General features: G+C 39.8%; 3 protein-coding genes and 1 pseudogene across 7 annotated transcripts; 2 read left to right on the plus strand and 2 right to left on the minus strand.

Moving 5' to 3' along the window:
• The first annotated feature begins 20294 nt into the window (after window positions 1-20294).
• LRRC10 (leucine rich repeat containing 10) lies at window positions 20295-21216 on the plus strand. Its single transcript, XM_044228525.1, has one exon. The coding sequence runs from the start codon at window positions 20377-20379 to the stop codon at window positions 21214-21216; it is 840 nt and encodes a 279-aa protein (XP_044084460.1). The 5' UTR covers window positions 20295-20376.
• Window positions 21217-25265: 4049 nt separating this feature from the next.
• Window positions 25266-43255, minus strand: CCT2 (chaperonin containing TCP1 subunit 2). Its single transcript, XM_044226600.1, has 16 exons — window positions 43150-43255; window positions 42324-42398; window positions 42156-42221; window positions 41443-41554; window positions 40817-40893; window positions 40584-40696; window positions 39558-39760; window positions 37366-37466; window positions 37047-37174; window positions 34894-34997; window positions 31778-31897; window positions 31287-31415; window positions 30762-30865; window positions 30143-30242; window positions 29032-29173; window positions 25266-25550 (listed from the first exon to the last, which is right to left on the minus strand). The coding sequence occupies exons 1-16, from the start codon at window positions 43150-43152 to the stop codon at window positions 25520-25522; spliced, it is 1608 nt and encodes a 535-aa protein (XP_044082535.1). The 5' UTR covers window positions 43153-43255; the 3' UTR covers window positions 25266-25519.
• A 3726-nt stretch (window positions 43256-46981) lies between these two features.
• Window positions 46982-199774, minus strand: FRS2 (fibroblast growth factor receptor substrate 2). 5 transcript variants are annotated; one of them, XM_044228734.1, is made up of 11 exons: window positions 168181-168328; window positions 115731-115826; window positions 114733-114775; window positions 82710-82767; window positions 75923-76027; window positions 63470-63564; window positions 57263-57354; window positions 55858-56044; window positions 54875-55033; window positions 54325-54488; window positions 46982-52723 (listed from the first exon to the last, which is right to left on the minus strand). In XM_044228734.1, the coding sequence occupies exons 7-11, from the start codon at window positions 57326-57328 to the stop codon at window positions 51773-51775; spliced, it is 1527 nt and encodes a 508-aa protein (XP_044084669.1). In that variant the 5' UTR covers window positions 57329-57354; window positions 63470-63564; window positions 75923-76027; window positions 82710-82767; window positions 114733-114775; window positions 115731-115826; window positions 168181-168328; the 3' UTR covers window positions 46982-51772. The 5 variants fall into 5 exon arrangements, with proteins under 5 accessions (XP_044084669.1, XP_044084671.1, XP_044084668.1 ...); XM_044228736.1 differs by lacking the exons at window positions 82710-82767; window positions 168181-168328 and adding an exon at window positions 199585-199774; XM_044228733.1 differs by lacking the exon at window positions 82710-82767.
• LOC122892366 lies at window positions 144162-144539 on the plus strand (annotated as a pseudogene).
• Window positions 199775-236279: the final 36505 nt, after the last annotated feature.

Here is a 236279-nt window from a genome sequence, read left to right on the forward strand (position 1 = left end):
GTGACCTGAAACGGCTGCTCTTTTACCAAAACATCCGCAGCTCCACGGAGACCTCAACCACCGTGAGCTCCTAATCCGTGCCAAGAGGGAAAAGGGAAGAAGATGGAAAGTCAGTGGCAGGTCCTCGGCCTATGTATTACTATAAACTCCAGCAGCCCCTAGCTACCACCCGCACATGATAAACCTGTACTCCGTCCTCCTCCTGACCTGCTTCTCCGGGAGAGCTGGACAGGCTTGGTGTTCTCCCTGGCTCACTGACAGGGCAAATCATTCTGGACGCAGGGACTCTGGCGCTAGCTGGCCACGCCTGACCAGGCTCCGTTGGCAGCAGGCCCTGCACGGATGTCAGATCCAGACAACCCAGGAACAGCATGTCATTTGTGTGTCGTTCCCACTGGAGAAACTCTAGCTGCTGTTCATAGTAGCCGGCGGGCTGGCTGTCTCTTGCCATGGGGAGGGGGGGGCTGCCTGGAGCCCTCCTGCTATTTCCAGCCATTGACCTCAGTTTGAGGTCAGCTCCCGGGCCAGTGGCGTGGAACACGGGGTAACAGAGGCAGCTCCGCAGAGGGGGACGATAAAAGGATAAGTAATTTCTAAAGATTTGTATGTATTCATTTGACAAAGAGAACCTGCACACAAGCAGGCAGAGCAGCAGGCAGAGGGCAAGGGAGAAGCAGGCTCCCCACTGGGCAGACAGCCTGGCCTAGAGCTCAATCCCAGGACCCTGGGATCATGACCTGAGCCAAAGGCAGATGCTCAACTGACTGAGCCACCCAGGCACACCAAGGATATCTAATTTTTTTTTTTTAACTTTTAAAAGCTAAGTTCACCCCTGTAAGGAAAAAGTCAGGTCTCCCTACTAGTAGAAGAATAAACAACGAAGCCCTATTTGGTAAGCCCTGGTGGTATGGGGAAGAAACCTCTAACAGCCATAAGGACCCTTCCTCAGAACATACTACAAGGGACGCTCAGAGACCTTGTGGGAGGCCCTGCGGAGATGGAGAACAATGAGGAAGAAGCCCAGCATCAGATTGGAAAGGAGCCTCTCCCTCTGTCCCGTCAATATTTAGGGTTGGAGTCTGGCCCCCCCAGCCACCAGTGGGGTTCTCTGCAGCTGCTTGACCTCTGTTACTTGAGGCCACCCCTGTGCATGGCTTTTGCAAACCCCACTCTGCTGTTAGCCCACCAAGCAGGCAGTGCCATTCTGTTGCAAATGACACTGCGAAGATCCACAGGGAGACCTGCAATCTGCTGGCATCCAAGCACATCCCTCAGGGACTCCAGGACCCCCAGTGAGCAGATGGGGGTCATGTGGGCACCCAGCCCCGCAGCCCAGCGCTCCCACCTTTCCCCTGTCAGTGTCAACAGACACACCCGCTCCTGCCGACCCCCAGGGAAGGTGATGGGAGACAAATCAGTGGTCTTCCGCAGGGCTCAGGGCACCAGAGGCACAGGGGGGCAGAGGGAGCTCTTGTTTCTGCTTTATTTTCCCCTCAGAAAACTCAGCTTCAAATACGGCCTAATCACTTTTTGTCAAGTAGAGAACATAAACGGGAAGAAGGTGAACTTTGGGACACACAGTGTGTGGGTTCGAATTCTGGACCCACCACTGCTCGTACAAAGTTACTTAACCTTTCTGTGATTTGGTTTCCTCGGAGATAAAATGGGGATCATCGTAATGATTATTGTTATTATTCGTGTTAAATGAGTTGGTACAGAAAAAACTCCGAGTATATTGTGTGTCATATATTAAGCACATGATAAATGTTTGCTGCCATTATTGTATCCTCCTAGTATTAAACAGGATGGTGAATAAGGGCTCTGATTCTGATTCTCTGAATAAGGTTCTGGTCAGGCCCAGACACTTGCTAGCTATGTGACCTAGGTCAACTTATCTGACCTGCTCTAGCTTCTGTTTCAACAACTACAAAATGGCATCAATGCCCGTATCTTGTTCCCTGGGCTGTTTTAAAAGTCAGATGAAATAATGGATGTAAAGCAATTAACACAGGACCTGATGGAAAGTTATGGCTTCATAGTTGTTAACTGTCTTTATTATCATTTAATGAAGTGCGCCTGACTTTAGAGCAAAAGTAAGATTTGAGAATGTTCAAGGTGTTTTCTCTGAAGGTATAGAAAGGACTCCTTCCCGGAGTCAAAGATCGAAGTACATAACTTCTTCAATTTCCTGCCTTCAACTGAGTTGACAAAAGCCTATAGCAAACTCCACTTGACAGAGGCAAAGGCCCGAGGGGAATGAAAGGTGGAGGTGTTTCTCCAGCAGCGAGGCCCAGACCTGCCTCCAGGTGGCAGCATTTTAGCATGTTGAACTTCAGGAAACCCCACCCTAATCAGACCCTCCGGTTTCATCCACCTAAACCAAGGGTCATGGTGATGTTTACCTGTGAGAGCTGCTGAAGGTTCTCAGACACACAAGAAATTGCCTCTGGGGGGGAAGTTTGGGACATAGACGGGCCTGGAGAGTAAGTAGGGTCACATCTAGGATGTGCAGGGTTCCTCTCTGTGTTAATCATTTGAGTCACCCCAGATCAGTGTGCCCCTTTCTGGAGTCCCAATCTTATGCCAAAAAGAAGAAGGAAAAAAAAAAATTACACTCACCCCAGGAGAGACCACTGGCCAGGCAGGTCCTTCCTAGAACCAGGTTCTGGTCACCGGGGTGCAGGACACCCCCATCAGTCTCAGGTCACCCTGCCTGGATGGCACTGCCGGCCCCCTGTCACCCCAGTCCCACCACCAGAGAGGGCCTTGAACATGAGAAACCGGAGGAAGGCATTCCAAAGCACGGAAGGGCTTTGGGTGGGAAGGAGGCTTACTGGGAGCTGGGGTTGCTGGTCTAAGATGAAAAAGAAGAAAATAAAGGAAGTGTGGGGTGGTGTGGGAGAAAACGGAAAAAGGCAAAAATGAGGAGGGGTATCCCACATAATCTCCCAGGCCCACTCAGTAACCTAAGTACCTTATGTGGCCTGCCCCCTCCTTATTCTGAACAGCAGGCCAAACACGCCCTCCTGTAATCCAAAGGTATTACCAGATTGGAACTAAGGACAGCCCAGTCACACATAATTTGTTTCTGAAAACTTTGGTTCACATTTCAAATCTCTTTTAAATAGGTTGTTTACCAAAGAGGAAAAAAATCTAAGAAATTGGGAGTTAAGAGTCTTATCGAGAGGGAAAACAAAGATGCGCTTATTGTCTGAGATCAGGCAGGTGGTTCCACTAGCCCCTCCAGGCTCGGTGCCTGGGGACATTAGTCAGAGTAGGAAGGTAGATCAGGATGGAGACAGAGAAGACAAGGCTGCCCCAGTACAAAAAAAAAGTCTGGGGGCACCTGGGTGGCTCAGTGGGTTGGAGCCTCTGCCTTCGGCTCAGGTCATAATCCCAGGGTCCTGGGATCGAGCCCCGCATCGGGCTCTCTGCTCAGCGGGGAGCCTGCTTCCTCCTCTCTCTGCCTACTTCTGATCTCTGTCTGCCAAATAAATAAATAAAATCTTAAAAAAAAAAAATGTCTGACACACTGGCCTGAGCAGAGCTAGGGAGCGTCAGCTGTCACCATATTTTGGGGACCCTCAGATCCAACTACTCCTCTCTCCTTGAATGGATGGGACACTATGGAATAGAGTCTCTTCATTGACAGGACACTGAGGAACAGACCTCCGAGGCTGCTGATACCCCACAGGCACCAGGCTGGTGACAGAAAGGCATACACGCTGGGTCTCTATATCACTGATCCTGGAAACTGGATCCTAGAAATCCAATTCCTAGGAACGTGGGGTGGGAAGGGAATTCTGGTGTCGCCTAGTTCAGGACCCCACTGCATGACAGAATCCTCTCTACAGTAGCATTGCCAAGATTCTTCCAGCCAGAACCCTCCAGTGAAAGGCAGTTCGCCCCTCCCAAAGGTGACCCTTTCATGCTCGACCACCGCGCTCGGTAGATGGCCCTCACCACACTGAGCCAAAAGCTGCCTCCTGCCAGCCGGATCTCACATTCTCATACCCCCTCTGGGTCCATACCTAATTTGTCCATCCTTCTCCGCAGTGAGAACCACCCGCAGACACTTGAAGAACGCCATCATGCTGTTTCTCTAGAAGCCTCTCACACGCATGCACACTCTTGCACACGTGAACACACACACACTCACCTTTCCTTGAAAGCGAATCTTGCCAGATAATCTTTACACTTCCTGATCCCCTCACCATCCTTCTCTCTCTCTACACAGAAGTGTCATAATTTCACATGGCCCTACTCAAATGTGCACCCAGAAGTAAGTGGCTCAGTGGGTTAAGCCGCTGCCTTCGGCTCAGGTCATGATCTCAGGGTCCTGGGATCGAGTCCCGCATCGGGCTCTCTGCTCAGCAGGGAGCCTGCTTCCTCCTCTCTCTCTCTGCCTGCCTCTCTGCCTACTTGTAATCTCTCTCTGTCAAATAAATAAATAAAATCTTTAAAAAAAAATACTATAATTTTTTTGTGTGTTTTTCCTACCAGTGCACAGTGAACAGCACAATCCACTTCTTGTTACAGACGCTTGGCTTCTATCCATATAGCCCCATAATGGGGCGGGGGGAGAAGGAATCAAGCCTGCTTTGCTCAATGCTGTGACCCCTCCCCAGAGGTTAGACCACTGTCTGGCACTAGGTGGACATGCAAGAAATTTGTTTAGCAAATGTATGACATTTTGAGAGTACGGGCTCACTTTTGTTTATGTTGTAGTAGTTGGTGGTGGTGGTGGTGGTTAGTAGTCAGGAAGAACAGTGTTATTTTGGGTATGCTTGACCTTATCCAAGTAGACACATCAAATGACAGCTGGCTATCAGACAAGTTTAGAGATTAGAGGAGAGGTCAGGGCTGGAGGGAGAGATTGGAGTCACCAACTCAGAGAGTGTGGCCCTCTTTCCACTTGGCCTCCCAGAGCCAGTGACCAGGAGAACACCAGTCTCCCCAGGAGATTCCAGTCCTGAAGGCAGAATGCTTGCCCTCTTTGCCGAACCGAACTCCACGGGAAATATTGGAATCCTTCGCATATGCATTTCTGTGAGCAGCACGGTCAGTTTTTTGTTACTGCTAGAGAAGGTCAGCCCTTCCAGCTGTAACACAAATTCTCATCTCAACCCATGGCTGGGAATTTAGAGACCAATGAGCAAGGCAGAGGCACTTGTGTGCTGTCTCCTCACATCCCTCCACCTAGGACAGGCACACAATAGCGGAATCCTGGTGTCCGGCCCTCCCGTGGACTCCCGGGGCCAGGAGTGCCCTCTGCTGGTCACAGGAACACTGATGCTCCTGAGAATAACTAATGACATCAGGAGCCAATTAGTGATGGTGATGACTACCACTTCTCACGAGCATTTACCATGAGCCAGATTTGTAATCAAAATTTTACCCAGCTAAGGCCATTTAATGCTCATCCTAGCCTTACCAAGCTCACTATTTTCCTATTTCACAAATGAGGAAATTGTTGAGGGCACTCAGATGATTTTTCTCCAAGTCCCAAAGAGGAAGGTTGGCTGGTTGGCTGGTCTGCTCCTGGCCATCCTTTTCAAATGCCTCAAGATAGACATAAGCCACCGCAGAAGGAAAGGGGGAATTTAAACTAAATAAATAAACATGTATGTTTTTCCTTGTAAAAGTAAATACATTATTTTCTGGGAAAATGGAAAGAAAAATACATTGCCACACATCAGAACGACTCTTAGCATTTTAACATGCTTCTTTTCAAATCTTTTTTTCTCTCCTATCCATCTTTTTTTTCATAACTGAAATCAAGGTCTAGTGCAAATTCTTCACTAAAGAAGATTCTTAAAGATTTCCTTTCTTCAAGAATTTTTGTTCTCAAGGGGTGCCTGGGTGGCTCAGTGGGTTAAAGCTTCTGCCTTCGGCTCAGGTCATGATCCCTGGGTCCTGGGATCGAGCCCCGCATTGGGCTCTCTGCTCAGCAGGGAGCCTGCTTCCCCCTCTCTCTGCCTGCCTCCTGCCTACTTGTGATCTCTATCAGATAAATAAATAAAATCTGAAAAAGAAAAAAGAAAAGAATTTTTGTTCTCTGATGAAATTTTTGTATTTCCTAGTCAAAGCAACAGGTATCTACTAGGACCTCCACGAAGAATCTGACCTAGAGTTCCTTGCCAGGAGTTCTGCAATATCCCAGCCTGTGCAAGCGTACTTCCCAGGGGTGCTACGGAGACTGAGCATGGGAAACCTCAAGGCAGGTCACATGGCCAGTCAGCCAAGTGCACTGCCCACAGGGCAAGTGCTGAGGGCGAACTTCGGGGGCTGGAGCCTGGTTCACTCCCAGCAGAGGTTAGCACAGAGGCTCTGAGCAGGGGGAGCGCCCAGGCAGCTACCTCCAGGGCTTGGGATTCTTGGTGAGTTTCCCTCTGGCCACCAAAGGGACGTGTTCTTGTGGCAGCCCTCTCTGTGAATCTGTTTCACTTTTCTGCACTGTTTCCTGGAAAGTGGCTCTTCTTGCCAGAAGTTTCTGTGCCTCTCTCTGCCTTGGAAAGAAGCTGTTCCCCTCCAGCGCAGTCCCTGTGGAACTGTGGCATCTTCAGTCAGACTCCCAACTCTGCCCCTGAACCAGCTCAACGAGCTGAGCACGGCTGAACTTCTCAGACCCGTTTCCTCATCTGGAAGATCAGGGTAACTGTTCAGATTCCCCAAGAGCAGTGAGGAGAGGTCAATGGACGTTTATCTGAGTACTGCGCACATATCAAAGCTCAAGAAATGGTGGCTATTCTCCAGGTAGGCGGCTCCTTGAAGGAACGTGGAGAGCAGTTGTCTGTAGAGAGGGCAGCTGGAGACCACTCCTCATTCATTTGGAATATCCAAATTCCTACATCCTCTTACTTCTATGCAAATGCCAGGGAAATGGACATCCTGCTGGAATCTTCCCCTGTTCCTCCTCCCCTTTCTCCCCTCTTCCCTCCACCATTTCCCAATAACACAGGAAGGACTCTACCAGGGGTAATACTCAAATTATGTAAAAACTCAGACTGAAAAAGTATGACACCAGCCATGGAGCTGAAGCGGGGTCTTGGGAGCCTCCTGTCACACCAGAATTACCGCCCTATTCCTGAATTGTAGGGAGGTAAGGGGTCTCAGGAGAAGGGCCAGAGAAACTGGGGCATCAGCACACTCTGGGCAACAGTTCTTTACCAACCAGTAGAGCAATATGTTTACATTTTGACAACAAATATGACCAAACCACCATGTACCAACTGATTTATCTCCAGTTGAGACCCCGCAAAGGGCATTTTGGAACATCCACCCCAAGAATATAAGGGGTCACAGAATGTATTAAGCCCATTTGTGGTTCATGCTCTGCGCACAGAGTTGGTGAGATGGGGAGAAGAGCTTTGTTGTTCAAGAGTCCACCTAAGTGTTGAAACACCCCTACCCATGGCATTCCTCACTGCACTCCTTGCTCTTGCAATAGGAAGAAGAAATCCAGAAGTTGGATTATCCCAAGTCAAACACCATGGTGAATGCCTCAGGTGGGATGTCAATGCCAATATCCCAGACTGGGTCTGGAAAAAAAACCCCACCAGATCCAGTGTTGCAGTCCAGCACCAACCCCTTATGTCTAGTCGTTCAGTCATTCATTCCACTAATACCTGTTAATCCCAACTTGGGGGTCCAGTGTCATCATGGGAACTGGGCAGACAAGACCCCTAGCGTCTCTGCACTCATGGTGCTAACCCTAGTAGGGGAGCCAGATACAGCAGTGTAATTAATACAGGGTGGCAAGAGCTACAGTGGGGAAAAGACAGGGTGCTAAAAGAGCAAAAGGGGGCCCCGACCCAGAAGTCTCACTGCATTAAATAATGTGGTAGCCAAGCCCTGAGGGTAAGTGGGAGCTGGCCAATGAAGAGGTGGGGGAAACATGCAGCAACGTGGGCGAACACTAGAAACTGGCCGAGCCCTCAGAAGAGCAGAACAGTCAACCTGAACTCCAACATCACCATTTTGACCTTTGTCCAGTTTGGGGTTAATTAATACTCACATGGGAACCTGACTTCTGACTTCACCAGAGAATGGGCTGGAAAGGCTACAACCCTGTGAATCTTAATTTCCAAGCCAAAGAGGCAGGTGGGTTGGCAAGGAGACCAGGTTGGAAGAGGCGGTGTCACAAGGGGCTAAGTGTTGGACTTTGGTGTCCCTTGATCTCATGCTGAAGTCTCACTTAACTCTACTTCTTAGCTGGGTGACTTCACCTGAGTCAGCGCAACCTCTCTGGGCTGCAATTTCCTCACCCGGAAATGGAGAACAAGGCAGGTATATACCGTGTAGCGTCTTCAAAGGAGACCCAACAGGAAGTCCTCAGTGTGGGAAACGGTGGGGGGCCGACTCTCATTATGTGCAACCCAGCCCCAACATAAACATCATTTTGTGCCCAAGAATCTCACATGCTTTTGAAAGTAGAAATCCGACCGAATCCAAACGTCACAGTTAATATTTCTTGAGAGTGTACATACCATGCCTTGTGTGGGTGGCTTTATTTCATCCTCACAACAACCCAATAATAAAAGGCGCTGTTTTCCAGATTTCACAAACCAGGAAACCAAGGCTTAGGGACTTGTCTCAGATGACCAAAAGTTTCAAAAATCTAGAACCCTGACAATAGCAAGTACTGGCAAGGCTGTGGGACCACAGGGACTCTCATTCATAGCCGGTGTGAAGGCAAAACAGTACAGTCATTTTGGAAGACCGCTGGGCAGCTTCTAACAAAACTTAGCATTCTCTTCCCATATGACCCAGCAATCACACTCCGTGGCATTTACACAAAGAAGTTGAAAACTCCATTCATAATTGCCAAAAATAAAAAATAAACACAAAAACATGGGAGGAAGCAAGATGTCCTTCAGTTGGTGAGTGGATAAACTAAGATACATCCAGACACCAGAATATTAGTTGGTGCTAAAGAGAAATAAGCAATCAAGCTATGAAAAGGCGTAGAGGAAATTTAAAGGCCTATGACTAGGTGAAGGAAGCCAATCTGAACAGGCTACAGACGCCATGATTCCTATGGAAAAGGCACAGCTGTGGAGATAGTAAAAAGACTGGTGGCGGGACGCCTGGGTGGCTCAGTTGGTTGGGCGACTGCCTTCGGCTCAGGGCGTGATCCTGGAGTCCCAGGATCGAGTCCCACATCAGGCTCCCAGCTCCATGGGGAGTCTGCTTCGCTCTCTGACCTTCTCCTCGCTCATGCTCTCTCTCACTGTCTCTCTCTCTCAAATAAATAAATAAAATCTTTAAAAAAAAAAAAAAAAAGACTGGTGGCTGCTTGGAGCGCCGGGGTAGCTCCGTGGCTTAGGTACCCAACTCTTGATTCCAGCTCAGGTCCTGATCTCAGAGTCACAGGGTCGAGCCCCGGTTGGGCTCTGTGCTCACTGGGAAGTCTGCTGGAGGGTCTCGCTCCTTGCCTCTGCCCCTCCCCCAGCTCACACACACACTCTCTCTCTAAAATCAGTAAATAAATCTTTGAAAAAAGATCCGTATTCTGCTGTTAGAGGAGAAGGAGAGACAAGTGGGCAGAGTATAGAGGATTTTTAGGGTAGTGAAACTACTCTCTGTGTTACAACAATAGCGGACGCCTCCCTAGCCATGTGTCCAAACCCATAAATATACAACATCCGGGGTGAACCCCAGTTAGACTCCAGACTTTGGATACTAATGATGGGTCAGTGTGAGCTCACTGATTTTAACAAACATACCACCACATATGGGATGTCCATAGCAGGGGACAGGGCTATGTAGGAACTCTCTGTACTTTGTGTCTAATTTTTCTATGACCATAAAACTGCTCTTAAAAAAAAAAAAGAAAAAGAAAAAGAAATGGGCTTCAAACCCAGGAAGTTTGGCTCCAGAGTGCCCATCTTTAACCACTATGTTATATTATCCCCCAACTTCTGGTGGTAGAAAATCCAATTTTTGGTAGAAGTTTAAAAAAAAAAAAAAAAAACTTGTCCATGTAAAGTGAAACAAGGAGATCTCTGGGCTTTGGAATGTGGTTCCAGCTCCGGCTGCCAACACTTTCTAATCCTTTCTAGAGGTTCTGGCAAGCATTACGGGCTGATGACGCCGACTCCGGCTTCACACGTCGTGTTTGATGAAAAGCGCCTGACATGTGGAGCAAGGCCGGTGTCCCCAGGGCCCTTTGGTCTGGAGGACAGCTGTGAGCCATCTGGGGCACCGGGAGTAGACAGTTTTATCAGCTGGCCTGTCACGAAGCTGCTGGGAAGACGGTCTGTTGGGGGAACCACACCTCCAACTGCCCTATTTTTAGGGAAAGGCATTTTTTGCAGGGCCGTGCTTCTGACAGAGGAGCTCAACCCAAGGTACCGCCGGCAACCGTGGAGCCACTTCCACGGGTTTGCCTGACTTAGGGCTCGTTTTCTGCACGTCTGTGGACCACCATCCAAAGCATTCAAGGAAAGGATTTGTCAATGCTCCCTCCTCCTCCAGCAGAAGGAACCTGGTGTGAGGCTGGAAGGGGGACATAAGCCATTGCCAGATGCTATTCAAACAATGGCCATCTGGCCAACATGTCAACGAATATCATTCAAGGTCAATACAAAGCTGTTTTTGCTGTATGGAAACAAAACATCCATATGGGAGATCAAAGGATTAATTTCTGTTTAAATACGCCATGGTGCAGGGAGGAGTTGGGAGAGTGTATAGTGGACCAAAAGGATATAGAATTGGCCCAGTGGGCTTTGGGTCTTCCCAGCACCGAACCAGGAAACCAGTTAGGACTCAGGAACTGAGAGAAACAGCTGGCCACTAGGACTCCCTGCAATAATCCCAGTCCCATAGCTAATCATAACACTAATAATAAAAGAATAATAATATCAACCATTTTTCAAGAGCCTTCTAATGTGCAAGATACTTTAAACACGTTATCTCGTAACAACCCCATGCCGTGGGTACGACTACTCCAATTGTACAAGTAAGTGAACTGAGGCTCAGAGAAGGGAATGGCAGAGATATGCAAAAGAGAAAAAAATAAAAATAAAAAATAAATAAAAAGGAAGGCCGGGTCAAGGTCTTTGCCATTCTAACTTAGTGTCCCAGAATTTAAACTAAAACAAAAATAACGTTTTTCTCAAGCACAGTCTGCACCCTCATGAACCTCCATTTGCCCTGCTGAATGTTACACTGTGTGTGGGGACACTCAGATCATGCAGGGGGAGGTCTCTGCTGCCGAGCTTGATGGGGACCTTATGGCCCACCTGGTCCAACCCCTTTCATCTTCAGATGAGGGAAAGGAGAGGGTGAGAAGTTAAACAACTTGCCCACAGGCATACAGCAATTAAAGAAATTCCAACACAGACTCCTGGAGTCCGAATAGGGGCCTTTCCCACAGCACCCCCTTCCCATCAGTGTGACTCTTAACTAGGCAGGCAGGATTCAAATTGAGCCCCACAATCTGAACGACACCGTTGATTGGGCAATATTGAACGAGTGCTAGTCCTCCCTCCAAAAGTAGATGGGAGAGAGGTGCCTAGGTGGCACAGTGGGTTAGGCCTGTGACTCTTGGTTTCAGCTCAGGTTGTGATCTCAGAGTTGTGAGAATGATCCTGGCATCGGGCTTCATATTCAGTGTGAAATCTACTTCGGATTCTCTCCTTTTGCCCCTCCTGCTCATGTTCTCTCTCTCTCCCTCTCTCAATTAAATAAATAAATCTTTAAAAAAGAAGAAGAAGAAAAAAGGAGATGGGAGAAACTCTCCAACAAGAGAAAAACACAGCTTATCCTAGGCCTCTGGGGAGTTCAGGTTAGTTTGTGGCCTTTCAGGGCTAATGCTCCCAGGTCCCCAGTCTACTCACAGAATCTACTCTGGTAAATCACATTAACTGCTCTTCTGTCATTCTCTCATGTAAATATACTTCCTAAGGGAAGTGTCACAGATAGCTTCCAGCAAAAACTTGTGGCTGGTGGTCTTTCCCAAACTCCTCCAGAGTCCCTGCTTCTCCAAAATGAGGCCTGTTGGGCTTTACTTGGATCAAAGAAATTCTGACAAGGTAGAGAGGGATGAGCAAGCTTGAATGGTCAGGCCAATCCTCAGTTTCAATTTGTCCCATCCCAGTGTCAGCTCAGCAGGGTATGGGGGATGGCAGGTGACAGTCAAGGAGAGACAACGTCATAGCCTCTGGCTGTGCCAAAGTTCTCTACTTCTCCATGCCATGATGAGCTGAAGGCACAGCAGAGCCTCCAAGATCGGCTTCACTGTCCTTGTTCAGTGGCTGTCTGCTACTCACCAGGCTTTTTGACAGCTCACTGGTTGCAAAAGTTATGAGGTTGCTCCATCCATTCAAGGAGGTTCTAAGTTAGCAGTGGTTTTAGGGATGTGACTGGAGCCTGAGCAAATACTGACATTCCTTAAAGACGTGACATCATACCAAGCCAGTATTGATTGATAACAGACAAAGCATGCAGTGGGAAGGGGGAAAGCCAGTTCGGGGCGTTTACCTTCATTCAATCCTCACCATGACATTCTTATCATCTCTATTTGACAAATGTAGAAAGACTTTCAAAGAGATTCAGCGACCTCTCCAAGACCGCAGGACAGGAAATGCTAGAATTACAATCCCATCCCAGATCCACCGAACTACCAAGCACACATGCTAGATGTGCCCATGGCAGGCACTGCTGGTTTCCCACCTAACCTTTCCTTTCTTCCTTGCTAATGGAGCCCTGCTCGCATGAGGCAGCGATGGGCTCAGCTCCGGGTGGTCCCAGAATTCAGTAGCACCAACCATCCTCTGAAAGCCCCTCTGGCTACTGGTCCTGATGCTTGTGCCACAGCTCAGAATCCATTTCCTCATGGAAACCATCTTATACCCGAAAGTCAGTAAGAATGCAACCACTGTATATCATCCCGGCACTTCTGTTATTCTATGGATTAAGCCAATTCTCGTAGACTAACTGGGATTTCCAGTTTCTGCTGGAAAATGCATTAAAGATTCAGCCAACCCCCTGACCACTATTCTGCAAAAAACAAAACATAGAAAAAACCCAGCAACTTAAAAGAGAATTCATGAGTCCTTTATAAAGTTTGCAAGCAATTCCAATTTCCAATGCTACTTTCAAATTATCAACCCTTTACTTGTCAGAAAAATCTAAGAATATTGAGAATGCCAAGGAATTTCTCGAAGGTATAGCTATACAATGGGTCTTTCAATGCCATCCTACTCCATCTTATTAAAACGAAAGAAAACCTTTCCCATGGCTGAAAAATATGTATTCTAGTCAAGAAGATAAAATACTAGCTAAAATGGGGACGCCTGGGTGGCTCAGTTGGTTAAGCAGCTGCCTTCGGCTCAGGTCGTGATCCCAGGATCCTGGGATCGAGTCCCATATCGGGTTCCTTGCTTGGCAGGGAGCCTGCTTCTCCCTCTGCCTGCCTCTCTGTCTGCCTATGCTCACTTGCTCTCTACCCCTCTGTCTCTGACAAATAAATAAATAAAATCTTAAAAAAAAAATACTAGCTAAAATGTATGCATTTTACAAATTCAGTGCTGCTTTTCCTGGAGAGGGCTGACTGGCATTAAGATGTGGCCCATGGCATCTCAACCTCTGCAATGGTGACTTTTTGACCAGACAATTCTTTGTTGTGGGGGCTCTCCTGTACACTGTAGAAGGTTTGGCGGCAACCCTGGCATCCATCCACGGGATGCCCAGAGCCTTCTGAGTTGTGACAGACAAAAATGTCTTCAGACGTTGCCAACTGTCTCTTGAAGGGCAAGATCACCCCTAGAGAAGCACCACTGGCAAAGGCTGACAAACTGGGAGGACCTATTGCCTTACAGGCAGAGTTGGGAGACACTCCAGCTAAGCAGAAGTCCTGATCCGTGCTCTGGTAGCAAATCCTACCCTCTGCACAGCAGGGAGCGGAGGGTCTCTGAACCGGCCTCGAGGAAGCCCGCTTCAGAAGAGGTGTCCCCTCATAGTTGGCTCCTGAGGGTTGCCAGACAGAATCCCCTCAAGGCTCGTTTTCCTGAGTGGGTCTTTTCACTCACCTGCAGGCTGTGAGGCGGCTGCCAGTCCCGCTTCCGGTCCCCTCCAGCTGGCTCTCCCTCCAGTGAGGTGGGAGCCTGTGGAACTCCCTCAGGGCCAGCGTTTCAAGGCGCTGCTCACGTTGGAAGCTCCCTTTTCTCAGAATAATTGTCTTGGCTCAGCAGTTGCTGCTGAACCGATTCCAACAGTTCAAGCCCGAGAGACAATCTAGTGAACTTGACAGAGTATCTTGGGAGCTGCTTGGGAATCCACGGTCGGACCTGTCCACGGGGGGGTACTCGGCTCGTGCTGGGGTCATGGGCTGAATCTCAGGGGAAATCCTCAGCTTCCGCCCCAGCACTGCACTCGGGCAGGTTCAAAATTGTTGTTCATCCTACTGGCCACCCAGCGACCGTGACTTCCGTTCCGGGTTCTTCCAACTATCCTGGGTAAATCCGAGTCTTTCTCAGAACCTACTCTCTTTTACCTCCGTGATAATCAGTGGTAGAAAAAAAAATCTATTTAGTCAACATACATTGTGAGTCACTGGCTGCTAGTGATTGGAATTTCTGTTATCAAACTGAGAGCAATGCATCCTTCTTTCCTTCATTCAGACGCTCCAGGAAGACGGGGAATTCTGTCTGCAGCTCATCACTTATTTGTGGAATAAACTGATGCCCACTTTGTCTGAGGTGCAGTCGTTATGCCAAGAGCGCAGAAGTGAATGCAACTGGCACAGCCCTGGCCTCAGGGACTTCACAGTTCTGCAGGAGAGCAAGACAACTAAGAAAGAAAACAAACGCAAACTGGGATAAGAGCTAAGACGGGGCGGCGTGGGAGGGGCAGGGGGGACCACTGTAGAAAGGAAACAGCCTCACTAAATAGGGTGGAAATGCTCGCTAAGCTGAGACAGGAAGATGAGGAGCTGGCTGGAAAGCATTTTCAAGGGACCACATACATGTACATAGGCACACATGCACGTCTGCGTACACACACGCATATACCCGTGCACCGGTATATATACCACATGCATGCATACCACGCACACACACACACGCACACATACATGTGCAAACTTGCAGCCACACACACACACGAATATGCATGCCAGATACATACACAGAGATATACATGCACACGTGCAGCTATGTGGACATGCCACATGCGTGCACGCATAAATATGCACACAGATACATATGCAGAACACACACGTGCATGCACACACATGTGCACGCATGTGCACCACACACGAATGCCACATGTATGCACACATAAATATGCATGCACACACACAGATGTGTACACATGTTACACACACACCCCCTTTGCTTCAAGGGAACATTTCAGGGCTGAGGGAAAAGACTCGAGTACAAAGACCTGACACTTCGTTCTCTGTATTATTAGTAAAAAGGGTAGAAGACATTCTTATTTCCCATAACAATTACCGCAACACTGGGGGATATGTATGTAAGAGGACCTTGACCTAGTGGAGCTGGGGGTGATAGGAAAAGAGAAGCCTTTATTCCCAGGCCTAACCTTGGACTTACTCCAAGATATATAGATTTCATTTTTTTAAAGATTTTATTTATTTAGAGAGCGTCAGCAGGGAAGAGAGGGAAAGAGAAACTCAAGTTTCTCTCCATGCTGAGTGGGAGCCCAACACAGGGTTCAAACTCACGATCCCGAGACCACCACCTGGGCAGAAACCAAGAGTCAGATGCTTAACTGACTGTGCCGCGGGTGCCCCAACAATTACTTTTATAAAGTGAAACTTTATACTTATATATCACATTCTAAATACATTATAAGTACAATCAGGTGTGTGTTAAACTCAAGGTTTTTTTATACAAGGTACTCTCCATAGCAGTACTGATGAGCATAATAAATCACATCTGTGTCCCTTCCTATATTTAGTGCTGTCTTTAGTACTTAAAAATAATATCTTCTGTTTGCAAATCAAGGGTTACTTCAGGGCGCCTGGGTGGCTCAGTGGGTTAAAGCCTCTGCCTTCAGCTTAGGTCATGATCCCGGGGTCCTGGTATCGAGCCCCGCATCAGGTTCCTCTGCTCAAAGGGGTGCCTGCTCCCCTTCCTCTCTCTCTGCCTGCCTCTCTGCCTACTTGTGATCTGTCAAATAAATAAATAAAATTAAAAAAAAAAAAAAAAGGTTTACTTCACCGGCCAGTTAGCATCAGCTCATTTATTGTGGTTTGCTGAGGACCCACCAGAGGCCAGGCATGGAACGGGAGACAGACAGATTGAACAGGAAGGCAGTCCCAGCAAATCTGCCCTCATGGGGATTATAGTCCCTTCATGGAAGTGGACAATCAGTTTTATAGGAAAGTATCATCAGCACGGTGTAAAATCACTAGATGGAGTGAAACCCCATCTGAGAGGTCAGGACATAACACACATGGTACAATAGCAGAAATCAGAAGAGTGGAGAGGGCTGGGGCTTGGGGAGGGCATCCCAGGCGGAGGGGGCTGCATGGGGTGGGGCAGGGACGTCCCCTCTGATGCAGGAGAGGTGGCACATTCAATTGAGTTCCAGGAGGCAGCAGGAGAGGAGAGAAGCTCTCAATGGACTGGAGAGATGGGCAGTGGCAGATCCTGGAGGGTCCTGTACGCCTCTCTGAGGAGACTGGGCTTCGTTCTGCGGGAATCAGAAGCCCCTGCTGAGATTCGAGGTGGGGCTTTGACGCCATAAGGAGGCATTGCAGCCGACAGGTGGGAAATGGGTAGGTGGAGGCTGGTAAGGGCACAGTGGATAGAACAGCAGATGGAGGGCAGAGCTGAAGCAGTCAGTGCTGTTCTCCTGAAGCCTCAAGATCACAGCCCTATGTGCCTTAAGGAGTGGGGGGCTATGAGCATGAAGCCCTTGGGAAACCTCCCAGGAACCAGTCATTGTCAGCAGCAGGCCTGTCTCCCCCATCTCTTGCTTTGAACCGCTGCTTTCTTAAACTGTTCTGACACTCCCTTTCAGAGACTTCTCACCATCTTCAGTTCTTGGCTGCACTGAGCCTTAAACATCTCCTACCTGTCCCTTAGATCAACCAGTACAGAGCCCTCTGGGCTCACAGGGGTCATGTGATGCATTTTATGTATTCACAGACATTTGTAGCCAGAGAGGATGTGGTGTTTTGTGAAGAGGGTCATGTGGGCCTAGGAAATGCCATTGAATCTGCAGGCTGTCCCTTTGCCAGGGACAACCACCGAAGTGGGTCAATCCACCAGTCATGGTGTATTGGTTAATGGTTAATCCATAACCCTCTGTCCTTCCTAAGGGATATTTTATTCACTTAAAACCCAGTACAAAGGAATGAAAAATGAGGGCAGGACAAACTACAAAAATACTGTAGTATGGCTAGTTATAATCCTCTCCTCTCTCCATTATTTTTGGTTTTTGTTTTTATTTTTGTTTTCTTTTATTCTGCTTATTTCCATCTCCATCTTTGACTAAAAAAAAAAAAAAAAGAACTTTTTCAACCATAGTGTTATCCTTAGCTACCTGCTCATATTTAGGGGCTGGTATTTAAGTGCCGAGTGGAGGGGCACCTGGGTGACTCAGTTAAGCATCTGCCTTCAGCTCAGGTCATGATCCCAGCGTCCTGGGATGGAGTCCCCCATAGGGCTCTCTACTCAGCAGGGAGTCTGCTTCTCCCTCTGCCTGCCTGTGAGCTCTCCCTCCGTCAAATAAATAATCTTCAACAACAAAGACATTAAAAGTGCTGCATGGAAGTTCTGCGAGGGCAGAGTTTGTCAGTTGGTGGGACTGTCACTCCAGGAAGAGAAACCACCATGCCCGCTCTAGTGGAATTGCACACTTTGTGAGCTAGAGTCCTAGCTATCTTGTTAGCCACAAGATTCCCTGCATCTAGAACATAGTGGGTGCTCGATAAATATTTGATGTTATAAGGAAAACTTTTGGAGCCTCCGTTCTCTCATCTGAAAATGGGGGATAAAAAATATTTATCTGAGGAGTGCCTGGGTGGCTCAGTCAGTTGAGCATCCAACTCTTGATTTCAGCTCAGGTCATGATCTCAGGGTCCTGGGATTGAAGCCCTGCGTCGGGCTCTGTGCTCTACAGTCTGCTTCTCTCTGTCTCCCTCTGTCCCATCCAGGTCACTCCCTCTCTAAAATAAATAAACCTTTTTTAAAAAATGTATCTGGCAGGTGTTCTGAGAAGAGATGGTAGATGGAAAGTACCTGGCACAGTGTTTCGTATTTAGCAGATTAGTTACAAGTAATAGTAACAGGTAGCAATCATTGTTCTCATTATTTCTAGGGGCAACAGGGCAGCGGCTCCATGACCATCTGTGGTCACCAGAGGCGAGGCTAAATATAGAAGCCAATCACAGTCCTTGTTGAGAGGCTAGTTATTATAGTACAAATCAACAAAGCAAGGAGAAGGCCAAGATAATAGCCTCTGACATTCAGTGTGTAGAAAGTCCAAGGACGTTCAGTTTTGGACTAAGTTGTGACTGAGAAGAAAGGCGGGTAGTGGCGCGGCATCACCAGAGAGCTCTGGTACAGCCATTCACGCAGAATGCTCTTCTGCTCAGGCTGTTAGGGGCAATTTGAGCAGTAAAGGCCCTGGAGGAGAGTAAAGAGTATGCCAAGCCTGCCCCAAACCCTAGCACTCTACCCATACAGCAGGCAGGCTGATGGATTATCTCTTTTGGAATAGGTTTAAAATATATGTCTATAGTTTAAAAGAGAAAAAACATTCAGACAGTCCCAAGAGGATACTTGTAGAAAGATGGAAAGGTCAGGATCACCCCAAAACCTTCAGGCAGATTCCCCAGAGATACTCATTCTTATGGCTCAGTGATCTTTTTATGAATAGACAGGAATATATGCATATTTGTTCACAGATGGGCTCATAAAATACTTCAGAAATGAGCCTCGCCCCGCCCACTTCACTTATCCTGAATATCTTTGCATATCAGTCTCCGTAGACTTACCTCCTTATTTTTAATGAATGTTCTATTCATTAAGATAATGTAATCCATACGCTCTCAGATCTGGATGGTTTAACAAAAGTGAGGCTTATTTGTCACTTATCTAAATCCAACAGGTGGCAGGGAATGTGTCTGCAGGGAGGCGGGGAAGTGTTCTGATCCTAGCCCTGATTCAGGGATCCAGGATGACCAAGGCCCTGCCAACTTCAACATGTGACTTCCACACGGTGGCTTCTAAGGTCACCCTGGGTGTTGATATCCAGCAGGCAGATGGGGAAAGACAGTGTGCAGGAAGGCAAGGTTTGTTTTATATGAGCCAGGCCTAGAAGAGACGTGTAGCACTTCTGCCCACATTCCACTGGCCAGAATTAGATTCTCTGCCTGAGACCAGTACTAGGCCCTGTCCTGGCTGGCCAGCTGCTTCCTACGGCTGGACACTGTGAAGGAAATGCAGAAACCTTACATTGGCAGTTAGCTGTTCTCTGCCACAGACGGCTGGAGAAATACATCCTCATTTATTTAAGCTTCAGGAGGCTGGCCTACCCCTTCTCTCATTTCTGCTTATCTTTTATCAAAGGCAAACTGTAAACTATGGAAAACCATTACCTGCGAAGGGTATGTACACCACCGGTTCAGATGTGGTAGGGGTAGGGAGGAACGCTATCAAGGAAAAGCCTTTAAAAGATGTGTATCTTTGACCCAAGAACACATCTAAGGACATGTCCTGGGAAATTAGTGGATGACTGCTCACACTGCTGTACAAGATAACTGGAAGCCAGCTAGGTGCCCGACATTAGAGACCTGTATGCACTTACGATGCCTCCATATAATGGAATACAGGTGGTTAAAATAATTGTGTAGATACCTGCAAACACAAAAATATGTCCATATGTTATGATAAAAGATTCCTAAACAGTGTAAATAAATTTTTTAAAATAAATTGGTTACTTGTAGCAAAAAGGCTAGAGGATGTACATTAAAATGTTTACAGTATTTACCCTTAAGACATTAAAGTGTTTACGGTATTTATTCTGGGGCAAGAGGACTATTTCCTTCTGTTACACATTCATATAATGTCTGAATGTTTTATCGTTAGAAAAAAAAAGCGAAGCTATTTTCAGCTTGAAACGAACAAAAAAATGTAGATAAAGGCCACAGGAGCTTAGGTGACTGAAAGTGAGTCTGCGAATCAGACCTGGCCTCCCAGACCCTGTGCGTCAGGCTGTCACCCGACACTCAAGTGGCTGTCAGGAGCACTTTTCTCTGTTGAAGAGACTGGCTTTCGTCAGGCCAATACCAGGTTATAAAGGACGAGAGGAGAATGGGGCTCTGGGCAGTCCACCTCCCCTGGGGGAGCCCCTCAGCGAGTCTGGGCTGGGGCCCTCTGTGCCTCCACCCTCTGCATGGGGAACGCCATCCGGGCCCTGGTGGCCTTCGTCCCCGCGGACTGCTGCCAGAGCTACCTGGTCAGAGACCTCCGGGAGATGCCAACGGACAAGATGGTGGATCTGAGTGGGAACCAGCTCCGCCGCTTCCCCGTGCACGTGTGTTCCTTCCGGGAGCTGGTCAAGCTCTACCTGAGTGACAACCACCTCAACAGCCTGCCTCCGGAGCTGGGGCAGCTCCAGAATCTACAGATCTTGGCCCTGGATTTCAACAACTTCAAGGCTCTGCCTCAGGTGGTGTGTACTTTGAAACAGCTCTGCATCCTCTACCTGGGTAACAACAAACTTTGCGACCTCCCCAGTGAGCTGAGCCGGCTCCAGAATCTCCGGACCCTGTGGGTTGAGGCCAACTGCCTCACGCAGCTGCCAGATGTGGTCTGTGAGCTGAGGCTCCTTAAGACTCTGCACGCCGGCTCCAATGCCTTGCGTCTGCTGCCGGCCCGACTCCAGCACCTCCAGGAGCTGAGGACCATCTGGCTCTCGGGCAACCTGCTGACTGACTTCCCCGCTGTGCTGTTGCACATGCCCTTCCTGGAGGTGATCGATGTGGACAGGAACAGCATCCATTACTTCCCCAGCCTGGCTCACCTGTCAAGTCTGAAGCTGGTCATCTATGACCATAATCCTTGCAGGAATGCACCCAAGGTGGCCAAAGGGGTCCGCCGTGTAGGAAGATGGGCCGAGGAGACGCCAGAGCCTGACCCCAGAAAGGCCAGGCGCTATGCCTTGACCCAGGAGGAAAGCCAGGATGGAGAGGCACCTGCCCTGCCTTCTCTACTTCTTCCTCCCAACTCCTGAATGCTTCAGTTGTCAGTCGAGGCCAAGGACAAAACTCCAGTGTCTTCTGGAGACCTTCTGGAGACCTCTCCTTTAGAGTGCAAAGAATTGCTTGGGGACACGTGGGGTGCCTTTGCAAAAAACTTCTGGCCAACATCTCTACCAAAGCGAAGCTGTGTGCTCTGGGGAGCATGAGGACTTCTTTACAAGAAAATCAGCTTCTCCAAACAGATATTTTGAAACACTGAAGAACAAGAAGTGCTAGGACTTTTTGTCCTTCTCCCTCTCCAGAAATGGCTGGTCACAATGCTCATGACCTCCTCAAATAAGGTATTTATTAAAGAATTCACCTGAGTTCTGGTGGCCTGGCTCCAGCTCTTTGCAAGGTATATCGGTGTTACTGTGAATGACTGTAAGTGATATGAAAATATTGCTAATTTGGGTCACTTTTTAAAAGACAGTTCTACCTAGTCAGTCAGACTCAGAGACTCTGTGCTGTTGCAAAGGCTCAAGATGAAGCTTTTCCCCTGCAGCTCAGTGAAAGCTAAGACCCCTGATGGAAAATGCCTCCTGATGGAGTCTGACTGCCACTTCACACTTGACAGAGGTTCACGCTGACTGAGCTGATTTATCCCTAAGGGGTCTGACCCAAGGTCTGCTCTCAACTGCTTACTGTTACTACAATGCTAGAAGTCATCCAGACAGTAGACAACGTGGTCTTATCAAAAGCAAGCCCAACTGTAATCCTGCCTGCCTCTGTAGAGCACAGCCCTTCTGTTTACTCACATTCACGAACCAGAGCAGAACTGAATCCCATTCCATCGAGGAAACCACATTTCCAGAGCTGTATTAGAATAAAGGTAGTAGGTGAAAAAGGTTTACTTGAAACAAGCATCTGGAAATCTGAGTTGCAGGTTGTGGTAGACATAGGACACTTCTGACTCTAGCCGTATATACAGACTTTGTTCTGATTTGTTTTGATTTTTGTAGATAAAATGGGACTTTTGATGGTCAGTGTAGAGCTTAGATATTTTGGCTGTTTTTTAATATATAAATTGTGAACTTTTCTTCTTCCCACAAATACATCAATCTTAAAGATGCTGCTGTCACAATGGGTGATTTAATATAGTACTTAATGTTCTTGAACCTCTCCATCAAGGACACAAAAAGTATAATCTTTACTAAAACTTTTTAATTTTTAGTTACTTTTGCTGTAAAAGCATCTTTGCCCAGCAAAGTCTGGTCCTAAAATGACACTGCACAGACTATTTTCATGTGTTTTCCTACTATAAATATTTCTTGCTAAACCAGAGGAAGAAAGTTTGGTATCACAATCTCTTCCTATTGCTACCTCCCACTATGCAGAGTATCTACAACCCACTGATTAGACTGCCAAGAGATCCTTTTAATCATTCAATGTCATAAGCTGTCAAATATTTAAGTCCTTTAGTAACCAGTCCAGATTTCTATTAGGCAGCTAGGATTTACAGTTTATTTTCTCATGTTTGACTGAAATCAAACTATACTCAGCTGATGCTAGAAACCCCTTCTGGGCTCTATCTATAGTCAGCCTTATAGATGGCTCATTTTTTGACCGTCTTCCTCCTCCTGAGATTAATAGGCCCACCTTTTCTAATACAGCTGTAGGCTGCAGCCATCAAACAAGTGTGACACCAGCTGACATGTACACACTGCTCATCTAATGAGCTAACTGCTCTGAACTGAATGCAAATTATAAACATTTGGCACACAGTCAAGAGATTTTCTTCTAATATACAACAAACATTTCTCAAACAATATGTTTAAGATTTCACCACTGATTTAGCTACCCAAAAATGTTTTTGCTACAGGATTTCAATTAATTTTATAAAGTAACCATGCAAGTGCCTATTAACAGTTCCACAACCCTCTGATGTTTTCTTAAAATTCTGACATAATTAGAAAGTTCAAAAGGGGAGAAAGCACCACCAAATGTAACTTTTTTCTCATAATTTTAAAAGTCCCAAAACCCAAAATGTTATGTATCAGAAAAATCTTTTTAAGATTGATTTGAGAGAGAGCACACAAGTGCACACATGGGGTGGGAGGGGCAGAGAGAGAGAGAGAATACTAAGGAACTATTACTAAACAACATTGACGGGATGGGAGAAATCAAGATAGTACTGAGACAGCCAGATACGTAGGCTATGAGCAGCAGTCACCACTCATGAGGCTAGATGAATAGGGAACAGCAATGTTATCCTAATTTCCTAAGAGCTAAAAGGCATGAAGAAAGGGGCCACCAGCAGAACAACACTGATAGATCTCACAAGGATGCAGACATTTCTAGAGACAAAGAGCAAAATCAGGAAGAAAATATCAATTCCCTATCTCCACATCCTGCCTGTGCCTCCTAAGTTAAACCACCGGAATCTGTGAGGTAGTCAGCAAGGAAAGTGGGCCAGTGGCCTCCAAGCAGGCAAAAACCAGATCTTTGAAGACAGTAAAAGGAGAATAGAGAGTATACATACTAACCTTCAAAGAAAAACTGGAAGCTACTTAGAATAGACTTAAAATCCTAAGAACTTGGACAATTTTTCATGTGGTTACAATTTACACTCCAAATCTCTACTTCAATGTCACAAGTTTTGTGAAAAACTCACTGCTGCCATATTTACTGTTCCTGAGTTACAAGAAACTCCATCCTAAGATTCTTACAGGAACATGGGGCCCTATGTTGGTATTTAAGTTCTGATTGAGAAGACATTAAAATTCATGATCATGAGATAGTCTAGGTTTATGACAATGTAAGGGCTTCAAAGGTTATGAATTCAAAGAGGAGAAGAGGCATGGGTGTATCCTTGGATATAACAACAAAGCGCCCATGTTTCCACCTCTTTTTAGATTAATACTTAAAGGTGTATTCTTTTTAAGACCTCTGGAGAAAACATGCCCAAGTATCCTTTTAAGATCTTACTCCAAACTATCTAGTACCCTCAGCACAGATGTTTAAACCTACTTCTACTGAAACTTCTGTAGGTTTTCTGGGTCGTAATATGCTCACCTGTCCCACCAGAGGTGTGGAGATGAAAAATGATGTTACGACGTGATCAAGTACTTTAAAAAAAAAATCAGTACAATTCTCTTTGATAATCTCAGGAAGTTTCTCCTTTATGTGAATGTTGGAGGATATACACCAGGACCACAAAAAAAACACAAGTTTTCCCAGTTTTAATAGCTTCTACAAAAGTAGTATTAAAATGTTCAAACTTTTTGGACAAAAACAAAACAGATTGGGGGCGCCTGGCCAGCTCAGTCGGTAGAGCATGTGACTCTTGATCTCAGGGTCAGGGTTCAAACAGCCCTATGTGGAGACTTCTTTAGAAAAACAAAAACAAAAAACAGGTTGTTTTATCAGCATTTCTTTGAAAATCCTTTTGCTCCTCTATGGGAATAAAATCTCTCTCCATTAAGGTAGCAGAGATACCTTGTAAGAACTCAACCTACAGCTAGGCTTTCTCTCATTTCTTGGGCATTCTGCTATACACTGACGCATTAATAACCTCCAAACCTAAATTCACCTTTAAACCATTAACTCAGTACATACCTATCCCTATTCCCACTCTTTCTTGAATCTATCTGCCAAAAACAAAAAAATCCTAAACCACCAATGTCTAAATCTAACCACATCCATCTTCTTTTAAGTGAGAGAGTATTACCCATTAAAGCATCAAAGATGCTTGAGAAGCAGCCAGTAACAACTTTTAAAACAGGACTCTTTCAACCCTGAAGTAACAGAAACCACAATCATTTTGTCCTATGTTAATAGACAGTATTTAGATGACACAAAATTAAATTGGGAACTAAACTTTAAGATACTTTCACTAAACAAAATTTAACAGCGAATAAAGGTTATATATGATTATAAACCAAGAGACTAATCTATGTTTATCACATCTGACTTGGACTTGACAAGATCATTATTTCATAAACGTTTAAGATCAACCACTAGATAAGCTGAACAACTCCATACTGAGAGAGTACAATCACTTGCTCCCATTAAATAAAAAAGTACAAACCACTAAGAACAATTAATTGTTCAAATTTTTATTTTGATGCACAGTATGAGAAATGAACTTTTAAATCAACTGAATTTTATGGAAAATGAAACAGCAAATAAATTAGACCCATGTTAAAACAGAAGGTCAGTTAAATGTCCAAACTTAAGGATATAAGAGCCACAGATAAACTTCGATTCCACAGTCTTCTTTAAAAGGTCGAAGTCTTTCAAACACAACTCTGCTATGAACTAACTGGTCCAGAGCTCAACAGCACATGGGAATGTTTAACAGGGGTGATGATCAGGGACACGTTTCCTGCAAGTATTACAAAACAAACACTTAAGAAAACGCAATGGTAAAATTAAAAAGCATGACTGTAACCAAAGGTTTATATAAAATACAAACACAGCTGGAATCCTAAATTTTATCAAAACAATCATAACCAATTCTTTATAACAAGGATGTTTCTACCTCATTACTAACATCTCTCAATTATTACTATATTAGTAAGAAAACAGTACAGAATCTGTGGAATGTGAAGACCTGTAGGTATTTAATAATTTTCAACTTCTCATCCAAACACCCTATTTAACAAATACATATTCTCCAGAAAAAGATTAATTCATGTTTACAACTAATGTGTTAGGGCATTTTACTAGATTAGTCAAAGACAAAGAGTTTACTCTCAATTGGAAGTTGTAAAATGACAAGGCTTTGGGGCCTCTAGATGAGAATCTCTGTATCACTTTTCTAAATGAATGCCAGTAGATAGGCTAGTGACAGGGTCAGCTTACTCACCTAAGTATGAAAACACTGCCCTTCACATACATCTTAGATGTTAAACTTTTATTCTTTGGTGAGGAGGCATGGCAAGGTACTAGAGAATTTTTTTACTTTACACCTAAATAAGCACTGCTTCTAGAGTCAAGTATAACAATCATTTTAAAGAAGCAAAAATAGTATAAAAACAAATTCAGAGAGTACAGCATACTGCAACCATATAAAGAAAAAGATCTTCCAACCCTGGAAGCTTATGGGAATATAATTAAGGATGCTAAAAGATCCCAATACAGAAAAAGTTCTCCAGCAGCTGTCAGAGGGCAACTCATCTGGAAAATGAGTCCCCCAGAGGTTAAATATGAAAGAGTCCAAAAGAATCCTTTGAGAAGGTTGAGTTAAACACAATTATCCATGTTTCTTTATTGAAAATTACTGAGTACATCTACTAAATTTAATTTACACTTAAACCAGGGCGCCTGGGTGGCTCAGTCAGTTAAGCGGCTGCCTTTAGCTCAGGTCACGATCCTGGGGTCCTGAGATGGAGCCCCACATTGGGCTCCCTGCTCAGGGGGGAGCCTGCTTCTCCCTTTCCCTCTGCCTGCAGCTCCCCCTAATTGTGTGCTTTCTCTGTCAAATAAATAAGTCTTTAAAAAAAAAAAAAAAGACCCTTAAACCACTAAAACAGTGGTCTCAGATCAAATGAGGTATCTTAGTGCATATTTCTAATGTGGTTGAGGGTGCCAAGTCATGGAAAGATTTCTGAGGGTGGGTTTGGTTATGTGACCTTGCCACCAAGCCAGAAAACTTAATGGACCTCAGTTTCCTTTTGCTCATTCTGCTTAAAGGCAGGAGAAAACAGAACCACACTCTACCATCTTTGCTGGCACAGCTTCTAAGAAACTTTAAACTCCTTCCTTCCTGCACCAGTGCTCCATTCCAAACTAGGACCATTCCCCATTACCCTACCCTACCAGTACCCGAGGTGGAGAATATTCAGATTTTTTAGCCCAGTCCTCCTTCCACTACATGACAGTAGATTTAAATACCACTCCCCTTTTCTCTCCACATCCAATTCACTATTTTCTCCTCTTTCCTTTTAATAATAAAGTACAGCTGCCTTTCACAGAAGCCAGCCACTGATGTGGGTGCTACTGGGTTCTGCACAGAGATTCCTTGTGACAGAGTCCATTTAAGGTGCAATCTCCTGACAGTGCTCCTCCTTCCCTGTTCCCAGGGATGAGCTCTCCGTGCTCCCATTCCTTCTCACAGCTACTTAGCGGGCTGCTCCCTCTTCTGTATCCATCACCCCCCTATAAGATCACTCCCACGTACAGCACTAACTGTTCACAGTCGAGACCCATGTCTTCTAGCTCCCATCCCACTCCTCTGATTCTGTTCATAAGAGACTCCTCAAGAAAGCAGTCTATATACACATCCTCTGATACTTCTTTTCCTGGCTTCATTGCACCTACTTTGGATTTTTGACTCCTCCACTCTACAAAACTGCTTGTCAAGAATACCCATGGCCTCTGTCGCTAAATCCAGTCTTTTAAGGTCAATTTTCAGTTTTTATCTTATTTGACCAATATATCTGTACTGCTATGGCAGTTGATCATGCCCCATCCCTAAAACTTTCTTCATTTGGCTTCTGAGACACACATTCTCTGGTCTTCCTTCTAACTCAGAGGCACCCATGCTCCCAACCTTTAAAATTTTGTATTATGGAAAATTTCAAATGTACAAAAAAGCAAAGTTTAGATACCGAATCCCCAGCTATCCATCACCCAGTTAATAATTACCCTTTATCTGTACTTCATGTTCCTTTTTAGTGTCCTCTGCCACTTGCTCTGAATCTTTCCAAACTTATTACTGGAATTCTCAAGTGTCTTTAGTGCCTAAAACCCCTTCCTTCCTTTAGCTACATTCCCTCTTTTGGGAACACTGTCAAGTCTCATAGCCTTTAAATACCACATGTAGGCTGACACAATTTCTGAACTTAAAATTGCAGCTCAAGCTTCTCTACTTCAAGCTTTGATTACCCAACTTGTTTCTCAATGGAAAGCTCAAATGCCCAAGACTGACACCCCCAACCTCCTTCCCAAAGTCTTCTGCATCTAAAAGAAACTTTCTTATCCCAACAAAAACCTTACATCATCCTCCATTCCCTTTCCTTTCACACCTTATACCCAAACCACAATCAAATTCTGCTGGCTCTACCTTCAAAATCTTTTATCAACTCCTTCTCACCACCCTTACCTCCATATCTCCTGGTGTAAGCAACCATTGTCTCCCATCTCCCTGAACCACCACAACAGGCAAAATTTAATGTTTTAATAAGTACTAGTAAGAACAATTAAAATTATTAACTGAATCTTCAAAAGTTAAGATTTTCTGGCTACTTAACCATTTTTTATGTGAATGAGTTTCTGAAAGAATCTAACAACTTAGAAAAACTGAAGAGGGACCCCTGGGTAGCAGTCAGATAAGCATCTGACTCTTGGTTTTGGCTCATGATCTCAGGGTTGTGTGACTGAGTCCCACATAGGGTTCTAAGCTCAGCGAGGAGTCTGACAGAGTTTCTTTCTCCCTCTCCCTCTGCACCTTCCTACACTCCCGCTCTCTCTCTAAACAAAAACAGGAATATGTTAGGAACTCAGCACATTATGAGCTTAAGATAATCTATATGAAAAGTGAACAGGACAGAAAACGACTGGAGCAGACTCAGCCTGGGGAAAAGACATTTGGTTCTTAGCACTACAGCCCTTGCCCCCATGCAGGCTTTTCAAGCCTGGCTCATGTGACCTTTCAATCCTGAGAGCTCCTCCATGTCACCCATACGTCTTTCCCTTTATGCTTTCCTGACTTAAATCTAAGAGTTGTGACTACGTATTTTAAATAATGTGCATAACACTTTTAGCTGGGCAGAAATGCCTTTTACTATCAATTACAATTATCAAATACATGCCATTACCTATTGTTTGCTTCCTAAAAAATGTCTGTTACAGTGCTACGATACCTTGGTGCTGCTTTGATAATGTTGTCCACACGAAGAATCACCTCTGCTGCTTCAGCTGCGCTCAAAAGAACTTGTCGCTTCACCTGGAAACTTTCTGTTATACCTAGTACTGCCATATCTCCAATGGTACCTTCTTTCATATCTGAAAAGAGAAATGTATTCACTAAATAAGCAACAATAGTTTTAACATAAATAATCAAAATCTCTAATGACTTACAAGAAGTAAAATTAATACTTTTATGAAAAGTGGGATTACAAGACTCAACTACTCAATTTATTTAGTGCATTCTCATCAGCCTAACATTGAAGAAAAACCTTTAGAAAATTAAAAGCTCAACTACTGATCATCTGTACTAATAGAGGATAACTAGCTCAGGTAATGGAAAATTTACACAGAACACTCAATGACCTTTTCCAATAACCTTTTTTTGTATACACAGATATACATGTGCATGCCTATGTGTACATATATATATAAATAAAATTATTACAGAAAATGTGCTCATCGCTAATTACCATGGATCCTTAAGAACTGGAAGAGAATTTAAAAGTCACTTACTTCTCCTCTTGTAAGAAGAGTACTTTACCTTCTGAAAGATCATTAATTATTCATTATCTCTCTCTTCTCCAGTGGCAGGATTATCTACCCTCTAATGACTATTCCCGTGTCTTGGGATAGTACACCGGGAAATTTTTCAATTTGAATTAAATTTACCCTTTTGGCCACTGTTATCTATGTAAAGACTACACTCCAGAATGCCTCATAATATGTTTCCTGTGAGAACAGGATTTAATGTAAGAATTTAATAAAGTTTATACTTATTTCAGGATATTAGTACTACTTACAAATTTAAGTCCCATAGTCACCACATAATAAATTACAAGTCTTCTAACTAGTTTTACACCCCTTATGGAAGAACAGTTCTGACAATGTTGAGAACATGAAGTTAAACATTCTCCTAGGAAATACAATGGTGACAGAGGCAACCACCACAGAAATCTTCTCTATGATTATCCTAAGAATTCATCTTAAAAATAAAAAAAAATTAAAAAAAAAAAAAAAAAGATTTTGGTAAAGAGTTACTCTTTATGTCTACAATCGCTTTCTTACCCAGTCCAGCAGTCGTGTTGCCTTCACTATGGGCAGCTCGGAGCTGTGCCACCAGGTCTGCACTGTCATAGCCTGCATTATCAGCTATGATAGTTGGCAACTGTTAAGTGAAAAAGACAAATGGTAACTATTCTACAAGAAGAAAGTTGATTTAGTCTAAACTAGCACAGCTTTTTAAAATTATATATTTAGGAACAATGTAAAATTGTTCCTTTTAATTACTACTCATAAAGATAAGCTCCAGAATCAAATATAAGTGGTATGAACCAGTTCTTTTTCTTAAAGCCAAAAAATCAGCAAACATGTCCAAGAGAGAAAAATGTATTCATTTAAAGAACTATCAAGGGACGCCTGGGTGGCTCAGTGGGTTAAGTGGCTGCCTTCGGCTCAGGTCATGATCCCGGCGTTCTGGGATCGAGTCCCACATCGGGCTTCTTGCTTGGCGGGGAGCCTGCTTCTCCCTCTGCCTCTGCCTGCCACTCTGTCTGCCTATGCTTGCTCTCGCTTCTCTCTCTATGACAAATAAATAAAATAAAATCTTTAAAAAAAAAAAAAAAAAAAAAATAAAGAACTATCAATACTCACAAATGTGTAAGTTCAGATGTCTTTATTAACTTACCATTCTCAGTGCTTTAGCGTAAGACTCCATCGCAACAGCTTCTTTGCCTGGTGTTCTACTGGCAAGCTGTGTCACAGCATGAGCCATCAGCATCTCAGAACAGCCTGCAGATGAAAATGAAATTCCAAGGACTATGATGTTTAGTTTTCTCCAACACACTGACTTACTGATTTCCCTTAGACATGTCAAATATTTTAAAATTAAACGCAAATGCATTACATATAAATTTTCTAGAAATCATTAAAGCCAAAACCATTACTTGAATAAAACATGTTTAATATTTTATTTATTATTATTATTATTATTATTATTTTAAAGATTTTATTTATTTATTTGACAGAGAGAAATCACAAGTAGACGGAGAGGCAGGCAGAGAGAGAGAGGAGGAAGCAGGCTCCCTGCTGAGCAGAGAGCCCGATGCGGGACTCGATCCCAGGACCCTGAGATCATGACCTGAGCCGAAGGCAGCGGCTTAACCCACTGAGCCACCCAGGCGCCCCTGTTTAATATTTTTAAAACACTTACCTCCTCCATAAACTGTTCTAGAATCCTTCACAGTTTGGGCAAGAACACAAAGAGCATCATGCAAAGATCTTTCTGCCTCATCTAAAATTTGCTGAGTGGCACCACGAAGAACAATGGTACAAGCTTCGCCTAAAGTTAAAAGAAAAATATTCTTAGGTCACAGCGATTACAAAAAATAAGAGTTTGCCTTCTATTATTTATGTAGATACTGGTTATGATTATTATTTGGTTTTAAAAGCTAACGTGTCCTCTCTGCTGTTACACATTCTTTTTGATAATTATCCATGTTCACAAACAATCATGCTGAATACACACTGTTCACAAAGGCAAGGTTAACATGAGTTTGACCTCGAATGAAATTAACATGCACCCTATGCTTCTCAGGAATTAAGATACATCATATTCTAGTAAATATAACAACTATTTCTTTTAATATCAACAGAGCCTCTCAAAGACTTAGGAACCTTATCAGGATCTATATAATCACTTACCAAGGGCTACCCCAGAAAAGTGGATGAGTTTATCCTCTCCAATCATGACTTCCTCAATAAGCTTGCAACTTCCAAGCTTCACTAGCTCTGGGTGGTCAAAGGTAGAGGCAATTTCACCACCTATGAACATAAACCCATATTAATTAAATGCACAGTATGTTTAAAATTCGTTTTCTAAAGAGAACTAATGAACAGATTTTAAGCTGACTGCTTACCATATGCCAAGCACTCTTTGAAGCACTTCATATAAACTGACTAATCTTTAAAACAACCCTGGTAAGAGATGCTCTATTATCTGATACAGAAGTAAAAAAACGGAGGCAAAGAGATATTAGAGTTTCTTATTCAAGGTTACACAACTCAAACAAATATATGGTGAAGCTGGGATTCAAATCCAAGTAGTCTATCTTTAGATTTAAATGCACACACTATATAATACTATTTCCTAAAGGTTAAATTAGGACTTTAACATTTACTTTTAAGTCTGAATTTAAATTCAAATTCTCTTTTCATCTAGTACAAGACCAGTACCCCTATGATCCAATTTCCCAAAACATGAAGCATTTGACTAGTTCTATCAAGTCAACAGATATAGCCATTAGAAACTGCTGACAGGAACATCTGACACCTGCTAATCCTAACTGAAATCTCACAATGCTCCTATAAGGCCCAGGAAAAGGGGAAATGTAACTGAGAATATCCCATAGCAAACTTAATGAGGTATCAAGAAAGTGAATTATTTTGGGGCGCCTGGGTGGCTCAGTCAGTTAAGCATCCAACTCTTGGTTTTGGCTCAGGTCATGGTGAGATCCAGTGGTCCACCAGGCTCACACTCAGCATGGAGTCGCTTGTTTCTCTCCCTCCCCTTCTGCTGCTCTCCATGCACTCTCTCAAATAAATAAAATCTTTTAAAACAAAAAGCAAATTTTTAATTTTTATTTCTATTCCTATTTTCTCTGCATCTCCCGCGGTGTAAGCTGAAAGATTCAGCGATTTCCTTCCCTGGTTCTTAACTGCCAAAGTTCAGTTTCCACTTTAAAATCCTTTTCTCTAGTTCTTTACTCTTTTTTAATAAAGTAGAGTCCCTCTACCATCAACAACCAATCCCACTTTTCCTACTCTTTATTGGTAAGTTTGAATAGTTGGTACTATGTACCTATTTTCCAAAAAATTTACTAAAACTCTGGTCTTTCCAACTCTACTGATTTATACTCATCTATTTAGCTGACTTTTTGACTTCTGACTGGCCTAAACCTAAGACTGTTGTGTGTTCTAGATTGAGACACAATAGATATTTAGGCCACCATACCCCCAAATGAGACTGATCTGGCTTATGAGAATTTTCACTTATCCTAAATTCACTCACTTATGTAGAATTTGCAGACAATGTATTTCTAGACATTTATAAGAACCAATTTCATACACCTTGACAACACATACACTAAGGATGGAAGGCACCCTGGGGTCAACTTTGCAGTGGGTTGTGCTTGGTACAGTGAATTTTCTTTCTTCTGAATATACATGGCAATTCATGTACCAACTTCTTATGATATCAACTTATCCCATTAATATGCTATCATTCACATTTATGTCATTATCTTTAATTTTGTCACCTTAAGGGAGGAATTACACCATAAATTTTATCACCTTAAGCATCAAGTATGTAATGGCTCTTACTTTAACTAAATTAAACCAAGTAAACCCACTTCAAAGTAACTGATCAAAGAAAAATATCTCTTTTTAGATCAGAAGACACGCTTCTCAAAATATTAAAAGTGGATTTAGAAGTTATTCTGAGATGAAACCAATTCTACTCTTTACAGTAATTAGTAATACTTTTTATTTCTAATACTTATGGCATTTGGTGAAAACTGAATTCAACATTCCTAGTAGCTTTACATCTCAAACCCCTCTCCTTAGTTCTCATTCCAAGATCTCATTTCCAACCCATTCATTCATTATCAAGGGCCTAAAAATTAAATAAAGGCTGCAAAACTTAGTCTTTCAAGGGCTACTTAGCAGTTACTTTAAAAACTATTACTATAAAAAAGTAATCAATTTGCACACTATGTCATTTGGCGTAAACATTTCTTACTTATAAATACATTTCTATTCCACATAACTGGGATTAGGAAACTCATACCTCTACTGAAGAAAATTACAGGATACTAACTTTTCATTATTCACTGCTGGATTGTTTCGCACTATTTCAACATTACTTCCACAATTTTAATTTTTAATTTTTTTTTAAGATTTTGTTTATTTATTTGACAGAAATCACAGTAGGCAGAGGGGCAGGCAGAGAGAGAGGAGGAAGCAGGCTCCCTGCCAAGCAGAGAGCCCGATGCGGGGCTCAATCCTAGGACCCTGGGATCATGACCTGAGCCAAAGGCAGAGGCTTTACCCACTGAGCCACCCAGGCGCCCCTACTTCCACAATTTTTAAAAAGGATGTGATGGGTGGGGGGGGGGTGTATGGCGCGAACACACGAGTAGCAGCAGCAGAGGAGGGAGAAGCAGGCTCCTCACTGAGCAGGGAGCCAGATGGGATACACGGCTGAATCCTAGGACCCCAGGATCATGACCTGAGCATAAGGCAGATGCTTAACTCACTGAGCCTCCCAGGTACCACATTACTTCCACAAATTTAAAAAAATTAACAAAAACAATATTTAAAAGCACCTGATCCATTCTCTAACAAGTGTTCAGTAAACTTGTCAAGTGTTCAATGAAGTTATTATTACAACTTACTACCACAAAAGGCACAAGGCATTCAACTACTCAGCACCAGAAATAAACGAATAAACTAGATAAACCTTAAGAGAGTCCTTTTTTAAGCTTTAGTTTCTTTAGATGAGAAGTGGAACACTGGTCCTGTAGGTTTGTGAGAAAAGATCTGCTATCTTTAAAACAATGTAACAAAGGGAACTATAACCTATGGCAAATACGACAGATAATTTGGTATCTAAGGATGTCAAAAAACTGTAAATCAGAATTCAGAATATTTTTATTCAAAGTCCCTTAAAGTATTTCTTTGTATTCTCAAAAGTTACATATACTAACATCAATAAATCCAAGAGTGTTTAGCGTTAGAAATTAATGCCTTTTTTCCCATACCTGTGACAAGAGCTAGGCGTTCCACACCTGCAAAATCTGCATGTTCAATCGCCATGACACCAGCAGCACCAAAGAGCTGCTCAGGATAATTATAAATTAACTGCCTACAAATAAAATAAAAACGTTTGCAATTGTTATTTCACAAGTCTAAAATACATCAGACTAAAAAACATGGAACCATTTTTACCCTACCAAATAAATACAAATTAGAAATGTCACATACAATAATACATAAATTACACAACTTAGTGCCTCCATGCTAGCACTGCAAGCAAGCTGTTTTTTTATATTGCTACTAAGAACAGTAAACTAGACCACAGTTCTGAAAACCAATGTAGCAGAAATGCAACAAAAATCATATAAATGTTCCCAAGCTTTAATTCCACTCCTGAGGCTCTACAGCAAGAATATTCAGATATTAAAAATCTTTAGTGAAAGTATGTATAAAAATTTTACAGAGAATGGCAAAACCTGCCAATGACTTCAATGTTCACTAGGAGTGTGCCGGTGTACACAGAGTTTACCAATTATAAAAACTAATTTTAAGTAAAAATTTATATTGTTAGGTTAAAAAAAGGGCAAGTTACAAAAGTTAGTAACATGTGTTCACAGTTAAATGAAAAACTGAAACTTGAACATCATACATACATATGTACGCAAGTCAGCTTAATTAAAGAATTTCAGGAAGGTTGGACCTCAGATTCTGTTCCTTCTTTATAATTTCCTATTTTCCAAAATGCGATCTTGTTTTTTTTTTTTAAAGACTTTATTTTTATTTATTTATTTGACAGAGAGAGAGATCACAAGTATGTAGAGAGGCAGGCAGGGAGGTGGGGGCGGGAAGCAGGCTCCCCACTGAGTAGAGAAGCCAATGTGGGGGCGGGGGGGGGGGGGGGGCGGCTTGATCCCAGGACAACAATCATGACCTGAGCTGAAGGCAGAAGCTTAACCCACTGAGCCACCCAGGCGCCCCACATCTTGTTTTTTAATAAGAGTAAAAATGACATATTTAAAAGTATGGGACATTAAAAAAAGGCCAAAATTCTTTTTTAATCAGTGTAAGGGACCTCTGGGTGGCTCAGTCAGTTAAGTTTCCAGCTCTTGATTTCAGTTCTGGTCATGATCTCAGGGTCGTGGGATCCAGCCCATTGGGTCCAGCATGGGCTCCATGCTGGACATGCAGCCTGCTTAGGATTACTCTCTCTCCATCTCCCCGCAAATATTTGATTTTCACCAAATATTAACTGTCAAAGTTAACCACTGCCATTTCATTGCTAGAATTAGGCTGTTCCTCTTGGTATTTTCACCATTTAAAAAATATCTGAGAGATCTAAGCAGAGGGAAAATTAGACACAAAGTCCCTGATGTGGGAATGAGCAAACAGTTCAAAGCAGTCAGGACTTCTCGCCAGAACTCCAGCCTGAGCTTCTAGGGGCAAACAAGATTCCTCTGCTGCCCAATCTAGACCCTGATATGAGGTAGCACACAGTACCAATGGACCCTAGGTACTTGACCCTGTTATATCAGGAACCCAAAGGTAGGAAATGGCCAGAGAGCCATGGAAGAAAGCTGTGAGCCCAGACTCCCTGCCACCTAGACAGTGATTCCACATCATGCTGCCTCAGGCCACTGGACTGGATAGAGTCATGACTTTTATAGAGCCTTTTCTAGTTTTACTGAAAAAAATTTTCCACTGCTTTGCCTTTGGAAAAAAAAATCCACAAACACCTTTGATACTAACAATTAAGAAAGAAAACATGGGAAACGTTACACATACTTTTTCATACAAATTAAAGCCCTAAAACTATTACTTTTCATTTCTTCATTATTTTATTCCTTTGCTATTAGCTTTTTGCTATCTCAAAGTCCCACCATTAAATATGGAACTGAAGCTCTCCACCAAATAGATGTATATAACAGGCCAAAATTACAACGTAACTGCCAGACCAGAAAACTCATTGTTAATATAAAAAGGTCAAGTGTATTAACCTAAAAAAATCACCAAAATGGTGATGCAAATGCCTTACTGTAGAATGGTGGGAAAATTACCAGTTCCTAAATAACAAGTCACTAATAAAATGAAGTATTTGCAAATGCCTTTGTAGACAAAAATCATTAGATTACAAATATTGTTAGCAAAAGCACATACAGACCTGTTAATAAAGCAATTTATCCCATGCTTAAGAATTCGTTCAACTTTCTCCTTCATTTTCTCCTTTTCGGCATGTTCTATTTCAGCAACCTTTGCTGTAGAATCAACTCTTACCCTGGAACCAAATATCTAAGACAAAGGAAAGCATAAAAATAGCATCATTTTCATTACTCCTGAATCCCACAACATAAATACTTTTATGTAAAGACACTAAAATTATGTATTTAAATATATTCTAGGTTTTTTCAGTGCAACTGCTTCACAGCCTGAATTCATAAAGCAGCTAACAATTAGAATTCTAAGAAATATAGTTAACATACCTTTATTTTGTCGGTATCCATACCAGTATTTGCAATGAGAATTTTAGCATTTTCAATTCGCTTTGGTTGATTTACTCCAATTTTTTTATCCAACAGAAAGCCTACAATACAGATCTTAGTAAATACTTCAAAACTGTATTGATAAATCTTTATCTCTGCTTTATCAAATTACTCTTTCAAAGAATCCATTTAAGTCCAATTCACCTAAGTCCCTAGAACCTATAAAGCATTCCACTAAAGCAAGTGACCATAAAAATCAATTTAGCAGGTAGAAATCTAAGGGCACAGCACAAACCTTAATAAACACAGTATTCTGAAACTTTTGTTTCACATACATACACAATACGCAGGTGTGGACTGTAATTAAAGCTGGTAAGCCCACTTTCATTAGCTTAAAACTAACACAACAGAAAACTGATGAAGATTCAGGAAAACGAGATATTGCTAGAGAGTACTGAACTTTTTAAAGAACTGGTGATAAAATGAAAAACAAAAAAACCCCCCCAAAAATATGTACAATGGGAGTCAAATGAACCTAACCCGTCTTGCCCATGCTGCTTACAGGGTGGGTGCGCAACCCTGCACAAATTAACCTTAGCTATTAATCTATAAAACAAGAGTTAATCACAGCACTAGTTCCCAGCCTACAGGCCTGCTATCTGGAATTCTCTCTCCACGCTTCTTTTAGATGCACATAACGCTTTCCTTTTTAAGACATTATCAACCTGGGTTTCTGCTCTAATCCAATGAACCTAATTTTCAAACACTAGGTCAACATCATGAGGAATAAATGAGATTTTAAGTAAAATTCCCATTAGAATGCTTGCACAGAACATTCAAGATGGTAGCTATCCTTGTTCTCATTATCTTACCTTACCATTAGCCTCTATTAAAAATGCTACACAGCCCTTGCATGTAAAATCAACAGTATTTTTAGAATTGTTACTCCTCTGAAACAGAGACAAATGGGGTGCCCGGGTGGCTAAGCTGGTTTAATGCCTGCTTTCAGCTTGTCATGATCCCAGGGTTCTGGGATGGAGCCCTGCACTGGGCTCCCTGCTCAGTAGGGAGTCTGCTTCTCCTTCTCCCTCTGTGCCTCCTCTCTCCACCCCCACCCCACCCCACCCTTTGTTCTCTCTTCTCTCAAATAAATAAAATCTTTAAAAGAAGCAAAATAGAAATATAGCAAAACCTGGAGTACAAATCACTGGTAAAGCACAACTTGTTCCTGTTTCTCCTCTATAAAAGAGAACGTTTACACATTCCACTCCATAAGCTATTTTGTAAACACAATATAAAGATGTTTTGAAAAATTATAAGAACAAAAGACACTGTTACTAAGGAAACAGCAGTTACTAAGACTTATTTACTACTTGTTAAGAACACCAAAAACTGTAACCGCAATACCTACCAATAAATGATAGGACTTACACAAACTCTTCCTGAAAAAAGCCATTTGAGAAGAGCTGACTTTTACTAAAACTACCATTTCTCTTTATTAGAGACTGCACAAACTTCAAGGTATAAAGTAAAACCTAGAGATTATCAAAGAAATGCTGGGATGGTGTGAAAAGAAGCACAAAGTATAATAAATGGATTAAAAAGACAAAAATAGTTGCAATATTATCTGTATTTTTTTAAATTTTATTTATTTCCTAGATAGAGATCACAAGCAGGCAGAGATGCAAGCAGAGAGAGGGGGGAAGCAGGTTCCCCACAGAGCAGAGAGCCCAATGTGGGGCTCGATCCAGGACCCTGACGATGACTTGAGCTGAAGGCAGAGGCTTGCTTTAATCCACTGAGCCACCCAGGTGCCCCGAATCTGTATTTTTTTTCTTTTAAGATTTTATTTACTTATTTGAGACAAAGATCACAAGTAGGCAGAGAGGGCAGGGGGGAGAGAGAGAGAGGAGGAAGCAGGCTTCCCGCCTAGCAGAGAGCCCAATGAGGGGCTCAATCCCAAGACCCTGGGATCATGACCTGAGCCAAAGGCAGAGGCTTTAACCCACGGAGCCACCCAGGCACCCCCCCCATCTGTATTCTTAAAGACAAATTTTCTTTGTAAAGAAAAAAACCAGGATTTCTTTCTGAAATCCTGACTAGCTAAAACCCAGGATTCATTACATAGCCCTCAATGTCTGATCAAAGCCTGTTTTCCCATATTCAACATATATATACATATATATATATACCTTCATCTAAATAGGAATCTGCCAGACTTCCTCCTAGCTTCTTGATGACGTGAATGGCCTCCAGATTACCAGAACCTTTCAGTCTGAGAACAGCTTCTACAGCTAACTGAGTAAAATGGTCTTTGTGATGAGTAAGAAGTTTTGAGGATAATGTCGTTCCTGCAATGTTCATTAAATCTTGGCGGAATTTAACTTCATCAGAACTAAAAGAGAAAAACCAAAAAGACTCATGCCTGTTTTTGAAATGCTTCTTCAAAGGTATCAATCCTATTTTTCTTTTCAAGAAAATATTTGTCAACAGCCCCAGTCAGGGCTCGAAGCCATAGCAAAAAAATTAAAGTTCAAGTAATCAAACAATGCAAAATTAAAGGATACTATTTTCCCCACCAATCAGGCAAAAAAAAAAAAAAAAAAAAAAAAGAAACACAAAAAGAGAAACACAAGCACACAAAATACCAAATTCTTCAAGGACATGGATAAATAAGTATCGCTATACAGATACTAGAAATGAAAATTAATAAAGGAATGAAATTAATAAAGAATTAAGAATGCAATTAAGAATGAAAATAAAGATTACTTGTAAAGAAAAATGCCATAAAATACATATGTGTTTAGACCCAGCAATTACACTTCTTGAAACATTCTTTAAGTTTGTCACAAATATTATTATAAATCTAAAACTTATTAAAACAGACTATAGATAGGTAAATTACACTAGTCACATAAACAAATGCATACCCCTATTAAACTACTGCAGAAAATATTGACACCCAAATATATGCTTATTGATCAACTAAGTTAGAATGATTATGCAATGATTTTGTTTTGTTTTTTCGTGATTTTTACCTACAAAAAACTGGAAACCCAAACTATATCTGGAGTGTAATGTGGGGGTTTGTTATTGGGGCAGGATGAGGCAATAGAGTCATGTTTGTGGATGCTTTTCACTGTTTTTCAGAGATCCTGCACTGAGCCTATTTTTAAAAGAATGTTAAATATTTAAAACTATTATTTTGGTATACCAACCCGTGATCAACTGCAGAATTCAACAGAGCTTGTCTTGCTGCCTTTGTGGCTTCTCTCCAACCCGCAATGATGGTCTGTGGGTGAATCTTTTTTGCAATCAAAGATTCTGCTTCCTATTAATAAACAGTAGAAAACATTCTTCAATAGAAAACACTAACAAAAGTACTTGACTACTTCTGATACAAGAGTAAAAAAACAATAAAATGAGGTTAAAGTTTCTCCGATACTCTTACCCTCAGTAATTCTGCTGCTAAGACAGTAACAGAGGTAGTGCCATCACCAACTTCATCATCTTGAACTCTTGACATATCTAGAAGAAAGAAGCTAGTTAGTTAACTCATTTATATTTGATACAAATGCATTCTAGGGACGCCTGGGTGGCTCAGTCGGTTAAACCACTGCCTCTGGCTCAGTCATGATCCCAAGGTCCTGGGATCGAGTCCCGCATAGGGTTCCTTGCTTGGCAGGGAGTGTGCTTCTCTCTCCGCCTCTGCCTGCCACTCTGCCTGCTTGTGCACTCTCTCTCCGACAAACAGATAGATAAATAAATAAAATCTTTTAAATACATTCTAAATTACTTCTCCATAGCTCACCTAATTCTCCAAACATAACCACTACCAACCAGAATCTCACTTATCTAGGTTTCCTCACCTGACAAACTCTTTGGAACTTCTCACTCTGAACATGTTTTATCATTAAAAACTGCATGGAACCACAGAGGCTTATACTTTAATAATAATAATAGTAGTAGTAATAATTAAAAAGGGGACATCAATTAATTGCAAGTAGTTAGTCAACAAAGCCTACTTAAAAATGTGTTTTAAAAATATTAATAAAAACTTATCATTTTCAGACTCACCAACTAAAACTTTAGCTGCTGGATTGTCTACACCGATGTTTTTTAGAATAGTTGCACCATCATTGGTTACCATAAGAGAGGCATCTCGTCCACTGCTTAACAAAATTTTATCCTAAAAAGAACATACTTGATTCAAGTTAAGATATAAATACATGTCAAGAATGCATGGGTCAATATGTACTCTCATTTACTAATGTGTAAATACTCTGGATGGCAATTTGGCAGTATCCATTCAGACTTTTTTAATGCATACACTCCAAAAGCAAACCCTGATGTCTGTCCCTGAAAACATTTTAACAGGGAGACACTAACAAGGTTTTTCAGCATTGTAATAGCAAAAACAAATGAATAAATATAAAATGTAAAAATCTACAGCAAAAGGGATTTTAAAAAGCAACCTACAGAAAAATACAAATACCTACAGTAAAAATACTTATTAAAAAAACACCTAATACATAATATGCACACATATCTACATAAAAACAAGTATTAGGAAGACTTACATCCAATTATAACTATGGCTGTCACTGGGGAGGGGATTGAGGATGGTGATCCAAGGGGACTTTAGCTGTAGGAGGACTGTTTTGATTTTTAAGGAGAACATATCCATGTCTTATGCATACAGGCATCCCAAAAAAAGTGAGCTATTAACTAGATATCCAAAAACAGCTGTAAATCAGTATCAAAACACAAAAATTCTTTGTTTTTCTTACCATGCCCTTAGGTCCTAATGTGCTCTTTACCAAGTCTCCAACAGCGATGGCACCAATAAAAGAAGACTGGAGTAAAAATCAGAGATTGAAAAGTAAAAATCAATTTTACCGTCTTAAAATTCCTAAAGTTCAACTGGATCTTTAAAAGAATGGGAGAACAAGGCTTACCAGACGAGCAGTCTCTGCCCTCTCTTCATCAGCCCCAGCCTTGAAGATGTTAACAGGTGCGAGGGAAAGGGACGCCTAAAAGGGAAAAATCAACAATCTGTTTGAATACCGATTATTTAACGCCTATAGATACATTCCGCCAGAAATACACGTACATATTTAAAAGAAATTTAATTTATAGCACAGCGTAATTTTTCAAAGAAATGACGTTCTCCATCACTGGGACGTTCATTCACTACGGGGGCGTGAAGGCCTTATACAACTTGTACAGCAAGGAGGGTGTGCCTTTGGGTCTACAAGTACTCTATGAGTAAAAATTATACACCAAAAAGGATGACTGTTAAATACGGCAAGACTGAAGATGACTTTAAAGATAAGACAGGCAGGGGGTGCAGCCCACTCGCGCCAACAACCGCCAGGCGGACGAAGCAACGCGGCCGACTCGCCTCCATCTTCACCCTCCAGCTCTTCCAGCCCCGCTATGCAGGCTCCGCCCCGGGAGTGAGGGCGGGGCCTGTCGCGCCGACCCGCCCGGGGCACTAGAAATTTCTCCGCTCAGGTTGACCCCCGGGCCTCGGGTCCTGAAACTATGGAGAGGCCCAGTCGGCACAAGACGCTGGCATGGAAGCCCACACCTCCCCGTTAGGTATGGAGGGCTTCGCCGGCGGGCCCGGCGCAGGCCACACGCCGCGGCCCGCGCCATGTGCGACGGTCTCCGGGACAAACATGAGGAGCCTGCGGCCGTGGGAGGACAGAAGGGGCAGCGGGAGGCAGGGCGCGGCGGGACGCGGCAGGGTTTAGATATGGCCAGCGGGGCCGGGCTCACCATGGTTCCGAGGAGTTCGGCACACACGCGAATTCCTCAGCTCACGCCCGGGACCGGAGGGGAGAGAAGCCGGAAATGACGGCACACGTTCTCCGCATGGGGCGGAGCCCCGGAAGGCGCGCAGCTCCGGCCTGGCACCGCCCTCTGGGGGAAGGGAGGGCGTGCCGGTTTTGAGTGGAGGACCGCGGTCAGAAACTCCGCTTATCACACTGGGGGGCGGGGCTTTGACTCGCGCTCCGCCCCTTGCGGCATCCACTCCGCAGGAGGGAGGGGAGGATCTGACGTATTGGGTGGAGCTGGGGAGTAGAACTCCCCCCAAAGAACAAAAGGGAAGCTGCGCTGCGGAGTTGCTATAACAACGGAGTTTCTGCTCGGATGTTTAATTTTTCTTAAATTTAATCTTTAAAAATTTGCCTTAAAGTATCACATATACACAGTTTAAAGTGTTATATGCTAATAACGAAAAACAATTCACCGACCTCACCACTTCTTTCCACAGAAGCAAGCGCATTCAGCTTTTTCAGTTTGTGGAGGTTCTGGGATTACGGTTACCTTACTAAATATTTCTATTGCGATTTTAATTTTAAACGTTATTTATTGAGTTACGAGGAAGTGTTACAGTCCTTTCATTGAACTTTAAAAAGTGTCTTTTAACTGGACGTTGACTGTCTAGGACAAAGTCTTGTAAACTTTGATGGAAACATTTACTTTATCTTTTGCCCTGTTTGCTCATTTTCATGTATCACATTTCACTCGTTCTTTTCCCCTCCACTAGTAGAGATGACTAATATACTTTTACATAATGTGTTGGTAGAGACCTAGATTGATTCCAAATATTTCAGTTTATTAAAAACAAAATTTTCTACTTAACTCCAAGTTGACTGCCTAGGACGGTTACAGTAAAATGTGCTTTAAAAAAAAAAAAAACTTTTATATCATCTACTGATACTCTTTTCTCCCTCTGAATAATTGATCACTTAGCAAATGCTTGGACTTCCTGGTAATTCTTAGATTTCACTAAGTGAAATAAGTCAAGCAGAGGAAGTAATTATCATATGGTTTCACTTATTTGTGGACATAGGGAATAGCATGAAGGACATTAGGAGAAGGAAGGAGAAAATGAAAGGGGGAAACCAGAATAGGAGAAGAACCCTGAGAGACTATGGAGTCCAGGAAACAAACTGAGGGTTTTAGAAGGGAGGGGCTGTGGGGGGATGGGTGAGTCTGGTGGTGGGTATTAAGAGGGCATGGATTGCATGGAGCACTGGGTGTTATACGCAATGAATCATGGAACACTACATCAAAAACTAATGATGTACTGTATGGCGACTAACATAATTTTTTAAAAATGGGTAGATGTTTACAATTTTTAACTCTTCAGATATACTTTAAGAGGGTTAGTTTACATCAGGGGTTGACAAACTATGGGGAGGGAACCAAATCTAACCTCCCACCTTTTTTTTTTTATGACTAGAGAGTTAAGAATGTGTTTTACATTTTTTAAATGATTGGGGCAAAAAAAGACTATTTCATGATACATTAAAGTTATATGAAGCTTGTATTTTGGTGTCCATAATGCTTAGTTGGAACACAAGCATACCCATTTTGTTTAATATATATAGTTCTAAAGTTGTTTTTTTGTTTGTTTTTAGTAATCTCTACACCCAAAGTGGGCCTCGAACTCATGACCCTGAGATCAGGAGTCACATGCTCTTCTGAGCCAGCCAGCTGCCCCAGCCCACTCATTTTTATACTGTGCAGCGCGATACAGAATTATATACAATAGCAGAGTGGTTGTGACAGACTGTCTAGCCCATAAAGCTTAAAATAGTTATTATCTGATCCTTTCCAGAAAAAAATATGCTGACCCTGGTTTACACTATTCTCAAGGTCCATCATGAAAAGTGGTGTTCAGATTGGACAAATTGCTGTTTTAAATAAACCAAGATTTTGAAAACTTGCTCTTCTTGCAGGAAATGCACTTTAATAGGCAGATCCCAAAGCACATACTGAGAAGAGTCACAGTGAGAAGCTGAGATGCCTGCACAATATCAAAAAGGGTTGTTTTCATTGTGGACCTAATCACTTAACCTGGAAACATTATCTCCTCCCACAGGCCTGAGATTTACCCAAGCCTGAGACTGTGGGTGATGGAGAAACCAATCAATGCCCCTCCCTTCTGGAATTTAGTGAAGGTGGGGGGATAGCCAGGGGCATTTGGATGAAGGACAGAAACTAGGAGCTAGGATATTTGGAGCTAGGACAGAAACAACCAGGAGACCCCTTATTTTGGGACTCTAGGCAATCTGTCCTTTCCCCTTTGCATGTGTTTTTGACTCTTCCACCTTTCCGACTTCCTTTGGTGTCACCCTTGTACCCAAGGGATTAAACGTTCAGCTTCTGGGACCAGGCTGCCTGGGTTTGGATTTCAGCTCCTGTTTACTAGCCTTGTAACTTTGGGTGGGTTCCAAGGTCTGCTCACCCTTATCTATAGCTATAGCAATGGGAGAAATAGCAGGATTTGGTGCTTTAAGCCACTATATTTTAGGGTGGTTTGTTGCACAGCAGTACCTCGCCTGTAAATACTCTTTCAACAATGCCTTTGAAGAGGCATTTATCCAGTTTAGGTTCCATTTTTAAAAGAGCCTAAATCAATCTCCCTGCTTCATTACAATGTCACACCCTCCAGTGTTCCTCTATGTTGATGTCAGAGTCATCTTTCTAAACTATTGTTCCTCCAATGATTAAAATCCTCTAAATTCTCACCTCAGATTAAAACAAAAATTCCTTCCTCTTCTACACCTTTGTGCTCTCATTTCTTTCTCCTCCTCTATCCCCCACCCTGCCTTTGCAATCTATACTCCATACGGAACCCCTTGTCACCAATGAACAATCATGATCTATGTACAGTTGTATATATACAACTGTGCCTTTGTATCTTATTCCTTCTCCCTAAGACATTCTTTCCTCTCCTGCTCTAAATCTACGAAGACTCTCATCAAACACCTTAGGGATTACCTTCTCTAGGTTTTTCTTGAAAATCTCCGCTCTTTGAGTTTGATGCCCTTCCTTTGTGTGTCTTTATCATACCACTTTTATTAATAATTGGAGTAACAATTTTTTTTCAATTCTCCTAAGGTATACAGCTAGTACCATTCTAGAAGTATCAGAAGAATTTATTAGATTTGTTTCAGAGCTTAGTTCTCTGGGGTGGGGGCGGGACAGGAGGACACTGCCCCCATTAGAAAAGCAATTCTAAACTTTTGAGCACAAGGACTTCTATCTTTATTGGTAGCACAGGACTTAGTTCGTGCTCATCCATTAAGTAAGAATAACGTGTGAATGGCTACTGTCTTCAAAGAAACTCAAAAGTACAGAAATAACCCAAAGAAGTTTTAAATTTCCGAGGACAAATGCCCTAATTTCCCAAGATGCCATCTCTGCACATCTTAACCAATCTATGGGTTCCATGGTGTCTGGCACACAGGAAGCAGCCAATCATATGTGGACTCGTCTACCCCTCCATTGTTTAAATGATCTCCATCTTGAGCTGTACCCAAATAGGCTTTGCAGTGCTCATGCTGTGACTCAAAAATAGGTTTGGAGTCTCAAAGCTGAGAACTACTAGTTTGAATGGCCACATGAATAAAACTGTGATAGAGTCTGTCAAACACTTACAATTTCATTTCACTTTGATGAAACATGGTCTTTTAATCCATTCATTACATGATCGCTTTGAAAATGGGAGGCAATGACAGGAAACTAAGAAATAAAACCTCTTATCATAAAGTTTTAAGAAATGTGTGAAATATAAATACAGGAAAACTTTAAATAGGTATCCAACCAAACTTTTATTGGGGTTTTATTGCAATCTACTTTCGGCAAGAAGGGGAAAGTAACCATAAGAACTCCAATCAGATTTTATTCAACAAAGCAGTTTTTCATGAATGCTTAAGGTCAGTGTATAGTCAGCTCAGATTCCAGTATCAACTTGAGTACCTCATTATGGAAATTTATGCCAGAATGACAACAGTAAGGCATTGCAAGATTCTAAATCATCTAAGATTAAACCATATTTTACATATAATTTTTAGGACAGTATACTAATACTCTACAATAAATAAGGATTTTAAAAAATGTGTTGCTTAGCCCTTGTTGAACTAAATTCAATTATTAGCTTATTCTTTAAGTACTCCAGTTAATAAAGGTTTGATTGTACTCCAAGAACTGTGACTTTTCCAAAGATAAAAAAATTAGTTCTTATTTGTTATGACAGAAATTAAGCTTAAAAGCACATTCACACTTGTCCTTAAAAGCATGTTTACATCATATATGAGATAATTTCTCATGCCTGGAGATATGGTTTATATGGCAAAAAGTCATATGCAAAGAACGACTAGAGGGCAATCCTCCCAGCTCCACATCCTCCAAAAAGCCACACTTGGCCTCAGTGTAAAAGTTATATTTTATTGCCATGCTACAAAATGTATGAAGTTGGCACTGATAGGGAGAAACAGAGAACAAAGGGTGGGAAGGGATAGAGGGCAAAAGATGTTGTTACATATACAACAAGGTTTAATAAACAGTGGTAAATTTTGCCAATATTAAAAATGCAAACCAAAATTTAAAATGCTGATATGAAACAGCATTAATATACAATTTATGCATAGTACAGTATCACTTATGTCTTTTATTAGAGAAATATGGAATGTTTATAAAAGAAATTAACCATAGGGGATAAAATTCCTATTTCATATACAATTTGGCAATGGTAGTCCCACTGTTAGACAATTTTTATAAAAGAAAAAATTAAAAATCTAACAAGCTACCTTTATACAAAGTTGCTATATTTATGCCTTTACGTAGGAAAAAAACATTTATAATGCAAATTAGGACATACAATAATCTTACAGTATTATACAATGTAATGAAAATAAAAAACTTAACACAAAATTTTTTCTTTATAAAATGTATATTTTGCATTTACTAATGCAAATGTGGCACACCGGTGACTACTGTACTATTAATACCAGTCCATTTCCATGCTACTATTGTCCAATTGTCATAGAATTATAATTGTATTGATGCTACAAAAGAATTGTGTTATACCAAAAAATGAGGAAGTAGGAATGGGGAATAGGGATGTAAAGAACAGGATAGATAGGGTGCTGGTTTGGGCAGAGTATACTGTGGTATGTCATAAAATATCTGTTAGTTTTTCAAGCCAAAAACATTTTCTATACATTCTGTAATTTTGTACCAATGCCTTTATTCAAATTTGGCAAACATCAGGGAAAAGGTAATTAGTACCGTATACCTCAATATCAGAAATATGAACAAGATGCCAATACATCAGTTACTTCTGAATGTTGTCTCTGATGGTATGTCTATTTCAAGGATATATATACATATATATGTATATACATATACATATACATATACATATATATATTTATACACACACACTACACATTGCACAAAACACTTGGGCATTATGGGTTAGGAACAGCACAGCGGGGACTGGGAAGTACTTTTTAGCTTGTTAAAACCTTTACCTTGAGGCAAAAATATGGTGGCACATTACTGGGAAATTATGAAAACATAAGGCCCCTGTCCCATTTTTAATAGAACATTATTGAGGTACATTTTTATATGTTGTGCCACAGATTTTTTTGAGGAGGGGAGGAATAAACAAAGACTAGCTTGACTTATAACATTGAACTGTGGGGTCAACATTAGTATCTATAAAAAACAAAGATTGCTTGGCAAATTTTCATAAGTCCCAAATGTGATCTATTCTGGATATACTGGGAAGTGAAAAGCTTTTTGCTGAGTCTTCAAGAGTAAAGTGCATATCTCATCACTCCACAGTAGCAGTAAATAAAAGGAACTATTTGCCAATCTTCCTGGAGGGAGGGAAGGCACCATATTTTCATTTTTAAAGGAAGATGAAACTGGGAAGCAAAAGACGTGACGAAAAAACACAGGTAATACCCATATCAGTTTCCAACCTCTGATCTGGGATAAAAAGCTGTTATCACCTGTATGGATAAAAGAGGACTCTATTGGAGGGAAAGCATATGAATGATGATTCTATTTCCAAAACCAAAAAGTGGGATCCCATGGTCTACCAAGGGGAACAGAATATCTATAATTAGGTCTGTCTCAGAAAATCTGAAACATATGGCCACAATTATATCCCAATAAAATATCTCATTCTAAAATGCACCTAGTAACAGGTACATTCTTCCAGGACAGAGCCTAATGCCCATGACTAGACTACTGCAAAGGACAAGTAGTGTTCTACATTACTTTTTATTAAATAGGAACACAGGTGATTTCCAGAGACATCTAGAAATAAACACCAGTTGTATACATCTTCCTAATACACATAGTACCTAAAATCAAATTCTTAGCAGACAAATTGGTCCCATTTTCATTTAAAGCACACAGTATTTAAAGCATAACCTGCAATGATTATATTGGAGCTACCTAAAATACATAAAAACTAATTAGACTCTGGAAGGAAAATGAAAATAATGAGGAAAAGAAAGAAAATAAAGTATCCAACCTCCAAAATGAATCAATAGGTCAGCCCTTTCATTTGGAGGTTCTGTCTTGACTGCTTGTTTTGGAGAAAACCACATGTACTGGTTCCATCATAATTCTTATTCCACATTACAAAAACCATCATATAAATTTGGCACAATTAGCAATCTACTCAGAAGAAAGCATAAATGGAACAATGTATTAAAATGGAAACTGCACACCTATACCACTGCTCTCTTTCTAGAGAACAGGAAACACTTTATTAAGCACCAAGTACACAGGAAAAAAAAAGAAGAAGAAGAAAGAAAATTCTGCTATGCACATAAACCAATGGCACTGAAAATAATAAAGATACCTTTAATAATTTATTTTCTTTATAATGGTCCCACTCTATTATTCTGCTAATCCATCCACTGTCCTATAATTATTTACTCATCAGGTTGGGTGCTCTATGACTGAAACCTTAGTTACATCTGGCAGAAGATCCAAATCATGATCTCAAACTTCCTCATATCTAGAGAAAACAGGAACCTAGCCTTTCTACTGTACCATCCCTTGTCTTCTCTAGCGTTTGAAAAACGAACACTCTTGATTTTCCAAGAGTTAAGGACTTATGGACTCTCTTCAGTTTATATAAACTTCAATTCATTCTAAATCCTAAATTATGACACAATCTCATTGCTCTAAGACTTCCACTGTACCTGCTATGCTGGCAACACTCCTAACATTCTAATGGAATCAAGGGATAACCGAAGCTCCAGCCACGAGTGAAAGGAGAACAGAGCTGAGGAGCACTACTGTGGGCAAAATATAATTGCAGCCGCGTGACGAGGGAATCACTGCTAAAGTGCTGGGGAGGGTGCCCACAGAGAGAACACAGTACCTTTAGGGAACTTTGCGTGTTAAAAGTAGCTTCCTTTTTTTCCTCGGCTGTTAAAGAGATCACCTATGGACACAAGTGAAGTTTCAAATTGAGCGAATGTTTTCATCAACTTGAAAAGTAAACAGCATATAAATAAATACTGGACAAGGGCAACCCTGTTATAGAATAACAGTAAGTTCCAAATGAACCTTCAAAACCACAATTTGACAAAAATGCAAACGAAACGACAAAGAACACATAATCCAATTTCAAAACTATATACAAACTTGAACATTTTAAATGGAAAAAAAGACATTAAGCAACAAAATAAGACATCCCGGACACCAAAGGAAAAACTGAAGGTAAATGGCAACCTAATGGCACAAATGCCTCCAGAAAACAATGTCACTGTTCATAATCTACAGGAGAGAAACTCGCAGGAGATTGTGGTTCAGATTTCCAAATGTTTTTGGGTAAAGTGACCTGAGACTGATTTTTTGAGTCTAGTGTAATTCTGATTAAGATATCTGGGCATGCCCTTCAAATGACATCATGAGATGAGTAAACAGAAAATCTTGTCTCCTTCCTGCCTTTCAACACACCAAGAGCAAACCATATTCCCAGGAGCATGACTCTTCCTAGTAATGCAGAAGGCAAAGGAACTGACTGGTATATAAGGAGGTGTGGTACTTCTATTTCCTTTACATGTTTTGGCTCAAGTCAAAAAGCCTACAATTAATGAAATACAGGATTCCTCATGTTACATGCTGGAGGCCATATACCATGAATAGTGAATCTACAAATAGTACTTTCAACGCCTAGAGTTATCTGTTAGCAATGCACGTTATCAAGAGGCTTTATAAAATGTTTTAAATGCCAACCATGACTTAGACATGAATGATATGCGTAAGTCCAGACTACTGATAAAATCGACCAGCATGTCACTCTCTTCAACTCTCATTTTAAATAGGCACTGTGAAAATGGGAATGCTGCTGTACAGTAATGAGTAGTACATACTGAAATTAGTGTTCTTTAATGAGTACCTGCTCTACATTAATTCCCTTTAGTTAAAGAAGCACAGGAAATATTCAGAAAAAAAAAAATCTTATCAGTCTATAAAAGGAGTTAGTGTTTAGAAATGACAATGAAGCAGTTGCATCTTCATTGGTTAAAACTTCACAAAGGTGCAAACAATGTACCGCCTTCCAGGCTCACATGGGCAGGTCAGTACTATTATGTCTAGTCTTCCTAGATGTACCATCATCTCGCGGCAACGCTTTCTGCAAATTTGACATAGCAGCAGTTCTCTCGATGTCTATCACAGCATACAGCTCTGTGCGCCTGGTAGGGGTTTGCGGAAGGGGAGTGGTAGGCGTTTTTGGAGTCTGAGGGTTGTCAGAGTCACTGCCACCTTCCAAGTCCACCTGTATGTAATTGAGCTGCCTGTGTTCTAAACTGGGGCGTCTGATATCAAAGTTAAAGACTGTCGGCGTACAGTCCCGACGCCTCGAATATTCTATTTTGTGAGCACTTGCCGGCACTGTTACATTCTCTGTATTTACATAGTTATGCATTGGATCTAGATTATTATGGTAGCCATTTAGAGATGGGGTCTTTGGTCCTAAATTGTCATCTTCATCCCTACTAAGCTTGCGGGCTTCCCAAACAGGAGGCAAAGATGGTAAATTTTCATAGTTTAATAATGCAGTTCTTCTCTGAGCTGAGTTGTTGATATTCTGGGTATCTGAGGTACTGCTGGATGTCAGACGACCTCTCCTGACCCCTGAGGCACTAGGGATAGATAACCCATTTATATTTTCATACACCAGCTTGTTAACAGAGGGCGCATCTCTTCGCTCGTCACTGTCATATCCAGTGTCCCATTCTGTGCTATTGGCACCACTTCCACTGACTTGGTCTCTTCCAAGTTGCTCCAGTTTCTCTTTTTCCATTAACTGCTTTTGAACAGGGGTTGGTCCTAAGACAAATTTGACTCCTTCGGGTTCAAGAAGAATCTGAGGGTCCCTGTCCTCAACACGACTTGGTTCTTCTTTTGGTGTGTTGCTTTCAGCATTCGAAATCCTCGCCTCCAACGGGACATGCACACTTGTGCGGTTTTTCCGCTCTTCTTGCACGCCTGTAGTGTTGACATAGGTATGTACCTAAAGCAAAACAGAAGAGTGGACAATAACCAATAAAAGGCTGACCATATCAGTTAAATTTTATCGATTAACTTTCTCTCTCCTTCAAAGCTTTTGTCTTTGTTTTTCACTAATAAAAAGGTGGGGAGAGAAGAGGAATGTGGAAACACTTTCTTCACTTGATAAAAGAATAAATAACTCTGGGGTGCCTGAGTGGCTCAGTCAGTTAACCACCTGCCTTTGGCTCAGGTCATGATGTCAGGGTCCTGGGGCTGAACCCCAAGTTAGGCTCACTGCTCAGAGTGGAGAGTCAGCTTCTCCCTCTCTGTTTCAAATAAATACATAAAAATCTAAGAAAAACAAAAACAGAAACAGAATAACTACTCTAAAATAACACATAACGTTGTACTTGATACATGAAAAGCATTCTGTCAAAAAAAGTCAGGAACATATTGGGATTATCATTTTGATGCTTTTTAGAAATTCTCATAATACACTGAAACATAATTTAGAAATAAGGAATAACAAGCATTAAAAAAAAGAGAGACAAATTTATCATGATTTGCAGATAATGTGACCAAATAAAGAGATAAACCCTGCCAGATTTAATAAGAGTTCTATAAAATGCATTGGTATAAAATAAATGCAACCTACTAAGAAATCATCACTATTTAGAAAAGGTCAACGATATTTTTGGGGAACAATATAAAATGTTTGTGGAAGACTAGGGGCACCTGGGTGGCTCAGTCTATTAAGTATCAACTCTTGATTTTGGCTCAGGTCATGATCTCGGGGTCATGGGATTGAGCACTGTGTTGGGCTTCTGGCTTGGCGGGGTTGGGGGTGGTGGGAGGGTGGCAGGGTAGAGGTGAAGCATGGTTGTGGGGGAGTCTGCTTGAGATTCTCTCCTTCTCCCTCTGTCCCTCCCTCCACGCTCACAAGCACGCATGTGTGTGCACTCTCTCTCAAATAAATAAATCTTGGGAAAAAAAAAAAAAAAGAAAGTTTGGAAGACTATTCACAAAATTTGAAAAATTTCAAAAAATGCAAAAACTGAGGGAAGTGTAATTATAGTAACTAAGAATTCATTTACTATGTAGAGAACACAGAGAAACAGATTTTAAAACAGTAAAAATTTCTTAATGATATGTGACCATTTGGTTTACGAGAGATAAGAATAACTAATTAACATACAGACGATGTTCAACCAAATACTTCACTCCTCAAATGAAAAACAGAATAGTCAGAAACATTAAAGAGCCTCATACAAACACTGACAACGAAAGCTACCTTGCTGCTAGTAGTGCACTGATATAAAAAGCAGTACAAATTCCAGATCCACTGGAGGTTATTGTAACCGGAACTGACCATTAGTTCTATCCGTCCTTCCCTACAGATGCACCTCTCCTGTGAGTCCACAGGCTGCTGTGATGCTATGTCTCCCTCCATACCTGTACGTATTTGGCATATGTTAGAAAATATATGCTGTTTCCTCTGATTCTATACTACAAAAGTCATAAACAGTGAAAGCTAAAATTCAGACTGAAATTTCCACACATCAGCGCAGCAATGCTTTAACTCCACCCAGTCTGTCATCCCATTAGACAGTAGCTCATGCTTACTTGCTCCTCGGCCACAAGCAAAGGATGTGTAGATTCTTCACCCACGGAAGGCAGCCGTGCACTCCCCACGGAAGGATGTCTGCTTGACGGATGGGAGGAAGCATCTCCGAATGAGGGATATCGGGGATATCCATTCGGTAAATTCTGAGCAGCAAACCCTGGAGCTGAGTTTTTGTTTATTGGTTTAAGAAGAAAAGCAGGATATGGGGAGAAGATAGAGATAAAAGTGAATGAGAATGGAATCTAAGCTGAGAAAATTAAGCAAGGTGTTTCTGTAAGACGCAACAGAAACCAGAGCACAAACAACATCCTCCTTCCACTCTAACTTTCCATTCACATTTTAGATAATACAGAACTTTTAATATGTTCCTACTTAAAACATTAAAAATATTTATAATTATAGCTCTATCAGCTTTAAAAAAAAGAACTGACAACCATTACACTCATCTTAAATCATGGTGATTTCTAAGGCGTGACAGATTAAATATCCATAATTCAAAGTTTATGAATGTCTACTATTCAAAATACAAGAGAGAGAACTGGTACTTACTTGTAGGTGTTCGAGGTGTTCTGGGGACTTCCAATTCTGTCTGATGATTATTCCTTTCTACAACTGGCTCTTCCACCACATTTATACTATTATTTTGCATAATTTCTTGCAACATGTTAAATAATTCTTCTGCACGGGCACACTTAAAGGCAAAGATTCCTATAAATATAAAAGAGAAGGGGAAAATGGTAGCTGTAGCTTTAAATAAAATACAGGAACACCTGTCAAAGAACAGAACTGTAAAGTAAGCATTCTATGCACTGACAGGAAGAAGGGTCTTTTAATCAAATGTCTGATAAATTAATGATAGTCTCTGTTTCAAAACATAAACCCAAAAGGAAATTCACAGAATAATTTTCATATGTCCAAAACAAGGCAGACAAAAACAAGATTTGAACACTTCCTTTGGTCTGTTTTTTAACAGCAGGGGGCACCCAAGTCACCATTACCAAGGTGATCCTTCACCATTTGTCCATGCCTCGATCCATGGTTTACAATCCTTACCTTGTTTAATCATTACAAGAGTTCTGAAAAGTAGGGATCAGCATTCCTTTCTGACAGACAAGAAATCTGATGTTCTACAGAGATCATGTAACTTGTGCAAGGCCTATCAAGCAACAGGCCACAAAAGTTTAGGTTCTTTCCCCAGGAAGTTGTAACAGTAAAGATACATAGTCAATTTACTGGAGCTAATCAACTACTGAAAATCTTAAATAATATGAGTGGAGCTAATCAACTACTGAAAATCTTAAATAATATGAGTCAAAATTCTGGACATAGAGAATGTGCTGAGTAATGCCTGATAAATGAAGTCATGGTTTGCTGCATCTCTTTTCTTAATAATCCGTTTAGTTGGGGGATTTTTTTTTCTATCAGGAAAAAAGTAAAGTATTAATTTAAACATCGTAAATAGAATAACTGAAAGAATAATTTTCAAATGTGATACTGTTTGGAGAAGAAAAAAAATGAAAGGCTCCACCGACCTTGTCCAGTCTGACACCTTCGGCCACTTTCGAAAGAAAAGAGATTTGAATCATAGCCATAGCGCCGCAGGCAGAGGTAGTGCCATTTTACCGAGTCACGTTTCCGAGTGTATAAAATCAGTTCTGTGTCTGTCAGTTCCATTATGCCAGAACCTAACTCATTCCCATCATCATCCACATTAATGACCTAAAAAAGAAAATTTAATTAGTACCACCCTAATGTTCCCGCTGGAGAGTCATACACGTATTTCGCCAGTCTGTCAGTAAAAGGCACTGTCGCTGACTGGTTCAGTTATTCGCTCCTTTGTTAATTCATCCACCAGCCAACGTGTGTGTAGCGCATGGGCTATGCAGCAGTGTAAGACCTGGTGCCACCCACAAGAAGCTCACATGCCCAGTGAGCGTATCAGATACACAAACATGAAGTCAACAAGACAAGGCTGTATGTGAGCAACTGACAAAATGGGTGCAACCGAGGCTGCAAAAGGCAGGAAGTGTGGCCTAGGGTGGATGGAGATACCTTCACGTGAGAGGAGGAGGGACTTGGGCTGGGCCTCAGGAGAGAACTGGTGGGTCAGGGGTTGCGGGGCATATCCTGAAGGTGCAGTGCTACAGCAGACATGAAGAAAGTATGTTTCCGAGAGACCAAGACAAGACTGGCACAGAGTTCAGGGAAGGGCAGGCCTCGCACTGCTGAGTTTAGGAGTCGGTAACATTTTGAGAAAACAGTCTGTATTTCTGGGATTGGCAGAGTACTTTCCAAGTATTTTCCCATTTAATCCTCAAAACAATCCTAAACTGCAGATAATATTATTTTCTCCACTGTACAAAACTTAACACACAGTGATAAGGTAACCTGCCCAAGTCTCAAACCTACAAAGCAGCAGGGTTTCGACTTACACATGGGTCTGTGTGATCCAGAGGCCATGATGTGTAACAACCTGAGGTTAGACTACGAGAGACACTAAATGGCTGTGGAGAGGTAAGAAATGGAGCATCTGGGCTCTAGGTAACAGAACACCAGAAGTTTTAGAATGATGAAAGAGGATGATTAATATAATGTCAACTCTAAGATGGATCACAAAGGTGACTGACTCAAGGCAGAGTTCAGCAAAGAAACTATCCAGGCATGAAGCAATGACTGGGAGGTGGTGACCAGACTGAAGAGGCACCTATAAAATGGCATTAAAAAAAAATTTTACTAAAACTGTATGGCTCTAATTGGATGGAGAGGACTAAAGTAAGAACATATTGTCATCATTTGTTAAAACAAGAAAAGGCAGAGTGGACACAAAGAGAAAAAGAAGAGTCTAGAAATAAAAGTGAGGAAGTAAGATATATAATGTGGAGAAAAAGAAGAATATCCGACTAGGCAGAGAGATAGAACTCAACCAGTTTTACTAACCTTAAACTTGTTCCGATGGTTATCTGGGACAGTGTCTTTATCTGGACAGCTACAACAGCTACCCATGGCTTCTTCAGAAGACCATGTGAGCACTACACGAAAGATAATTTGGAAAAAGTTATTAAATATAGGATACAAAAATCACAAAACAGAAAAAGACTTTAGAAATCATCTAGTATAAGGCCTGCATTATCCTGATGAGGAAATTTAAGCCCAAGATGGTACTGGGCTGAGCTAGATTTCACACACTCAGCTGGTAAACTCTGTTCAGTGACAAGGAAAATAATTTTGTGAGGCAGTCTTCATAGAAATCTCAAATTTCCAGTTTAAATTGCAAAGGTCTGCCTATTTTTAAATTATCTTAACAAAAGTTAGGGTCTCATCTCATATGGAACCCTATTTAAATAAAGTCATTTGTGGAATTAATCCATTAATTAATTAATGGTTTATCAGAAATTTCATGTTCCTCTTTTAATAAATTTCCAAAGGGATGTTGGACTTCAAGTTTGGAAGGTATTTTGATTCTTATTACTCACTGCAGTATATCCTTCATGTACCTCACCAGGCAGAAGTTGATTGGTAAATAAGACACACAAAAAAATTTGGAATAGTTCATTAAGAGAGAAAAACAACCCAACAATCAAGGAGTAACTCAACGTAGAAAGTATCAACAAAACTGATAGAGCGTGTCTGTCTAATCCTTCTTTCCCACACAAGGTTAGAGATAATAGATTTTAAGTGACATTAAGTGTTCAGGAAAACACCAAATGAACAAAGAAAAAATTTAAAACATCATTTAAAAAAGGGGAAGAATCAGAACAAATATGACAATATTTGGAAAGGGGAAGGGAAGGAAGCACAAGAAGCTATTAGATTAAAAAAAAAACACAAATCTGATAAAAACCAGCTTAAAATTCTTCAGGGGCTCTTCGCTACCTTGGGGAAAAAATTTGAAGCTCGTCAACATGACATGAGGTTCTTTATAATCTCATCCCTGGCTACAGATCTAATCTGAACTCTGTCTCTGTTTCAAGCCCTCCCAAGTCACATTCAACAGTCCCCCAGAGCAACTCGTCCTCCTTCCACGCTGCTCCTTTCCCTTCTCAAGATCCAACTGTGCAGTTCCTTCATGGAGCCTCCTCTGATTCCAAGCCACTGGGAGAGTCATACTTCTGGCATAGCCCCCAAGGCACCCTTGGCTTCCCAGTATCACAGCATTCTTCACATTGCTTCCTTAGTAGAAATTGTGACAGATCATCTGTTTACTTAACTCTCGCTCCTACTCCACCACAAGCTCCTTCCCAAGAACTAATTTGCATCTCCCACGCCTAACACGTTACCTAGCACAGAGCAGTACTCTATGTCTCTTGTGAACTGGCTGGATTGAACTGTACTAAACAAAGGTAAAGGATGCTGGCAGGTGTGAGTATTAAGCAGATGAAAAAGTATACTGGTACACAAACCAAAAGAAGTAAAATAGTAAATTAATTAAGACTCATATGTGGCAGCTTACTCTAAGTAATATGCCAGCGAATAACCAGGCACAAAGATGATTAAGTCACAGTATGTACCTCTGAAGAGTCATGAGTTTAAAGGGAGAGACAAGACATATAAACAGATAACGCATTATGATTAAACACTGTATGAGAATATGAGAAGGGTCCTGTGGTCATAGAAAATGGAGCAAGTAACTTTCTGGGTTAGCGGGGCGGGAAGCACCACCTGAGCTGATACTTAAAAAGATGAACAGAAAATAGTTATTTTCTCGGCATAAAATAGACACAGGTACTTGAGACAGAAGAGGGTACAAAGAAGGCAAAGACAAAGGTCATGGCAGATCATGAAAGGTAGCACCGCATTCAGAAAAAAGGGAGGTGTCTAAGATGACTGGAGTACAGGGTCAGCTGTAACACAGTATGGCCAAACCACAGAAAGGGTCCTGAACAATGAGATGGAGGTCTGGGACTCCAGGTAACTGGAAGCTATATGGCATCCAGTGTCTTCCCAATCAAATGAACATTACTCTCTCATGGCATTTACCACATTCTATTATAATGTTTAACTGTCTCAACATTCACTTCACTGTGATCTCCCTGAAGATAGGAACCTTATCTTCTGAATTTTCAAGGGCACTAAGAACATCACCTCACACAGCCGAGTCTTAACGTGGCCCATAAGGGTTTAATTTAAAAAAATTAATACAGACATATCTTGGAGATACTGTAGGTTTGCTTCCAGACTGTGGCAAAAAAGCAAGTGTCACAATAAAGTGAGTCAAATCAAGATCAAGTTTTTGGTTCCCTGATGCCTATAAAAGTTACGTTTGCATGGTATCACAGACTATTCGTGTGCAAGAGCAGTATGTCTAACAACACAATATATGTACCTTCATTTAAAAATACTTCACTACTAAAAATGCTAACCATTGGGGTGCCTGGGTGGCTCAGTCGTTAAGTGGTTGCCTTCACTTCAGGTCATGATCCCAGGTCCTGAGATTGAGCCCCACATCGGGCTCCCTGCTCAGCAGGAAGCCTGCTTCCCCCTCTCCCACTCCCCTGCTTGTGTTCCCTCTCTCGCTGAAATAAATAAAACCTTAAAAAAAATAAACAAAAATGCTAACCATCATCTAAGCTTTCAGGAAGTCATTATCCCTGATCCCAGATCATCATAACAAATAATAATGAAAAAATTTGAGATACAGCGAGAATTACCAAAATGTGATACAGAGACCCCAAGTGAGGAAATGCTGTTGGAAAAATGGAGTTGACAGACTTGCTCAAGGCAGGGTTGCCACAAACCTTCAATTTGTAAAAATCACAGTATCTGCAAAGCACAATAAAGCCAATTTAGCTCAACGATGATGAATGAAAAGTCTAAGTGCAACAGAACCAGGAATGCCTGAAACTGCTTAATAAATTATGGGATGAGAAAGAGGCAAAAGATTACTAAAAACTTTTTTTTTAAGTAGAGGGATAAATGATGGAAACAAAATCTTCTTGAAATTACACATCCATCCTCACCACTGACCCGCTCCTGAACATGAAGCGCTAAAGAGATCACTCCAGTGCAGCTTCTGCCACAAAAGGTAACGCCTCAAAGGAATGTTTTTGGTTTTTTTTTTTAAAGATTTAAAAAAAAATTTATTTATTCGACAGATAGAGATCACAAGTAGGCAGAGAGGCAGGCAGAGACAGAGAGAGGAGGATGTAGGCTCCCTGCTGAGCAGAGAGCTTGCTAGGTCCTGGGATCATGACCCGAGCTGAAGGCAGAAGCTTTAACCCACTGAGCCACCCAGCCCCTCGAAGGAATGTTTTTAAGCTTCAAAGGAGTAGAAAAATCATTCTTTTTGTTTTGTTTTGGTTTTGTTTTAAAGGGTTTCTTTTTTTTTTTTTTAAGATTTTATTTATTTATTTGACAGAAAGACATCACAAGCAGGCAGAGAGAGAGAGAGAGGAAGGGAAGCAGGCTCCCCGCTGAGCAGAGAGCCCAATGCAGGGCTTGATCCCAGGTCCCTGAGATCATGACCCGAGCCGAAGGCAGAGGCTTTAACCCACTGAGCCACCCAGGCACCCCTTAAAGGGTTTCTTTTAAATTACTTTTTAAGTAATCTATACCCAACTTGGGGCTCAAACTCACAGCCCCGAGATCAAGAGCCACACACTCCACCAACTGAGCTGGCCAGGGACCCCTAGAGAATCATTCCTTGACCTCAACCTTGATGGGCTACCTGTCAAGGCAGCACCTCCCATGCTGTCAAGGGTACGCAGGTGGTGGTACAACCTACTTGAAAACTCTATCCACACAGAATGTTCCAATTCAGCTCAACAATGATTAATGAAAAGTCTAACATGTGACCTAAAAGCCTTGTATGCCATACTAAGGAGGATGGATTTGCTACCACATGTGTTGGAAAGCCAGCGAAGAATCTGAACCAGGAAAGTGATGTGCCCAGGACTTCATTTTAAATACATCTACCTGCAGAATAAATTTAGGTGGCAGTTCAGTTCAGAGAAGAAAAACCAGTTGGAAAATACTGAAAAATGAAATATGCTACAGACCTAAAACCAGAGCAGCAATACTGGGAATAAAGATAAAAGAAGGTGAATTTTTTTTTTTTTTAAAGATTTTATTTATTTATTTGACAGAGAGAGATCACAAGTAGGCAGAGAGGCAGGCAGAGAGAGAGAGGAGGAAGCAGGCTTCCTGCTGAGCAGAGAGCCCGATGCGGGACTCGATCCCAGGACCCTGAGATCATGACCTGAGCCGAAGGCAGCGGCTTAACCCACTGAGCCACCCAGGCACCCCAGAAGATGAATTTTTAAAATATTTGGGGAGACCAGTGAGCAGTATGGAACAGGTGGTGAGGCAGACAGGAAGGAAGAGGCAGTTTTCCAGGGTGGCAGGTGATGGGTGCTGGTTCCACTCCCTGAGACAGAAAACACTACGCTGGTCTGCAAGTGCAAGTGAGGTTGGTTAGCTCAGACTGAGACAAGGTAAGTGGAGATTCTAGAGAACAACCAAATGGAGATATGCAATAGAGAGTTAAATATATGAGTGTGGATTTGAGGAAGGAGGTAAAATATTGATACACACGTGGTATTTGAAGCCATAAAACAGAACACACTGCCCAAGGACAGTATAAAAAGGGGTGTAGAGTTCAAATTCTAGGGAATTTCAATTCCAATTCTGAGAATGTGGAAGTACTAGAGGACATGGAGGAAGTAAAGGAGGAAAAAAGAATCAGAATAATACCAATTGAAAAAAGAAAGTGTCACAAAGGAGGGTTCGATTTAGAACCCTCTGGTAGAGGCAGAAACCAAACTGAAGTGAACAAATGGAAGATAAGGAGGAAGCAGCCCCCCCAGAGAATGGAAACTGCTCTTTCAAGAACAGTTTCAAAAAGGAAAGGGCAGAGTGCTTTGGTGTAGACAGAGGTGGTTTCAAAAGAAAATACGTTGCTTGAGTTATTTGTTTTCAGATGACACAGACTGATGCAGGTTTGTGATCAGTAGATCAAGATAGGTTAAAATTTTTAGGGGGAAAAAAAAAAGGAAAAAGATGTGCTACATGATGGATCAAGACTGGAGACTGGAGGGGAGACTGGAGAAGAGTTGCAGGAGAAGTCTGCCCCTAGAAGTAGGAATGCCTTGTCCTCTGAGGACGGAGGGAAGACAGTAAGGATGGGTGGAGCACAGCGGAGAAGCTCAGTAGGTAATACCTATCATCCTAAATGTCCTTTGTGCAAAAGAAGGCAAGCCTGCAGCATGAGGGACCTGAGGAGGACAGGAGAATTACTCACAGGGGGGCTGCCCGAGAAAGGTAGCAGGATGATTAAGCAGGCTGCCCAGAGACCTCAGCGGAGGCTGGAAAGGAAGATTTGCTGCTTTTACAGCAGTGCTCAGCAGTTCAGAGGGCACACTGAACTGTGACCCGGGGTCCAAGGGTAAGAGGACAAGGAAATTAAAGGACACTGGCAATAATGGGGGTCCTGAAGTGATACATCAACCAGGTCTGGTCAGGACAGAAGTAAAGGAAGAGGAGGCCTTGATGAAATGGGCAAAAAAATGGAGGCAAAAAGGAACAGGAAGCCTCACTAAGGCTGAAGAACAGCCTTAGTAAAAATGAGAGCCTGACACAGATGGAAGACAAAGAGACTTTAATGCGGAGTCTCATCTGCATCTCTGAGTCCTCCTCCTGAACCACAAACTCCGAGACAAGGGGAAAGGCAAGATACTAGATATTCTGCATTAACCACCACCAGATTCATATTTGGAGAGACCACATCTGAGTCGTGGAAGACCTAATAATGTACACTAATACTGTAAACACTTGATGAGAAAACATATGGCCTCACCATCTTGCCCAACCAAATTCCTAACTCAGCAAAATAACTATGCTCTCTCAAGAAAGCAACACGGGAAAGTAACCAAGGGTATATTCAAGGACAAAAGGTAGCTACCGTTTGGGAAGATCAACACTGCAGCAACCTGGCTGACTATTTTAAATTGGTAAATACTGCTTTAGTTTAATTAAAGCCATCTGTCCTTATTTGCTGGCGTTAACAGCAAGTCAGGAGGCAACATGACTGCATTCAAGTAAACATAACAAAACCAAACCAAACCAAACCTAAAATCTCTTGTTTAAAAGAATATAATGAGAACTTAAATTTTTTTCTTTTTTTTTCCCCAAAGGTAAACCTCAACTTACCTAGATCTGGCCATTAATATTCTTAGCCTCTTCTGCAGCATCAGGAGTTTAATCATACTTCAAAATACCATGTTTTCTTTGTTTGCTGACTTAACCTAGGAACAGAAAAAAGTCAAGAACTTCTTATTTCTTTTTAAAACAATGATTTCCTTATGAGACTTCTGGTAGCACTGTTAGTTCAATTAGTCTATTTCAATAAACCCCAAAGTATAAAAATCTGATTCATATAAGATTTCTTTTTAAAATGAAAATGACATGCACAGGTTATCATGCACACAGTCAAATAAAAATGCTAGAGTCTAAGTTCTAGAATGTTTGGGTATCAGAACCTTTAGAAGCGGCTGACTCTGGCTTCTCCACTACAGCTATGACACTGGACAAACCACTTCTCTCTATACTTTCCTCAGCCATACAAGGAGAGGCCAGACCAAACCACCTCTGAAGTTCCTTTCCAGCTAATTTCACCCAGTGTTAGGCTAATTCTCCACCTCCAGTCACTTTCTTTTTTCTTATTTATTTATTTATTTATTTGACAGAGAGAGAGAGAGAGATCACAGTATGCAGGCAGAGAGAGGGGGAAGCAGGCTCCCCGCCAAGCAGAGAGCCCGACGCGGGCCCGATCCCAGGAGCCCGAGATCATGACCCCAGCTGAAGTCAGAGGCACAACCCACCGAGCCACCCAGGCACTCTCCAGTCACTTTCCTTAAACTTCACCGTTACTCCTCCCAAGACTGATTTTAGAATCCACCCACCATACCTAATCTAGAAGAGCCCTCCAGAACCAAATCAAAAGTCAGGCATCAGGATACAGTCAATATGAACAAGCATGCCACGCAGTCACAGGATAATGATACACCTTATAGCAATACATTATTATCTAGAGTTTCAAGAGATTTCAATGAACTTTTGGGAAATTTCTGGTCAATCTATTCCTTTTTTACAACACAGAAAAAAATCAAACTCAAGCATGGGCTCTAACATTTACTGAATAACTACACTGTATCAGGCATTAGGGGTTTTGCTAATAGTCTCATTTTAATCTACACATTGACTAGAGTTAACAAACGACTGATATCCAAAACAAACATTTTAAAATCATGAACCCACATGCAAACAAAATTTTCAACTCTGGACTTCAAACCAATATACAAAATAAACAGATTGGCCAGGTGCTTGCGTGAGCCCCCCCCATAAGCTGCAGCGATACCCTACGTTAAAGGGGGAAGCAACCCAGGGTCTCTGCCTCAGAACACCCTGCTTTTCTCCAGAAGCTTAATATATAATATTATCTTATATGATTGTAATTATATGATTATGCTTTGTCTTCAGCTTGTAAAATTATCTTGCTGATTAGCTAAACAGAAATCAGTTCTCTTATTTGAATACATATTGTTTGTTAATCTCTTCTGGGAGATATCAGCCAATTAACTCAGGAAAATCTCTCTTCCTCTTTTTTATTCATTCCATTTATAAGCATCTCACAACTCCCATCTTGAAGTAAGTCTGATCATAGTAAATATGATTAAAAGAAGGGAGGGTGATCCTTCCATAACCATAAATCAAGGAAAAGTCTTAAGTATTGAAGTGAAACATATTAAAGAATCTATGTACCAACCTACATAGCTCTTGAAAATACTAAAAAGCAACCAACAAAATCTCTGAAAATTTATTCTGTTCCACCTTTAGACTTTTTCTTTTCTTAATATTCTTTTCTCTTTTTTAAGATTTTATTTATTTATTTATTCGTCAGAGAGAGAGAGAGAGCACAAAAGCAGGTAGAGTCGGAGAGAGAAGCAGGCTCCCTGCCGAGCAAGGAGCCCGATGCGGGACTCGACCCCAGCACCCTGGGATCATGACCTGAGCTGAAGGCAGCAGTTTAACTGACTGAGCCACCTAAGCGTCCCCTTAATACTCTTTGTGTAAAAGACACATAACATAAAATTTACCTCCCTACCTATTTTTAAGTGCACAGCTCAGTCCTATTAAGTATATTCAATAGTGTTGTGTGACCACTATCTAGAACTTCTTCCTCTTAACAAAACGGAAACTCTGTACCCATTAAACAGCTCGTTTCTCCTTCCAGCTAATCCTGGCAATCACTATTCTACTTTTTCTTTTTAGGAGTTTGACTACTCTAGGCACCTCATATAAATGAGTTAACAGCATTTATCTCTTTGTGCTTGTCTTACTTCATTCACTAGGCATAATGTCCTTGAAGTTCATCCATGTGGTAACAGATGTTAGAATCTCCTCTTAAAAGGCACCAGGGTGGCTCAGACCTTAAGCGTCTGCCTTCGGCTCAGGTCATGATTCCAGGGTCCTGGGATCAAGCCCCACATGAGGCTCCCCGCTCAGCAGGAAGCCTGCTTCTCCCTCTCCCACTCCCCCTGCTTGTGTTCCCTCTCTCACATACTCTGTCAAATAAATAAATAAAATCTTAAAATAAAAATTAAAAAAAAAATAATTTCCTCTTAAAGGCTGAACAATATTCCATTTACACACACACATTTTGCTTATCCATTCATGTACTAATGGGACATTTAGCCACCTTTTGGCTACTGTGAATAATGATATAGCTATGAACATGAAAGTACAAGTATCTCTTTGAGACCATGCTTTCAGTTCTCTAGAATACAGACCCAGGAGTAATACTGCTGACCACCTGGTGATTCTACCTTTTTTTTTCCTGAGCAATTGCCATGCTATTTTCCACAGCACCTTCACCATTTACTTTCCCATGAGCAGTGCACATGAGTTCCAATTTCTCCACATTCTCACTAAGATGTTTTCTGTTTTTGTTTGTTGGTATTAGCCATCATAATGGGTGTGATGCGGTATCTCAATGTAGTTTTGATTTGCATTTCCCTAATAATTAATGATCTTGGGCATCTTTCCACGTGCTTATTAATCATTCATGTATCTTCTTTGGAGAAATGTCTATTCAAGTCCTTGGCCTATTTTTGAGTTGGAATGTTCTTTAGTTTTGGACTTTTAGAAGTTCTCTATATATTCCGGATATTAATCCTTTATCAAATATATGATTCACAAGTATTGTCTCCCATTCTGTGGGTTGCCATTTTAGTCTGCTGAATAGTATTTTTTGATATACAAAAATTTTTATTTTTCGTGAAGTCCAATTTGTCTATTTTTGCTTTTGCTTCCTATGCTTCTGGTGCCATACCCAAGAAAGCATTGCCAAATCTAGTGTCAAAAAGCTTTTGTTTAATGTTTTCTTTTAAGAACTGTACTATTTTATGAATTATATTTAGGTCTTTGATCCATTTTGAGTTAATTTTTATGTGTGGTGTTAGGTGAGGGTTCAAGTTCATTCTTTCACATATGGATATCCAGTTTCCCCAGAACCATCTGTTGAAAAGATTGTCCTTTCACCATTGAATGGTATTGGCACTTTTGTCAAACTTTAGTTGACCATAAATATGAAAGTTTGTTTCTGGATTCTCTATTCTATTCCATTGGTCTTTTAAGTCTATCTTTATGCCACCATACCGTTTCTATTACTGTAGCTCTATAGTAAGTTTGAAACTTCAAAGTGTGAGTCATCCAGTTCTGTTACTCCTTTTAAAAAATGTTTTGGCTATGTGGGGTCCTTTGAGATTCTACATAAATTTTAGGATGGGTTTTTCTATTTTTGAAAAAAATATCATCGGAATTTCAGTAGGGATTGCACTGAATCTGCATATCTCTTTGAATAACATTGATATTTTTAACAATATTACATCCTCTAACCCATAACATGGGTTGTGTTTAGTTATGTATTCTTTAATTTCTTTCAGCAATGTTTTGTAGATTTTATTGTACAAGTCTTTTACTCCTTTACTTAATTCCTAAGTATTTTATTCTTTTTCTTTTGTGTATGGAATCTTTCAATACATATAAGATCACATCATCTGCAAACAGATAATTTTACTTCTTCCTTTCCAATGTGGATGCCTTCTAGTCCTCTTTCTTGCCTAACTACTCTGGCTAGAACTTTCGGTACTATGTTGAATAAAAGTAATGAATGTTGGCATTCATGCCTTGTTCCAATCTAGAGGAAAACCTCAGTCTTTCATTACTGAGTCTGATCACTGTGGGTTTTTCATAGGTGGCTTTTATTATGTTGAGGCAGTTTCCTTCTATTCCTTATTTTCTTAATGCATCTATGATGAAAAACTATTGAATTTTGTCAAATGCCTTTTCTGCATCAAATGAGATGATCATGTGGGGTTTGCTTCTTTCATTTCATGAATGTGGTATATTACATTGACTGATTTTTCTATGTTGTACCACTCTTGCATTCCAAGAATAAATCCCACTTTGCCATGGTAATATAATCTTTTTAATATGTGACTCAATTTGGTTTGCTGGTATTTTGTTGAGAATGTTTACATCAATGTTCGTAAGAGATATGGGGGGGCGTGCATCTGGCTGGTTCAATTGGTGGAGCATGTGACTCTTGATCTCAGGGTTGTAAGTTTGAGCCTTACACTGGGTATAGAGATTACTTAAAAATAAAATCTTACAGTCAAAGAGAGAAAGTCAATTATCATATGGTTTCGCTTACTTGTGGAACATAAGGAATAACACGGAGGACATTGGGAGATGGAGAGAAGGGAGTTGGGGAGGGGGAGATGAACCATGAGAGATTGTGGACTCTGAGAAACAAACTGAGGGTTTTGGAGGGGAGGCGGGAGGCGGATGGTAGGCCTGGTGGTGGGTATTACGGAGGGCACGTATTACATGCAGCACCGGGTTTGGTGCATAAACAATGAGTTCTGGAACACAGAAAAGAAATTAAAGAAAAAAAAAATTTTTTAATTAAAAAAATAAAATCCTTTAAAAAAAAGGGGATATTGGTTTATAGTTTTCTTATAGTGTTTTTTGTCTGGTGTTGGCATCAAGGTAATGCTGGCCTAACAGAATGCATTAAGGAGTGCTCCCTCTTCTTCAGTTTTTTTTTTTTTTTTAAGTTTGAGAAGACCTGATACTAATTCTTTAAATGTTTGGTGGAATTCACCAGTGAAACCAGTCCTTTTCTAGTCAGGGTATTTTAAATTACTGATTCAATCTCCTTACAACTTACAGGTCTATTCAGATTTTCTATTTTTTTGTGATTCAGTCATGGTAGGTTTTGCTTCTAAGAATTTGTCCACTTCCTCAATGTTATCTAATTTGTTAGTAAAAACTGTTCACAGCACTCTCTTATAATCCTTTTTATTTTGGTAGAATCTGTAATGATAAGAAATGAAAGTGGGGAGAGGTTTTCATTTCTTATTTTAGTAATTCAAGTCTTCTCTCTTTTTTAAAATTAGTCTATCTAGCTAAACATTTGCCAACTTTGTTGATCTTTTTAAAGAATCAGCTTTTTTATTTCTATTTTCTATATCATCTATCTCTGCTCGAGACTTTATTATTTCCTTCCTTCTGCTAGTTTTAGTTTTAATTTGTCTTCTTTTTCTAGTTCCTTAAGTTATAAAGTTAGCTTGTTAACTTGAGGTCTTTCTTATTTTTTTAATGTATTAAGCATTTATAGTTGTAAATCTCCCCAAGTACTACTTTCTCTGGGGCCCATTAGTTTTGGCATATTGTGTTTTACTTTCATTTATCTCTAATTTTTTAAACTTTTATCTATTTATTTGAGAGACAAAGAGTAAGAAAGAAAGCACCAGAGGGGTACGTGGGTGGCTCAGTGTGCTAAGCCTCTGCCTTTGGCTCAAGTCATGATCTCAGGGTCCTGGGATTGAGCCCCGCATCGGGCTCTCTGCTCATCAGGGAGCCTGCTTCCCACCCACACCCTGCCTGCCTCTCTGCCTACTTGTGATCTCTGTCCGTCAAATAAATAAATAAAATCTTTATTTAAAAAAAAAAAAGATGGGGCGCCTGGATGGCTCAGTGGGTTAAGCCGCTGCCTTCGGCTCAGGTCATGATCTCAGGGTCCTGGGATCGAGTCCCGCACCGGGCTCTCTGCTCAGCGGGGAGCCTGCTTCCCTCTCTCTCTCTCTGCCTGCCTCTCCATCTACTTGTGATTTCTCTCTGTCAAATAAATAAATAAAATCTTTAAAAAATAAAATAAAATAAAAAAAGATAAAATCTTTAAAAAGCAGGGGGGAGGATCAGAAGGAGAAGCAGACTCCCCATGGAGAAGAGAGCCTGATGTGGGACTCAGTCCTGGAAGTCTAGGATCATGACCTGAGCCAAAGGCAGACACTTAACCAACTGAGCCACCCAGGCACCCCTGTTGTTGATTTCTAACTTCATCCTTTGTGGTTAGAGAAGATACTTTGCATGATCTCTATTAGTTTCATATATTTAAAAAATAAAAATAAAAAATAAAATAAAATCTATTAAGACTTACTTTGTGGCCTAACATATCATCTATCCTGGAAAATGGCCCATGCGCACTTGAGAAAAATGTGGATGCTATTATTGGTGGGTACAGTGTTTTGTATGTGTGTTAGCTCTAGTTGGTTATGCCCTCTATTTCCTTAACTTATATTCTATCTATTATTGTGAGGAGGGTACTGAAGCCTCCAACTACTACTGTGAAACTCTATTTCTGCCTTCAGTTCTGTCAGTTTTTACTTTGTGTATTTTGATGGTCTTTAATTAGGTATGTAAGTGTTTATAACTCTTATACCTTCTTGCTCTGTTGAATATTTTATTAATATAGAATATCTTCTTTGTCTCTTATAACCTTTTAATTTTATTATTTTTTAAAGATTTTATTATGTGACACAGACAGAGCACACGTAGGGGGAGCAGCAGGCAGAGGAAGAAGCAGGCTCCCAGCTGAGCAGGGAGCCCGACATGGGGCTCAACCCCAGGATCTTAGGATCATGACCTGAGCCAAAGGGAGATGCTCAACTGACTGAGCCACCCATTTGTCCCACCTATAACCTTTTTAAATCTGAAGTTTACTTCATCTGATATTAGTATAGCCACTCATATACTCTTTTGGTTATTATTTGCATGTAATATATTCTTCCACCATTTTACTTTCAATCTATTTGTCTTTGGATCTCAAGTGAGTCTTGTGTAGATAGCATATCATAAGATCATGTGTTTTTATCCATTCTGCCAATCTGTGTTTTAACTGGACAGCTTAGTGCATTTGCAATCAATTACCAATAAGGAGTGACTTCTGTCATTTTGCTCTTTGTTTACTATATGCCTTAAGCTCTTTGTCCCTCCTTTCCTATACTATTGTCTTTTGTGTTTACCTGGTTGTTTTATAGTGAAATGTTTAAGTTCCCTTCTGGTTTTCTTTTTTGTATATACTCTATAGCTCTTTTCTTTGCAGTTACCATGGGGATTAGATTTCACATCCTAAAGTTATAGCAGTCCAATGTGAATTTATCCCAGCTTAACATCAATAACCTCTGCTCCTTTACAGTTCCATCTTCACTCCTTTCAGTTACTGATGACCCAAACCTACTTTATATACTGTGCGTCCAAAAAGATAAACTAATCATTCTTCTAAATGTGTTAGTCTCTCTCTCTTTTTTAAGATTTTATTTATTTGAGAGAAGAAAAAGAGAACACGGTGGTGGGGAGGAGGGCAGCAGGCAGAGGGAGAGGGAGAAGCAGACTTCCAGCTGAGCAGGGCGCTCAATGTGGGACTTGATCCCAGGACCCTTGGATCATGACCTGAACCAAAGGCAGACACTTAACTGAACCATGTAGGCACCGTTGTATTAGTCTCTTATTTAGAAAACAAAAGAATTACAAGCCAAAATTATAATACTAGCTTTTTTTCCCCTTTAAAATGTATTAATTTCCTAATCAAATAGTAAACAAAAAGTGCAGTTACAAATCTTTGTTACAATAGTACTAGCTTTTATAACTCCCCTGTATTTATCTTTAGTGAGATCTTCATTTTTCCATATGGTTCAAGTTACTGCCTATTCTCCTTTTGTTTCATCTTGCAGGACTCCCTTGCACATCTTCTTACAGGGCAGGTCTAGTGGTAATGAACTTCCTCAGCTTTTGCTTATCTGGGAATGTCTTAATTACCCCAACACTTCTGAAGGACAGTTTTGCCAGATACAGAATTCTTGGTTGACAGTTGTTTTTTGTTTGTTTGTTTAAAGCACTATGGATATATAAGCCCACTGCCACCTGGCCTCCCAAGTTTCTGATGAGCAATTCACTAATAATCTTATTGACGATCTCTTGTAGGTGATGATTTGCTTCTCTCCTGCTGTTTTCAAGATTCCTTGTCTTTGGGGTGCACCAGGGTGGCTCAGTCAGTTAAGCGTCTGCCTTCAGCTTGGGTCATGATCTCAGGGTCCTGGGATCAAGCACCATGTTGGGCTCCCCACTCAGCAGGGAGCCTCCTTCTCCCTCTCACTCTGCCCCTACCCCCCTATCATGCTCTGTCTCTCTCTCTCTCTCTCAAATAAATAAAATCTTAAAAAGAAAAGACTCCTTGTCTTTGGCTTTAGGAAGTTTACTGTCGTGCATCTTGATGTGTGTTTCTTTGATTTAATCTTATTTAGAGTGCAAAGAGCTCCTTGGATATTTATATTTGTGTCTTTCATAAAATTTGGGAAGTTTTCAGCACTTATTTCTTTAAATATTCTCTCCTCCTGTTTCTCTCATCTCTTTCTAGCACTTCCATAATATGTACGTTGCTCCACTTGACTGTGTCCCACAGCTCTCTCAGGCTCTCTTCATTTTTCTTCAATCCGTTTTCTTTCCATTCTTCAGACTTGATTTCCATTGGTCCATCTTCATGTCTGCTGACTCTGTTCGGCCTACTCATACATGCCTTTGAATCTACTGAATTTTTCATTTTAGTTATTACACTTTACAGCTCCAGAACTTCTATTTGATTTCTTTTTGTTTTCTCTTTATTAGTATTTTTGTTTTCCACATTTTCCTTTAATTCTCTGAGCATCTTTAAGACCACTGGTTTTCATCTTTCTGTAATATTACTATCATCAGGACTTTTTCAGGGGCAATTTCTGCTGTTTTATTTTTTTCCTTTAAATGGCCCATTCTTTCTTATTTCTTTGTATGCCTTGTGATTTTCTTGCTGAAAACTGGACATTTTAACCTAAAAATAGGTAGTTCTGGAAACCAGATTCTCTCCTTCTCCTCCCTTTTGCTGTTTCTTGTGATTGTTCTTATTATTTATTTATTTTTAATTTGTTGTAGGCTGGCTCTGTGCCAAGAGTCAGTCTGACATGTACACTTAAGGTCCTGTCTTCTCAGATCTTTTCTGGGCCTTTTTCTGGACATGTGAGGTCACCTTCAAATTTTCCCTATACATGCAGTTGTTTTTGAATATTGTAGTCTTTAATGTCTGTTTCCCAAAGGGAAAAAAGAGAAAAATGAATGGGGCAAAAGAAGGTGTTAGTCCTTAAAATCCTAGAAGTCACTTTAGCTGGAGGGGAGGGGCTTGCAACAATGGGGGTTGCAACAACAAAGTTGGTTGCCCACTTTTTTTTTTTAAATTAACATATAATGTATTTGCTCCAGGGGTAAAGGTCTATGAATCATCAGACTTACACATTTCACAGCACTCACCATAGCACATACTCTCCTCAATGTCCATAATCCAGCCACCCTATCCCTATCTCCCCACCTACCAGCAACCCTCAGTTTATTTCTCGAGATTAAAAGTCCCTTATGGTTTGTCTCCCTCCCGATCACGTCTTGTTTCATTTTTTTCTTCCCTACTCCCCACTAATTTGCCTCTCAAATTCCTCATATCAGAGAGATCATTTGATAATTGTCTTTCTCTGACTGACTTATTTTGCTGTATACACACACACAGTGGAATACTATGCAGGTAAAGAAGATGTGATCCAGCATGTTTTGATGGACATCTAGGTTCTTTCCATAGTTTGGCTATTGTGGACACTGCTGCTAAAAACATTCAGGTGCACATGCCCCTTTGGATCACTACATCTGTACCTTTAGGGTAAATACCCAGTAGTGTGATTGCTGGATCGTAGGATAGCTCTAATTTCAACTTTTTGAGGAACTTCCATACCGTTCTCCAGGTGGTTGCCCACTTCTTTTGTGTGTACCTCTGTGATCAGAAGCAGCAATCAGTGACCCAAGTATAGATCTCTGACATTTGGAAAAGATGATCTTTTTTGCCTATCTTGGCTCTCACAAGCTGTGTGTAAGCTGCACAGGGCTGGGAGGAAAAGATGGGTAGCTGTGCTAAGAGCTGAAGCTGACCGAAATTAATCGCAATTTATAGCCAAGCCTGCTGGTACATACAAGTCTCCAATAACTTCAATAACTTGGAAGTACCAAAACAGCTATAAAAGATTCTGCCAGCTCAACTGTTGCGTAGGTAGGGAGATAGATTACTAATGCTTCCTATTCCACCATACTTTTTGAGTATCAATATATATTCACTTTTACCATTTTATTTCCTCGATTATCAGCAATGCCAAGTATCATGAAGTTTTTACTTGCTTTTACTGTTTATCAATGCAAATATTCAGCATGTCAGTCTTGTGTCAGGGATTAAAAGACTTTATGGGCTTTTTTTTTTATAAGATTTTATTTATTTGATAGAAAGAAGACACAGCGAGAGACGGAACACAAGCAGAGGGAGTGGGAGACGGAGAAGCAGGCTTCCCACTGAGCAGGGAGCCCAATGTGGGGCTCAATCCCAGGACCCTGGGATCATGATCTGAGTGGAAGGCAGAAGCTTAACAAGCCACCCAGGCGCCCCTATGGGCTTCTTTCTATACAAAAACACATTCTGAGCTCCTAATAACTGATATACCACAGCACTCCTGGAATGAACACAACCTAAATAGGCGTCCTGCATTTGACTCTGAAACATGATTGCTTTAGAGACTATCCATGACTTGTTAGCTGTCTTTGATTTCTTCTCACTAGCAAAAGACTTAGAACCAAAAGGTGATTTGGAGGTAGTGAGAAGAAGGAGGTAGCTATAGACACTATATGGAGCTATAATCTTGTTGTAACATGTAAGTTACTTTGTAAAATAGGTATATCAGATCAACTATGACTCCATACTCAAGAATACAATGATTTTGTCAGGAAAATTATCAAGAAGCTAAAAATTATACTAAATATTACCTATTAACACCTTATTTTTCTATAGCAAGCTGATTTTAAAGTCTTCATTGTACACTAGACATAGATTCACTTGGATTATCTCAATCTATACAACCACTCTATGAAGTAGGTACTATCATTATTTCTATGTTCCAAATGAAGAAACCAAAACTTGAAGAAGTTAGGTAGCTTTTCCAAGGTCAAAAGCTGATAAGAAGAGCCAAATTAAATCCAAATCTGACCTAAAGCCTAAGCTCTTATTAATTACTATTTATAAAAAGCTTAAACCAGTGCCTAGTATACAGTAAGCAATTAGTAAATGCTAGCCACTGAAATAATAACATGATTAAAACGATGTTTTAGATGGCAGTCAGTCAACCATTCTGTGCCTAAATTTCCTCATTTATAAGATTAGAATACCTATTTCACAGAGTTATTGTGAAAAACCAAACAAATTCTAGCTATCAAAACACTAAGAAAAATATATAGTGTTTAAAAAGACAAGGAATTATTATATCACTGCCACAGGTAAAATCCTGTCTCTTGTATTACAAAGGAGCCTTTTCCACTATAAGCATAGAAGCCTAAAACTTAAGCACTATCCTCATAACAAGAATTATATTAATAAATTTAGTAAAGCTGTCTTAAATTATTCCAATATGATTCTTGCAGAATGACAAGCAAAGAGAACACTGAACTCTATTCATGAGTGTGATTATAAATTTGGTGCTTAGGAAGGTATATTTGTTCTTGCAGTTCACTAGCACTGAGGGTGAATTTGGCTTATACTACAGTAGTTCTGTTCAAATGTAGCCAGGACAGAATATCTATAGTTAGAAGCATAGCAATATAACTCTAAAATTGGGGCACAGCTAACTGCCACATTTAATTACATTAAAACAATCAAGAGAATGACATTCAAAAAACTTATTCTTTATGTCAATGGTCTGACTAGTTATTGGGACATATAGGTTTCCTGATTATTCTTAACACTGCTAAGGACTTTTTATTCTTTATATTACTCTGACGAAGAGCTAAGAAACAAACAAAAACAAGCTAAGTGGAGAGATTTCTCAGTATATTTCTGCTAGTCACCAAAACCAGAGCCATTCTATCAAAAGTAAGGACACCTGCAACATAGTTTCCTTGTTAGCTGAAAACTGAAGTACCATAATCACACACACACAAAAGTACCCAACTATTTTTTAAGCATCTATCCATGAATATGGTTGTATCTACATATTCTTAAGTCCATATACGGAGATTTTTCTCCCTTTAGGTTTTTTATTTTACTAGGGTTGGTTATTTACTAGTAGTTGGTGAACTAGTTTGCAATTCATAACCATCTAACCACACCACCCTCCTTCTTAAATTCTTCAAAAAATCAATTACATTACTTACACACTTCATTCAATATCTGGTACTTTGTTTTCTGGAAACTCTTTATGTCTAATCTAAATTCCTGGTACTGCAATTTAAACCAGATTCCTCTCATTTCTGTTTTCTCTGTAAGAGATAAGTAAAACCAGCATGATCAAGAAAAATTAAGCACATACCTATGTATATTTAAACTGTTAACAATTCATTTTCCTGTGGATAAATCTAAAATATTAACAAAGTAACATTTCCTTACTTCAGATATAGTTGTTTGACTGAAGCTAGCAAAAAATTACTTAGTAGGTAACAATAATTTATAAACAATTATCAATATTAAGGAGAGAGTAAAAAATAAAAAATTGAGTTCATTCATTTTTTCCATCTTCATACTGAAACATTCAACAAATTATTTTCTGAATACCAATTCTCTTTGCCAGACACTGAGTTAAATGCCAGAAATAAGATACAGGCATATTCCCTGATTTCAAGGAGCTTATTATTTGGTGAAAGAGGCAGACAAGAAAATGAAAACGTGATTGAGTTACAAACCCATGCACAAGTGCCATCAAAACTGCTCACAGCAGAAGCAAAGACAATTGACAGGAGGCCTCCTGAGAAAGGTAACCTCTAAGTCGAGTCCTAAAAGACTGAAGGGAGTTTGCGAAGGCTAGGGCAATCCAGATCAAGAAGAGTGCAGGCAAAAGCATGGAAGCATAAAAGGACATGGCCTGCTCGAGACGCAGCAAATAATTCTTTACAGCTGGGATGTAGGGTATGCATAGGAAAATATTAAGAGATATGCAGAAAGACAGGCTCATGCCATTTCATGAAGGGTCAGTTTGCACTTCCATAGTTCACGTTCTCACTTATAATCATAAAGATGCCACTAATATCTTACCAAAATACTGTCCTATATAAGCAGAAAATCTAGAGTCCATACAAGGAGAATTCCTAATTCCAAAGAATACAATAATGATGTTTTACTGTCTATGACACCCAAAGTCTAACCTATCAATCACTGTATCCATCTATAAACATAAGCATTCTCCCAACAGCACCTATTAGATACTCCTTTGAGTTACCCACTTTAATCTCATATTTCACAGTGAAATGGAAAAAGTCCTTTTCTTTTTTTTAAAAAAATTATTTATTTATTTGACAGAGATCACAAGTAGGCAGAGAGGCAGGTAGACAGAGTGGGGGAAGCAGGCTCCCTGCTAAGCAGAGAGCCCGATGTGGGGCTCGATCCCAGGACCCCGAGATCATGACCTGAGCCAAAGGCAGAGGCTTAACCCACTGAGCCACCCAGGTGGCCCGGAAAAAGTCATTTTGAATCATACACTTTAACTTTTAAGAATGAAATGAAAGAATCTATAGCTATACCTTTACCATTTATCTACCTATCAACAATTTTAAGTGTGTACTTAGCAAATACTCAGAAAATGATACTAAAATGGCTTGATAAAAATAAAACAAGAGAAATTAAAATGGAAGATTATATAAAACACCATTTTGCCTTTAATTATACTGGTCATTATTCAATCCTGGAGTATAACCTTGGAATATACTTATACCCAGAAACACTGGTGATGAAAATTATACAATGGGGGGCGCCTAGGTGGCTCAGTTGTTAATTGTCTGCCTTCAGCTCAGGTCATGATCCCAGGGTCCTGGAATTAAGCTCTACATCGGGCTCCCCGCTCAGCAGGAAGCCTGCTTCTCCCCCTCCCCCTCCCCCTGCTGTGTTTCCTCTCTCCCTGTGTTGCTCTCTTTCAAATGAATAAAATCTTAAAAAAAAAAAAAAAAGAAAGAAACTTATACAATGAAGTCTGTCCATAATCTCTGACCTAAGATAGAAAAACACAACTACAGATGTGCAAACCCAGCAGATGAGTCACTCTGCTTTAGCTAACTCAACAACGTAATCAGTACCAATGGCAACAATCCGAGCACCTTCAATCGTAGGAAAAAGTATCATTAACCTTGGGAACTCTCAGAGAAACTCTCAGTTTAGTACTTTACGCTGTCACATAAAAATATGTACAAGGAAATCAAATACCATCCTCCAGTAACATCAAAGTGATAACATTCTATGTAACAGGTCACAGAGCTCTCTCCACTAAAAATCCACTACAGAAAAACGACATGCAATTTTAAGATAGCAATAAGAAAGTATAAGGCATTCTCCAGAAAATATTTATCACTAACTCTGAAAATTGGAACAAATATATGTCATCTTACAGATATAGTGCATTCAATTTTCTCTAAGTACTGTGTATCAGAATTCCATGTTCATATTCTTCAACTCAGTTATTTCTACATATTAATTCATACAACTGTGCCAAATTAACAAATGATTGCTTACCCTCATAATAAACCTCTAGTTTATACATTTCCTAATAGAGAGTAATCCACTATCCCAGACTGAACTCTACCATAATAAATATCCAACCTATGAAGTTTCACTGAACAGAGCAACAGTAAGAGGTAAAACCCAAGTATGAATTTTACAGTATTTTGCTTATTAGTAGGGTACAACAAATAGTTCTTAAAAAGCATCTGGCTTAATTCTGTAAACAACAAAACACTAAAGGCAAGCCACTCTAACTTCAAACTTCATATTACATATGAAACTTATTCAGTATCAATCAAACTGTAAACATCTACAAAATAATACAAGCCATGCAAGGAAATCTCTAGGTATCTTCACTTTGTCTTTTATATGCTTAACCTAGAACTAAATAAACATTAATGAAGGATATCAGAAAAGGAAATAAAGTGGTAATTTTCAAAACTGAATATTTAAATGTATAGATAGAATATATCATAAATCTGTATTTCCAAACACAGGTGGGTACCATGCTAATACTAGACTCACATTAAAAAGCTAAATATTGATTTGTGTATATAAAATGTACATAATCTGCCTAGGTCAGGCAAATGCCAAGCAACTCTAAATAACCTTCAAAACGAACTGCTTCATGAATAGCTCATCAGTTTCTGCATTTAATTCAACCTAAGATGCTCTTAAACATGTTCTCAAAGGAAAATAAGCCTGATTATTTTCTTATTTTAGGGTAATGCATTCAAAATTATTGTTATAATCTAGCATTAAAATCACCTGATTCAAGTACGCCACTTAAAAAAAATGGCTGGTGTGTGTGTGTTTTCTAGCACTCTTCAACTTCACAAGATGCCACCCAACACACAAAGCTAACCAGAAATATTTACATTAAAGTACACCTACCCATTTGATGAGCTTCTAGGGGGTCATTAATAAGCATTGTTTAAAGAACACCTAATGACGAAAAAAAATGTTCATGGTATAAAGTTAAGGAGAAAAAAAGGAAAACAAAACAAAACAAAAACCTGTTCTTTTAAAATGCAATATGGTACCCTGGATTGGATTCTGAAACAGAAAAAGGACATGAGTGGATAAAGCAGGGTAGTCCAAATAAAGTCTGTAGTTCATAGCATTGTGCCAGTGTTAATTTCTTAGTTACATAAGATTAACATTAGGGAAGGCCAGGTAAAGGGCATGTGGGAATTTCTGTACTATCTTTCCAACTTTTCTGTGATTCTAAAATTGTACTGGAGGAAAAAAAAAAGCTCATGTTAAAAATTACCCTCTGTGCCCAGTAGCAAATATAAGAGGCTTCTCATTTTAAAAAATAACATTCACACTTATTTTTCTCTCTCCCACCCCTACACACAACACCTAAACCCAGAAAAAAAAGACTAGACCAGAATACACTAAAATATTAACATTTGTTCACTGGTGGCAGGATGAAAAGCAAATTTTTCTCTTTATATTTTCTACAGTGAATTGCTTTTATAATCAACAACTATTAACTAAAGAATATACAAATCAATACTTCATTAAAAACTTCTTTTGAAAGAAAAGCTATAAATGTCAAAGCAGAGAGAGCCCAAAGGCAGACTGCATACAAAACAGGTTAGGGCAGAGTGTGAAGAATGCAGTGGCCAAGGGAAACTGCCAGGAGTATTTAAGTAGGCATAACCTAATTAGTAAATGCTGGAAAACTGCCAACACACAGAACTTAACATCCACTCTAAGGCTAAAGGTGTTCACAGCCAGCAGAGTTATGCTCAGAATTCACACGTCTTAGAGGAATGTCCCGAAAGGCTCCTGTAATACTAAGAATTTGTGGAGATATATGGCTTGAGTTTATTTCAAACAAAAATAATGCAGTTGGGGGTGACTGGCCAGCTCAGTTGGTGGAAGATGTGACTCTTGATCTAAGGGTTGTGAGTTCCAGCCCCACACTGGGTACAGAGATCAGTTAAACAAATAAAATCTTAAAAAAAATAAATAATAACAATACAGTTGGACATCTGGTATACAACTGGCCACTGAGGGCTTCCAGAAACATTCTTCAGTACTATGATGTGTTTTGTTTTTTTGTTTTTTTGGGTTTTTTTAAGATTTTATTTATTTATTGGTCAGAGACAGAGAGAGAGAGAGTGAGCGAGCACAGGCAGACAAAGAGGCAGGCAGAGGCAGAGGGAGAAGCAGGCTCCCTGCCGAGCAAGGAGCGCGATGCGGGACTCGATCCCAGGACCCCGGGATCATGACCTGAGCCGAAGGCAGCTGCTCAACCAACTGAGCCACCCAGGCGTCCCCTATGATGTGCTCTTTAAGTATTTCTCCTCTATCTTTAACTTGTCCAGCACCTTCCTACAACCTATGCCCAACCCTTACTTAGCTCTAAGGCCTAAAAATGTCACTCCAGAAAGATCAGGATCTAGAGACCACTGGGATTACATAATCAAATCCTATTTCAGACATCTGAAAGGTATCACGAAAGTTATTATTCTGATACCCTCAGGGCAAAATATGTTCTAGAAGTCCATTAAGCAATAAGAGGGGAAACTAAATCAATAACAAATGTTTCCCACTCTAAAATGACAAAATCAAATACATTTTGTCCCTTAAAGAAGGAAGTGCCAGTGGAATCAAACAGACTGCCTTTTGATAGAATTTCTTCCAAGCTGTAATGAGGCTGATTAACCTGTATCAGGCTATCTGTCCCTACTAAACTAGCACTGTATGGCCAGTCCCAGGTTTGTGTCATTTTTTAAAAAAGTTTTTTAATTCTTTATTTATAGTCACCCTCATTCTCAGTTGGTAGTACAGCAGGTCCTAGAACAGTCACATAAACATGTATGTGCATTTTTTTTACCTTCTAAGTCCTTGAGGACTCTATAATCGGATAACTAAGCCTATTAAGAATAGGTGCAAAATATAGCCCTGCACTCAGAGACAAAGGAACATTTTATGTTAAAATGCATGGTATTTACTTCAAAGGCTTTATTACAACAATTTTAACTGTTAGAAGCCTTTTTTGCTTACTTTCTAGTCCTAGTTATGTTTAAGAAAATAGAGGCGACCAGAAAAGATCCTTAGGTATGGAGGCCACAGTAACAATTATTTATTATTGTTAGTACTTTGTTATTATTGTCAATACCAATGGAGATACACACTGTTTTTCATCAAAGCTAAGACACAACTGAGTTTAAAGCTGATATTTTATACACCACTAAGAAAAGAAGTTGCCAACTGAACTATGACATGCCACTGATTTTAAGATACACCTAAATTTCTTCTAATAAAATTGGAAAAAGTCAATGAAGTAGAGCATACAGACAATAAAAACATTCAACTGAAGTATAGCATACAGAATCAATGAAGAATCAATGAAGTACAGCGTACAGACAATAAAAACATTCAACTCATTACAAATGACACTAAGGGACCTGTGTTAAAAACCTTTCCTTGCTCCTTCCCAGATGCTAGAAGATAGTTAAAATGAAGTGACAGGATTTCAGAGTGTCCAAAACCAATGTTCTTTTGAGCCTTGGTAGATACTTGTCTCAAGAACAATCTTTCAGGATGGACAGTTGGGAACTATTTCCTTCATTCTTCAAATGGACAAATGAAGTGAAAAAATTAACCAAAATTTTACTAAAAGCCAAATTTAGAATTTTTAGCTTCTCTTTAATTAACAAAGACAATATGCACTCTTTACCTAAAGGTTTCATGGTTTGTTTTACATCAGTTTTTACCTTGATCTTAAACTCAGGATATCAATCACACAAGGTCAAGGTAATCCTGAAGAGCTATCTTCAAAAGTACAGCTCAGATCACTGGGGTTATTCCCTCTGAGCACAATTTACGATAAAATATAATTTTAAAGCAATGGTGAAATCTTTCTTTTTTAAGGGCAAGTGCGGAGAAACAAATGTCTACAGAAAACAGAATTTCTAAGACGTTTTACTCTGTCTCACTTTCCCAATATTTTTTCACCAGCACTGGCTGAAAGCTATCACTTTAACTCCTTTTAAAAAAAGAAATCTGTGAACTTAATTAATTCAACAGTTAGCTACAAAGAATATTAGTCTCATATAATTAGGTACATGTATCATTCTTGTCAAAGCCTCTACATGCCAACTGCAAATGTGAATTCTCAAACTAGAACCCTGCTAAAATAAGGCAGAATGCAGTGAAGGCAAGATCTTAATTATCGCATAATTGATAAATGGCCTACAACAGCTCTGCTGTCTTAATATATTTTAATATACCATATCAAAATCTAAAATAAAAGGCTTTGCTTTTAGCATGCTAAATTCCTCCAGCAGAAGACAGTATTTATCTCTGATAATGCCAGCAAGGCAGGATGACAGAATGAAAATACCATGGGCTTTAGGGCAACAGAAATCTGAACTCTTACTTAACCTTTCTGAATTTATGTTTCCTCATAGGCAAGTTAAAAACACCACCGCTACCTACCTCATATGGTTGTTACAGGTCTGGAGGAGGTGGCAGTAATAACAGTTGGGGGCAGGGTCTGAATTAGGGTAGTGAACAATGAAAATGGAGAAAGATGGATTAGAGCAAAATACAAACATGAGCATCAATAACATTTGATGACTGATTAAACTGGGAAGGAAAGCAAGACTCAAGGAATGTACACATTCACTGACCTGGGCTGGGGAACACAAGGAGAACACAAGGTTTAGAGAAACACGTAAGCTCAGTTTTGAACACATTGTGATGCCTATGGATATCCAAGTGGGAAAGAGATCCGAGCTGGAGACAGAAATCTACATCATCAACTTATGGATGCAAGGCATGAGACAAGATGAGACTACCCAGTGAAAAGAAAAGTAAGACCTACAGAAACTCAGAAATACCAGTATTTAAGGGGACTGCAGAGGAAGGGAAGTCCACAAAAGAGACTAGACAGGCACTGTACAAGAACCCAAAAGAAAATCTCAAAGTGGGTGCTATCACAAAAGCCTAGGAAATACAATGATTCAAGGTGAGATGGGGTAAAAAACACTCTCACTGGAAAAACTGCAGAAACCACATAAAGTTAGTTTGAAGAAAAGAATATTTAGCAGTAAGGATAAGTGGAGAAGAAACAGTCAGCTGTCATCAAATTTCTTTCTGTTTCATGGAGTAACAGACTTCATTTACTCCTGAAACAGAAATCAGACCAAAACACAGAAGTCTGTGAGAATAAAACAGACTTCATCTTCTAAAAAGAATTGCGTTTCCAGTCGCTAGCAAGGTTCAATAGATTCCACTACTGGTCAAGAAGGGGATGAGATGACTTTGATCTTCCTTTCAAGTGAAGTAGTTTCCAAGGACTAAACTAAATCCGAATACCTGCAGCATTAAAAAAAGAAAGAGAAAGATATAGCAAAAAGGTTTTTTAATATTTAGTAATATAAAGTAATGGTTCTATGAAGTTTTAAAAATCATTTCCGGGCGCCTGGGTGGCTCAGTGGGTTAAGCCTCTGCCTTTGGCTCAGGTCATGATCCCAGAGTTCTGGGATCGAGCCCCGCATAGGGCTCTCTGCTCAGCGGGGAGCCTGCTTCCTGCTCTCTCTCTCTCTCTCTCTCTCTTTGCCTGCCTCTCCGCCTACTTGTGATTTCTGTCAAATAAATAAATAAAATCTTTAAAAAATAAAAAAAAAATCATTTCCAATTAATTCTAAGTAAAACACATAAAAAAGAGAAAGGCGTTTTTTAAAAGATTGATTTAACTTAGAGAGACAGCATGTGCATGTGAGCAGGGAGGAGGGACAGAAAAAGAGGCAGAGAGAATCTCAAGCAGACTCCCTGCTCAGTGCAGAGCCTGACGTGGGGCTGAGTCTCATAACCCAGAGATCATGACCTAAGCTGAAAATCAAGAGTCAGACCCTAACTGACTGAGGCACCCAAGGCACCCTAAGAAAGGCATTTTTAACCTTGTGAGTCCAAAGTGAAACATTTAATATGATATAAAAACTTTTAGAAAGTTGTTCCAGATGGTGGCATAGGAAGAGCCTGAACTTACTTCCTCTCATGGACACACCAAATCTACAGCTACCTATAAAAAATTCCCACTAAGAAAGAACTGAAAATTAGCCATCTGAACAGCTCCCCCAAAAAGGGATAAAAGGGCTACATCAGGTTAGGTAAGTGAGGGACAGACATGGTCTCACCAACTATTCTGCCTCCTCACCCCGACCCCACAACTACCCACAGCAAGTCATCTCATGGTCTGAAGCCTCTCCCCAGGGCATGAAAAGTCTGTGCCTCACTTCAGGCACCCCAACCCTTGGGACCTACACCAGAGACAAGTCCCCAAACCAAAAGGGTTGATGTCCAGGGGACCTGGAGAGCTGTGAGGTTCTGAGGTACTCCTTTTGAGGGACTTGTGTATGGACTCACTTATCCTTGGATCCAGTGCAAAAGCAGCAGTTTGAAAGGTAACTGAATTATATGTGAAGAAGATTTATTTACTAATCTTAAAAGTTATCTGCTAGAGAAGCAAGAACCAGTGGGAGTGTCTTTGGGCACAGAGGTACCAGCAAGTGCCATTTTTGTACTCTCCCTCTACCTTTCCATGGCAGGCAGGCACATGCAGACACAGCCTTGCCAAAGCCATGGGCATGCCCCACCCCCAAAGTTCTTTCCTTGCCTTGCTAAAACTGCAGGCTTATTCTACCCTTGGCACTCTCTAGCCATCTCATAAAACCACGGGTGAGCACAGTCCATACAGTGGATGCCCCTTGACCACCTGGCCCCAGTAGCCAAAGGGGCTTGCGTTTCTGGGCTCCACAGGACTATAAAAGTCAGAAAGACAGTTCTAGGCAGGTTATTACACCCAAGGCACTACACAAACAGCAAACAGAAACATACCCTCGGTACCAAGAGGTACAGGCTTCAGCTCTGCCACACACTTATTACAGAGGTTCTCTCAGGAAATGTAAGCAGGGAGGCACCATCTGTGCGCCCTCCCTGGGCTGTAACACAGATCACTGGTACTTCCCAGAAATGAGCTTACAGACTCCTCTGAAGCCCTGATTTTTCAACTGTGACCCAGGGGATACCTCCAGAACTGCTGGTCTGGAAGTCAGCAGGGTTTATGACTGTAGTCATAAACCTCAGTACTGTATATATTTGCATACTTTAAAAGCCTGAGGATCTGGCTTCCAATTGGTCTGAAACCAGGTACTGATTGAGATCATTCCCTCTGGAACACTGGCAGGTCTTGGCACATCCTCATCAACTAGGACCTGTTGAGAATAAATCAGCCTACTCAGACAATCACAAAGGTTTGAGAAACAACCAAGAGCTAGAGCAAGGTTGAACAATAGGTTCATCTAGGTTCATCATCTACACAAGGCCACTCCTTCAAGACTGGGAGAGATAGGTCATTTACCTACTACATAGAAACAAATGCAGAAGGACAAGCAAAATGAGGAGACAAAGGAATATGTTCCAAATGAAAGAACGAGATAAAGTCCCAGGAAAGACCTTAATGAAACAGAGATAAGTAAGATCATTTACTCGATAAAGAGTTCAAAGTAATGGTCATAAAGAAACTCACCAATCAGAAGAAGAATGAATGAGCACAGTGAGAACTTCAAGAAAGAGGCAGAAAATATAAGAAAGTACCACACATTAAGTCACCAAGATGAAGTATATACTAAACTGAAAAACACACTAAGAAGGATTCACCAGCAGACTAGATGAAATAGAAGAAAGGATCATAACCTGTAAGACACAGTAGTGAAACTCATCCAAACAGATCATCAGTCAATCAATTAAAAGTGAGGAGAGCTTAAGAGACTAGTAAGGCAAAATCAAGCAAGCCAACACTCATATTATAAATGTCCCAGAAGGAGAAGAAAGAAAAAGGTGCAGAAAACTCATCTGAAGAAGTAATGGCTGAAAGCTTCCCTAGCCCAGAGACAGAAACAAACATCCAGGTATAGGAGGCACTGAGTTCTAAATAAGATGAGCCCAAAGCAATCCACACCAAGACATATTATAATCAAAATGTCAAAAGTTAAAGATAAGGAATCTTAAAAGCAGTAAGAGAAAAACAACTTGTTACATACAAAGGGAACCCTCTTAAGACTGAATTTTCAGCAGAAAATCTACAGGCCAGAAGAAAGTGGCATGATATATCCAAAGTGCTGCAAGGAAGAAGGTTCCAACAAAGAATATTCTACCTAGCAAGGTTATCATTCAGAATTCAAGGAGAGATAACAAGTTTTCCAGACAGGCAAAAGCTAAACGGACCTTATAAGAAATGTTAATGGGACTTATTTAAACTGAAAAGAATAAGAGAAGAATAACTAATAAGAAAACACAAACTAAAACTCTCATTGGTAAAGGTGAAAATATAGTAAAGTTGGTAGATTAACCACTTATAAACTAGAATGAAGGTCAGAAGACAAAAGTAGTAAAATTAATTTGTGATATGATAATTTGTTAAGGCATCCAACAAAATAAAAAGATATAAAATAGAACATCAGGGGCACCCAGGTGGCTCAGCTGGTTAAGCGGCTGCCTTCGGCTCAGGTCATGATTCCAGGGTCCTAGGATCAAGCCCCACATCTGGCTCCCTGCTCAGTGGAGAGCCTGCTTCTCTCTCTCCCCCTCTCCCTGCTGCTCTGCTTACTTGTACTCTCTCTCTAGCTCTCTATCAAATAAACAAATAAAATATTTTTTAAAAATGACATCAAAAAACTGTAATAGAGCCACAAAAGACACTGAAAAAAAGTCTAAACACAACACTAAAGAAAGGCATCAAAACACAAGGGAAGAGAGCAAGAGAAGAAAGGATGAGAGAAGAACTGCAAAAACAGCCAGAAAACAATTAATAAAATGGCAATAAATACATATCTACCAATAATTATTTTAAGTGTAAGTAAACTAACTTCTCTAATCATAAGACAAAGAATGGCTGAATAGACCTTTTTTTTTTTTTAAAGACTCATCTATATGTTGCCTACAAAAGACTCACTTCAAATCTAAAGACATAAAAATTGAAAGTGAAGGGATGGGAAAAGACATTCCATGCACATGAAAATGGAAAGAAGGCTGGTGTAGCCATACTTTGATCAGACAAACCAGACCTTAAAACAAAACATGTAATAAAAGACAAGGGTATTACATAATAATAAAGGGATCAATCCAACAAGAAAATATAACATTTGTGAATATTTGTGCACCAGCATAGGATCACCTAAATATAGAGAGAAACTATAATAGGCCTAAAGACAGAAATCAAGAGCAATACAGTAATATCAGAGGATTTTATATCCCACTTGTATCAATGGATAGATCATCCAGACAGAAAATAAAGGAAACATTTATTTAAATGACACATTAGACCAGATGGACTTAATAGATACATACAGAGAACATTCTACCCAAAAGCAGCAAAATACACATTCTTCTCAAGTGCACAGGGAACATTCTCCAGGATAAATCATATCTTGGGCCACAAAACAAATCTTAACAAATTTAAGATGACTGAGGGGAACCTGGGTGGCTCAGTGGGTTGACTGTCTGACTTCATTCAGATCATGATCTCAGAGTCCTGGGGGAGAGACACGACGGTGGTGGGAGGGATGTCCCTGCTCAGCAGGGAGTCTTCTTCGCCTTCTCCTTCTGCCCCTCCCCCCAGCTTGGGCACTCTCTATCAAATAAATAAATAAAAATCTTTAAAAAAAAGTTAACAGGACTGAAATAATAAGCCTCTTTTTCAACCATAATGGTATGAAACTAGAAATCAGTTAAGAAGAAATTGGAAAAATCACAAATGTGTGACAATTAAACAACATGCCATTGAGCCACCAAAGGTCAATGAAGATATTGAAGAGAAAATTTTAAAAATACCTTGAAATAAATGAAAATGGAAATTCAACCATCCAAAATCTGTGAGATGCAGCAAAAGCAGTTCTAACAGGGAAGTTCGCAATGATACAAGCCTACTTCAAGAAACAGAAGAACTATCAATCTAATTTCATACCTAAAGGAACTTGGGGGAAAAAAAAGAACAAAGCTCAAAGTTAATAGAAGGAAGGAAATAATAAAGACCAGAGCAGAAATAAATGAAAGAGAGACTAAAAAACACAACAGAAAAAGAAAAAAAAAAAAAAATCAATGAAACCAAGGGCTAGTTCTTTGAAAATATAAAAAAAACTTTAACCTAGACTCACCAAGAAAAAGGCTCAAATAAAATTAGAAATGAAAGAAAAGTTACAACTGACACCACAGAAATACAAAGGATCATAAGAAACTACTGAATGAACAATTATGAACAATTATAATCCAACAAACTGGACAAAGAAAAAATGGATAATTTTAGAAACACAACTACCAAGACTAAGTCAAAAAGAAACAGAAAATCTAAATGGACCAATTACTAGTAAGAAGATTGAATCAGTAATGGAAAACCTCCCAATGAACAAAGGTACAGGGCCAGACTTCAGTGGTAAATTCTACCAAACATTCAAAGATGACATTAATACATATCATTTTCAAACTCTTCCAAAAAGCTGAGGAGGAGGGAATGCTTCCAAACTCATTTACAAAGACAGTATTATGATGTACTAAAACCAAAATCACCACAAAAAAGGAAGTTACAGGCCAATATCCATAATGAACATAGATGCGAAAATTCTCAACAAAATATTAGCAAACCGAACTCAAAAATATTAAAAGGATCGTGCATCATGATCAAGTGGGATTTATTCCAAGGATGCAAAAATGTTAAAATTTGCAAATCAAGCAATATGATACACCACAATAACATGCTAACAGATGGAAAACAGATTCATATCATAACTTTGTGGTGTATAAAATATCAAATTATGTTGTATACCTGAAACTAATAGATTCCATGCCAATTTTACCTCAATTTAAAAAAAACTTTTTGGGCACCCCTGGCTGGCTCAGTCAGTGGAGCATGCTACTCTTGATCTTGAGGTTGTGAGTTCAAGCCCCATAATGAGTGTAGACATTATTTTTAAAAATAAAGTCTTAAACAACAACAACAAAAAAAAAAACACCTTGTAAGTCTTAACCAATTTTTACGGTTGATTTTTAGCCATAATAATCCTGTTTAAAGTCATCAAAACCTATCCAACTGAGTTTTCATAACTTCTACTACTAAAAAAGTAATATTTTTCTCTTCTTTTTAAAGCCCAGGCAAATGAGTTTGTTTGTTGGCTTACTGTTTTTAATGGCAGAATTTAAAAGTTATTTGCAATTCTGGCCATTTTCCATTTGACCCTCCAGAGCCACTCTGCTCTATTCCCTGAAAGCCTGACCTGCATGGAATGCCAACAGACCAGGCTGGCTGTGACTCCATTCCACCCATAGCTTTTCTTATGGCTCCTATCAGGCAACCCCCTCCTGTAAGTATGGTTCTTGCTGGTTCAGGTACTCATCTGCTTCCCTGTCCCTCTCAGATCTAGAAGTGGTAACAGCTTCCTGCTATTGCTAACTAGCCTGCTCATCTTTCCTGCTGGTTTCCTTTAATGTGCCTACACTTCGCAAATAAGCCCATCACTGAATTCTTTTCTATTATACTTGTCAGTGTCCTGTTTCCTGCCAGAACCCTGACTGATACAAGCTGCTACTGATGTTTTAAATACAGTAATTATGTATTGCCCTCTAGCCACTGGAGAAAACATCTTATGAGAAAAGGGCCATGGTCACCAGCTTTTACATTTCTTACTCAAACCAATTAAAATACCTAAAAATAGAAAATAAAAATTACCAACCTAAAAATAACTAAAAGGGAAAAAGATTTTTTATGAATTTTTAGGATTAAAAAATCTCTTTAACTTTATTGAATTTTATTATGATTAATAACCCCAAATCTTGTAGTCATCCTTGACACTCTCTCACCTTCCAATCTATTAATCCTTTTCAATCTATCTTCAATATATCCCAATTTCAAACACTGCTTACCCTCCCTACCACTGATTCTCTGGTTTAAGTTACCACCATTTGAATTTTTGAAATAGGTTTCTAATTAATCTCTGCCTCTGCTCTTGTCCTGGTCCACTCTTTTCTCAACAGAGCAACCAGATTAATTCTATCAAAAAGCGTTACTGAAATTTTCTTCAATGGTTAAAAAATCATGACTCATACATAAAGTAAAATAATATATCCAAGATATTATTTTTCATTAATTAATAAGGGAGTCATTAAAATGTTACAACTGGTTCAAAGAAAAATTCCAAAAACTACAAACACACAAAGAACAGGGAATTCTGGTGTAAATCTACAAACTGATATAAAATGGGTCTATTTTACAGGGCAATAATCAATTGTATTCTGCTAGACACAATTTTAATTTGCACTCCTATGAAAGAGAATTGTGTACTTCTTTAGCAATTTTCTGCAAATTACAGAATTGTACAGTAATTCAAAGAAAATGAGACAGAGATAAACCCAATGGATGAGCAAGATAAAAACCTGCTTATCGTTTTCTGCCCATTTCAAAGTTGTTCACAACTTTTCCAAACAAAACTTTGCAGGTTTCTTTCAATTCCCCTAAAAGTCAAAAACTAAAGAACTTTTTTTTTTTTTTTTTTTAAGATCTTATTTATCTGTTTGACAGAGACAGACAGAGGCAGAGGCAGGCAAAGAAAGAGTGAGAAGCAGGCTCTGTGCTGAGCAGAGAGCCCAATGCGGAACTCGATCTCCGGACCCCAAGACTATGATCAGAGCCAAAGGCAGAGGCCCAACCCACTGAACCACCCAGGCGCCCAAAATTGAAGGACTTTTTAATGGCCTGGACTACAAGATCCCAAATAATTTAGTATTGTTCCTTGCCCTTCCAGCTCCCATTACAGATTTCACATACTAACTCTCCCCCTCCACATCTGTTCCAGCCACACGGGCCCCCTGGCTGTTTCTGAAGACAAAAAGCAGGCTCCTACTTCAGGGACATTGCAACTGTTGTCCTGTCAAAAACCGTCTTCCTCCATATGATATCCTTGCTCCCTCACTTACTTCAGGTCTTTACTCAGATCAACTTATGAGAGAACTTTCCTGAGCACCTTATATGAAATGCGTAAACCCCTATATCAAAACAGTACTCCCTTTTTTCCTTTTCTTTTTCTTACACTGCTGTATTATTCTCAAATGACTTATTTCCAACTAGCATGCTACATATTGACTTATTGTTGGATTCCCTGCTTCTCTCCTCCACAGACAGCACAAAATGTAAACTGCACAGGAAGGCAAAGACTTTGTTTTCTTCACTGCTATCTCCCCAGTATCTAGACAGTGCCAGACACATACTATATGCTCAGTAAGCTTCAGATGGATGAATATATGGGTACTGAATAATGGATAATGTTTCACAATTACAACATACTTACTAATAAATTTCACCCTGAATTTCTTCAACATAAAACACAGCAATAAAACTACAACTAAGGGGCGCCTGGGTGGCTCAGTGGGTTAAAGCCTCTGCCTTCAGTTTGGGTCATGATTTTGGGGTCTTGGGATCAAGCACCGCACTGGGCACTCTGCTTAGCAGGGAGCCTACTTCCCACTCTCTCTTTGCCTGCCTCTCTGCCTACTTGTGATCTCTGTCAAATAAATAAATAAAATTTAAAAAAAAAAAAAAACAACCAAATAATCTTACATTTTAACTAATTAACATGTTACTTAATAGTTACTTCTTAAGATTATTTTTTAAAATGGAGCTCAAAATTTATTACTTAGATTGGTCTGAACCCTGACAGTTATTTCATGAAAAATGCTTTAAAATTTAGCATATGGTACCACAAAATTTCTCTCAGAAGCAATGTCATCCCGTGGCTGTCAAAATGAGCAACTATACTCACAAGACTTGGGTGGCACCAGATGTCCTCCTTCTCCTACTACACAGATTCAAAGACTGTCATTAGGACAGCAGTTACAGCAGAGGTGATACCTGAAGAGTCTAACTGGGCAACTCAATTACCACAAAATCATTATCCAAGCCATATTATTTTCATTCACCAAGCTACATCACTCCTTGAAGTTCTACAGTCTTGGCACAGACATAGATAAAGGTCAATAGACTTCAAGGGTTGAGACTACTATTTATGTTGGATTTCTGATCCTGAATCTTTCCCTAAGCTTTTGTAATTTTTAACACCAAAAGATGCCTAACAAATTAGTATGTTCTTTGCATAACATCTGAATTACCTGCCATATGCAATTCCAATACCAATATCTTTGGTCTAATATTTGGTATTTCTTTGGTATTGTTATTTGGTAGATATTTCTGCTAAAAGAGGAATATGATTATGTAAGTAGAAAGCAGAAGTCTGGAATATCACAGGCTACTGAAACGGTTTAGCTATTAATATTAGTTAGGTTCTTCAAATATTTTCTCTCTTTACACTAGCTAACTCAAAAAATCTGCTTAAAAATTCAAAGGACAGGGACGCCTGGGTGGCTCAGTTGGTTAAGCAGCTGCCTTTGGCTCAGGTCATGATCCCAGAGTCCTGGGATCGAGTCCCGCATCGGGCTCCTTGCTCTGCAGGGAGCCTGCTTCTCCCTCTGCCTCTGCCTGCCACTCTGTCTGCCTGTGCTTGCTCTCTCACCCTCTCTCTCTGATAAATAAATAAATAAATAAATAAATAAATAAATAAATAAATAAATTCAAAGGACAAAGGGGCTCCTCTTTTTCTTCTTCTATCTACAAATAAACCAAAAGTAAAGCTAACAAAATAAGGCTGTGTTCCTCTTGCTGACACGGTTGCAACTGTTTAAGATTGGGTCTATCAGCATGTACATTTTCAGTTTTTAATTAAAATGCTACAAATTAATATGTCTATTTTGTCAAAACTAAGTATGTTAGTAGGGAAAAATATCCAGTACACGCTTCCCCATTCCCACCCCCCCAACAGGAAAATAGGTGGGTTGGAGGCAATAAATAGTATTTTCCTGATATATGGCCCCAGTGACTCCTGCTTTAGTAAAAAAAAAGATAATCAAATCACCACTCAAGTGTCTAAGGCAAATTTATTCTGAAAAACAGAGAAATAATTTATCATTTAAAACCACTACTCTTAATTTTTTATTTTTTTTTTAAAAGAGGATTTTGTTTATTTATTTGACAGAGGGATAGAGAGCACAAGCAGGAGGAGTGGCAGGCAGAGGGAGAGAGGGGAAGCAGGCTCTCCACTGAGCAGGGAGCCCGATACGGGACTCGATCCTAGGACCCTGGGATCATGACCTGAGCCAAAGGCAGATGCTTAACCGACTGAGCCACCCAGGCACCCCCAGTAGTCTTTAAATTATTAAAAATGTGTTAAGATTGGGGCGCCTGGGTGGCTCAGTGGTTTGGGCCTCTGCCTTCGGCTCAGGTCATGATCTCAGGGTCCTGGGATCGAGCCCCACGTCGGGCTCTCTGCTCAGCAGGGAGCCTGCTTCCCCCTTCTCTCTCTCTGCCTGCCTCTCTGCCTACTTGTGATCTCTCTCTATCAAATAAATAAATAAATAAATATGTGTTAAGATTAAACTAATGTAACATTGTGTATTAACTACACTCAAATAAAAAAATAATTAAAAATATGGTAAGATTTAGACTCCTGGGCAGTTCAGTTGCTTAGGTGACAGACTCTTGCTTTCAGCTCAGGTCATGATCTCAGGGCTGTGAGATAGGGCTCCACACTCAGCAGGGAATCTGCCTGAGATTCTCTCCCTCTCCCTCCACCTCTGGCCCACAACCCCCAGCTCCTGCACGCCTGTGGGCACACTCTCTCTCAAACAAATAAATCTTTAACAAAAAATGTCACAAGATTAAATCAAAGAATAAGAGAGGGCTTTCAAGTAACAAATTATACATTCAAAGGTATGGTCAATATTTTTTAATAAAAATTTTGATTTAAAGATAAAAAATTTAAAATGATCCTAAAAAGAACTTAAGCTCAATAAATACAACTTTCTACTACTTTTGAGTATGCCAAAAGCTGGCATTAAATACAACATAATAAATGCTGGGTCTGTTTATAAGAATCAATTATGCAATACCCTTAAGCAAACTGTTCTTTTACTAGTCTTTTAAAAACTTGGGTTGCTCCAGGAGTAATATGTTTTAAAGAGTGGAATATAAGCAAAAACCTGGTGTAAGTTGTTGTTAAGTACATGATTTCTGGGTTTAAAAATGCACTTAAGGGACTTGGTTTTTTTTTTTTTTTTTAAATAAACTTTGTTTTTATAACAGTTTCAGATTTAGAGAAAAAATGAGAGGATAGTACAGAATCTCCAGATTGACTCCACAGCTGGTGTTACACGTTAATAACATGTTACTTTAGTATGGTACATTTGCTACAATTAATAAACTAATATAGATATATAATTATTAACTAAAATCCATATTTTATTCGAATTCCCTTAATTTTCACATAATATGCTTTTTTTCTTGCAGGATCTTATTCAGGATACCATATTACATTTAGTTATTCCCCCTTAGGCTCCTTTTAGCTACGGTTTCTCAGATTTTCCTTGTTTTTGATGACCTTGACAGTTTCAAGGAATACTGGTCAAGTATTTTGTAGAATGTCCCTCTACTGCGATTTCTCTGGTGTTTTTCTCATGATTAGACTGGAGTCATGGGTTTTGGGGAGGAAGATCAAGGAGGTAAAGTGTCATTTTCATTACAGCACATCTTTTGGAACAAAATACCAGTATGACTTATCACTACTGACCTGGCTAAGGTAGTGTTTACCAGATTTCTCCACTGTGAAGTTACTCCTCCCAATCTCCTTTCATCTTTGTACTCTTTAAAAGGAAGTCACCATGCACAGAGCCCACACTCGAAGAGTGAGGTTCCACTCTACCTTGCTGAAGATGGACTATCAACATCAATTATTTGGAGTTCTTTTGCACAAGAGATTTGTCTCTTCACCATTTATTTATTCAACAACTTATTTATACCATATGGAGCCATGGGTATTTATTTTATACTTTGGGTTATGATCCAATACTACATTACACTTATTTTCTTGCTCAAAATTTTCTACCTCTGACCTCTGGGACTTCTTTTAGTTGGCTCCTATGTCCCTTTGACATAATCCCATCATTGTGAGTTTGTTTAAGCACTTTCTTACTTTTTGGTACTACAAGATACTCTAGGCTGATCTTATATATTCTTTGCCCCAGTCCTTGAATCAGTCTTTTCTCCAAGGACCCCTGGTTTCTTTTCATAGAGAACTGTATTAGAAACCAAGATCTGGGAACCAGGTGTGCTCTTGCCACTGGGATGTCACTGCTTCCGAGAGGGCCTGTTTTTAACTGAATTTTATGTTATTTTGGGGTAACTTGCATAATAAGATATAGAAATACATCCATGCACAGACTGTACTGGACCTATGGAATTTTAAAATTAGTTAATGCAATTACAGATGTATTTATCATCATTTTATAGATTTATTTTGAAAATAAGTTGAAAACCATAAAGGAGACTGATTTATATATATATATATATAAAATTGGGACATGTCCTTTTATTTTGAAAAAGGAAAGGGGGACAAATGCATAATGTCAGAAATACAAATGATATGTCATTATGATTTCTGTAGGTCAGCAAGCAGTTCAGCAACTTTTTGGTCTCAGGATCCCTTTATACTTCTAAAACTTATTTGAGAAATTTTTCAAAGAGCTTTTAACTGGATTATCTCTTGACACTTACCAAATTAGAAGTTAAATGTGAGAAATGTTTAAAATATTAATTAATTTATTTAAAAGGATAAGCTTATGAGGTATTAACATAAATTACATCTGTATGAAAAAAAATGTTTAAAAAAACCTGTTTTCCAAAAAACTTGATAAGACAAGTGACATATTTTTGCAAATATCTATAATTTCTGGCCTTATAGAGGACAGCTAGTTTCTTTTTTTTTTTTTTTAAGATTTTATTTATTTATTTGACAGAGATTACAAGTTGGCAGAGAGACAGTCAGAGAGAGGAGGCAGGCCCCCTGCTGAGCAGAGAGCCCGATGTGAGGCTCGATCCCAGGACCCTGGGATCATGACCTGAGCCAAGGCAGAGGCTTTAACCCACTGAGCCACCCAGGCGCCGTGACAGCTAGTTTCTTAAGACTGATTCTGCAATATGCTGTTTTGGTTAAAGTATGGAAGCATATGAAGAAAATCTAGCCTCGCAACAGATACACAGTTGGGGAGGATAATATTTTAATCATTATTTCAAAAAACTGTTGATATTCTTCTAACTATACCAGAACTCAACAAATGGTAGTTTCCTGAAGGCTAATTACACTGTGGATTCTAAAACCCTAGCAATAAACTTTTCATGTTCTAGTACATTAAAACCCATTGATTTATTTTGCACTTTGAATGGATCTTTGACCCTTATGTGATTTAGTATCATTACACACTGGACACCTGGAAAATACTGATTCAATGAGCTATGCAGGTGTCCCAAATTGACACAATTCAGAATATAATACGAAGAAAAGAAAATTCCATTGTTTAATATCAATACCCACTTCACAAGAAAAGCCTTTAAGTATCTGGGAAGCTGTCAAGCTCAGAGTATTAGGTACAAGTTTTCCAAAATTCCAAATTTTACTTGAAAATTTTATTTTAAGATTGGCTACAAATACAGCTGTTTTTCTTGAAGTGTTAGGCGCACTTAGTTCATTTTTAAGAAAAACAAATCTCAAATACATTAGTTCAAATAACCAAACACTTTCACTTTTTCTTTGGGGGGGAAAAAAAAGGAGGTTTTACAGAAAAAAGCAGCTAGTTTAGCTCACACCTTGGTTGAACAAGCACTTTTTCTGAAGATGACTATCATGCTTTAGTACACAGAACGAGTACTCAAAGTCGAGATTTAATGAAATGAATATTTTTGGTGGTTCAGTCTGTTAAGCATCTGCCCTCAGCTCAGGTCATGATCCTGGAGTCCCAGAATCGAGTCCCACAACTGGTTTCTCCCTCTGATCTGTCCCCTCTCATACTCGCATTCTCTATCTCAAATAAATAAATAAATAAAATCTTTTTTTAAAAAAAGAGCATTCTTTTTTTTAAGGGAAGAAAGGGCAGTGGGAAAGGCTGAGCAGGGAGCCCAATGCAGGGCTCAATCCCAGGACCCTGGGATCATGAACTGAGCTGAAGGCAGACACTTAACCAACTGAACCACCCAGGCATCCCACATCAAGGTCATTCTTAAATAAAACTAGATTTTTTTTATTTCTTTATTTTTTAAACTGGATATTTAAAAAAAAGAAACTATGAATGTACGACAAAGAAAAAACATTAATAATTGGTTTGGTGCCACCGCCTTAATCTGTGTTCAGGTGTTAGCAGTTTTACTCACCATTGCTTTTAGAGCAGCATTGCAAATGTCAACACAGTGGAAAATTATGAAGATAGTTTTGACTTTCCAGACCATCTGATATCAGGGGCCCACATAGGTCCCCAGTACAGTCTGAACAGTACTCAAAATTAGATAGTCAAAGGGTAAGATAATATTACAATAATATCATACCAAAAAAATCAGAGATTTTAGGTGAAATAGATAAATTCCCAGAAAAAATTAACTTGCCTAATCTAATTCAAAAGGAAGCAAAAATATGAATAGTCTTAAAAATCTTAAAATATTCCATTAGGAATCAAAAAATCCTCTCATAAAGAAATTCTAGGCCTAGATGGCATCACAAATGAATTCTGTCAAACATGCAATTAAGAAATAATTTTACATAATATATGCCAGAAAATAAAGATATCCTCTCTGACTCATCTTGAGACTTGTATAACCTTGATACCACGCAGAGCACAATAAAAGAATATTAGAGGGGCGCCTGGGTGGCTCAGTGGGTTAAAGCCTCTGCCTTCGGCTCAGGTCATGATCCCAGGGTCCTGGGATCGAGCCCCGCGTCCGGCTCTCTGCTCAGCAGGGAGCCTGCTTCCTCCTCCCTCTCTCTCTGCCTGCCTCTCTGCCTGCTTGTGATCTCTATCTGTCAAATAAAATAAATAAAATCTTTAAAAAATAAAAAATATAAAAAATAAAAGAATATTAGAGGCTGATGTCCTTCATGAATATTGGTGCAAAAATTCCTAAAATACTAGCATAGCAAACAATGTCAAAGGTTGGTTTAATATTAGAAAAACCCCAAAATAATTCTTCATGTTAATAAACAAAAGAAGAAGAAAAACATATCAATATTACTAGTTTCAGAGAAGATAAATCTTTTCGGAGGTTTCTCTCAACAGAAAAGTAAAGCTTTAAGGCTGTTTCTAGGAGATTCAAGTAGCCGAAAAGGACTAGCTTCCTGGCCTCAAGGAAAAATGAAGCTACAGTACTCCCAGAAAGGGGAAACCTCTGCAAGAATAAGGTGCTACCAGTATCATTTTTTCCAAAAGAAAAAAAACTAGGGTCAAAATCCTAACCAAGTTTTTCTTTTTTGTTTCATATTAAATGTGGTCATGCTTGGTGTGCCCTCACACATCTGCTCCAACAGTCTAACAAATTTCTTGTAACAGTCAATTTGGAAGACAAAGATGGACTATAATGCTGTCCCCAACTTTCTACGAATCATCTGCACTGAAGGGGAAATGAATGGTACAACTGTTCTTTCACTATTATTCAGAATACCTTGGTATACTTACCTTTTTCCTTATCTTATTGCTACTCACATAAGGGCTCCCCACATAAAAGAAGTGGTACTGTTCCCACTGCCACAGATATTAAGCAAGTTCAATAAAACCCATCTTTTCCAACTTAGAACTTAAGTTGGTTAAATCAGAAAATTAAGTGTAGGTGTGGGTGTGTGTACCTTAAACATTTTATTTTAGCTTACACATTAAAAAAAAAGGAATGAATTGTCCAAACTTAAAAGTTAGGAGCTTTTTTAAAATGGAGGCCTGCTGGTGGGAATTCTGTGCCGTATTTATTACATAAATCTTACCTAAAATGTATATTTGAAAGAGATCAAGGATTTCCATTTCTGGTAACATGGTAGGTTAGATGCTCAGATTGGATCTACTGCCTAAATCTAGAATGCTGTATAAATATTTCCTTACTATTTATAAATTTCCTAATTTGGCACAAATGTACAGAGAAGCCCTGGAAGGTGGCTCTTGACTTTCAGGTTACCTCACAACTATTTTGAAAACTACAGTGCTGGAGACAGGCTGTATACCCTGAGACTCTCCAATATGGGGAAATGTAATTAAAGAACTTTGCATGTAGCTGAAAATTCAGAAGACTATACCTGCAAAGCAGAGCTGAATGAACAGTAAGCTTACTTAGCAGAAGCTGAGAACAAGCACACTTGCCTGCTTGACCTTGGTGTTGGTAGAAGGAAGGGAAAAAAATCTTATGTAAGTATTTATAACTACAGGCAAGCTCTTAAATAAAATTTAAATAAATCTGTAGAGAAGGAAACGATGAAATGGGGTAAGAAACGTGGAAATTAGATTAAGAAGGCCTAATATATTCATCAGTTATAGAGCCCTTGTTTCCAAGATGACCATGAAAAGGAGGTAAAACAGCTTTGTCAAAATAGGGCTGCAGCAAAGGACAAGGTCACTAAGAAGTTCATCACTGGGGACACCTGGGTGGCTCTGTTGGTTAAGCATCTGCCTTCAGCTCAGGTCATGATCCCAGTGTCCTGGGATCAAGTCCCCACATCAGCCTCCTTGCTCAGCAGGGACCCTGCTTCTTCCTCCATCTGCCGCTCACCCTGCTTGTGTTTTCTCTCTCTCTGACAAACATATAAATAAAATCTTAAAAAAAAAAAAAAGTTCATCATTGGAAATATAGTAGAGGCATCAGAGACCATTTCCAGAGTGAGTGATTTCACTGCCTGTGTAGTTCCCAAACTGTATGCAGAACTGTATTACTGTGTGAACTGTACAATCACAACAAGAAAATCAAGAATTGTTCTCATGGGGGTGCCTGGGTGGCTCAGTGGGTTAAGCCTCTGCCTTTGGCTCAGGTCATGATCTCAGGGTCCTGGGATCAAGCCCCACATCGAGCTCTGTTCGGGGAGGAGCCTGCTTCCCTTCCTCTCTCTCTGCCTACTTGTGATCTCTGTCTGTCAAATGAATAAACAAAATCTTTAAAAAAAAAAAAAGAATTATTCTCATGATTCATGGAAGGACCAAACATCCCCACCCTAATTTAGACCTACAGATGCTTCCCCATGACCTCTGCCAAAGTCCACATAAGAAGCTGAGTACTTAAGTTCTGAAGAAAAACTGTCCCTGATGGGGGAAAAAAAGTGTTACGGAAGGAGAAAATAAAGAAAATAATGGACATTACTCAGAGATATAATGGTCAAGAATTTAACATAATTATTCAAAGACATCCTCAGATCCAGGAAGCCCAAAGAATCCCAAGTAGAATTACAAATAATAAAATAAAAAATAAAGTCAAAAAACATTTCAATACATTCTATAAAACTAGGAACACTAAAGGAGGGGAAAAGGCTTAAAAAAACAGTCAAATAGGGGCGCCTGGGTGGCTCAGTGGGTTAAAGCCTCTGCCTTCAGCTCAGGTCATGATCTCAGGGTCCTGGGATCGAGCCCCACGTCAGGCTCTCTGCTCAGCAGGGAGCCTGCTTCCCTTCCTCTCTCTGCCTGCCTCCCTGCCTACTTGTGATCTCTCTCTCTGTCAAATAAATAAATAAAAATCATAAAAAAACAACAACAACAGTCAAATAACAGATTATTTTCAAAGGGAGGGCAATTTTACTTCTCAACAGCAACAGTGGCAGTCAAAACATCAAAATAATGTCTTCAATGTGATGAGAAAACTTAGAATTCAATACTCAGTAAAATTATCTTTCAAGAATGCAGATGAAATAAACACATCTTCAGATTAAAAAAAAAACAAAACAAAACACATACACTCTCATTCGCCTTCACCAAAAGACTTTCATTAAAACAAATTCTAGGGCACCTGGGTGGCTCAGTGGGTTAAGCCGCTGCCTTCAGCTCAGGTCATGATCTCAGGGTCCTGGGATCGAGTTCCGCATCGGGCTCCCTGCTTAGCAGGGAGCCTGCTTTCCTCTCTCTCTCTCTCTCTCTCTCTCTTTCTCTGCCTGCCTCTCTGCCTACTTGTGATCTCTGTCAAATAAATAAATAAAATCTTTAAAAAAAAAAAATTCTAAAGAATGTACTTCAGGTAGAAAAAAACTGTTTCATATGGAAGGTCTCAGATAATGCACCAAGGAAACAGTAAACAAAGATCAACTATCTAAAATAATGTTTTGTGCTCGCTTCGGCAGCACATACACTAAAATAATAATGTTTTACAAGTTTTTTTTAAAGATTTTATTTATTCATTTGACAGAGAGAGAGATCACAAGCATGCAGAGAGGCAGACAGAGAGAAAGGAAGGGAAGCAGGCTCCTACCAAGCAGAGAGCCCAATGCGGGGCTCCATCCCAGGACCCTGGGATCATGATCTGAGCCGAAGGCAGAGGTTTTAACCCACTGAGCCACCAGGTGCCCCATAAAATTTTTTTTATATATGCAAGAGATAAATATACTAAAACTCAAGTAATAGACAATAGTGTTATAGATTTCTGGAAGGAAGACAATCAGAGCATTTTAAGTTATTACATTATTCAAGGATAGATTAAAGATAACTCTTCCTTTTAGAAAGGACTTCTTAAAAAGGCTAGAGCAACCACTGAAAAAATAAATAACATTAATTTACAAACAAGAGTACATGTGTGCAAGATGTTAGGGGGAGTGAAATGAGAAAACATGCCTGAAAACAGGCTTCAGACACATTAACTCCAAACAAAAGACTGGAAGAACAGGAAAAAAGGCGAGGAGGAAAAACGGACCACAAGACAGAAATCAATCTAAATCTACCAGTATCACAATTGACTAAAATTACAGTAAAAAATATTGCCATTCAGAACAAAACACAATTTAACCATACCCTGTTTACAAGAGACAAACTAAAATACAGGACCAATGAAAAGCTCAAGGATGAAAAATACTATTAGCCCTAGAACAGATATATTAAACCAAGAAAACAGCCAACCACAAAAAACAAAACTATAAGGTAAAATAGTTTTGAATATGGCCTTTCAATCCAACAAAAACTTCGACTTAAAAGAAAAAAATTCGAAATGTAAGTACTTAATAGCACAGAATCAAAATATATAAAAGAAAAATTACCACATCTAGAGAAGAAACTGCCAAACCTACCACCATGTGAGAAGCATTAATATGCCTTTCTCAGCACAGAAACTGATAAGTCCCAAAATCAAACCAAACCCAAATCCAAACAACACCTAAGCAAACCATGAAAGATGTAAGTAGAACAGCTAACAAGCTCACAAACATATATGAAGTACTATACTAAACAACTGATTTCACACTCTTTCCAAATGCATATAAACATTCATGAAAATCAGTCATATACCAGGTCTTAAAGTTCGTCTCTACAAATTAGATTATGGTCTGTGACCAGGAAGAAATCAACTTGGAACACTATCACAGAAATTATATTTACAAGCTAAATATGTTGAAATTAAATATATGCTTTTATAATAATTCCTGAGGCAAATAAGAGGTTTTTTTAATAGAAAAACACAAAAATACTATATATCAGAACTTGTAGAAAGGCAGCTCAAATGATACTTAGAAGCAAATTTAAGCACTAAAAACCCAAATTCAAAAGTCTTTGTAAAAGGAGAGAAAAAACCTAAAAGTTCTAAGAAAGAAATAATAGCAGGCCCTAAAAGAACAGAAAAGATTTAAAACAAGATGATAAACTAGAAGTTCATTCTCTGAAAGAGTAATTGAAATTATAAACCTCTGGAAAAACTAGTTGGGAAAAAGATAACACAAACTAATAAAAAGGAAAAGGAAACTTTACAGATGTTATAGGGATTAAGCTGATCAGAGGATATTGTGGACAATTTAGTGATAATAAATTTGAAAGTTTGGAAAGATTTTTGAAAAGTTTTTAGAAAAAATACAATCTATTAAAAATGCATCAAAAAGATTTAGAACTCACACTTTCCAATTTCAAAACTTACATTAAAGCTACTGTCATCAAGCATCAAATCACCAAGTGTAGTACAGGCTAGAAGAGAACTATAGATCAAATGAAACAAAACTGAGAATCTAGAAATAAATGCATACATTTATAGTCAACTGATTTTCAAAAGAGAAGCCTAGATAATTTGATATAGAAAGAATAGTCTCTTCAACACATGTACCGGGACCTCTGGATTTCCAATTGCAAAATAATAAATTGGGACCTCCACCTTATACTATATATAAAAATTAACTCAAAACAGATCTAACACCTAAATGTAGGAGCTAAAACATAAAACTTTCAGCACACAAATCTTCATTACCTTTAGGAAAAAGTTTCTTTGATATGATACCAAAATCACAAACGACAAAAGAAAAAAAAGATAAACTGAACTTCATCAAAATAAAAAACTTTTGCACTTTAAAGGACACAATAAAATAAAATAAAAAGACAAAAGAGCTAGAGAAAATATGTGGAAACCATATATCTGAAGAGTCTAACATCCAGAATATATAGAGAACTCTTACAAATCAACAATAAAAAGACAATTCAATTTTTAACAGATTTTTTAAAAAGATTTTATTTATTTATTTGACAAAGAGAGCACAAGTAGGCAGAGCGGCAGGCAGAGGGAGAGGGAGAGGGAGAAGCAGACTCTCCACCAAGCAGGGAGCCCGATGTGGGGTGAGGGTGGGGGGCTTGATTTCAGGACCCTGGGATCATGACCTGAGCCAACAGCAGCCACTTAACCAACAGAGCCACCCACATGCCCCAATTTTTTTTTTCAAAGATTTTATTTATTTATTTGACAGAGAGACAGAGAGTACCAGAAGGCAGAGGGAGAGGGAGAAGCAGGCTCCCAGCAGCAGAGAGCCCAACATTGGGCTTGATCCCAGGACCCTGAGACCATGACCTGTGCCGAAGGCAGATGCTTAACCAACTGAGCCACCCAGGTACCCCAAGACAACTCAATTTTAAAATGGACAAAAGCTCTAAATATACCTTTTTCCAAGGAAGTTATACAAAAGGCCAATAAGCACAGGAAAAAATGCTCAACATCACTATTCAGTCATTGGGAAAATGCACATCAAAACCACAGATTCCACTTCAAACCACCTAGGATGGCTATCATCAAAAAGACAGACAACAGCAAGTGTTGGCCAAGATGTGGAGACACTAGAACCCTCACACACTGCTTATGGGACTGTAAAATGGTGCAACTGCTTCGGAAAACATTTTGGCAGATCTTAAAAAGGTTAAATATAGTGTTACCATATGAGCTCAGCAATTCTATTCCTAGACACACAACCAAAATAACTGAAAAATCTGTGTATGCAAAAACTAGTTATTTGGAGGGGCGCCTGGGTGGCTCAGTGGGTTAAGCCGCTGCCTTCGGCTCGGGTCATGATCTCAGAGTCCTGGGATCAAGTCCCGCATCGGGCTCTCTGCTCAGCAGGGAGCCTGCTTCCCCCGCCCTCTCTCTGCCTGCCTCTCTGCCTACTTGTGATTTCTCTCTGTCAGATAAATAAATAAAATCTTTAGAAAAAAAAAAAAACTAGTTATTTGGAGATTCATAGCAGTATTCATAATAGCCAAAAAATGGAAATAATCCAAATGTGTGTCAACTGATTAATGCATAAACAAAATGTGGTATATCCACATAATGTAATAATAGTCCACCAAAAAAGGAAAGATGTACTGATACTGGCTACAATGTGAATAAACTTCGAAAACATTACACTAAGTGAAAGATCCTAGACAAAAAAGGTCCCATATTATATATTTCTATTTACAGGAAATGCCCAGAATAGTCGAATCTATAGAGAAAATAAATAACTGTTTGTCAGGGACGGGTTAAGGGAGAATAGCGAGTGATTGCTAGTGGGTACAGGGCTTCTTTTGAGGATAATGAAATGCTCTAGAATTAGACAGTGGAGATGGTTATACAATTTTGGGAATATTTTAATAATTGAATTTTACAAGTGAATTACATATCAGTTTTTAAAGGACAAATATATCAACTGAACATTTAAAAATAAGAAATAGAGAATCTAAACAGAAAAATAATTATTAAAAAATCAAACAGTGGCGCACCTGGGTGGCTCAGTCACTTAAACGTCTACTTTCAGCTCAGGTCATGATCCCAGGGTCCTGGGATAGAGCCACGCATCAAGACTTGCTTCTCCCTCTCCTCCCTGCTCGTGCTCTCTCTCTCACTATCTCTGTCTCTCTCCCAAATAAATGGAATTTTTTAAAAAAATTGAACAGTTAGTTTAAAATCTTTCCACTAAAAAAATCATCAAATCCAAATAGTTTTACAAGTATGTCCCACCAAATGGTGGAGAAACAACAAATATATAAAAAAAGAAATAATTACAACTTTAAACAAATTCTTCTAGAGAACAGTGAAAAAAGAAAAACACTTTCTAATTCATATCAAAATCCAATGAGGAGAAAGGATGCCAACACCATTCAATGGAGGAAAAGACCATCATTTCAAGAAATGGTGCTGAGAAAACAAGATATCCACAGGCCAAAGAATGAACTTGGACCCTTACCTTATACTTTATACAAAAATTAATTCAAAATAAAGTCCTAAATATAAGATCTAAAAGTATAATACTCAGAAAAAAAACTAGGAGTAAAGCTTCATGACATTGGAATTGACAATAATTTCTTGGCTATGACACCAAACCCACAGGCAGCAGAGGTAAAAATAGATAAACCGAACTACATCAAAATTAAAAACTTTTAGGCATCCAAGGAAACAATTAGCAGCCTGAAAAGGCAACCTAAAAGACACAGGAGAAAATTTACAAATCATGTATCTGATAAGCAACAACAGTAACAACTACACAAGTAACCTGATTAATGGGCAAAGGACTTGATCAGACATTTCTCCAGAGAAAATACACAAATGGCCAACAATTTTATGGAAAGAGCCTCACATCACTAGTTAATAAGGAAACGCAAGTCAAAACTACAACGAGATACTACTTCATAACCATTAGGATGGCTACTATCAAAAAAGAACCAAACAGAAAATAGGGGTGCCTGGGTGGCTTCCATTGGTTAACCATCTGACTCCTGATTTCAGCTCAGGTCATGATCTCAGAGTCCTGAGATCATGGCCCGAACTCCAAAGGCTCAGGTCGTCTGAGATGGAGTCGCAAGCCCCACAGGCAGCTCTGCTCTCAGCAGGGAGCCTATTTCTCTCCCTAGCCCTCTGCCCGGCTCCCTGCTTATGTGTGGATGCCCTCTCTCGATCTCTCTCAAATAAATCTTTAAACACACATACACAGACACACACACACACACACACACACAGGGGGGAGGGGGAGTGAGTGGGTGGCTCAGTCCTTAAGCGGCTACCTTTGGCTCAGGTCATGATCCTGGGATTCTAGGATCAAGCACAGCATCGGGCTCCCTCCTCTGTGGGAAGTCTGCTTCTCCCTCTCCCACTCCCCCTGCTTGTGTTCCCTCTCTCCCTGTGTTTCTCTCTGTCAAATAAATAAATAAAACACACACACACACACACACACACAGAAAATAAGTGTTGGCAAGTATATGGAGAGGTTGGAACCCTTCGTACTGCTGGTGGGAACATAAATGGTGTAGCTGCTACAAAAAGCAGGATTGCAACTCCTCAAAGATTAAAAATAGAATTACCACATCATCAGCAATACCACTTCTGGGTCTGTATCCAAAAGCATTTAAGGAAGTGTGTAGAATTTATTTGTATGTATATGTTCACAACAGCATTATTCACAATAGCCAGAAGGTGGAAGCAACATACTTGTCGGCTAACAGAAGAGCAAATAACAAAATGTTTATACATACAATGGTATATTATTCAGCCTTAAAAAAGAAATTCTGATACATGCTACAACATTATACTAAGTGAAAAGCCAGGCACAAAGAGATAAATACGGTATGATTTCACTTCTAGGAGATATCTACAGTAGTCAAACTCATAAAAATAGAAAGAATGGTGGTTGCCACGGTGATGGGGAAGGAGAGATGAAGAGTGTTTAATGGGTATAGAGTTTCAGTTTTGCAAGACGAAAAAGTTCTGGAGATTAGCTAGCTACACAGCCAATGTGAATATACTTTACACTACACTAAACCATACATTTAAAAATGGGTAAGATGGTAAACTTTGTAATACGTATATTTTAACACAGCTAACATTTAAAAAGAGAGATACATTAAAAATCCAACCAGGATAATATAAGCATGGAAATTTAAAAGCCAATCTGACTCATGAACATTAATGTAAAAATCCTAAACAAAATTTAAGCAAACCAGATCTAATAATTTATAATAATAATAAAAAAGATAATCCCTACATGACTAAATTGGGTTTATCCTAGCAATGCTTAGTTAACCTAATTTGAAAAATCAATGTAACTGACTTAGGTTTATCCTAGCAATGCTTAGTTAACCTAATTTGAAAAATCAATGTAACTGACTACATCAACAAATTAAGGAGAAAAACTTTCAATCATTGCTGAAGTTATACAAAAGCCTTTCAGTATGGTTCGGCATCCATTCATGATTTAAAATGAACAGATAAACAAAAGTTCTAGCCAGGTAGGAATAGAATGAAAACTTCTTTAATTTGGTAAAGACGATCATTTAAAAAAACCACAAGTATCATTTTAAACCGTGAAATTTGGGCGCCTGGATGGCTCAGGGGGTTAAGCCACTGCCTTCAGCTCAGGCCACAATCTCAGGGTCGTAGGATCGAGCCCGACATCGGGCTCTCTGCTCTGCGGGGAGCCTGCTTCTCCCTCTCTGTCTACTTGTGATCTCTCTCTCTGTCAAAAAAATAAATAAAATCTTTTAAAAAAAATAATAAACCATGAAATTTGAAATCATTTTTTCAGGTCATGAACAAGACAAGAAACAAAACTGAGTATCTGAGATATCTGAGATAGTATGATTCAGGGGTAGACAAAAGATCAATGGTACAGAAGAGAGAGTACAGAAATAAAACTACCTATATGAAAACTTGATTTATGACATAAGAAATTTCATATATCAGGGAAGAAATGAAGAACAATTTTTTTTTAAAGATTTTATTTATTTATTTGACAGAGAGAGATTACAAGTGGGCAGAGAGGCAGGCAGAGAGAGAGAGGAGGAAGCAGGCTCCCTGCTGAGGAGAGAGCCCGATGCGGGACTCGATCCCAGGACCTCGAAATCATGACCCGAGCCGAAGGCAGCGGCTTAACCCACTAAGCCACCCAGGCGCCCGAAGAACAATTTTAATAAACAGTACTGGGATAACCAATTATCCACATGGAAAGAGTGAATTCATATCCCATACATGTCACAAAAATCAATTACTAGGAGATTGAGGATTAAATGCGAAAGGCAAAACCGTGAAGCATTTAGTTGAGAATGCCATCAAAAGTTATCAAGGCATACCATGAGAATAACCAAATGAATTCAATGATCAAATTATTTTCATCTTTTAATTTCTCTCCATATTTTATAAATCAACTAAACAGCAATTGTGTCAAAGCACATAGATTATCTGAATAAGTATAGGATGCTTATGTAATACAGAACTGCCAATGTCCAGTGACTTCACATCTTAAAGATACTGCACATTTATGTCCTCATTTAAGATCAACCTGTTATTGTCATGATATGTTAGCAAGGATAAAAAAACAAAAAACCTCATATTCATTCAGTAAGTGTCTGTAGCAATGGATATGGCTGTATCTCATTTCAAATATTAGCAATGATGTCCATGGTAAAATCTAAATAGTATTTTAGGTAAGTGGGCTTGTTAGTTTGTCACTTCCCACTGTTCCTTGAATTATATATATTTTTTTAAAGATTTTATTTATTTATTTGAGAGAGAGAGAGACAGTGAGAGAGAGCATGAGCGAGGAGAAGGTCAGAGAGCGAAGCAGACTCCCCATGGAGCTGGGAGCCCGATGTGGGACTCGATCCCGGGACTCCAGGATCACGCCCTGAGCCGAAGGCAGTCGTCCAACCAACTGAGCCACCCAGGCGTCCTTGAATTATATTTTTTACCAAATGCCAAAACCTATCTTTGGAAGCTTCAGGGAAGAAATACAATGTATTAAGATCTACCTTGGGAAGAGAAAGAACTATTTTAAAAAGGTGGGAGGGGAGAAATGGACAAATAGACAACATACTCTTAGGAGTTTCAAATAATTCTGAAACTAAAAGTGCCCAAGATATAATTACAAGGAACACAACATTCCCTTGGGGAACTAATAACACCGTATATAAGACAGAAAGGGATGAGATGGAAAGAACATTTATCCCAAGATAATTTTTGTCTCACCATATGAAAGTATGTGTCCATCATACAAAACAAACTCAATCCCAATTTATCTACTACCATCAAACACCCTCCTCTACACCCAAAACACACACACACACACACATACACACACACACAAGGTAGATGTTTTCAATCTAAACTGTAAGCCTAAGGCTCACATGAAAACAAAATGATTTTAACCACACACAAGCTGTAGCCCTCAGATTTGTAGTTTCTCCATGCTGCCCACACAGCACTTTGTGAGCATGTGATTAGGAGGAATGATGCACAATCACACCACATTCCTTCCCTCAGCTCACACATCAAGAACTTGCCCTCTCAGCTGCATTCTTCTCCAAACAGCCATGGTCACCTTAGCAACCCAATGCTCCTAATATGGACAGCTGGTCCATTTAAAGTCAGCCCTTCTTGGCAGGAAAAATGCTTGTTCTTCAAACTGGGGGAGAGAGAAGAGGTTTTCCTTTCAATACACATTACAGGGGTTGATTTAACTTGATCAGCACTTTTGTTCTGTGGCAGCAATTTGTGTCAAGTTTCAACCTATTCTGAGTTTTTGGTTTTTTGGTTTTTTCTTTTTTAAATTCAAAAGCAAGTGGCTTTTTTTAAAAAAAAAAAGGGGGGGGAGGGCAGTTCATATGGAATTCTAAAGAAGACTGGAACATGAAACAAAAAAGGTATCTGAAATAACTGTATTCTTTTATAAAAAAAAATAAAGTTATCCACATTTTTTAAAGTTCATATTTACTTAAATCACATTTGAAGTCTCAATATACAATAAGAAATCAAGAGTCAGAAGACCTGTCTTTTTAACACCACAGCCTATTTTTGAATAACAATAACATTACTAAACTTCAAAGTCCTAGAACTCCAATCTACTCAATAGACTATGAGACAATCTGGGTTCCTTTATCCCACCACCTACATGTGAAATCTCTCACAATCTTTCCAGAGGATCAAATGTCAATGAGGTATTGAAACCAAATGGTTAGTATATCCAAAGACACACCAGACCTAGAATGCCCCAGGATAAAACTGGATCACTCAGGACCAAACTTGATCTGTACTTATACCACTAAAGCTGGGCCTGAACCAAATTAAGTCACTCAGGAGAAAAAAATACAGGTTTTTAACAGTTTCCCTGATTTTCAAACTACAAACAAATGATTTGGGGGGAAGGGATTACCATATTCTGAAATATGTGAGATCAAATTGCTTGTTCCATTCCCACAAACTGGGGATTCTAATTGTCCCATCCATCTACCTAGACCCCAAATCCTTAAGTAAACAGGCATATTCTAAACTTAAAAGAAAATAAACTTATGGTATTTGTTATAAATTGGAATTTTTAAAAAGATTTTATTCATTTATTTGAGAAAGAGAGAGTGCTAACGTGCACAAATGGAGTTGGGAGTGGTAGAGAGAGAGGGACAAGCAGAGAACCCACTGAGTGGGGAGGCCCACATGGGGCTGGATCTAAGGATCCTGAGATCATGACCTGAGCTAAAGGCAGATGTTTAACCGACTGAGCCACCCAAGTGCCCCAAAATGGAAATATTTTTTAAATAATGTTCTATATTAACAGTAGCAGACAAAACTGAAGTGAGTTTATTAAAGCTTTTTAATGAACCTTAAGGTTAAGTGACTATCAATAGTTATTCATTGGTTATATTTTTGTTTGTATATATGTGTTTTTAAAACTTTTTAGGCTAGGAGTTTCTTCCAGGTCAGAAACATTTCTTTTAAGTTAAAACTAGTAACTAAATATCCTATATAGGGCAAAATATCAGTTGACAGGGTGGCAGTATAGATTAGTGAAAAAGGAAAAAAAAAAAAAAAACCCTAAACCTCACTCCACTTCTAGTTTCATCATTTGTAAAATGAGACTGTTTTTCTTATGCCATCTCTTAAGATAACAAAGTGAAAGTAATGAAATTACTAAGCCATATAAAATACTCAGAAACTAATCAAACTAGAAAAAAGGACTATGTTACCTGATGTCTAATCTAACTCTCCAAACTGTTATTTTTAAAAACTGTAGGGAGTATTCAACAATGCATGGGATACTAACTCAATAACAACCTCCAGAGTTGCTGGTCTTCCCCCCAAAGACCTTATAAACATATAAATAAATAAGCTTCAAACTGACTTCACTTTCAGCAAACGTGAATTCCCTTACCCCTTGCCATTCCACTACTGAATCAGTAACATTTTCTCCTAGCTCCCAGAACAAAGTCCCCCTAAAATCCTCCTCCCACACAAACTGCTCCCCACAAGGTACCTTTAGCTTTTTCTATCTGTTGGAAGCCCTTCCCTGATCTGATCACAGCTGTCAAGTCAGGAGTTACCCTTTCCCCTCACAGGAGTGTTCCTCTTTCTATCCTTTTCATTGGTGAAAGGCATACCATCACCATGGACACAGAGCTTCTGAAGTTCCCACTCTCTGGTAGTTTCTAGTTAGGGGATCCAAGAGAAGCTGTTTTGCTAATAATGTGCTACTACGGATGAAACTGTATTTCTGCATCCCAAATTTAGAAACCTGCATTTGTACTGTTCTTACTCTGTATTAGATTCGGTGATGGGAATTCACAGAACATGGTTATGCATCAAATATACTACAAGGTAAAAACTAATGAAGTAATAGGTAATGGGGAAGTTCCAAAATATTACTGGTATCTTTCAATTATTAAGTTATTGTGGGCTAACACTGAGACCAGAGCATTTTAACAAACTGTTTCTAGAAGAAAAATACATGTTTTTGTTAGGCCCCACAATTCTTTCCTTTGACTGTTCTAACAGACTCTTGGCCTTTGAGACAGATGTTTATGTTTCCTCTTATCTTCCACAGCATTTAATTCCATCTTTAAGATACAATTTTTTTTTTGTCAGAGAGCGATCACAAATAGGCAGAGAGGCAGGCAGAGGGGGAACCGGAAGGAAGCAGGCTCCCTGCTGAGCACAGACCCTGATGCGGGGCTCAATCCCAGGACGCTGAGATCATGACCTGAGCTGAAGGCAGAGGCCCAACCCACTGAGCCATCCAGGCACCCTAAATACAATTTTAATATTAAAAAATGAACACAAATTGGACTTCTCTTAAATGTTCATTTAATGTTCCTTATACATTTAAGGAATTTGATACATTAACAGTTTCATTTTAATAAATAACCTAAAATACAATGTACCAGTTAGACAAAACAAATTAGACAAACACTCAGCAACATGGCCAGGTTTTAGAAATAAAGAGGGAGGTGAGTGAAGGGGACTACAAGAATTCGATTAAAGCCTAATGTATAATTAAAATACATGAAATAATAAAACCTTTTATATGACATAAAGGGATACATATCAAATATATTAGAGGGTCACTTATATAGGGACTAGTTATAAAGGAAAACAGAAAAACGGTCCTTTAGTGAGCCAGTGATGATGGGTATGACACAAACTAAGGAATATCACTAACTCAATACTCTAGTAATTAAGGTTAAAAACTGATACTTCAAGCATAGCCATCCTCTTTCACAGTAAACAGAGTTGCTCAAGAATTTAAACAATTTTTTAAATTGTGGTAAAGTATATATAACATAAAATTTACCACTTCAACTATCTGCAAGTGTATAGTTAACAATTTTTATTAAAGTTTCACTGTCCTTTTAATACCTTTGACAGTGTAGGAGGAGGATACTATATAAATATGAATAATCTTGTTTTGATTATCTTCTACTCTAAAAAAAGCTATGAAAGAATCTGAGCATTTATAAACATACATATTTACTGAACACTTACAGGAGAGCCCTAAGGCTATCAGATAGCATGATCCATCACCATTGTATCACAGACTGTATTAATGTTTAAGAATTCAAACTCCATTTGCCCCAAGAACAGGGACAAAGGTGTAAGAGATCAAGTTCACTATAATTAAATCTTCTGAAATTTCTGTTTTCACTTTAAGCACAATGGTCCAAGAAAAGAACGATATGGATTTCTCCTGAAGCACTGCCTTTGAATAGCACCTGGAGGGTCAGATAGAGCTATACACAGGTTCCATGACTCCCTCCCTTAACCCTCCAAAGATAGAAGAAAAATACAGGGGAAAAGCTTCACAAGAAACCTGGAAGTGAAAACTAGTGATGGTTTGCTCCCCACTCCCTCTTCATAAGACAATGGGTCTCTTTATTTTAACCCCTTGTTTTCAGTTATCAGGATAAAAACTAACCTGATTAAATCTGTGGCAATTTCAAAAACAGGTGGGATAGATGTGTTTGAGAGCCCATGTTCCCCTCAGGACAAAGGACAATAAATGAGAAACAGTTATTGATCTGAATAATTCATTTTATAAGCATTTTTCCAGTTGACAGATTAAATTCACCTGCAGTGATCACTACTACCCGTACCAAAGAGTTCCCGTCAATGTAACCGGTTAAAGCCAAGCAACTGATTTTAAGTTCCTAGCATAGGGTAATAAGCACACCAAGAGGTGATTTTACTATCTACTCACTTGAACATTTCAATCTTTCAGAAGTCTGAAAAGTCTAACAATCTAAATCAATGTTGATTTAAAATTCATTGTAAAGATCATTTGGAATTTTTTTAATACTAACTGCTACTAAACATTTTATTAATTACCTAGGAGAAAGCATTCTACTTTTTAAAGTGAATGTAGGAGTTCTATAATTTTCATAGGTGGAAACCCAGGTAAATAATCTCCCTTAACTTAAGGCCTTTAATAGAGCCTCTAGGACTCCTCTACCACCCCAAGTCATTTAGGTAATGTCCACTAAGGTAAAAAGCTGAATGTGTCCCAAAGGAAGAGGAAAACTTATTTTCTAAAATGGACAAACCCAATCCTAAGGATTCTAGGAATTAAGTTCCTTAATAATATTAGGAATAAGGATACCATGAAAAGCAGTATTTGAGTTTCAAAGGTGACTACTTTTATCATACCCTTTTAATCTTAACTTCAAATAAGATGAGATATACCTTGTTTGCAAATTCTGAGGTAGTAAAGGAGGAGCTAAAAAATTCCTGATAATCTTGTAATAATCAAGAAAAGACATGAAATAAATATAGGGAAAGGATTAAAAAATAAAGAGTAATTAAGCCTATATTCCACTATATTTGTTTACTACTATAGTAACAACTTCTTACCTTGTGGAATTCTCTTCTGAGAAGAATAGATACAATTCTGTTCCTAAAAAAATTTCAGGTAGAAAAGTTAAAATGTTGGTTTTAAAACAGGAAGCCTCTTAAAAAGTTAACAAAATGCTGATCCAGTACATTCAGAATGTCATGACATTTGGTATTACCAAAACTTGAGACAGTAAGTCCCTTAAACAAAATAAATAAGTATAAAAAGTATAAAGTATAAAATTATAAAGTATTTTAAAAAGTATTTTAATATTTGTATTAAAATATAAAATTCATTATTTTTATTATTACAAAAACACTATTCTACTGACTATGAAATCATTTCTTCTAGGTACATAGTGATGTCTCAGCACATTTTCATATTCTAAAAACCGGTACTCAACTGGGTTTTACTCTTACCAAGATTTGATATCCCGAAAGGTAGCTTTTAGGTGTATTCCATATGTCATAAAATTCACCCCTTTAAAGTGTAAAATTTAGTGGTTTTTACTACAGTCACAAAGTTATGTAACCATCACCACCATATTATTCCAGAACATTTTCATTACCCCAATAAGAAACCCTGTACTAAAGAGTACATTTTTATTCACAGGGAGAAACATCTAAAACAATTAATTTTAAAAGATATAAAAGAAGCATACTCTTCACAATACTATGATCAAAATGATGTTTTTTTAAAAATGTACAGAACAGAGACTGGGAAGGAAAACAAATATCCAAACATTTTAAAAGGAGCTGTATTCCGATAGTGATAACATAGTGACTCTTTTTCATGTATTTCCTCTAAAGCTCTGATTTTATAAACCTTTACGGTTCTTAAAAAGGTACAACACAGCATACATTCTGCAGAGCTACATGCTCTATTTTGTACTACAATCCAAAGTAACAAAAGAAACACAAGCTGACACTTAAGAAAATGTCCACTATACTTTCTAGTAAATGTTTTTCAAAGTAGATAAAATAAGTATAAAGTTTTTAAAAATTTGGGCCACACTTACTAATCTGGTTGAAAAGCCACAGCTGCATCTTATTTTATGACAAATTGACTGTTTCATCACTTTTGCATCTGGGCGTCTACTTCTTAATGGTCATTTCTGAAATAAAGACAGTCATTAAGAACATATCATAACAAAAACATCAAATCTTTAAGGACAATTTCCTAAATTTTAGTGTCTATAAAAAGAGTTATCAAAAAATTTCTTGAGCAACCTTCTAATAAAAAACATTAACAGAGCTGAGGATGAAGTAAGAGAGCTCGAATACATGCTGTCACCCCATGGGACCAGAATTACGTTACACATACTGAGTATAAAGATCTATAAATTCTTCAGTCCTAAATGCCTTCACAGCAGGGTCTTGCAACTCCTAAGAATGCCATTTACAGACTGGAAAAAGAAAAAAGGAAGATGTAGGAGAGAAGCCCTAAAACTCCACATTTGGAAAAAATAAATTATACTGATAATGTATGTTTATATCTTCCCCCCCCCATACACTCCTATAGAAAGAAGGCTCCAAAACAGATTTTTACTGACTTTATTTACTGATATCTTTTGAGCACTTAAGACAATGACTGCCATGCAGTAAGTGCCCGGTAAATATTCATTGAAAGACTGAATAAACTGATGAGTGATGTAATTTTAATTGATGAAATATTTAACCTGGTACTATTTCAAAATGGTAAATTCTTAAAATGACATTTCTTCCACACATATACCATTGCTATCAATGCCAACTACATCACCGTTATTGTATTTTCCCCAGCAAACAAAGCCCATAATTAAAAGACAAGACACGGTACCAGCCTTCAAGGAACAGAAGAAAGGCATACGTCACTATGTAATTTTGTTACTGCAATCTTTGGGGGAAACTCCAAACGGGGAATTGCTACATATGTAATTTTGCTAAATATTGCTAAATGTTGCAAGTAGGCTATTTTTTTTCTTATTTCTTTTTTATTTTCTTTCATTATTCTTTCATTATATTTTATATATATATTTCATTATATTTTATATTTTCATTATTATTATTTCATTAACACATAATATATGATTTGTTTCAGGGGTACAGATCTGTGATTCACCAGTTTTACACAATTCACAGCACTCACCATAGCACATACTCTCCCCAATGTCCATCACCCGGCAACCCCATCCTTCCTACCCTCCTCCAATCCAGCAACCCTCAGTTTGTTTCCTGAGATTAAAAGTCTCTTATGGTTTGTCTCCCTCTCTGGTTTTGTCTTGTTTCATTTTTCCCACTTCCCCTATGATCCTCTGTTTTGTCTCTCAAATTCCTCATATCAGTGAGATCAGAAGGTAATCATTCTCTAACTGACTTACTTCGCTTAGCATAATACCCTCTAGTTTTCCCCATTACTGCAAATGGCAAGATTCCGATTTTTGATGGCTGCATAATATTCCAGTGTGTGTGTGCGCGCGCGCACGCACGCGCGTGTGTGTGTGTGTGTACGTACCACATCTTTATCCATTCATCTGTTGACAGACATCTAGGCTCTTTCCACAGTGTGGCTATTATGGGCATTGCTGCTATAAACATTTGGATGCATGTGCCCCTTCGGATTAATACATTTGTATCTTTGGGATAAATACCTAATAGTGCAATTGCTGGGTCACAGGGTAGCTCTATTTTCAACTTTTTTTTTTTTTAAGATTGTACTTATTTATTTGACAGACAGAGATCACAAGTGGGCAGAGAGACAGGCAGAAAGACAGAGGAGAAAGCAGGCTCCCTGCTGAGCAAAGAGCCCGATGTGGGGCTCAATCCCAGGACCCTGGCATCATGACCCAAGCCGAAGGCAGAGGCTTTAACCCACTGAGCCACCCAGGCGCCCCTATTTTCAACTTTTTGAGGAACCTCCATACTGTTTTCCAGAGTGACTGCACCAGCATGCATTCCCACCAACAGTGTAGGAGGGCTCCCCTTTCTCTGCATCCTCACCAACACCTGTCATATCCTGACTGGTTAATTTTAGCCATCTGACTGGTATGACATGGTATTTTGAGGTTTTGATTTGTATTTCCCTGATGCCAAGTGATACTTAGCACTTTTTCATGTGTCTGTTGGCCATTTGGATGTCTTCTTTGCAGAAATGTCTGTTCCTGTCTTTGCTCATTTCTTGACTGAATTATTTGTTCTTTGGGTGTTGAATTTGATAATTCTGTATAGATTTTAGATACTAGTCCTTTATCTGATATGTCATTTGCAAATATCTTCTCCCACTCTGCCGGCTGTCTTTTGGTTTTGCTGTTTCCTTTGCTGTGCAAAAGTTTTTTATCTTGATGAAGTCCCAATAGTAAAGTAGGCTATTTTATTTTAACATGTATGTTCTTTAACCACTCATTGTGGAGACAGAAAGGAATATAAGAAATTCTTTTACATGGAATAAAAAGTTGACAAGTCTCAAGAATAACCACGAAGGAAACCAGTAACTCTCTACTTCCCATACTATACCTGAATTAGTATTTCACACAATGCTACTCTTTTTGTTTAAAAAAAGGGCGGGGGGGGGAACTACAAATATTAATACAAACCTCGGGGTTTTTTCTTTCAAAAGGAAAAGAGCACTGGAAGGATAAACCAAAATCATTTTTAAATGGTTATCTAAAGGAAAAAGAAAGCAGGATGGAAGGGACAGGGATAAAAGTCAGACTTCTCAACCTTGTTTTACAGTTTTTATGCAGGAGACATGTTTTAAGATCAAATGAACATCAAATGGTAATGACACTTTGGACATCAAAGTGGAATGACTACCACTAATTGAAACATTAAATATATATTTTTCTTTTAAAGATTTATTTATTTGAGAGACAGAGGCTGCACATGAGCAGAGGAAGGGGACAGAGGGAGAGAATATACAACCAGACTTCCACTGAGCACGGAGCTCAACGTGGGGTTCCATCCCATGACCCATGAGATCAGGACCTGAGCAAAACACCTAGAGTCAGATGCTAAAATGACTGAGCCACCCAAGTGCCCCCAAAACATTAAATATATTTTTAAAGGGGTGCCTGGGTTGCTCAGTGGGTTGGGCCTCTGTCTTCAGCTCGGGTCATTATCTCAGGGTTCTGGGATGGAGTCCCACATCCGGCTCTCTGCTAGGCAGGGAGCCTGCTTCCTCCTCCCTCTCTCTCTCTCGCTCTCTGCCTGCCTCTCTGCCCGCTTGTGATATCTGCCAAGTAAATAAAATCTTTTAAAGAAAAAAAATATGTATATATGTATTTTATATATATATATATATATGCATGCTTCCCCTCCCCCGCCTGCCTCTGCCTACTTGTGATCTCTGTATGTCAAATAAACAAATTAAAATCTTTAAAAATAAATAAATAAATAATGATCAATGGCTGCTAAAACCATTAGGTAAAAAACTAAAAGGAAACTTTATAATAGATAAATCAAGTAGACAAACTTTGAACCCAGCAATTAATCTTAACATCATTTAAAAATGGGTCAAACACTATGTGCAGAAATATTCATCGCTACCCACTAAGTGTTCATCCTGGGAGCTCCAGTTTCAAAAGACATCCATAATGTTACCATTTTTAACATCTCCACTCTAACCACCATGGTCCATGCCACCTTAGTTCTCATCCACATTACTCTAATAGCTCCCAATCTGATCTCTTGTCCTCTCCCTTTGCTCACCTCAACATGTCAGTCAGATTAGTCTTTTACAAAAGAAAGTTAGATCATGTTATTCTTCCACTCAACCCCCTGAGTCCATCTCACCAGTCTAAAGCCAAAAATCCCTAACAAAGGCCATAAGGACATGATCTTATGTTTCCTCTTCACTTCTCTTGAACATGATCTCTTACCATTCTCTTCCTTGTTAAGGCTCCTTGCCTTAAACACTTCAAGCACGTTCTCACTTCAAGGACTTGTCTTTTCATTTTCCTCTGCCTAGAGAACAGGTATCTGTCTTATTCTTCCTCACTTCCTCTAGGGCTTAGTTTTTACAAGTTATCTTATCAAGAGATAGGTCCTGGTACCTTAGGTGAGCCCAAAATACAAAATATCTGCCTCAGATATTCTTATCTGGCAGAGAATATGTAAGGAGAAATATTTTGGAGATGGTAATTAACCAAAATATGAAAGTGACTAATTACTGTATCTTTGTGCCTAAACATCTGCAGAATTACACCGCCCCTTTTAAAAGGTTCTTAAGGTCCCAACTTCAAAGAATTAATGAAAGTAAAGCCACAACAGTGGTTTTTTTTTTTTTGGGTGCTGTTTTGTTTTTAAATCACTATAACTCTAGGAAGGAGTGGTAAATGATTTGAAAAATAAATGAGTCCCATTAAAGGGGAAACTGGATGGCCCAGTCAGTTAAGCCTCTGCCTTCGGCTCAGGTCATGATCCCAGGGTCCTGGGTTGGAGCCGTGAATTGGGCTTCCTGCTTAGCAGGGAGTCCACTTTCTCCCACTGCTCGTACTCTCTTTCTCTCAAATAAATAAAAATTTTTTTTTAAGATTTTATTTATTTGACAGAGATTCCAAGTAGGCAGAGAGGCAGGCAGAGAGAGAGGGGAGAAGCAGGCTCCCTGCTGAGCAGAGAGTCCTATGTGGGGCTCGATCCCAGGACCCTGGGATTATGACCTGAGCCAAAGGCAGAGGCTTAACCCACTGAGCCACCCAGGTGCCCCATCAAACAAATAAAATTTTTTAAAAATTTATTTATTTATTTATTTACTTGACAGAGATCACAAGCAGGCAGAAAGGCAGGAAGAGACAGAGGTGGGAGAAGCCGGCTCCCCGCTGAGCAGAGAGCCCCAATGTGGGGCTAGATGTGGGGCTCGATCCCAGGAGCCCGGGATCATGATGTGAGCCGAAGGTAGAGGCTTTAACTGAGCCACCCAGGCATCCCAAAATTTTAAAAAATAAATAAATAAATGAGTCCCATCAAAAACAACAACTAGCAAAATAATTGGCCCTTTCCTCCACTCGTTTAGGGACTTCTCTTTGGGATTACATTATAAAGTTCCAAGTAATCTCAGAAAAAGTTTAAACTACTTTCAAATTTGATACCTTTAGGTACCATGACCACCAGAAGGAATCAAAAGAACTCACTAACTCTAACATGACTAGACTAGCTATGACATGGTAGGGATGTTTGAACTTAATTATTTTTCTTTAAATAAACAAACTCCCCTGGGCTAAAGCCTACTCTGCCTTTTAAACATCCTGTGGCTGGCAAGCTTCAGAGTCTTAAGAGAGATAGCCAGGGGACAGAGAAAACAGCAAGTATGACTCAGTGATCACATTTAATAGGCTCTGAAGACCAAAACAAAGATACCAGTTCTGGCAAGAGATCTCTAGAATTGCCCCAAAACTGACTTATCCACATACCTTTCATCTGAACAATCTATTTTCACTTAGTTTAAGGTTCACAAAGCACTTGTTATGTGCCTATCAGACCTCAGGTACAAAAATAAACCAAGAGTACAAGAAAACAAACAGCAGGGATTCTAAGAGTTGGATGATGAAATTTAATGTTAAAATCAGCTTTGTCTGGGTGGGGGTAGGGGTGAAGAGAAGTCTTGAGTATTTTTGTGCAGAAATACCCCCACTCCTTTAGAAATCAGACTTTAGCAAGTTCAACCACTTCAAAGAAGGCTTGTGATATTAAAGTAACCTTTCTTGAGCAACTCCTTTTTTTTTGGGGGGGGGAGTGCCTGTGGGCACAGAAGGTGGCAGGCGGGGGCAGGGCAGCAGGAGAGCAGAGACAGAGAGAGAAGGAAAGAGAATCTCAGGCAGGCTCCACGCCCAGCATGGAGCCCCAAGCAGAGCTTGATCTCATGACCTGAACTGAAATCAAGAGTCAGAAGTTCAGCTGACTGAGCCACCCAGGTGCCCCTTCTTGAGCAATGTCTGTGTACCAGTTATTTACATTAGCTCACTTAATTCTCAGAACTTTTCGATGGGTAAGTTATTTAAAAAAGCACACGGAGTGGTTAAATAACTTGTCCAAACCAGAAAGAAACAGCTCCATGATGCAAAATCTTTCTTTTCACTAGTATGATCTGTACTAAACTGGAATGAAATTATTAGTCACAAATACCACATCTGCCCTATAGGAGTAACATGTAAATCCAGGAAGCTCATACAAAAAATGTGTTCCATTCTTCAAAAGTTGCTTTAGATAAAAGGACAAAGGGGAAAGTTCACTGTTACATATGCTGAAAAGAAACATATGGCATTAAGAGATGAATCAGAAAAATATGCTACACTGAGGTCTAAGGGAACTAGGTAACTAAACTAGTCACACCATGGCTCAGTAACTAGTATTCTCTCACTGTGACTAACTTCTATCTCTTGTAAGTCACTGACAGTTACTCCATACACTCAGAGAAGTCAGGCAAGAAACACTAAGATATAATAGACTGGGTACACAGGTGTTTATCAAAAATAGTTTCTGTACTTTTCCAGATGTTTGAAATATTTCTTTCACTCCTGGTAATATAGATAGAGACAAATACAAACATTAGAGTACCCCATTAATTTCTTAAAATTTACAACAAAATTAGTAGAGTTAAGATTGTAATTTTCCTTTTCTAGAGAATTCTCTCTCATGTGAAACACCTTAGTTCCTGACTCCATGGGATAGGATAACACTTATTGGCCTCACTTCTTTATACTGAACAGAACCTAATGTTTAATGAGTCATCAATCAGAAAATATTTTGTAACCTGGTGATTCACAGACCTGTACCCCTGGAGCTAATAATACATTGTATGTTAATAAAAAATAAAAAAACTAATTAAAAAAATACTGTAGAAATATTTTTTCAGAAATGTAAATTTAATTATTATTAGATGCACCCACTGCCATGATACAATAAAATAAAGTAACATACCTATTGTAAAATAAAAAGACAAAGACAATCAGGACACATCACTGGGAAAAGGTAGCCTTGCTTCACTGAAAGTACTTAGTCGTGTAAAGAAAGTGAAAACTCCTTGGAACAAATTATCCCCATTGACTAAAAAACGTACCATTTAAACAATGGACCTCTTCACAGAGAAGAGACTCAACAGATTGATGACTTAAAGTTTCCAAAGGCCTTAACAGATATGCTGGTCTTCTAAATACTTGACTGTGACCTGGGAATTGTCAGCATAAATTAACACTTAAAAAAAAATCTCTCTCAATTTTAAGGAGAGGACACACTTCCCCATAACACCAATTATGAATAATACAACCTTATTTTTTTCAAAATAACTTAAGAATTTTAGTGTTTCTTTCTCAAAGACGAAATACTTTGTGTGCAGGCCTATAATTAAGACTAAATAAAGATAATGGGAATGCCTGCATGGTTTTCTTTTTTTTTTTTTTTTTTTTTAAGATTTTATTTATTTTTTGACAGACAGAGATCACAAGCAGGCAGAGAGGAGAAAGCAGGCTCCTCACGGAGCAGAGAGCCCGATGTGGGGCTCGATCCCAAGACTCTGGGATCATGACCTGAGCCGAAGGCAGAGGCTTTAACCCACTGAGCCACCCAGGCACACCAACCTGCATGGTTTTCAAGTCAACATTGGGGGCATTACTTACAGCTTTGTTATTTTATTTTATATTTCAACAAAATGTAAGTACATAGCACACACAGTATTGTTTCTTAAAACTTTATCACATATACAATCTCTTCCTACAGTTAATGTTTGTCTTTTTCTCTCTCTCCTTCCTTTCTTTACCCTGGCACTCACACACACAGAATGAGTAACTATTATTTTTAAAACCTTTTGTTTTGTATACAAACATGCTAGGCACACGCTGGTCATGATATAAAATGTATTTCTTAGTAAGAAACAAGAAGACATCTTAACATGTGATTCCACCTAGAACATCAAGGTAAATATTTCCAGAGTTAATTTCTTCAGTGTCTTCAACATTACACATAACAAGGACATTTATACAAATCTAAATATCACAGAGCCTGCAGGTTTATTGTTTTTCATGAATTTTAATACTACACACAATAAAACAGTCACTAAGAAGAGCAGCTTGATATTAAAACAGGTTTACCCTTCTTTCAGGGAATGGAGTTACTTGAACACCGAAATACCTCAGTATTTGATACCTTCTTCTTGAAGATGCTGTCATCATACGTATGTGTCCCAGGAACTATAACCCAACTCCATTAATGCCCTCAAAAGGAGAAACGATTTTTATAATGCTCACTTCTATCCTTTTTTTCTAGGTGGTAACCCGTAACTTCAAAAATAGAAATCAACCAAGAAAGCATTGTAATTTTTTTCTAAATTCCTCCTTTATCTGTTAGAGGAGGAAAATATCACCTTCATTCTTTAGTAGTTCTGGTGGGCTCTAAATAGTTTTCAGCAATATATTAGAGACTTTTTTCTCCATAACTGAACTTTTTTAAAGACTCTCTCATGATGGGTATCGTACAAGGGACAAAAGAAGGAATGACCAGTGTCTTCAACTAGTTTCCAGCAAATTAAAAAGCAGAATTCTTGTCACATGAAAGGACCTTCAATAAATCCATATCCTGAAATACTAAATACAAGCTATACCTGTTTTCTTTGAACTTCAGCTATTAAATACTTTTCTCCTAAAAATCCACACAACTTTTAGATAATTCAAAGGAATTCAGTGGCCCTACACAACTTGTACATCCTTCATGATACATAAAGAACTTGCTTAATAGTCTATATTTAAATGGCACGTAGAAGAGGAAATGCTAGGATGGAAGGAGGATGAGAAAGACAAGCCTTATAAATTGGCCATATTAGAAATAACAGAACAGATGTTGAGAGTAATGGGGAAAAAAACCCCTGTGAAATCATTTTACATTTTACAGGTGAAGAAACTGAAACAGCTTATGAGCAAAGAAAGAACTGAAGTTCACATTATAAATGGTATCTCCCCCCATACTTACCCACCCCAACAAATTTATAGTAAGTATTTTAGTTTAATGCATACATAATACAAGCAGAACGGAGTGCCATGCTAAAGAGTTTAAATGCATGATTTCTGAATACAGTACGTAAGTTAAGGGAAATCAGAAATGGCCCATGTGTCCTTTAGGAATGACAGAATTCAAACAAGTAACCTGTTTCCTAGCTGCAGCTCTTTAGGTCAGTCTCAGGTGGACAAATCACTGTTTTGGCCCAGCAGGACATCTCTTAAAAGATGACTATTTAAATTCACGTTAGCTGGGACACCTGGGTGGCTCAGTTGGTTAAGCAGCTGCCTTTGGCTCAGGTCATGATCCCAGCGTCCTGGGATCGAGTCCCGCATCGGGCTCCTTGCTTGGCAGGGAGCCTGCTTCTCCCTCTGCCTCTGCCTGCCACTCTGTCTGCCTGTGTTCACTCACTCTCCCTCTCTCTCTCTGATAAATAAATAAAATCTTAAAAAAAAAAAAAAAGTATTAATAAAAATAAATAAATAAATAAATTCACATTAGCTAACGTCCATAAAGATAAGAAACTTGTCTATATGCCAACATCATATTTTCAACCTGGTAGCTTAATAAAAGGACTACTGCCCATTTGAGCATCGCTGGCCCACTAAACATGTTTTTGTTTTTGTTTTTGTTTTTGTTTTAAAAGGAGGGGCACCTGGGTGGCTCAGTGGGTTAGGCCTCTAGCTTCGACTCAGGTCATGATCCCAGGGTCCTGGGATGGAGCCCGGCATCAGACTCTCTGCTCAGTGGGGAGCCTGCTTCCTGCTCTCCTCCTGCCCCCAGCCTGTCTCTCTGCCTACTTGTGATCTGTCTCTGTCAAATAAATAAAAAAGTAAAAATCTTTAAAAAAAAAAAAAAAAAAGAGGCATAAATCTCAAAGTAGCAGAAAAGCCAAGTAAATAACAACAATTGCATTTATACAAAAATCCTTTGTACACAGCCAGCATTGGACAAAACAAGAAATTCATAGAAAAATAAAGAGTTCTCAAATTAAAATTTATATCCTAAGAAAGATTAGACAGAGGTAAGGATAAAAAACATAATATATTCAGTATTAAAACTGTAATATGTAAAGATGACAAAAATCATTTTTAATTTAAAGGACATTTACCTTACATCATGTATTTCTCTAGCACCCACATTTAGACTGCCTACAAGAGTATGTGTGTGGAAGGGCACTTGATCTACTCACTTTCACAAAAGTTACAGCTGCCCATTTAGTCCCAAAGGCACAAATGGATAAAATAACATTATTATAAAGCTCTATTTTGGTAGCACAGAAAAATCTGCAGGACAGACAGACTTGTGCTAAAGCAATAATTAACCAGAGTTGTGGTTTATGAAGAAATACTCTAACTTGGCTGACATCATAGTAACTATGGGAGTTTCTCTTCATGATTCTTCACCCCCCAAACCAAGTTGGATACATCCCAAGTTAAATAACAGCTCCTGTTTATTACTCCTAGATATCACATACTTTTTTTAGCTTTAAAATAGAAGTGCATAAGTCAATTTAAAATGCAAACTGGTACAGAGGCTTAAAACTTACTGTTTACTCAAGAGAAAGCCTTGATTTCAACTTAAAAAAAAATAAATAAAAATAAAAAAAGGCCTCAGTGACTTTCCTAAAGCAGGGGAGGGGGAGTTCCACTGTGTTTCAAGCTGCCATTATAAGTAACAAAGGACACAAAGAATGATGCCGAGAGGAGGATAACACATGTTGTATGCCCCCCCCCATTCCTTTCATATATATTTGTCTGTGTCTCCCTGGTGGGGGTGTGTGGGGGGGTGTCATTCTCCCTTCCTGTGTGTGTATGTGTGTTTCTCTCTTCCTGCCTCAGTCTTGGTCACAGAGTCTCCCTTACACTCAGTAACTGGCTTCCAAGCACTGATATTCCAAAAGAACTGTATCAGACTATAGCATGTGGCAGAGTCACAAAACGAGAAACTACAAATCACAAAATGAGAAAAAGAATCAGAAATTATTCAGTCAGTTGAAAATATAGAAAATTAAAGCCACAAATTTTCAACTGCCTTTAAATACATATATATGATACATAAGATTTTAATAAACTGAGTGGTCAAACGGATTTATTTACAAGATTTTGAGATAAATATATTGGGAGGAGGGGAGTTTTTAAAGAGTCAGTTTAATACAGAAGTTGTAAGCACAGGCTTCGGAATCATAGCTTTGAGTTTGTGTCTCAGCTCTGTATGGGCTAACTATATCATCCCCCTTGGCCTACTAGTTCATGTCTAACACTGTGAGGATTATCTATGACAGAGCTTGTAAGACAGTTTTAGCACAATGACTATCACACAGTAAGGACTCAACACGTACTACATATAAAACATCATATGGAGTCAATAGTTTATCTTTTTTTTTTTTTTTTTTTTTTTGTTCTGCCCAGCATCTAACTTTCCCTTAAGTTTGGGAACTTCCCCACCTTATGATTTCAGAAGGTCAAATAGTTTTCCACATCTTAAAATTGAGAGTCCACTTCCCCCCACCAATTTTATGATTTCAAAAGTTAAACACTTTCCCACATGTTGTATACATGTAGGACATGGGCTCTGCCAAACACACACGCCCAGCCCAGACTACGAATGGGCAACTAGAGGGCAGGCAAAACAGAGACAAAAGGAACTCTCTCCCACATTAACGGTGGAGTAACTGCAGCAAGGTCAAGTCCCGGGCAGAGGTGGCAGCATTCAGAGCCATCCAGAGCTAGCCGTGTCACTGGGCAGGCTGTGGCGTCTGTCAGTCTGTCTCTAGATGCTACCAGCATCCTCATGGGAATCATTGTGCAATATGATTTTGGGCATTGTTTCTGGCTGCTTAGCCCTGAATACTGGTTCTCCAACCCTGGAGCAACAATTTGATGAGCCCCTGAGCTCTACTCGGTATCCTTTTAAAATACGCAATATGCTTGAATTGGTTTTTACTGCCACCAGGAATTCTTACTGACAAATCAGGTAAGGTTTACATCCATTTTCACTTGCCCCACCACCACATGGGAAAAGAGACTCTATTTTAAATCTCTCCAGAGATACAAAAGTATTGTTCACTTTCAACCAACTGCTTTATCCTGTAAGGCCTTGGAAATCTTATTTTTATACATTTTAGATAACCACTTTCCTAATTCAGAAGATGGGAAATAACTCATCAATTTGAAATTTCTTTCAAAGGAATACAGTCAATAATAAGCAATGACACAAGAAAGTGTAACTAAATGCAAGGAGTGACTATTATTGAGGTAACAGAAATGGCCCTAACACACCTAAAACCACCTTGTAACTATTCTCAACAGCTTGCTTTGGGGCAGGAGCTATTCACTTGAGGTTCTACCACCAAGGGGCTCCCTCTGCGTCTTAAGGGTTATCTTAAGGTCAAAATTTTAAAAATTATTATCAAAAGGCCTTAAGTAGTCCTCTTGTAACAAACAACTCCATAAAATACCTGTATTTAACAAAACTATTCAATTCTCTGTTAAAAAGGGGCACAGCAAGTAAGTGCCTGATTGCCACAGGCTGATTTTTCAATATATAAAACACACTCCTCTTCCTCTGCCAGATTTCTCTGCAGGGATATTTTATAGTTCAGTAATGCTTTTTTCCCACTGTTTAGAATGTTAAGGCTCAAATATGTAAATTTTATTACCTGTCAATACATATGTGATGCAAGGTTTGTTTTTGTGGGGAAGGTAAAACTGGGGGACTAAATGTGTTTTGTTTTGTTTTGAATCTCAGGAGCCAGTTATCATATAGAATTAAAACTACGCTTTAATGACTAGAAGAACAATCTAAACAAAATCAAATATAGCTTTCAAAAGACCTGATAGTCTTTTCAGATTAAAATTTAGAACAAATAATCAAGCATTTGGAAATGCATACTGACATCTAATATACACCTAAAGCATAAAAAATTCAGTAGAAAAAACCCTGAATTTTGGCAGAGATTTGTGGGGGAAGAAAAAAGGCAATAGATTTTTAGGGTTCATGACAATTATGCATTAAGTGTCCTAAATTATGTTATAGGACAGAAGTAGCTGAGGCTGTAAGAGTTAAACACAGCTTACCCAAGGAACTCATCCTCTGATTTCTAGCTGAGTAGTATCACTAAAACATCTTCAGCCTGTCCTTCAAACTGAGTCAAAATAAAGTTAATGGAGCACCATATGGTTTTAATTCCTGGATTTAAAAATAACAAAAAAATATTAAAGCCAAGGCAAGTGATTTCAAAATCCAACTGTTAATACTCTTTTTAATATAAATAAAGGTCTGATTTATGATACTTTATAAATACCCTAGCCTTATCAATGTAGAAAGTCATCAAGAAAAGTAAAGACTTTTTATAGTGTCCATAACTTCATTTCTATATAACTTGATGTGTTACAAAGCGAAATCATTTCTGCTTATGTGCTAAGGGATATTTCATTAATCACCAGTTATAATTTATTGGTTGTAATTTACTGCAAGAATTATACCTAAACAACAAAATTGAAACTTATGCCATTTAACAATGACAAAATTTTTTTGGTTATAATCTAGCTGCCCTAAAAGAAAACTATTATCCCTTACAGAAAAGTTCCTTTGCATTTGGTTAAAGCTAAGCATACCTTTCTACTTAGGGAGTCAAAAGAAAAAGTTCAAGCAGAACCTAACTCTTCTTTAAATGAGACATGTTCAAAAAAAATAAAATGAATGTGACATGTTCAAGTCAGCCTCACAAGCTAACTATATCTATGTTTCATGAGAGGCCTAGAAGAAACAAGACTAAGGAGGCCCTAAGACTGTTTCTGGAGTACTACTCTATAATGAGGAGTAATTTATGGTATCAAACAACAGTAACAATCAGAATGCTTTAAAAAGGAAGCAGATGAGAGCTAACAAACTCCTATCAGAATAAGGCACAAGAACAAAAAATACCTGAAAACCCAAAGAGAAAAGGGAGTGACTAGGTGTGTAAAGAGACAAAGAAAGTTTAAAGCTAGGATTACAAACCCAAGGTCATATACAGTACTGCTACCTCCCCCCCTCCTTCAAAACTGGCCGAAACAGGTAACAGGTGAAGGAGCTTGCAGCTTGGCGAAAGCCTCAGAAACCTCTAGATGGTTATTACAGAGCAATGGGAGTTGTCAGACCAAATGAAATACTGCCATTCCTGGTTTAGAATGACTGGAGGGAGATTAGAAAGAAAAACCATTAAGGAGGGAATGAGTATAAGGAAAGACAGTAACAGAAAGAACCCCAAATATCTACTGAGTTGGTTTTTTTGTTTGATTTTTTTTTAGGTCACATACAGTGTTTGATTTAATCTTCACAACAACCTTTAACACAGACCTGGCACTTTACCACTCCTCTTAATGGGTCATGGAATTCAACAATTGACCTAACCCTCTATCCATCCTCCCACATAATTTGACCAGAACAGATTTGTTTTAATACAATTTTAATTATTCAAGTAATATCATGTTTTTTATTGAAAGCCTGGAAAATATAATGGATATACCAAAATTTATATCTTTTTTACTGCTTTTATAATTAATATTTTAATGAATACCTTGTACATAAATTTCTCTGCACATTTTTATTCCATTTATAAAGTGGATATAAATGGAATTCTGGGTCAAAGAGTGTGAGTGAGCACATTCTGCCAGAACATCTGATTTTAATATTACTGAAATGATGAAGGGATGATGGTTCCTTGAGAAAAACAAGTATGCCTTCTTCTCCCCTGTATCCACAACGCTTAGGTGCATAAGCAAGTTTTCCATAACTGCTGAACAAATGGAGGAGGGTTCTCTTCCCTCAGCACAAAGTTTCAGAAGGGTGATGTTAGAAGACAACAAGCATGCCAAATATCAAAGTCATCAATGAGCTGCCTAAAACTCTTCTTAGGAAGAAAAGAGCATGAACATTGACACTGCAATCTAATACATTTCTGTTGAAGAGAATCTGGGGATCTTAGATTATATTTAAAGAATACAGAATTTTAACAGGTATATAACACATGGAGGACACTATTTCTCCCAGCTTATATTATTACCTAGATGCCATAATCTATTATTGTCCATGGAGATCATTCCAGAACTTGTCCATATACAAAATTCAAAGAACTAAATATTCTAATAGTAGCCAGATTGGTCATTTTACTTTTTCTATCAAAAATCATCATCTAGGGGCGCCTGGGTGGCTCAGTGGGTTAAGCCGCTGCCTTTGGCTCAGGTCATGATCTCAGGGTCCTGGGATCGAGTCCCGCATCGGGCTCTCTGCTCGGCAGGGAGCCTGCTTCCTCCTCTCTCTCTCTGCCTGCCTCTCTGCCTACTTGTGATCTCTCACTCTCTGTCAAATAAATAAATAATCTTTTAAAAAAACCAAAATCATCATCTATTATCATCAGATTCTAATGATATTATAGGAGGTAATCTCCCCATAAAGATTGAAAAAAAGCTTCACTATAAAACTACGTGCCAGGCACTGATCTAGCACTGCAGAGGTATTAATTTAATCCTCACAACATTACATGGTAGATATTTTCTCTATTTTACAGGTTAAAAAAAAAACTAAAGCACAGAGAGGTTAAGAAACTTATTTATCTGAACCCAGGCATTCTCACCACACCTCTATTCTCCACACAGAATTGACCTCCAGTAACAAGCAAAAAGCACTTAAAAGTTACTGGCATAGCTTTCAGTGGACACTGGTGACAAAGGGCATGATGACAATATACTTGCGAGAAAAACAGGAAATTCAATCAATCCAGATGTATTATTTTTTCATTTAGTAAACAGTTATTTACTACTTACTATGGACCAGAAGTTGTATTAGAATATGGCGTACTCTCCAAACCTTGTGAAACACTAGATCTAAGAAAGAAAGGAGACAGATCATACAATGTAGTTTTTTAGTGTAGACGGATCTAATGTAGTTAGAATAAAATAAAACTGACAGGTATCATGGCCCAGAAGGAAAAATTAATTCTGCCAAGGGCACACAGTAGCACAGAGGAGGAAATACCTCAACTGAATAACAGACTTGTACAGAAATTTCTAGGTAACAGTCTATCCCCCAAAATCACTTGCCACAGAAGGGCCAGGCTCTCACTGCTATGAACGGGCTGCAGCAGCAGAGAATACGCCTTAGCACAGCGCCACCATCGTAGGTCAGCTCAGGGGAGGGAAGAGGAAGCTGTAATAGGTCTGAGGGACCAGTATCAGCCAAAACAACAGGAACCAGGGATAAAAAAGGAGCATATCCATGAATTCTAATTTGATAGCCAATATTACTACCAAACTGCCTTTATTTGTCTGACACACCTGTATCTAATTTAAAAACAAAACAAAACTGGGGCACCTAGGTGGCTCTTGATCTCAGGGTCATGAGTTTAAGCCCCATGTTGGGGTTTATAAATAAATAAATAAATAAATAACTGGGCGCCTGGCTGGTTCAGTCTGTTATGCACTGCTTTCAGCTCAGGTCATGATCTCAGGGTCCTGGGATCGAGCCCCATGTCGGGCTCTCTGCTCAGCGGGGAGTCTGCTTCTCCCTCTCCCCTGCCCCTGCTCTCTCTTGCTATCTATCTTTCTCAAATAAATATTTTTAAAATGAATTTTAGAAATGATAAATGAGGCATGTAGCAGGGAGAGCAGACCTTCAGTTAAGCAAGACTGACTTTGACTCCTTCCTAAAACTTCACCTTAAAAGTTTATAATTTTTAGAAGTATAAAACCCACAAGAATAAAGAAAATGAGGAAAGACACAACAGCACATGAGAGAAGTCAATAATATTCCGGAAGCCAGGAAGGGAGAAAAGTGGTAACTAACAGAAGCAAGAAAGCTGAAACCTAAATCCACGACGAAGTCATCGAGAAACAAGATGGTGATGACAGAAAGCAGAAATGGCTGCAAGGGGCTGCTGTGAAGGAGACATGGGAGTTAGAGTTTGATAGGTACATTTCCAGACTGGGCTGATAAAAAAATTCTGAAGACTGACGGACAGTGGTGATTGTTACACAACAATGTGAATGTACTTAACACCACTAAATTGTACACTTAAAATGGTTAAAATGGAAAATTTTAGGTTATGTATATTTTATCATATTACCAAAATATTACCACAATAAAAAAAGAGAAGTAAGTGGATTCATGCTGGAGAAATTCAGAGAACGGAAGCATGATGAAGACAAAACGCAGCATGGGGTGAGAAACGAGATGATAGACTGAAACCTCATTTAAGTGGTGCCCTCCCAAACACCAATCTTCTCAGCCCTGATGAAAGAAAGTCTAAAGATGTATCTCTGGGGAGGATGGAGCAGAGACCCCAATCTCAGGAACACAAGCCACAACTGAAAGCAAGATGAAATCCCTGACTGAAAAACAGGAAGAATTATGTGAAAGTCTGCATTCCACACAGGATACAGAAGGCGATCTCCAAGAAGAAGATGGGACTGACAGATTGCCTGATATATCCAGTGATACTGAAAGCATCTTAGATTTGTCAGAGAATTGCGAATGGATTAGTAACAGGCACAAAGTACATAAAATTCCAAGCTCGGATAATTATTTGAAAAAACAATTAAGTTGGACAATAAAGGAAATGCAATCCCAGTGAATTTGTGACTCAGCTGTGAAAATTATTTGCATAGTCATAATAATTTAAATATTAAATAAAGAATTTTCCCCCAAAATCCGATATCCTATAAAAGGAACATGACAGAAAAGGAAGTTTATGTAAATGTTTGCAGGCAGTAGATTAATTACGATGACTAATCCTCATTTTTCTTAGAAGGAAATCAAAATGAACTACTACTAAAATGAACTACTGTCTAAAATGAAAAGCCAACACAAAGCAGAACTAACTTAGAAAAATAAAGGCAAGTATCAGAACAAACAGCTAAAAGAACTATAACTAATTGCTTCTAAAGACTGGAAATCAGAGGTAAAAAGAGAAAGGAAAACGGCTATTTCTCTAAGCTTTGAAATATTATTCTTCAATAAAACTATATATACACAAATATAATTTTTAAATAAAAATTTAAAGAGGTAAAGCTGATTTTGTCATGTTAAAAAGATGTAAAATTGTCTCAATTGTGTATACATCGTTTTTTCAAACTATTATGTTGATTTCTGTCAATTCTACTGAGTTTTCAGTAGTATTGAGGCCCAGTGTACTAAATACCTTTCTTATAACACAATTCACAAACTGATACAGTATGCAATTCACTGGAGAAATACTTTGGGCATGTAGCAATTCTAAAGCCTAACTGTTTAAAACTACTCCATGAACAGTGTTTTATTTATTCCTTCCCCCCTAAGAATATATATTTAGATATATTTATACAAAAGCTTATATTATTTGTAACTCTTGGGTCAAATCCAAATTTTGACATTTTCAATGGCTAGCATTTGTAAGCACCAGGGATGGTAGTGTTTAATTTACCTTTAAGTCTGAATGTCAAACAATACAAATGGACAAACTGAAAGGCTACCTCATGGAAAAATATACAAAGTACTAAATATGCAAAAGAAAACAGGAAACAATCTTATCTGCAAGAACTGTAGCAACTTGTAACTTTTTAAAAGTCACATTCTTGTGGGTACAAATTCACCAACTAAATATAATCTAATTAACATATTTCTTCTACACAGTCAGAACCAAGAACCTCATTTCAGAAAAAGAAAACACTTCAAAGCACAAGATTAAAACCATGAGCAACTACATCAGAATCTATTAATTTTTTTAAATTAATGAAGCTCTTTTCATATAAAGTTAAAAAACCATGAATCTTGGTTTCCCCTTCTAGTAGTACTAATAATAAACAGTGCTGATTTATAACATATAACTGCTCAATTTCATGTATGGACTACATAACAGATTTCCAAATATAAACAACTTCTACAAAGGCTTAAGAGCCTTAAAATCATATACAGTAATCCCCCTCCTCTTGGTCATGATTTCCTATACCCTTGGCCAACCGCAGTCCAGAAGATGCAGATGATTCTCCTTCTGACATAATATCAGAAGATCAATGTAGCCTAATGCTACGTCACAATGCCTACGTCATTCACTTGACTTCATCTTACCATGTGGTCACTTTGTCATCTCACATCATCACAAGAAGGGTGAGTACGGTACAATAAGATATTTTGAGAGAAGCCACATTCACATAACTTTTATTACAATGTATTATTGTAGTTGTTCTATTTTATTAGGTATTGTTAATCTCTCACTGTGACTATTTTACAAATTAAACTTTACTGCAGGTATGTATGTATAGGAAAAAACCACAGTGCATAATAGGGTTTGGTACTATCTGCGGTGTCAGGCATCCCTGGACATATCCCCTGCAGATGAGTGGGTACTAGTGCATTTTATATTATTTACACTGAACACCCATACACTGAAACAAGAAACAGTGACAGATACAGCAACCAAGGAAAACTTAAGTATTTATCAATGAGTGTCCACATGTTAGGAAACATGAAAGGGAGAGATGCATATGAGACAAGACTCCTGCATTCAAGGAGTCTGAAATTTAGCAATGCAGAAAAGGTATGAAGTGTGTGGGGTGGGGCTTGCCAAGACTAAGACATGAAGACAATTCATGAACAATATAAAAGAAACTGCTGAGTATTAAACTATGAAATAAAAAATGGTACTTATAAATTTAAAGAAGAGAAAAATAATGGTTGCCTTGAAAATGGAAAGAGGCCTTGAACTGGGCTCCAAGTAGAAAAGCATTTGAAGAAACTTGAAGAGAAAGATCAATGGCTCTCTTTCTAGATTTTGCTGTATACTTAAACTTTTTCATAATGAAATACTGAAAGCAAATGTATGCAAAATTTTTAAAAAGTAATCTGAGAGAGAACTGATCCAGAAAAAGGAAAATAAATGAAGCAGCAAACAGAGGGGAAAATTACATACGAAGAAAAAATAAACCTTAACCAACAACCATACTATCTTGTGTATCAGTAAATGTTCATACTATTTTGAATAGCCTCATTCTATTATTTGAAGAAGAATAGGAGTGTTATAATCACCCTTCCATAAAGAGACTAACAAAGTTTTGTTTAGCAACAAAAGTATGTAAGGATAGCTGAGATTTCCAGACTCCCAGTCCTATAATCTATCTATTATACTGCATACAACTTTACATGTTAAGTATTTTACACTGGATTGACTTCATTATCAAACTCAATCTCCTCTAACAACCAAGAACATTAGAATGCTACAGTCACTGTAAAAAAGAAACAACGCCCATTTTTGAGTAAGTACGATTTAATACATGCTAGCCAAATAGGTCTCACTTAAGACCATCAAACTTTCATGACCAGAACTATGGTCTTTCCAATAAATTGAGACATGCTACCATTCCAGTGTGTCCTCTAGACAACAGGCCATTCTAATGGTCAGAAAAAGGGAGAATGATGCTAGGCAGCAAATTTCAGAGCTGGTCATGGTTTCAAGAATTCACATACAGAATTTTTCCAGTGTTTTTTTCTAAGTTATTTTGGTTGTAAACTGACAATAACATAAAAAGGGATTAAAAATCCCTGGGGCACGTGGGTGGCTCAGTCATAGAGCATGCAACTCTTGATTTTGGGGTCATGAGTTCCAGCCCCACACTGGGTATAGAGATTACTAAAGAAAATAATAATAAACTTTAAAAAGAGAAAGAAAAATGCTTAATATACCTAAATGAAAACATTCATGAAATGCACAAGTTATTATGCCATATGGTTATCAGTCACAAACTTATTAAAAGCTTTCTCAGAAATTATATTACTTGTTATACCTAAATTTTTCCCTTCTTTAAGTTAGTAAGGTCTTATTAGCTTTTGCACATATACAAATGGTATCCATTCTTACTAGTGTATTCCAAATTAGATTAATATTCATCACCGGGGCACCTGGGTGGCTCAGTCAGTTGATCATCCCGACTCTTGGTTTTGGCTCAGGTCATGATCTTAGCATTGTGAGATCAAGCCTCACATGGGACTCTGCACTGAGCTGAGAGTCTGCTTGTCTCTCTCCCTCCTTTTCTGTTCCTCCCCCTGCTTGCGGTGGTGTGCTCGCGCGTGCTCTCTCTCTTCCTCTCTCTCTCTCTGCATCAAATAAATAAATAAATAAAGTCTTTAAAAATATATATCCATCACAAACTGAAAAACACTCATTGGTCTAGCAGATAGGAGTCACAGTCCCTTATATTCTCTCTCACTTCCTTCTGTTTCCACATGGGCAAAAGCAGAAGACTCCTATTTTTCCCCTTTACATTCCCACCTAAAACAGCCCTGAGCAATAGCCAGGTGCTTCCTCTTCCTTCTACAGAAAGCCACCGCCGAATTAATTGATCCCATTTACTCAGTATACAAAGGATGTAATTAAGTTTCTTTCCAATATTTTTTTAAAGATTTTATTTATTTATTTGACAGGGAGAGAGACAGACCAAGCAAGATAGGGAACACAAGCAGGGTAGTGGGAGAGGGAGAGGCAGGCTTCCAGCTGAGCACAGAGCCCGATGCAGGGCTCGATCCCAGCACCCTGGGATCATGACCTGAGCTGAAGGCAGTCGCTTAACCAACTGAGACACCCAGGCGCCCTCTTTCCAATATTTTTATGTGTGTTTACGTGTGATTGGGAGGAGCAGGGAAAAGAAGTCTTGAATAGAGGCACAAAATAACCAAGGACAACCTTCAGCCCTCTAAAGCAGCTGTGGCACAATGAAAAAAGCAATTGTACCTGGAGTGGAAGACCAGAGCCTTAATCCCAGATCTGCCACTTTACTACTACTTAGTTGAGTGACCACCTTTGAGCATTTCTACTTGCCATGCTTAGCCTCCAATGGCACATCTTGGAAACTACCTTAACTTAGCAGAGTCTTTGATGATGATGATGATGATGATGATGATAATGCAGATGCAGAAAAAGGAGACAAAATAGAAGCAGCAGCAGAGGTAAAAGAAACAGAAATACAGAAATAGAAATAGAGATGTGGAGCTGACGATGGGAGCAGTAATCCTTAGGAATTGGTAAAGCATCGAAGGCTGCAACATGAATGAACTGGAGAATCCTATGATTCTGGTAAATGACTAAAAAAACACATAAATGGTCCTATACACTGTAATTTAAAATCTTATTTAACCAACATTTATATAGTGCTTATTATGTGTATCATTATTCTAAGTGCTTTACAATTTATTTTGTCTTCATAATAGCCTTATGACATAGGTATCCCCATTTTACAGATGAACAAACTGAAGTAGAGATAATAAACCACTTACCCAAGTCACCGAGCTAAGTGGTGGAGCCAGGATTCAAAATCAGGGAATCTGACTCTAAAACCCATGCTCTTGTGCAGCCACGTAGCTCTGGATGGATTATTTCTACTTACCTTTGGATATATTGTGTGATTTTAGTACACATCTTCCTGACCACATCTATTTTAGATTAACATTTAACATTTTAGGGGCACCCAGGTGGCGCAGTCGGTTAAGCATGTGACTTCATTTGGGCTTTGGTTGTGATCTCAAAGTCATGAGATCAGCCCATGACAGCAAGAAGTTGGCTTAAGACATTCTCTCCTTCTCAGGTGCCTGGGGGCTCAGTCTGTAAGCATCTGCCTTTGGCTCAGGTCATGATCCCAGGGTCTTGGAATCAAGCCCCGCTTCAGGCTCCCCATCCCAACATCTTGGGATAGAACCCTGCACCCAGCTCCCCACTCTGTGGGAAGCCTGCTTCTCCCTCTCCCACTTCCCCTGCTATGTTCCCTCTCTCGCTGTGTCTCTGTCATACAAGTAAATAAAATCTTTATAAAAAAAAAAAATTTTCTCTCCTCCGCCCTACACTCACCCCTCGTTCACGCACACGCGCTCTCTCTCTCTCTAATAAATAAATCTTATTTTTAAAGGGGAAGCTAATGAAGATTTTGTTTTGTTTTGTTTTTTATGATTTTACTTATTTGTCAGAGATAGAGAGCACAAGCAGAGGGAGACGATGAGGGAGAAGGAGAAGCAGACTCCCTGTTGAGCCAGAAGCTGGAAGTAGGATAGGATAGCAAGACACCATAGCAGGACACTGGGATCATGACCTGAGTCTAAGGCAGGTGCTTAACAGATTGAGCCATCCAGGCCTCCCAATAAATAAATTGTTTTTAAAAAAAAAAATTTTTTTTTTAACCACCCTACTATTTTTATTCATTCTCTTCTAAAACAAGGTATAAACCTTAAGAAACCAGTACTTTTTTTTCTTTTGAAATTTGTCAGACTTCCTGATTCTTTTTTTTTAATTTTTTATTGTTTATAAACATATATTTTTATCCAAAAAAATTTTTTTAACATTTTATTATCTGTATCCTATCAATAAGGAAATAACTGTAGTAGGTATCAAGAACAAACCAGAAACTGAGATAAGTGTTTTATCAATCATATTCACAAACTCAGTAATGAATAGTAACAATACTAAAGTACTACATTAGCCTTTCAGGAATTTATTCGTTTTAACTTTTTGAAAATATCTCATGTGCCATGCACACATACAACACACAGAATATGGACTATTGTATATTAAATTATAGTCTGTTTCAATGATCATGTATTAAACTAGTCAAATACTTGACCAACAAAATATTCCCTAATGGACACAGACACCACTTCACTGTAGTTACATTTCACTGATAACTATAAAAAACTCTATGTAATTATATCATACAATTTTTAATTGCTGCCACCACAAAGTTTTATCTAATAGCTGAGCAGAGTATTAATATTTATTAAACAATCCCATTAAATACATTTGTTATTAATAGTAGTATATCATATTCAAATAATTTCCCCTAAAGAATACATATTGGTACTTCCCAAATTTATCAGCATATTATATTTGTAGTACCATTTTGAAATACTGGATAAACTATAAAGAGGACTAAAAGTTAATTTTAATTTTATGGAGGATTTGGGATCAAACTGAATGTTACACAACCCAATTAAAACAACAAAATCAAATATATTCTTTGGAATATAGAACCAAAAACCGGACTTTGAGAAGTCTTATTAACATTAAGACAATAAACTAAATTTTGAAACAATTCCCAGAAGTGTTAATGCTACATGTGACTCTTCTCCATAAGGAGAAATTTATGCAAAATAAGCATGTCTTAAAGCCAACTCAAACAGTGTTAGGGTGAAAATAAAAGACATCTGAAGACAACTTTACTGAACACTAGGAGAAAATTTTAGGTTAAAGTAGTATAAAAACATTAACTGAAGAGTATGTGAAGAGAAACATTAATGAAACAGAAGGGGGGGTTCTAATTAACCAAAGATGAAAACAACAGAACACAAACAAACAAGGAATTCATATGCAGGGACATTTTTTGGAATTGGCATTGAAAATTAATGGTACAGAGTAATCATCAGAAAACATGAGGTCCCATCTAAAACATAAAGAGCGTATATCACATTTTCCCATGCATTCTCAATGAAGACTTTCCCTCCATTACAAATAGACAAAAGGTTTTTGTTGGTACAATTTACTACGCCTATTCTCAGCCCTAGGATATTTTTGTACCCAATCTCAAATTGGAAATGGGATGCTATCTGTCCTCAAAATGTCGAGTTACTGGCAGAAACATAGTTCCATGTCTAATAAAACTTTTATGCTCCACTACAAGTCTTTTAAGTGGTATTCTTGTTTACTTGTAACTAAGACCACCTGTGTATTTTAAAACATAAATCAAAACTTATGGGACATACTGTTCACTGATTCAATAGATCTGAATTTTTCCCTAATATTAGAATACAATCTTACTTAGCACTTACTAAACCCTACTGCTAAACAAATTAATTTATAATATATGTATCCTTCATTTTATGGAATTAGTTTTCCAAGATTAGTACACAGGGAATCCTACTTTCCCACCCATAAAAAGCAGAGAAATGTTTCCAAAGAAATACACTCCGAACACATAAGCCAGAAACTGTCTACTGCAAAGGAAGGTTGACATTTCCTTTGTTTCCATTTCCTCATTGGTAATATCAGGTACCATATGACATGCAGTACTCCTTAGGAATGGAAAATGGAAACATGTTAAGAATTAGAAGATTTCTACAACCAGATGCACAATTGTGACCAACTTAGGAAGCACGGAATTAAAACTGGTTGTCCATTTACTCACATCAGACTCCATGATTCTACTTTGATGATGAAGGAAAAGTTAAGTGTGTGTTTTTAAAGTTACACGGTAGTGCATTAAACAGAAAAGATATTCTTATATCATAAGAATTTTTCTACCTGAAAAAATATATTTTGTAATGGGATGCAATTGCTAACATAGTAGACAGTTATTTTCCTCTATAAACTATCCTTCGTTTTGTTCGTTTTCCTAAGTAAACTCTCATTTCCATCTCCCAGATCTATGCTTTAAATTCCCTTAAAAGCTCTGTCTTAAAAAATCTGTAAAGGGGCACCTGGGTGGCTCAGTAGGCTAAGTATCCAACCCTTGATTTCAGCTCAGGTCATGATCTCATGGTCTCAGCTGGGCTCCATGTTCAGCGTGGAGTGTGCTTGAGATCCTCTCTCTTTCCCTCTTCCTCTGTCCCACTCCCCCCACCCACTGCTCACATTCTCTCTCTCTCAAATAAATAAGATCTTTAAAAGTCTGTAAAAATATTTAACTAATACCAATTTTCCTTTTTGGGGGGCAAAAAACCCTTGGTGATCTCATTTCTATGAAACAGCTCAACTCTGAGCCTGAGCCCCAGGGGTGAAGTAGGCCTTCAGAACCTACCCTTTTCCTTTGCTTTCTCCCGAGCCACTATTTTCCATCTCATTCCTAGCACTGAAAAGCAAAATGCAGAGAAACATACTGCTCCACCACTCTGGCTACTTCCTACTAACAGCTTCTGACTCAAACTCCTCTTAGGAGCCCGAGAGAAACCCATTCCTATCACTGTAGAACCTCGTGATACCTAATAAATGTACTGAGTAGAGCTGTTGATGGTCCTCTTCACACACAGCAGTGGCAACTGCAGTGCTTACTGATAGCCACACAACAGTAACCATCTGCAGTATGCAGAACTGTAAGATCCAAGATCTCTACTTCCCAGGGTACATACCCTGCACTACCCATGGGGCTGTGAAGATAACAAATTTCACTCCCATGATAAAGCTGACTTTTAAAAAGCTGACTTTAAGAAAAAGTGATTATCCAGGGGGATCCAAGCTAACCACATAAACCCTTTAAATCTAGGTCTAAGTAAGACAGAGAAGCCAGGGAGCCTGGAGGGTGAGACACACTAGACGTGAGCAACAATCTCCCCAGCCGACTTTGTAGATGGAAAGAGCCATGTGGCAAACAATACAGGCAGTATCTACAAGCTGAGCGTGGCTCCTATTTAAGCAGCAAGGAAATGGGAGCTCAGTCCCACAACAGCAAAGAAGCGAGTCCTGCTAACAATTTGAGCTTTGCAAGTAAGCTTTGGAAGATGCTCTACACAAGAACTCAGCCCATATGACAACTCGATTTCGGCTTTGCAATACCCTGAGTAGACAACCCAACCACACCATACCCAGACTTCTGACACACGGAACCCTGAGCTAGTTAATAAATGGGTGTTGTTTTAAGCCACTGAGTTTGTGGCAATTTGTTACACAGCTACAGAAATGAATACAGGGACTCCTTGGAGGGTAAGGGTATAGGCTGCTACTGCGGCAGGTTTCAATTTACCAATAGAAACACCACAACAGGAAGGCCTGATACAGAGCATACAGATGACCGAAAACTAAAGAAGGGTCACCATAATGAAGAACATGCTTGGAAACTGCAAACTGCCCTGCTTTTACTTCCTTCATATTTATCATTACCAGAACAAACATACTGATTTGTTTGGTGCTTCTTTCATTCACTGGAATGAAAGTGCCATTAGAACAGGGACATATCTCTCATTCTCCCGCTGCACACCGAGCACCTTAAAAAATGCCTGGCACGTAGGCAGGCAATACATATTTCCTGAATGAGCCATCTATAACCCAAATTCAAACCATGTTATATATGAAGTTTTTTAGACTAAGAAACTGAGATAACTACATTATCAATTGAATATGCTGCACCCAGCAAAGTCCATCGTAATAAATAATTTCCTTTAATACAAAACAGAGGGGCACCTGGGTGGCTCAGTGGGTTAAAGCTTCTACCTTCGGCTCTGGTCGTGATCTCAGGGTCCTGGGATAGAGCCCTGGATCTGGCTCTCTGCTTGGCGGGGAGCCTGCTTCCCCCTTTCTCTCTGCCTACTTGTGATCCCTGTCCGTCAAATAAATAAATGACGTCTTAAAAAAAAATCCAAAAAAAGATACATGTCTCTCCATATAGTTGTTTCACAGATGCTCTTATAGATGCCTGAACAGATGCAATCCATTAAAGAATATTTGCTGCCTGGTAAACATATCAATAATAACAGAATGGCATTTTGGTAAACAATATGATCATGAAATCCCAACATAAAACTATTGAAGAATTTATTTTCAGTTGATGGGGCCAGTTCAAGTCCTTGCCTCTTTCCACACAACCACCCCATCTATGCAGAGCCAGAGTTGAAGAATCCTAATATCCCTGAAGAAACACAGAACCAGAAAAATCTCCAGGTGAGCAGCAGAGCATATTTCTACACGGTGGATCACATTTCCATCTCGTTTCTTTGTTGTAACAAATCCCATGTTGCTCAAAATAGGTTTAAAATAAGTTTAAAGGCCCTAATACGATATAAAAGAAATATCGTAATAATCATACTTCCACTAGAAACAGATTTCAGACTCGAGCACTTTCCAGAGCATGTAATGGCAAAAGAGATACCCAGTTCTCTTTTAACACATTTCTTTTCTGCCAGAATCAATTACTTCTACAGCACTTCCCAACTTAAACAAGGTACATTCCTAAAAATGATTTTTTGGTTGGTTGCTTGGGAGTCATGAACGTCTTTCTGCCCCAAAGAATCATTGTTCTAAATGATGGTTAGATGATGCAGTACTATACTTCACGATGGTTACAGGGTTTGGGGCCCCGACAACTGCCGCTATGTATTTTGTCTACTTACACTTCATCTCATTCTTTAAAATGGGGCAAGGGACTAAGGCTGAATCATCATATGTATCAATTTGATAAATTTTCTCAAGTACTCCAGTTCCTAAATAAAACTTTTTTACATTTAAAAAGGTTAATCTCAAATCGGGACCACCTAAATTCAGCTTGAAAAAAGGTGTGGAAAGCACACATTCCTGAAAACAAATTTTATAATGCAGAGAAAAACAAAGCACTATTATGGGTAATTCACAGAATGATTTTAGCACTATAAACTCAAAGAACTTCCAAAATTTATTCAGAGTTCAAGGACAAATTTTCATTTTAAAGACAACAAAGAGCTCAGGTTCCCGGGCTGCAGCGGGAGGCATGCCAATTAGTTCCCGTGCACCGGTCCAGGCCGTTTTTTCCGCCAGCATGCCGATGTTCGTGGTGAACACCAACGTCCCTCGCTCCTCCGTGCCGGACGGACTCCTTTCCGAGTTCGCTCACTCAGCAGCTGGCGCAGGCAACCGGCAAGCCGGCCCAGTGCATCGCGGTGCACGTGGTCCCAGACCAGCTCATGGCCTTCGGCGGCAACAGTGAGCCGTGCGCGCTCTGCAGTTTGCACAGCATCGGCAAGATCGGAGGCCCGCAGAACCGCTTCTACAGCAAGTTGCTGTGCGGCCTCCCGTCCGATCGCCTGCCATCCGATCGCCTGCGAGTCAGCCCGGATAGGATCTACATCAACTACTACGACATGAACGCCGCCAACGTGGGCTGGAACGGCTCCACCTTCGCCTGAGGGCCACACCTGCCCAACCCGCCCTCACCAGGCCCTGCCATCCACAATATTGTCCCACTTCACCCCCCACCCCCACAGCAACCCCCACTTCCAAGTCCGGCCAAATAAACGGTTTGGAGGCTGAAAAAAAAAAAAGACAACAAAAATAAAAGTAAAGTGTTAATACACTAACTTCACCAACCCACCAAAAGTTAAAGGAACTTCACACCTGTGACCAGTGTTGGTTCATACCCTGGAGTATGACAGAGAGACAAAAACTGCATAATAACTATTCCTCAAAATTATTCCCTATCCCTATGAAGATGTACAATCAAATTTCCTAAAAATAGGATCCAAAAGGGGGCAGGGGAATTCTATTCCTCTTTAGGGAAACTGTAATTGTGTGCATGCAAATGTGCATACATAGGTATTTGTCTATATATATGGCAGCCTAATTTATGCTTATGCCTGGATCTACAAATTAATCATGACTATTGAAGTAACTAGCCCTGCTAAAATCTGTCATAAGCTTAACATGACCGAAATAATGTTCTAACAGTTACTTATTTGAAAGCCATGAATCTATTTCCTCATAAATGTCTTGTTCTTTCTCCACATTTTTATTCACTATTTATATATATACCCCAGATAAAACTTGCTAACGCACCAAGGAAGTATTTTATCATTCTCTACATGTTTGCCAGTGGGAACTGGCGGAATCCAAATATATGAGAATTACCAGAATGCAGAAACTTCTTAGTGTGCATTAAATGGACATAACCATATCCTGATAATGCAAGTTATCAAAAACCTTCCCTTGATTTTTCAACAGCATCACACATACCTTTTTGAAACACCCTAAGACTTCTAGGACATGATCGCTCTCTCCTGGTTCTCATTGTGTGACCACTCACTGCCTGTTTCCACAGCAGATTCCTCGTCCTCTACCACAGCTCAGCATCTCCCAAAGCATGGGATATATACCACAGTAGGTGACACATATATAATAATGAATCGTTTCATGAGAAAGTTATTAGCTTGTCAAGCCCTTGAGCCTTCTAATTACAAAGTCTTACTGTTTTGTTTGTTTGTTTGTTTGTTTCATTTGGGTTTTTTTATTGAGTAACTTAAACTCAGAGGATTTATCTAGCTAAAATTTAATACTATTCTATTTGGTGTCATCACTTTCATTTCTCCATTGCCAACTGCTTAAAGCAAGTTATATTTGTTTGCCATTTTTAGCACCAATATAATATTTCCCTTTAAAATAAATGTATTTAAGTTAAAAAGTCACTTAAAGAATAATAAGGAAATAATTGCATTTTGGAGTGGTCCTTGAAACAGTGATATATCAGAAACACTGTTCTGACCAGAACTGTGGCTATTTCTAAACTCAATTCTTCCTCCACATTTTCTCACTGTGATCACCCCAAATACTCAGCGAAGCTTCATATTTCAATTTCAGATATTGTGCCAGAACATCTGATGCAATACCTTCAAATAAAACCCATTCTCTTCTGGATCACTCTATCACTACCAACACCACTTCCAACTTCACCATCAGAAGCTAGCCAAATTCCCCTTTCCCACTATTCACACAATCTCAAAACCTAGGCATTATCTTCGTCTACTCACTGATTTCCAGCAGTTACCAAATTCACTCATTCCCAAACACGTCTTGGGTTCCTATAGCACATGAATAAAATTATATCATCTTAGAAAACCATTTTCTTTTAAAACTTCATAATCTATGAGAAGAGAATCAAGCCTTGTAGACTCTTTCTCCAAAGTTTTGAGGTGGGGGTGCAATCAGGAGGACATAAGATTAAACACAACTAAAAAGAAATGCCTGAGAATATTAAAGTGGTTATATTTCTAAATGATAGAAATAAAAATAGGTACCATCTTCCCCACATTTTTCTGTATTTTATACATTTACTGTATTTTTATAATCAAGAAAAAATATATTCTACAAAATGTTCCCATCCAGACTCATTTCTCCTTCCCTATTCAAGCATTCTGGTTCAGACTCTCATTATGTCCTCTTGCCTAGCCTCTAAACTGACCTTTGTGAAGTTTACTGCCCAATATGTTATACATACAGTTATAAGAATAATATTCCTGAAAAGTTACCTTTACTAAATTACTCTTTTATTCAACAACCTTTAATGACTCTCTATTACCTGTAATAATAAGAGTTTTCTGCTCTACTAACTTTTCAGGTTAGCTATTATAATCTAGACCCAATCCTACCAATATAAAATAAAGGAGGAAAACAGTATTATGACAAGTCAAATATTAATGCTTTATCAAAAAGTTAAATTAAGTTACAACTATTTAAGATTCCAAATCTGGCATGCTGTTAGTAGTTCTGTAGATACTATTTCTCAATATTCCTAAAAATTAGGATTTTCTCAAAATTCCTATAATTCCTAAAATTCATTATATATTCAATTTTGAGAGACTCCCATGTTAGAGAACTACACCACCAACCTAGACTGAGTTTAGCATTGCAAACTACAGTCCAGTTAGTCCAAAGGTATTAACGGGTGTATCCACACAACAAAGATATACTTATACTGTAGCAGAGATATGAGAAAATAATTAATGGAATTTCTAATAGTATAAAATCAACACTAGTAGGAAAGGGCCAGGCCACCAAGCACAAAGTAAATTAAGCCAAATATATTCAATGTACAGTTTTTCTTCTAGGTCTTCATTTATTTGAAGCAATTGGTATTTTGCTCTAGAATAGATCACCTAAAGGTTCTAACTCTGTAATATTTAGAAGGTATTTACTTAGCACTTTTTTATGCCATTTCTTTTATTATTATTATTATGTTCAATTAGCCAACATATAGTACAACATGGGTTGGTGGGCAAAATTTACATAAATACTGAGGCCACAAATGAATACTAATGGCACACACACAAAAGTTAAAATTAAATAGACAATCAGGAAAGGTCCTATTTTTAATTAGTATAATCCTTCAGGGTACCTGCAGCTTATCTCTTCCAAAGTCGATGAAACAGTACATATAAGAAACAAACATTAAAATGACAAGTGCCATCATTTGTCATTTTAGCAATACTCAGCTAAATTTCCTAATTCTTCTGATGGTGGCATATTTTAACATATTCCAAGGCCACTTTAAGCAATTTTTTAAACCACATTAGATTTTAATGGAAGCTTATCAAATTCCTAACATCCACGATCCATCTTAATTAACTTAAATGGCCTGAGACAGAGTAAGACCAAAAGGGCTGATGCCCAAATGTCTGAGTACTTTGCTGAAAAGGCTGAGCTCCAGCATACCCAAAGTGTGTTAGAAGCAACTTTTTAAATGCACAAATGTAACAATTATTTTTAAACCAACAATTTTAGAAAAATAGCAGTTCCTATCTAAAGCTTATATAAATATAAGACATTGGGTTTGCAAATGTCAGCAGAGTTTCAAGATCCCTTTCTAAAGTAATAGTCTCCTGTTTTGCTTGGTATCTTAATTTGCCTTTAGTTTCAAAACTAAGCTTGCCAACACTATTCCTCTCAAAACCTCAGGAATTCCATTACTAGTTTTAAGCTAAATTAAAGGAAAATAGACGCATTCAACCCATGGCAGAAGTATGCACAAAGTGTTTGTTGATGCTCATAAATAGGCTGAGAAATTCAGACATGTCTGAAGGACAACGGGTGTATAGTCAACTCTGTTTGGCTCCACCATGGAACCAAACAGAAAGAGAATTATTGCTACCACTTCAAGGGGGACCAGCCCAGATACCTTTAAACCAACTAGGATATAACAGAACATTCTCTTTAAGTCAGAGCCTTTGTGTATGTCTCCTCTTCAAGGAAGAATGGTTAGAGTACCCTTTAAAAAAAATCCGTATTGGGGCGCCTGGGTGGCTCAGTGGGTTAAGCCGCTGCCTTTGGCTCAGGTCATGATCTCAGGGTCCTGGGATCGAGTCCCGCATCGGGCTCTCTGCTCAGCAGGGAGCCTGCTTCCTCCTCTTTCTCTGCCTGCCTCTCTGCCTACTTGTGATCTCTCTCTGTCAAATAAATAAAATAAAATCTTAAAAAAAAAAAAAAATCCATATGAAGCCAAGATGTCACTGTCCTCTCCCCCAAAACAATGCTTAAAATGCCCTCAACACTGCTCACCCACTTGCCTCCAAAAAAATATAAAAGATTTTTAAAAAGAGAGCTATAAATGCTTTACAGATGGTTCTTTGTCTTATCACCAGAAATCTTTTCTATTCCACTTCCCCATCCTCAGCCTCTAGAAACCTTCTGACATTTACAAACACGTTCACTGTCCATCCCTCTCCACCACCTCCATCAAGCTCTAATTCATCTCAAGTCACCTGAATCCCAGATATCAGGATCTCCTGAATGGGACTGATAAAAGAATGCAAGTTACTGAGAAGGAAAAGGAAGGAAAATCCTATCTTTCTCACTTCCCTGTCCCAGCACAATCAGGTAGCAACAGAAAGAAAGAATAAACCACCTCGGGTTCACTCTATAGCTCTTTCTCACTCTTTTACCTCCAACTCACTCACTGCCCGCCTCCAGGCATTCTGCTCCTCAGGCTTCACCCTATCTAACCCCTAGGCTCCAGCCCCAAGTCGTGGAAATCACAGCCCAGCTTCTTAAGGTAGGGATGGAGCCAGATGAATGAATTTCCACCAGTATTTTAAAGGGTGTTTTGAATACATTGTGATATAACGGGTTACATCATTTTTTATGGTCTGACCGAGTAGGCTAAACACCATTTTTGTAAGACTAATTAGAAAAATAGGCTCCTAATTCCAAATTTTTTTCAACTCCCCATTTCCCCTATACCCAGCACTTAGCCAAAACCCCTTTTAAGCAATTCGTTTACAAGACAGAGGCTACCTATGTAAAAGAATAAAATTCTTATGACTGCTAGTAATTAAAACAATCCATTTTGACAAAGTAAACAAGCAAATGTCAGTAGCTTCTGCAATGTGAGCAATCCATTTGCAACTACCTTATTAATAAAAATAAAGAAGATAAATCTAGTTAAAAACAACTCAACCAACTGGTGATCATACTTATGCAAACACTGCCTTATAAAACTAATATTCTAACTTTAGAAAATGAATACACCAAGAACAATTTGTCAGTATCTATCAAAAATTTTAATGCATATATATAGTTTTGGCAAAGAAATTATACTTCTACAATTTGAAGTACTGATATATTTGCACAGGAGTGAAATATACATAAAATACTACCACACTATTTCTAAAAGATAGGAAAGAAGCTTAATGTCCACCAAAAAGGGAATTTATAGTATATTCAACACAACGGATTGGACACAGCTAATAAAAAGAGTAGGTATAGTTGTAAATGTAGAAAATTCACTACAAACAGCAACTATCTCAAGGGAGGGGAGGACCTACAAGACAGGGAGGTAGGAAGGAGACGTGCTTTTCACAATAAACCCTTTTGTACCTTTAAATTTTGGACCATGTACACATACTGCCCTTTTGGTTAAAAATGAATAAGTTAACGGGCACCTGGATGGCTCAGCTGGTTAACTGTTCGACTTCTGATTTCACCTCAGGTCACGACCTCGGGGCCCTAAGATGAAACCTTGTGATGGGCTCCCACTCAGTGGGACAAGTACTTGAGAGTCTTTCTCTCTCTCCCTCTTCCTCCGTCCTTCCCTGCTCGTGCGCGCGCACGCGCTCTCTCTCTCTCAAATAAATAAATAAATCTTATTAAATAATGAATAAGTTAAAAATTTGTTAATGAATTTAGACAATTCTCCCTGATCTTCTGATGCATAAATAGTTCTACTTGTTCATCTGCAGGCAATGTTAAGTGGGACTGAGAACGTACGCTTCTAGAGGTTCCCCAACAACCAACGTCCCAGAGTAGAGGGCACATCTTCTCCTTAGTGAGAATGTGTACAACTATGGCAGCTTTGCATCACTCAGAGCAAAGTATAAGAGATGAAGAGATACATGAAGAATTTATCTCACTCACTGCAACTTTGATAACATAAATAAAACTGGATGCACTATAATTCCGTCAGCACTCTTAAAAACTGTACTTTACCAAAAGGAAAAAAAAAAAGAAAAAAACTATCTGGTTGAAATTCCTGGTTAGGGGCTAGATCACAAATGGCTACATGCACCAGAAATATTTAGTAAAGAATCTAAGTACCAAAATCACTGAATCCAAAAGGCAGTTAAAAAACAGGGAGAAGGGGAAGGACAAAGTCGTGGACAATAAGTTTCCAATGGCAAAATAACAAACTTTTAAGATACCATTTTCTAAAGGAATTCTTCTTATCTCTTAAATTCCAAGTAACACTGAATAAAGTGCTCCCTCAACTAAAACTCAAGAAATTAAAAGAAACAGTTCAAACTCTAAAGCTAAGTTTTTTAAATGTTGCTACGTAATATGATTTTTGGTTTTGCTACTACCTGAAAAGAACAAATAACAAAGCTGCTAATACTAATCTGATGCCCTCTTCCACCTCTGCTTCAGACATTTATTACAGGGGTGCCTGGGTGGCTCAGTGGAATAAGCCTCTGCCTCCGGCTCAGGTCATGATCTCAGTGTCCTAGGATCGAGCCTCACATCAGGCTCTCTGCTCAGCAGAAAGCCAGCTTCCCCCTCTCTCTGCCTGCCTCTCTGCCTACTTGTGATCTCTCTCCCTGTCAAATAAATAATTTAAAAATTCTTTTTAAAAAAAAGTTTATTACAATCTGACTGTTCAATTATAAAACCAGAAAACTAGGGAAAAAAATCTTGAAGGGGGTGGAGTATATAACATGGTAATTAATAATTAGGGAGAGGATCACATTTATTTTTTGTAAAGTAAGAAATCCTTTTGGGGCACCTGGGTGGTTCAGTGGGTTAAAGCCTCTGCCTTTGGCTCGGGTCCCGATCCCAGGGTCCTGAGATCGAGCCCCGCATCAGGCTCTCTGCTCAGCAGGGAGACTGCTTCCTCCTCTCTCTCTCTGCCTGCCTCTCTGCCACCTACTTGTGATCTCTGTCTGTCAAATAAATAAAATTTTAAAAAAGAAAGAAAGAAAGAAAGAAATCCTTCTACTGGATCTCTTGTTAACAACACTGATTTCCATCTGAGCATACAGCTATTTGCTATGTACCATTCTAAATTTACAGACTTAATGATCTGTTTAAAACAAAACAAAAAAATCAAATTATATAGCACAAAGATTTGTTGTCATAACCAATTAGTCTAATGAGGTCTAGAATATATCAAGTAAATGAAAGATGCTAGCTGGCATATCAAAAAATCTATATATTCCTTGGCCAGATTCAAATACTTAGACCAATGCAAACAACAAACTAACTCATGAAATAAAGATGTACTTAAGAAAATAGGAGGTAGGGGCGCCTGGGTGGCTCAGTGGGTTAAGCCGCTGCCTTCGGCTCGGGTCATGATCTCAGGGTCCTGGGATCGAGTCCCGCGTCAGGCTCTCTGCTCGGCAGGGAGCCTGCTTCCTCCTCTCTCTCTCTGCCTGCCTCTCTGCCTACTTGTGATCTGTCTCTGTCAAATAAATAAATAAAATCTTTAAAAAAAAGAAAAAGAAAAAGAAAATAGGAGGTAAAAAAGTGCCAATTATTATGTGGGTGGAGTTTGCATATCTTGACATTTACAAAGAAAAAGGGCAAGAATGTTATCAGTTGACAATTTTCATTTTCATTCTGTATTTTTTACTAAATTATTCATTAGGCTCAAGAGTATTTGAGGTACTTGATACACTCAATTAAAGAGTACTGCTAAAAAAAAAGAGTACTGCTAATAATAATATTAATTATAATCAAATCAAAGTCAGAGTTTAACAACTACACAAATGAGTATTTAAATTCATATCAATGAATTTAATTCTGAGTCAAGGACCACCAAAGGTTTTACCAAAGGTAAAACCAAGAGTTCCTTAAGTGATTTTCAAGATTTAGAAATAGCCTAATAATCTCATATACTATCTGAAATATAGCTTTCTATGCTAACTAAAATAATTAAATTTCTTTTTGGAAGGCTGGAATTTAAACTCCATGTGGCAACACCAATAATCTCATAGTGATCAGAAGCCCCGGTTGCAGTGATAAAAATAGAAAACCTAATGAATTATTATGTAATATATGTATTTTATTTTGTGGCAAAACTTTTTTGGATTCTAACATCTGGAAGTTAATGGAAATTGAGTATTTTAGGTTTTTCTTTTTTCTCTTTTTAAAGACTTTATTATTTATTTATTTGACAGAGAGAGATCACAAGTAGACAGAGAGGCAGACAGAGAGGAGAAGCAGGCTCCCCACTGAGCAGAGAGCCCGATGCAGGGGCTTGATCCCAGGACCCTGGGATCGTGACCCGAGCTGAAGGCAGAGGCTTTAACCCACTGAGCCACCCAGGCACCCCGCTTTTTTTTTTTTTTTAACTGTTCTAAAAAAGCAAAATGTAAACTAAAAATACACACCAGATTCTAAATATTGACAAAACATTTATCAGGAAAAGGTTAATGTGTTCTGGGTGAGCACAAAAAGAACCTATGAATTACTGGCTCAACTGATGCTTCATGAAATAGCAAGTAATAACATGGATAAAGATGAATGCTCAGATCCCAAACTATGAAGGAAATTTCATAGGAGGAAGAGCAAAGTTTATGTCTGTGTTCTCCACTCCATCTTCCCCGTTAAGTTTTCATTTCACAATTTCCTCAGCAGTTACAACACTGCAAGATTTTAGACATATTTTTCACATACACATCCAATATAAAACAAAACAAATTACTGTAAGCCTAATTTTCACCTGGGTATGTGCTCTTATTTTTTATAGCTCTTATTTTTCTTTTAGCACAAAAGAAATACTTAAGTGCAAAATAAAACTAGGACCCAAGATGTGGAATAACCACAAAAACCCTACCCCCAAGCACAACCTGAAGACCACTCACGTGTACTCACTGAACTGACTAAATCAGATGACCTAAAAGGCATCGAACACCTCACAGTAGGTATGAGGACACACTATATTTCAATCTATTCACATTTCAGGTACAAATCCTGGACTCTACAGCTTAGTATCTGTCTCAGGAACGTTATTCAACTCCCTGAGGCCTCAGCTTCCTCATCCGTAAAATGGAAGTAAGGTTCATAATTCAGTAGAAACTCTTTTAACAGTCCTCTATTTTATCATCTTACAGAAATAACGCTCTCCAGTCCCTCCATAAATCACCCCCTGATGCCCACCGCAGGCTGACCACTTGCACCTGGTAGAGTCTTCTAAGCAGACCACTTTCTTAATGTGCCCCCACCCTTCTGCTCACCAAATGAGCTAGACACTTAACAAGAGCCAGCTGTTTCTGACAGATTCTGTCTCTGAAAATTGTGTTGAAAAATTCAAAAAGATTCAAAGGCTAATTAACTTTTAAAAAGTTATTATGGAATTATATGTACATAAAACAGCTTTAAAAGTGTAACAAAAAAATCATAAAACATAGAAAGATTTTACAGAACACATTGAAAATGCCTTAAATTCTCTCTTCTATAGGAAAGGGATACTGTTATGATATCCAATAGACAATGACTCCTGGGTGGAGATTAAGCCAAAAAGATGATCCAGATTTCTTTTCTTTTCTTTTTAAGATTTATTTATTTACTTTGGAGAAAGAGAGTGCAAGTGGGGGCAGGGCCCAGAGGGAGAGGGAGAGAGAAGCTTAAGCAGACTCCACACTGAGTGCAAAGCACAAGGTTGGGCTTGATCTCAAGACCCCAAGATCACCACCTGAGTCAAAACTAAGAGTCAGATGCTTAACTGACTAAACCACCCGGGCACTCCCTAGACAATCCAGATTTCTAATCAAAGAACCCATTGACAAAGAAAAACACTGACACTATAGAGGGAAAGAAACGGTGAAGGAATGTAGTATATATTCAAGTTAGTATTACAAATAATGTATCTTTTTTATAATTCCCTGCTAATCAAATTTTTCAATTATCTATTCCACATCACGTATGAGATCCTCATATCTAGCTATCCCAAAAATTTAAGGGAAAATTGTGAAGACGAAATAAAGAACTTGCACAGTGCATGGCACTTAGACTAAAAAAAACAACTAAAAAACAACTAAAAAAAACAACTAAAAACTTGTTTTACTTTAAGGGTTTTGTTATTACCCTGACGGTCTACTGCTCTAAGAATATAACATTTCTGAAACATACAGAAAAGCAAAAAGTATACAACTTCCTTGTATTTTTTTTTTTATTCATGCACATTATACATGCCCCATACATTATTGGCCATATAACTTCTGCAGTGGTCGTCAAAAAAGGGAAGACATTTAATCCTAATGAATGCCCCAGATTACACAGAGTCCCTAGGATTATACTTAACCATAAGGATAAACATCACAGTAATGCATTAACATGATTGCACGACCGTGCACCTAAAGCTGACAAGAACATAAGAAAAATGAATGAGGTGCCAGTGTGTTACCATTGGAGGGAGCAGCCATTCTCTGTTGAGCGAATAGATGGGAAAGGTCAAGGATCCAGACTTAGGATAGTAATTAAGAGATAATGGCAGAGACCAAAGAGAACCAATGCAGAAACTGGCAATCATTTGACAGGTAACAAACCTGCCAACTAAGGAGGTTACAGTTAAGGTAAAGACAAGGATCTGGTGATTCAACCTCTTGCTCGGAACTGCTGAACACTAACAGAGATATTTAAATGCTTTTCTAAATTACTTAAAAGTAAAATCACATTTTTAAAAGTTCATGTCATTATGACATTACAACCAATTTTCTTCTTCAAGGAAAAAAAAGTTACATAAAGAACTGTACTCTAAAATTAGAACAATGAGGGTGCCTGGGTGGCTCAGTGGGTTGAGCCGCTGCCTTCGGCTCAGGTCATGATCTCAGGGTCCTGGGATCGAGTCCCGCATCGGGCTCTCTGCTCAGCGGGGAGTCTGCTTCCTCCTCTCTCTCTGGCTGCCTCTCTGCCTACTTGTGATCTCTGTCAAATAAATGAATAAAATCTATTAAAAAAATAATAAAAAATAAAATAAAATAAAATTAGAACAATGAAGTACCTTTTTCACCTTATTAATTTGGGGGGGGGGCCAAGGAAGTAACACTAATATCCAATCTAAGAAGGATACATAAAACAGTAATAGTAATACTATCCTCTTGAAAAGCAATTTGACCAAATGTTTCAAGACTAATAAACCTTCATATCCTTTGGCTCAATATCACACATCTGGGAATCTGCCCTAAGGAAATAACTAAAAATATGAAGAAATCTATATGCTCAAAGGTGTTTTCTGCAACATTTCTTGTAATAGTGAAAATTAAATACGATGGTAACAGAAAATATTTAATATAACATTAAGTTAAAAAAAAAACAAGATTGAGCATATACTAAAAATAGGATATAAAACATCATATGAACAAGGCTGTAAAAAACCTCCAAAATGATGACTATTAGAGTGATGGTTTCAAATTACGTTTTTTCCATTGTCTAACATTTCTGAAATGTTATTCTACTTTTAGAATTAAAATAAATTATATTTTTAAAATATGTACCTCAAAAGATTACATACTGTATTATTTCATTCACATAATATTCTCATAATGGCAAAACTACACAGAGGTGATGCTAGGGAATTCTTTGGTGGTGATGAATAGTTCTGAATCTTGATTATGGTGGTTACACAAAACTATACATGGGATAAAACTGTACAGAACTACACACTTACACAGAAATGCAGGTTTTTAAAAATGGTGAGATCTGTGTATGGTTTATAGTCTAGTTAACACAAATGTACCAATACCAACTTCTTGGTTTTCATATTCTATGACAGCTACATAAGATATCACCACTGGAGAAACCGAGTAAGGAGTATATAGGACACTATTGTTTTTGCAACTTCCTGAGTCTCTACCTCAAAATAAAAGATTTTTTTTTAAACACATGTGCTTGTGAATATATTATGCTTTTTTTTTTGAGGGGGTGGGAGATAAAGGAATGTAAAATGAGCCATGAAATACAGAATTTCCAAGACACTACTACATACTAACTATGCACAAAATCACGTATGAGGCAAATAGCAGTCTTTAGATTGAACCATAACTTACTTAGGTCAGGCTTTAATAAAAGGCTTCAATTTAAATGAAAGTATCAATCAATTTTCAGAATATGCTTAACTGAATAGTTCTGAATCTCAAACCCTATACTTATATATTCCATTAAGCAACAGCCCTCAGAATCCTCTCCCTTGCCAGAAAAGTTTCAACAGATATAAATATGATTTTCTTACATATATTCAATTTAAATACATAAATGATTAATATAGACAAAGGATATAATAGTTCATGACCTCTAGTTTGTGCTACTTGACAGCAACCACATCCATCTTAACCCTCCGTCTTAACCTCAATGCCTAACATGGTTCTTAATACCTGGGCTCGCAAGAACCATTTACTGACTCACCAACTCAGTGAATGAATCCATGTTCTAGCCAAGATTCAATGCCCAAGTCCCTCCAGCTTTAACCAAGAATGGGACATAGAAAGTAAGAGGTCAGAGAAAAAAAGGCATGAATTTAGCTAGGGACCAGCTTCTACCAATTCACCAGATCAAAAGATTACATTAACCAACACTTCACCCTAGTTTATCAGGATAAAAAGTGACTTTAGGAAAACCTAGAATCATTTCGTCCCATCACCTAAGTCTTAAAAGAATTGTTTAATAACTAGAAAAAGAATTGAACTAGTATCAGAAAGTCCACTTCACTAATCTTCATCATCTAATGTTTTCAAGAAAACCAAATTTTCTTTGCTATAGTCAAATACATCAAATTTTTGATCTAAAAAAACTTAGCTAGTTATACAAAGCATTAAAAACCCCTTCCACACAAGCTCTAAGCTCTCAGTGATTATATGTACATAATTATATATTATATATGTAAATATAAACACAAAATACATAAATAACATGACTACAATAGAACTACCTTATAAAACACTCGTCAGGGGTGCCTGGGAGGCTCAGTGGGTTAAGCCTCTGCCTTCGGCTCAGGTCATGATCCCCCCACACATCGGGCTATCTGCTCAGTGGGGAGCCTGCTTCCCCCCCTCTCTCTGCCTGCTTCTCTGCCTACTTGTGATCTGTCAAATAAATAAATAAAATCTTTTAAAAAATAATAAAATAAAACACCAGTCAGACAGCAACTCATGTCTATGTTGTTAGATTTTTTAAAAGATTTTATTAGTTTATTTGGGAAAGAGAGAGGGAGAGAGCACAAACAGGGGGAGTGGCAAGCGGAGGGAGAGGGAGAAACAGGTTCCCCATGGAGCAGGGAGCCTGACCTGGGGCTTGATCCCAGAAACCTGAGATCATGACCTGGGCTGAAGGCAGACACTTAGCTGACAAAGCCACCCAGGCACCCCGATGTTATTTATCCATTCAAAAGTTCAAGGTACTGACAGTGTAACAGTGAACAAGTCACAGACAAGACCCTAAGATTACAGTCTATCTAGTAACCTAAAAGGCAAGCATAACTAGTAAAAAGAATCTTAAGAAAACCAGGGTTTAAATTCCAATGCCACCTCTTTTTAGCTATGTCTCTAGTCTTTATTTCCAGGACTTTAAAATAAAATCATAAAATATAAAAATGCTTAGCAAACTAGACGACCCTATACAAATGTAAGGTATATTACTATACTTAAGTTTTTCATCAAGAAAAAAATAAAAAACACTAGGATACTTCCCTACAAGTTATTTACTACTTGTAAGGGAAAAAAAGTAACTATACAGTAAATAAACCAGATAAGACCTTTGGCAAAATTTAAGAAAACAGGATACTAACCTCCAGGGGTTTATTTGTAAGCTCTAATCTATACAATTTTAAAGTGCTATTAAAAATCACTCTGCAGAGACGCCTGGGTGGCTCAGTGGTTTAAAGCCTCTGCCTTCAGCTCAGGTCATAATCCCAGGGTCCGGGGATTGAGCCCCGAATCGGGCTCTCTGCTCCGCGGGGAGCCTGCTTCCTCCACTCTCTCTGCCTGTTTCTCTGCCTACTTGTTATCTCTGTCAAATAAATGAATTAAAATCTTAAAAAAAAAAATCACTCTGCAAAATTAATACAGCAAAACAAACAGCAGAATCATATCTACAAAGACTTCAGATATTGGAATTATCAGAGACAATGTATAAAATAAGTATATTTAATAGGTTTTTAAGAAATAAAAGATAGCTTGACAACATGACCAAGAAAAAGTATAAGACTACCAAAAATTAATAAGGATAAAGCAGTTGTAAAAAGAACTACATGAAACTTCTAAAAATGAAAAAGGTATAGTAAATAAAACTTTTTTTTTTTTTGAAGATTTTATTTATTTATTTGACAGAGAGACAGAAAGAGAGGGAACACAAGCAGGGGGAGTGGGAGAGGGAGAAGCAGGCTCCCCGCTGAGCAGGGAACCAGATGTGGGGCTTAATCCCAGGACCCTGGGATCATGACCAGAGCCCAAGGCAGACGCTTAACGACTGAGCTACCCAGGCGCCCCTAGCAAATAAAATTTTTAAAAACTCAATGAACATGCTACAGCATGGATGAACCTTGAAGACATTACAGTAAGTGAAATAAACCAGACACACAGAAGGACAAATAGTGTATAATCCATTTATATGAGGTACCTAGAATAGTTAAATTCATAGAAAAAGAATGTAACATAGTTCTTGCCAGGGGCTGGGTGGAGAAGACAATGGGAAATTATTGTTTAATGGGCAGATTTCAGTTCCTGATGATAAAAAAAAGTTCTGGGGATGGACAGAGGTGACAGTGAATGTACTTAACGTCACTGAACACTTTCAGATTTAAAGTGGCAAATTCTACTTATGCATATTTTACTATAAAAAAGAACATAATATTTAAAGTGAAAAAAAATTTTTAATTCAATAAACTAGCTGAACACAGCTGAAGAAAGAATTAACTAACTGGAAGAAAGGATCTAATTATCCAGAACACAACACAGAAAGACAAAGAAATGGAAAATAGCAAAGACAGGTTAAGAGGCATGGAGGCTAGAGTAAGAAGACCAACTTCAAATACAAGTGAGGAGAAATTGGCCAAAATTTCTCCAAAATGGTTGAAGACACCAATCGTCAGATTCCATGGCCTAGTGAATTCCAAGCTTGATAAATAAAGAAAAATCAACGTCTAGATATATCAAGATGAACGTGTGGAAAACAGATTTGAAATATTCTAAATAAAGTTTAATAAAAGAATGACAATTAGATGGATTACAGAGTTTTCAACAGCAATAAAAGCCAGAAGAGAATGGAATAAGATCTATAATGAACAAAGAAAAATAATAACTGCTAACATAGGATGCATTCTCAGAAAACCCATCTTCAGGAATGAGATGTAGATAAAGACATTTTCAAACAAACTAAATGTTTTCCAACAACAGACCCTCACTGAATAAAGTCCTAAGAGATATATTTCAGGCAGAGAGAAAATGATCTTAGACCCCAAACAAGAGGTCTGCGATGCAAATGAAAATGATGAGCAAAGATACTTGTAAAGCAGAGGCAAATTAAAGGAACAGTGTTTAAAAAAGTAATCATATCTCAGGATGCTTGGGTGGCTCAGCTGGTTGAGCAGCTGCCTTCGGCTTGGGTCATGATCCCAGCGTCCTGGGATCGAGTCCCACATCGGGCTCCTTGCTCGGCGGGGAGCCTGCTTCTCCCTCTGCCTCTGCCTGCCATTCTGCCTGCCTGTGCTCGCTCTCTCCCCCTCCCTCTCTCTCTGATAAATAAATAAAATCTTTAAAAAAAAAAAAAAGTAATCATATCTAATTTGTTGGGAGTCAGGGAAAACTAAAATAAAGGAAAACTACATTAAGTTTAACTTCCAAACTGGAAGAGAGAGGGAAATGAAATTTTCTTTAATTCAAGAAAATTAAAAGGAAAAAGGCATGATTAACACAAAATTTAGATGGTGGTTTCTTAGGAAGCGGGTCAGAGAACACGAGTGGTAAGGAGTATAAATTGACTTCAAAGATACAGTGAATGCAATTTATTTTACAATTGTTTAAGTTGTATATTCAGTATACTGTATGCTTTTGTAACAAAAGTAAAGTTTTTAAATCAACATAGAAGAAAAAAATCAAGACTAGTGATCACTCTCTAAAAATCTAGAATACTTCACAAACCTTGGTCTTAAAAATTGAAACAACAGGAGCGCCTCAGTGGGATGATCTGTTAAACTTCCAACTGGGTTTGGGTCAGGGAGGTGACATCAAGCCTGTGTGCGCCTGCACAAGCGTGGAGTCTGCTTAGAGTTTCTCTCTCCCTCTCCCCTTGTCTCTCCCCCCAACATGTGCACGCCAAGCTCGAGCACGCCCTCTCTTTCTCTCTCTCTCTCTCTCTCTCAAATAAGTAAATAAATCTTTCAAAAAAACTGAAACAATAAAAATATTATTTCATTTAAGAAATACTTATCGAGGGCCTAATTTTGCCTATAAATGAGCTGAGGGATGGCATGAAGATTTCTAACATCCCTTCTCCGTGTCTTCCTAACCCTTGAGAGCAACACTATCTAATACAGTAGTCACTGGCCGCAAGTGGGGCTGTTCACATTGAAATCAATTAAAATCACACAAAATTTCAAATTTAGTTCCTCTGTAACACCAGACACATTTTAGTACTCAGTAGGCGTATGAAGGCCACTAGACTGAACAGCAAAGATACAGAACACTTCCATCATTACAGAAAGTTCAATTAGACACTGATGCTATATTTTTATAACGTGAAATGTACTGATAATTGAATAATCTTAAATATAAAAGAACATCTTAAAATTGATTAAATCTCCTCTTAAAGGCATTTTATTTCTATGAAACTACAGCTCCTTGATTAGTATACAAAACAGTTTGCTGTCTGTTAAAAACATATAAAAGTGTCAATAATTGTCCACCATCCCAACAGAAACCAACAGAACACAGCATTTTTTTTAAAATGAGTCAAAATGAAGCAGTTAAGCACAGTGCCACTAAACTGTCATGCAAGCCATGTCCTAGAGATATGAAAAATCCATAGGATGACCATACGGCCCTTGGGGGCACTAATTTTAGTTGACTTTAAGACACTGTTTACATATACATAAAATACCAAAACGTGAAATTCATGTGAATTTTTAAAAATAAAACCCTACAGGAATCATGAAATTTTCTACTTATAGCAGGACACTTTGGGCTACCTCTCCAGACTTCTGAGCATACCATTCATTTCTGCCAATAGGAATACTTTGGAGGAAAAATCTAAGCATTGTTAGAATAAACGTATTCCATATGATTCTTTTATTTAGAATGAACAGTAATATACAACGAAACTCTATAAAACAATAACATCCTTAATATCAAAAGAAGCAAAACTCCAGTCTCCTTTAAAATTAAAAGACAGAGGGCCAAAGCTATTTCAGCCTAATCTGAAATTTTGCTTTAGGCATTCTAACATACTCAGTATTTCTACAGCACTCCCAATTTTTAAGGTTACTTAACCAAAACACTAAAAGGAAACAAATGTTAAACCTTAATTTAACATTTAGGCGAGATCTGCACCTTAAATTTTCTGCACCCCCCACCCCCATGCTGCTAAGCGAACGAGGGAGTCAAAATGCTCCTCATCTAGACAACTGAATGCAATTTCAATAGCGCTTATGCTAATAATTGGTTTGTGTCCCCAGGAGGACTTCTGTGGCTCCACTTACATAACCCATTATGCAAAGTGCTGAACCATTCTTTCTCTAGAAAGCATTCTGAATACTGATATTTGTACAAGGTTTACTTGCTTTATTAAATAAAAAAGCTTTTCTTGATCTAGCTTCAAAGATCTTCCCTGCAAAAGAGGTGAAAAGGAAAGCCAATTTCTAATATTTTATTATATCAAAGGCCAGTTATTTATCTTGTTGACTAATCAACACAGTAATGACTTACAGCAGCACTCCCAGGCAGCCCCCCCCCCAGTTCAGCGGTTTCCTCTTGGGACTGGTTGAGAAATACAGCCCTAAATAATTTGAAGCAACTTGTATGAACTGAAAACAATCTGAACTGCTCCTTGAAAGTCTTAATGTGAAACTCGACATTAAACTAATTCAGCAGTGATGAGAATCAAAATACAGTCCCTATAGGGTAAGAGAACAGTAGAATGTACCCCCAAACCTAACTTGACTATGTATAATATACTGGATGAGTAATCTCCCCCAATTCCCTGGCTCCGTTTAAGCCAAGATTTTCAGATTTCGCAGAACCATCATCTTAAGAACAAAACTGGAGGACCAGCGTAGAGCTGCCAACTTTTATTTTGCCAAGAACATTTAAAAAGAAAATAACTACCAATTACCACCACCATTATTTCATAAAAGAACTAATATGCTTACGTCAAAAATGGTAAAAGATAATTTTAGGGGAAAAAATTATCTTTTAAATTCAACAGATTTAGCTTCATGAAAAGTGAATCCATTCTCATTTCAGACAAGTGAAAACTCTGTCATGGACTGACACCTCTCCACAGTCCAGCACTGGGGAACCACAGGTGTAAGCAGCTAACTCCCTCTTGGAAAAAGAAAACAACAGTAGGACAAGCCCAAACCAAATATTAACCTCTTCAATAATGAGGAAGTAGAGGCTCCCAGAGGTTTAGGGACTCTCCCAACATCGTATACTGAGAAATCTGACACAGGTCTGTCTAAATCCCAAGTCAGAATTACTAACCATTATGCTAAGTTTCCTCTAATATTCTTTCAGTGGTATAAAGATCCATCCTAAGCCAGTCACCTTTGTGACCAATGACAACCAAAGAATTTCCAAGACAGCTGGCTAGAGGTGTACTTCCCTGGCCATCACTCAGAGACTGAAGCTAAATGGAACTCCTGACCTTTGCCTCATTAATACCAGGCTCACTGCAACTAAGCCAACCAGCCCAGACAAAGCAGACACAACACCCCCTGCCTCCAACCGGACTGACGCAGGACTCAGGACATTCCCAGGAGCCTGTGATATAGTAAAAAACATATTTCTCCAAAACAAAAGGAATGTGTTAATCCTCAAGAAGGAAATCAGTCTAAAAATAATAACCTTGCCCTCCAGAAGTTACAAATCTGAGCCTCATTCTACAAATTATTACAATCTTTTACATATTAACACACAGGTTCCCCACATTTAAATATCAAACAGAAAACTACATGTAATTCCATAATTCTACAGTCCTTAGTTTCCAAATAAAAATACATAATTTTTATATATGTATCATTACATTATGGACAAAAGTATCTTACCATTCCATCCCTCTAGGATAATCAGGACATGAAAGACAAAACTACCTGTGTTGATCAGTACTTATAAAAGAGAGTTGGGAGAAAAATATGTAATTAAATACCATTTTCCGGGGCACCTGGGTGGCTCAGTGGGTTAAGCCTAGGCCTTCGGCTCAGGTCATGATCTCAGGCTCAGGTCATGATCTCAGGGTCCCAGGATCAAGCCCCTGCAGTGGTCTCTCTGCTCAGCAGGGAGCCTACTTTCCCCACTCTTGCCTGCTTCTCTGCCTGCTTGTGATCTCTCTGTCAAATAAGTAAATAAAAATCTTCAAAAAAAAAAAAAATTAAATACCATTTTCCAGGAAAGCCACTACTAGCAGCCAGTAGAAATAGGAGGGACAAAAATTGTATTTGAATATTCAAAGGCCTTTGATATTGAAACCAAAATTGAAAGTCACAAATATGAATAAACAGAATACCTATCAGAGATCTGCATCCAAATCCTCACATATCACTTGCCAACAAATGCCCAAAAGAAATGACCAAACAGCTCTTAAGTAACTAAAGCCTAACCCTCTGGAACAAGTGAGTCTGAAAGAGTTCATCCTCAAGTGAGTCTGAAAGAGTTCATCCTCCATGAAATCGGGTAATGATAGCATTATTTTATTTCCCAATTGGATTTTCCCATGATCAGATTCTTTGTACTCCATCTGAATCTGCAACAAGAGGGAGCAGAATACAGTACAGACTATCTTTTCCTTCTGTTTTAAACAGATGCCATCTAAAATAAAGGCTCATTTTTTTTCTTTCCTTGTAAACTCCCTCTCAGCTCTTTCACCTCTTTATACAGACTCAACTAGTACATCTATTTGTATTATTCTCTACACTCGTGTTTAATATATGCCCAGCATTGACCTCTCTCATGAACTACAAACCCACATTTCCAAAAGCCTCTGGGCAATTCCAGTGTTTTGCAAGTATATAAAAAACTCAACATATTCAAAACTTATCTTATTATGCACCTCTTTGCCTATATTTGTACTAAGAGTACCACCATCCCCGTCACATACATTTAAAACGAATGTAATTTTCAACTTCCAGTTTTCTCCAAACTTTCCCCAACAAGCCCTCCTCCACCCACCCCATCTCAATGCCGCTGTCCTTACCCAGTATGGATACTATATTGAAAGCTGGCTTTCTACAACACACCATTTCACATACTACACTATTAGACTTAGTAGTTTCTCAATACCTCCTAAATGCTGAACTCTTAAACACAGCATTTAAACATGCTCCTCAACCCAGACCCACTTAGAATTTCAAACCTTTCTAAGCAAGCCATCCACTAAATTTTCTGGGTATACAATGAACTTTCCCACCTCCACCCTTGGGCTTACATCACTCCCTTTATTTGAAAAGCCTTCCTCCACCTACTCCCGACCCCTAAAATTCTTATTTTAGAAAAGTCTTACCCTCTGCAATGTGAAACTCAGGCTGTCAGTTCACTGAGACGTAGCATGATATAATGGAAATGCATGGGCTTTGGCACCAAGCAGACCTGGATTCACACTGAGGCTCAGCTACTTAATACACTGGAGCATTGCCCTCCTTATTTATTAAGAAAGATGTTTTTATGTTGTTATGAAGCTTGGAAAATGTATGGAAAGCAACTGGCACAGAGCACGATGCTAAGTGCTCAATAGCTTCAGAGTACTTCTTTCCACCACTTTCCACTTTTTAGCTGATTAGTCCATTAAAAATGAACCCATTTTCCTTTCATACAGCTCCAAACTCTAGGTCAAGCCCCTCACACAGTAAGTATTTACATTTTTATGTAAATATCTTACATCCCCTTCTAGATTTCAAATTCCTGAAAACCAAATACTTAATCTTTGTACCCTATAATGCCTAAATCGTGTTTTGCATGAAACAACACCCACCTATGATTAGAAAAAATCTGTAATATGTTTAAGCAATACAATTTACCTCTTCATGATTTCTGACATATCTTAGAAAATTATTGCCAAAACATGAATTTTAAAGGTTATGGATGTATATTTGTTCCTACATCGTTGCCCAACATCGCTTGATGCCTAACATAGCAAAAATTCAGTACCCACAGGGGTGCCTGGGTGGCTCAGTGAGTTAAAGCCTCTGCCTTCGGCGCAGGTCATGATCCCAGGGTCCTGGGATCAAGCCCCGCATTGAGCCCCGCATCGGGTTCTCTGCTCCGCTGGGAGCCGGCTTCCTCCTCTCTCTCTGCCTGCCTCTCTACTTGTGATCTCTGTCAAATAAATAAAATATTAAAAAAAAAAATTCAGTACCCATTGACTTGAATAATACAATAAAATTTACAATGCAAATATTCATATTTATTTATTTAATATTTATTGAATGGACTTGAACATAACAAAATTTACAGTGCCTAAAGGTATGTGAAATTCCCTGATTACCTCTTTCTGCTCTTACAATTCTTCAAATATTTCCCTTCAAAACACATTATCTATCATACTCTCACTGTGGATCCATAATCATATCTAACTTGACCCCTTTTGCAGATTTTGTCGATTCCAAAATTCCAACCATAAGCTCTAAACAATCAAGTACTTCCAATGGCTAAGAATCTACAGTTTCTATCTAAATCTAAAACTTGGGCAACTAATCCCTCTACAACTTCTTCCAGGGACTTTAAAAATCAACCACCCTTTGACCACAATCAATAAAGGAATAAAAGAAACAGAATTTTTTTATAAGTCATCCACACTTTGCCTGCTGAAAATCAACAACACTGAAATACAATTTCTTTTGCACAGGAGAGCTCACTGAACTTACCACTTCAGTCTATTTTCCCTAATGCATGATATTACCTCCCCTTCCAGTAGTGGGAGGAGAGAGAATGAGGTAAGTACCTAAAAAACTACAGTATATGGTGGGAGGTTGGGGTACCAGGTGGTGGGTATTATAGAGGGCACGGCTTGCATGGAGCACTGGGTGTGGTGAAAAAATAATGAATACTGTTTTTCTGAAAATAAATAAATTGGAAAAAAAAAAAACTACAGTATAAGTCCTAATAGAAGCACAAGATGAGAAACGCAGTTAAGTGTCATGGTTTCACAAAGGTGGTCTGTGTATACTTTACACTGCAAAAACAAAAACAATGCAGACAGTCACAACCACACTCTCTTGTGATCCTAATTTAAAAACCACTATTAAATGCGGAAAACCCTTATCGCCTACAAACCTTCCAGCAGTTCACCACCTGAAATCTGTTCACTAAAAAAACTACCTACATCACTTTCTCCTCTAAACATTCTCAATTTACCAGAGGTAAACACCGCAAAATATAGGTTAAAACACACGCACACACACCACCTGTCTACCTATGGGAACCTCTGCATTGCAGCACAACTCGAACAGTATAGGGGACCTCTGAGGAGTTACTGACAAAAATGTTTTTTTTAGAAGTTAAGGAAAATGACAGATCCAAATATGAAAGTATACAAACTTCGGGGAAGAGGGTGTGCAAGTAATTCTCCAACCCTCTGTAACCAGTTCGTGCAATAGCTGCAGACTAAACTCGCCATAGCCACCAGAATAAGGAGTGCATATTAGAGAATAGCATCCTTTTATTAAGCCTGCAGGAAAATAAGGGAACTTATCCTAACTACTGATTTTCCCCAAGCAAGTTGCTTTCCTACATGACTTCGGCAACAGCTCGAGCAAGCTTTCCAGTGAGTAAAAAGATCATGGGAGGCACGCTGGTGCCACACTGACCTACGTATTCAGAACCGGTGCCGGGCGCAGTCCAAATCGATCCCAGGGCAACCCCGTGGCGGGTCTGGATGTTTGCAAAAGATCCCCGGCATCTACGCATGCATCGCCCAGCCCCGAGACTGAGGAGACGACACCCCTGGGACCCGGGCTAGTCACCGACCCCAGGACAGACCCGGGGGACGCCAAAGTCGAGAACCGGAGCCCAAGATTGAGTCTGGTGTCCAGATTCCCGGCCCCAGGTCGCCAGAGGAAACCAAATCGGAGAGGCAACGCGGAAGACTTGGGGGAGCAGAAATGAGGAGGTCGGGTGGACCGAGGCCCGGCCCATCCCCACTCTCAAGTCCCAACGGCTACAACAACTCCAGGAACCCCCTCTCCGGCTCCGCCCCGCCCACCCCAAGGCCCCGCCGCCCGCTCCTTCCCGCCGGGCGGACTCGGCGAGGACCTCTGCGGTCGACAAGCCCCTTCCCCGGATCCCGACAGCCGAGCCCGCAGCATAGAGCGGGCAGCAGGGGCCCGAGAGCACAAGCCCTGACGCGGCCCGCGGCCGTCCGGCGGCTCTCCCTCGGCCACTCACCGGCGGCCCGGGCGCTGGGAGGAGGCAGGCACGGGTCGGCAGCCGCGGACCCCCGGGCTCCAACCCAGGCTGGAGTTCCTACTCGAAGCCGATCGAGGCTCAGCAGCTGTGCCTACAAGGCCTCTCCGGCCCGAACCTTGGAAAAGCACTTCCGGGGAAGCGGGGGAGGGAAGCGTTTTGGCACCGGAACTGCTCGCGGGCTGGAGCTGCCAGGGCCTCCCAGGCGGGGCGAGGCGGGGCGAGGCGGGGCGAGGCGGGGCGGGGCGCGGCGGGGCGGGGCCTCTCCCGCTGAGCGTTGTAAAGCCGCCCCCAGACTCGTCACTAACCCTTTCTGCCCCGAGGCCCCTCGGATCTCCGAGGGGACGGCTGCGTGCCTGACTGCTCTTCCAGTTAGTCCACTCCAGCCACCTAATTTTACGGACCACGAAACAGAGGATAGGAGAATTTTGGTGCACGGGTCCGCTGTATACAGCCGGCCTCCCGACTTTGCAGTATTCTCTCCACTCCGGTCGGCCTCCTTTAAGAATAGTGATAGTTGACATTTATTGAACAACTACTACGTGACAGCACTGTATTACGCGCTTTGGGTGCTTAACTCGGTCAATCATCTCCAAACCACTTGAGGTTGTTGTTTTTACCTGTATCAAGCAGAGGAAGAAGCCGGTCAAGGTACCAAACCCAATGCCACGAACAGTGGCTCTCGATTTTAACTTGTGTGTGTAAATCTCATCTACCCCTAACAAGATTTTTAAGATCTTTAAGGGCAGGAGGCAAATTATATTCCTATATTTCAGCATCATTTGAATTTGAACAGAAGCCAAGAGCCAGGAGACCCTGGAATTTTACTGCCTGCGTCCTGTTAGGTACTTTTACTTTCTCGCCTTGAGCAAGTTGCTTGACTTCTTTAAGCCTCGGTTTCCTCATTTGCGTGTGTGCGTATACATTCATGGATAATCACCTCTGGATTGTGTAGGAATTCAAAATGAACCTGTGCGATAAACACTTCAGTATACCTGGTACCAAGCAGGACTGGATAAAAGTCAACAATTCTTCCAGGTCACCATCAATAGGAAGGATTTCTCCTCCTGTGGATCACTCTAATGGGGGCAGTTTGGAAAACTGGGTTAGCAACAGATGACAGAAAAGGTTAGTGAAAGAAATAAAGAGTAGAGGGTTTTGCAATAAGAAAAATGAAGGTAGGTAAGCCAAAGAATATCCTGGGGCAAGCCTGGACACTTGCAACGCTGGGAGCTGAGACAGTCTGAGGACCCACAGGGTCAGATGCCAAGCAGGGAAAAAAGTTAAAGAAAAAGGGAATTCCTCAGCCACAAAATCAGGAAGGCACAGAACATCTGAAGCAGATTCCCTATCTGGGGCCAGACTATTGGAGGGAGGGTGGGGGATCCTCTTAACATGCATCCTGTCTGCAAAACAAATTTACAAGCATCTCTTAAAACTGTGGGGGAGGAAGGTTTTTTTAAATTTTCTACTAAGAAAGGCAGGAAAATGGAAATGGTTCAGAACCCCTTATTATGAATTTAAGATGTAAACAATGCCTTTGCCATTGGCTTTATATACAGCGCTGTCTGCTGTCTTGCTTGTTTATTTTATTTTTGTGTTTGCAGAAGTGTTGGTAAATACTTCCCAGATACCCAAATTTAAACAGCCTTTCGTGCCTCACAGTGTGAAGATGTGAAAAACAGAGCCTGGATTGGCAGAACTCACTAACTGCTCTTTCCACAGAGAAGCCTAGACGGACAGTGGGAAGGAATCCTGAACTTTGTCAAGCTTCCCACAGGACTCAGGTAGACTAAAGGTCTGTTACCAAACAGTTATCATCTGACGAGTAAATGGCCCAGTCAGAATTTGAATGCGGGCCTGTCTCCTCAGATGCTTTGCCTCACTATGTCAGTGGTTTTCAAACTGCTAAATGCTGCTGAATTACCCAGAGTTCTTGTTAAAACACAGATTGCTGGGCTCCACCTCCTGGATTTCACTTAACCACGCTAGTTCTTCTTGGAGGTGTAGTCCATAGTAGCAACATCAACATCGTCTGTAAACTTGTTAAAAATGCAAATTATTAGGCCCGACTCCAGACCTGGTGAATCAGAAACTCCAGGGTGGGGCCCCGCAATCTGTGTTTTAACAGGCCTTGCAGGTGATTCTGCCACATTCTCAAGTTGTAGAAACACTGCACTCTACCATCTTGTCTTCCACAATTCCCAACAGGAATAACTCCACTGAAGCAAAAGTTCTCCCATTGAATTAAATGATGTGTGCAAGCACTTTTTTTCATGTTTTGCTCTCAGTGGGAGATGAGGCTAGAAAAAAAAAAATGAGTATTCATGGAGGACTCTTTTTTGATTATTTTACATCTGTAATGAAATTTAACCAGATAATACTGGGTTAGGGTGGACCTAATCTTATTTGGGAACTACTCTGTGGCAGGACTTTCCATGCATTTTCTAAATTAATCTTCACTACACCAGTATAAGGTTTTATGGTCTTAATTTTACAGACGAGAAAAACTGAGACCTAGATGAAGTAATTGACTTAAGGCCACATTCTTACCGAAAGGGCAGAAATCTGGATTGTTCAAACAGAGATTTCTCTAATTCCAGAACTCACGCTCACTCCACTTCGTGGCAGGAGCTTGGAGAACCAATTTCCAGTGTGGGCTCCACCACCCAAACTATGCAACATTGAGTAAGCGACTTAATCTCTATTTCAATTTCTCCATCTATAAATAATGTTATCATAAATCTTCCCCTCCCACACTGGAATGTCAGAACAAATGAGGAAATAAAAGTATAAGCACTTGGAGCTTTTTGAAGAAAAACAGTAAAAAGGCAAGTTATTACAGTATTGTAAATTTAACCCAGGGTTGCTATGTGAGTCTGAGCACTGAATCTTTTCCTGGTTATCTGCTGATTCATACATAAGAGGTTCAAAGGCTATACTTGATGCCAAAGAAAAAGTTGTTTGACTTCATTTGTCAGTGCCTCCTAGAAGTTAAAGAAGATGACAGAGGGTTTTATGTATCTCTTCTAAAAATTACAGGGAATCTCTCACCAAGTTCCTAGGCTCCAGGTTATTGCCCAATGGCCCACCCTCATTCTAGAGATCTTTCCTCCAAACCCTTTTCTTCTCCCCATTACGGGCACCCCTCCACCCTCCTGCCTCCACCCACTACGCAAAGATTTAAAATTCCTCTTTATTATGTAGAAGGATTTAGCTCAATCCTCTCTCGGGCCAGACTCCAGGCCTATCTTTGTTGACAGAATCGCCAGGTTGCACAAATCCAGGGGGTACCATTCATGAAGAATACAACCTGAATGGTGCTCAAAGGGGTGCCAATTGCACAAGCCACAATAGCAATGGTCCCCCTGCAACCGTGCAAGGCTTGGCCCTGTCCATGCAGAGCTCCCACCCCAAAAATCCATTAAGGTGTTTTGTGAAACAAAAGAGCCATCTACTTGGGTGTCCACCATTTGCCAAGCTTTCAAATAATAGGCGTCTTTGTTTTTTGTCTGTTTTAACCTAGGCCTGATCAAGTGCTTAACTCACCAGGCAGAAGTCCTGGGTTCCACACTCTGCTCCAGCATTTTTCACTCTCTTCTGTGACATTATTGCCCATCTCCGCATTAGACTTAGGAGTTTTGTAAAGACTTTTAGTCATGCCTTAGCGCAAGTTCTTGGAAGTATTTGCTGACTGGACTACCAACACCGTGTATCTGCTAGTGTAATTGGCTGACAGTTGACATTCAATGGCTCTCAAATGTGTTGTTTGACCCACAGTCGTTTGTACTAAGAAATAAACTGAGAGGGAAAAATTAAGAAAAGAAATAAATTCAGTCAAAAATTTTTAATTGGGGCGCCTGGGTGGCTCAGTGGGTTAAGCCGCTGCCTTCGGCTCAGGTCATGATCTCAGGGTCCTGGGAGCCTGCTTCCTCCTCTCTCTCTGCCTGCCTCTCTGCCTACTTGTGATCTCTCTCTGTCAAATAAATAAATAAAATCTTTAAAAAAAAATTTTTTTTAATTGAGAAATATCATATCAAGTAAAAATCCCAATTTCCAGCATCTTTTGAGAATTCAGACACTCTGGCAGACTGGCTGTGTGCCCCACAAGGCGTCAGTGTCTATAGCTCAGATGCAGCCTCCTTATCCAGGTGGTACAATAAGTCAGCCTCATTCATGTGTGAAATCTTTGTGGTGGGCACTAAGTTTGGAGCCTCTTGTCTGGTGTGTGGTGTTATATGGCTGTTTCAAAGAAACAAGTACAGAAGATTGCAGATTTCACAGGTGCTCATAACTACTTACTGCAATGTATTTTAGAGTAATTTAAAATTTTTTTTCCTGGGTAGACAATTGAGGGATACCATGTTGTACCGTTTCTAAACAAGCCAGGCAAATGGAGACATCACATGATAAATATTACCACCGACATTTTAAAGGCATTGTAGCTAATGTTACTTGTCAACAGCCTGGAAAATTGAAAAAACAAATAATAGCAAATACTTGAATAAATTTCATGATAACTAATTTAATGGAGTATGAGCCTTTTCTCCCCACTCCACCCCACCCCCACAAGCTGAAGATTTGAAAATACTGCAGTTCTAGTAAGTAATGGAGCCAGGATTAGAACCCAGGCAATCTGTCTCCACAACATGGTCTTGACTACTAAATTAATATTTACTGAGCCTTTCCCATGTGCTAGAGCCATGGCTGCCTCTCAACTCAGACTACCAGATTTATGGAAGAGTGCATGCAATCACTTCCAGATTTTTAATAGGTACTGTAATAAACTTAACACAGAATCTTCTCATCGCTCCCTCCCACCCCAACTCATGTTGGTATGTTTACAATCTTTTGTTTTGAAATGTGTAAATCTAAAACTAAGTGACAGAAATCTAAGACTTCTTTTAATTCCAATATAATTCTTGCACCAAGTTTGTTTTTATATCAAGTTACTGTGAACAGCCCTATGAATGTGGCAAACGAAAGATAGCTTAAAAACAATGGAAGCAATTTGAAGCAATATAATATTGATACTGGAAACCAGTATCTATGGATAAATTGTGCTTGTGGGGGGAAATGGGAGATAACGAAGTTGAATTCAAGCAAAAATGTCACATTGACATAAATGCAGTGAAAGATCAAAACTGAAAAAAAAAGTTCGAAAATGAGGATCTGGAACCCCTGGGTGGCCCAGTTGGATAAGCGTCTGTCTTAGGCTCAGGTCATGATCCTGGGATCCTGGGATAGAATCTGACAGGGGGGTGGGGGGTGGGGGGGGTTTGCTCAGCGGGGAGCCTGCTTCTCCCTCTGCCTGCCACTCCCCCTGCTGTGTGCGTGGGCTCTCTCTTTCTCTCTCTGACAAATAAATAAAAAATAAAATCTTCAAAAATGGAAGATCTAAAAAGGAGTGGTCATCAATTTTTAATATATTTTACATTTAATTTTTAAGTAAACATCAAGGGAAAGTATTAGAACTGACCCCTCACTTTAAAAGCTTTCAAGAATTAAACTTCTGTTGTCCAGATTGGGCGGTTCTGTGAGTCTCGAGACCTTAAGAGGTCGCATTCCACCCTCATTGTGTCTCACGCAGCTGTGGCCCAATTTACTCAGCCTCAGTTTCTCTCTTTCTGCAAAATACGCACAATAAGTGCATCTTGTACCATAGAGATGTTGTGAGACGTAGCTAATAAATGATTATAAAGCACAGTTCTTTGAAGTATAAAGCACTGCATAATTACTAAATACTATAATAATCATCCTCATAATAATAGTAATTTTCAACCAACACATCAACCAGACCCAGATGCTTATTCACCTCGCAATTAGGCAAAAGTGTATATGCCACCTATGAAAAAAAGTAAAAATCTTAGGCTACAGACGAGTTCCACCTCCTTCCTCTTCCCTTTGCAGAATGTGCAGTCGGTCTGCCAGAGACCTATCTCAGCTGCCTCACCTGCCAGCTGTCTGAACCAGCTCGCACAAGAGCCTCTACTCCTTCCACCGTCAAATACAGCGACAGGAAAGCCCACCTCAGAAGACTGTTGTGAGAGGTTACATAGAGCTGAGCACAGGACCTGGCAGATCATAAGAGTTCACTGACTAGTAATCGTGCTGATGACTAACAGCAATATTTGAGAAAGACTAATAGCAGATAGCTATGTAACCATGTTTTACTGAAAGAAAGAAGGAAAAATCGGCACACTCCGTTGGGAGGATGATCTGAGCTGCCTTCCAGATTATGAGAACATTTATCAAATAGAAGCATTTCATATTAAAATCTGATAGCAAAATAAAGACTGAGAAGAATTTGTGGTGGAATATAGACATATATATCTCTATATAGTGGAATATTACATAGCTATAGAAAAGAATGAGATTGTGTCATCTGTAACAAAATGGCTGGAACTAAAGGTATTCAGCTAAGGGAGATAAGTCAGACTGAATGGCATTGTATGCTGACAGATGGGAGCCACACCTGTGGTGAGAATTGTATAATGGATAGATCTATCAAATCACTATGTTGTACGCCTGAAACTAAGGTAACATTGTGTGTCGACTACACTCAAATTTTTTTTTTAAAGATTTTATTTATTTATTTGACAGAGATCACAAGTAGACAGAGAGACAGGCAGAGAGAGAGGAGGAAGCAGGCTCCCTGCTGAGCAGGGAGCCCGATGTGGGCTTGATCCCAGGACCCTGAGATCATGACCTGAGCTGAAGGCAGAGGCTTTAACCCACTGAGCCACCCAGGCGCCCCGACTACACTCAAATTTTAAAAATTAAAAAGAAAAAAAGAAAAGGTGGGGCATTTTACTTTCCCAATGTGTTTGTTTATCTTAATAATTGAATGTGAAATAAATGACTACATTTTGGGTATAGATGATGAGGAGAAAAAATAGAGTACAATGGAAAAGTACAAGGTTCCCCTATTCCCCAGCCTACTCCTCTCTGCAGGTGGAACCAGTGTTAATGATTGGGTATTCTCATTCCAGAACTTTTTCTGTGCATTTACATTCATGTAAACAGAACAGAATTACCCAATAGACAGACAAAACAGAATTACCTAATAGGCACCAATAAACCAGGACCCCAAAATTTTTTTTGTAAAGAACTTGACATTTTTACAAATGCATAGATTTTTAAAAGTCAGAATTTGTTGGGACTTCCTTATGCTTATTTAATTTTAGCATGGTTTTAATCTTGAAGTAAATAATAAAGATATTATTTCATCTGTACTGTTAGCTCTTTAGTACTTCAGACCTTTTTTAAGATATTAATCTTCCCTATTTAAAAAAAATTTTTTTATTTAAAAGATTTTATTGAGAGGGAACACAAGCGGGGGAGTGAGAAAGGGAGAAGCAGGCTTCCTGCCGAGCAGGGAGCTCCATGTCATGCTGGATCCCAGGACCCTGGGATCATGACCTGAGCCAAAGGCAGACGCTTAACGACTGAGCCACCGAGTCGCCCCCCAAAACTTGCTTATAAAGGACATAAACACCTATATTTTGCAAAACATAAATATGATCATATTGTTTTGCAGCTTGCTTTATTTGTGTGAGTGATTTTTAACATGGTGCTATTTACTTACTGGCAACCCAAATAAGAAGGAACTTTTCCGATATCTATCATTTTAGTCCATCAAGAACTATCCCTGTGTAAGGGCCTTATTAGAACAATTTAAGTTTCAAAAGCTTTCTTTCTTGGTAAAGCAAATTTCATTTTCCATCACATTTTCAAGCCAAAATAATACAATCCTTTTTTAATCTCCTCAGAGTGTATGATGGAGAGAAATCCTGCCGACCAGGAGCTTTCTAAATGGTGACTATGGAGAGACGCCAAGGAAATCAAACAGTGCCAAGTGCAGAATCCTCAAGTTGCTCTCTAAACTAACAGAAATTCGTTTAGAAGCTGGATTTTACTGAGACAGGAAGCATTTCACCCCCAAAGGTAGAGCACATGTGGAGACTGTATGGGGCAGGGGCTGGGGTAGGGGAAGTTGTAGCTTCAGAAGACAGTAAGAAGAGAACACTCCCCAAAGAGAAGATTAATGACCTTTTGTAATGGAAGAAAGAATGCTTAAGCATTAGTTTATAACTACATATATTTAAAATATTTAAAGTATTTTCCTTATAGTCAATTAACTGCTGAAATTTTATTATTCCTTCAATAAGCTCACTGTACTTAGAAGATACAAACATATATGTAAAGAGAGCGATCGAATATGTAGAGATAGAGATCTATAGATATAGATGTACTTGAAATAACCCCAACTGAAAACTACAAATGTTTATTATACACATACTGTCAATAAGACACGGGGGAGGGCTCCTGGGTGGCTCAGTGGGTTAAGCCACTGCCTTCAGTTCAGGTCATGATCTCAGGGTCCTGGGATTGAGTCCCACATTGGCTTTCTGCTCAGCAGGGAGTCTGCTTCCCTCTCTCTCTGCCTACTTGTGATCTCTCTCTGTCAAATAAATAAATAAAAGCTTTAAAAATATATATAATAAGACACGGGGGTGAGGGGTGCCTGGGTGGCTGATTGTGTGACTGCCTTTGGCTCAGGTCATATCCTAGAGAACCAGGATGGAGTACCCCTGGCCTCCCCACTCAGCGAGGAGTCTGCTTCTCCCTCTGACCCTCCCCTCTCTCATGTTCTCCCTCTCATTCTCTGTCTCAAATAAATAAAAAAATCTTTTTAAAAAAAGATTTTATTTTTTTATTTATTTGACAGAGAGAGAGATCACAAGTAGGCAGAGAGGCAGGCAGAGGGGGGCGGGAAGAAGGCTCCCTGCTGAGCAGAAAGCCCAATGTGGGACTCGATCCCAGGACCCTGAGATCGTGACCCACACCGAAGGCAGCGGCTTAACCCACTGAGCAACCCAGGCACCCCTAAAATAAAAAATCTTTAAAAAAAAAATCAAAAGACACAGGGGTGGGTGTGGTCTGGGGACAATAAGAATTCTAGTCACAGAATCTGCCTTCTAAGAATCAAAAGGCCAGTTGGAGAGAGAAGTTATGGACTCAGGGAGGAGGAACCACAGCAGTGCAAAATACTCTGTGGTAAATTCTAGATGAATAATAGAACCTCTTCTCTTTGGAGACCTCTTCCTTCATGCGTGGTCTTAGGACCAAGTAAGAGGTGGGACTTAAGAAGTGTCTTAAAGGATTTGTAGAAATTACAAGGGAAAGAGGGGAATAAAAAGGATCACAGCTTTCAAAAAAGCGTAGTAGTAGAAAAGCACAGAGCACATTCAGAAGACCTTGAGTAGATCCCTTTAGCCCAAAGAGATTGGGCAAGCAGGTTGGTTGGGCCTGTAGTTTGAAGGGTGCTGACAACTAAATTAAGATACGTGGGCATTATCTTTTCGGGCAGTAAAGAATCAAAGCTGGTTTCCCTACTATGAAGCAACATAATTAAGGTACACGTAAAAAAAAAATTAATTAATTAATTTAAAAAACCTTTTTTAAGGTTTAAGAAAAAACTTTAATTAATTTAAAAAACCTTTTTTAAGGTTTAAGAAAAACCTTTTTCTCTCTCTTTTTTTAAAAATGGGAGACATTTGCAAAACACGGGAAAGCCTAAGAAATAAAATAAAAGTCACCTGGAAAACCACCACCCAGGGGCGCCTGGGTGGCTCAGTGGGTTAAGCCGCTGCCTTCGGCTCAGGTCATGATCTCAGGATTCTGGGATCGAGTCCCACATCGGGCTCTCTGCTCAGCAGGGGGACTGCTTCCCTTCCTCTCTCTCTGCCTGCCTCTCTGCCTGCTTGTGATCTCTCTCTGTCAAATAAATAAATAAAATCTTTAAAAAAAAAAAAAAAAAAAAAAGAAAACCACCACCCAGAAATATGTTACACTTTTGGTGGGATCACATACAGCATTTTTTCCTGGTCTTATATTTTTGTGTGTATGTGTGCATGTTTGTGTATAAATTGAGATTGTTCTTTCTTAACTCAACATGATTTTGTGAACATTTTCTTATTAAAAATCACAGCTGCACTGTATTTCAACATATAAATGTAATATGTTGTGCTTACTGAATTTTCCATTTTTTTCATCTGGACACAAAAAACTAAAATTCATCCAAGGTTCACCAAGCTGTATGAAGGGAAGGTAGGAGTAAAGGATAAGCTGAGAGCGGGAGGAACGGTTAAGAAGCTATTGGTAGACGATAGCTTATATAAATGAAGTCACATTCACTCTGTAGAATAGTTTATTATATTACAGCATAACTATTGCTTCAAAGAATGATGCTGTTACTCATGTATCATATGGAGTGTTCTCCCAGATATATTTTCTCTTCTCCCCAGTCCCTTGAATTTGGAATGTCCCAGAATTCCATTCTCTCTTCTCCAGCATCTACATTTATTTCCTCCTTTGGCAATCTCATCCGGTCCCAGGGATTTAAATATTGTCTACATGCTACCCACCTGATGGCCTGTGGAAAGAAAGGGTATTCCATATTCAGGGGCGGATACAAGTTTTCTGAAAAAGAATTTGAAATTGTAAATAAAAAATGCCTGCTGCACTCCAATGCCATCTAGTAGGAGACGTTACCAACACAAAACACTGTCATCCTGTTCTGGGAGGGGTCCTTGGAAGTGAGGGGACTTGTATGCTATAGCCTAAGCAAAGGCCGGGGGATAGGAGCAGAATGATATGAAGAGGGCATCAGTAAGGGGATATCACTATTTCAAAGTCAGGAATGGGTGAGAGAATAAAAATCACGCTTCAATTTGGGCAATTTGTTCTTTGCCCTCTATTCATTTGGATGCCTATAGAACAATAACCTGGAACTACCATTTGATTTGGCTTCCTAGAAAATGGTATATTGTTCATTGTGAAAGCGGGGGTGGGGGAGTTTCTATGGGTTAATTAACAAAATACGGCTCCTGAGACAGCAAGCAAATGTACATGATTCTTTATTTCCAGTATCATCTCCTCATCAAAGTTTTTCTCACTGCTTCTCTTGTAAAGCTCTGCTTCTCAACCCATAACATGCTCAGCTACAATTTGCAAGGAATTCTTGCTTTCCACATTGAAAAGGCCCAATTCCTTTGATAGAACTGTAGTCTGCCCCTCATAATACGTGAGTACAAACGTAGAAAAATATTTATACATCCCTCCAATCTATAGAAAACCATTCCGGGGTCTTGAAAACAGTCTCTTTACAGACGGAGAGAATGTGAGAGAAATGCCGTCAGTGTGCTGGCTGAAAGCTGCAATGTCTGCCCAGCACTGTGCTTCCTCTCAGAGCTGGGGATGCTCTGCTGAATGAGCCCTTGTGTGTCCAAATTCAAAAAGTTCTTGTTTGCTCCAGTTGAACAAAGCTCTCACAGACAGTGGGATCTGCAGGGCAGCCACCAAGTGTGTTGAACCAATGTTCCCTCCACCGCAAGGCCGAAGAGTTGATCGTAATGGCAGTTCTCACCTTCGTGTATGGGGCCCAGTGTTGGCGGTGCCGTCCTGCAGAGCTCCCGCTGACTTCAAAGGAAATGACATAGAACAGAACCCCATGGTGTAAGGAGAAACAAGCAGCATCTGATCAGAATCAGGCCATATTTTTTTTTCATTCTTTCTGTATAAATGGCTAAATTTATATACAGAATATTTAAAGGCCCCCTTTCACAGTGGCCGTTTATGAATTGTCAGATGTGCATACACTTATTAGGCAGCTCAACACTGAACTGCTTATATAGGAGGGAAAGGGAGAGGGTTGTGTTGTAGAGAAATCTACCCCAAATCCACGTTTTTCTTGGTCTATAAGACTCCCCCCTCCCGACCCCGGCAAAGGAGACCAGAGTGATTGGGGCTGGCTTAGTGGTTCCTTTCACTTAAAGCTGGCCTTAAGGCAAACCTTAATGAAAAAGAAGGAAGAGACAGAGGAGAAAAAGAGGAGAAGGAGGAAGAAAGAGAAGTGTGTGTGTTGGGGGAGGGGGCGGGGGTATGTTTATTAAATCCCTGGATAGGGGAGGTCTCTTTCTAAACTAAACTAAAGGAAGGAGGAGTCACTAAAGAACAAAATTTAACTACAAAAAAAGAAAAATTCCACATGTCAAAAATCAAAATAAGATAGATTTAAAAAACATAAAAAACTGAAAGATATTGGTGACAACTTAGATAAGTAAATGATTAATATTCTCCTGAATTGTTAAGGAATTTGGGAAGCCTGATTTAAAAACAAAAACAAAAACACTCCCACCGCTAACAACACACTCAATGGGGAAAACCCGAAAGCTTTTCCTCTAAGCTCGGGACCAAGACAAGGATGTCCACTCTCACCACTTTTATTCAACATAGTACTGGAAGTCCTAGCCACAGCAATCAGACAAGAAAAAGAAATAAAAGTCTTCCAAATTAGTGGGGAAGAAGTAAAACTGTCACTATTTGTAGATGACATGATACTATATAGAAAACCCCAAAGCTTCACCAAAAAACTATCAGAACTAGTAAATGAATTCAGTAAAGTCGCAGGATAGAATTAATAAACAGAAATCTGTTGTGTTTCTATACACAAATAATGAAGTAACAGAAAGAGAAATTAAGAAAACAATCACATTTGCATTTGCATCAAGAAGAATAAAATACCTGGGAAAAATTACCCCCCCAAAAAAGTGATAAAATTGCTATAGAATAAACAAAGGATCCATACAATTCACAGAAATATACATTTATTATTTTTTTTAAAGATTTTATTTATTTATTTGACAGAGAAAGATTACAAGTAGGCAGAGAGGCAGGCAGAGAGAGAGAGGAGGAAGCAGGCTCCCTGCTGAGCAGAGAGCCCGATGCAGGACTCGATCCCAGGACCCTGAGATCATGACCTGAGCCGAAGGCAGCGGCTTAACCCACTGAGCCACCCAGGCGCCCAGAAATATACATTTAAATGGCCAATAAACATTCGAAATATGTTCAGTGTTACTGATAACAATAAAAGCAAGGAAATAAAAACAGAGTTTTCATTTCAAACTGGCACCATGAAAAATGAAACCATATAATGTAGCATTTTCAAATACAAGCAACAATCAGAAAATGTAACTCTTTAAAAATGCCTTTAAAAAAAAAAAAGATTTTATTTATTTATTTGACAGACAGAGATCACAGGTAGGCAGAGTGGGAGGCAGAGAGAGAGAGAAGCAGGCTCCCTGCCGAGCAGAGAGCCCGATACAGGGCTGTATCCCAGGACCCTGGGATCATGATCTGAGCTGACGGCAGAGGCTTAACCCACTGAGCCACCCAGGCACCCCTAAAAATGCCTTTTCAAAACACCAACAGAACAAAGAAAATGTCAAAGGCTATACATAATAAGACATGCAGAACCTACATTTTAAAGAAATGAACTTTCTTCCTAGGCAGAAGAACCTCATGAGGGACAGACAGGTCCTGCTCAGGGAGGGCATTCTAGCATGGGTTGGCTACACACACGGGGAAATCAAGGAAATCTGTAGACTCCTGAGGATAATGACAGGCCAGGTTCTCACTGTGAGAGAAGGCGGTATAGTGATGGGGGAAAGCTAGAATGAGCCCCTGTAGTAGTAGATTGGAATGGAACATGTGAGCGTGCACTCACAGTTTTCAATATAGATAGATAGATACCGAAATAAATTTGGATGTAAATGTGTTTTTATATATGTATACAATATGTGTATGTATGTATGTGAATACATATTTATGTATATGCATGCATTTCTTTCCTAGCTCAATCCAATGACAAGGCCAGGGAGAAGAGACACTCTGGTAACTGATCTCTCTTCTCTTCTCACAAGAACTTTGTTCTTTGCAGAGCTCTCCCATTTCCCAAGGCTTCGTGCTGAAGGCTGTGTCAAGATTAGACCTTTCACCTAAGCTCCAGGTACTCAATGTACTTGACGTATTCAAACTGCTAATACAACTTCTCTACTTTGTTGTCTCACAGACATTTCAAACTTCACATCGTCAAAATAGAATGTCTACTCTCCTTGTGCTCTCCCCAAGCCCTCCTTGTGCTCTCCCCAAGCCGTTCCTCCCCACTGTTGCAACTCTATAAATAGTAACACCGGTCATTCACTCAGTCACTGAAGTCAGAAGCCTGGGAGTTCTCCTAGCTTCCTCCCTTTCCCTTATCCTTCATAGTCTCTCCATCAGCAAGTTCAAATCGTTCTACTTCCAAAACACACCTTGAGTTAATTCGTGTCTATCTCTATTTGTGACTGTGCTCCTTGAAGTTCCCACTCTCCCTCTCCTAGATGACTGCAATAGCTGTCTAACTAGTCCCTCCACATCCATGGGGATACTCCTTATGTTCCATTATCAACACAGCCAGAGTGAACTCTTAACATGTAATTGAAGCATGTCTTTCCCCTCCTCAAACCCTTCTGTGATTTTCAGGCCTGTTACAACAAATCCAAGTGTCTGGCTGTGGTATAAAGACCCTGCACGATCTGGCTACCTGCCTAAAGCCTCCAACTTCATGCCATGCACTTTATCCCCGCAGTTACAACTCTGCAACTTGGGTTTCCAGAACACACCAAGCTCTCATCTGTCTCGGGGTTTCTGCACTTGCCCTTCCTTCTGCTCTCCATGCTCTACTTTCAGCCTTTCACATGATTGTCCTCTTCTAATTCTTTAGTTCTTAGCTTAAATGCCAGTTACTCAAAGCAGAATTTCTTGGCCATCCTATCTAGGTAGGACCTTCTATTACTCCTTATCAGAGCCAACTCTTTATATTCTTCCTAACACCAGTTGCAATGGTTTTTTTTAATTATTTTTTTGTTTTATTGCCTGTCTCTCTTGCTAGAGTGTAAGCTGTATGAGGGGAGTGATCCTTCATTCCTGTTTTCTCTTTCATTCCCATAGTTCAGCATGGTGTCTGCTATATACCATGTAGTTGATAAATTTTTATTTTATTTTATTTTATTTGAGAGAGAGACAGAGATAGGGAGAGAGAGCACAAGCAGGGAGGAGAGGGAGAAGCAGGTCCCCAATTTAGCAGGGAGCCCGATATGTTCCAGGATCCCAGGGATCCTGGGTCCCAGGATCCTGGGATCATGACTTGAGCCGAGGCAGGTGCTTAACATACTAAGCCATCCAGGTGCCCTTGTATTTGATAAATTTTATCAAATTCAAAAACAACATGTAGAAATTTACTATGCCTCTGCCTTCAGCTCAGGTCATGCTCTCAGGGTCCTGGGATCAAGCCCCACATCAGGCTCTCTGTTCAGCAGGGAGCCTGCTTCCCCCTCTCTCTCTGTCTGCCTCTCTGCCTACTTGTGATCTCTGTCAAATAAATAAATAAAACCTTAAAAAAAATTTACTATGTATTAGATGCAAACGATTCAGAAGTAGAACACAGAATTTCTCCAATTCTTTTACGGTCTAGAAGGGAAGCAAATAGCCAATTGTAAATCCGCATGGGTAGTACTATAATAGGGAAAGTCTCATATGGGAGAGGCCCCTAATCTGGGCTCAAGGCCAAACACAAAATGCTTATTGGAGGTTGTGACATTGTAGTAAAGCAGTGGATAGATGAGTTAGTCACGGAAGATACAGTGGGGTAGGGCAGAGGCCAAGAATAGCATGTGCCTAGAAAGGAGGCAGACTGTGGCAGATTCAGAAGGCCAAATGCTTTAGGGGTGGAGAGTAGAAACGAGGGGGAAGAGAATAAATGGCAAGAGATGAAGCTACAAAAATGAGGTGACATAAGGGTAAACTCCATTAAATGGTTTTTACTGCATCCTGGGGGAGTGGGATGGTCAGTGGAAGGTTTCACGTAGGCAGGAATGTGATCAGTTTTGTGTCACAAAGGTCATTTCGACTGCAACATATTTAAGGAATGGAAGACCAAAAAGGGGGCTAGGCAGGAATCTAAGTAACAGTCAGCAGGATGGCAGTGACTGAAACTAGGGTAGTTAACAATGGGAATACAAAGATTAAGACCAAAAAAAAAAAAAAAAGACAGACTTGGAGGTGATTTTAAAAATAGCCCAGTGCAGAAATTGACAATTCAATAAAGAATTTGTTGAATGAGATGAGGACAAATGGTTAGATATTTGGAGGGAGAGTTCAAGCCCTACTTCAAAACTGTACCAAAATAGAGGTGCCTGGGTGCCTGACCATGAGCAGGGAAGGGGCAGACGGAGAAGCAGACTCCCCACTGAGCAGGGAGCTCAATGTGGAGCTTGATGCTGGGACCCTGGGATCATAACCTGAGCGAATGCAGACACAACCAACGGAGCCATCCAGGCGCTCCTGACAATTATTTTTAAATAAATGCTTTTAGGATGTTAAAAAATGTAAGTCAAGGAATTACTTCTACTAATATTAATAATAATTTATAAAAAGTGAATTTACAGAAAGTGTAAAACATCTGGATATAAAAAAGGAGGAACTAAAGATGATTAAAATTTACACTTTTTTAAAAAAGATTTTATTTATTTATTTATTTATTTGACAGAGAGAGATCACAAGTAGACAGAGAGGCAGGCAGAGAGAGAGGGAAGCAGGCTCCCCGCTGAGCAGAGAGCCCGAAACAGGGCTCAATCCCAAGACCCAGAGATCATGACCTAAGCCAAAGGCAGCGGCTTAACCCACTGAGCCACCCAAGCGCCCCTACACTTTTTTTTCAAAACAGATTTTATATACTCGTTTGACAGAGAGAGACACAGTGAGAGAGGAAGCACAAGCAGGGGGAGCGGGAGAGGGAGAAGCAGGCCTCTCCATGGAGCTGGAAGCCCAATGCAGGGCTCTATCTCAGGATCCTCGGATCATGACCTGAGCCAAAGGCAGACACTTAACAACTGAGCCACCCAAGCGCCCCAAATTTACACATTTTTTTTAAGATTTTATTTATTTGACACAGAGAGAGAGATCACAAGTAGGCAGAGAGGCAGGCAGAGAGAGAGGGGGGAAGCAGGCTCCCGCCAAGCAGAGAGTCCGATACGGGGCTCGATCCCAGGACCCTGAGATCATGACCTGAGCTGAAGGCAGCAGCTTTAACCCACTGAGCCACCCAGGCATCCAAACTTACTCATTTTTATAGCCATTACAAATTTAATAGATGGGTTAAACTCTAGACTAGATACATTTGAAGAATGACTTTACTGAATTAGAACACGGTGCTGAGAGATTTACCTAAGATACAGCACAGACGGCCAAAGAGCTAGCTAGCTCACTAAAGCAAAAGCAATTAGGAAACATGAAAAACAGATTGAAAGGCTCCAGCCTACATTCAATACAAGTTCCAGAAGAATGGAGGGAAGCTGGAAAAACAATATTTGTAGAATTAAAACACACACACACACACACACACACACACATACACACACACTGAGTACTAAGCAGCATACATCTACATTAATACATTATAATAAAATGAACTACTTTCAAAAGCTACTACAGAATTAATATGATGGTGGTAACACTGTAAGAAAGAATGAACTTCATGAGGTTGTACTTCAGAAAATAGATTATATGGAAAAATTAAATTTGTTTTCTATCTCATACTATATATAAAAATTAAAAACTAAAATGTGAGAAGCAAACCCATAACACTTTTAGAAGAAAATTCAAGGTAATATATTTATGACCTTGGAGTAGGGGAGGATTTTTTAATTAAGATTTAAAATGAGAATCATTAAAAAAGTGAATTCGTTTTCCAAATTTAAGAAGGAAAATCTTATTCAACCAAAGACACCATAAGTAAGTAATAAGAATCTACAAACTTGGGTGCCTGGATGGCTCAGTGGGTTAAAGCCTCTGCCTTTGGCTCAGGTCATGATCCCAGGGTCCTGGGATGGAGACTTGCATTGGGCTCTCTGCTCAGCAGGGAGCCTGCTTCCCTTCCTTTCTCTCTGTCTCTCTGCCTACTTGTGATCTCTGTCTGTCAGATAAATAAATAAATTCTTAAAAAAAAAAAAAAAGAATCCACAAACTTCTCTTTGCAATGAAAGAACATATTTTTCAAAGTCTATATAAACCACTGGATGTAGACCAAGGGGTAAGTGTCCTCCTTCTTTGCTGATTAAACTTTTCTCCTTTCCTCCTTCTTTCCTAAAACCCTCTGTTTTGATTAACATGTTATGTGACTATATCATTCACTTTGCTCCTTGATATACCCCTCCTCCTACTCTGAGACACCTGTCTTTCCTTGAAGACTTTAGCTTGCAGTTCACTGTCACTCCACACCTATTCTTTTCATAATTCTTGGTGATTTCAATATCCATTTCCTGATATGGTCCTTTCAATAAGTATTTGGCCTCTAAGTATTTGGCCTCCTCTTCTCCAGTGATGTTGTCTTCCAACTTAGCCACCACTAACATGGTCAAATCTCTAGAACTGTACTGCTCAATCTGGTAGCTACTCACTTCATGTTTCATTTAATTTTAAACTTATTAAACTTAAATACAATTTAAATTTCATTTCCTTGGTTGGCCCATTTTCAGTGATCGGTAGCTTAGGTGGCAGCCATATTAGACAATGGTTACGGAAGAGTCCCATCACCACAGAAAGTTCTATTGAGTAGTACTGCTCTAGATCTTCTTATCACCCATGGCTGCAACTTCCTCCATAATGCCAGTATCAAGCATCCCACTCTCTGACCAAGGACTTCTACTCTTTTTTTTTTTTTTTTTTTAAGATTTTACTTATTTGTTTGAGAGAGAGAGATAATGAGAGAGAGAGCACAAAAGGGGGGAGGGTCAGCAGGAGAAGCAGACTCCCCTTCATGAGTAGGGAGCCTCATGTGGGACTGGATCCTGGGACTCCAGGATCATGACCTGAGCCGAATGCAGTTGCTTAACCAACTGAGCCACACACGTATCCCAAGGACTTCTACTCTTTAAGCTTATTTCTGACTCCAATAATTTGTCAAATATATTTGGACCTATAATCTATTCAATCTTCCACCATTTTATTGTTCCTTACCCTGTGCCATGTTCTACTTCCATTATTATCCACTTTAAATTCCATGATCAACCATTATGTAACTCCTCTTGGTGTACATCTTAATCTACCTTGTCCCTCTTACTTTTTTTTTTAACATGACAAATTTTACTTAAATCTGACTTTCTGCCTGTTGGTTATCTGGACAAATCCAATTCTCCACTTACTCTGCACCCACACCTCTGCTGCTAACTGTGGGTGTAGAAAAAAAAAAAAACCCACACTGTTATCATTAACATCAAGTAGGCCCTTAATGCTACCTACCAATCATTATTGCTCACTAGTGCATTCAATCTCTCATTCTCATAGACTACTCATACTTTCTTTTCATTTTCAAACCTCTGACAACACCTCCCTATTTGCTCCATCAGCTGATGATTTGCATCTTACTTAGGTGAGAAACAGAAGCTACCAGAAAAGAATTACTATCTGTTCCCACCATCACATCTACTCACCTACCTGCACTTGTGTTCATTTGCTCTGCCTTGTCACCTGTTGCTATGAACAGACTGTGTCTACGGTTCTAATGAAGACCAGTCCTCCACTCTAAACTAGATCTCAGGGGCTCCTGTGTGGTTCAGTGGGTTAGGCCTCAGCCTTCGGCTCAGGTCATGATCTCAGGGTCCTGGGATCGAGCCCCACACTGGGCTCTCTGCTCAGCGGGGAGCCTGCTTCCCCCTCTCTCTCTGCCTGCCTCTCTGCCTACTTGTGATCTCTGTCTGTCAAATAAATAAATAAAATCTTTTAAAGAAATAAATAAATAAACTAGATCTCACCCCCTCCAGCCAATTTAGGGATCTCAGTACACCAATTGTCTACTTTCTCTCTGGCATTATCACTTTTTCCCTCTCTACTGGACCTTTCTGATCCTCATAAAACTATGGCTTTATTTATCCCATCTTAAAAAACAAAACAAAACAAAAACTACCACTGACCTCACTTTTCCCACCAGTTACTTTTCCATTTCCTTCCTTTCCCTTTAAGCAAAAATTCTTGAAAGTAGTCTGCCCATACTCATTATCTCTAACTTCTCTCCTCTCACTCTCTCCTGAATCTACACTCATCAGAATTTTGCCCCCACACTGTGTCATCAATTCTCCTGTCAAGATCACCAAAGATTCCACGTGGCTAAATTTACTGGTCAATCTCAGTCATCATCTTGCTTGACCTATTAGCAATGTGTGTGACCAAGATAATCCCTCCTTCGTGAGACCCTTTCTTTACTTGACTTCCAACCTGGTTTTCTCCCTATCTTACTATTTGCTCTTTCTCAGACTCTTTTATTGGTTTTTCCTTATCTCCATGACCTCTGAACATTGAAATATCTCAGTCTTTGGATTTCTTCTTTCCAATGTCTGTAGACACTTTGTGGTAGATTGAACTACGGTTTACAACAATTTGCTCCCTCCCTTCTATAGATTGTACATCCACACTTTTGGATTTGTCTTGAAATGCCTCTTCAGTGCACAGTATACATCTTTGTCTCATTGCAGGGCTGGGCTGTATGACTTTCTTGGGCCGATGAATGGAATAGAATAGAAGCATGTGGTTCATACCACAAAGAGAAACTTTAAATTGTATTGCACTGTTTAGTTTGGCCTCTCTTGCTTCTGCCCTTTGCCACAAGTGTGGCATGCGCCAGATAGTGGCTGTTTCTTCAGCTTAGGGCTCAAATTAGAATACACTTGAATCAGACATAGCTGGCTCACAGCCTAGAGTGGAAGCCATAATCATATGTAACAAGAGCAAGAAATGAATGTTACTCTAATCGACTGAGATTTGGAGGTTTTTTGTTACTTCATCAATGTTGACTAGTAAAACTTCCTTTAAATTCTCCTGAATGCCTGGTTCACATGTCCAGTTGCCAACTGGACACCTCTACTTGAATGTCTATCAGGCAACTCAGACACAAGAGGTCCAAAATAAGCTCTCAATCTTCTCTACCAACTCTGATCTTTTTGAAGTTTTATCATTATGAACTAACAAAAACTCTAACCTTCTAGGATAAAAAAACAAAACAAAACCTAAAGTCATTCCTGAGTTCTCACTTTTGATTATATTCTGTGTGCAATTTATTAACCTATCCTGTTAGCTCTACCTTCAAAATAAATCTAGATTCTGAAAACTTCTCATTACCTTTACTGGTACCATCTTAGCCCATGCTATTACCATTTGTGCGTGTTTACTGTTATCATCATACCAATCCCCACAGAAGGGTTGGTTACCTTTGTTTTCTCCATCTACAGTTTTGGGTCTAAGCATCACTAGAGAAAGTTCCTCTAGAATAGAAAAACAAAAAATTAATCAATACCCAACAAATGCTACCTAACCTCAGCTGGGTCACAGTTACTTATAAGTTATCTTTTAATTTTTTTTCTAATCACTTTTTACCACCTCAGTAACACCTCAGTCCATGATTTTCCACCTGGATTATTTTGAAAGCCACTCATTTTTCTTCTGCTCTTGTACCCCACAGTGGGCCTTTTAAACCAGTAAGTCAGGGTACCTGGCTGGCTCAGTTGGTAGACCATACAACTCTTGATCTCAGGGTTGTGAGTTTGAGCCCCACACTGGGTATAGAGTACTTAAAAGAAATAAAATTTTTTTTCCAATTTATTTATTTTCAGAAAAACAGTATTCATTATTTTTTCACCACACCCAGTGCTCCATGCAAGCCGTGCCCTCTATAATACCCACCACCTGGTACCCCAACCTCCCACCCCTCTGCCACTTCAAACCCCTCAGATTGTTTTTCAGAATCCATAGTCTCTCATGGTTCACCACCCCTTCCAATTTACCCAAAAGCACATACCCTCCCCAATGTCCATAACCCTACCCCCCTTCTCCCAACCTCCTCCCAGAAATAAAATTTTTAAACAAATAAGTAAACAGTAATCAGATTGAGTCACTTCTTTGCTCAAATCTTTCCTTTCCTCCAATGGCTTATCCCCTCACTGAGAGAAAAAGTCCAATTCTTGTAATGGCCCACAACACTTTTTACATTCTGCATACACACCTTCCCAACCTTACTGCTCAAATCTCCTCTCTTGTAACTCATTTTTGGACCCCCTGGCCTCCTTGCTGTTCCTGCACCAACCATTTATGCTCCAACTACAAGGCCCTTGCATTTTTTGTTCTAAGGTGCTCTTCCACCAAATATCTCTGTGGCCTGTTTCCCCACCTTCCTCAGGTTTGACTCAAATGTCAGTCTCTCAGTGAAGCCTTCCTTGACCCCCCTATTTTAAGTTGTAACACTTCCCCAGAACTCCCTATCCCCCTTCCCTGCTTTATTTCTTCCTATAGCATTTATCACAGGATATGTAAAATCTAATATACATAATCTTATTTATTTTGTTTATTGTTTCTCTACTTATACTAGAATGTATGCCTCATGGACTAAGAAGCTTGTTGGTTTGTCTTCACTGCTGTAGCCTCTATGTGCACTAAGTGCTCAATAAATATTTGTTGAGCAAATCAGTTTAACTAACAAAGGGTAATATGCAGAATCTATAAGTGCTCCTACCTGTCCAGGGAAACATAAAGACAACCAACTGAGGAGTGCCTGGGTGGCTCAGTCAGTTGGGCATCTGGCTCTTGATTTCAGCTCAGGTCAAGATCTCAGGGTCACAAGATCGAACCCCTCGTGGGGCTCCATACTGAGTGTGGAGCCTGCTTAAGATTCTCTCTCTCCCTCTGCTCTCTCTCTCTCTCTCTTTCTCTCAAAAAACAAAACAAAACAACAACCCACAAAAACAATCAACTGAAACATTAACTGAAGGTATGAATAATGACCTCACAGAAGAAACACATAATCAATAAACATAAGAAAAGGGACCCAACCTCAAATGTTAGTGAATTAAGCAGGGTGAGATATCTTTTCATAACCATCAGTCTGCCAAAAATTTTAGAAGTCTTACAATACCAAGCATTGGCTAGGGATGGAGAGCATCATTAAGTCTCACACACCTGCTGGTACAACTTTGAAGATGTGAAATATCTAATAAATACTGGAAATACACATACCCTTTACCCAGCAATTCCAGTCCTGGATATAAACCCAAGAAGTATGTGCTAACAAGTCTTTTTATGAGCTACATGTAAGAGATTCTTCACGTCAGCATTGTTAATAATAGCCCTAAACTAGAAATTTAAATGTCCATTAATAGAAGAATAAATACATAAATTTGGTACATGCAAACAATGGAGCATTTTATAGCAATGAAAATGAGTGAACTATAGCCAGATAAGAATATAAAGACTAGATTCCAGACCCACAGAAACTCTGAGATAATATTTGTTGTTTGTGAGATAATGTTTATTGTTACCTGCCATTAAGTTTTAGAATAAGTGGTACACAGAAATGAGTAAGTAATACAAAAATGGTGGTATTGGTAGGGCTTATTAAAATTACTTAGGGGGGGACGCCTGGGTGGCTCAGTTGGTTAAGCAGCTGTCTTCGGCTCAGGTCATGATCCCAGCATCCTGGGATCGAGTCCCACATCGGGCTCCTTGCTCAGCAGGGAGCCTGCTTCTCCCTCTGCCTCTGCCTGCCATTCTGTCTGTCTGTGCTCGCTCTCTCTCCCTCTCTCTCTCTCTGATAAATAAATAAAATCTTTAAAAAATAAAATTACTTAGGGGAATTTAAAAAATTACTAATATGCACTCTGGTATGCTCGTATATCCCACAAATCCTCCACACAAGGACATGGAAGGCTATCCTATCACTCAGACATGTCCATGGTACAGTTCGAGAATCATCTAGTAGATATGAAAAGGTTGCTATTTATTTTTCTCCCAAAACTCTAATAAAGATGAGAATTTAAAAATCACAACCATCAAGTACAACAGAATGTAAAATGAGGCAAGAGTAGATGAGAGAGATCAGCAAAATCTTCAGAAATAAAAAGCATACAGAGAATTAGTAATCTCCATTCTGCAGTGTGCCTGCAGAGCAGGGAGCCCAGGAGAAAGATCCTTATTCCTGCCACAGAACCTTAGAAGTCTCAGGTATAGTCCCCTTTCCTGCCCTTGTCCTACTGTGGTAGATGTCATAGATTATCCTAATCAACAAATACTCCAATGTTTATGATGTGCAGAGGCTGCTTGGAAAGTTTTAAAAAAATGCAGACTGTTTTATATCTTAGTTTTTAGGATGTGAATTAAGTTCCAAAAATGAAATGCACTTGCATTAGATCTGGAAGGTAGAAATTATGTGCAGGCCATCTTTATCCTTTGGCCGTTGCATCTGGTCAGCATGGACATGGAGACCATAAGTTTTTCTGCTAAATTCTAGGTCCTAGGTTTGAGAATGCAGAGATACAGCTCCAACATGGCAATGGTGGCTTCATGAGCCTTGGGACCCAGTCATTAAATTTAGTCTGTTTCAGCCCCCTGGGGGCCTAACCTCGCCTTCTTTCCAGCTCTTCCAATGAATTTGGAAGCCCTTATTGGTTGAATTAACTCTCTCTCTGATGAAAAAGACACATCTTGATTGGCTTCTGTTTCCTCTATGAACCATGACTAATACTCATTCATACAGAAGAGGGGATGTTTACAATCTGTAGAGGTGCCAAAAATGTTACTAAAATATCACTCTGTGGATAATTTGCTGATTGTAAGTGAAAAAAAAAATGTAATCTAACAGTGGGGAGATGTGGCAGTTGCCTCCTTAATCCAGTAATAAAAGTTAGCTTTACTAAAAGTGGACAATCAGAAAAAATGTGCCTAAAATGTGACAAAATATAAAGTATATAACACCAGCTACAAAAATTCCAAACAAAAATGTTTAACTTGAATTGAAATCAGCTTTTATATTTCATCTCCTCTTTACAGGAAATTTAGGGGTAGATGAATAAGATTAATGACACCAAAAAAGAAACAATCAGATCAGTCCAGAAGGTGGGAGAAAGCTAGGGGCGACGGGCCCAATCCAACAATTCAAAGACATAAAAAGGAGGGAGAGGAGCACTGTTGAAATCAACAGTTGAAAATTAAGCCATATAACAACCTGAGCAACACGTGGTTTTCATTTGAATCCTGTCTTGAAAAAAAGCTGTAAAACATATTTTTTGAACTCTTTAAGAAAATATGAATATGGTCTGTCCCATAATATGAAGACATTATTATTAATTTTGTTAATTATGATAATGATATTGTTTTTAAGAGATGCATTTTAAAGTATTTAGGAGTAAATGATGTCTATAATTTAATTTAAAATACTTCATAAAAAGAAAGATGAGGGGTGCCTGGGTGGCTCAGTGGGTTAAAGTCTCTGCCTTCAGCTCAGGTCATGATCCCAGAGTCCTGGGATCGAGCCCCGCATCGGGCTCTCTGCTCGGCGGGGAGCCTGCTTCCTCCTCTCTCTCTGCCTGCTTCTCTGCCTACTTGTGATCTCTGTCTGTCAAATAAATAAATAAAATTAAAAAAAAAAAAAGAAAGATAAAGAAGAAATGGCTAATTGCTCAATCTAGGAGCAAGTATATTGGTAGCTATTATAGCATTCTACTATTTTTTTTAAGATTTTATTTTTAAGTAATCTCTATACCCAACATGGTGCTTGAACTTATAACCCTGAGATCAAGAGTTGCATGCTCTACCAACTGAGCCAGCCAAGTTCCCCTTTACTCCTTTATATTTGAATATTCTAATAAAACTAAACATAAATTTGATGGTAGAAATAAAGTGATGAAGTCATTGTTTGAGGCAGTGATTGAGTTAAGGTTGCTTTTACTGTGGACATATTTGTAAGCTCAGCCAGGTAAGCATCCCACTCTAGATTTCCACTTGGGTCATGATCTCAGGGTTGTGAGATCGAGCCCCGTGTCGGGTCTGGGCTGGGCATGAAGCCTGCTTGGGATTCTATCTCTCCCCCTGCCTCTGCTCCCCCATCCCCAGCTCTTTCTGTATCTCTCTCTCTTTATTTAAGGGAAAAAAAAAACATTCTTGCCTAGATTTCTGATGCACAGAAATGGTAAGATAATAAGTATTGTTTTAAGCCGGTGAGTTGAGGTGATTTTATATGCAACCATAGATAACTAATACAAGGGCTGTCAATGTCTGAAGAATGACAGGGGACAAGATAGAAAGGAAAACCACACAGCCAGGAGCAGCAGGCACCCTGAAGATGTAAAGCAGAGCTTCTCCAATGTTAGTATGCCTACAAATCACTTGTGGGTCATGTTAGAATTTAGATTCTGATTCAGCATTTCTGGGGCTTGAGGTGGGTAAAGGGGAGTTAGGAGAATCCAAATCAATATGCTTGTGGAAGAGATCAAACTGTTCACTAAAATAAAGAGGCAGACTAAGGTATAAATAAGCCAGGGCCTACAGGGAGGCCAGAGAATAATGATAGAAGGATCAGAGAAGCTGATCAGTCCGGGTGAAAACATAACATAACCCTGAGTATTGCCTAAGACTAGCTTTTACGGCTTCTCCACAGTATAGTGTTTGGACAGGTTTCCCATGGTTAGGGAATAGGATTCTCTCTGTCTCTTTCCCTCTCTTAGTATCCACCTACCTCTGTTTAATAAAAACTGATTTAGAAAGGTCATTAGGGTAGACAGAGAAATAACTCCTTCACTTAGCAACCCTGAACTGAGCACTTAATATGTGCGAGGCACTGAGCAACAACGTAGGTGAGAGAGGTCCTGACCCCGTGATGGAAACAGCAGAGGAGACAGATAGATCAAGAATTACTAGAGGGGCACCTGGGTGGCTCAGTGGGTTAAAGCCTCTGCCTTCGGCTCAGGTCATGGTCCCAGGGTTCTGGGATTGAGCCCCATATCAGGCTCTCTGCTCAGGGGGGAGCCTACTTCCCCCAACTCCACCCCATCTGCCTACTTGTGATCTCTGTCTGTTGAATAAATAAATAAAATCTTTAAAAAAATGAAGAATTATTAGAATACAAGGTGATTGGTGCTGTAATAGAGGTATGAAAATTATGGCCACCTGAGTGGGTAAGTGATCAATTTTTCCCAAGAACCCAGAGGTAGAAGAAGGTTCAAAGGACAGGTGAGGGGGCACCTGGGTGGCTCAGTGGGTTAAAGCCTCTGCCTTTGGCTCAGGTCATGGTCCCAGGGTCCTGGGATTGAGCCCCAAATCGGGCTCTCTGCTCAGCGGGGAGCCTGCTTCCCTCTCTCTCGCTCTCTCTCTGCCTGCCTCTCTGTCTACTTGTGATCTCTCTCTGTCAAATAAAAAAAAAAAAAAGAACAGGTGAGGTGTGCCCTGGGCCTTCAGAGGTCATGCATATTGGAAGGAAGTCAGGGAATTCTAGGTAGATGAGTTTGTACATAGAACTCTGTCAAACCCTTCCTTGTACCAGTAGCTTATGCTCACACGGCAAAAGACTACGAATCTTTGTTTGGTTTCATTTGTGGGTAGAGAACTTGCAAACTGGCCAACATAAATATTGCCCCACTTGGCTGCTGTATCTCTCATTGTCAATGATTAAATTGATTTTCTGATACCAATTAGATTCACATGAGTTTGGGATGCAAGAGCCAGTTTTTCTCAGGGTCTGATCAAGCCAGGATAAGCCAAGATTGAGTGATCCAGATTTATAAGGAGAAAAAATGCAGACAATCTAGAAGGGCAACATTTTCTGACCAACTCCTCACTCCCCACCTGTACACAGTGAATGGCAAAACTTAAAGCGGATACAAGTGATGCTAATGTTGTTTGCTGAAAGGTACAAAAGGCAAATACTGTAAGACTTAGGGTTGGGATAAGAACCTTGAAAGAAAGCTAGCCGGAGACCTCATGAATACATTTGAATAGTTACAGAATTTGGGGTATTGCCGTCATTTTTTTTTTTTTAAGATTTTATTTATTTATTTGACAGAGATAACAAGTAGGCAGAGAGGCAGAGAGAGGGGGGAAGCAGGCTCCCTGCTCAGCAGAGAGCCCAATGCGGGGCTTGATCCCAGGACCCCGGGATCATGACCTAGCCAGAGGCAGAGGCTTCAACCCACTGAGCCACCCAGTTGCCCCACGGGTATTGCCGTCATTTGTGTTCACCACTAGCAAGCCCTTGGTGCCCTGTTCTTATGCTTTCGGCCACAGCAAAAACCAATAAAGAGAAGAGAGCTTGGTGAACTGTTCCTGAGCCTCTTTGAAACTGTACAGAAGGTCAGTTTGACATCACACGCTAATGTTCTGCTTGATCAAGTCTGACCAGTTTTTCTCTCAGTTAATAGGGCGGCACTTTCTCTGCAGTGATTTCCCACTGGCCTTGAACTGCTGTGGTAGCAGCAGGGGCTGATGGAACCCCAAGCCAAGGGTACATGTGCCTCGCTAAGCACCCTCAGTGAACCCACCCTGGGTGGCCAAGCCCCTGCCCTGGCTCCAACTTGAATTCTCAAACACGGCCGTCCCAACATAAAACAGTCACCATGTCCTTAGCCTGCCCTCTTGTATCGATGTCTTAAGGTTTTGAGTTCCACGTCTCGTTTTTCTCTTTACAGTATAAAATCCTATGTGAGAGTCCTCAGAAGAAAATTCCAAAGGCATTATTTTCCCCCACCGAAATGTTTATGTCACATGGAAACAGCAGATCTGATTCACATACAGTGTCAAACGTTTCATTACTTTTTGTTACTGCCCGGGTCTTTGTCAATAGGCATATTTGTATTTTTATAGAGTTGAAATCAGGGCGTTCATCCTGCTTATTAAACTGATTTCACATTTGCCACCTTTATACTCAGACATGGAGACACACACTTGTGACTCAGGGTAGACCAGATTCTTATCATTTAAAGCAGGTACAGAGGGCGCCTGGGTGGCTCAGTGGATTATTCCTCTGCCTTCAGCACAGCTCATGGTCTCAGGGTCCTGGGATCGAGCCCCACATCGGGCTCTCTGCTCAGCGGGGAGCTTGCTTCTCCCTCTTCCTCTGCCTGTCTCTCTGCCTATCTGTACTTTCTGTGTGTGTGTGTGTCAAATGAACAAAGTCTTTAAAAAAATATATAAAAAAGCAGGTACAGAGTATTCTAGTGTTGTGGAGGGTGGGATTTGCTTAGCCCTGCCCTTTCTTATTGGGTTTTGGTTTGTTCTCAGTGTTGAATATTGTGAATAAAGCTGTAATGTACATCCTTGTACAAATTGCCCTTTTTTCTCTTAGGTTATTGACTTGGAACACATTTCCCCATGAAAGGAGCCAACGGGTAAACAGTGAGGAATCCCTGAAGGATTATAAGCAGGAAAAGGGCATGTCATATTTTCATCTTTAAAATACCTGTCAAGGGAGGGCAATATGTATTCCAGGGTTCTTGTGAACACTAAGTGAGGTCAAGAGGTGAAAGAAGACTAAAGAAATCACCCAGACACAGATCATTCTTCTCCGAATGTTCTCGGGAAGTCCACCTATCAGAGTCTAATCATAGTTAGCTGTGGGTCATCTGCGGATTGCATCACACAATCACACGCTCTGAGTGTTTTTCTTGGGTTCTTATTTTATCTCCATATGCTGAGGACAGTGCAGCGCCACGAGAAGCAGTGGGCTCCAACAAATAACCATTAAAACACAGGCCTGTCCTTTGTCTCGTGGGTAAGCACCTGTTTCAGGAACCCAAACCAACCTCAGAAGCAGGAAAGTGGCTTCCTCTGAAGCAGGACAACTTCTGTGACGTGAGACAGAGAAAGGAGACATTATCTAGTCTAGACACTGGCTTAAGGGCAACTCCTCACATTTCTCTTCTCTCTTTTCATTTTATCCATCGTAATCCTCTTACTATATTTAAGTCCTGTTTTGCTTCTCTCTCTGCTCTTAAGCACTCAAAATGCTCTGGCTTCACCACCTCTGGGCTCTGTTTTCTATCTGAAGAGGTGATCTTGATGGTCTCTTCTGGCCCCTGTAGCTCTGAGATCGGGGTTGCTGGAGTTCTGCCCATTCTCTGGAGGGCGAGGCCTGGTCTGGCTCCAACCTCAATATTCTCACACCAGGAACCCTGGCTCTTCAGGGGAATCTGTCAAGGTGCAGCATCCGAATCACCCGAAGGCATGCTAAAACGCAGGGTCCTGGCTCTACACCTGCAGCATCAGAATCTCAGGAGTGAGGAGGGAGGAAGCTGGGTGGTGGTGGTTGTAATAAAAGGCAAACGTGTATTCAACAAACATGGCCACCGCCTTAAAGGAAAACCTATCCCTGCAAATCCCGTCCCTCCGTACCTTCCCAATCATGAGCTCTTCTTCTTTAAGGTTCTGTTTTCTTTTTTTTTTTTTTAAAGATTTTATTTATTTATTTGACAGACAGAGATCACAAGTAGGCAGAGAGGCAGGCAGAGAGAGAGGAGGAAGCAGGCTCCCTGCTGAGCAGAGAGCCCGATGTGGGACTCGATCCCAGGACCCTGAGATCATGACCTGAGCCGAAGGCAGCGGCTTAACCCACTGAGCCACCCAGGCGCCCCCGAGGTTCTGTTTTCTAAAACAGGTCAAAACAGTCACATCCGAGTCACATAAAAGGCTGAATCCATTTACTTCTGTTGGCTTTTCTTTCAATAAATGTGTTAGAAAAAAAAAAGAAGAGTCACATCAAAGACGACAGGTTCAAATGATAGGACTGGAATCAGAGAGGAGCACAAGGAAGACCTTTTCAGTCCCACTGACTCCAATCCTACAAGCTCTGCAGTTGCCTAATCTATACCATGAATGCTGGCACCCCACCCCACCCCACCCCAAATTCACATGCTGAAGCCCTTACTGCCAGTATCTCAGAATGTGACCTTATTTGGAGATAGGGTCTTTACAGATATAATTACTTAAGATGAGGTAATACTGGAGTAGGGTGAGCCTATAATCCAAGATGACTGGAGTCTATCAAAAGGGAAAATTCAGACACAAAAAGATAAGCACAGGGAGAACACCACGTGAACTTAAAGGTAAAGATGAAGGTGATGCGTCTATGAGGTCAGAAGGCTCCAGACTGCCAACAAATCACCAGATGCCCAAAGAGAAGCATGGGACAGATTCTCTCTCTCGGCCTTAGGAGGAAGTCACACTGCCAACATCTTGATTTTTCTCTTCTAGCTTCCAGAACTGGAAGACAATACATTTCTGTTGGCAAGCCACTCAGTTTGTGGTACTGTATTAAGGCAGCCCTTTGCAAATGAACACCAAGAACTTGGTTACATTCCTGGCTTGGTCATGGGGATTTGAACTCCTCTGAGCTGTGCCACCTCAGCAGAAAGACAGATAATATGTTGTGTTCAACAGTGAGATCTGTGGGACAGCACCTGTGAAGCACTGACTGTTGGTCAAATTATTACTTACCAAATGGCCAACGAGCAACAGCTTTCAGAAGACCATAAAATAATTCCTTGATTACCAGAATGATCTTTACTATGTAGAGACAGCACCAGATATGAAGGGGCCTTCACTTAGCCAAAATGTGTGGTTAGTACGGAAGAACACCCTGTGCTCCTGTCCAGAGCCAACCCCTCCACTTGTATACCACCAGATCGCACCCCTTCTTACCTGGTTAAGAACATCACTCCTGCATTCTCTCCTTTCCTGATTACTCCATCTTGATGTCCTTTACTAAGTCCTCTTTTCCTCCCAGCTCGTTCATGTTGGTGTGCTCAAAGCCTCAGTCCCTGGGCCTCTTCTCTAGCCACACTCACTTCCTTAGTGATCTCATTCAGCCTTTGGCTTTAAATACCATCTGTATGCCAATAACGCCCACATTTATAACTCGAGCCCAGACTTTTTTCCCTGACCTCCAGATTTATATATCCAACAACCTGCAGCCTTTTCCATCTTGATGATGACAGTTTTCTAACTCATCTGGGTTTTTTTTTTTTCCTTTCTTTCTTACACACTATATCCAATCCATAGCAACTCCAATGGGCTCTACCCACAAATGCCATCCAAAATCTGACTACTTCTCATCACTTCCGCTATTACAGCCTAGTCCATCCAGCATTGCCTATCTTCTTGATAAATGAAATTGCGTTCTCTCTGGCTTCCCCCTTTCCGCTCTTGCTGTCATATGATCAGCTTGCAACACAGCAGTCAAAGTGATCTGGTTATAACATAAGAGAGAACATGTTACTCCTTTGCGCAAAACCCTCTAGAGTGTCCCATGTCATTTAGAATAAAAATCGTACAGTATAAAAGTAGAAGTCTCACAGTGGCCTACATGTCCTTGTTCCTTCTCCCATCAACCACAATCCCCTCCCTACCCCACCACACTGTTCCAGCCACCCTGGCTTCCTGATATTCTTCAAACGTACACTCCTGTGTTGCTGTTTCCTCTGTCTGGTGTGCTCGTTCCCTAGATGTCCACTTGGCCAATCCTTTCAACTCCTTCAAGCCTTCCCTCAAATGTTACCTTCTCAATAAGGCTTACCCTGACTATTCTAATTAAAATTGCAACCAGCTCCCAACAGTTTCAATCCCTCTTATTCTGCTCTTCTTTCTTTTTCTAAAACACTGATAGACTCCTGGCATACACTGCATAACTTACTTATTCATTATGTCTTTTGCTAATTACCTATCTCTCCACACTAGAGTACAAATCCCATGAGGGCATGAATCTTTATTTTGCTCATTGACCTATTTCAATCTCCAATTATAGTGCCTACCACATAGTAGGCCCTCAATAAATATTGTTGAATGAATGAAAGATTAAGAAAATAGGAATTTACATTATCTTTGAAAAGGATTAATCTTATTTTTTTAGTGCAGATTCTCATCCTGAATTGAAAGCTAAAGGACTCATCTGTCAAGTTCCCGGTGAGTGGTTTGGCAATTATGTCAACTACAGGCAGGTCCTCTTAGGTCGATAGACACCTGAGGCTATTTATTTTATTGGTGAAAGCTTGGTGTGAGAGCATTTTGGTCCAGTTCACGAAAACAGCAGTGTTCTAACCAGCAGCTCCAATAAATCTTACACATTCTTGAGCCCATAAGTCCTGGCCTCTTGCCTCTCTACACATTCATTCATCCAACTAAGAAGAACTTCTTGTTGGAGCACACAGGAGCACTTGATTAGTAAGAGCAATGGGAAGGAACACAGTCTTCTTCCTTTTCTGCCCTGGGGACAAAACTTTAGAGCGACTAGCTCTTTACTTGGTACATACAGCATGTGATGAGAGAGGTTTTGCATCTCTTTCCACAAATACTGGATGGCTTGCTCAATGTCCAGAGACAGATAAAGTAAACACATGGAGCCACACACTGATACACAGTCTTATTCCAAGGCAAATTGTGTTTACTTCTGGGATTGTCAGCTATTACTTGGCCATCAAAATCCATGGAGACGAGTAGGCTGAGAGAGGGTTCATCCATAAGCGTACGTTGCCCATAATTTTCTGACTTCAATTTTCCTATCTATACCTCCTTGCTTGTGCCTTGCTTCAACCACTATACTAGCAGTCTCTCATAACTGGGACTATGGCTTATTAATTCACGAATTTTGAAGCCAGATTGTGTGGGTTGAGTCCCAACATCAGCACATACAAGCTGTATGGGCTTGGACAATTTATTTAACCTTTCTGTGCCTTGCTCTTCTAGACTGTTAAATGAGCATAGTAATACTACTTGCCTCAAGGGATTGTTGTAAGAATGAAATGAAAAAAATATATATATATATAGATACACACACATATATGTTTAAATATATATAAATCACTTAGCACAACATCTGGCATGTAGGAAGTTATGAATATATATACTATAAATGTATATTCATGTGTGTATATATACGTATATGTGTGTTTGTCCTCGTTTATGTGATTAGAAGCATTTTGTATCTTGCTGAGGTAATAGAAATGATCTAAGATTGTCTTTCAATCCCCTGCATTAGAATCTTGAATGAGCCAGCTGTTTGCTGAAAAAATTCTAACAAGATGTTAGGGAGAAGGGTTGAAGCCTAACCCCCAATGTGATTATATTTGGACATAGGGCTTTTAGGAGTTAATAAGATTAAATGAGGTCATAAGGTTTGGGTCCTAATCCCATAGGATTGATGGCTTTATTAGAAGAGGAAGAGATCTCTCTCTCTCTCTCTGTGCACCCACTGAGGAAAGACCACGTGAGGGCACAGCAAGAAGGCAGCCATCTGCAAGCCAGGAAGAGAACTCTCATCAAGAATTGAATTGACCAGCAGCTTGACCTTAGATTTCCCGGCCTCCAGAAGTGTTAGAACTGAGTTTTTGTTGTTTAAGGCACCAGCCTATAGAATTTTTATTGTGTTGTGAGCAGACTGAAACAAGTTGAAACAGGATGTGTGCCCAGATGATGCCTGATAATGGGGATATGTTGCTAGGATTCATGAGCCATCGTGGGATGTCTTCTGCTTCATGGCAGCCATTCTTGGTCACAGAGCTTCCCAGACGGGGACATGTATAGGCTCATGGAGAAATGAAACAAAATCTCAGCATGGATTAGGATATTGCCTACTGTTTGTTTAGTTAGTATTTGTATCACCTGGTTGAGTTGATTTGTCACCATCTAATACAGAGTGAACCCTATCAGGCAGTTTGACACCAAGCTCTTCTTGGCTTCCTTCTGACTAGCTCATTCCCAGGAAACTTTCATTCTAAGCACATGTGACTGGAGTAGTAGCAGTGGTTTCACATGGTAAGAAATATAACAACTTTATGCAGAACAAACCACGAGGGACCTATTTCTCAGAAAGGGGGCTGTGGGCCTAGAAGATACTTGAGAGCTTCAGAAGTTTCTCTCTAGTATAGAGTCTGGCTGTTTCCACGACAACAAAGCTTGAAAACAGCAATTTTGAGGTAAATTGTCCTATAATACTCCTTGTGTTAGTTTCCTAGGGCTGCTGTAATGAAGTACCACAAACTGGGTGGCTTAAAACAACATAAATTTGGGGCAGCTGTATGAATCAGATGGGTAAGGGTCTGCCTTTGGCTTGGGTCATGATCTCTGGGTCCTGGGATCAAGCCCTATTGGGCTCCCAGCTCAGCCGGGAATGTGCTTCTCCCTCTCACTCTCCCCCTGCTCATGCTGTCTATCTCTCTCTCTCTCTCTCTCTCGCTCTGTATCTCTCAAATGAATGAATAAAATCTTTTCAAAAAAATTTTTTTAAATCCACATAAATTTATCCTCTTACTGTTTGGGAAGCCAGAAGCCCCAAATCAAGGTGTTGCCAGAGCCATGCTCCCCCTTTAGGATCTAAGGAAGAATTCTTCCTTGGCTTTTCAAACTTCTGGTGGCCTCAAGCACCCCTTGCCTGTGTCAGCATAACTCCAATTTCTGCCTATCTTCATCTTTTTTTTTTTTTAAGATTTTATTTATTTATTTGAGAGAGAGAAAGAGGGAGGGAGAGAGGGAGAGAGTACAGGCAGTGGGTAGGGGGAGAGGCAAAGGGATAAGCAGACTTCCCTGCTGAGCAGGGATCCCGACACAGGGCTCAATCCCAGGATCCTGAGATCATGACCTGAGCCAAAGGCAGATGCTTAACTGACTGAGCCACCCAGGTACCCCACCTATTTTCTCTTCTTATGGATTTCTCTGTGCGTTCCTTGTATCTCCTTCTATTTGTCTAAGAACACCAGTCACTGTATTCAAAGCCATTTGAATTCAGTGTAACCTCATTTTAACTACATCTGCAAAGATCTAATTTCCAAATAAGGTTACATTCTGAAGTTCTAGGTAGACATAAATTTTGGGTGGGGTAGGGGGACTCTATATTGCTTTAGTTAAGATTCTTTAGTTGAAAAGTACAGAAAAACGTATGAGCCATATTATGGGGGGGCGGTGGGGGGGGAAGACAGTCTTTGTCCTGTCTAGGACACAGGAGTGCTTCACAGAAACCCAACAAATAAAGCAGTCAGGCTGAGAGGAAGAACCCAGAACTGTACAGCCATCCAAAGTATTAGTCGGCGGCCCCACCCCTCTCACTCTTATCTTGGCTCCCGCTGCCTATCAGCTTCATTCTCTCTCTAGTCTGGCTTCCTCCCCATCTCCCCGCCTTCAGCAGGCAGCAGATGACCAACCTGTTGCTCCACAGTTTACGTTTCTGTTCAGATAATCAGTTCAAACTGGATACACTTGGTCCCAAGTCTAAATTTCCCAGAGGCTCTGATTGGCCCATCTAGGATTAGTTGTTCGATCCTGATCCAATCCATTGTGGGTAGGTGGGTGGAGTGATGTAGTAAATCCAACTGGGGGATGGGAAAGCGACTCTCAGAGAAAGATGAATCACTGAGAGCTGGGTGGGTAACCCAAAAAATGTCTACACATGTCTTGTGTTTTATAACACTAAACAGAGAACAAAGAGTTTTTGTGTATAATCTCATTTGATTTGTGCAAATTCATCCAGAGTAGGCATCATTGGCCTCTTGCCTATTTTACAGATGTAGAAACAGACTCAGAGAGATGAGATAACTAGCCCGTAGAGATGGTCACTGTCAGAGGCCAGACACAACATCATGTCTTCTGACTCCGGGCCTGACTCCTCCACCTCAAGGTGCAACACAGAAATTTAACAGCTTTGTAGTTTGCAGTGCAACCCAGGGTCACTTATGCCTAGTTTTATTATTCAAGCTTACAAATGTACTTTCAAAAATAACATTTTGTGGCTTGAAGATTACAGCCATTTACTCATCTGGTTACAGATGAGTAAATGGCTGTAACAGTCCAACTGTTGAGTTGTTACAGTCCATCTCATCTGGTTTCTCCCACCTCTCATTTTCCTTCTTTTCCAGGACACATTGTCTTCACCATCTAACCCCCTCAACATTATTCTCCCAGAAAGTTTTCACTGGGATTTAGCATACTAAAATAAAAAGGGGAATCATTTTCCTTTTCACATTTGAACTCAAACCCTGCTCTTTTGCATTTTATCATTTCCTTCTTACTAATTCTGGCATCCACTGAATTCAGTATTTGGGGAAATGGGGCTGTTTTGGGCTACCCCGCTGTAGTTCTTTTATTCATTGCTTACATTTTCTCTGATTCAGGCTCCTCTTTCTCATTTTTTTACTCATTGGATTTCCCAATCCCGTGGCCTCTTAGTAAATGATTTTGCCTCCTGTTTACTGAAACTCCATTAATTACCCAGGCCTTGTTTAATTCCCTTGAACTTTCTGTCTCTATTTTATATTCGGCCTCTTTCCATTATCTCAGGGAAAAATCATTCCTCTTTCCTTTAGAGATAAAAGTTTTCTCTCTAAAGCTGCCTAGAACCATCAGCCTCACATAATTTCTTCTTTCTAACAACTGTCTTCAGTTTTCATTTTCATGCCTGGGGAAAAACAACAATAATCCAAGTCTTTGATAGGTCTTGCTGCCCCTGTCTTTGCAGCCATCTTTCTGGAATAAACGGTCTCTGCCCACTACCTTCATGTTGTGCTCCCCATTCCTTCCCTTTTTTTGTTCTGGCATCTCTCTCCACCATTCTGTTGAAATTGCACTTTTTCCAAATGTCTTCCATTTCTCTCTCACTTTGTTCATGTTTTCTTTTCTTTCTCTTTTTTGCAAAGATTTATTTAATTATTTGAGAGAGAGAGAGAGAGAGAGAGAACACAGAGGAAGAGAGAGAGGGAGAAGCAGACTCCCCGCTGAGCAGAGAGCCACATACAGAGCTGGACCCCAGGATACTGAAATCATGACCTAAGCTGAAGGCAGACGCTTAACTGACTGAGCCATCCGGGTACCACACTTTGCTCATGTTTTCACTTATATAGCCGAACATTGTTATAAGAGCTGCTTTAACAATTTTTTAAAAAGATTTATTTATTTATTTATTTATTTATTTGACACAGAGAGAGAGAGCACAAGTAGGCAGAGTGGCAGGCAGAGGGAGAGGGAGAAGCAGGCTCTCCACTGATCAGGGAGCCCGACACAGGACTCGATCCCAGGACTCTTAGATGGTAACCAGAGCTGAAGGCAGACCCTCCACTGACAGAGCCATCTAGGTGCCCTGCTCTAACAAACTTATCTGCTAATTCTATACATCTTTATCATTTCCGGGTCCTTTTTGGGTGATTTTTCTTCCGGTTATAAGTTACATGTTCCTTTTCTTGGCATATTTAGTAAATTTTTATTGGTTGCTGGACATCATGAGTTACATTGTTGAGTATCTGGGTTTTTCTGTCTTCCTTTAAAAATTGTTGTGTTTTGTTATGGTAGGCAATAAAGGTACTTGATGCTTTGGGGCTTGTTTTTAACCCTTTTTAGAATGGATGTAAAGTGGCCTTTATTCTAGGAGTAGTTTAGTAACATTACTAAAGCATGGTTTTTCGAGGGTTTCTGTAGAATACGCCCAGTGATCAATGGGGACTCTCCTCTCTGCCTAGTGAGAACTTGAGCGATCCCAGCTCTATGTAAACTCAGAAACTGTTCAGCTTACAGCTCCCCAGCCTTTCTCTACCCAAACTGTGGAATTTCACTGTACTCAGCAAAGACTCCAAATAAACCCATACAGATTTCTGGAAGTCTTTCTCTAGGTAGTTTCCTCCTCTCTGCTACTTCGCCCCTTCGCCCTACAAACTTCCAGCAGCTTCAGCCTTCCTGAATTCTGAACTTTGTCACTTCAACTTAGTAAAACTATTGTGTTTTACATGGAAAACACCTTCCTACTCCGTGGCCAGGCAGGTGTCTCCAGACAGAAAGCCATGACCATCTTAGAGCTACCCTCTTCAAGTAATCACAATCCCACACCTATTGTCCAGAGTCTGAAAACAGTATTTTTCTATATTTTGTCCACTTTCCTAGTCACTTAAGGTTGATTCCAGTTCCAATTATTCTAACATGGCCAGGAGATGGAGTGTCCGAAACTGCTCTTTTGAAGAATACCAGTGATTGCTTCTAAGTAATTCCAAAAGCTTTTCCTTATTCTTCTTGTACTGGTGGCAACATTTAGGTCACAGAATTCTCCTCCTTTAGACCATCCTACCTCCCTTACCATTCCTGCCATATCTGTTGTTATCTTTTCTTCTCCAGAGAGCTTGGCGATTAGGCAAGCTCAATTATTAAGCAGGTCATAGCTTATACTAGCAATTTCCAGTTTGGTCAGGGAACATATTTGCAAGTATCCAGGCAGAGGTCTCTAGACAAAATTACCACAGTTAGCATTTAATAAACATTCACTGATTGATTTTAGGTCCTCTGTACCTTCATCCATTAGTGGATGGTTGAGAGTCGATTGTGTTTAATATGTGCATATTTTAGTATTAATGCTATTATTTTCCAACCTCAATTGGGAGACTTTTGAAGGCTTTTCTATTCTTGAGAATGTATGCTTGAATAATTTGAAATTCAAATTATCGAGAATGTGATATTTGCCAGATTTATTGTATTCCTTTTTTTTTCTTGATATGTCCTTTTGACTTGTATAATTCCTCTGTTAGTTCTTCCCAGAGCAAACCTAATATTTATTCTTTTTCTTTGTATTTGTGTTTCTGTTCTGGGTAGCTTAGCAATATGCTAACATTTTCAGACTTTGTTATCTCAAATAAAGTTATGTAGGTTAATATCTTTATTGTAAATTATGTTTTTCATTTACTTTGGCTAATGATTCCAGACCCCTACAGTTAAGAGTCATCCATAAATTCAGGATGATTATGTTGCCACTGAGATGGAAGCCTCATTTTTCCCCTGAGGATATTTCCATTAATTATACATAACTCCTCCGTGTATTCAGTATAAAACAAATTTGACTGTGTCCAAAAAAAAAGGTCTCTGATAAACAGAATAATGATTTAAAAATAATCTAGTATTCCACATTTGTCAAAAGAAAAATAACTCATATACTCTGATCACTTGCTGTAGCCTTTATTGATATAAGATGACATTAAGATAACCAAACATTAAGCAAAAGTTAATTGTGTTTCTTTCAATTAGTCTTCCAAAGAAACTTGTCAACACAAGCCTGATGCCTTGAGAAATAATGCCACTTTAAAGGAGTCATTATCAAACTCAAACTGACAACTCAGTGTTTAAAATCAAGGACAATTAAATATTTGCTTATCATAGGCATTAATTTGGTGCCCTTGAGACCTTGTTTAACCTCCTTTTAAGAATGTTTAAAAATTGGGGGTGTCTGGGTGACTCAGTTGGTTAAGTTCTGCCTTCGGCTCAGGTCATGATCCCAAGGTCCTGGGATTGAGCCCTCACTGTGCTCCCTTTGCCTCTGCCCTTCCCCAGCTCATGCTGTTTCTCTCTCTCTCTCTCTCTCAAATAAATAAAACTTTAAAACAAACAAAAAAAGTATGTTTAAAAATTGGACAGACTGGTTTTTAAGAAATATCTCTCATGGATAATGTTTACTTAAAAAGAGTTTTTAAAAATCCTGTACTGTTTGGCATCCCTGGCTACCTGTGTTTCAAAGAATATAAACTGAGGTGGCATCCACAAATATACAATGTATTTTAAAGATGCAATAAGAAAACTGATGCTGAATAATAGAATCTTTCTCTTAGCCTAAAGAAAAATGGTTGAGGCAAGGGCATATGCTAATACAACTAGAAAGAAGGCGATAAAATCCCAGAGCAGCAAGAGTGAATAGAGAGGAAGCCAATCAGGGATGGAGAAATAGTAAATACAAAGTGGCACATTAGGGGATTGGTGATGGCTTCATGAGAAACATGGTGAGTTGCTTGTTCATGCCATATAGAATCATGGTGCCCAGAGTGGTACATCAATGAGGAAGGGAAAAAAGTTAATGTACTAGCTAGCTCCTCTTCTCTTCCTGTCTTTCTTTGGTCAAAGTAGACCTCACAGAGTGATAAGTCCTTTATACTCCTGGGCTGTGTAACCCAAGACCTCTCTAGGCTGCCACTGCGGAAGCCACAGCCTGAGAAGCACAGTATTGCCTCTGAGTCTGGAAGTGGTTGGAGGAGTCAGAGGCTCCATGAGCCAAGATGAGGTGGTTTGACACTGATGGTTCCACTATAACTCTTACTATGTGGGTGTGATGGAGGCCATGCCTGAGATGTTCCTCACACCAGGGGAGGTAAACACCATCAGGATTCTCTATCAGTGAGCAGCCCGAAGGTCGATGAGGCAAATCTGGGGAAACATATAAAATAGGTCCAATATTCTCTTTATTGTTATTTAAACCCTCTATATCAAAGTTCCATTAAAACACATTTTTTTGAGCACCTATTATTTGCCAGCCTTTGTGCTGGGCACACAGATAAAGAAATCAAGACCCCTGGCATCACAATTAACTATAGTTAAATATAATATCAAGACAGTGGAATTTCATTTTTTTTAATTAATTAATTTATTTAAGAAATCTCCACACTCAACATGGGGCTCAAACTCATGACCCTGAGATCAAGAATTGCATGTTCTTTTTTTTTTTTTAATTAATTAATTAATTTATTTATCAGAGAGAGAGGGGAGAGAGCACAGGCAGACAGAATGGCAGGCAGAGGCAGAGGGAGAAGCAGGCTCCCTGCTGAGCAAGGAGCCCGATGTGGGACTCGATCCCAGGACGCTGGGATCATGACCTGAGCCGAAGGCAGCTGCTTAACCAACTGAGCCACCCAGGCATCCCAAGAATTGCATGTTCTATCCACCGAGCCGGCAGGGGTCCCAAGACACTAGGACTTTATTTTTTTATTTTTTTAAAGATTTACTTACTTACTTGAGAGAGAGAGAGAGAAAGCATGCAGGGCAGAGGGAAAGAGAAAGAGAATCTCAAGCAGACTCTGCACTGAGTGCAGAGCCTGATGCAAGGATGGATCTCATGACCCTGAGATCATGATCTGAGCTAAAATCAAGAGTTAACTAACTGCACTACTCAGGTGCCCCAACACTGGGACTTTATTTATTTATTACTTAAATTCAATTAATTAACATATAGTATGTTATTAGTTTCAGAGGTAGAGTTCAGTGACTCATCAGTTATATATAACACCAAGTGCTCATTACATCATGTGACACTGGGACTTTAAATGAAAGAAATGAATTCTATTTAGGAGAGAGCAGGTAAAGCTACAATGATGAGAACATGAATGAATAAGGTAGCTTTGTCTAATTTGAGTGTGACATGTGGAAGTGAAGGGTAAGGACGGGTGATAGATATAGAAGACTGACTAATAGCATACTATTATTATTATTATACATATTATTATATTGTATCTCTTGAGCAAAAAAATAGGACTATACATGAGTATACTCTAACAGTTTAGGATCTCTTGCTTCTTAAACTTTCTACTGTGATGGCCACATAGAAGACGTGGCAATTAACAAAATATCCAACTAATCATGATTTAAGTCATGGGTGCACCGATTACTGGTTTGTTAGGTTCAAGGCCAATCATCCCAGAGTGGTTTTGGAAACAAAAGTGTCACCATAGTTGGTTTGCAACCTTGGGAGTTCCCTAGGTGAAATCTGAAACTGGACCCTCTACATGGGGGCAAGGAAAGATCAAAAAAGAGGAGGACAACTCCAGATTGCTAGGTGGAAGTTTAATAAGCAAGGGGACTTTCATACAGGGTTCATCTTGGGCAGCACAAGATGAGTAGATCTCTATGCCTGGTCACCAGAATCTTAAAGGTTTATATTTAGAGGCCTTAATGGAGTTTACTCACATACACAGTTCAGATGGTCTCAACAACACATTACTTTCTCAAGTTATGCCCTTGAAATGGCTCTGGCTATAGAAATGGTGGGCAGAAAGGTATACTCCAAGGACAGGGGAAGAAGGTGAAGAACCTCTGATTGCTTGGGTCCAGTTTGTGGGTCAACCAGTGGTCACATCCTCTTGATGACCTCCTCCAACAGCAAGAGCTCAGGGGTCTTGTGTTCTGCAATCTTCAACTTGTTGCTTTCATCCTTAGACTTGCTGCCCCATGATCTCAAAATAATTGCTGCAGCTCCAAACATTATTGTCTTCACAGAACAACATCCCGAAAGAGAGGAAGAATAGAGAAACAGAAACTTTCCTCTCAAGTACTTCCTACTAATCAAAACCTATTTTCCCAGAGGCTACTTGTGGACATCCTTTTATATCCTATTAACCTAAAGTGGACTACACATCCCAACCCTAGATTAATCTGTGGATAAAGAGATTAAGACTGCCATTATTAACTTAAATCAATCAAGATATATCCTCTGTGACTGAGTATGTAATTGTACATCAAAATTGGCTTCCTTCTTGATCTCAATTATAGTTGATATGTTCTTTCTAACAAACTGATAATGTCACTGTCATGTTTTAAATCTTTCTATGGGTTTTTCTTGTCTATAGGGCAAGTCCAAGTTCCATGACCATTCATGTTTCTTTGTGTTTACTCTTCATTTTCATCCTTTCCAGATCTGCCAAGGGCATTCTGTTTCAGACACAGGGACTTAGTTGAAATTCCAGAATGCACCATGCCTGCTATTACCTCTAATATTTCGTATGTTGTCTCTTCTGAATTTCACCATTGCCTTCATAATGACTAAAACTTTTTTACATAAGTCTTAATTTCAATTCCAGTGTAGTTAGCATACAGTGTTACAATAGTTCCAGGTGTCCAACATAGTGACTGATTCAACACTTCTATACATCACCCAGTGTTCGTCACAACAAGGGCCCTCCTTTGTCCCCATTACCTATTTCCCCCATCCCCACACCCACCTTCCCTCTGTTAACCATCAGCTTATTTTCTATTACAACTTATTTTTCAAACATAGACATAAATCCTCTCTCCTCAGAAAGCCTTCCAAGATGTTTCTCCTCTTGTCCCAAAAGCACCCTGTTTGCACCCCTCTGTGACATTTATAGCCTTGTGATAATTACTTATTTCTTCACCTGTCTCCTTAACTTGACTAGAATACCCAGATGCCCAAATGCAGAAGCCACTTAAAAAGTGCTGATTAAATGTAAAATCCCTATAGACGTACCCCATCAATCTCAACCACATCTTTGTTTGATTTGTCACTTGGTGAACCCTAACCCTGGGGATTACTGCTACAGTCCCCACCCTCCCATGGCCCAAGGGCAATCCTCACCTCCCTCCTCTTCAGCAGGAAATCTCAACATCTACTTCTAAGAGTTCACTGATGAAATTAAGTTCAAAGTCCTTAATCTTCCCTAATTTTCCTCAAGTCTCATTCTCAATATTTAACACTTATCTTACTCTCTTCTTCCCTCTCATTTGAAAGGAAAGTGTATCTCTTCTTCCTATGGATCTCATGACTTCCACCTCCTCCCTTGGACCTCTCTTTCCAGAATCTTCCATCTTCTGTCTTTACCTGCTAGCACTCCAGTCTCTAAAACACTCAGCAGACCAGTTATATCTTAAAAGATTTCTCTCCTCTCATCAATGCCTTCAAACCTAGCATAAGTTGTCAGTACTGGTGACTGAAATACCAGATACAGTGTATAGGTGTGTTTCATCTGACTCTCACATGTTTTTAAAATTGGAAAATTTCACTTAAAAATAAGAATTTCAGTCTTCCCTGTAAAGGTCAGATAGCTGGCTATACTGCGTCACCCTTTCCATGTGGCAACAATGGTCTGGGCATGGCTGCTACCATTGGGTGGGGCATGTGATTGCTAGATCATCACAGTCTCCTTGCTCACTTCTGTTACCTGTCTGGTCCTTATGAGCATTTGGGTTTGCAATCCCTTGCTAGACTTTTGGTTTTCTTCCCATCTTGCAACGGGAGGTGCCCTCTTGAAAGTTACCAGTGATCTTCAAGTTATGTGATAGACAGGTGTTTCCTCCATCCTCATTGCCTTTGAATTCTCTGCATCTATGGAAACCTCTCCAGAAACCACCACCAGCTTGGCTCCCTTAGCCCCCTATTTCCTGTTCTCTTAGATCCCTAATACGGGGGGATTTTGCTGGCTGTTTTCCTCCTGCCCCCTAAATGAAAGCTTTTCCTAAGATTTAGTCATGGAATTTTCTATCTAAGACTCCACTCACTTCCATGGATTCACTGAATCATGTGGCTTTTGCCACCCATCCCTTCACGTGAAGAGCTTCCAAATTTCTCTCTCTCTAACGTCTCTTGCTCTCTTCCTCATGTTCTTTTCACATATCTCCAGTGATATGCTGAAAATATCCTCCTGGATGTGCTTCCAGCACCTCAAGACTCAATGCATTTTTTTTTTAAGATTTATTTATTTATTTGACAGACAGAGATCATAACTAGGCAGAGAGACAAGCAGAGAGAGAGAGAGGAGGGAAGCAGGCTCCCCACTGAACAGAGAGCCCGATGCGGGGCTCGATCCCAGGACTCTGAGATCATGACCTGAGACAAAGGCAGAGCTTTTAACCCACTGAGACACCCAGGCGCCCCAGGCTCAATGCATTTGAAATGTAATTCATCATCTTTGCTTCTTGTCCCCTCCCGTTAAGCAAAACATGTCCCTCCTGACTAGTTATCTGTTGATGAAGTTCTCAGAGTGACCCAGTCTACAAACCACCTTATTCCTTTCCTTTGACTTTTAAGGCATTTCTTCAGGTCTTCAAAGCTCTTGGCTTTCCAACTGGCCACCTGACCTTCCCCTTCTCCAGAGCTCATTCTTTGTACCCTGGCAAATTCGTTCTTCTAAAACACTGTTGTGATAATGTCTCTCTACTACTCTACATTCAGTAGCTAAGAGAATGAGACATAGAATTAGTCAAGATTCCTGCCCACATTCTTCTCAGCAACACAGGTATATTTAAACCTCAAAGCAATGACAGGCCACTCTCCCATACTGTTCTTAGTGCATCAGGGACTTTTAGTAGTCCTCTATCATTTGAAGAAAAAAATCTCAAACTTAGGACCTTCAGCCATCTGAAGGTTTCCAACCGAACCTCCCAGCATTTCATGACACCTATGTAATGCCACCTGGACAACTTGAAATTCACCAGACAACTTAGATACCACATGCTTTCTCCCTTCGCTGACACAGGTCTATCGTTTGGAAGGTCTTCCCAGCATCCTTTGAGCCCCATCTCAAATATTTCACTGATAATGCCACCTGTCACATAAAGTCTTATACTGTATTTATGGCCGGGTCTTCTCTGGCCCACTATGTTGTATGTTCCTTGAGAAAATGGACTGACTCCTTCTCCATCTTTTTTCCCAGCTGAGTGCCCAACACATGGCATCCTTTCAATCAACAAGTATTTAGACAAGTCTTCTATAATGCCAGACAGGGAGCCAGGTGCTGGCATACAAACATGGATGTGGAACAGCTCCTGCCCTGATGGGGTTCTCAACAGGTGAGAATGACACATAAACACATGACTGTAAAGTATGGCGAGCAGTAGGGAAACATGCAAAGTAAGGGAGGATTTCACTCACGAAGGACTGACTGAGAATAGGAAAGCGAGGGCTCAGAGGATGGGACACTTGAATTGGGCACTAAAGGAAGAAAGGTCAGAGAGGTGGGCGGGAGAAAGGACTGAAGTGAAACTTAAGTCAACTATACTTGAAATTTACCAGCAATGATGACGGTGGTCAAGTAACTAGGTTGAGGGTTTAGCTCCACCGTATTTAGATTACTTGGGTTTTAGTCTAGTATGAAACAAAGAAGCAAGAGTTAACTAACACATAAGGATGGATTCTACCAAGGGAAATGAGTGGGGAAAAACCAGCTGAAGTCACTTTAATTCTTGGTTGTTGACTCTCTCCAAAACATACATCGCATTGTTGACAGGTGAGTATTTTAGACTAGCGTTTATTTACCTATTGACATTTAACAGAGATAGCTGGCAATCAAGATTTGGTACAGATCAGAAAACTAGTAAAAAGCGCCTTATATAAATTGCAAGCACAGTGTCTGCAGTCCAAAACTGACTTAGGTTCTGGAGCTCTTCCATTCTCTGAACATGACTTGAACACATGCCAAGGCTGAAGTCACTGCTAAAATGGCTTCCCTGAGACAAGACAATCACCAGAATCTGTCTTTGGCCTTTGGCCTTTGACCTTTGGTTGCTTCACTAGAATACACAGTTTTATTTGACTGAGATAAACAAAAAAGCCAGAAACTTTAAGTATGACGGATTCTATTTGATCACCTTCGCTGAAACCTCGACGTGAGAAAAGATTCCCCATCAGCAGTTTTTCAAAGAGACATCTGGCTTCAAAAGCTTTTCCTGTTGGTTTTTTTTTTTTTTTTTTTTTTTTCTCTTAGTAAAAATATTAACTCAAGCATTTCTGGGGAGGCATCAACAAAAATGCCCACATCAAACTAAGTCCTTGTGATTTCCACTGAGACTGTTTCCACAATAACAAATGGCTGATGTTTTGTTTTGTTTCACAGAAACACCAATAAATAAGCAGTCCTAGAAACACAGCAAATCTAGTCCTAAAACATCGCAGGATCACTAGTGGAGAACACTGAGAATTAGATTTGAAAAGCAAAGGGTTTACAGTCACAGGAGTTTGGGCCTCCTGCCCATGCTGCCTTCATGCATTAGGAGTTGGTCATCCTTTCTCCTCTGCTCAGAAACTTTGAAGACATTCAGCTGAGATCTTGAAAATCTGGTCCTGACACAAGTGGGTACTGACCCATCCATCTCCCACCAACAGCATTCTTACAATCGAAATTAAGCATTTCATTCCGATGTGAGAGGAAAGTGAACTGTCATGGACGACTTGTCATTTTAAACCCAGACCCCAGGGAACCGGGCGGGCGTCCCGCGGTGGTGGGAGGGTTGCAGGGAGCTGGGCAGGGAATGTGACCCACTGTGTGTCTTGGGCTGCCCTTTGAACCAAATCAATGGAAGTCTTTCCTTACTTGTGATAAGTGCCTTCACACACTGATAAGCGCCATTTGGAAATCTTCACCGTTCTGATAAACATCACCAGGCCAACAGGAGTGTTACAGAATTCTGGGCTTTCCCTGGGGCCAGACAATCACTTTGCATTATGCCTCCTGGGCAAACTCCAGTTTCCTAGCGAGAGGACTGTAAATATTATAAAACTCAGGAGAATTTCTTTTTACTGCTTGTGAGATAACAAATCAAACACACCAGAGGACAGAAGAGCCTCTAGGTTGTTTGTTGCTGTGTTGTTTCGTGGGCAAGAGAACAACTAAGCAGGCTGAATTCTTTGTACCCATTTGCTCTTCGAAGCACAGCGAACAGGTAAGAGTTAGTGGGGGTGGCAGAGAAGGAGATGGGATGCGACAGTGTTTTCTACTCTTCTGCCCCTTGAGGTGGGACCATGGGCTCAGGAGAGGCTAGGCCTGGAGGATCCCCCTGCCTCTAGCTTCCAAGGCTGGTGTGATGGCTCTGTTCTCTCAGAAATGCTGACAGAACATGACGGGCGAATAGAAAACAGATGTGAACTGACCTTCCACAAATATATTTCAAGACTTCTTAATCTTCATAGGAATCCTTCAGACTGAGAGATGCCACCTTCAGGCAGCGATGCACGTGACATTTAAAGAAGGGCGGCTGTTTCCGCCTGGGACCTCGTGGACAGGCCTCTACTCTGTTCTCATCCCATGCTCTCCCTCCCTGCATTGCCCTCACACATGATTCCCCTGAGTCCATTTCCCACGTAGTCATCTCCCTGCACACATGCTTTTGTTCCACCTGTCCCCACACACAGACAGTCTTGGCTTTTATGGGTGTACCAAGCCCAAAGGGGTATTTCTTTCCCATTTTTGGACCCACACTTGCTTTGAAACTGCCACCGTCACTGGGTCCATGACCAACTCCAAATACTTTTGTGAGACTAAATATTGATTTGGAACCACTGAGTACACTGGACCTTTGCCCACTTAGCTTAAGTTAGGAATACGAGGGGGGCCCCTGGGTGGCGCAGTCGGTTGAGCTTGCAACCCTTGGTTTTGGCTCAGGTTGTGATTTCAGGGTCATGGGTTTGAGCTAGGTTCCTAGGCGGGGCTCTGCTGAAGTTTCTCTACCTCTCCTCCTGCTGCCCCTCCCCCACAATGGATAAATAAATATTAAAAAAAAAAAAAAAACTAATAGAGGGGTACAAGTTTGAGGGCCCCTGGCTTTGAGGACAAAATATTGCTCCATATGCACGTGGGCTCACACTATGCATGATAAAGGGCTTTTGAACTGCTCTGCTTATGTTCTTTGCAGACGTCTGTCAGCATCCCATGAGAATTTGGGTGAATTTCCCAGAGTTTTGTCCTCCCAATGACTACAGTATTTTGTGGAAGACTTTCTTCCTTGTCCAGTCGTTCATGTCTCACAAAACAATTTATGGCAACATTTCTTCTGAGAAAGAAAGTCATGTAAGTGCAAGGCAGTGCAAATTCATTCCCAATGCCACTGATGAAATCAACCACAGTACCCCAGATAACCCCCAATTTGTCAGGTGCACTTCTCAGTGGGCCAGACCAGCTCTTACCATCAAAGTCCAGGGGATTTTCTGCTTGACACGTCAGTGCATTCCCCTCCTTCCAGACATCACATGCCAAGAAATTCCCATCTTATTTTGGAATAAATGGGAAGTTCTGGACTGAGGTGGATGGAGTTTGTGGAACTAAATATTTATTCCTATCACTTAAAACTGAATTATCTTGGGGCGCCTGGGTGGCTCAGTTGGTTAAAGCCTCTGCCTTTGGCTCAGGTCACGGTCCCAGGGTCCTGGAATCAATCCCCACTTCGGGCTCTCTGCCCAGCAGAGAGCCTGCTTCCTCCTCTCTCTCTGCCTGCCTCTCTGCCTAATTGTGATCTCTGTCAAATAAAATAAATTAAATCTTAAAAAAAAAACAAACTGAATCGTATATCCAATTTGTGGGATAATCAAAATGCATTCTTTATCAGAATGTTGAATTGTTATTTAGATATTTGAACTTTGCAAATGAATAGAAGTGTCAAATGTGCAATTTGCATGAGCTCAGTTAGAGTGATGATAATCCTGAGATGGGTAATATTATGTAAATTTTTTAGAATAGATAAATGAAGCTTATAGATGTGAACTAATTCATGTTCAACTAATAAATGGTAGAAAAGGGTTTAGTTAGTCTTATCTATAAGGGAGGCTCCGGAAGGGTTAATTGGAAATGCGGGCAGAGGACTTCTGAAGCTGTGTTCGCATAGCTAGCCCATTGCTATACTTAGTATTACTTAGCACATTTATTTGGGTTGGATGGAGGGGTGATGGAGATCTGGGGCTTTAGCCTTCCCACTGCAAGATGCCTCTTGGGCTGCCATTGCTTCTCTGACTCCAAAATCCATTCTCTTCCAGTTGATACATTTGCAACATGAGATCCCAGAAAGAAAACACGATTAGTGGATTATTGACCCATAGATGCATTTATCCAAAGCTGCATTCCCTGTCTGTTTTTCTGGTTCATTCTATATTACCAGCCCTCACACATCTGGGGATCCAACAACATGGTGGAGTTTTTTTCAGTCTTTGCAAGGCTCTGCTTCCTCTCTTCTAGGTCTGTCTTTGTACATGATCTTCCCTGTACCCTTGAACATTCCCCTTCTTACCCCTGCTTTCTCCTCTCCCTACACTCACCGTTTCCCCTGGCAAACTGTTAATCCTTTGCTTCAAGGTGCCCTGGGTGGCTCAGCTGTTTAATAAGTGTCTGCCTCTCCCTCAAGTCATGATCCCGGGGGTCCTGGGCTCAAGCCCCACATCGGGCTCCCTGCTCAGCTTCTCGCTCTCCCTCCATTCTCTCTCTCACTCTGCTCTCTCCAATAAATAAATAAAATCTTTAAAAAACAAAACAAAACTCCAGCTTCAAAGTCATCCCCTCCCTCCCAAACTGTCCTGTTATAACCCTGCCATGGCTGTCATCTTTAAGGGAGGCATTCTGGAACACCACCGACTCTACTTGAGTTCTGCCTTTGCCTGTTGTGCTACTCACTAACCCTCTCAGGGTTTGACCTTCCTCCCCTTTAATGGGGACAAGAGTGGCACCTGAGTTTTTTAAAAGTAGATCCAGGTTCACTGAGAACACACCTTTCTACCTCTTACCGCCAACCCGTCTTGTAGCAAGCCCTCTATCCCTGGTAACTATTACCATCATATTGGTATGCTAACTATGGTATTGGTATGGTAACTATTACCATCATCACGCACGTACCATGCCTATGAATTACTTGCTGGATAAATGGATCTCCATTTGCACAAACAGCATGTCCACTGCTTCTACTCCTGGTCTCAACCACCACCATGTCTTATCTGGAATCTGAAAGAGGCTCCTAACCTATACTCCTGTGTCTCTCTTTGCTCCCCTCCGGTCTACCCACAGGGTCTTTCTAAACTTGATTCTGATGACACTGCTCTTCTGTTTTCCCACCTCACTTGGAATAACAGCTGAAGTCCTTAACTGTAGTACTTCAGCTACTCTTGCCTTGAACACTCCACTCCAGCTACGGTGGCCTCTTGGGTGCTCCTCGAACAGGCCAGGAACTGCTTTTGCCTTAGGGTATACACCTCGGCTGTTCCTTCTGCCTGCACCACAGAGAGAATTGCTAACTAATTTCATCCCCTCCTTTATGTCTTGTTCTAATGCCACCTTCTCAATAAGGCTGACATAGATCACCCTATTTAAAATTGCAACCTCCTGACAAAAGAAAAGAATAATAAAGAGGGCAGGAGGAAGCTTTCAGAGGTGATGGATCTATTTAAGGCATGCAGAGTGGTGATGATTTCTCTGCTGTTTAAGTATCTTCAAACTCATCACGTTGATACAATAAATACATACAGCTTTTTGTATGTCAACCACACATCAGTAAAGTGGCTTGGGGAAAAAAAGTAAAAGAATAAAGTCGCATCCTTGTCTATGCTCACCCCTAGTGCTCCCAACCCCTTTCCATCGCTTTAATTTTAATTAACTTCACACCTTCCGACCTCACACTTGAGTTAACTTCTTTATTCTGACTCTGTTTAGTGTTCATTTGCTGGCTTTCTCCTCTCAAATGCTCCCCAGCATAGGGACCTTTGTTGACCTACAGATAGATTCCCAAGGGCTTAGAGACGTATCTGGCACACAGAATGCACCTGATAAATATTCTTGAATAAATGGTCACATAGATACTTATCAGTACCACGATCCATAGTTTCAGTGTAAAGTTATTCTGGGTTGATAAGGTGAACAGAGGGGCCAAGTCGTCCGGGTGAGAAAAGCCTAGACTTCTCCAGTGGTAGTTCTGACATAAGGCCCTTGCTTGATTTCATCTAAGCGGATCTTCTCCACACAAGGGTTGTTGTACAAAGCCCCTTCTACGTGCAGTCTGGACACTGCATTTGGCAGGAGGGGTGCTCTGCTGTCCCGGTGGGCCCTGCACGTGTGGTCTTGATGGGATGTCCCGATTAGTTACCAGATGGGCCTGAGCAGCTCTGGGGAGTAGCTCGTCAGTTCAGGTCTCGTCATGGGAAGTGGATCCCATTATCGGTTCTACGGCAACTCTGCCTGGGCGCTCTATCCTCCTGTACTTCAAGAGGGCACTCTTCCCTGAGTCTTTATTTTTTCCTTATTGATCGCTAAAAACAAGCAATAATTTCTGAATTTATGATCACACTGGTCATTTTGACTGAATATTTCAATCCCATTCCGACAGTTCTGCAATTCCATGGAATATTTTTCGTCTTCCTAATATTACAATAAATGATAGAAGGCATGTGACTGTGTAGAAGTTATAGGCAACCATGTAAACTCAATAGAAGATATTTGAACAAACAGAAAATCAGAATATAGAATATGTGGGCTCTTGACATGTAAGATCTCCTAATTGTTGGAGATGATTTGTATGACCAGAGAATTAATATCGACAGAAAGTTAGTGGTAATCTGGGGCTGAAGGTGGGAATGGGTAGTAAATGCAAATGGGGGAAGGGTTTCTTCTAGGAGTGAAGAAAATGTTCTAGTATTAGATCGCAGAACTCTGTTGATTTACTAAAAATCACTGAATTATACACGAAAATTGGTGAATTTTATGATGGGGGCGCTATAACAAAGCACCACAGACTGGGTGGCTGAAATAACACAAATGTATTCTCTCAAAGGTGGAGGCTGGAAGTCTGAGATCAAGGTGTGGGCAGAGTCGGTTCCTTTCAAGGGCTGTGAGGGAGGGATCTGTTCTAAGCTTTTCTCCATGGCCTGTAGGAGGTCATCTTCTCCCTTTAGCTTCATATCATCTTCCCTCCATCCATGTGTGTGTCCAAATGTCCTCTGCTGACAAGAACACTGGTCACATTGGATTAGGGTCTACCTTAATGGCCTCTTTTTAATTTAATTAAAACTTGAAAGATCTTCTTTCTAAATGTAGGTTTTTGGGTTTTTTTTAAGATTTTCTATTTATTCCTTTGACAGAGAGAGAAAGCACACAAGCAAGAGGAATGGCAGGCAGAGGGAGAGGGAGAAGCAGGCTCCCTGCTGATTAGGGAGCCCCATGCAGGGGGGCTTGATTCCAGGACCCTGGGATCATGACCTGAGCTGAAGGCAGATGCTTAACGACTGAGCCACCCGGGTACCCCACCTAAATGCAGATCTATTCTGAGATACCAAGGGTTAGAACTTTGACATAGGAATTTGGGAGGGTACACAATTCAGTCCTTAACACTACAGGCATACCTTGGAGATAATGTAGGTTTGGTTCCAGACCACTGCAATAAAGCGAGTATCACAATAAAGGAAGTCAAATGAATTTTTTGGTTTTCTAGTGCACATAAAAGTTGTGTTCACACTATGACTATTAAGTGTGTAATAGCATCATGTCTAAAAAAACAATGTACATACCTTAATTTTAACATATTGCTAAAAAATGCTTCCAGTGAGTTAAAATCTTTTTGCTTAAGCAGCGTCTTGCCTCTGTGTTGATGGCTGCTGACTGATCAGGGTGGCCATGGCTGAGGGTGGGCGGCTGAGGCAATTTCTTAAACTAAGACGCCAATGAAGTCTGCCACATCAATTGATTTTTCCTTTCACGAATGATTTCTCTGTAGCATGTGATGCTGTTTGACAGCATTTTACCCACAGAACTTCCTTCAAATAGGAGTGGAGTCAGTCCTCTTAAAACTTACTTCTGCTTTATCAACAAGTTTATTTAATAATCTATATCCTTTGTTGTCATTTTGACAAGACATCTTCACCAGGATAAGATTCCACCTAAAGAGACCACTTTCTTTCCTCACCCATAAGAAGTAACTCTTCATTTGTTCGACTTTATCATGAGGTTGCAGGAATTCAGTCCCATCTTCAGGCTCTACTTTGTCTTCCTTTCTTTCTTTCTTTCTGTTTTTTTTCTTTTAAAGATTTACTTATTTATTTGGGAGTGGGGAGGGGCAGAAGGAAAAGGAGAGAGAGAATCCCAAGCAGACTCCCTACTTTGTGTGGAGCCTGCTGTGGGGCTCCATCTCCCGACCCTGAGGTCATGACCTGAGCTGAAATCAAGAGGCAGATGCTTGACACACTGAGCACCCAGGTGCTCCCTCAGGCTCCACTTCCAATCCTAATTCCCTTGTTATTTCCATCACATCTGCAGTTACTTCCTCCCAATAAAGTCTTAAACTTTCAACTTGTAAGAATGCAGTATCTGTGAAGTGCAATAAACTGAGGCACAATTAAAGTATGCCTCTATGTAAATTGTACTTCCATAAAGCTGTTTTATTTATTTTTTTATGTATTTTTTAAATTTATTTAATTGACAGACAGAGATCTTAAGTAGGCAGAGAGGCAGGCAGAGAGAGAGGAGGAAGCAGGCTCCCTGCGGAGCAGAGAGCCCGATGTGGGGCTCAATCCCAGGATCATGACCTGAGCCAAAGGCAGAGGCTTTAACCCACTGAGCCACCCAGGAGCCCCTATAAAGCTGTTTTAAAACAATTCATATTAACTGAGCATTTACTAGGCTCTAGGCACTATGCTAAGTACTTTATATATATCATCTCATTTGATCTTCTCAACAACAGTATGAAGAATGTCTATGCAGGGGCGCCTGGGTGGCTCAGTGGGTTAAAGCCTCTGCCTTCGGCTCAGGTCATGATCCCAGGGTCCTGGGATCGAGCCCCACATCAGGCTCTCTGCTCTGCGGGGACCCTGCTTCCTCCTGTCTCTCTCTCTCTGCCTGCCTCTCTGCCTACCTGTGATCTCTGTCTGTTAAATAAATAAATAAAATCTTTAAAAAAAAAAAAAAGAATGTCTATGCATACTTTATTTATTTATTTTATTTTTGTTTATTCATTTGACACAGAGAGAGAGAGAACACAAGCAGGGGGAGCTGGAGAGGGAGAAGCGGGTTCCCCGCTGAGCAGGGAGGCTGATGCAGGGCTCGATTCCAGGACCCTGAGATCATGACTTGGTCCAAAGGTAGATGCTCAACCAACCGAGCCACTCAGATGCCCCTATACCCACTTTAAATTAAGGAAAGAAGACACAGAGAGGTTATGTAATTTGCCTGTGATCACAGAGCCATTAAACAATGGAGCCGTGATTAAATCCATGTAGCCTAACTCCAGAGCCCACACATTTAATTCCTGTGCTAACACCTACATGTGCCAGGCACTCAGGCTGTTTAAGTCAGTTGTCTGATAGCAGTTTCATAATCTCATTTGTATGCAAGAGAAAAACTGACGCTCAGAAAAATTAAGCACCCTCCCCAAATTCACACAAGTCTAAGACTGGGTCTCCTCCAAAACCCAAGCGTTTTCTAAATACATGGTATTTCTAACTACGTGTAACTATGGCTCTCACCCTTTTTGATGGGAGACCTCCAGGACAAGAAGAACCCTCACAGCCCAATACGTGCTCAACAAATAGTTTGGGAATGAACGAGAACGTATTGAAAAGGACCAGTCTGGAGTTTTGACTCCACTGTTATGGATAAAGGAAATTGCTCATGCTGGAGACCTGAGCAGCTTCAATGTGCAATTCTGGAGACACTCTGCAGGCCCCAAGTCAGGCGATCGATCATCTTGCATGTGCAGAGTCCATGATATAAACTCCGGAAATTACCTCTTGGCTGTTTACTTCTGTGTATTTGTGTATGAACATAATTATATTATATTTATGAACAAATTCATATTTATGTATGAACACCCTCCTAGTCTGCTGATGGAAACACAAACTGGGATGAACTTTTCATTGGGTAACCTGGCAGTGTGTATCAAAAGCCTTAAACACAACACACACACACACACACACACCCTTATGTCCTGATAATTCCTTATCTAAGAATTTATAAATTTTATGAAAAAAAAATTGGAAATAATCTAAATATCCCATAGTAAAAGAATAATTATGGTATAGTCAGAATGGAATAATATGCAGTCTTTATCAGTGATGTTTTTTTATTATTGTTCTAGATAAAGTTCATGTTATATAATAGTAAAAAAAAAAAAAAAGCAAAAAATAAAATCAGTTACCTGGCAGTTCACAGAAAAAGAAATTCAAATGCCCAAAAAATGTATGAAAAGTTACTTATTCTCATTCAAAATGCAAAGAAATGCAAATCAAAACAATGGAATATTTTTCACCTGTGAGATCAGCCAAGAGCTGGGGGGGATAGGGTACATAGGCACTCTAATGTACAACTGTTGGTAATATAAATTGGTACAAACTTTTGGCAGAAATTTGGGAATATCATTAAAATTTAAAAATACATATTTCCCTTTATGACCTAGCAATATTACTTCTGGCAATTTTACTTTATCCTATAGAAATACCTATATATGCAAAGATGTTCATTACAGCACTAACTGCAGTAGCAAAAAACTTGGAAACAAGTTTTCATCAATAGCCAGGTGATGAAACAAACTGTGGAAATTTGTACAGTGAAACATAAGCAGCTCTTAAAATAAATGATGTCAACCTCTGTGCTCATTTGCAAAGATATTTACATCAGTCAGGGTCCAGCCAGGAACACAAAATTCATGTTAGATAACTCAGTAGAGAAAATTTAATATAGTAATTGATTACAAACATTAAGAGGCCAGCTATTTTTTATCAGAGGGTGGTGATTCAAGGACACAGGCAGCCCTGCAGTCAAGACACAGGCCGCTGGGAAGTTGAGGAGGCAGAGTCAAGATTACTCCAACCAGGGGCGCCTGGGTGGTTCAGTAGGTAAAGGTCATGATCTCAGGTCATGATCTCAGGGTCCCGGGATGGAGCCCCGCATCGGGCTCTCTGCTCGGCGGGGAGCCTGCTTCCTCCTCTCTCTCTGCCTGCCTCTCTGCCTACTTGTGATCTCTATCTGTCCAATAAATAAATAAAATCTTAAAAAAAAAAGATTACTCCAACCGTTTCTTCAATTCTCCCTTCTCCTCTTTGTGTATCAACTTCAATCCCTCGGGACAGACCAATTTTCTATTCTCCATGCGCACAGCTGCACCAGCTCTAGTTCAAGCACCCACAATGGCTGAGAATAATCCCAGGAGATAATCCGATTGATCCAGATTGGGTTAAGTATCCCCCCAAATCCAATGATCTCTGGGGGGCAGGAGGAAGGCCACATGATTGACCTCTGTGAATAGAGACTGTAGCTCTTGGCAGAGGAGCCGCAGTTGACAAGATCCTGTATATTGTTAACAATATGGCAGACTGGACTGGTAGTGATGCCATCTACCAAGGTAGGGGGTTGGTGATGGGGAAAAGATCAGAACAGAAGACAGTAACTTCGGTTTTGGACGTGTTCAATTGAGATGCCCACAGAACATTTAACTATATTGTTTAGGAGGTAAATGAATGTACAGACTTCAGCATGGGAATTTGGACTGGAAATCTAGACTTAGGACAATAAGCATAAAAACAGTATTTGCAGGGGTGCCTGGGTTGCTCAGTGGGTTGGAGCCTCTGCCTTCGGCTCAGGTCATGATCCCAGGGTCCAGGTCATGATCCCAGGGTCCTGGGATCGAGCCCCACATGGGCTCTCTGCTCAGCAAGGAGCCAGCTTCCCTTCCTCTCTCTGCCTGCCTCTCTGCCTACCTCTGATCTCTGTCTGTCAAGTAAATAAATAAAATCTTAAAAAAAAAACAAAAACCAAAAAAACAGTATTTGCAATCATTTGTAAGTAAGAATAAAAATGCTGATTTAAGATAGAACTCTAGAAAATAAAAAAATATTTACAGGATAAACAGAGGGAAAGAGGGAATACTAAAAGAGACTGAGAACTATGGACTCTGGAAAAACAATCCGAGGGGTCTGAAGGGGCAGGGGGTGGGAGGTTGGGGGAACCAGGTGGTGGGTATTATAGAGGGCACGGATTGCATGGAGCCCTGGGTGTGGTGCAAAAACAACGAATACTGTTATGCTGAAAATAAATTTAAAAAAAAAAAAGAGAGAGAGAGAGACTGAGAAAAATTGGCCAAAAAGACCAGTGAGAAAACAAACAGAAAAAGATCATGGAGAGAGGAAGGCAGAGAAGAAAGAGAAGTTTCAAGGAAAAGAAAGTGATCAATTCAGTTAGATAAGATAAAACCCGAACATGCCCAGTTGGTATGACCCCAAGGTCTCAGATGATGTGGGCATCAGCGTGAAGGAAGAAACCAAATTGCAGTAAGTTTAGGAGGTTAGGAAATGAACTCTTCATGATTTAATGCTTTTGCAGCCACTCATGAAACCGGGACGTGACAAGCCTTCATGTGATTAAATGGAAGAAATAAATCAGCGTGTCCTTGTGCTTCATGGTTCTCCTGCAAAGCGCTTTTGTACGGAGCAACTTGGACTAACCTAGTCAGCTCAGGGACCTTTACAAAGGCCCAAACTGAGGTTGCTACGCTGAATTCACAGAGCAAATCCCAGAGCTCCCTCTTGGGGTTGGCGATTCTTGTATATTCCTACCTAGTCTTGGAAACAGAAGACCAGCAGACTAGGGCTCCGGGGCTGCATCTGGCCCTCCCCTGTTTTCTCATGGCCTATTGTGTGATGTGGAAATTATAGGGCCTTCAAATCTCAGTTTCCATTAGTACACAGCTGCTTTTCTGCTGCAGTAGCACAAGTGAGGAGCAGTGACAGAGAACATATAACCTCATGAAGCCTAAAATATTCTCTGGCCTTCTGGAAGATGACAGACAGACCCCTACCCTAAAAGACTGGATAGGTTACTCTCCAGGATACTTTAAAAATAGCTTAGTTCGGATCACCAAACTAAAATAAAAAAAAAAATACTATAAATTTGTCAAATTCCCTTAAGTCTTTTTTCCCTCTTATTAATTATTATTATTATTATTTAAAGATTTACTTATTTGAGAGAGAGCACGCCTGAGCTGGGGATGGGGCACAGGGAAAGAATCTCAAGCAGGCTTTCCACTGAGTGTGGAGACTGACCTGGGGCTCAGTCTCACGACCCTGAGATGACCTGAGCTAAAATCAAGAGCCAGATGCTCAACCGACTCAGCCACACAGGCACCGCTTTTATCATTATTATTTTAAGTTTATTTATTTATTTAAAGATTTTATTTATTTATTTGACAGAGAGAGAGAGAGAGAGCGCAAGAGCAGGAACACAAGCAGGGGGAGTGGGAGAGGGAGAAGCAGGCTTCCCGCTTAGGAGGGAGTCCAATGTGGGGTTCGATCCCAGGGTCCTGGGATCATAACCTGATCCAAAGGCAGACACTTAATCAACTGTGTCACCCAGGTGTCCCTTATTTATTTATTTTTTGTAGTAATCGCTACACCCAAATTTGGGCTCAGACGCTCAACCCCGAGATCAAGAGTCACGTGCTCCATGGACTGAGCCAGCCAGGCACCCCTAAATTTCCTAAAGTCTTAAGTATGAACAGTGTTGTCATAATTAGACCCATATGAATTTTGCACATTTCAGGCCCAACTCAGTTTTCACTTTCGACTTATTCATGCTGATGATTTCTTAGGACACAGCTGGGCAAGACTGTGTGCCCAGTCCTGGGACAGGCTAGACTCGATGAAGGAAAAGCCAAGATCTGCAACTAGAATTGTGCCTCACCATGGGCTAGAACTAGTGCAGATCCTAAAGGCCAAGGGACAGAGAACACTAAAGTGCCAGTGACTGTTTACTGATCACTTCTAGGTGCTAGGCATGCCAAACGCTTTACATACTATTGTCAAGATAAACAAAACTAACTTCCCCTCTTTTGCCAAGAGAGAAGAAAATCTGAAGGATGGCAATAGAAGCGTATCATAGTTTTCTCGCAGCAGGACGAACTACAACCTGGAAGAGAAGCAGCAAGGTACTATGGTAGTTTCGAGGAAATAACCTTACTTGGGAGTGGGGAAAGGGAAATTGGGGCCTGGAAGAAAAGCAACATTTTAACAAAGGAAGAAGACAGAAGGTGTAGGAGCAGGAGAAGGCAGGGTATATTTAAGGAGTAGCATGAAGATTCTGCTGGCTGAAATTGGGGGTGTATGTAAACTTATTTTGTTATTAATTTATTTGAGAGAGAGCAAGAATGAGAGAGCTCAAGTGGGGGGGAGGTTGCAGCGCAGAGGTAGAGGAGAAGCAGGCTCTCTGCTGAACAGGGAGCCCGATGTGGGGCTCGATCCCAGAACCTTGAGATCATGACCTGAGCCAAAGGCAGACACCTAACTGACTGAGCCACCCAGGTGTCCCTGTAAACTAATTTTTTCACTTACTACTTTATTTTCATTTTGCCGTGGAAACCTTCTGACTCTGCCTAACAGGGAAGATCTTCAGTTCAATGATACCTTGACTCACAACTCTATGATAGACCACACTTGGACCCTCCAAAGGCACAGGAACCACAGACCGCCATCAGGGCGTGGGCCAGCCCTCCCAGGAGTCCAGGCAGCAGTCCACTGAGCATGCAGCTTGGGTCCAAGGAAGCAAAGTGCTCATCTGACAAGCACAGAAGCTGCCTTAGCTTACAGGCCTCGCTCCTCATAGTAAATGATATTTTTTAAAAATTAAAGTGTAGGGGCACCTGGGTGGCTCAGTGGCTTAAGCCTCTGCCTTCAGCTCGGGTCATGATCTCAGGGTCCTGGGATCGAGCCCCATGTCGGGCTCTCTGCTCAGCGGGAAGCCTGCTTCCCCCTCTCTCTCTGCCTGCCTCTCTGCCTACTTGTGATCTCTCTCTATCAAATAAATAAATAAAAATCTATAAAAGGCAACGAGCCATTTACTGTTTAAAAAAAAATTAAAGTGTAATTTCACATACCATAAAGTGTACAAGTCAGTGACTTTTTAGTATATTCACAAGGTTGTGCAACCATTACTGCAATCCAGTGCCAGAACCTTTTCATCACTCCAAAAAGAAATCTTGTACCATTTACTCCCCATACCACCCCCCACCCCCGGTAAACCTTAATCACTTTTTTAAAAATTTAATTTAATTTTTTTTTTTTTTTAAGTAGGCTCTATGCTGAATGTGGGGCTTGAACTCACGATCCCGAAATGAAGTCACATGCACTACTGACTGAGCTAGCCAGGCGCTCCAAACCCTAATCACTTTCTATCTCTGTGGATTTGCCTATTCTATACATTTCATATATGTTGAATGATACAACATATGGCCTTTTGTGTCTGGTATCTTTCATTTAGCCTGTTTATAAGGTTTACTCATATTGTAACATATTGTAGCGCTTCATTCACTTTTATTGCCAAATAATCCATTGTACTGATATACCACATCTGATTTATCCATTCATTAGCTGATGGACATTTGGAATGTTTCTACTTTTGGCTATTCTGAATAATGCTGCTACTAATATTCATGTACAAGTTTTTGTTTGGACATATGTTTTCAATTCTCTTAGGTATATACCTAGAAATAGAACTGCTAGGTCACATAGTAACTCTATGTTTAACTTTTTCTTTTTAATTTATGTAAGCAATCTCTACACCCACTGTGGGGCTCGAACTCATGACTCTGAAGCCAAAAGCTGCATGTTCCACCAACTGAGGTATCCAGGCACCCCTATGTTTAACTTTTTTTAAAAATTTATTTTATTTATTTATTTAAGATTATTTTTTTAAGATTTTATTTATTTGTCAGAGAGAGAGAGCACAAGCAGGCAGAGTGGCAGGCAGAGGCAGAGAGAGAAGCAGGCTCCCTGCTGGACAAGGAGCCTGATGCGGGACTCCATCCCAGGACCCTGGGATCATGACCTGAGCCAAAGGCAGCGGCTTAACCCACTGAGCCACTCAGGCATTCCTTTGTTTAACTTTTTAAGGAACTCCCAAGCTATTTTCATCAGCAGCTATGTTGATTTACATTCCCACCAACAATGTACGAGAGTTTCAATTTCTCCACATCCTTGTAAACCTTTGTAATTGTCTCTTTCTTTTATTATAGTCATCCCAGTGAATGGTATCTCATAATGGTTCTGATTTGCATTTTCTTAATAACAAATGATGGTGAGCATCTTTTCATGAGCTTGTTGTCCACTTAAAATTCTTTTTGGAGAAATGGAGAATTTAAAATCTTTTGTCCAATTTTTAATTCTTTTTATTATTGAGTTCTAAGAGTTCCTCATATGTTCTGGATACTAACCTCTTTTCAGACGTATGATTTGCAAATATTTTCTCCTGTTCTGTGAATCATCCTTTCGCTTTCTTGATAATGATTTTTGAAGCATAAATTTTCAATGATGAAGTCCAATTTATCTATTTTTCTTGGGTTGCTTGAACTTTAGGTGTCATATTCCTAAATATTTAGGAATATTCCTAAGTATTCTTTTTGATGCTGTCATAAATAAAATTGTTTTAACTTTATTTTCAGTTCATTGCTAGTGTATAGAAATATAACTGACTTTTGTGTATTGATCCTGCATCCTGCAACCATACTAGACCCATTTATTAGCTCCAGTAGTTTGTATGTGTGTATGTTTCTTAGGATTTTCCTAGATACAAGATCATGTTCTCGCATATAGAGATAGTTTTACTTCCTCCTTTCCAATCTGGATGCTTTTTATTGCTTTTTCTTGCCTAGTTGCCCTGGCTAGAAACTCCAGCAAGATGTTGAATAGATGTGGTCAAACATCCTTGCTTTGTTCCTAATGTTACGGGAAAAGCATCGATTATGTATAATGTTCACTATGAGTTTTATATAAGTGCTTTTATCAGGTTAAGGAAGTTCCTTTATATTCCTAGTTTGTTGAGTGTTTCTATTATAAGAGGATGTAGGATTTTGTCAAATGTTTTTTTCTTCATCTATTGAAATGTTCATGTAACTTTTGTCATTTATTCTTTTAATATGGTATATTTATTAGTTTCCTTGCTATAACAAAGAGCCATAAACAACATAAATGTCTTAAACAACATAAACTTTTCTCATAATTTTAGAAGCTGGAAGTCTGACTGCAAAATGTCAGCAGGTTTGGTTTCTTCTGAGGCCTTTCTCCATGATTCCTAGATGGCTATCTTCTGCCTGTGTCTTCGTATGGTCTTCCTAATATTTTTTTTTTTAAGATTTTATTTATTTATTTGACAGAGAGAAATCACAAGTAGATGGAGAGGCAGGCAGAGAGAGAGAGGGAAGCAGGCTCCCTGCTGAGCAGAGAGCCCGATGCGGGACTCGATCCCAGGACCCTGAGATCATGACCTGAGCCGAAGGCAGCGGCCCAACCCACCAAGCTACCCAGGTGCCCCACTTCCTAATATTTTTGTAAGAACCGAGTCATATTGACTGATTTTAACTTTATTACCCCATTAAAGGCCCTATCTCCAAATACAGTCATATTCTGAGGTACTGGGGGTTAGGATTTTTAACATATGAATTTTGAGGAGACACCATTCAACCCCTAACAGCCTGTAACACAGAGTGGTATTTGCATGTTGAACCAACCTTGTATTCCTGGTGTAAAGCCCACTTGATCATGAGATCACTTAATCCTTTCTGTATGTTGGTGGGTTCAGTTTGTATTTTGTTGAAAATGTTTACAAACAGCTAGCTAGAATTATTGTTCTTTATTCTTACCATTCGAAGTGCTTTTACATATGTTATTTCATTTTCCCTTAAACAGAATTCTCTGAGGTGGGTAATATATTCATATTCACTAAAACAAACGGAGGCTCAGGAGAGCAAAGCAATTTTTCCCCAATTATAAATTTTCAGTAGTAGGTAGTATAGATTGGAATCAAAACTACATATGGAAACAACATTAGGGGGATGAAAGAAAGCAGGATTTGGTAAGAACAAAGAGGAAATTTGGATGGGTGGAAGTGAGCAGGGTCAATTTGAATGGCATCAGTGATCTCAATGATGTAAGAACTGAGGTCATCTGCTGATGTGCACAATAAGAGTAAATAGAATTGTGGTTTCAATTCATGCATGTAATTAAACCAAGTAGGGATGACAATTCTCATTAATTTTGAGACCATGATTTGACCAGATTAGCTGAAAGGAGAATAAACCAAAGTTTTGATGATAGGGATTTGACTGAATCGGTAGCAGTACATCCCTCCTTCATTCTTGGCAAGTTAATTTCAGGGTGACTGCCAATTCATAGAATCTTGTGTAAGCCTTGATGGAGCTGTACTCTGGTGCTCTAGTACTGTGACTGCTCAGTCAGGAAATGCTGAATTCAAATTCTATCTCTGGCCCCAAAAGATTGTGTGACTTTGAAAGCCATTTAATTCCCGCAAGACTGTATTCCCTCATCAAATGAAGGAATTGAGTCTGATATTCTCTAAACTCTCTTCTGATTTTATGATTCTTATTTAGTGAAATAAGGGGAGTGGTGATTCGGTTCACTGGAAATTTTCAAACAGCAATGATGAATTCACTAAGGGAAGAAGAAAGAATTACTGCAGAGCAATGAAGCCTCGTAGAGGACAGAGAGCAGTTAAGCCAGGCTGCGTAGCCAGTGAAAGTGGCAAAGTAAACAAGACTGGGGTGGGTGAAGGGGAGGCTACCTGGAGTTAGGAATATCATGGGGCATATTATACAAAGCTAGAGAAATCTAGGGGTGCCTGGGTGGCTCAGTGGGTTAAAGCCTCTGCCTTCAGCTCAGGTCATGATCTCAGGGTCCTGGGATCGAGTCCCGCATCGGGCTCTCTGCGGAGCATGGAGCCTGCTTCCCCTTCTCTCTCTGCCTGCCTCTCTGCCTACTTGTGATCTCTGTCTGTCAAATAAATAAATAAAGTCTTTAAAAAAAAAAAAGACAAGTAAAACTTAAAAAAAAAACACAAAGCTATAGAAATCTAGGTGGCCAATTAATGAAAAAACAGCTACAAATAATTAAAAATTACTACAAATAATTAAAAAGCCAGACCAGAGAGTTCATGATGTTATTTACCCCAGTTCAAGGGATGATGCTTACTGGAGTCCCTCCAGTAGTTTCTGAAGTCCTGGTTCATCAGCTTCTCTAATAATTCACAAGTCATGTTTCATTTTTCTGAACTGTCACATGACACTTCATAATGATCTGGCTCACAGGAGGCAATATTCTGATAATCAAGACATCTATTCTTCCTTTTCATTTAAACTATTTTGTTATTTTTTCCACTCAAATGAAATGCACTACTGCAAAAATTCAAACATACACATATATAATGTAGATAGCAATAGTGCCTATAATTCTTCCTCCCATCCATTCTTCCAGAATTTTTTTTTCTTTTTTTTGGTGGAAAGGGAGAGGCAGAGAAAGAATCTCAAGCAGGCTTCTCCCTTAGTGCGGAGCCCCTCTTGGGGCCCCATCCCATGAAAAAGGTCAGACACTTAACTGACTGAGCCACCCAGGCACCCTCATCCTTCCAGACTTTTATCATATCCCATCAATAGAGAAGAATCTGCTAGAATTATTAAAATAAGAGATACAGAAGTAAAAATGTAAACTATGCAACTGGAAGCTACTGTCATCTTCTGAGTGTGTGTTATGATTAAAATGACTTTATCAGTTCTTGACTTCAGGAAGAAGAACAGTAGAATTTTAATAGTTTCTTCTATCTAATGTTAAAAAATTTTATTATGAAAAGTTTCAAGCATATACAAAAGTAGAAAGAATAATTCCTACTGCTCAGCTTCAAAAACTATCAACAACAACAACAAAAAACTATCAACATATGATCATGTTTCATCTATATGTCCTATTCCCTCTACCTTCTCCCACAGATTATTCCCTAGATTATTCCCATCTATTATTCCCAGATTATTTTAAAGCAAATCCCAAGAGATTCCCAAACTCATTCCATCTGAGATCTAGAATTTTTCGATTTCTGAGTTTCCCTCTGTGCTTTAACAGTTCTTTCCAATTTCAAAAAATATTTACTCATGTTCTCTCTAGCTAATACCTCCATGATCTCATTCTTTGGTTTCAATCTCAAGAATTTAAAGTCTATTACTATTTAAGATTTAAAAACACCCTGCAGATATTAGGGATAATGCTTAGGAACAGGTACCTGAAATGTCTTCTACATGAGATTCCAGTTATCTATTCTTTTATTTTCCAGCCAATAGAACTTAACCCCAAAGATTTTGAAAATGTTGCTAATAGCTAGCCAGATTCTTTTCTCAACACTCTGCATGCCTGCCACCTGATGTTCCTATTTCTTAAATTAATCCAGTTAGTCAAAGAAAGGAGATTTGAGAAGTATTTAGCGATGAACAATAATTTAAAATGCTAATGCTTTGAACATAAAAATTAAGTCTTTCTTTCTTGAGGCAGAAATACCTATTACTAATTTGAGTCACACTGTTGGTTGACCCAACATCTAGCTATAGTCCCTTAGTTTCCTATGTATAAAATTTGGATAGCAACACTATTTACCACTACGCCGAAAAATGAAACTTATGTTTTGATCTTCTTGTAAAAAGTGAGCTGCCTCATTAGCTGTGTTTCTTTTGTTTTTAAAAAGTCTTTAGCTCAATGAATTAATCCTTGGTAAATAAATATTCTCTTCTACATGTAGACAAATGGAGATAGAGAAATCAAGAGCTTGTAGAATGTTTTTAAAGTCTGTATAACTCTAGACAAAATCTGCCCCTTAAACGTTTAAAATTTGAGATCAAATTTACAGTGTTCATTTAAACCACTTTGAGAATGTACAATTCAGTGTTTTTATGTATTCACAAGATTGTGCAATCATCACCACTAATTCCAGAACATTTTATCACCCCCAAATAGAAATCCCCTTCTCCCCATTTGCTGGCAACAACTGATAAACTTTGTTTTTAAAGATTTGGGTATTCTGGCATTTTCATACAAATGGAATCATACAATATGTGGCTTTGGTGTCTGACTTCTTTCACTTAGCATGTTTTTAAGGTTCATTCATGATGCCGCAGAATCAGTACTTCCTTCCTTCTGGCTGAATAATATTCTATTGTGTGGATATAGCAGATTTTATTTATTCATTCATCAGTTGATGGATATTTGGGTATTTGGGTTGTTTCCTTTTTTGGCCATTATACACAATTGTGCCATGAATATTCAAGTACAAGTTTCTATATGAACAAGTTTTCATTTCTCTTGGGTACATACCTAGCAGAATTACTGGATCATTAGCATAACCAAGTGTAACTTTTTGAGGAATTGCCAAATTGTTTTCTTAAGTGGCTACATTTTTTTATATTCCCATTAGCAATGTATGAGAGTTCCAATTTCTCCACATCCTCACCAACTTTTTTGTCTTGTTTTGTCACAATTATAGATGCCTGGTTGGTTTAAAAGTGGTATCTCATTGTGGTTCTGATTTGCATTTTTTAAATTTAATTTTTTATTATTTATTTGACAGAGAGAGACACAGCGAGAGGAAACACAAGCAGGGGGACTGGGAGAGAGAAAACACGCAAATCCCTCCCACTTAGCAGAGAGCCCAACATGGGGATCGATCCCAGGACCCTGTGATCATGACCTGAGTAAAAGGCACATTTATGACTGAACCACCCAGGAACCCATGATTTGCATTTTTCTAATAACTAATGATGTTGAGCATCTCATTTGCTTGGTGGCTATTTGTATTTCCTTGGAGAAATGTCTATTCAATCCTTTGACCATTTTAAAATTGGATGATCCTGAGTTACAAGAGCTCTGTGCATACTCTGGAGAGATCCTACTTAGATTAAAGCCAAAACAAAAGCAAGAACTGTTGGAGGACAAGACTGAGCCATAATGACCTATTTGGACTCTGTACTCATTCATGCCTAAAGTCAGAACTGCCTCCATGAACCAACACATTCTTGGGGGCTAATCTGACTAGAATGATGGAGAGGTAATCTCCCCTCTGTCAGGGTCCCTCAAGTAGAATGGGACTTTTCCCTATTGCAGTTTTTCTGGTCAATCCCCAGGCCCCACTCTATACTGTAGGCATTGGATTGGAGGTAGAGGAAAGATGAATGAGGTCTGTCACAAGAAGTGCCACTTCCAATTCCACAGGGCCTGGCAGAAATTTTAAGACCACAGAGACCTTTGCACAACCTCATAATGCTCGTTAAGTGCCCCAACTTAAAAA

This window comes from Neovison vison, chromosome 12 (genome assembly GCF_020171115.1).
Source record: "Neovison vison isolate M4711 chromosome 12, ASM_NN_V1, whole genome shotgun sequence".
In the NCBI taxonomy this organism is placed as follows: Eukaryota; Metazoa; Chordata; class Mammalia; order Carnivora; family Mustelidae; genus Neogale; species Neogale vison.

Coding starts and splice junctions, on each gene's coding strand:
- LRRC10 (XM_044228525.1), top strand. CDS start 20,377: ATGGGGAACGCCATCCGGGCCCTGGTGGCCTTCGTCCCCGCGGACTGC.
- CCT2 (XM_044226600.1), bottom strand. Junction 37,175..37,365: donor TGGATACCGACAAAATAAAG/GTATGTTAACTA, acceptor CCTTTGTCTTAG/ATATTTGGTTCCAGGGTAAG. Junction 31,416..31,777: donor CTTTTCTGGGGTAGCCCTTG/GTAAGTGATTAT, acceptor TTTTAACTTTAG/GCGAAGCTTGTACCATTGTT.
- FRS2 (XM_044228736.1), bottom strand. CDS start 57,328: ATGGGTAGCTGTTGTAGCTGTCCAGATAAAGACACTGTCCCAGATAAC. Junction 56,045..57,262: donor ACCATCGGAACAAGTTTAAG/GTTAGTAAAACT, acceptor TTTCTTTTTTAG/GTCATTAATGTGGATGATGA. Junction 52,724..54,324: donor TGCTTGTGGCCGAGGAGCAA/GTAAGCATGAGC, acceptor GTTTTGCTTTAG/GTACATACCTATGTCAACAC.